The sequence below is a fragment of the Hyla sarda genome, chromosome 4, assembly GCF_029499605.1.
Source record: "Hyla sarda isolate aHylSar1 chromosome 4, aHylSar1.hap1, whole genome shotgun sequence".
Taxonomy (NCBI): Eukaryota; Metazoa; Chordata; class Amphibia; order Anura; family Hylidae; genus Hyla; species Hyla sarda.
Window position 1 is genome coordinate 306,240,688 of NC_079192.1, and position 288,358 is coordinate 306,529,045.

Sequence of the window (288,358 nt, forward strand, 5' to 3'; positions counted from 1 at the left end):
CATACAGTCTATTACAGTACTGTAACTAGACCATACATACAGTATTTCCTTACAACTGGATTTGGTACTACTGTGCCTCATGCATAAAAGCATGTGTAGACAAGAAGTGGAGTAGTTGCTTATGGACACAAATCAGATTCCATCTTTTACGTCTTGGTGAAAGTCAACTAAAGAAAGAAATGTTTGTTACTATGGGAGACTATTCAAATTTTTGTCTAACAAATGTATCAAAATAAGGACAAAGTGGCAAGGTTGTAGCTTTAGGAGGTGCAGGGTTAGCAGCCGTATCTGAGCCCTGGTGCCTGATGGACTATGAAGGCCGTTCTGTAATCTAAGGAAACATTATTATTATAAATGGTTCATGGTAGGTGGGAAAGCCTAGAACAGATTTTGCATCAAAGCCACGTTAAAGGGGTACTCCAGTGAAAACCTTTTTTCTTTTAAATCAACTGGTGCCAGAAAGTTAAACAGATTTGTAAATTACTTCTATTAAAAAATCTTAATCCTTCCTGTACTTATTAGCTGCTGAATACTACAGAGGAAATTATTTTCTTTTTGGAATTCTCTCTGATGACATCACGAGCACAGTGCTTTTTGCTGACGTCATTATAATAATAATAACTCTTTATTTATTGTTGTCCTTTGTGGGATTTGAACCCAAGGCCCCAGCACTGCAAGGCAGCAGTGCTGACCACTGAGCCACCATGCTGCCCTTAGCATAGATCCGCTATGCACGGTTGCTAAAATGGACAGAGATGTCAGCAGAGAGCACTGTGCTCGTGATGTCATCAGTGTTCCAAAAAGAAAGGAATTTCCTCTGTAGCATTCAGCAGCTAATAAGTACTGGAAGGATTAAGATTTTTTAATAGAAGTAATTTACAAATATGTTTAACTTTCTGGCACCAGTTGATTTAAAAGAAAAAAGGTTTTCACCGGAGTACCCCTTTAAATTTCAGTTGTCCACAGCAGTGCTTTCTTAGGTTTTTATCGGTATTCGCTTTGACATTTCTTTTCACCCGTTTCTTTATTTTCTGCCTCTATGGCATGAAACTGTTCAATGTGATGGTTCATTTACAGCGCAGCACCTGAGGTTTACATGCCTCTGAGCCTTATCATTTCTGCAATATTTTGCTTCCAAATTCTTCTAGGCACTGTCAGATACAAAAAACTAACAGGTTTTGCAATTGCTTTCATTAGAAATTTTTCAGTATTTAATACTGAAAATGCCAGTCAAACATCTGCCCCCCCTGCTTGGACACATACTAGTCCTGCTGTGTCCATGCGTCATGGACACACTTCCTTGATTGACAGCTGTGAGCGCAGGGCTCACAGCTGGAGAAAAAAAATCCTCCCAATGTCAGCTTGTATCCCGCTACTGTCAGTAAGGACAAGCTGGGAGTTGTAGTTTTGCTAATGCTAGGGGAGATGTGAGCAGACAGCATACTAAGGGAGGGGGCAGAGACCTGCACAGTGAGGCCACACCCCCTCCCTTTAAGAGGAATTCAGACTAGTGAGCTAAATTAAAAGTGTAATAAAAAATAAATAAAAGTGATAGACACATAAAAATTACATGTACATGGTCAGGATTAAGTACTGAGTGATATATATATATATATATTTAAAAAAAATTCGTTGGATCTGACGGGTATGCTTTAAGTATCAGGATGCAAGGACGTACCCATCCACCCTGCGTCCCTAACAGGTTAAAGTGTTCCTGTTGTTATCAAAAGCTTTTTATATAATGTAGATAATACCAATATATGTATATTTGTAGTATATATTGGTTAAAAAATGTGTATATTTTTGGGTGCAAAAATGCTGTCCTTGCAGCTATTGCCAGTGTGTCTCTGTGCGGAGAACAAGTATAGGAAGTGAGGGCAGGATTAGTAGGGCTCTGTGCAGGCTCCTGGCTTGTCAATCATCCTTATGTGTGAGCCACCAGCGTGTCACACAGCCCTGCTTGTCCTCAGTGTGCAGAGCCCTGCTTGTCCTCAGTGTACAGAGCCCTGCTTGTCCCCAGTGCACAGAGCCCTGCTTGTCCTCAGTGTAAAGAGTCCTGCTTGTCCTCAGTGTACAGAGCCCTGCTTGTCCACAGTGCACAGAGCCCTTCTTGTCATCAGTGTACAGAAACCTGTTTGTCCTCAGTGCACAGAGCCCTGCTTGTCCCCAGTGCACAGAGCCCTGCTTGTCCTCAGTGTACAGAGCCCTGCTTGTCCACAGTGCACAGAGCCCTTCTTGTCCTCAGTGTACAGAAACCTGTTTGTCCTCAGTGCACAGAGCCCTGATTGTCCTCAGTATACAGAGCCCTGCTTGTCCTCAGTGTACAGAGCCCTGCTTGTCCTCAGTGCACAGAGCCCTGCTTGTCCTCAGTGCACAGAACCCTGCTTGTCCTCAGTGCACAGAACCCTGCTTGTCCTCAGTGTACAGATCCCTGATTGTCCTCAGTTCAAAGAGCCCTGCTTGTCCTCAGTGTACAGAGCCCTGCTTGTCCTCAGTGTACAGAGCCCTGCTTGTCTTTAGTGCACAGAGCCCTGCTTGTCCTCAGTGTACAGAGCTCTGCTTGTCCTCAGTGTCCAGAGCCCTGCTTGTCCTCAGTGCACTGATCCCTGCTTGTCCTCAGTGCACAGAGCCCTGCTTGTCCTCAGTGCACAGAGCCCTGCTTGTCCTCAGTGCACTGATCCCTGCTTGTCCTCAGTGCACAGAGCCCTGCTTGTCCTCAGTGCGCAGAGCCCTGCTTGTCCTCAGTGCGCAGAGCCCTGCTTGTCCTCAGTGTGCAGAGCTCTGCTTGTCCTCAGTGTACAGAGCCCTGCTTGTCCTCAGTGCATAGAGCCCTGCTTGTCCTCAGTGCACAGAGCCCTGCTTGTCCTCAGTGCACAGAGCCCTGCTTGTCCTCAGTGCACAGAGCCCTGCTTGTCCTCAGTGCACAGAGCCCTGCTTGTCCTCAGTGCACAGAGCCCTGCTTGTCCTCAGTGCACAGAGCCCTGCTTGTCCTCAGTGCACAGAGCCCTGCTTGTCCTCAGTGCACAGAGCCCTGCTTGTCCTCAGTGTACAGAGCCCTGCTTGTGCTCAGTGTACAGAGCCCTGCTTGTTCTCAGTGTACAGAGCCCTGCTTGTCCTCAGTGTACAGAGCCCTGCTTGTCCTCAGTGCACAGAGCCCTGCTTGTCCTGTTCACACTTCCTGTATTTGGACTCCTCACAAAGACCAAAGCTGCAGGGACAAAAATATACACTTTTTTTAACCAATATTACAAATATACATATAGGTCCATATTGATCAATCACCCTGAAACCCTAATTGTCTGCATTTTCCCATAGCAACCAATCAAAGCTAATTTTCACTTTACCAGAGGTTGTTATGAATGCTTAGTTGTGATTGGTTTTTATGGGAAAAAATAGACACTTAGGGTTTCAGGCCGATTGATAAATCAGGGCAATAATGTTATATTCTACATTATTTAAAATGTTTTTGCTAATGACAGGTACACTTTAATGTCAGATCCAAAAACGATTTATATGTTGTACTTCAAAACATTAAAGGGGTATTCCAGGAAAAAACTTTTTTTTATATATCAACTGGCTCCAGAAAGTTAAACAGATTTGTAAATTACTTCTATTAAAAAATCTTAATCCTTTCAGTACTTATGGGCTTCTGAAGTTAAGGTTGTTCTTTTCTGTCTAAATCCTCTCTGATGACACCTGTCTCGGGAAACGCCCAGTTTAGAAGCAAATCCCCATAGCAAACCTCTTCTAAACTGGGCGTTTCCAAAGACAGGTGTCATCAGAGAGGATTTAGACAGAAAAGAACAACCTTAACTTCAGAAGCCCATAAGTACTGAAAGGATTAAGATTTTTTAATAGAAGTAATTTACAAATCTGTTTAACTTTCTGGAGCCAGTTGATATATATATAAAAAAGTTTTTTCCTGGAATACCCCTTTAACCTTTCTAATATATTTCATAAGAAAATGTTATTTCCTTTTGAATATACTTCTGGCTCAAAAACTGCAATGACAGTTTTCCCAAAAATGCCAGAAAAAAAACCAGTGTGAAAACCTAGCCAAAAGAGGAGGGTAAAATGGTCAGATGTCCTATCAGCCCACAGGAGGGATATACTCCATGTATGTTGTGTTGCTGTAGATCGTATGGCACATAAATTTCCATTTCAAGATACTACTACAAGATACTAAGATACTACTATAATTCTGCACAAAGACAAAACAGCACATGCTCTATTGAGTGTAACCATAGACATACAGTGTTATCTTACACTGTTCAATATTAGTTCAAAACATTTCCACAGCTAAATATCCAGCATATACAAATAGATCAAGCTCTTTAAATATGTATAAGATAACTATAATGTTCCTGTGCTAATCTTGGAAACTGTGACTTATGGCCCCTTTATGGATGCAGGCCACATACCTATTGCCATATGGGGCTTTCTACAGCATGGCAGGAAAGTCTAATCTCCTTTTAGTTGAGAATTATTCAAAGTGAACCTCTTCTGTGACCAAATTATAATACTGAAGAACACTGAACATTAAAAATAAATGTTATATTATTGTAATATTTGTCACCTTTAGAACAAGTTCTCAAGTGCAGAAATTCCACCCCTCATGCCCAAACTATCAAGTTACCTTCATGTATAAATATGTTACAAATGGGTTTGCCAATTAGATTTACAAAGATGATATATACAGTACAGACCAAAAGTTTGGACACACCTTCTCATTCAGAGTTTTCTTTATTTTCATGACTATGAAAATTGTAGATTCACACTGAAGGCATCAAAACTATGAATTAACACATGTGGAATTATATACATAACAAAAAAGTGTGAAAATATGTCATATTCTAGGTTCTAGCCACCTTTTGCTTTGATTACTGCTTTGCACACTCTTGGCATTCTCTTGATGAGCTTCAAGAGGTAGTCACCTGAAATGGTCTTCCAACAGTCTTGAAGGAGTTCCCAGAGGTGCTTAGCACTTGTTGGCCCTTTTTGCCTTCACTCTGCGGTCCAGCTCACCCCAAACCATCTCGATTGGGTTCAGGTCTCGTGAATGTGGAGGCCAGGTCATCTGGCACAGCACCCCATCACTCTCCTTCTTGGTCAAATTGCCCTTACACAGCCTGGAGGTGTGTTTGGGGTCATTGTCCTGTTGAAAAATAAATGATGGTGCAACTAAACGCAAACCGGATGGAATAGCATACCGCTGCAAGATGCTGTGGTAGCCATGCTGGTTCAGTATGCCTTCAATTTTGAATAAATCCCCAACAGTGTCACCAGCAAAGCACCCCCACACCATCACACCTCCTCCTCCACACCAGCACACCTGTGAAGTGAAAACCATTTCAGGTGACTACCTCTTGAATCTCAACAAGAGAATGCCAAGAGTGTGCAAAGCAGTAATCAAAGCAAAAGGTGGCTACTTTGAAGAACCTAGAATATGACATATTTTCAGTTGTTTCACACTTTTTTGTTATGTATATAACTCCACATGTGTTAATTCATAGTTGATGCCTTCAGTGTGAATCTTCAATTTTCATAGTCATGAAAATAAAGAAAACTCTGAATGAGAAGGTGTGTCCAAACTTTTGGTCTGTACTGTATATATATACACCATACTGTACAATGCATTTAAAAATATAACAATATTTCCACACATCATAAAACAAATGAACAGATAAATACATAAATAAAATATCACTGGCATACAACATACAGTACACAGAGCTGAAGACTTGTATCATTTATGGCAAAAATCATGACCGATATTATGAGTCAGCTGTGGAACAAAGCAGGACGGATGACATGTACTTACATTTTGTAAGGTTTATCTTCTCTCTTTTACTGAGAATAGTGGTACAGCAGTGGGACAGCAGTGTTTTCCATAGTCCTGGTATAGTTAGGGCCATTCCTTGTATATTTATTGCTCAGGTAAGCCAGATTTATGTTCTCTTTTGCCTATATAGCACAAGGTTATTTGCTTTCTAAATGCAAAGTAAACGTAGGCAAGCCATGATCTTAGACTTTGTATGTGTAGACACAGTCTCTGTTCTGAGCCAGTCTGATCAAGTGTTAGAGGAGTCCCTTTGTGAACAGCAGTGGAGGGAGACTAGACAAAGAGGTCCAAATATTTTTACCAGGCTTACAGAGGTTGGGAGAGTAGGGTGTCTCCTTAAGCAGACTGTAGAAAAACTTGGCACTCAGTTTGCTGGGTGAAAATTAAATATTTATTTTGCAATCCACAATGTAAATGCTGACGTTTTGGTCATACATAGACCTTCCTCAGAGTATGGATTGCTGCGGACCATCCCTTAGCCAGAGAGGAATGAGCTATGAAGAAGCGAGCTGCATCGCTGGAGTAAAGCAAAGTCTGGTGCAGAAAATCTGCAGCAAAATACATACATTTGAACGTAACTTAAAGGGGTACTCCGCCCCTAGACATCTTATCCCCTATCCAAAGGATAGGGGATAAGATGTTAGATCGCCTGCTGGGGACCCCGGGGATCGCTGCTGCAGCACCCCGCTATCATTACTGCGCAGAGCGAGATCTCTCTGCACGTAATGATGGGCAATACAGGGGCCGGAGCATCGTTACGTCAAGGATCCGCCCCTCGTGACGTCACGGCCTGCCCCTTCAATACAAGTCTATGGGAGGGGGCGTGGTGGTCATCACGCCCCCTGCCATAGACTTGCATTAAGGGGACGGGCCGTGATGTCATGAGGGGCGGAGCCATGACGTCACGCTGCTCCGGACCCTGTATCGCCCGTCATTACGCACAGAGCGAACTCGCTCTGTGCAGTAATAATGGCGGGGTGCCGCATCGGCGATCCCTGGGGTCCCCAGAAGCGGGACCGTGGCGATCTAACATCTTATCCCCTATCCTTTGGATAGGGGATAAGATGCCAGGGGCGGAGTACCCCTTTAAGAGACATAAGAGCTCAGAAAAAAAGAAATCCAACATGGGTTTTGGCTCTGTTACCAAAGTTGAGCTGAATATCATATATGGCATTAGTTGAGGCAATATATAGGCAACAATAGAGCACACAAATTCTTCACTGCTCTGTGAGTAACATTAACACCCACATAGAATTTCTTCATAATACATAGAAGCAGAATATGAGACAATTTCTACTTGACCTGAGAAAATGGAGTAGCTGACAGATGGTTGATTCCCTGTTCTTTCCTTCACTTTGATGCACAGATCAGAGCAGGAACATGAAGTTCTGAGCAATCAACCTGTAAAGACATAATTGATCATTGGGTGCAAAAGACCAGTTTACACAAATGCAGTAATTCACACTGTCAGAACCAAGCAATGTAGGGAAATCTAGAACATATTATGGATTCTAGTCAGTGATGTACGTTCATTGGAGACAGGCCATGAAACTACATTGGCACCTATTGGCTGAAAGGGGCCCGTCCTGGCCCATCAGTTGCCATTCTTAACTGTATCTGCATTGCCACCACTTGACATGGGAATGAAGAGAGGTATGTTTAGTCTAGTACTAATTTTTGCACAAAAAGGGCACTTTTAATGGGACAATGGGGACTAAACAGATTGTGGGGGCATAAAGGGGGTGTAAATAGTTTGTGGAGTGCAAACTCAGGCTTTTTCCTATATGGGGCATAAAGTAGGGTAACAATTGAGTTAGATGGCACGAGGGCATAATACTGTGTGGGGACATAAAGGGCCAAAGGGGTCTTGGTATACAGGGTTTACATTATGTAAATAATTAGAAAATATACTATATGAACAAAAGTATCAGGCTCCACTTCTTAATCATTGAATTCAGGTGTTTTATGGAGTCCTATTGGCACAGCTGTATAGAGGTGCTGGCACCAAACAGATTGTGGTGTCCTACTTAACATTATGGTGTTTAAGCTTGTCAGAGTGTGGCGATGCACATAATGTACTGTTCACTGTCATTCACTATATTCTACAGACCTGGTGCTTTCCCGCTTGGCCCGGAGAATGTATAGTTATCGGCAATGTACATAGTATCAGCATCACTGCTTATGATAATGCTGTACTTACAGGAGCGGGAAGTCTGGAAGAAGACAGGAGACCCTACTCTGTTACATACAGTGGTTCCTTAACATACAATGGTAATCCGTTCCAAATAGACCATCGTTTGTTGAAACCATCGCATGTTGAGGGATCCGTGCATTGTAAAGTATAGGACAGTGGTCTACAACCTGCGGACCTCCAGATGTTGCAAAACTACAACACCCAGCACGCCCGGACAGCCGTTTGCTGTCCGGGCATGCTGGGTGTTGTAGTTTTGCAACATCTAGAGGTCCGCAGGTTGAAGACCACTGGTATAGGAAGTTGTACTCACCTGTCCCTGCAGCTCCGGACCGTCACCGCTCGTCACTGCTGCCCTGGATGTCGCCGTCCATTGCTGTCGCCGCGTCCCCGAGGTGTCCCCGACGTTCCGGCAAGGCCTCTGCTTCCCCAGGATCCTCGCTCTCCGTCGCTGCCATCACGTCGCTGAGGCATATAGAGGGAGATTTATCCAGACCTGTCCAAAGGAAAAGTTGCTGAGTTGCCCATAGCAACCAATCAGATTGCTACTTTAATTTTTCAGAGGCCTTTTCAGAAATGAAAGAAGCGATCTGATTGGTTGCTATGGGCAACTCAGCAACTCTTCCTCTACACAGGTTTTGATAAATCTCCCATGTTATAAAGTAGAAAAGTAACCAATAGCTGTAGAGTTCCAAACCTTATCTGCCAAAAAATCTGCACAAAAACTGTGCCAGGAGCGTAGGTTTTTATGGCCAAATGTAGACTCCATAAAGCTAGACATGACAGGCTTGTAAGCTTCCAGTAAAAAAATGACTTGACATTATTTTGCTTCAGTTAAAGGGTCCTTTTAGATGGGCTGACTTGTAGCAGTAAATGAGCGCCAATCTTGGTGATTTGTGCTCATTTACAGACTTCACAAGGCGTAATCAGTCGTGAGGCCAGGCCGCATGTACATTCACTGGATCATTTGTGAGACCTGTCAAAATCATGATTATCAGCTGCACCTCCCCTGTTAGCACAGCGATGTGTGGCAAATAACCCTAATTTTATTGGCTACACAAAAGATCCAATCAACCTTGTTTGCTGGCTGATCGCTAACCCTTTTCCCTTTTACTCGAGCCGACTATCGGGAACATGCGTTCCTTGGAACCCTCATTCACCTATATTCACCTAAAGACCTTATGGGACTGCTCTGATAAGGAAACTAAATAAAGCAATCATTTCATTTTTATTTATTTTTTTAAATATTGCCTTAAACTAACACATAGTCACCTGCCCCAGTCCCTTGGGACTGTTCGCCTGATGGAACTTGGTTATTGGTTCCTTCCACTTCCTACTTCTGATGAAGTGCCAACCCTGCAGTGTCTGCCCACTCAACCTATCGCTGGCCACAGCAGTGACTGCTTCCACCACTGCATGTACGCTGACATATAATCCTTTTAGAAAAGTTTTAGTATAACGTTTCATTTATTCATGAAAATCTCTGCTCCTTCTGGGCTTAGCGGTCCAGTAGGCGGTCTTGGTTAGTGATTGACTGCTGTATACACACTTGGGAAAGATCAACATTTTTTAACATTTTGAACACCCCTGAGAAAGTCATCATGGAGTGAGGGAACGCGTGGGGTCCTTGGTCATCCTGTCCTGCATTGATTCATACAGCTGCTCCTCCTTCGTTTGTGGTTTGCTACCTCCAGGGCTGCCATCAGAAATTTTGGGGCCCCTTACACAGCTCAGGCCTGGGCTCCCTGGACATCCCTCACAGTACCGCCAATTGCACATATCACGTTGAGCGTCCTACGACGTACAACATGATACCAGTATCAGCATTACAAATCGGGCTGCTACCCCCCCATTTAACCCCTCCCCCCTTGATCAACCCCCGGTGCTATATCATTTGCTCCCCCCCCCCTCTGATCCCCCCCTGTGCCACTTTATTCCGTCTCTACCCAGTGCACTTTTCAGTAAAAATTATATTAGTTTTATGCTGTAGTTCCATAAGATTACACCAATAACCAATTGTTATAGGCTTTGTTTTATTTTACTATTTTTTATAAGGTTATTTATAATAACATTTTGTACAAAAAGTAGTAGACTTAAAATCATCCTATTCTGACCCCTATGACTTTAGAATTTTTCCATATACTGGGCTGTGTGAGGGCTCACCTTTTGCGCTTTGATCTGTAGTTTTCACTGGTACCATTTTTTGTTTTTGATGGGACTTTTTGATTACTTTTTATTTATTTTTTATGGTATATGAAATAACTTAAAATTAGCAATTGTGGACTTTGGTATTTTTTTTTAACAATTACACCATTGACCATGCGGGTTATTTAACGTTATATTGTAATATAACCTATAAATACGCCACTACAGCGTATAGGGTAAACCCACCAAGAGTAAAAAATGTATATAATAAAATAAATAGAAAATATATTAATCTGAGAAATCAATGACCATAGAATTTAATAAATATGATTTTATTTTACAAAAAATACATATATCATACACAAGCAAGAAAAGTTGGTAATAATATATAGCTATATAACATACATAAAAATAGTAATCATTAGCGCAATTTGATAATGTGTATAATTATTTAAAAAATATTTTATATATATATATATATATATATATATATATATATATGTAAATAAATGAGCTTAAAAAATGCAAAGGATAGCAGGGACGGGAAAAGGATATAAAAAAGTTGTAAAGAGGGAAGACGTAAATGTCGGGGTCAACTGATCACCAATGGATCATAAAAACACCTTTTGCTAAAAAAATATATACGTGCAATGTGATACTCAATTTAAAGCATAACAAGTGTATGTAACCTTAAAGATAAAAATATATAAGGTGCAATGTGCAACACAGAAATATACGTGTATACAATAAACATAAAAAAAGGGAGAAACAGTGCAAGAAACCAAAAATTAAGGTGCTGAAAGTAAAGGTGTCAGAATGTAAATACTTGACCCCACATGTAAAAAGAGGATGGGTTCCACGTCCCTGCAATCACCTCCAACGCGTTTCACCGTGACCGGCTTTGTCAAGGTACTCCATGACAAAGCCGGTCACGGTGAAACGCGTTGGAGGTGATTGCAGGGACGTGGAACCCATCCTCTTTTTACATGTGGGGTCAAGTATTTACATTCTGACACCTTTACTTTCAGCACCTTAATTTTTGGTTTCTTGCACTGTTTCTCCCTTTTTTTATATTTATTGTATACACGTATATTTCTGTGTTGCACATTGCACCTTATATATTTTTATCTTTAAGGTTACATACACTTGTTATGCTTTAAATTGAGTATCACATTGCACGTATATATTTTTTTAGCAAAAGGTGTTTTTATGATCCATTGGTGATCAGTTGACCCCGACATTTAAGTCTTCCCTCTTTACAACTTTTTTATATCCTTTTCCCGTCCCTGCTATCCTTTGCATTTTTTAAGCTCATTTATTTACATATATATATATATATATATATATATATAAAATATTTTTTAAATAATTATACACATTATCAAATTGCGCTAATGATTACTATTTTTATGTATGTTATATAGCTATATATTATTACCAACTTTTCTTGCTTGTGTATGATATATGTATTTTTTGTAAAATAAAATCATATTTATTAAATTCTATGGTCATTTATTTCTCAGATTAATATATTTTCTATTTATTTTATTATATACATTTTTTACTCTTGGTGGGTTTACCCTATACGCTGTAGTGGCGTATTTATAGGTTATTTTAGTGGTTGTTTTGGGTTTTCCCCAATTTTATTCAGACCACAGTACATAGGACTTTTTTAGGTTGTTGTTATATTGTAATAGTTACGCACGTGGCAATACCACATGTTTGGATTCTTAAATTATTTTATTTAACCCCTTAAGGACCAGGCCAATTTTCACTGTAGGACCAGAGCGTTTTTTGCACATCTGACCACTTTCACTTTAACCCCCTAAGGACCGAGCCCTTTTTCACCTTAAGGACCGGAGCGTTTTTTGCAATTCTGACCACTGTCACTTTAAACATTAATAACTCTGGAATGCTTTTAGTTATCATTCTGATTCCGAGATTGTTTTTTCGTGACATATTCTACTTTAACTTAGTGGTAAAATTTTATGGTAACTTGCATCCTTTCTTGGTGAAAAATCACCAAATTTGATGAAAAAAATGAAAATTTTGCATTTTTCTAACTTTTCTAACTGCTTGTAAGGAAAATGGATATTCAAAATATTTTTTTTTTGGGTTCACATATACAATATGTCTACTTTATGTTTGCATCATAAAATTTATGAGTTTTTACTTTTTGAAGACACCAGAGGGCTGCAAAGTTCAGCAGCAATTTTGAAATTTTTCACAAAATTTTCAAACTCGCTATTTTTCATGGACCAGTTCACGTTTGAAGTGGATTTGAAGGGTCTTCATATTAGAAATGCCCCATAAAAGACCCCATTATAAAAACTACACTCCCCAAAGTATTCAAAATGACATTCAGTAAGTGTATTAACCCTTTAGGTGTTTCACAGGAATAGCAGCAAAGTGAAGGAGAAAATTCAAAATCTTCATTTTTTACACTCGCATGGTCTTGTAGACCCAATTTTTGAATTTTTGCAAGGGGTAAAAAGGAGAAAATTTTTACTTGTATTTGAAACCCAATTTCTCTCGAGTAAGCACATACCTCATATGTCTATGTTAATTGTTCAGCGGGCGCAGTAGAGGGCTCAGAAGGGAAGGAGCGTCAAATGGTTTTTGGGGGGCATGTCACCTTTAGGAAGCCCCTATGGTGCCAGGACAGCAAAAAAACACACATGGCATACCATTTTGGAAACTAGACTCCTCAGGGAACATAACAAGGGGTAAAGTGAACCTTAATACCCCACAGGTGTTTCACGACTTTTGCATATGTAAAAAAATTTTTTTTTTTTTACCTAAAATGCTTGGTTTTCCAAAAATTTTACATTTTTAAAAAGTGTAATAGCAGAAAATACCCCCCAAAATTTGAAACCCAATTTCTCCCGATTCAGAAAACACCCCATATGGGGGTGAAAATTGCTCTGCTGGCGCACTACAGGTCTCAGAAGAGAAGGAGTCACATTTGGCTTTTTGAAAGCAAATTTTGCTCTGGGGGCATGCCACATTTAGGAAGCCCCTATGGTGCCAGAACAGCAAAAAAAAAAACACATGGCATACCATTTTGGAAACTAGACCCCTCGGGGAAAGTAACAAGGGGTAATGTGAACCTTAATACCCTACAGGTGTTTCAAGACTTTTGCATATGTAAAAATGTTTTTCTACTTTTTACCTAATATGCTTGGTTTCCCAAAATTTTAACATTTTTAAAAAGTGTAATAGCAGAAAATACCCCCCAAAATTTGAAACCCAATTTCTCCTGATTCAGAAAACACCCCATATGGGGGTGAAAATTGCTCTGCTGGCGCACTACAGGTCTCAGAAGAGAAGGAGTCACATTTGGCTTTTTGAAAGCAAATTTTGCTCTGGGGGCATGCCGCATTTAGGAAGCCCCTATGGTGCCAGAACAGCAAAAAAAAAACACATGGCATACCATTTTGGAAACTAGACCCCTCGGAGAAAGTAACAAGGGGTAATGTGAACCTTAATACCCTACAGGTGTTTCATGACTTTTGCATATGTAAAAAAATTTTTTTATTTTTTACCTAATATGCTTGGTTTCCCAAAATTTTAACATTTTTAAAAAGGGTAATAGCAGGAAATACCCCCCAAAATTTGAAGCCCAATTTCTCCCGATTCAGAAAACACCCCATATGGGGGTGAAAAGTGCTCTGCTGGCGCACTACAGGTCTCAGAAGAGAAGGAGTCACATTTGGCTTTTTGAAGGCAAATTTTGCTCTGGGGGTATGCCGCATTTAGGAAGCCCCTATGGTGCCAGAACAGCAAAAAAAAAACACATGGCATACCATTTTGGAAACTAGACCCCTCGGGGAACGTAACAAGGGGTAATGTGAACCTTAATACCCTACAGGTGTTTCACGACTTTTGCATATGTGAACATTTTTTATTTTTTTTTACCTAAAATGCTTGGTTTCCCAAAATTTTTACATTTTTAAAAAGGGTAATAGCAGAAAACACCCCCCAAAATTTGAAGCCCAATTTCTCCCGATTCAGAAAACACCCCATATGGGGGTGAAAAGTGCTCTTCTGGCGCACTACAGGTCTCAGAAGAGAAGGAGTCACGTTTGGCTTTTTGAAAGCAAATTTTGCTCTGGGGGCATGCCGCATTTAGGAAGCCCCTATGGTGCCAGGACAGCAAAAAAAAAAAACACATGGCATACCATTTTGGAAACTAGACCCCTCGGGGAACGTAACAAGGGGTTAAGTGAACCTTAATACCCCACAGGTGTTTCATGACTTTTGTATATGTAAAAAAAAATAATTTTTTTTACCTAAAATGCTTGTTTTCCCAAAAATTTTACATTTTTAAAAAGGGTAATAGCAGAAAATACCCCACAAAATTTGAAGCCCAATTTCTCCCGAGTACGGCGATACCCCATATGTGGCCCTAAACTGTTGCCTTGAAATACGACAGGGCTCCAAAGTGAGAGTGCCATGCGCATTTGAGGCCTAAATTAGGGATTGCATAGGGGTGGACATAGAGTATTCTACGCCAGTGATTCCCAAACAGGGGGCCTCCAGCTGTTGTAAAACTCCCAGCATGCCTGGACAGTCAGTGGCTATCTGGCAATACTGGGAGTAGTTGTTTTGCAAAAGCTGGAGGCTCCGTTCTGGAAACAGTGGCGTACCAGACGTTTTTCATTTTTATTGGGGAGGGTGGCTGTGTAGGGGTATGTGTATATGTAGTGTTTTTTACTTTTTATTTTATTGTGTGTTAGTGTAGTGTAGTGTTTTTAGGGTACAGTCACACGGGCGGGGGTTCACAGTAGTTTCTCGCTGGCAGTTTGAGCTGCGGCAGAAAATTTGACGCAGCTCAAACTTGCAGCCGGATACTTACTGTAATCCTCCGCCCATGTGAGTGTACCCTGTACGTTCACATTGGGGGGGGGGGAACATCCAGCTGTTGCAAAACTACAACTCCCAGCATGTACGGTCTATCAGTGCATGCTGGGAGTTGTAGTTTTGCAACCGCTGGAGGTTCCGTTTTGGAAACAGTGACGTACCAGACATTTTTCATTTTTATTGGGGAGGGGAGGGGGGCTGTGTAGGGGTATGTGTATATGTAGTGTTTTTTACTTTTTATTTTATTGTGTGTTAGTGTAGTGTTTTTAGGGTACAGTCACACGGGCGGGGGTTCACAGTAGTTTCTCGCTGGCAGTTTGAGCTGCGACAGAAAATTTGCCGCAGCTCAAACTTGCAGCCGGATACTTACTGTAATCCTCCGCCCATGTGAGTGTACCCTGTACGTTCACATGGGGGGGGGGGGGGGGGGGGGGGAGAAACATCCAGCTGTTGCAAAACTACAACTCCAAGCATGCAAGCATGTACGGTCTATCAGTGCATGCTGGGAGTTGTAGTTTTGCAACAGCTGGAGACACACAGGTTGTGAAACACCGAGTTTGGTAACAAACTCAGTGTTTTGCAACCAGTGTGCCTTCAGCTGTTGCAAAAGCTACAACCCCCAGCATGTACGGACAGCGGAAGGGCATGCTGGGTCTTGTAGTTATGCAACAGCCGGAGGCATACTACATTGGCTGGGGATGCTGGGGATTGTAGTTATGCAACAGCTGGAGACACACTGGTTTACTACTTAACTCAGTGTGCCTTCAGCTGTTGCAAAACTACAACTCTCAGCAGTCACCGACAGCCAACGGGCATGCTGGGAGTTGTAGTTATGCAACCACCAGATGCACCACTACAACTCCCAGCATGCACTTTAGCTGATTGTGCAAGCTGGGAGTTGTAGTTACACAACAGCTGAAGGTACACTTTTACATAGAAAGAATGTGCCTTCAGCTGTTGCAAAACTACAAGTCCCAGCATGCCCATAAGGGCATGCTGGGAGCTGTGGTGGTCTGCCTCCTGCTGTTGCATAACTACAGCTCCCAGCATGCCCTTGTTGCATGCTGGGAGCTGTTGCTAAGCAACAGCAGGAGGCTGTCACTCACCTCCAACGATCCAGCCGCACAGGTCAGTCCCTCGTCGTCTCCGCCGCCGCCGCTGCTCCTGGGGCCCCGATCCCAACAGGGACGCCGGGGATCGGGGTCCCCAGCACCGGGGGTCGTCTTCCCGCACCCGCTCACATCCTCCGGAAGAGGGGCGGAGCGGGTTGCGGGAGTGACACCCGCAGCAGGCGCCCTGATTGGTCGGCCGGTAATCCGGCCGACGAATCAGGGCGATCGTGAGGTGGCACCAGTGCCACCTCACCCCTGCTGGCTCTGGCTGTTCGGGGCCGTCTCTGACGGCCCCGATCAGCCAGTAATTCCGGGTCATCGGGTCACTGGAGACCCGATTGACCAGGAATCCGCCGCAGATCGCTGGACTGAATTGTCCAGCGATCTGCGGCAATCGCCGACATGGGGGGACATAATGACCCCCCTGGGCGATATGCCGGGATGCCTGCTGAACGATTTCAGCAGGCATCCGGCTCCGGCTCCCCTCCGGCTAGCGGTGGGGGCCGGAAATGCTCAGGGCGTATCCATACGCCCTCGGTCCTTAAGGACTTGGAAACGGGGGCGTATGGATACGCCCTATGTCCTTAAGGGGTGAAGCGTTAAAGGGATACTCCGGTGGGAATTTTTTTATTTTTTTTGCACCATTGCAAACCTATGCTGCACTGGACAGAGGTGTCAGCAGAGAGCACTGTGGACAAGACACAAAAGAAATTCAAAAAGAAAAGAATTTCCTCTCTAGCATACAGCTGTTAAAAAGTACTGGAAGGGTAAAGATTTTTTTAATAGAAGTCATTAAAGGGGTACTTCGGCGCTAAGACATCTTATCCCCTATCCAAAGGATAGGGGATAAGATGCCTGACCGCGGGGGTCCCACCGTTGGGGACCCCCGTGATCTTCCACGCCGCACCCTGTTAGCATCAGCCCCCGGAGCGTGCTCGCTCCGGGTCTGATTACTAGCGATCACAGGGACGGAGCATAGTGATGTCACGGCTCCGCCCCCGTGTGACGTCACGCTCCGCCCCCTCAATGCAAGCCTACGGGGGGGGGGGGGGGAGGGGCGTAATGGGAGAAAATGCCCCCAAAATTTGTAACCCCATCTCTTCTGAGTATGGAAATACCCCATGTTAGGACATAAAATGCTCTGCAGGCGAACTACAATGCTCAGAAGAGAAGGAGTCACATTTTGCTTTTTTAAAGCAAATTTTGCTGAAATGGTTTTTGGGGTCATGGTTTTTGGGGGACATGGCATAGTATTTTGGAAACTACACCCTTCAAGGAATGTAACAATGGGTACAGTGAGCCTTAACACCTCACAGGTATTTCACGACTTTTTGTTAAAGTTGGATGTGTAAATGAAAAAAAAATTTTTTCACTAAAATGCAGTTTTTTCCCCAAATGTTACATTTTTACAAGGGGTAATAGGAGAAAATTACCCCCAAAATTTGTAACCCCATTTCTTCTGAGTATGGAAATACCCCATGTGTGGACGTCAAGCGCTCTGCTGGCACACTACAATGCTCAGAAGAGGAGGAGCGCCATTGAGCTTTTGGAAAGGGAATTTGTTTGGAATGGAAGTCAGGGGCCATGTGCGTTTACAAAGCCCCCCGTGGTGCCCGGACAGTGGACCCCCCCACATGTGACCCCATTTTGGAAATTACACCTATCACAGAATTTAATAAGGGTTGCAGTGAGTATTTACACTCCATTGACGTTTGACAGATCTTTGGAACAGTGGGCTGAGCAAATGAAAAATTACATTTTTCATTTTCACGGACCACTGTTCCAAGAATCTGTCACACACCTGTGTGGGGTAAATGCTCACTGTACCCCTTATTACATTACGTGAGGGGTGTAGTTTCCAAAATGGGGTCACATGTAGGAGAGGTCCATCGTTCTGGCACTATGGGGCTTTGTAAACACACGTGGCCTTCAATTCCGGACAAATTTTCTCTTCAAAAAATGAACACCCCTCATGGAAACCCCTCATATGGCGCTCCTTCTCTTCTGAGCATTGTAGTTTGCCAGCAGAGCACTTTACATCCACATATGGGGTATTTTCTTACTCAGAAGAAATGGGGTTTCAAATTTTGGGGGGCTTTTTTCCTATTTTTCAGCATTTTAGTGAAAATGTTTTTTTATTTTCCCATCCAACTTTAATGAAAATTTGTGAAACACCTGTGGGGTGTTAAGGCTCACTATACCCCTTCTTACTTTCCATGAGGGGTGTAGTTTCCAAAATGGGGTCACATGTGGGTATTTATTTTTTGGCGTTTAATTCAGAACCGCTGTAAAATCAGCCTCCCCTGTGCAAATCACCAATTTAGGCCTCAAATGTACATGGTGCGCTCTCACTCCTGAGCCTTGTTGTGCGACCGCAGAGCATTTTACGCCCACATATGGGGTATTTCTTTACTCAGGAGAAATTGCTTCACAAATTTTGGGAGTCTTTTTTTTTCCTTTTACCTCTTGTGAAAATAAAAAGTAAAGGGCAACACCAGCATGTTAGTGTAATTTTTTTTTTTTTACACTAACAGGCTGGTGTAGCCCCCAACTTTTCCTTTTCATAAGGGGTAAAAGGAGAAAAAGCCCCCCAAAATTTGTAGTGCAATTTCTCCCGAGTACGGAAATACCCCATATGTGGCACTAAACTGTTTCCTTGAAATACGACAGGGCTCCGAAGTGAGAGAGTACCATGCGCATTTGAGGACTAAATTAAGGATTGCATAGGGGTGGACATAGGGGTATTCTACGCCAGTGATTCCCAAACAGGGTGCCTCCAGCTGTTGCTAAACTCCCAGCATGCCTGGACAGTCAGTGGCTGTCCGGAAATGCTGGGAGTTGTTTTGCAACAGCTGGAGGCTCCGTTTTGGAAACACTGCTGTGCAATACATTTTTCATTTGTATTGGGGGGGACAGTGTAAGGGGGCGTATATGTAGTGTTTTACCCTTTATTATGTATTAGTGTAGTGTAGTGTTTTTAGGGTACATCCGCACTGGTGGAGGTTTGCAACAGCTAGAGACACACTGGTTGGAAAACCTTCAGTTAGGTTCTGTTACCTAACTCAGTATTTTCGAACCAGTGTGCCTCCAGCTGTTGCAAAACTACAACTCCTAGCATGTACTGATTGCTGTAGTGCATGCTGGGAGATGTAGTTATGCAACAGCTGGAGGTACACAACTACAACTCCCAGCATGGCGAGACAGCTGTTTGGGCATGCTGGGATTTGCAGTTTTGCAACATCTGGAGGGCTGCAGTTTAGAAACCACTGCACAGTGATCTCCAAACTGTGACCCTCCAGCTGTTGCAAAACTGCAAATCCCAGCATGCCTAGACAGCTAACTAACTATGTGGGCATGCCGCGAGTTGTAGTTTTGCAAGATCTAGAGGGCCACAGTTTACTGCACAGTGATATCCGAACTGTAGCCCTCCAGCTGTTGCAAAACTACAAATCCCAGCATGACAGGTGTCTGGGCATGCTGGGAGTTGTAGTTTTGCAACATCTGGAGGGCAACAGTGTAGAGACCACTGTATAGTGGTCTCGGACTGTAGCCCTCTTGATGTTGCTAGGCAACTTACCGGCTTCCGTCGGATCCATGGAGCCAGCTGCACAACATCGCCGCCCGACGATCTCCGACACCAATCGTCGCCGCAGCCTCGCCCGCAGGGTAAGTGGACTTCGGCACCGGTCCTCTGTCGTTTCCCCGTCCTGCCCCGCCTATTGTGGGTGGGCAGAACGGGGAAAACTAAAGTTACCCCTACCCCCGATCTGCTATTGGACGTCGCTTCTAGACGCCCAATAGCAGGGATAGGAGGGGTGGCACCCCTGCCACCTCACTCCTATCCCTTCAGGGGGATCGTGGGTGTCTTAGACAACCGCAATCCCCCTTATATTCCAGGTCACCGGGTCACCATAGACCCGTAATGACCCGGAATCGCACAAATCGCAAGTGTGAATTCACTTGCGATTTGCGCTGATCACCAACATGGGGGGGGTCTGATGACCCCCCTGGGCATTTGCGCAGAGTGCCTGCTGATCAATATCAGCAGGCACCCCGGTTCGGTCCCCGCCGCGCGTACAGGTACCCCCTTGGTCCTTAAGTACCAGGGAGCAAAGGTGTACCTGTATGCCCTTGGTCCTTAATTTAACAGGTTAAAAAAAAATGGGAAATAGGGGGTGTGTGGTGGGTGTGTTAAATGCAGTATGTGTGAATTTTCCAAACAATGTATCTCCAGCTGTTGCAAAACTACAAGCATGCCCAGACAGCTGTCGGCTCCCCAGGCATGCTGGGAGTTGTAGTTTTGTAACAGCTGGAGGCACCCTGTTTGAAAAACACAGATATAGTTATTTGTGTGAGTGTGTATGTACTATATGTTACCTTCTCATGATACACATTCTTCCACAGCACAGCAGTCAGGCTCCTCCCACCCATGTGACCGATCACATGGTAATGACATCATCAAAGGTCCTCTGCCTCCCATACACAGCCCGATATCGAACATTTAATCGCTCCACTGCGCTGCTGCCTGTAAGATCCTCCGCTCACACAGGGAGGAGAGGACACTCTAGGTATTTATTATTGTGTGATTACTTACCTTGTTATATGTACTGTGCACTTTGGATTTCCAGCCTCACTATACATTATATATTGCAGGACAGGATTTGGTGAAAGGGGGTTCATGGCCCCTTTCCCATGTTGTGCTTTGCTCATTTCTTGAGTTTTTTAATTGCTTTTAGCTGCCCTTGTGTTGTCTTACACAAATGATAAATGTATGTTTCTTCACAATAAAGATACTATGGGGGAGATTTATCAAAACGTGTTCAGAGGAAATGTTACTGAGTTGCCCATAGCAACCAATCAGATCGCTTCTTTCATTTTGCAGAGGCCTTGTTCGGAATTAAAGAAGGAGGCTGATTGGTTGCTATGGGCAACTCAGCAAATTTTCCTCTGGACAGGTTTTGATAAATCTCCCCCTATTTGTTTACTGATCTGTTTTTGGGTGTGCACTTTATACAGTCATTTCTTTTTCTTCTGTGGTATATTGTCTCTTTTGCTGTTAGTGACACCCCTGCATACATGATTTGATAGGTTGAGCCCCCCTGCTCTTGCATACTATTTTTAGACTAAACTGTATATCAATGTACTCATCTTCTGTTTCATTGCAGATTGGACTGAGTTTTAAATATGACAGGAAAGCCTAGACCAGTGGTCTTCAAACTGTGGCCCTCCAGATGTTGCAAAACTACAACTCCCAGCATGCCCGGACAGCCGTTGGCTGTCCGGGCATGCTGGGAGTTGTAGTTTTGCAACATCTGGAGGGCCACAGTTTGAAGACCACTGGCCTAGACAGTCCATTTCTCTATGGCTCCTCTTGTGGCTTTTTGCTTTATAATGGACACATCAAATGGAGGAGTAAAAATTCCACGGGTTTTCGGCGCAAACCCGTGGAATTTTTACTCCTCCATTTGATGTCTCCACGTTCAGCTGAAGACTCCTGACTGCCGAAACCCGGGTGGCTGCACCGACATTCCAACGTTGTTACTGGGGGTTGTGTATGGCACATAACTACGAAAGGTGAGCAAGACTGCCCCTATCGCTTGTTTGTATGGATGGGCTTGATCCCACTATCCAGACTACTATCCCATGAGAAGCTCTGCTTTGTTATTTTCAGACACGTTTACTCAGCTTTCTAATGGAGTGACTGGATACATTCTAGAACGAGTGATGTTACATGTGTCATCTCATGTAGTAAACATCTCAGATCATTGCTTACCCTCATATTGCCCCTGTGGTGAAGCAGTAGTTTAAAGTGGTTATTCAGGAATAGAAAAACAAAACCAGTTTATTTCAAAAAACGCTCCCTGTCTGTCTCCAGGTTGGCTGTGGTTCTGTAGCTCAGTTCCATTGAAGTGAATGGAGCCAGGTTGTAATACCACACCCAATCTGGAGACAGGGAGTGGTTTTTGAAAGAAATTATCTCTGTTTTTCTATTCCCGGATAACACCTTTTAAAACCATCTTGACACACTGGCAATTACTTTGACTTTCAGTCCCTGCAGCATAGGGATCGACCGATATCGTTTTTTTTAGGGCCGATACCGATAATCGGTGGAGGTTAGGGCCGATAGCCGATAACTTATACTGATATTCCGGTATAAGTTATCAGCTATTTATGACCCAGCTGCAGATCATTGATTTAAAGTGGGCGCTTTAAATCAATGAACTGCAGTGGCTTTTGCGGTGCCATAGACCGCCGCCGCCACCCCCTTCTCTCCCCCTGCCTGTCCGGGTGTCCTGAGTCCTATCACCGCCACCGCATAACCCCCACCCCCCCACCGCTCCACGCCCCCTACCGCACCGCGCCACGTCGCACCCCCCACCGCCCCGCCCCGGCCCCATTGCCTTCCCCATCCCCGTTTTATATTTTCCTGTTCCTGGGGTCCACTCTACATCTGGCTCCGGTGGCGTTCTTCTGAGCCGTCACTGTGCGCACTGACGGTGACGTCACTCGTCATTGCGCACAGCGTAACGAAGGAGGCAGCAGGAGCCAGAAGTAGCGTGGACCCCGGACCCCGGGAACAGGCAATTATAAAACCGGGGATGGGGGAGGCAATGGGGTCGGGGCGGTGCGGTGGGGGGTGCGACGCGGCGGGTCAAGGTGGGGGCGGTGCGGGGGGTGGGGCATTATCGGCTTATCGGCAAGGCAATTGCCGATACCGTTATTGCACAAAATCGTGATTATCGGATGATAATATCGGCCAAACCGATAATCGGTCGATCCCTACTGCAGCATTGATGTATGTGAGAGTCTACTACACAAATGTAGATAATAACATTGGAGTAAATGGCAAGAATCAAGAAGCAACTTCTCAGCAGTTCATATATGATTAAAAACAACAAAAGAACAATAAGAAAAACGTTCAGTACAAACCAGCAGTTTAGCAGTACAAACCAGAAGCACAGAGTGTGAAACAGATGCTCTTCTCTCTCACAAGATCACAAATCACATTGAGAGGCAATTTAGCTTTAAGTGCAGTACTCATTTGAAAACATAAAATTTACCGCTTCACAAAAGCTTCATCTATAAAGTCTCCATCTTACTTCAAGATAAAATCCCAAGAAAGACCCCATGCCTGCACTCCCCATTATATTAGAACAGCTAATGGAAATGACCTACTCAGACAGTTAGGCATTTTCCCAGTCAGCATCCATCTATTCACACTATGGGGGGGATTTATCGTTCCTTGCACCAGCACAGAATGGCAACATTTCACAATTGTTTGCACAAACCCTGCCTTTACACAAAAAATGTTGCACAAACGCCTGCTATAAACAACATATTATGTACATAAATGGAGCTTGCACACAAAATGTATACATTTTGCCAGTATATTAGTCTCGCTTGCCGTTGCTTATAGCTCCAGTAGTAATGATACCTTTGCAAACAGAGAACAATATCAAATAAGCACACAATCGATTTCTATGCTGGTGTTAATCTAAAATTTGCTCAGATTATTTGCAGCTGGTAATTCACACACTTTATTGTGCTCATACAAAGAGGACACCCACAGACTGAAGATGCCTGGCTCAGTGTTGGGGTCCTTTTACATGGGCCGCTGCTTGCTGTTAACAAATGTTGATCTCCTAGATTACAATGCTCAACCATTGCTCTGGGAGAGCCAAATGAATGATCCTCTTGTTCGTGTAGCCCTTTGGTTTCCTCATTTGTCATTCGTTGGCCACACACACACACGACCAGCCAAAAAACGAGCCTATCACTTAGGGCTGAATCAGAGAATATATACATAGCCTTTACTAGAGAGTGCAAAAAATGAAATTTTACTATACAGTATAATTTGTGTACAAAAAAGAAAGAAAGGTTACAGCAGCACTCTTGGTCAAAAAATGGAGGCTCTTGTGCACTTTTTGATCAAAATGTGTCCCTCATCTACCAGGCGGAGGTGGCCTCATTTCTGATGGGACCCTAACATGCTAAATCTATTTACCTTTTGCTGGGCATATGGCCTCTGACTGGGTGACATGCAGGATCCACTATCAAATGAAAATTAAAAACCTCCTTTGAGGTGGCCCCATTTTGGATGAGACCCTGACAAGCTTAATTCACTCACCTTCTGATGGGCATAAGGCCTCTGACTGGGTGGCATGCAGGATTCACTACCAGTTTAAAACCTCCTGTGAACAGGGAGGGGGGCACAGCTAGAGAGGATGCCACTCCCCCTTGCTTGTAAAGCAAAACACTACCTAATACATGGGTGCACGCTGCTGTGGAAAATATAGAGTGTACAAAAAAGAAAGAAAGGTTGCAGCAGCACTCTTGGTCAAAAAATGGAGGCTCTTAGCGCCCTTTTTGATCACAACGTGTCCCCCCCCATCCACCACGCAGAGGTGGCCTCATTTTGGATGGGACCCTAACATGCTAAATCATGATTTGTATGATTATGATTTGTTTTTGTCCTGGTCATGTAACAATTCAAACACAGTTGATATCCAAAGCAAAACTGAAAATAGGTCAGTTTCCAATTCCAACACTTGCTTAGCTGAGTTCCCAGAGATGTTCTCAAGTCTTAAAGGAAATCTATCACCAGTGTCACCTGCACTAAACTGTCGGTATCCACAGATAGTGCAGGTGACACTGATGACAACGGTACTCACCTTGTCCCGTTTCGTGGTGGGGATCTTCGGTAATTGCCTCTGTTAGCTCCAGTCCCGGCAGCCGGCTTGGGGCATGGCCGGAGCTTACTGACGTCACTGCTGCTGTTCTCTCACAGCGGGACCCAGCAGGCGGCAGCAGTGGTGGCGTCACTATGCTCTGCCCTTGCCCCAAGCTGCCGCTGCTCTCTGTAGATTCTCGCCGCAGCGGTGATGTCAGTAAGCTCCGCCCATGCCCCAAGCTGGCTGCTGGGCCTGGAGATAATGGAGGAAATTACTGAAGATCCCCCGCCACAGAAGAGGACAAGGTGAGTACCATTGTCATCAGTGTCACCTGCACTGACACTTCTGTGGGTACTGACAGGTTAGTGCAGGTGACACTGGTGACAGATTTCCTTTAAGTCTCAGGGTATAGGCAGCAGAGACCTTCTATCCCAAATTCAACCTTCTATCCCAAATTCTCAACTTAAAATAAACTGAAAAAACTGAACGACCAGGACTTTGATCTTTATTAACCCATTGCTACAATTTTTAAACTCTTACTGTTCTTTATAAAGACTGCCCTGTTAGGGTTGAATGTATATACTAATAATTGAATAAAGTGAATTAAGTTGAGTGCTGCAGTGGTATAAAAGGTCTATAAACCTATTTTTTTCTAAACAGTAAAAATAATACAGATATCACTGTACAGTAAGATGGTGGCTGAGGGCAAAATGCCTTTATTCTTGAGGAAGGGAATGATCATGATCTTGTATAAGTGGAAGTGAGATGAGATTTTAAAAGAATGGTGTCCTATCTCTCTCCTGATCATGAAGTACAAGGTGCTAGGCAACCGGCTGAAGTTTCTCATCAGACAAATCATCCACCAGATCAGACCTGTGGACAGCCGCTCCCTCACTAGGGATGTCATGCATATCAGTGGTCCTGTACAGTTTAGAACAAGAAAAGCCATTTGATTGTATTTCACATGTGTTTATAGGCAGGTTGCTGTGGAGGTTCGGCTGGGGGAATGTTCTGCTCTTATGTCGACCTGAGGTACCTTGACATTTTCAGCATGTTGTTGGTAACCGGCTGGAAAAGTGACTGACTCCTTTCCAGTCTTTTCTGAAAAAATAAAGAAATAAGAAAATGACCGTACTGGGACTAGACCATCAAGTTGCCTAGTGTTCGCTATACATGGATGATGTGAACTTCTGTGCTGACAAGCATTCTGTGATGGCCCTTGTCCAGACTTGTAAAGAATTTGGCCAGGCTTCGTGAGCAAAAGTCAACTGCGGGAAGATGGAGGCCAGACCCTTCAGGGAGTGACCTGATTTTTTCTTCTTCATCCAAGTGAACGTTATCAAGATCTTGGGAGTCTGGGAGCAGCTCTAAAGCCTTGGCAGGATTGTTTGGTCAAAGTATACTCTATGATCAGATTGTGCAGCCTACCACAACTGACCATGAAGGAAAACACTCTTGTGCTGTGTAATGAGATTTTGCACATGCTTCAATATGTGAGGCAAGTGAAATGAACAGTCACGTACACAGAGCCATGCAAGGGTGATGCAAAGGTGGGAAAGGAGTTTTGGATATCCCCACTCTGCTGTGGGCTTTCTTTGCATATGACTCTGTTTACAGGACCCTGTTGACATCAAAAGGAGGCTTGACAGGTTGGTCTATGTCTTGCTTCTTTCTCCTGCTTCTATGGAGGAGTCTGGGAAGGGAAAAAGTGGGACAACTCCTACCCTTACAACTCGGATCCCCTGGTTCTACTAAGAAGCTCTGAAATTCGGGAGAAAAAGCAGCTGGAGGGACTTCAGGCCGACTTGTGCACACCAAAGACTGTCCATGAGCTTATGCAGTCAAATGATTCATTGGAGTCTATCCCAGAGCTCTCTGCAGCTACAGCTGAGATAGTGTGGAACTCTGTGGCTTCTTGCAGACTATCCAATGGGTACAAAGACCTGGCAGGGATGCCCCTGATGCCCCTGCCCCTGAGAACTGTCATGGATGCCCAGGGACTTTGCAACAACAGGTACTGTCCGAGGAGCCCACTTGGTGTGGAAACAACTTTGTACCTCTTTTGGCAGTGCTCATTTTCCTAGAATGTGAACTCAGAAACTATGATCACAGGAGTAGTCTATTGCATCACTCAGTTCTTTACAAACTATTTCTTTTGCATCCCACGGTTGGGGCTATCCAGGAGGCCTGGTGCCTTATGAACTGTTATAAGGATGCTATGTGGTTTGCCCAGAAATGTCTGATAATAAATTCAGAGAGGAAGTCATTCAGGCCTGCTGCAGGCTCAGAGACTCCGAGACTATTACATCAGGGATGGTCCGGACATCAAAGAAGAAGAGGATAAACACACCTCTCTTTTCCTCTCTTCCGTCATGTGTTTTGTCCCTCAATGAAGCTTCAGGCCTGTGATCTCCCCTCCTTCCCCCTTTTTTCCAAATCCCCATCCCCTATTACTGTCTGCAATACTTTATTGTTTGATTCTCGTTACTAATTTTTGCAGAAATGTTAGTGTAGTGTATGGTATGGATTAAAGTGTACCTGTCACCAAACTAAACTTTTAATATATTGTTCCTTATGTAATTTTAAGACACTTTGCTATTTACTTGCTGTTAAAATTCTCAACCTTTATATGTTTTTAATGTGATTGAAAAAACAGCCATTAGGTGGCTCTGTTCTGTTCCCAAACAGTTAATTTGGTCTCCACCCAGATTTGCAGAAGTCCAAACTTAGAAAGTGTGTGCGGGGCATGGCAGGGCACAGCTTTCATAGGCTTCAGTGAGGTCGCCCCTGCTGGGGAACGCCCACCTTCTTCTGCCGGGAGCTCACACAATGTGAGCAAGAGGAAAGTTATGATACACAGCTTTTTTAAAGCTCAGATTTTTTTTTAGGGCAGGAGGGGTGTTAGGAGTAGTTAGAGAATATAATTAGAGTTAGTTTAGAAAATATGGTTTGATGACAGGTACTCTTTAAAGGAGAACTCTGGAATAGGAAAATTATCGTCCATACTGCCGGCAGTAAAAAAATAAGCAGGCACATACCTTCCTTCACTCCCCTGGTGCCTCCGGTAACCGGCTCCGACCTCCACCGCGATTTCCTGGTTGCCGGTGGTTGGCGAGTCATACTGCACTTAGCCAATCACCCTCCGCAGCGAAGTCCCGACTCGGCCGGCAATAGGCTGAGCGGCAGTGTGAGAACGCTTCAAGACACACAATACTTCACTACATCGGCACCTGCTGCCGGGGCCGAAAACGTCACACTGCCGCTCAGCCTATCGCCGGCCGAGTCGGGACTTCGCTGCGGCCGGTGATTGGCTGAGTGCAGTATGACTCGCCGGCTCCCGGCAACCAGGAAGAGGATCGCGGCGGAGGCCGGAGCCGGTTACCGGAGGCACGGGGGGAGTGAAGGAAGGTATGTACCTGTTTATTTTTTTATTGCCGGCAGTATGGACGATAATTTTCCTATTCCGGAGTTCTCCTTTAAGGAAAATTATGCTTGATAGGTACAACTTAGAATAATTTATGTGCTTACAGTTATGCTCCATGTTAGGTGATATAGTGCACGCTACACTGCATTCCTACTGTATCAAATGATCCCCAGCATGTAGTGAAGGGGGGGTTGTGCTCATTTATATTTCAATAGACTAAACATAGTCTACTAGTGACTACGTTTGGTCCCTTTCTGAGTTTATACTGTAATTTTGCAGGACTCTAAACTGTACGCAACTATGTTTTTGAGTAAAGCAAAATTATAGTATACACGTGGAAATGATCCAAACATAGTCACTAGTAGAATAGTAGAATACTTTTGCTGTACTGAAATAAATGGGCACAGTTCCAGTATGTATCGGACTACTGTTCTTTTGGCATGCCCATGTATAATAGCAAAAAGGCAGCCTGAAAAATTACAATATACACTCGTAAATTTATCAAATGTAGTCACTAGTAGAAAACTTTCATGGTATTGAAATGCGTTGGCACAGCTTGGGTATATGGTTGATATGACAGCACACTTTTCTTGTTCTGACTATCTTGCAAGCAGGGACGCATGATCAATTGCTGAATTGTTCATGTGGCTCTTTGCTTGTATCAATTTTATTTATTTTTTTTCCAAATAAATGTTTACTGTATTTTCACTCAAGTAAACATTGCAGTTAACATGTAACATTACATAAGAGTGGTAATCCAAAGACAAAGGAAACATATCATATCATCAGGTGCTAAGGCAATCCAAAAAGTATCGGTATCAAAAATCCACTCGCTTAGAGGGGGGGGGGGGGGAATACTAGGAAGGAAGGCTGGGGGGGGGGAGGGGTCATAAGGACAGGACAGGGCAGGGAGATGTAAGGGGAGAGGGGAAGGGGCAGGGGAGAATGGAGAGAAAAGATATAGCCGAGGCAGGAAAAGAGGAAAGAAAGGGGGAAGAAAGGAAAGAGAGAAGGAGTAGAGACATAAGTATAGAGAGAAAGGAGAGAATGAACCAAAGCACCAGCACGAATGAGGTCTAAAGAGCAGCTTAACATCTCAGGGCGATCCCCGCTCCGAGCTCACCTGGCGCCAAGGCAAGGCAAGGCGTCCACTTTAAACCTCGAGGATGGAGAGACATTAGAGTGCAGCAACAGGAGGATGCGTGTGCATTGTTGTGAAGTCCGGTCAGTTGAGCAATGCTAACCATGGGGACCAGATTGCGGTGTATTTGTGGAGAGAGCGACGCGAGTCTGCGAGGAGCTCCTCCATCCTATGCAAATAGGCTACCTCCTGAAGCCAAGACGATAGGGTCGGTGGGACAGTGGACCTCCACAGACGGGGAATTACTGTTGGTGCCGCTAAAAGCAGGAAGCATAGGAGGGGTCTAGCACCCCTCAGCACCGAACCTGGTAGCACCGTTAGGAGAAGGATGAGCGGGTTAAGTGCCAAACGGACTGAGGTCATACGATGAATAGTGTCTAGCACTTGAGACCAGTAAGAGGAAAGGGAAGGACAATCAATCCAAATATGTGTGATAGTCCCCCCTGGGGCCCCACACCTCCAGCACACGTACAGCACTGAGGGGTAAAAGCGCGTGAGGAGGTCTGATACTCTGTACCACCTCGTAAGGAGCTTATAATTAGTTTGTTGCGCCCTGCAGAAAATAGAGGTCATGTGACACCACTTCACTGCAGACTCCCATTCCTCGTCTAATAGCGGGCGTCCTATCGCCGTTTCCCAGGTGCGTCTAAAGGGGAGTTGCGTCTCCCTAAGCAAGTCCAGATGGAGGCTATATAACACTCTAATTGGGTGCCATACAGGCTGCTTGTATACATTTTTGACCTTACATCCTCTATTACAAAGTTGAGAAGTATTTTTTAACAGGTGAAAGCAATTCGATCAACTCATGAACGAGTACTTTTGTTGGCTGGGCCTATTGCACAGGGTGGTTATTGGCCTATTCTGTCAATTATCGCCCCTTGTAAAAAGTCTATATCCATTGTTTTCCTGCTGTCTAGGAAACAAATGATACTATACAGATTATAAGTTTTATTTGTTTGTGTTATTTCTCTAATTTGTTCATGTTAAGTCATCTTGCTTTGTATATTTGTAAGCACTTTTTTTCGCATTTGTAAGCAATATTACAAAATTAAAATGCCACCATCAAAATAAAATGTGTAGTTATTAGTAATTCTTTATTTATAGATATAAAATTACCATCTGACCATGTACAGTGCAAATGACCTGACACATCCAACATCCTTTTGCTGCATTAATGATGTAAAGAAGACTTATGTAATAGAATCTGGTAATGTTATATTTTTATTTATTAATTTGTATGTCCTCTTTGTATAATCATCCGATCCTTGGGACGTCTCAGGCTTTCGTTCAAGTACAAACACCTAAAGGGAAACTGACAGCAGGGTCACCTGCACAAACCTCCATATACAAGTTGATAGTGCAGGTGACCCTGTTTCTAATGCTTCCTACTGGGTAAAAATAAGTGCAGCCATTTAGAAGATATTCATCTTTATTTGCCGCTTCTCGGCCTTTTGGCTAAGATCAAGTGTAGTATCTGTTCTTATCAGTTTTCATGCTGTTGGGGATGGGTGCTGCATGGAGGATGCAGGTGTACCAGGGCTTTCCGGGGCTGGTTCTGAGGAATCAGCTCGACGGCTGCCCTGATGTGACCTGTTCCCTCCGGGTCTCGCCATGAGGCTGAGAGGGTCTAGAGCCGAGGTACTTTTGTGCCTCGGGGAGTGGTGACCCCGAGGTGCCGAAACCCACTGGGAGGATGGGCTCACTGAGTTGAAGCACGGGCACCATAATCTCTTCACCTTGTGGCACTCACCTCTTGATTCCCGGCCTTCTGGCTAGGATCAGAGAAATTTTTATAGATCCGGCCGGATGTCCGGGCAGTATATCTGCACACATTCACTTATTTATTTCTTTTTGTCTCGCTGTGTCACTTTTTGTGTGTTGTGTGTTCACAGGATTGGTCAGGATGCGGTAGCCCTTCTGGGTGTCCCTCCTTGCGGTCTAGGGGAGGTGTGTGTGGCCATTAGGTTCCGCACCTCCCTGCAAACACCCCGGGTACTCCTGCTTTGGCAGGGTACCTACCGTTATCGGCTCTGCGGGCAGATACCTTGGCTAACGCCAAGGGGGATGCCGGGAGCATTTGTGGTCCCCTAGTAGCTTCGGCGAAAAGGGACATCGAACCTGGAACCTCGCAGGTACCTTTTGGTCCGGAGGCGAAGGGTAAGGTTTGGGGGGCCTCTCTTCTATCGGAGAAGGGCTTGCGATAGACCGCATCCTTTGTGCACGTTTTTTTAGTGTAACACGTTTGCACTTTTTCTTGCACTTTGGGTGAATCGAGAGCACGTTCCTCGGCTTTAGATAAAAAAAATTAAAAATTGGTGCATTTGTGATGACTACATAGGTTATGTAATGTCTAGAAAAAAACTTTGTAAGTCTTTGTATGAAACTGGAGACAATTTCTGTGAAACGAAAACACCTCGCCTTACCGATATCTTGTCCTTTAAAACCATGTTGTCAAGAATCCTCTCTATAAACATTGGAATAGGTAAACAAAGTCTAAATAGCTTTGTTCTTTACCCCACACTTACAATGTGTGAATTTGCCTGTATCTCAGGTTGTGGTCCTCAAAGTATTTTGTATTGACTGGCATGAATTCAAGGTAATAACAGATAACTCCCTAATTCAACAGGCAAAAGAAATCCAGGAGGTCATCAGAATGTTGGAGGTCATCAGAATGTTGAAGAAGTGGGGTTTAGGCAAAGTCAGATGGAACATATGCAGCTATTGAGAAAAAGAAAGGAAGATGCAAATAGACAACAAAATACAACAATAAGTAATACAAGACCAGCAGAGCTTTTGGTTAGCAACTGCAGACATTTAAAAAAAAATCTTTTATATTGCAATTGAAAGTCACATCATCATTGACGTCAATACAAACTTCATGCAGCTATGTTATGCTTGTTCCTTCTTTCCTTACTTAACAGCTAAACTGCAGCAGTAATAAAGTAGTGCAATACTGCGTGGCAGACAATTTGCACAAAATATTTTGGCCACGTGTCTCGGATGAGATTTGCTTTCACGCGGCATGTGTCACCGTGTAGCCCATACCTTGAATTTTTGGATGCAGGGTGCAAGTCATACACGACTTTGCCACCATTGACCTCAGTGGAAGTGGTATGTGACTGCAACTTGCTTGTGACTTCTCTGCGATTTGGCTATGCGATTTGGCTCTGCCATTGCAGATCCTATCAACCTCTGTCGGTGGATGGGGACTGTTGTTGTGAGCCATTTTCAGGTTTCTCCAGAGATGTTCGAATGAGTTCAAGTCAGGCCCCTGGATGGGCCCCTCAAGGACATTTACAGTGTTGTCCATAAGCAAGGCATGTGTTGGCTGTGTGCTTAGGGTCATTGTCTTGATGGAAGATGAACCTTTAGCCCAGGCTGTGGTCCAGAGCACTCTAGATCCAGTTTTCATTAAGAATTTCTCCTCCACAGCATGATACTGCCATCACCATGGTTCCCTGTAACCACTGGGCAGGTGATAAGCACTTCCTAGTTTACCTTTTGATACGATGCTTAGTATTGAGGCCAAAGTGAGAATCTTGGTATTTAACCATTTGAGAGTCCTCTAGGTGCTTATTTGCAAACTCCAGGTGAGATTTTATGTGGTATTACAGAGTATAGGGTTCTTTCTGGCCATTCTGCCATAAAACCCAGGTTGGTGCTGCAGTAATGGTGGCGCTTCTAAAAGTTTCTCCCATCGGCACACAGGATCTTTGGAGATCATCCAGGGGAGCACCCCTTTAAAGGGAATATACCAAAAAAACAGTTTTTGTTTTTTGCACAAAATGTAAAGCATAGTCCAACTAGAATATTTTATAATTTACATTTTATTAGTAGCCTCTATAAAAGCCTACAATTAGAAGAAGAAATGTTGAACAAGTTCAATAATGCTCCTTTAACGCTGTATAAATTTATAGCTTAAATAAAATCTGCTTCTATAGGAAAGAACAGTTCACATCATTCATAAATATAGAATTATTTTTATAAATGTCCTTACTATAGCAGTTACTATAGCCAAGAAATAAACTAAGCTTAATTACATTAATTTAATGTATGTTCTGCAGCAATAATTCCATTTAATTGGTTCTAATGGAATCTCCCAACATTGCAGTGCACACTGCAGTCACTTCAGAAACTGTCCACTCATCTTAACCCTCCTCATTGCAGCAATTTTTGGCAACTTCATTTTCGATTTTTGTTCATTCCCTCCTTCCAATAGCCATACCTTTCATATTATCATCGCCAAGTTGAGGGCTTGTATTTTGTGGGTTTAGTTGAATTTTTTGTTGGCACAATTTCATGTACCAAATAATGTATCATATCAAAATCTGTTTAAAAATGTTTAAAATATTACTATAATTTAAAAAACTTTGAACATATTATAAAGACGTTACAAGTTTTAATCGTTTAGGGTCTGGGCACTAAAGTGTGGGCGAAACGCTCAGCTGAGTACTTCTTCCCTGTCTTTGTCCACTGCAGGAAACAGGCTCCATATACAGTGTCGTAGTACAAGCATATTTTGTATGGGTTGATCACCTGACCTTTTCATGCCATATGTAGAATACACTCTTGTGTTGTTAAATTGCACTTTTGTATGTTACCAGGTAATGACAGATGGTAAAACAGAGGTAAACCCATTTGCTTATATACATTTACATTCACATATCCTTTCTGCAATCTGTGGCCACCTCTAGAGATCAGCATTACAGTAGTAAACTGTCTTTAATTAATCAAAATCCTCCAGAATTTTCTAGTAAAATGATGGTTTTTTTTTATAATTAACTCCCTATCAAAGTCTAGTTTTTCTAGGCCCCATTGTCTCTAGGCCACATGGTCTTAAGGTGAGTTGACAGTCTTAATGGGTCTGTCAACTCAGAAGCTATTCAATTGAACATCTAAACTCCACATGGGTTAAAGGAGATGTCCGGTGCAGACTTTTTCTATTCCATCCTGCCCGGGCTGCAAATAAAGACAAAACAAACTTTCACTTACCTTCCTACCTTTCCCCGGAGCTCCGCAACAGCTGATTGGTCGGCCGGGCTGTCTACTTCCCTTAGGCTGAATCGCCGTGTGACGTACCGGGCTATCACAGGCAGCAGCGATGTCCCGCCTCGGCCGGTGATAGGCTGAATCGCCGTGTGACGTACCGGGCTATCACAGGCAGCAGCGATGTCCCGCCTCCTCCGGTGATAGGCTGAAGCGCCGTGTGACGTACCGGGCTAAGGGAAGTAGGTAGTAGACAGCCCAGCTGACCGATCAGCGGTAACGGAGTTCCGGGGGAACGTAGGGAGGTAAGTGAAAGTTAGTTTTTTCTTTTTTTGCAGCCCGGGCAGGATGGAATAGAAAAAGTCTGCACCAAACATCTTCTTTAAAGGGGTACTCCGGTGGTTAAGATTTTTGGCTATGTTGCATCTTCTTTTGATCATGTTTTTTGCAATTGACATGTATTATGTGTTTGTGTAGCATATGTCTTTTTTTCTTACCTGTTTGTGGGCCAGGAAGTTCTGTAGTTCTGTGTTGGATCTCTTACTGTTGTCCACAACGTCGGCCATGTTAGGATTAGGCTGTAGACAATATGTCAGGGCTTTTTTTCCTCTGTTCTTTCAGAACTGCATGAGAGAGATAAGCTGCGCCCCCTCATCTCCCCCTCCTGGAGGACACCGGTGTGCATGAGAGAAAGAAGCCACCCCCCTCATCTCCCCCTCCTGGAGGATGCAGGTGTGCATGAGAGAGATAAGCTGCGCCCCCTCATCTCCCCCTCCTGGAGGACGCAGGTGTGCATGAGAGAGATAAGCCACGCCCCCTCATCTCCCCCTCCTGGAGGACGCAGGTGTGCATGAGAGAAAGAAGCTAGAGCCAGGGGAGAGAGAGGACATACTTCTGAGGATGCAGGTCTGCACTGAAAGAAGACAGAGAAGATAAGTGTTATCTGAAGGGGAGGATAACAAAGTGCACGGGCTGGGGATGTATAGACTGCAGGGGAATAAATATCATACTGGAGATGATTTCTATGTGTGAAGGGGGTGGGGGGGGGGACTCCTGAATGACACATGCTGGGAGTTGTAGTCCCTGTTATGTGTGTGTATGCTAGTGTTTACAAACCATTGTGCCTCCAGCTGTTGTAAAACTACAACTCCCAGCATTCCTGGACAGACTTTGGGCATGCTGGGAGTTATAGTTTTGCAACAGCTGGAGGCACACTCGTTGGGAAACACTGCCCTAGCCTATTCAGCATACACATCATGTTACACCAGTGTTTCCAAACCAGTGCGCCTCCAGCTGTTGTAAAACTACAACTCCCAGCATGCCCTGACATCCTTTGGTTGCTGGGAGTTGTAGTTTTGCAACAGCTGGAGGCACAATGATTGGGAAACACTGGCCTAGCCTATTCAATATATTACAAACAAAGTGCATTGTTTCCCAACCAGGGTGTCTTCAGCTGTATCAAAACTACAACTCCCAGCATGTCCAGACAGCTTTTGGCTGTCCGGGCATGCTGGTAGTAGTAGTTTTGCAACACCTGGAGGCACCCCGGTTGGGAAACACTGGTGTATGCCCTATAGAGGTGTGGTGAACTACAACCCCCAGGAGACTACAGAGGCAGCATGCTGGTGTTGTACCAGAGACTGAAGACTCCTGAATGACACATGCTGGAGTTGTAGTCCCTTTTGTGTGTTTATGCCAGTGTATCCCAACCAAGGCTGATCATATTAGTGTGTATAAGGGGGCCAACCCGGGAAAATAGTAGGGCGGGTAAAGGGCGGAAAAAAAAAAAAAAAGGAGCCGCCCCAAACCAGCAAGGCATGTGGCATGCTGGGATTTGTAGTTTTCAGCACAGCAAGAAACAGGAAATAGAAGCAAAGATAGGAAAACAAAGTGGGGATAAAAAGACAACAAAGAATGAAAATAGAGTAGGCTAAACAACAAGAATAGAAATGAAACAAAACAAATAGGGTAAGTCAAAAACGGAAAAACACGTTGACCACCGGAGTACCCCTTTAACTCTTTCAGTACCATATGTCACCTGCCATTATCTACCTTAGGTATTGTAGTTGTTGGAACTGTTAAAGATATGTGCCTCCGCTATGTGGAAGATATTCAGTAAAAGTCAACCATTATATCGTAACACCTGGTTGAGTCCCAATGTCTTTGTTTCTACATAACATCAAGGGTCTTTCATATACAACCGCCTAGGACCCTGTGCCCATAGGAAAGAGACTATATACCTTCAGTGCTGCCCCTCACCTTTGACAACTTTACAGGGATTTTTTTCACCTGTGACAGCTGACATCTGTGACTTTGCGTTAGTTCTGATTCTGGAACAAGTGGGACTATAAGTACTGGCAAACCCTGTTCCAAAACCATATCCTCCCTGGTTCAAAGACTAACTACAAAATCCATCCCCTGCAGTGAAGAGAGAGACAGGGAGAGAATGTCTTAGCATATCGATTATTAGGGGTCTCAACAACCAAACCCCGACTGATTACAATTTTGACACGTCTTTAAAAATTATATTAACATTTTAAGTTAAAATGAATGGAAAAAAATGCAACTCTTCAATCATGAGCTTGGGTTTTGCTGCATGGTGACTGTTGTTGTTAGACTTGAAAGGTACCATATTTAAACTAAGACATACACAATTCCTGTAAGGCTGGTCCCAGAGGTTGTATAGCTTTGCAGTAGGGAAGTGCACTGTCTCTGTGTGCTCGCATACAGGCTCAATTGAATGCTGCATGATGTTTGACTTCTTTCCATGTGTGGTGGCCCAGTACAGAACTGACCCTTCTGTACAATCTCTATGGTCCTTTTCAGGTGGATTCAGTCCTAGTCCCCTGGCCCCACTCTCCTCAGGACTCTGGTTATGTGATTGTTCCTACAAATGGTTAATGTACTTTATTTAGATGTGTATACCTTTAAGTCCTGTTGTTAAGATGTGTAACCAAGGAAGGTGCCAGTGACCAGGTGACTTGGAGGTGACCTATAGGACTCCCCCAAAGTCCTCCTATATAAACTAAGGGAGGAGTTAGCTAGCTCTTGAGTTCCAGTCTTATCTGAGTATAGGACAGTCAAGACCTGAGAGTGTCTGGTGTCCTGAAGAGACCCAAGGCCTAACCACTGAGCCACGCTTCTACCAACCAAGAGCCCCTACAGGTTAACGTCAAAGCCTGGTAAGCAGTGACAGGGGTGAAGTCTAGTCAGTCATAGTCCAGTCAGTCAAATCTGCTAAAGTCAGCATGGGTCTGCATAATTCAGTCAAGTTCACTAAAAGTCCCAGCGAACCCGCAAGTCTCCTAAGTCACTGGTCATCTCCTTGGACCTAACTGAGCTGTAAAGACTATTCCATCTGTCTGCCTCAGTAAAGCTGCCATTGTTCCGTAACTTTGCATCGGAGTGATTTTTTTGCCCTGCACCTAGCCCAGGAACCAGCGACCACATGCGGTGGTGTAGAGGATAACCACGTCCTGGCGTCACGAATACATGGGGTTAATGCCATCTGCCCCTAGGGTAATAACATCTGCCTTTCATCACACCCTCACCACACATGCTTTTGTCCATATTGACATCTGAACGAACATGTCACAGGTTTTCTTTCTACCAAACCCAATATACATGGATACAAAAATACACAATACAATTAAAAACATTTAAAACTGCTCTAACCAGAGCAACCTCCTAAAAAATATGAGGGGAGAATATAACCATCCTCAAGTGGGTGCATATACATAAATAATAGCAGATGTCACTGCACAGTCTGTCCAAAACTTTCTGAACCTTCTGAACCAGGAAAAACTCAGTTACCCAGAATCAAATTCACTCTTCTTGGAGTCTGGACGGTACGGGCTGCATAAGGTACTGTGGCTGTGACTTTTTCTATTTCTTGTTGTTGGTAACTGCATATGGGCCGCAGCTCATGCCAATGAGAGATTGCAGCAGCAGGCATTAGGTCTTCTGTTCCTGCACTCCAGTACACTAGACTGCAGTTCACAGCATCTCATGCTTCTTTATGCCTATACATATGTTTCAGAGGAACAGACTCATTGACTGTGCAATGACCTGTGTGAGGGCAAAGTGCAAGAAGGAGAAAGGAGAGCCTCACTGCTCTTACAGTAAAGAATCTTATTTTGTGCTGGTTTAAAAGCGTTGTTCTGTCTAGGTTAAATAACCTTAATTTGGATAAAGATAAGTCTAATTTTCATCAGTAATCTTGTATTGTTAGGTCGTTCCTGTTAGCTAAATTTAATACTTTTTTATGATGTTTTACCTAATAAGAGAACTGGCCTGTCCAGTTCCTATGCTGCTTTTAACCTGTTGGGAACTGAGGACGTACAGGTACGCAGCAGGGCAGTAAACAGAACGGAATGCTTGCTCAAATCATTCTGCAGACATCCCGTAACATCGCCCAGGGGGGTCCTGAGACCCCCCCCCCTTGTCAATTCTGACTGTCGAATCACGTTTTTTTCTGGGCTGATCAGAAAATCGCCTGGAAAATAAGTGTGATCGGAGCTGTTAGAGACAGCCCAGATCACTCTGAAGTATAGGAGGCAGGTGGCAGGGGTGACCGACCAATGGCAGTTGGGCGCGGAGTGGGGTGAAAGTTCATTTCCCCCACTCTGCCCACCAATCGAAGTCCAGGCAGAGCAGGGGGAAGAAGTGGGAGGAGGGGGGAACAATCTGATTACCGGGCAGCATGGATGGATGGATGGCTGGTGGCACAGACAGCAGGCGGCACAGATGTCAGAAGAGGCTGCAGTGAAGATCTATGGTAAGGGATCTTCACTGTGGCCTTCTCGAAGTTGCAAAACTACAAGTCTCGGCATACCCAGACAGCCAAAGGCTGTCTGGGCATGCTAAGAGTTGTAGTCTTGCAACATCTGGAGGTCCACAGTTTGAAGACCACTGTGTAGTGGTCTCCAAACTGTGGTTCTCCAGGTGTTGCAAAACTACAACTCTCAGCATGCCCAGACAGTCCAGACATGCTGGGAGTTGTAGTTCTGTAACATCTGGCCCTTCAGATGTTGCCAAACTACAACTCCCAGCATGCATGGACAGTCTGGGCATGCTTGAAGTTGTAGTTTTGCAACATCTGGAGGGCCACAGTTTGGAGACCACTACACAGTGGTCTCCAAACTGTTCTTCTCCAGTTGTTGCATAACTACAACTCCCAGCATGCCTTTCGGCTGTCAGTGCATTCTGGGGGTTCTAGTTTTGCAACAGCTGTAGGCACACTGGTTGGGAAACACTGAGCTAGAATCTATTTCCTAACTCAGTGTTTTTTCAACCTGTGTGTCTCCAACTCTTGCAAAACTACAACTCCCAGTATACCCTGACTGTCCGTGCATGCTGGGACTTGTAGTTTTGCAACAGCTGGAGGCACGCAGGTTGGGAAACACTGAGTTAGGAAACAGACTCTAGCTCACTTTTTCCCAACCAGTGTGCCTACAACTGTTGCAAAACTACAACTCCCAGCATGCACAGTCTGTCAGTGCATACTGAGAGTTGTAGTTTTGCAACAGCAGAGGCATCCTCCCCACCCCATGTGAATTTACAGGGTACAGTCACACAGTTGGGGGTTTACAGTGGGCTTCCTTCTGCAAGTTTGAGCTGCGGCAAATTTTCTCTCGGCTGGAAATTCGTTCACTGAGGATCCCCGTCTGTGTGAATGTACCCTAAAAACACTACACTACACTAACACAAAATAAAGAGTAAAACACTACATGTACACACCCTCTCCCTTACACTGCCTGCCCCCCCCCCTCCCCAATAAATAACGTCTTGTGTGGCACTGTTTCCTAAACTGAGTCTCGAGCTGTTGCAAAACAACAACTCCCAGCATTGCTGTACAGCCATTGACTGTCCAGGCATACTTGGAGTTTTGCAACAGCTGGAGGCACCCTGTTTGGGAAACGCTGCCGTAGGATATTTTTGGTGGAGGAGGCAAATGCCATGCTTGCATCTGGGTTTGCCCCTATTGCAAATCCCTAATTTAGGCCTCAAATGCGCATGGCGCTCTCTCACTATGGAGCCCTGTCTTATTTCAAGGAAACAGTTTGGGGCCACATATGGGGTATCTCTGTACTCGGGAGAAATTGTGTTACAAGTTATTTATTTTTTTCTTCTACTTTTACACCTTATGAAAAGGAAAAGTTAGGGGCTACACCAGCATGTTAGTGTAAAAAATAAAAACATTTACACGAACATGCTGGTCTTGCTCCATACTTTTTCCACAAGACGTAAAAGGAGAAAAAAAAAAAAAAATTTGCAATGCAATTTCTCATGAATACAGTAATATCCCATATGTGGACGTGAAATGCTCTGCAGGTGCACAACAAGGCTCAGGAGTGAGAGCGCACCATGTACATTTGAGGCCTAAATTGGTGATTTACACAGGGGTGGCTAATTTTCTAGAAGGTTCTGACATGAAGGCAAAAATGAAAACCCCCACATATGACCCCATTTTGGATACTACACCCCCTCAAGAAATATAACAAGGGGTACAGTGATCCTTAAAGGGGTATTCCAGGCCAAAACTTTTTTATATATATATCAACTGGCTCCAGAAAGTGAAACAGATTTGTAAATTACTTCTATTAAAAAATCTTAATCCTTCCAATAGTTATTTGCTTCTGAAGTTGAGTTGTTGTTTTCTGTCTAACTGCTCAATGATGACTCACATCCCGGGAGCTGTGCAGTTCCTATGGGGATATTCTCCCATCATGCACAGCTCCCGGGACGTGACATCATCATTGAGCAGTTAGACAGAAAACTTCAGAAGCTAATAACTATTGGAAGGATTAAGATTTTTTAATAGAAGTAATTTACAAATCTGTTTAACTTTCCAGAGCCAGTTGATATATATTAAAAAAGGTTTTGCCTGGAAAACCCCTTTAACAACCCACAGGTATTTGGCAAATTTTCATTAAAGTTGAACGTGAAAATTAAAATGAGTTTTTTTTTCACTGAAATGCTGGTGTTGCCCCAAATTTTTATTTTCACAAGGGGTAATAGATGAAAAAGCCCCCAAAATTTGTAACCCCATTTCTTCTGAGTAAGGAAATAACCCATATGTGGATGTAAAGTGCTCTGCTGGAGGACTACAATGCTCAGAAGAGAATGAGCAAAATTCATTTTTTGTAGAGAGAATTTGGCTGGAATTGAAGGCCATGTGCGTTTTCCAAGCCCCCATGGTGCCAGAACAATGGACATGTGACCCCCATTTCAGAAACTACACCCCTCATGTAATGTAATAAGGGGTGCAGTGAGCATTTGCACCCCACTGGTGTCTGACAGATTTTTTTAACAGTCGTCCGTAAAAATGAAAAAGATAATTTTCCATTTGCACAGCCCACTGTTCCATAGATCTGTCAAACACCAGTGGGGTGTAAATGCTCACTGCACCCCTTATTACATTACATGAGGGGTGTAGTTTCCGAAATGGGGGCTTTGTGAACGCACATGGCTCCCTACTTCCAACCAAATTCTCTCTCCAAAAGCCCAATGTCGTTCCTTCCCTTCTGAGCCCTCTAGTGCGCCCGCAGAGCACTTAACTTCCACATATGAGGTATTTCTTTACTCGAGAGTAATGGGGTTACAGATTTTGGGGTAACATCATCATTTTAGTGTTAAAAATCAAATTTTTCATTTTCATGTCCCACTTTAACAAAAGTTCCTCAATCACCTGTGGGGTATTAAGGCTCACTTTAACCCTTGTTACATTCCTTGAGGGGTGTAGTTTCCAAAATAGTATGCAATTTTGTTTTTTTTTATTTTTTTTGCTATCCTGGCACCATAGGGGCTTCCTAAATGCGACATGCCCCCCAAAAACCATAAACGCAGCATTCACTCTCCAAAGTCCCATTGTCTCTCCTTGCCTTCTGAGCCCCGTAGTGCGCTCGCACTGCATTTAACATCCACATATGAGGCGATTTCTTACTTGAGAGAAATTGAATTACAAATTTTGGAGGGCTTTTTCACCTTTTACCCATTGTAAAAATGAAGAAAAAAAAATGGGACAAAAGGGTGTAAAAAAATTGAGATTTTGAATTTTCTCCTCCATTTTGCTGCTATTCCTGTGAAACACCTAAAGGGTTAACGCACTTTCTGAATGTCATTTTGAATACTTTAAGGCGTTCAGTTTTCATAATGGGGTCCATTGTAGGGGATTTCTAACATAGACCCTTCAATTCACTTCAAAACTAAACTTGTCCCTGAAAAATTCTGATTTTGAAATTTTTGTGAAAAATTGGAAAATTGCTGCTATACTTTGAAGCCCTCTGAGGTCTTCAAAAAGTAAAAACATGTCAACTTTATGATGGAAACATAAAGTAGACATATTGTATATGTGAATCAATATATAATTTATTTGGAATGTCCACTTTCCCTATAAGCAGAGAGTTTCAAATTTCGAAAAATGCTAAATTTTCTAATTTTGGCATTTTTCACCAGGAAATGATAAAAGTATTGACGAAAATGTACCACTAACATGAAGTAGAATATGTCACAAAAACAATCCCGGAATCAAATTTATAAGTAAAAGCATCCCTGAGTTATTAATGCATAAAGTGAAAGTGGTCAGATTTGCAAAAAATGCTCTGGTCCTTAGGGTACATACTCACGAATGGATCTACAGCACGTATTACGCTGTGCATCCGCTGCTGAAGGACCACCATATGCTGCCTTTACAGGTGCCTGCTCGGAGCGGCATCACGTCGCTACGAGCAGACACACTGTGATGTGTGAGTTGCCGTTGGCATGCGCGGTATACTCGCACATCGCGGCAGCTCTCGGCCTAGCTTATAGAGCAGGGGGAGTGGCCACAATGTGTGCGAGTACACCGCGCATGCGCAGCGACTCACACATCTCTTCAGTGTGTCTGCTTGTAGCAGTGTTTTGCCGCTCTGAGAAGGCACCTGTAAGGGTACGTTCCCACACGGCGTATTTTGCTGCGTATTTGCTGCGTATTTGGTGCTGCGTATTTTCCCACCCATTGAATTTGACAGAGAAAATAAAATACGCAGCAGCAAATACGCAGCAAATACGCCGTGTGGGAATGTACCCTAAAGGCAGAATACAGCAATCCCTCAGCGGCGGATCCACAGTGTAAAATGTGCTGGGGATCCACTTGTGTGACTGTACCCTAAGGGTCAAAATGGGATCCATCCCCAAGGGGTTAAACATGGCTATTTAGTTAAATATGGCTATTTCTATTCGATTGTGTCCAAAAATCGTAATGTTAGCCCTTGTAAGAGTGACCTGTTTTTGTTGGCTTTATATTATAAGTGTTGCTACTGGCAGATACTTTGCAAGTGTTACTCTGTGGGCAAAATCATTCTTCAAGGACTATGAAGAAGTTCACAATTGCAGGAGGCTGCATTTAGCTTCTCTCACCACTAGGTGGCGGCATATTTCTCTAATTATAATAAATATCAAGAATTCTCATTCATCACTATATATACATACAAATATTTCTGAATAAAAGAAATACATTTCTTCTGTCAAAACGTTAAGTGCCTGGACCCGAAGGCACCAAATAGCATTCAGTGCATCATAAACAACTCAAAGTAAAATTTATAGCTGATACACAATCTTTTCTATCTGCATTTTGCGAGCCATATTAACATATGAACATGTGCATTCATATTAAAAAGCCAAACCCTTAGGCCTACAAGTAAATTCAGTATCTTTTTTTTTTTTTTACTCATTTCACTTATGCTTATGGTTCTCAAGGATATTTTTCTAAAGTAAAAGAATTAAAGGGGTACTCCGGTGGAAAACTTTTTTTTTTTTTTTCATCAACTGGTGCCAGAAAGTTAAACAGATTAGTAAATTACAGTGACCCCCTCGACCTACGATGGCCCCGACATACGATCATTTCAACATGCGATGCTTTTGTATGTCGGGGCCATCGCATAAACGGCTATCCAGCAGCACTGACTGCTTCAGCTGCCACCGGATAGCCGTTTACGGTGCCCTGTGTGCTCTGGAGATGATCACTCACCTGTCCTCGGGGCTCCGGAGCGTCCTCTTCGGGATCCCCTCCATCGCTGGTGCTCTCCTTCGTCGTCATCACGTTTCCGCGCACGCCGTCCCGTCATCCAATAGGAACGGCGTGCGTAGTGACGTGATGGCGGCGATGTGAGAGCGAAATCCCGGGCAGCAGAGACCTCCGGAGCGTCGGGGACACCCCGGGGAAGCGGCGACAGCAATGGAGGGCAACATCCAGGGCAGCGGTGAGGAGCGGTGACGGTCTGGAGCGGCGGGGACAGGTGAGTACAACTTCCTATACTTTACATTGCACGGATCCCTCAACATTCGATGGTTTCAACAAATGATGGTTCATTTGGAACGGATTACCATCGTATGTTGAGGGACCACTGTACTTCTATTAAAAAATCTTAATTCTAATACTACAGAGGAAATTCTTTTCTTTTTGGAACGCAGTGCTCTCTGCTGAATCATGAGCACAGTGCTCTCTGCTCACAGTTTGGAACTGACCAGAGCAGCATATGTTTGCTATGGGGATTTTCTCAAAATGGACAGAGATGTCAGCAGAGAGCACTGTGCTCGTGATGTCACCAGAGAGCACTGTGTTCCAAAAAGAAAATAATTTCTTCTGTAGTATTCAGCAGCAAATAAGTACTGGAAGGATTAAGATTTTTTAATAGAAGTCATTTACAAATTTGTTTAACTTTCTGGCACCCAGTTGATTTAAAAAAAAAAAAGTTTTTCACCGGATTACCCCTTTAATACAGAACTCTGGCATAGCGATACCGCCATCTACTGATCGCTATAAGAAATAACAAGCGCATTAGTTAAAGGGGTACTATGGTGGAAAACTTTTTATTTTTTTGAATTTTTTTTTAAATCAACTGGTGCCAGAAAGTTAAACAATTTGTAAAGTACTTCTATTAAAAAATCTCAATCCTTCCAGTACTTATTAGCTGCTGAATACTAAAGAGAAGATTCTCTTTTTGGAACACAGAGCTCTCTGCTGACATCTCTGTCCATTTTAAGAACTGTCCAGAGTAGGACTGCTGCTCTGGAAGTTCCTAAAATGGACCGAGATGTCAGCAGAGAGCACTGTGCTCGTGATTCAGCAGAGAGCTCTGTGTTCCAAAAAGAAAAGAATTTCCTCTGTAGTATTCAGCAGCTAATAAGTACTGGAAGGATTACTATTTTTTAATAGATGTAAATAACAAATCTGTTTAACTTTCTGGCACCAGTTGATTTAAAAAATAAATAAATAAAGTTTTCCACCGGAGTACCCCTTTAAGATTTTTACAGATTTAAACTTGTGTGCTCGGCATCTTCTTTGTCTTCTGTACATGAAAGTTCTGTAGTCATTTATCTTTTTCTCCTTGTCATCTATGATGTAATACATTGATTTTACCTCCCATCACACAGACAACTCCTCCAGTTTTCTCTCCCACACATCTGCATTACAGTGAATTACTCCTACAGAGATACACATGATGCATCACTGCGGGGAGTTATTGAACACCACATATGTTAAAGGATGATGAGGTGGGGGGGGGGGGGGAAACTTGCCTTTGTGGGTTTGTCTTTTGTTTGGAGACGCTTTTGTGGTGTTTATCTTTTTATCATACGCTGTGACTGCAGATTGTGTGTGGAGACAAGATGTATACTGCCCACCTTCTATTACAACACTCATTTTCATATGTTTATGCAATACCTGCTTAGGGCAGCATTAAAAGAAATATTGTATCACATAGTACAGTGGTCTTCAAACTGTGGCCCTCCAGATGTTGCAAAACTACAATTCCCAGCATGCCCGGACAGCCAACGGCTGTACAATTTAAGCATTAGATACATAATAAAAACATTAGATGCATAGTATTAGATATATAGTAAAAGCAGGTACACTTCTTTTTTCCCATAACATATGCAAGAGGATGTATATTTACATCCTTCTGTATTAACGGTCTATGAAGTGGTAATTGCTTGACAGTAAGAAATGGGTCCGAATATGGGTGCGGAAATGTTCTCTCCATTAAATAGGATGTTAGTGAAACCGTACGGTGAATGGCGTAAACCTATAAATCCAGAATCGCTGATTTGTGGTCACTTCACATACCAGAAAATGTATAAAGGCAATCAAAAAGTCCCATCAAAACAAAAATGGTATTGAAAAAATTGCAGATCACAATGCAAAAAAAAAGCCCCCATACAACCCCATGTATGAAAAAAAAAAGTTAGAAGGGTCAGAAGAGGGGAATGTTAAAGGGATACTCTGCCTCTAGACATCTTATCCCCTATCCAAAGGATAGGGGATAAGATGTCAGATCCTGGGGGTTCCGCTGCTGGGGACTCCGGGGATCTCCGCTGCGGCACCCCGCTATCATTACTGCACAGAGCACACTCACTCTGTGTGTAATGACCGGCGATACAGGGGCTGGAGCATTGTGACGTCACGGCTCCACCCCCTCGTGACATCATGACCCGCCCCCTTAATGCAAGTCTATGGGAGGGGGTGCACCAGCGGAGATCCCGGGGGTCCCCAGCAGCGGGACCTTGGCAATCTGATATCTTATTCCCTATCCTTTGGATAGGGGATAAGATGTCTAGGGGCAGAGTACCCCTTTAAGCCTACTCATTTTCATGTTCTAATTTAGTAAAATAAAACTAAACCTATTAAAATTGGGTATCATCGTAATTGACCTATAGAATTAAGTTAACATGTCATTTTTTTTACTGTAATGTGCACTGCTCAGAAACAAAACCCCTACAAGTTGAAAAATTGCTTTTCTTTCTTTTTCTCACTTTTACCACACAAATAATTATTTTTGGCCTCGTCGTAGATCTTGTGACTAAATGAAAGAGGCTATTACAAAGTACAATTGATCCCACATAAAACTGTAGCTCCACTGAGTCAGAGTTCCTTCAGACACAGCACGGTGGCTCAGATGGGTGGGAAGGTGTTGGTGTGGACTCGGAGGGGCTGAAAAGCCAATCTCACTGCCAAATCTCGCATGAGTTTCGCTGTATATAATTATTTACAGCTCTACCATAGAGCTGCAATGAAAATGTTTAACAAGCATCTGCGGACCAGGGGAAGGCAGGGGGCATACCCCTGCAGATGCTGAGTGGGGGGAAAAAAAACTATATATATATATATATATATATATATATATATATATATATATATACTGCTCAAAAAAATTAAGGGAACACTAAGATAACACATCCTAGATCCGAATGAATCAACTAATCATATGAAATACTTTCGTCTTTACATAGTTGAATGTGCATTACTGACCCACTACCAAACCGGTCATGCTGGAGGATGTTACAGGCAGCAGAACGTTCCCCACAGCGTCTCCAGTCTCTGTCACGTCTGTCACATGTGCTCAGTGTGAACCTGCTTTCATCTGTGAAGAGCACAGGGCGCCAGTGGCGAATATGCCAATCTTGGTGTTCTCTGGTAAATGCCAAACATCCTGCAAGGTGTTGGGCTGTAAGCACAACCCTCACCTGTGGACGTCAGGCTCTCATACCACCCTCATGGAGTCTGTTTCTGACCGTATGAGTGGACACATGCACATTTGTGGCCTGCTGGAGGTCATTTTGCAGAGCTCTGGCAGTGCTCCTCCTGCTCCTACTTGCACAAAGGCGGAGGTAGCGGTCCAGCTGCTGGGTTGTTGCCCTCCTACAGCCTCCTGCACATCTCCTGATGTACTGGCCTGTCTCCTGGTAGTGCCTCCATGTTGTGGACACTACGCTGAAAGACAAAGCAAACCTCCTTGCCACAGCTCGCATTGATGTGCCATCCTGGATGAGCTGCACTACCTGAGCCACTTGTGTGGGCTGTAGACTCCATCTCATGCTACTAGAGTGAAAGCACTGCCAGCATTAAAAAGTGACCAAAACATCAGCCAGGAAGCATAGAAATTGAGAAGTGGTCTGTGGTCACCACCTGCAGAGCCACTCCTTTTATGGGGGTGTCTTGCTAAGTGCTTATAATTTCCACCTGTTGTCTGTTCCATTTGCACAACAGCATGTGAAATTGATTGTCAATCAGTGTTGCTTCCTGAGTGGACAGTGTGATTTCACAGATTGACTTGGAGTTACATTGTGTTGTTTAAGTGTTCCCTTAATTTTTTTGAGCAGTGTATGTATATAATATATATATATATATATATATAATGTATATATTTATATCCCACAATCCCCCATTGCCTACATGTGCAGTGGAGACCAATTATCTTCAAGAGACAGCAGTTCAATGAAACATTTGTGACCTTGGTGGATCGTAACTAAGGGCAGCAGTTATAAAAACAAAGCAGGCACATGGGGGATTATATATGTCCCAAACAGGATATTTTAAGGAATGCTTGCACATTTCAAATATGTTTTATTTCACATAATGCATCAGTTTAGACCTATTTTTCTGACCAACCTTTCCCCCCCATTTCTGCAGAATGTTTCCAGCAACATATAGAAAGAATACCAATAAGAATGGAGGCAGTTTTATAAGCAAAAGGGGGTCTAACCCGGTACTAGCAAGGTGTACCTAATAGAGTGGTCAGTGAGTGTATGTACCATTTAAAGAACAAAACATAAGGCTCTACTGAGTCATCCATACATTTAGTAGCACCTCTGTTATTGTTTTGCAATCGTTCAGAATGCAAAAGTTTTAAATGGCTTTGTGTCCCTTAGCAACCATGTTTTCCCAGTGAATACAATGTGAAAAAAGAATCAACTTTGAAATAATCTTGAGGTAAAATATTCTGTTTTGTGCCTACAGCAATTAGATTTCTGTTACGCCGAGCGCTCCGGGTCCCCGCTCCTCCCTGGAGCGCTCACAGCGTTCTGCTATTCGCAGCGCCCTGGTCAGACCTGCCGACCGGGTGCGCTGCGATAATGTTCCCAGCCGGGATGCGATTCGCGATGCGGGACGCGCCCGCTCGCGATGCGCATCCCGACTCGCTTACCAGACCCGTTCCCCGTCTGTGCTGTCCCGTCCTTAGGGCGCGCGCGCGCGCCGGGTCTTTGAGATTTAAAGGGCCGGTACGCCACTGATTGGCGCATGAGGTTTTAATCAGTACCTTCACCTGTGCACTTCCCTACTTATACCTCACTTCCCCTGCACTCCCTTGCCGGATCTTGTTGCCATTGTGCCAGTGAAAGCGTTTCCTTGTGTGTTCCTAGCCTGTGTTCCAGACCTCCTGCCGTTGCCCCTGACTACGATCCTTGCTGCCTGCCCTGACCTTCTGCTACGTCCGACCTTGCTCTTGTCTACTCCTTTGTACCGCGCTTATCTCAGCAGTCAGAGAGGTTGAACCGTTGCCGGTGGATACGACCTGGTTGCTACCGCCGCTGCAAGACCATCCCGCTTTGCGGCGGGCTCTGGTGAATACCAGTAGCAACTTAGAACCGGTCCACCGACACGGCCCACGCCAATCCCTCTCTAGCACAGAGGATCCACCTCCAGCCAGCCGAATCGTGACAGTAGATCCGGCCATGGATCCCGCTGAGGTCCCGCTGCCAGTTGTCGCTGACCTCACCACGGTGGTCGCCCAGCAGTCGCAACAGATAGCGCAACAAGGCCACCAGCTGTCTCAACTGACCGTGATGCTACAGCAGCTACTACCACAGCTTCAACAATCATCTCCTCCGCCAGCTCCTGTACCTCCTCCGCAGCGAGTGGCCGCATCCAGCCTCCGTTTATCCTTGCTGGACAAATTTGATGGGGACTCTAAATTTTGCCGTGGTTTTCTTTCACAATGTTCCCTGCATTTGGAGATGATGTCGGACCAGTTTCCAACTGAAAGGTCAAAGGTGGCTTTCGCAGTCAGCCTTCTGTCTGGGAAAGCCCTGTCATGGGCCACACTGCTCTGGGACCGCAATGATCCTGTCACTGCCTCTGTACACTCTTTCTTCACGGAGATTCGAAGTGTCTTCGAGGAACCTGGCCGAGCCTCTTCTGCCGAGACTGCCCTGCTGAACCTGGTTCAGGGTAATTCTTCTGTTGGCGAGTACGCCATCCAATTCCGTACTCTCGCCTCCGAATTGTCCTGGAATAACGAGGCCCTCTGCGCGACCTTTAAAAAAGGCCTATCCAGTAACATCAAAGATGTGCTGGCCGCACGAGAAATCCCTGCTAACCTGCATGAACTTATTCATCTTGCCACCCGCATTGACATACGTTTTTCCGAAAGGCGTCAGGAGCTCCGCCAGGATATGGACTTTGTTCGCACGAGGCGGTTTCTCTCCCCGGCTCCTCTCTCCTCTGGTCCACTGCAATCCATTCCTGTGCCTTCCACCGTGGAGGCAATGCAAGTTGACCGGTCTCGTCTGACATCTCAAGAGAGGACACGACGCCGCATGGAGAACCTTTGCCTCTACTGTGCCAGTACCGAACATTTCTTGAAGGATTGTCCTATCCGACCTCCATGTCAGGAAAGACGCACGCTGACTCCACACAAAGGTGAGACAGCTCTTGATGTGAACTCTGCTTCTCCACGTCTTACTGTGCCTGTGCGGATTTCTTCTTCTACCTTCTCCTTCTCAGCTATGGCCTTCTTGGATTCCGGATCTGCAGGAAATTTTATTTTGGCCTCTTTCATTAACAGGTTCAACATCCCGGTGACCAGTCTCGCCAGACCCCTCTACATCGCCTCTGTTAATAATGAAAGATTGGACTGTACTGTGCGTTACTGCACGGAACCCCTTTTAATGTGCATCGGACCCCATCACGAAAAAATTGAATTTCTGGTCCTCTCTAACTGCACTTCGGAAATTCTTCTTGGACTACCGTGGCTTCAACGCCATTCCCCAACCCTCGATTGGACCACCGGGGAAATCAAGAACTGGGGTACTTCTTGCCACAAGGACTGTCTTAAGCCTGCTCCCTGTACTGTCAGACAAGACCCTGTGGTTCCTCCGATATCTGGTCTCCCCAAGGCCTATCTGGATTATGCTGATGTTTTTTGCAAAAAACAAGCAGAGACTTTGCCTCCTCACAGGCCTTATGACTGTCCTATTGACCTCCTCCCTGGTACTACTCCACCCCGGGGCAGAATCTATCCTTTGTCTGCTCCGGAAACACAAGCCATGTCGGAGTACATCCAAGAGAATTTAAAAAAGGGGTTTATCCGCAAGTCTTCCTCCCCTGCCGGAGCTGGATTTTTTTTTTGTTTCCAAAAAAGACGGCTCCTTACGCCCTTGCATTGATTACCGCGGACTTAATAAAATCACTGTAAAAAAACGCTATCCCCTACCTCTTATCTCGGAACTCTTTGATCGCCTACGAGGCGCCCACATCTTTACCAAGCTGGACTTAAGACGTGCATATAATCTCATCCGCATCAGGGAAGGGGACGAGTGGAAGACCGCATTTAACACCAGAGATGGACACTTTGAACATCTGGTTATGCCCTTTGGGCCTTGCAACGCCCCTGCCGTCTTCCAAGACTTTGTAAATTAAATTTTTCGTGATCTTCTATATACCTGTGTTGTGGTTTACCTAGACGATATTTTGATTTTTTCTGCTCACCTAGAAGAACACCGCCAGCATGTCCGCATGGTTCTTCAGAGACTTTGGGACAATCAATTATATGCCAAAATGGAAAAATGTCTCTTTGAATGTCATTCTCTTCCCTTCCTAGGATACTTAGTCTCTGGCCAGGGACTACAAATGGACCCAGATAAACTATCAGCCGTATTGGATTGGCCACGCCCCTCCGGACTCCGTGCTATCCAATGTTTTTTGGGGTTTGCCAATTATTACAGACAATTTATTCCGCACTTTTCCACTATTGTGGCTCCAATCGTGGCCCTAACCAAGAAAAACGCTAACCCTAAGTCCTGGCCTCCTCAAGCGGAAGATGCATTCAATCATCTCAAGACTGCCTTTTCTTCTGCTCCCGTACTCTCCAGACCTGATCCATCTAAGCCCTTCTCGCTGGAGGTAGATGCCTCCTCGGTGGGAGCTGGAGCAGTACTCCTACAAAAAAATTCTTCCGGACATGCTGTTACTTGTGGTTTCTTTTCTAGGACCTTCTCTCCGGCGGAGAAAAGCCACTCCATTGGTGATCGAGAACTACTGGCCATAAAATTGTCGCTTGAGGAATGGAGGCACCTGCTGGAGGGATCCAAATATCCAGTTATTATATACACTGATCACAAGAATCTCTCTTATCTTCAGTCTGCCCAACGGCTGAACCCTCGCCAGGCTAGGTGGTCGTTGTTCTTTGCCCGATTTAACTTTGAAATTAATTTTCGCCCTGCTGACAAGAACATTAGGGCTGATGCCCTCTCTCGTTCATCGGATGCCTCAGAAGTGGAAGCTTCCCCGCAACACATTATTCCTCCGGACTGTCTGATCTCCACTTCTCCAGCTTCCATCAGACAAACTCCTCCAGGGAAGACCTTCGTCTCTCCACGCCAGCGCCTCAGGATTCTCAAGTGGGGACACTCCTCACACCTCGCAGGCCATGCTGGCATCAAAAAATCCATCCAACTCATCTCTCGATTTTATTGGTGGCCTACTCTGGAGACTGATGTTGTTGATTTCGTGCGGGCTTGTACAGTCTGTGCCCGGGACAAGACCCCTCACCAGAAGCCTGCTGGTCTTCTCCATCCTCTGCCTGTTCCTGAACGACCATGGTCTCAGATTGGTATGGACTTTATTACTGACTTACCTTTATACCATGGCAACACAGTTATTTGGGTGGTCGTTGATCGATTCTCCAAGATGGCACATTTCATCCCTCTTCCAGGTCTTCCTTCTGCGCCTCAGTTGTCGAAACAATTTTTTATACACATTTTTCGCCTTCACGGGCTGCCTACGCATATCGTCTCGGATAGAGGCGTTCAATTTGTGTCTAAATTCTGGAGGGCCCTCTGTAATCAACTCAAAATCAAATTAAACTTCTCGTCTTCTTATCATCCCCAATCCAATGGGCAAGTAGAATGAATTAATCAGGTTCTGGGTGACTATTTGCAACATTTTTTTTCCTCCCGCCAGGATGACTGGGCAGATCTTCTACCATGGGCTGAATTCTCGTACAATTTCAGAGTCTCTGAATCTTCCGCTAAATCCCCATTCTTCGTGGTGTACGGCTGTCACCCTCTTCCCCCCCCTTCCCACTCCCATGCCCTCTGGTTTGCCCGCTGTTGATGAGGTGACTCGGAACTTCTCCACCATATGGAAAGAGGCTCAAAATTCTCTCTTACAGGCCTCATCCCGGATGAAAAAACATGCCGATAGAAAAAGAAGAATTCCCCCCATTTTTTCTCCCGGAGACAAAGTATGGCTCTCCGCCAAGTATATCCGCTTTCGTGTCCCCAGTTATAAACTGGGACCACGTTATCTTGGTCCTTTCAAAATCAAGTGCCAAATCAACCCTGTCTCTTACAAACTCCTTCTTCCTCCTTCTCTCCGTATTCCCAATGCTTTCCATGTCCCTCTCCTTAAACCACTCATCCTTAACCGCTTCTCTCCCAAAGTTGCTCCCACTCCAGTTTCCGGGTCCTCTGACGTTTTTTCGGTGAAAGAAATTCTGGCATCCAAGACGGTCAGAGGTAAAAAAAATTTTGGGGTTGATTGGGAGAATTGCGGCCCAGAGGAGAGGTCATGGGAACCTGAGGACAACATCCTGGAAAGAATCTTATCCTCAAATTCTCAGGTTCCAAAAAGAGGGGGAGACCCAAGGGGGGGGGGGGGGGGTACTGTTACGCCGAGCGCTCCGGGTCCCCGCTCCTCCCTGGAGCGCTCACAGCGTTCTCCTATTCGCAGCGCCCCGGTCAGACCTGACGACCGGGTGCGCTGCGATAATGTTCCCAGCCGGGATGCGATTCGCGATGTGGGACGCGCCCGCTCGCGATGCGCATCCCGACTCGCTTACCAGACCCGTTCCCCGTCTGTGCTGTCCCGGCGCGCGCGGCTCCGCTCCTTAGGGCGCGCCGGGTCTTTGCGATTTAAAGGGCCGGTGCGCCACTGATTGGCGCATGAGGTTTTAATCAGTACCTTCACCTGTGCACTTCCCTACTTATACCTCACTTCCCCTGCACTCCCTTGCCGGATCTTGTTGCCATTGTGCCAGTGAAAGCGTTTCCTTGTGTGTTCCTAGCCTGTGTTCCAGACCTCCTGCCGTTGCCCCTGACTACGATCCTTGCTGCCTGCCCTGACCTTCTGCTACGTCCGACCTTGCTCTTGTCTACTCCTTTGTACCGCGCTTATCTCAGCAGTCAGAGAGGTTGAACCGTTGCCGGTGGATACGACCTGGTTGCTACCGCCGCTGCAAGACCATCCCGCTTTGCGGCGGGCTCTGGTGAATACCAGTAGCAACTTAGAACCGGTCCACCGACACGGTCCACGCCAATCCCTCTCTGGCACAGAGGATCCACCTCCAGCCAGCCGAATCGTGACAATTTCTTCTTGAATTAATTTTTTCTTTAAAAAAAAGGCCTTTGAAAAATGAAAGAAACCATCTTATTGGTTGTTATGGGCAACTGCACCACTCTTAGGCCCCTTTCACACAATAAAGTTGCTCCGTTAAAAGACCAGTTGTAAACTTCCGTTAGAAAAGCCTTAAAAATGGATATTAAACGGGCGTTACAAAATCCCACTAAAATCTAGGGATTTTTTGATAATCCGTTATGACCCATTATAGCCCGTCATGAATAATGGACGTTATTTGTGACGGAAGAAAAAATGGCACATGCACTAATTTTTCTTCCGTCACAAGAAATGGTTAAATTAACGGCTGTTATTTTAACATTGAAGTCTATGGCAAACGGATGAGCCTTTATGTCATCCGTTTGCACCTGGTTTATAATATCCGTCATTACTTCTGAGCATGCTCAGAAGAGGTGACATCAGCAGACTCCTGCAGTGCTGAGTGACTACTACTACTCCCTTCATGGAACAGACTTGTTGCCATGATGGGAACAGAAATTCCCCGGCTGCGGGAGTCTGCTGGTGGCTGGGGAGGCTACATTAGTGTTTGAACTACTACCCCCATCATGGAACAGACTTTGTTCTATGATGGGGGTTGTAGTACAGGGGCTGAGGGATTGATCACACCGGGTATCACTTCTGAGACCCGATGCCATTAGAAGTTATTAAACAGGGGAGAGGGCGGCATGTTCCACTCCCCTATGTACAGTGTATTTTACTTTAATTTTTAAATTCCCCACTGGGAGCCCTGAATGGCCCCCACAGCGCTTCTATATATCTTGCCCCCTGCTGTGTTATATAAGTCTTGCCCCCCTCAGCGCATTTATATAGGTATTGTCCCCCCACAGCGCATATATATATTTTCCCCCCGCAGCTCATATATATATTTCTCCCCCACAGCGCATATATATATATATATATATATTCCCCCCCCCCTGTAGCGCTATCATAAGCCCCCAGCAGCCCTATGAATGAAAAATATTTTATTAGCAACACCCTGGGCCGGCCCTATGCGCTGCTAAAAGAATACTTGTCTTTCGTAGCGCTGCGGCGGCATATGTACATAGAAGCACTGTGGGGGCCAGATAACGCTATATGTCTGGCCCCCACAGTGCTTTTATAATCATATGCCTCCTTAGCACTATGAATGAAAAGTATTCCGATGCGCATTTGAAAGAATACTTGTCATTCATAGTGCTGCAGCGGCATTTGTATATAGATGCCCTGTGGGGGTCAGACATTGATCCAAATGTCTGGCCCCCACAGCGCTTCTATAATCATATGCCTTCTCAGCGCTATGAATGAAAAGTATTCTAACAGCAGTGCATCTGGCCAGCCCGATGCGCTGCTGATAGAATACTTTTCATTCATAGCGCTGCAAAGGCATATGATTATAGAAACGGTGGGGGGGGCAGACATATGGATATATGTCTGACCCCCGCAGGGCATCTATATACAGGGGGGGGGGGGAATCAGGGGATGCACTGAAGTTTAAAAACCCTACCGGGAGCCCTGAATGTATCCTCCGTACCGGCCATTCAGGGCTCCCAGCGGGGAATTTTAAAATGAAAGTAAAATACACCGTACATGGCAGGGGAGTGGAGTATGCCGCCGACTCCCCTGTTTAATAACTTCTAATCGCATCGGGTCTCAGAAGTGGGACCCGGTGTGATCAGTCCCTCAGCCCCTGTGCTACAACCCCCATCATGAAACAGAGTCTGTTCCATGATGGGGGTAGTAGTACAAACACTAATGGAGCTTCCCCAGCCACCGGCAGACTCCTGTAGCTGGGGAACTACTACTTGCATCATGGTAACAAGTCTGTTCCATGATGGGATAAGTAGTAGTCCTGGCTGTCTGAGTCTGTAGGCAGAGCTGTTAAAACGTCCGTACATGAGGGATGTTATAACGGGTCTTAACGGATGAATATGCCCGTTATTTTGACGGACGTTATTCAGCCGTTAGCACCTGTTATTTCATCCATTATTATACATCCGTTTTTACACAGAAAACGGATGTTTAATAATGGATGAATACTCATAGTGTGAAAGCAGCCTAACTCTCCATAGGTTTTGATAAATCTTCTCCCCTGTGTGGAGCATAATACTCTAGTCATGTATTTTTAGTGATAATTCCATGAAACGCACAATGCAAATAAAGGACTGATCTAGCTGCCCCAGCTATTCCTCATAGGTTGTAAACTCTTGGACGCAGGGCCCTCACTCCTCTTATTTGAACAACTTATGTGTCATTCTGTAAATGTTTGCTTGTCTCTTGGTGTACCCCAGAATATGTTGGCCACATATAAAGAAATGTTATTATTATGTTGTGCTTATTGTTTTATGTTTGATGCCAATGTATGGTGTTCATCGTGTATAAAGTATACTGTGTCTTTAAGGGAAAGGTTGCAGAGGTGTCATGTGATCACAGTGACCAATTAGATCAGGGAACTTAGAACCGGAGAACCTATCTAGACAGGGAGGAATCAGTCTGGTCCTGGTCTAGGAGAAGGAGCGTGTGGAGTCAGTGTAGTTTGGTGTGGAGTTGGTGGTCAGTGCAGTGCTCAAATCAGAGGAATTAGTGTAGTTTGAGGAGAAGTGACGTGTGGAGCAGCTACACTAAATGGCAAGCATCCCACCATCCAGGTCAAGTCAGTCTAGTTGTGGCGAGAAGAGCCTGAGAGCTGAAAGGGCCCCTATAGAGCAAGTCACGGATAGTGAGAGGGAAGTTCCTCCAGCAACTCCTGTCCACAAGTCAAAGTCCACCCCTGGAAGTAAGCAATTCCATGGATGTATCATGAAGTACTCCAATGCCTCCATCTTGAAAGTGTTACCAGCATTGCCCAGTAAAGAGGACTGTGAGTTATTCTTTTACAAACTATGCTCCTGTCTCTGGCTTTGTTACAAATGATCATATAAGGCACACCAAACACCACCAGCCAGGACTTTACACACAGGGGTGCCCCAAGGGGTAATGCACCCCCCCCCTTCTCACAATGCCAGCCTAAGGAGAATTTGAGTTCTGGTAGGAACACTCAAGCCATCATGACCAACTGAGAGTTACTCATCGATACCCTGGCTCTTCCATATCCATCTACGATCCCTATGGGCTACTGCACTTACAGTAAGACTGCGCAAAATACACCTACCCCTATTAACTGACCATAACACCCCTCCCCCCCCCTTTCCCATAATAAACAACATAACACATTGTAACCTTCTTCAGTGGAAGTGGGGGTCGGCCACAGCTATGTAAAACAACCTCATGTAGGTTGGCGACCAGAGAGGAAGCACACTGCCAGCCGCTGGCATTGGCTGACGGGCAACTCAGCCAGCCACCTCCATTATTGCTTGAAATTCACACCTGCACCACCACAGGAGGAGCTCACATATACTCATATTGGATATCAAAAGAACCCGACATGACACACTGCCGACAGCGTGGATCTGAAGCTAGGAACCCTGACCCAACTGATTTGTCTTCGAGCCCCTAATGCGCAACTGAACCACACCATTAGTGAGAAAAACGCCATCGAGCAGATGCCAGCCGAGGAGGGAACCAACTCACCCACCCGCAATGCACCAAAAAATGGCAAAGAAAAAGCAGCACGAAAAAGTGAAATCTCATAACTGGAGGAACAAACCGATTCAGTCACATGCAAAAGCGTCTCCAAGAGCGCAAAAGAAACAGTGCACCGGCATTCCTTGCGGACATGCACCCGCTGCCAACCCTTAACCCCTTAAGGACCAGGCCATTTTACACCTTAGGACCAGAGCGTTTTTTGCACATCTGACCACTGTCATTTTAAACATTAATAACTCTGGAATGCTTTTAGTTATCAATCTGATTCCGAGATTGTTTTTTCGTGACATATACTACTTTAACATAGTGGTAAAATTTTGTGGTAACTTGCATCCTTTCTTGGTGAAAAATCCCAAAATTTGATGAAAAATTTAAACATTTTGCATTTTTCTAACTTTGAAGCTCTCTGCTTGTAAGGAAAATGGATATTCAAAATATTTTTTTATTTTATTCACATTTCCAATATGTCTACTTTATGTTTGCAACATAAAATTGACGTGTTTTTACTTTTGGAAGACACCAGAGGGCTTCAAAGTTCAGCAGCACTTTTCCAATTTTTCACAAAATTTTGAACCTCGCTTTTTTTCAGAGACCAGTTCAGGTTTGAAGTGGATTTGAAGGGTCTTCCCATTAGAAATACCCCACAAATGACCCCATTATAAAAACTGCACCCCCAAAGTATTCACAATGACAATCAGTAAGTGTTTTAACCCTTTAGGTGTTTCACAGGAATAGCAGCAAGTGAAGGAGAAAATTCACAATCTTTATTTTTTACACTCGCATGTTCTTGTAAACCCAATTTTTGAATTTTTACAAGGGGTAAAAGGAGAAAATGTATACTTATATTTGTAGCCCAATTTCTCTCGAGTAAGCACATACCTCATATGTCTATGTAAAGTGTTCGGCGGGCGCAGTAGAGGGCTCAGAAGCGAAGGAGCGACAAGGGGATTTTGGAGAGTACGTTTTTCAGAAATGGTTTTTGGGGGGCATGTTGCATTTAGGAAGCCCCTATGGTGCCAGAACAGCAAAAATAACCCACATGGCATACCATTTTGGAAACTAGACCTCTTGGGGAACGTAACAAGGAATAAAGTGAGCCTTAATACCCCACAGGTGTTTTACGACTTTTGCATATGTAAAAAAAAAAAAAAAAATTTCACTAAAATGTGTGTTTCCCCCCAAATTTCACATTTTTGCAAGGGTTAATAGCAGAAAATACCCCCCAAAATTTGTAACCCCATCTCTTCTGAGTATGGAGGTACCCCATAAGTGGACCTGAAGTGCACTACGGACGAATTACAATGCTCAGAAGAGGAGGAGCACCATTGAGCTTTTGGAAAGAGAATTCCTTTGGAATGGTAGTCAGGGGCCATGTGCATTTACAAAGCCCCCCGTGGTGCCAGAACAGTGGACCCCCCCCACATGTGACCCCATTTTGGAAACTACACCCCTCACAGAATTTAATAAGTGGTGCAGTGAGCATTTACACCCCACTGGCGTTTGACAGATCTTTGGGACAGTGGGCTGTGCAAATGGAAAATTACATTTTTCATTTTCACGGATCACTGTTCCAAAAATCTGTCAGACACCTGTGGGGCGTAAATGCTCACTGTACCCCTTATTACATTCCATGAGGGGTGTAGTTTCCAAAATGGGGTCACATATGGGGGGGGTCCATTGTTCTGGTACCATGGGGGCTTTGTAAACACAAGTGGCCTTCAATTCCGGACAAATTTTCTCTTCAAAATCCCAATGGCGCTCCTTCTCTTCTGAGCATTGTAGTACACCAGCAGAGCACTTTACATCCACATATGGGGTATGCTCTTACTCATAAGAAATTGGGTTACAAATTTTGGGGGGCTTTTTTTTATTTTCTCTTGTGAAAATGAAAAGTTTCCCATCCAACTTTAATGAAAATTTGTCAAACACCTGTGGGGTGTTCAGGCTCACTTATACCCCTTGTTACATTCCGTGAGGGGTGTCGTTTCCAAAATGGGGTCACATGTCTGTATTTATTGTTTTGTGTTTATGTCAGAACCACTGTAAAATCAGCCACCCCTGTGCAAATCACCAATTTAGGCCTCAAATGTACATGGTGCGCTCTCACTCCTGAGCCTTGTTGTGCGTCCGCAGAGCATTTTACGCCCACATATGGGGTATCTCCGTACTCAGGAGAAATTGCGTTACAAATTTTGGGGGTCTTTTTTTCCTTTTACCTCCTGTGAAAATAAAAAGTAAAGGACAACACCAGCATGTTAGTGTAAAAAAAAAAATTTTTTTACACTAACAGGCTGGTGTAGACCCCAACTTTTCTTTTTCATAAGGGGTAAAAGGAAAAAAAGCCCCCAAAATTAGTAACGCGATTTCTCCCGAGTACGGAGATACCCCATATGTGGCACTAAACCGTTTCCTTGAAATACGACAGGGCTCCGAAGTGAGAGAGCGCCATGCGCATTTGAGGACTAAATTAGGGATTGCACAGGGGTGGACATAGGGGTATTCTACGCCAGTGATTCCCAAACAGGGTGCCTCTAGCTGTTGCTAAACTCCCAGCATGCCTGGACAGTCAGTGGCTGTCCGGAAATGCTGGGAGTTGTTGTTTTGCAACAGCTGGAGGCTCTGTTTTGGAAACACTGCCGTACAATACGTCTTTCATTTTTTATTAGGGGGACAGTGTAAGGGGGTGTATATGTTGTGTTTTACACTTTATTATGTATAAGTGTAGTGTAGTGTTTTTAGGGTACATTCACACTGGCGGGTTTACAGTGAATTTACCGCTAGGAGTTTGCGCTGCGGTGAAAAATTTGCCACAGCCCAAACTTGAAGCAGAAAACTTACTGTAAACCCGCCAGTGTGAATGTACCCTGTACGTTCACATGGGGGGGGGGGGCAAACCTCCAGCTGTTTCAAAACTACAACTCACAGCATGTACTGACAGACCGTGCATGCTGGGAGTTGTACTTTTGCAACAGCTGGAGGCACACTGGTTGGAAAACCTTCAGTTAGGTTCTGTTACCTAAGGGTGGGTTCACACTACGTTTTCTCCCATACGGGAGCGCATACGGCAGGAGGGAGCTAAAACCTCGCGCTCCCGTATGTAACCGTATGCGCTCCCGTATGCCATTCACTTCAATGAGCCGACCGGAGTGAAACGTTCGGTCCGGTCGGCTCATTTTTGCGCCGTATGCGCTTTTACAACCGGACCTAAAACCGTGGTTGACCACAGTTTTAGGTCCGGTTGTAAAAGCGCATACGGCGCAAAAATGAGCCGACCGGACCGAACGTTTCACTCCGGTCGGCTCATTGAAGTGAATGGCATACGGGAGCGCATACGGTCACATACGGGAGCGCGAGGTTTTAGCTCCCTCCTGCCGTATGCGCTCCCGTATGGGACAAAACGTAGTGTGGACCCAGCCTTACTCAGTATTTTCCAACCAGTGTGCCTCCAGCTGTTGCAAAACTTCAACTCCCAGCATGTACTGATCGCACAGTATAGAGATCACTTTGCAGTGGTCTCAAACTGTAGACCTCCAGCTGTTGCAAAACTGCAACTCCCAGCAAGCCTAAACAGCTCTCTGGGCATGCTGGGAGTTGTAGTTTTGCAACATCTGGAGGGTTACAGTTTAGAGACCACTATAGTGGTCTCAGACTGTAGCCCTCCAGATGTTGCTAAGTAACTCACCGGCTTCCGTTGGATCCATGGAGCTGCGTCGCGGTCCTCTTCTTCCGCCGATCGTCGCCCGCTGCCGCCGCTGATCGTCGCCGCTGCTGTCGCCGATGGGTAAGTGGATCTTCGGCGCCGGTCCCTGTCGGTTTCCCCATCCTGCCCTGCCTATTGTGGGTGGGCAGGACGGGGAAACCGAAAGTAAACCCCTCCGCCCCCGATCTGTTATTGGTGGTCGCGTCTAGACCACCAATAGCAGAGATAGGAGGAGTGGCAACCCTGCCACCTCACTCCTATCGCTACAAGGGGATCGTTGGTGTCTAGGACACCCGCGATCCCCCTTCTATTCCGGGTCACCATAGACCCGTATGACCCGGAATCGGCGCAAATCGCAAGTGTGAATTCACTTGCGATTTGCGCCGATCGCCGACATGGGGGGTCTAATGACCCCCCTGGGCATTTGCGCGGGGTGCCTGCTGATAGATATCAGCAGTCACCCCGGCGCGATCCCCGCCCGGCGCGTGGCGGGGACCGAAATTCCCACTGGCGTACAGGTACGCCCTTGGTCCTTAAGTACCAGGGAGCAAAGGCGTACCTGTACGCCCTTGGTCCTTAAGGGGTTAAGCACCTGTTGTACACAAAAACGTTTAGTGACAACAGCCCAGCACCGCAACTTTAGATGAAAACAACCCCGCACAAGCGCCACCGCTGCGGAGGCCCCCAAAGCCTGCATGTTACGTTATGCGCTCCAGCTGCACATGCTGGCCATGAGCGCATGGTCCCATTACCTGCTGCTGCTGGCGTGGCTAGGATTCGCATCGCGGGAGGCGCCCGCATGCGAATCCCAGCCCATCACTCACCTGGTGCTTCTCCTGCCCCCGCTTCTGCCTCTCCAGCGCGCATATCTCCGTCTCCTTGGGCGCGCGCGCCGGAGCTTTAAGATTTAAAGGTGCGCCCATTAGTGAACACTTGTGGCTCATTGATAAATTCCTCCACCTCCCACACTTCCCTGCCAGATCTTTGTTGCCCTACTGTGTTTCCCCTAAAATAAACCCTACCCCGAAAATAAGACCTAGGCCAGGGGTAATCAACTGGCGGACCGGGGTCCAGATCCGGACCGGGGCCACCAGTAATGCCCGCAGACCCGACCTCCTCCCCCGGCCACCCCCCCTCCTTTGGCTGGTCCCGTGGCAAGTTACCGTAATTGAGCCGGGGCAGGGACGCTGTCACTTTAAAACGTCGGCGCATATGCACAGCCGACATCACGGACGTGTCCCTGCCCCCGGCTGCTAAGCAACAGAAGGAGGTCCCGCCACCACTGAGAGCTGCAGCTTCTGTATGGTATGATGGTGTAAGGTACTGTAGTTTATTATGGCAGAGGGGTGGGGGGCACTGTAGGAGTGTGGAGGACGATGGGGGGAAGGGGAGGATGGAGGGCTGTAGCAGTGTGGAGGATGGGGGCTGTAGCAGTGTGGAGGATGGGGGGCTATGGGAGGATGGGGTGCTGTAGCAGTGTGGAAGATGGGGGGGGAGGGGTGTGGCATCCTCCACACTGCTACAGCCCCCCATTCTCCACACTCCCACAGCCCCCCATCCTCCACACTCCTGCAGCCCCCCATAAATAAATAAGCCCTACCCTGAAAATAAGCCCTAGTGTGTTTTTTGGGACTAAAATTAATATAAGACCCAGTCTTATTTTCGGAGAAGCACGGTAGTGCCTGAGAGAAAGCGTTCCTGAGAGTTGCCTTGCCGTGAATCATACGCTTTGCTCCGTGACCTGACCTTGCTCCTTTGCCACCTGCCTAATGACCACTTGCTACGTTCCTGACTACGCTACTGTGCAGGCAGCCCTGACCTGCTATCCTGACCACGAGTTGCCTTATCCCACCTGTGCCTCGACTCTCCTCAGCCGCCTGTGTGGTCGAGCCGTGCCAGGGGTAGCGACCTGGATGCCGCCTGCTGCAGGTAGTCCATCCCGCTTTGTGGCGGGCTCTGGTGAAAACCAGCGGCACCTTAGACTCCACTCCTTGGTACGGTCCGAGTCATCTACCACACAGGTCCAGCGGTGGAATTATCAGTGTTCCAGTCTACTGAAACGTGAGTGTTACAGTAAGATCCCGCTGAGGTATCCCTGCCTGAAGTTGCGGATCTTCCCTCCGTTGTGGTACGTCAGTCTCAGCAATTGGCACGACAGATGTAGCAACTTACCCAACTGTCTGCTATGATGCAACAGCTTTTGGCCTTGCAGCAACAACAGCAGCAGGTACCGCAACCTGGCCCACTCCCACCACCAGTTCCTGCAGTGTCTTCTGGCTCCCAGCTACGTCTGTGTTTACCTTCTAAATGTGATGGGGATTCCAAGTTATGCAGAGGCTTCGTCACACAGTTCTCCATGCACTTGGAGCTCATGTCTGAACAGTTTCTGACGTAACGTGCAAAGGTGGCCTTTGTCATTAGTCTACTGTCCGGAAAAGCCCTGGCCTGGGCTACACCCCTTTGTGACCGTGGTGATCCGGCATCCTCCAATTTGTCGGCTTTCTTGGCAAAATTTTGCAGTGTCTTTGAGGAACCCGCACGTGCCTCTTCTGCTGAGAAGGCTTTGCTGAACCTCTGTCAAGGGAATTCTTCCATTGGTGACTACGTGGTTCAATTCCGCACTCTTGCCTCAGAACTTGCATGGAATGATGGGGCCTTGTGTGCCACATTCAAAAAAGGACTGTCAAGCAGGATTAAAGATGCTCTCGCAGCACGTGATCCTCCATCTTCTTTGACTGAACTTATCCACTTGGCCACACGCATTGATGTGCGTTTTGCTGAGAGACAGGAGAAACTGGGCTTAGAGAGGGAATCAGCCCGAACATGGAGATATCCACGCCTGGCACCCGCGTTTCAACGTCCACCTCTTCAGTTTCCTGCGCCTCTTGCCGAAGAGGCTATGCAAGTGGATCGTTCTCGTCTTGCGCAACAGGAGAGGTCACGACGACGCAGTGAGAATTTGTGCTTGCATTGTGCTAGCCTGGAGCACTTCCTCAAGGACTGTACAGTCCACCCACAGCATCCGGGGAATGCCCGCACCTAGGGTACGTGGGAGAGTCGTCCCTTGGTGTGAATACTACCTCTCCACGCTTAACTATTTCTGTACAAGTCTTCACTTCAGCCAAGTCTTCCTTCAGTGCTACAGCATTTTTGGATTCTGGATCAGCAGGTAACTTTATTGATGCTTCTTTGGTCCACAAGTATTAGCTTCCTGTCACTCAGCTTGCCAAGCCCTTGTTCATGTCCTCAGTTAATGGACAAAATTTGGACTGTTTGGTTCACTTATGTACAGAATCTCTCATCATGCAAGTGGATGTATTGCATAAAGAAAAGATTTAATTCTATGTTCTGCCACACTGTACTTCAGAGATTCTTCTTGGCCTTCCTTGGCTGCAACCCCATTCTCCGCAACTGGATTGGAGAGCTGGAGAAATAATTTGCTGGGGACAATCCTGTCAAAATCTTTGCCTCCAACCAGTTCAGCCTGAAGCGGTTTCTCATCTTCCGCCTTTTTCTGGTCTGCTGTCACCTTACCAAGATTTCTCTGATGTATTCTGCAGGAAACAGGCTGGGTCTCTGCCTCCACATCGTCCTTACGACTGCCCTATAGATATTCTGCGTGGCACCACTCCTCCTCGTGGAAGGATGTACCCACTATTGGTTCCTGAGACCAAAGCTATGGCTGAGTATATCTAGGAAAATCTCCAAAAGGGATTTATCTGTAAGTCCTCTTCTCCTGCTGGAGCTGGTTTCTTCTTTGTAGGGAAGAAGGATGGCTCACTCCATCAATGTATTGACTACAGGGGACTTAACAAAATCCCGGTAAAGAACTATTACCCTCTACATCTTATCTCAGAACTTTTTGACCGTCTACATGGTGCCAAGGTTTTCTCCAAGTTGGACTTACATGGAGCGTATAACCTCAATCGTATCTGCAAGAGAGTATCACGTAATGCCTTTTGGTCTCTGCAATGCTCCAGCCGTTTTTCAAGAGTATGTTAATGATATCTTTCATGATCTTCTCTACACCTGTGTTGTCGTATACCTAGATGACTTCCTGATGTTCTCTTCCAACTTAGAGGAACATCGTACTCATGTTCATCTGGTTCTTCAGCGACTACAGAAGAATCATCTCTACGCCAAACTGGAGAAATGCCTGTTCTAGAAGTCTAGTCTTACGTTTCTTGGCTACATTGTCTCTCATCGGCGCCTGCAGATGGATCCAGATAAATTGCCTGCAGTATTGGATTGGCCTCGTCCTTCGGGCCTACGTGCTATTCAACGCTTTCTGGGATTCACTAATTATTATCTTCAATTTATCCCACATTTTTTGTCCTTCGTTGCTCCAATCTGGCCTCTTACTAAGAAGACTTCTAATCCTAAGTCTTGGCCTCAAAAGGCTGAAGAGGCCTTCTCCTGTTTAAAGTCTGCGTTTGCCTCTGCTCCTGTGATTACAAGACCAGATCCGGAGAGGCCCTTTGCTTTGGAGTTTGATGCCTCATCTATTGGAGCGGGTGCCATTCTTACTCAGAAAAACACCAAGGGCAAGACTGTAACTTTTGGGTACTTCTCCAAGATCTTTTCTTCAGCTGAGAAGAATTACTCCATTGGAGATCGTGAACTCCTCGCTATCAAGCTAGCCTTGGAGGAATGGCGACATTTATTAAAAAGTTCTTTTCATCTGGTCAGCATCTACTCCGACCATAAGTATCTTCTATACCTTCAGTCTGCTCAGCGTTTGATACACCGCCAGGCAAGGTGGTCACTGTTCTTTTCTAGGTTCAACTATTTCATCCAGATAAGAACATCAGGGCTGAAGCTCTCTCCAGGTCCTCGGACGTCATTGGTTTGGACTCCACGCCTAGGCATATTATTCCTCCTGACCATTTGATTCCTGGTGCTCCTGCTGAAATTCAACAAGTTCCTCCGGGAAAATCCTTTGTGCCTGCCAGATTTAGACGCAAGGTATTGAAATGGGGTAATTCTTCCTTGACAGCAGGTCATCCTGGTATACACAAGACTCTATTTCTATTCTCCCGGCACTACTAATGGCCCCATCTTGAACGTGATGTTTCTGATTTTGTTTGTTCCTGTGAAACTTGTGCCCGTGACAAAACTCCCTGACAGAGACCTACAGGACTCTTACAGCCTTTACCCATTCCGGAGACTCCCTGGTTCCATATCGCCATGGATTTTAACACAGACCAATAAAAGTTATATTTTAGGGGGTTTTCAAACGATGGGAGTTAGTGACTCCGGGCTTCGGCCCAGCAGTTTATTGTTTCACTTTGTAACCATCTGGACATCAATCTGGACTTCTCCTCCAGCCTCGTGTCATAAACCGGTCTTCTCAAAAGAATCTTGTCCCCACACCTGTCTCCGGCTTTTATGACGTCTACAAAGTTAAAGAGATTCTTGCCACTAAAACTGTGAGAGGTAAACAATTTTTTCTGGTCGATTGGGAGGGTTACCGCCCTGAGGAGAGATCTTGGGAGCCTGAGGAGAATAGCCTTGGACCATGACCTTCTCAGGAGTTTTCTGAATCGTAAAAGGAGGGTGAGACCAAGCGGGGGGGGGGGGGGGGGTGGTTACTGTTACGTTCTGTGCTCCGACCGCACACGCTGGGCGTGAGCGCATGTTCCCATTACCTGCTGCCGGCTGTGATTCGCATCGTGGGACGCCTGGTGCTTCTCCTGCCCCCGCCTCTGCCTCTCTGCTCCGGTGCGCGTGTCCCCGTCCCCTATTTTAAGATTTAAAGGGCCAGTGCACCCATTAGTGAAGTAACACCTGTGGCTCATTGATAAATTCCTCCACTTCCCACACTTCCCTGCCGGATCTTTGTTGCCCTAGTGCCTGAGAGATAGCATTCCTGAGAGTTGCCTTGCCATGTATCATACCCTTCGCTCCTGACCTTGCTACTGTGCTGCCAGCCCTGATCTTCTGCTATTCTGACCACGAGTTGCCTTATCCCACCTGTGCCTCGAATCTCCTCAGCTGCCTGTGTGGTCGAGCCATGCCAGGGGTAGCATGCCTGCCGCCTGCCGCAGCTAGTCCATCCCACTTTGCGGCGGGCTCTGGTGAAAACCAGTGGCACCTTAGACTCCACTCCCTGGTATGGTCCTAGTCATCTACCACACAGGTCCAGCGGATCCACAATCATCAGTGTTCCAGTCTACTGAAACGCGAGTGTTACACTGCACAAATAGTCAACAGTGATGAAAAAATGCACATCATCCCCCAGAAAAATATTCGTGTGCCAGCAGCAAGCAACCAGTCCCTCCAAGTCTTACCGTGACCTGACCAGGTGGCCGGCACCACCGAGGATGCAATCAGCGGCAGCAGTCCTGAGACACCAGTTCCCACATCTCCTGTGGGCAAGGCGAGCCCTCCGGGGCCGCTCCCGTGCACAGTTCCTGAAACTCCTGGAAACGAAAACGAGACAAGTCAGCCAAAATATTGTCAACCCCGGGAACATAACGGGAACGGAACCATATGTTATGTTCCAGACACCGGAAGTGATGAAGCAAGGCCAAAACCGGGAGAGATGAGCACAGGCCGTTTATGCAATGCACTACACTGAGGTTGAACGTCCAAAAGCACACCTTGCGATCCTTGAGCTTAGAACCCCAAAGTTCAACAGCCACAATGATGGGAACAGCTCTAACAGCGTCATATTATGACATAACCCCTCCTCTCTCCACACCTCAGGCCAAGGCTCGGCACTCTAAGCCGCACCGAAAATGGCCACATAACCTGCAGATGAAGCCGCATCAGTTAATAATGCCAACTCCGGGGCTTGAAAACAGGTATGGCCGTTGTAGCGGTGTAGAAACTCATGCCACACCAACAGGTCCGCTTTCAACAGAGGAGAGGTGTGAATCTGGTGCTCAGGTCTCCTGACTCCCTTAGTCGCCAAAGAGAGACATCTAGAAAAAAACACAGCCCATCAGCATAAAAGGGCAAGCAAAGACAAGGAGACCCAAGAGGGACTGCATCTGATTCAAAGTGACCTTAGAAATCCCACAGAAACCATCAATGAGCCCCGCCAACTTGGACAATTTGTCATCAGGAAGCCGAAACACCATATCCACGGAGTTGATTTCAATCCCCTGGAAGTCCAAGGGGGTCTGAGGGCCCTCTATCTTTTCAACAGAGAGTGGGACACCCAGCCGACTCATGAGGAAACAAATCGAGTCCAACAGAAACTTACAGCGAGGAGAATCACCAGGGACCACGAAGAAAAAATCGTCCAAATAATGAATTATGGATGAACAACCAGTTTCAAACCGTACCACCCACTCTAAGAAAGAACTGGACATCTCAAAGTAGTGGCACGATATGGAACAGCCCATGGGCAAGCGTCATAGTAATGCATACCATGCATGCAGCAACCCAGAAGGTGATAATATTCCGGGTGTACCAGGAGGAGCCGGAAGGCAGATTCTATGTCAGATTTTGCCATAATGGCACCCCTCCCCGCCCACCGTACCAACAACACCACCCTGTCGAAGGTGCATCCTTAGGGATCATGCCACCTTTCGGGTATGATAGCTGATTTATTATTCAAAACTTGTGACTCTCCTTTTTTGGGACCACCCCCAAGGGGGACACCCTCAAATTAGAGAAGGAGGGGGGACAAAAGGACCTGGAAATTGACCCAGATTGATTTTTTTACTGACTTTTTTCCTTAGTGCATCAGGGTGAAGGCTAGTGGACTGCAAATTTGGGGCCTGCTGCAAAAAAACAGAGGGGACATAGGGGATGAAAAAAGCATATGAAAAACAGAGATATAACTGATTTGCCTCCGACCTACTGGGGTAACACTCTAGCCAGGGCAACATTGCGGCCACATTCACCGGTGTCTTTCCCGTCAGGAGAGGCTTGCCCCTTGACTGGAAGTTTCGCCACTTTGGGACATCGGACTGTTGCATGATTGCCGCCACAGGTGGAGCATTCATGTTTGAACTTGCACAGTCCAAAGAACTTGCAGTGGCCCTCAATAAAGAGGCAGCAAGATCTGGGGCGGCATGTGGCCATTGAACCCTGGGAACCCGATGAGGGAGCAGTGGCCCCTGATGGAATGGGAGTAGAACGCTGGGACATCATTAACCTAGGTCAAACATTGGTAGCCCTAGAACCCCAACCAACCTCCGGCTGCAGAGCTAACCGCCGTCTGAACTCATTGTACTTCCACCATGCAGAACTGCCATGCAACTTGAAAGCGCTATAGATGGAATCCATGTATATGAAGAGTTCAGAACAGCGCTCAGGGTGCCATTGTCCCATAATATACCCCAAGACCGAGAAGGCCTGTAACCAATTACCCACCGTTTTTGCTATCTGCGGCCTGCGGTCAGTAGGTTTGTCAGAAATAGGCAGTACTTTGATCAACAGAAATCAAGGACCATATATCAATATACTGATTTGCCCATATCTTTTTCTTGACTTCTTCATTGACATGAGCCCCCAGAGGGCTGATGCTGCAGAAAAATGCCTCTTTTTGCACCCCAGCCCGGGGCGGAGAAGGAGCCCGCTTCGCCAAAGAGGGCTGTAACATTCCCGCCCCCTGAGAACCGGACTCCAATTGTGCAAGCAAGGCCTTAAAGGGCCGGAACTAACGACCTCTGTCGGTCGCAACAACCTGCCCCCACCCCGCACCGTATTCACCGCTGCATTGCGGCCTCTGCAACGGGAAACCCTGGGAGGACTGGGGGATAAGCACTCAGGAGCACGAGCACGCAGCGCAGTGCGCCTGTCGCCCGTGATACCCGGCGTAGGATCAATGGAGCTCAACGAGGGGGCCCGTCGGGAGGGCCCCAGCTCCGTCAGCATGCGGGCCAGGAACCCTGGATCTGCCGCGGCCCTCTCCCAGAGAATGCACAGCAGCTCCTCAACCATCACACAGTCAGGAAGAAAAACTCCTGCTAGATGCAACAGGTAAGAGGAGGGGGGGGGGTACTAAACCCCCCAACCCCCCTGTTAACCCCTTAACCACCAAATGGGAATATCTGGCTGAATGAGACATGGGGGGCGGGGAGTGAGGTTGAACTGCCTGAGCTGCTCTTAAACATTCACCCAGTCCATACCACCTAGCCCTATATGGCCTGTGGGAACCAATTCAGTCTCATAGTATGTATTTTGTTACAAACAAAGGAACTCACAAACCATGACTATTAAAATCCTTTTCCTAAATGTAAAGAGCTCTAACCATCCCTTCAAATGCTTATCACTTTGTCCTAGAGCACATTCTAGCAATGCAGATATTATATGTATTCAAGAAACATATCTTCTCCCCTTTAATGCCTTTAGAATAAAAAAAAAATCCTTTCCTAATGTTTTTTGCTCCCACGCAAAGAGAAAATTTGCAGAAGTAGCTTTAGCTGTTAAAAATACTGTCGTCTGTGAAATGTCAGAGCTGGTAGTTTACATAATGGGCAGATTTTTTAATCTTTTGTGCAGCCTAAAAACCATACTTTTACAATTTGCAATGTCTTCTTAAAGGACACAGCCCATTTTGGCCTTAAAGGGGTGCTCCGGTGGAAAACAATTTTTTTCATATCATCTGGCTCCAGAAAGTTAAAAAGATTTGTAAATTACTTCTATAAAAAAATCTTAATCCTTCCAGTACGTATCAGCTGCTGTAAACTACAGAGGAAGTTGTTATTTTCTGTCTGAGCACAGTGCTCTCTGCATACACCTCCTCAGATACAGACTATCAGGAACTGTCCAGAGTAGGAGCAAATCCCCCTAGCAAACCTCTTCTGCTTAAGACAGTTCCTGACATGAACAGAGGTGTCAGCAGAGAGCACTGTGGTCAGATGAAAAAGAACAATAACTTCCTTCGGAGTACCTACAGGTCCGAGGTGGAGACAGCATCTCCTGTGCCAGGCGCGGGGCAATGAACACAACAATGTCCAGTTATGATAACTGTCTTTTTAGTGAGCCAGGAGCAGATTTTACAATACACGCAGTACAGAACAGAGTAGAAGGGATGCAGTGTAACCCGTGGGAGCCCTGTGTCCTTGCTGGGACTTATAGTGATTTTCAGCCACTATAAGTCAACTTGAATTGAATTGCTATAAGATATGACAGATGTGAGACTTGGAGATATCTCATGCTGACTAAGGTTGTGCCATAGTCCAATTTACTGACATTGCCAGGGTATGAACTCATCAACTGTATGGGGAACACTTGCAGAAGGGCCGGGTTAATTTTATAAAATATTTTCTTTAGGCTTTCAGAGAATCACCTTACACTTCTTCCACCTCCTATTCACACTGCAGCTCGCATGGAGCTCTGCACACAGCAGCAACTAACTTACTCTTGGGCAACTCCTCCCCCTATACTATATACAGGGCAATTTGGGGGTTCACATTGGGCAATAAGGGTCACATGGGTACTCTGCATCTCCCTCCTTAAAGGGGTACTCCGCCCCTAGACATCTTATCCCCTATCCAAAGGATAGGGGATAAGATGTCAGATCGCCGTGGTGCCGCTGCTGGGGAGCCCTGGGATCCCCGCTGCAGCACCCCGCTATCATTACAGCACAGAGCGAGTTCGCTCTGCACGTAATGACGGACAATACACGGGCCGGAGGATCGTTACATCATGGCTCCGCCCCTCGTAATGTCACGGCCTGTCCCTTTCAATACAAGTCTATGGGAGGGGGCGCAGCGGTCGTCACGCCCCCTGCCATAGACTTGCATTAAGGGGACGGGCCGTGATGTCACAAGGGGCGGAGCCATGACATCACGCGGCTCCATCCCCTGTATCGCCCATCATTACGCACAGAGCGAACTCGCTCTGTGCTGTAATGACAGCGCAGTGCCGCAGCGGTGATCCCGGGGATCCCCAGCAGCTGCACCGTGGCGATCTGACATCTTATCCCCTATCCTTTGGATAGGGGATAAGATGTCTAGGGGCGGAGTACCCCTTTAAGGGTACAGTACACATATAATACCATCATACGGTGAATCACAATATCACAGTAAACGATAAAGTAGTGAGTCCAACAGGCATATTTAAAGCAATCTGCAGCCCACAGTACAGCCTGTTGGTGCTGGGACACCACATCTTTATCTGGCAACATCCTTGTGTGGTGGCGGAATTAGGATAAAGCCTTTTGGGGGTGTAGGGTAGTTAGGGTGTTGCTGTTCAGGATAATTAAGGGCGCTGTTAACCCTTGTCACTCGTGACGCCAGGGTGAGGGTTAAATGCTGTATACTTGACAGGCCTATTGCCACCCTTCCCAAGAGCAATAGGTGATGCAGAAATAAAGGATTGTCCACAACCACTGTTAACTGAAAACTTGCAGGAACTTTTACTGAAGAATTTCTGTACATGCAGCAATAGTAACAGTCCAGATATCAGAGTGTCTATGCATATAGCTTAAGCAGCGATTGACAGTTGGTTGGGATCAGATAAGCTCAGTTCAGCTTCTTAGGGATTGTATAGCAGAGATCCGCTGGATTTAAGGGTGCATTTAGGTCCAGTGATCTTGCAATGAGTAGCGGGGAATTGCATAGTCTATCCGCTATGTTAGAGGCTGAGGGCGCAAGGCTTTGGCCTAGTAAATCGTCTTGTAAGCTGCGGAGGTCCTACCTCTTCCAGAGTCAGCAACCCAAGAGAGGGATCAAGATGGCGCAGGTCCCTTATATGGGCAGGGGCTGGCCGTTTTGGATTGTTCCATAACAAATGTCACTCACCGTTACAGTGCATTGTGGGTGAACAGTGCATTGTGGGTCCTGTAGCAAAACCATACAGTTCTAATCTAATCACGTGACCCGCAGGTCCTGCTACACTCGAACAGGTAGGCAATTAAATATATACACATATCTATACTAATTTTATAAGAACTTCTATACAGTCATAGACTAACTGAGGGGTGACAAGGGGTTAACTACAGAAGAGGGACCCCAACGTCCTAGGGACTCTGACTATGGGGACCTCTATAAAGGTAATGTATGAAATACGGTACCGGGACACCGCACTTGCATCTAACTATTAAGAACACCCCAAAGTGCTATAAGCCCAGATACTACACAAGGTGTGCCCCAGTGAAACACCATCACTACCATCATTAGTGCAGTCCCCTAAAACTGCGCTAGTCTAGGGTATATTGATAGAACCAGTGGAACCACTCTTGCCCTGTTGACTGTTGATTTTACCATGACCACAAAGGACTACTGCTCCTATTATCTTACTTTTACCCACGTGGCCTCTTGTCTCCTGCACACTTCAATTCAAGGCTGCTGCACTTAGTAGGCCAATTAAACTGTTAGGCTATGTTGACACGGTGAAATGTCTGTACAAAAAAACTCTGTGTGGACATTTCACCAACAGTGGACCACTTGGAAATGCATTGTCTCATAGACAGCAATGCATATCCGTGCAGACTCTGCAGAAAGATTATACATGTCTATTCTTTGTGCTGACTCCGGAATTGGGATTTCATCTATTTTCCCTATAATCAAAAAGGTAATCAATGCAGATGTTCTACCGTGGACTCTCAAAGTAGTCACCATGCAGTCTTTTTACACTGATCTTACCATGATTATAGAAGTAGTAAATATAGTTAAAAATAATTCATAAGACACATATTTGACCTTCAGAGAGATTGGTCAGTGGATAAAATAAATTGTTCACATACAGTTCCCATTTATATCATATAATGGTACTCCTCTTTTGCACCCTGGTTTAAAATTAATCATTGGTATTAGCAAACTATTACCCTGTTGTTATTAAGACGCCCACTTGGATTAGTTCTTTACTACAGCCTTTCATTTTCTGAATGTGCCAGCATGATGCAATGGCGCAGTCTGTTCAGTGATGAGATTGCTGTGTCTTCTCATTGCCAATATTACTAATGAGACAGAAATTGCTGCATGAACATGTTGTTCGGGTACTTTGATGTCTAGATTGTTATGGTGCATGTTTAGGATGGAGCACAGCAAAAATTATATCCTGTGGGCTTTAGAGCTCAATCCAGTTCAACACCTTTCGGGTACGTTCAGACGAGTGGATCCACAGCATATTTTACGCTGCAGATCCGCCGTTGAAGGACCCTACAGTGTGCCTTTCGATGTGCCTGCTCAATGTGCGAGTTGGTAAGCATGCGCGGTGTACTCCCACACATCGCGGCTGCTCCCCCTGCTCCCTGAGCTAGCCCGAGAGCATGCGCGCAGTGTGCCTGCTCATAGCAGCGTAATACGCGCTGGGGATCTGCTCATGTGAACGTACCCTTCTAATGAAGCAAAAAAAAAAAATACTCTAGAACCGTGTTTCTCCAGCAGAGTCCTCAAGTACCCCCAACAGGCCATGTTTTCAGGATTTCCTTGGTCTTTCAAAGGTGATATAACTGTAGTGATTAGAGATGAGCTAATTGAATTGGAGGAAGTCGAATTCGTTCCAAATTTCATGAAAAATTCGATTCGGACCGAATCCGAACTTTGACTCGATTTGAAATAAGAAATTTCTTTAGTGACACACCTGCTGTGATCTGTCCTCAACTGCAGGTACTACTGCTCCCAACATGGAGCACACTCTGCTCCATGCTGGGAGCTGTAGTACCTGCATTAATAGACATATCACAGAGGGTGTCACTTCTGACACCTGATGCGATCGTCCTGTATAATGGATAGGGGCTAAAAAAGTCAAGTGAAAATAAAACAAAATTATGATTTAGAACAAAAACTAGAAAAAAAATTATGAAATGCACTCCTCATTCATTTTTAATATTGAGCGCTGAATTTTCTGGTCCCTGCCCGCTCCCAAAAATTGAAAGACAAAACAAATAAATAAAAATGTTAATGTTAATTTTTAAACAGGGATCAATTTATGTGGGCGGGCAGGGACCTAAAAATGTAGCAGACAATAATACAAATGTAGAAAAGGGCCATTTAAATGTAAAAATTATATATTTTTTTATAATTCATGTTTACATTTTTTTATTAGTAATATATTTTAATATTGTGTTTAATTAAGTGTGTGTGTGTATATGTGTTTCACTTTTTTCTCTATTTTTTTATTTTTTTTAGGTAGTACTACTAATCCCAGCATGGACCAGACTGTTCCATGATGGGAGCTGTAGTACCTGAGCTAATAGACAGATCTCAGCACTACTGACACCTGATGCAATTGTCCTTTCTATTGCAGAGATGGAGCGGTTTTCTCCTGCGCTCACATTTCAGCTCTATTCTCCGGCTGGCCAGTGATGTGAATAGAATTCACATCATTTATTCATATTTCCCGCAGAGAGCTGTGATTGGCCAGATCGCTCCAGCCAATCACAGCCCTCTGCGGGAAATATGAATAATAGGTATATATACAACATATACTCATAATACAGTGGGACCAGAGAAGAGCGGCTGCCCGCCCGCATGTATGCATTATACAGGACAATCGTATCGGGTATGAGAAGTGACACTCACTGCGATCTGTCTATTAATGCAGGTACTACAGCTCCCAGCATGGAGCAGAGTGTGCTCCATGTTGGGAGCAGTAGTACCTGCAGTTGAGGACAGATCACAGCAGGTTTCACTCCTGACACCCGATGCAATCATCCTATCTAGATGCGAAAAAGCCGCCCATATCTATACATTATACAGGACGATCGCAGCTGGTGTCAGGAGTGACACCTGGGGCGATCTGTCTATTAGCACAGGTACTACTACTCCCATCATGGAACAGTCTGGTCCATGCTGGGAGCAGTAGTGCTACCTAAAAAATGAAAAAAAAAATATAGAAAAAGTTAAACACACACACACTTTATTAAACACATTATTAAAATACATTACTAATAAAAAATTCAACGAGAATTTATTCAGATCAAATAAAAAAAATGTATTCCACGAATAAATACGCTCATCTTCTAGTGGTGATGCCTGATTCACTGACCATAATGATATCACCTGTGAAAGACTAAGGATATCCAGAAAATATGACCTGTTGGGAATACTTGAGGACTGCGCTTGAGAAACACTTCTATAAAAAATGTAATCAAAATTACTTAACCCCTTGAGGACGCAGGGTTTTTCCGTTTTTGCATTTTAATTTTTTCCTCATCACCTTCTAAAAATCATAACGCTTTTAATTTTGCACATAAAATTCCATATGATGGCTTATTTCTTGTGCCATCTTCTTCTTTCTTCTGTCATCTTCTAACCCCTATAACTTTTTTATTATTCTGCGTACGGGCCGGTATGAGAGCTCATTTTTTGCGCCGTGTTCTTAAGTTTTTATCGTTACCATTTTTGTATTGATTGGACTTTTTTTTAATCACTTTTTATAATTTTTTTCATGATATAAAAAGGGACCAAAAAGACACTATTTTGGACTTTGGATTTTTTTTGCGTGCATGCCATTGCCTGTGATATTCAATTAACGATACATTATGTATATATATTTTTCCGCACGTGGCGATACCACATATGTTTATTTTTGTTTTTATTCACACAGTTTTATTTTTTTTTTTATGGGAAAAGGGGGGGGATTCAAACTTTTTATTGCGATGTCCCGATCAGCCCGACTGAGCTGCTGGGAAGCGTTTACGTTCGCTTTCAGACGCGGCGGTCAACTTTGATTGCCGCGTCTGAAGGGTTAACAGCGCGCGGCACAACGATCGATGCCGTGCGCTGTTAGCCCAGGGTCTCGGCTATGATTAGCAGCCGGGACCGACCCGGTGTGATGCGGGGTCACAGCGTGACCCCGTTTTAAACACCTGGCGTAGGGCGTACAGGTACGCCCTACGTCCTTAACTCCTTAAGGACGTAGGATGTACCTGTATGCCAGGTCACGGTGTTTAAAACGCTGTGATCCCGCATCACACCGGGTCGGTGCCGGCTGCTAATCATAGCCATCTTATAACACTGCAAAAAAAAGTGAAAAAAAAAAGTTAACAAAGGTCATTAAACCCCTTCCCTAATAAAAGTTTGAATCACCCCACTTTTCCCATAAAAAAAACAAACTGTGTAAATAAAAATAAACATATGTGGTATCGCCGCTTGCGGAAAAAAAAAAATATAATATATTGTTAATTAAAGGGGTACTCCCGTGGAAACCTTTTTTTTTTTTTTTAAATCAACTGGTGCCAGAAAGTTAAACAGATTTGTAAATCACTTCTATTAAAAAATCTTAATCCTTCCTTTAGGGGCTGTATACTAAAGAGAAATCCAAAAAGAAATGCATTTCCTGTGATGTCCTGACCACAGTGCTCTCTGCTGACCTCTGCTGTCCATTTTAGGTAACTGTCCAGAGAAGCATATTTTTGCTATGGGGATGTTCTCCTTCTCTGGACAGTTCCTAAAATGGATAGCAGAGGTCAGCAGAGAGTCAGGACATCACAGGAAATGCATTGTGACTGTGGTCAGGACATCACAGGAAATGCATTTCTTTTTGGATTTCTCTTTAGTATACAGCCCCTAAAGGAAGGATTAAGATTTTTTAATAGAAGTGATTTACAAATCTGTTTAACTTTCTGGCACCAGTTGATTAAAAAAAAAAAGTTTTCCACGGGAGTACCGCTTTAAATCTCACGGTCAATGGCGTGCGCGCAAAAAAATTCCAAAGTCCAAAATAGTGTATTTTTGGTCCCTTTTTATATCATGAAAAAATTAATAAAAGGTGATCAAAAAGTCCAATCAATACAAAAACAGTACCGATAAAAACTTCAGAACGCGGCGCAAAAAAAGAGCCCTCATACCTTCCCGTACGCAGAAAAATAAAAAAGTTATAGGGGTTAGAAGATGAGAATTTTTAACATATAAATTTTACTGCATGTAGTTATGATATTTTCCAAAGTACGACAATATCCAATCTATATAAATAGGGTATCATTTTAACCGTATGGACCTACAGAATAAAGATAAGGTGTTATTTTTAACGAAAAATGAACTGTGTAGAAACGGAAACCCCCAAAATTTACAAAATGACATTTTTTCTTCAATTTTGTCGCACAATGAATTTGTTTTCCGTTTCGCCGTGGATTTTTGGGTGAAATGACTAATGTCACTGCAAATTAGAATTGGTGGCACAAGAAATAAGCCATCATATGGAATTTTATGTGCAAAATTTAAAGCGTTATGATTTTTAGAAGGTGATGAGGAAAAAATGAAAATGCAAAAACGGAAAAACCCTGCATCCTTAAGGGGTTAAAATCACAAAAAAGAGGCCATACTGGACACTGGTACATAGGCAGGTTAAAAACCTAATGCCACCATGATATATACCAACCACAATGCTATATGAGGGAAGTTGTACAAGAGCAAAATACTGATGAACAACTATTCACATGTCTACTATTCATGAGGGGGCAGCTGCTTAGTATTATAACTGCTCACAGGTAAAGGTTGACAAAGGTGGCAGTGACATGATAATGTTTCATGCACAATGCTGGTTACAGCCTCTTAGTTACTCCCATACTATTCTATCAGGTGGCCTGCCACACAGAGCAGTGTATACCTTTACTTGTGTGCAGTTTTAATACTAACCAGCATCTCTCCTCATGAAAAGTCCTTTAGTTGAGTCAAAGTTGATAAAGAAGCATATTTGATAAATGTTTTTGAGGTAATGGCGCAGGGGGTGGTGGAGGTTTGGATGTGCAGATTAAGAGGCAAAGTAAAATCGAAGTTGACCCCAAGTCAGAAAACTTGTGGGACTGGTTAGAGAGTGGAGCCATTGACTGTAATTGATGGATCAGGTGGTGGTGGGGTGGTAGGTTGAGTTGCAAGATGAGTAAAAATTCATTTTTCTCCTTGTTAAGTTTTACAAACCAGGAAAAGAGGAGAGAAGCTATAGGTTATAAGCACTCTGAGATTCTGGATAGCAGAGCTGTGACATCCAGACCAAAAGTATAGAGTAGGAGAAGAGTAGGCGCCCTAGGACTGAACCTTGAGGGACTACAACAGTAAGAGGGTGAGATGGGGAGGTGGTGTGTAAGACACTGAACAGTTAAAGGGGTTCTCCACCATAAGGTGATTTTAGTACGTACCTGGCAGACAGTAATGGACATTCTTAGGAAGGATCTGCGCTTGTCTTGGGGCTAAATGGCTATGTTGTGAGATTACCATAACACTGTGGCTAGCTTTTTGTGAACTTGTATTTCCTGTTAGTCTTTTCTTTTTTTGACTACAAATCCCACAATTCCAATTTCCTCCCTCCCACACATCACCCACCCCATCCATTGAAACAAAAGACCTGTGGTTTTCAATCAGGGTGCCTACAGCTGTTGCATTAGTTGCAGATTGATCTCTCTCCACCAAGCGATCCCTCCACCCATTGAAGCAGAAAGGCTCCCTGTCATCAGCTGACTAGGGAGTCAGGTCTCTGCCGCATTGCAAGCTGGGAAAAATCCGAGACAACAGTCATTTTGTATGCTGGTAAAAATAAATATTGGGGTGAAAATCACAGAAGAATTGTGAGAAACCATCACACACAGGTACAGACACTATATTATAAACTACACTAACTTTACAGCCCCTGTAGCATAGTAAAATAAAAATAAATCCTGGAATACCCCTTTAATGAGTTATGCGGAAATCCAGTGAAAAGGCAAAAATTGTGAGGCCAAGGGATAAGAGAGTTTGTAGCAGGAGGGTTTGAGTGACTGTGGCAGAGGGAAGGTCAAGGAAAAGGAGAACAGAGTATTGGTGTGAAGCTTTGGTGGTTGGCAGATTATTGGCCACCTTGGTTAGGGCGGTTTCAGAAGAATTTTAGAGATGGAAACCTGACTGAAGGTGATCCAAGAATGGGTTGGAGGAGAGGTGGGAGGACAGTTCTAGGTAGACATGTTGTACAAGATGTTTTGATGCTAAGGGGAGACGTGAGCTAGGGTGGTAGCTGGACAAGGAGGAAGCATTGAAGGGTGACATTTGAGGATGTGTTATGGTTAGATGTTTAAATGAAGAAGAAAATTGCCAGTGTTTTATTGACAGATTGAAGAGATAGGATAGGCCTGTGGTCAACACTGCAGTAATGTAGTAATGAGGTGAGAAGGGATTGGGTCAAGTGCACAGGTGGGGAGATGCAATGTGAAGAGTAGTTTGAAAAGCTTGTTTTGGTGATAATGGAGAAGTGAGTTATAAGGAAAGAGCACTGGGCAGGTTCGAAGATGGGTCATGGGAAGCTCTCCCTGATATCGATCTTGTGTTGGAAGTATGTGGCAAAGTCTTCAGTCCAATCAAAACTTTTGACATGTCTTGACAACACACCAACATTTTTTAAATAATAGTAACCCTTTACTGTAAATAGTTGCATGGGTTTGTGGGATAGAGAAGATATGGCAGTGAAGTAGTCCTGTCTAGCAAAGGTGAAGGCAGACTTGAAAGTGAGGAGCACTTGCTTGTATACACTGAAGTCTATTTTGGAGTGTTGTTTCTTCCAACACTGCTCTGCAGCCCTTGAAGCTTGAATTAGGATGTATAAAGCTTAGAACCCACCTCCTGAGACAATCAGATGTTAGCCCAGGGTGCCATTGCATTCACTTATTTCTAAAAGAGGAGATCTCTAATGATACAACTACATTACCTCCAGAAAGAGCTTGGGACAAACTATTGAATATTCTACTTACTTTGTGCCTATTGGTCTCCTTCTGTAAATTGTCCATTATATCTCTTAACCTACTCAACATTTTTACTTCACATTAACAGCATTAGTAGCTGAATTGACCACTCCAACATGACATTAATTTGATGAACTTTCTCCTGCCAGGTGAAAAGTGTCTAAGCTTTGCATGTTGATTCCGGTTTCAGCAGCTGCAGCAGGATCCAGGCTGTGATTGACAGCCGGGTCCTGCCGGCAATCTGCTGCAGTGCATCATGCTGCACAGGAGATCGTTAGGACGTATGCATACATCCAGTCGCATTAACATGTCAGCAACGAGGACATATGCATACGTCCTGTGGTTGGTAGGGGTTAAATACTTACACCCCACAACTAGGAATTGTGGTATCTAAATTTGTGCACCCTGAAGCTGAGAATTGCAATACATAAAAGTTAGTTGAAGAGGAATTTTCAGACAATTTTTTTTTATCTGTATCTGAGAAAATGTAAGCACCGAAGTCTAGAAAAAGAGAAAGCTAGAAAATCTGAAACCTTGCTAAAAAATAGGAATGGATGGAGCGTGTGCCAGCTGCAGCACGTGCTCCTCACTGAGCATCGGGTCCCATCCTGGTGATTGTGGAGGGCCCCAGTGGTCGGACCCCCCACAATCAGCTACTTATTCCCTATACTGTGGATAGGGGATATGTTATTTTGCGCCAGAGATCTCCTTTAAGCAAGCTCTCTAATGCCTCTGCTTAATTCAGTAGAAATATTTGTAGACCTCTGTGATCTGGGCTTTGGAATTGCAAGACTTATGCACAGCCCTTTCTCAATCTACAGTACACTCTGGGGAAAAAGCAGAGGAAGCTGCAGAGTCAGTAACAGGGGTTCTAGTGTGTTCTCCTGTTCTCTGTGAATAAGCAATTTCTTCAAGAGCTTAGGGGCTGTAGGCCCCTTTGAACCCATGCATCAAAACTGTGTTTGAACTGGGGTTAAAACAGTCAAATAGTGAGTTGTCAATTTGCCAACACTGGAAAAACAATTACACCTTGTGGAAAAAGTCTTAACTCATTTAAATGTAGGCTGTAAGGAATGACAGTACAGAAAAACTGAAGCACGGCCCTCTTAGTAGTAATTTTTATGAGGTGTGGCCCAAGTTTTAAGAGGGTACTTAGTATTGTGAGTTGTGGTGGCCCAGTATGGGAGGTGTTACCCTGTGCTCCTGCTGTCCTGTCAGGCAGCCTCCTTCAGTGTCTCCAAGGCCCCCTGAACTTGTTTCCCTATTGTAAATATTTTTTACAATGTAAAGTGTTATAAAATGTAATGTTATTTTAAGAGTTATACCATGTGATATGCCATGTGATTGTTGCCCAGGAGGTACCAGTGACCAGGTGATCCCAAGACTGACCTATGGGCTCCCTGCTAGTCTCCCCATATAAGCCCTGGGTGGAGATAGCTTCTCTCTCTTTTTGAGCTCTGCTTTTCTGCTAAGCTGAGGTCCAGTGCAGTCGTGCCTAGTGTGTGTGTCCAGAGTGTTGGAGGCCTCAAAGTCCAGTTCTGCAGCCACCATCAAATCAAGTAAGCTAAAGTCACAGTTTTATGAGTCAAGTCAAGTCAGTCCCTGTCATCTGTCATGTCAGTGTGGTCTGCATTCAATTGTCCAGTCCTACTACAAGTCCCATTAAGCCCTTAAGGTCTCTGAGTCACTGGTCACCTCCTTGGGCCCTGGCTGAACTGTATAGACTTTACCAACTGTCTACCCTCAGTAAAGCTACTGTTGTCCGCAACTTGGCGGCGGAGTCTTTATTACCCCCGTGCCTAGCCTAGGATCCAGCGGTATATCTTCGGGTGGTTATAGGCCAAACCACACCCTGGCGTCACAAATACAAGGGGTTAATGCCATCTTCCCCTAGGGTAACAACATCTGCCCTCATCACACCAAGGTACCACAGAGTCGTATGTTGTAACAGTCAGCATTAATGTACCTGGAGTGGTTAAAGATTTAGAACTCTGACTTATTAGGCCCTAATGCACCTAATGTGGGGTACAAATTCTTAAGGCTAGATACTAGGAACACTTTAGGGGAGCTACCTGATCTTGTTCTAGACTGGTCAAACTGGAGTTGCAGTTAGGCAGGAAAACATGCAGGTGTCAAAAGGACTTACACCCTTATTTGTCAATACAGGAGCATTTTCCATGTAGGCTTCAACAGGGTGTACAAAACTAAGTTATGTCAGGAATCTAACTTAGCACCAGGCCAGGAAACAAGAAGAGAACAATCATTGCGGCCGCTATAAGACTGTAAGAGGCCAGTTTGTGGCCACAAGATAGTAATTCAGTGAACCAGGGATAGCTGAGTCTCCTAAGCACGGCCAGCACATGTGATTTATCTTCCGTAATCCTACAGACTACTGCGACCAAGGCCTGTGACAGCCAAAACATCTCTCTATTTTGTCACAATTACAAAATAGCACATTTGAAAAATAAAGCCCTTCTTTACTACTTTATCTCACATGCAAGACTAGATAGCAGTAACAACATAATAGTGGGGCAACACATCACTCAAATTGCCAATGGGGTCTTGTGTCAAGTAATGCTAGTCAACCAAGGATAGCTCAATACCTTTATTTAACATATTAAATAACGTACTGAGGATTACAGTATGACTCTAATAAAGGTCAGCATATGCTGCATCTTTTCTCTCTATTATGATGCCATAATGTGACTGTGTACAGCTTTAGAATGAAATGCCTTTTTTTTTTTTTGCTTTCCTTGAAATAAAGAATGTGATGCATATTATCTAGTAGTGGGAGGACTTGTGGGAGTGCACATGTGTGGATTCATGATACATTCTGGGCATTACAAAGTATCCAGACTGTACTGAGTAACAGCGCGGAGGCACAGCTCGCCTTCATTCCCTGTGACTAATGTCCACAATTAACACACCGAGTTATGAATAATCCCAAGGAAAGTAACACATTCTGAGCTTTGGAATAGAGACATCGTACATTTGCTGCTGTCATTACATAAACAGTAACGGAGGAATGGTCAGACACAGTCACATAAATACTACAGTATATGTAAAGACAAAGGGAGAGATTTATCAAAACCTGTGTAGAGGAAGAGTGGTGCAGTTGCCCATAGCAACCAATCAGATCGCTTCTTTCATTTTTAAATAGGCCTGTGAAAAATGAAAGAAGTAAGCTGATTGGTTGCTAGGGGCAACTGCACCACTCTTCCTCTACACAGGCTTTGATAAATCTCCCCCAAAGACTCTTCCTTTTCTAAGTTCTTGTTTTACACTTTAGGTCTAATTCACTTGTGAAGATGATGAGTCTCCATACTTTCTTAAATGAAATAGCATTGTGGGGACTATGACTCCTCCATATCCTTGGTTCCCAAACTGTGATACTTGTAACTCACACCATGTACACATGATGTATCTAAGATCCTTAGTACTTTAAAATGCTGAACAATCCCCCAAATAATAAGGAAGAAGAAGCAGCACATGACTAAGGATCATCAATTTTACCCTAGTGTTTACTGCCAGTGATATAGTTTTTACAGTAGTACCTAATCTAGTAATGGCATGACCTCCGTGGTGCCAGGCCTGGATTAGTATCAACAGTTGGCTACTGTATACTGTATACTCACTAGTGTGTGGCTCAGATTTACTAAAGCTATCTGATTCTTAGACAGTCTAAGAATGCCCCAGATTTATGGTAGGCAACAGAGAAAAGCAGGTACAGTGATCCCTCAACTTACAATGGCCTCAACATACAATAGTTTCAACATACAATGGTCTTTTCTGGACCATTGTAACTTGAAACCAGACTCAACATACAATGCTATGGAATCTGTGAAATGTGTCAATGGCTGGAAGAACCGACCAATCAGAATGGATATTTCACTGGTAAAACCCCTGTATTACTGAAGTGCATGCACTGACTGGTGTCTGGTAGCGCCCCCTACAGTATTGGGAGGTATTACATGTTCTGTACACTTTACCTGTGCCAGGGTTAACTGCACCTTTGGACATCAGGTGAGGGCGGCTCCATTTTCCTTTTTTTAGGACATTGCGTGTTATGTACAGGACCCTGAAGAAGCTTCTGTCCTCTACATAGACCAGTGTTTCCCAAAGAGGGTGCCTCCAGCTGTTGCAAGACTACAACTCCCAGCATGCCCAGACAGCCGAAGGAGTTGTAGTTTTGCAACATCTGGAGGCACCCTGGTTGGAAAACACTGACATAGACAGTGACTTACAGCTCCCAGCAGATCTTTCTTACTTTTATATGTAAGGATTTGCTTTATCTGCATTAGTTATCTACTTAATCCTCACTTTTTCCTATTTTTGGATGACATTTTGGCAGCTTCAGAACCAATTACCAGGTTTCCATAGAGTTCTGGTCTCAACATACAATGGTTTCAACATACAATGGTCGTCCTGGAACCAATTAATATTGTAACTTGAGGGACTACTGTACTTTGGAGGGTGCTGCTCTTGGAATTATCCGCAGAAGATGTAAACATTATAGTATCAACGTGGTATTGACATACAAAATAATAAAAACAACTACAGTTGCAATCATTGCAACTGTAGCTGTTTATATTATTTTATGTGTCAATAAATTGTTGATACTATTATCAGCAATGGTAAACCTGCCTGTGAGTTTTTAAAAAGTTAGCACAGTGTGTGATCATAGCCTTGGTAATATGTTGATGTAATAATCAGTTATGGGGTACAAAATGTTGGAATGTTGGAATGTTGGAAAATGTTGGAAAATGTTTATATTTTATATCTGTGTACAGAAAAAATGTAAAAATTTTTTGCTACAATGCAAACTATGCTATGACAGCTTTCACAAGCTGAGATGACTGGTTTCCATTAGGCTGGGTTCACACCACGTTTTGTTAAATACGGTTCCCGTATGTCTATGAGCCGACCACGTTTTTGCCTACGGTCGGGAAACCGCATACGGCCGAAAACGAAGCCGACCGGAGGCTGCGGTTCACTCCGGTCGGCTCATAGACATACATTAAATACGGTTCCCGAATACGGCTGAATGCGGGCGCCGCAATTAAGCCCCGCCCCCTCCTCCCAGCCGTATACGGGAACCGTATTTAACAAAATGTGGTGTGAACCCAGCCTTAGAAGTAAATAGAACAACAATGTGTATGAAATGAAGAGACAATATTGGTAAACTTATTCTAGTAGCTGGTGGAGGCCACAGCTAATGGACCCCCACCAAGGATATGTCAGAAGATGCCTTTAGAAGAAGATGCTTGATAAGCAGACAAGTAATGCATGTGTATTTTAGCACCAAGCAGGGCTAGGAAAGCTTGCTGACATGCATTATTTCTACATTATAATTATGCAGAACATTTCCTCTTCTATTCTTTCTTCTTCGTCCTGTGTATCATGTTACAAACTCAATAGACAATCTGTTGGTTACCTATAACATCTATTTACATCTGATTATTGTTTTAGCTCTGTCTGCTTATTTGTTAGCAAGTCATCACAAGCAAATATTGATAGTAAAACAGTATATAGTGAAACAAAGTTTTCTTAAAATATATAAAGCACCAACCAGCTTATCCCACAATGTCATGGGCAGATTGTATTCAGGTACACGGTTCCCTGTCCCCACTTGGCTCCCAATCTTATTTCTGTATCTTCCATATTTAATAACACCAATTTCTCAATAAGGCTGCATTTACAGTTTGTTTCCATTCTCCTGCAGCCAGATCTGGTGGGAGAATTTCAAAGCTTCCTGCTGCCGTGTCCCTGCCAGACCCGTGCTGCACCCCATTAATTTCAATAAGCCAACTGGAATCAGCTAGGGACTCTGGTTGGCTCATTTTCCAATCATATTCTGAAAACCGTGGTCTACTGTGGTTTCTAGTGTGGGTCAAAAGCCAGAGAGGGTCAGAAAATGAGCCAAACAGAGTCACTGAAATTAATGGGGTATGGCAGGGATATCGCAGCAGGTAGTTTTCATACTCTCCTGGCGGCCAGAGAGTGAATGGAGATGTGGCTGCACCCTACCATATGAGTATGTGTTTTTTCTTCTTCTTTAAATGTTTATGTGGTGACCAAGTATAGGATGTTGTCTGTCAGGTAAATGTTGCCTCAGGCACTTCCAATGACACTGTTATGGGCCCACTACTCCAGAATATATTGTATTTTGTTATCTTGTGCTTTCGCATTATGCACATGATTATCAGTGTAACTTTACCTTTTAGTGATGTCATGCAGAGTAAACCATGTGAACCTGATGCCCAATGAGGAGCCCCCTACCTTAGTATTTAACCCCTTAAGGACTCAGCGTATTTTGGCCTTAAGGACTCAGACAATTTAATTTTTACGTTTTCATTTTTTCCTCCTCGCCTTCTAAAAATCATAACTCTTTTATATTTTCATCCACAGACTAGTATGAGGGCTTGTTTTTTGCGCGACCAGTTGTCCTTTGTAATGACATCACTCATTATATCATAAAATGTATGGCGCAACCAAAAAACACTATTTTTGTGGGGAAATTAAAACGAAAAACGCAATTTTGCTCATTTTGAAAGGTTTCGTTTTCACGCCGTACAATTTATGGTAAAAATGACGTGTGTTCTTTATTCTGAGGGTCAATACAATTAAAATGATACCCATTATTACATTTATATTATTGTTGCGCTTAAAAAAAATCACAAACTTTTTAACCAAATTAGTACGTTTATAATCCCTTTATTTTGATGACCTCTAACTTTTTTATTTTTCCGTATAAGCGGCGGTATGGGGGCTCATTTTTTGCGCCATGATCTGTACTTTTTTTTTATACCACATTTGCATATGAAAAACTTTTAATTAATTTTTTATAATTTTTTTTTTAATAAAATGCATTACAAAAGTAGGAATTTTGGACTTTTTTTTTTTTTCGTTCACGCCGTTCACCGTACGGGATCATTAACATTTTATTTTAATAGTTCGGACATTTACGCACCCGGCGATACCAAATATGTCTATAAAAAATGTTTTTTACGCTTTTTGGGGGTAAAATAGGAAAAAACGGACGTTTTACTTTTTTATTGGGGGAGGGGATTTTTCACTTTTTTTTACTTTTACTTTTACATTTTTTTAAATTTTTTTTTACACTTGAATAGTCCCCATAGGGGACTATTCATAGCAATACCATGATTGCTAATACTGATCTGTTCTATGTATAGGACATAGAACAGATCAGTATTATCGGTCATCTCCTGCTCTGGTCTGCTCGATCACAGACCAGAGCAGAAGACGCCGGGAGCCGCACGGAGGAAGGAGAGGGGACCTCCGTGCGGCGTTATGAATGATCGGATCCCCGCAGCAGCGCTGCGGGCGATCCGATCATTCATTCAAATCGCGAACTGCCGCAGATGCCGGGATCTGTATTGATCCCGGCACCTGAGGGGTTAATGGCGGACGCCCGCGAGATCGCGGGCGTCGGCCATTGCCGGCGGGTCCCTGGCTGCGATCAGCAGCCGGGATCAGCCGCGCATGACACGGGCATCGCTCCGATGCCCGCGGTTATGCATAGGACGTAAATGTACGTCCTGGTGCGTTAAGTACCACCTCACCAGGATGTACATTTACGTCCTGCGTCCTTAAGGGGTTAAGTAGTGTAGGGGGGAGGAGCTAGTCAAAGTAGTAGTTGGAGGAAAGCTGAGGTACAGTGAGGAGAGGAGTTAGGAGAAGTATGTGGTAATCTGAAGGAGACCTGAGGAGAAGTCAAAAGTCTGTAACCATGCATCTACAAGCACCCCACCGTACAGGTCCAGTCTGCAGTCTCGGATAGTCTATAGTCCTTGTCTGGTGGTAAGCCTAAAGCTCTGGGGGAATTACAATAGTCAGTCTTAAGTCAGTGTGGATGGTCTCAAGTCACAAGTCCAAAGCTTAAAAGTAGAAGTATAAAGTCTACAGAAACTAAAATCCAGTTCAGTGTAAAAATGCTACAAGTCCCAGCAAGGCAATATGCTCCACAGGGTTACTTTGCACTTCCCCTGCTATAATGTGCACTGTAAAGGATATTACCACAATTTCTGCCTCAGTAAAAGTTTTCTGTAACTCTGCATCTGTGGTCATTCTTGTCCCCAGCGCTTAGCCCAGGAGAACTGCCTAAACCTTGGAGCACGGTGATTAAGCTACTCTGGCATCACGAACTGTGCATCACTCCAGTAATACACCACATTTACATAAAGGTTACAAAAACATACAAACAAGTCAGTATCTCTATGCATCTCTACTGTGAAACTAGAGCCTTGTTGTTTTTGATATGGATATGTATAGGTGCCCCATCCATGTAAATTTCATAACATACTTCATAGAGATCAGAAGTTTATCAGCAGACAAGTATTGTACCTTCTTATGTTTCACCACACTATACTATAATTTTGTACAGGACATGTAGACAATAATATATAGCATACTAACAAAGACAATACCCAGTCATTTCATAAGGATTGACTTATAGGTTCCAATACTAGGATAAAAGAATCAATAAATTATTTTTCTCCTTGTTTTTCTTTGTTAGGGCATGCCTAGCTTTTAATTCACACCAGATTCTTACTTTTCTATTTTCTTTTAGTTTGCAGTAGTTTATTATGCTGTATTTTATAGAAGGTTTTTCATCTTTAACTTCTTGAGGACCATTGGCATACAAGTACGCCCTTGCTCCCTGGTACTTAAGGATCAAGGGCGAACCTGTACCTTTCAATTCTAATCTGCAAATCACAGCTTTTTCAGGCCAATCGGGTCAGTGGTTACCCGAGGGCCTGGAAAATCAGGGTGATTGGCGCTGGATCCGAGACAGCACCAATCACCCTGAAGAGTAGGAGTGAGGTGGCAGGGGTGCCACCTCCTCCTATCCCCTGCGATTGGCCGGTCAGGACTGACCGGCACATCGCGGGACCTATTTCTAGTCCTGGCAGAGCGGGGAAAGATGGGGGGGGGGGCAGGGAGGGCTGCAGTCGGAGGATGACTGCAGGCAGACAGCCGCAGGCAGATCTGCTGGCAAGGCAGAGTCGGCGATTTGTGCAGGCGGCAGTTGGTGAGTGAACTTCTGTGGCCCGCTAGAGGTTGCAAAACTACAACTCCCAGCATGCCAAGACAGACTTTGGCTGTCTAGTCATGCTTGGAGTAGTAGTTTTGCAACATCTGGAAGGCCACATCTTGGAGACTACTGAGCTGTGGTCTCCAAACTATGGCCTTCTAGATGTTGCAAAACTACAACTCTCAGCATGCTGAGACAAACCAGGCATGCTGGGCTCTGTAGTTCTGAAACATCTGGCCCTCCAGATGTTGCAAAACTACAATTCCCAGCATACCCAGACAGTCCTGGCATGCTGGGAGTTGTAGTTTTGCAACATCTTGAGGGCCACAGTTTGGAGACCACTGTACGGTAGTCTCCAAACTGAGCCCCTTCAGCTGTTGCATAACTACAACCCCCAGCATGCCCTTTGGCTGTCAGTGCATCCTAGGAGTTGTAGTTTTGCAACAGCTGGGGGCACACTGGTAGGGGAAAACTGAGTTATGGTTTGTTACCTAACTGTTTCCCAACCCGTGTGCCTCCAGCTTGTGCCACCGTGTGCCACCAGCAAATTTTTCACCAGATTAAAAATGATCAACAAAAATTTACCACCAACATAAAGTAGAATATATCACGTAAAAACAATCTTGGAATCAAATTCATGAGTAAAAGTGTCACAGAGTTATTAATGTATATATGAAAGAGGTCAGATTTGCAAAAAATGGCCTGGTCCTCAAAGGGGTACTCCGGTGGAAAACTATTTATTTTAAATTAACTGGTACCAGAAAATTATACAGATTTGTAAATTACTTCTATTAAAAAAATCTTAATCCTTCCGGTACTTATCAGCTGCTGTATGACCCACAAGAAGTTCTTTCCTTTTTGAATTTCTTTACTGTCTGACCACATTGCTCTCTGCTGACAAATCTGTCCATGTCAGGAACTGTCCAGAGCAGGAACAAATCTCCATAGCAAACCTATCCTGTTCTGGACAGTTCCTGACATGGACAGAGGTGTCAGCAGACAGCACTGTGGTCAGACAGAAAATAAATTCAAAAAGAAAATAACTTCCTCTGTAGTATACAGCAGCTGATCAGTACTGGAAGGATAGAGATTTTTTTTAATACAAGTAATTTACAAATCTGTATAACTTTCTGTCACCAATTGATTTAAAATATATTGTTTTCCACTGGAGTACCCTTTTGATGTCAAAATGGGCTTCATCATCAATGGGTTAAGTTTGGTCTGTACTCTTATTCTTAGGTTTCCTGCAGGAGATCTAATTAGACTTATCTCACAGGTACTTTTTTTTATCTGAATGTCATCTTTTACCTGTGTTTTGGTATAACCACCGAGTGATTTGCATTCATGTGTTTTCATTGTGGAACCATTGTTGTTCTGGTTATTGTATACCCCTTCTCTATTTCCCTTCCCCTTTTTTATTTCTGTATCCCCTTCTATTGTTTTTCTTGCAAAAAAAATTCAATAAAACTTTGAATAAGAAAATAATCAATAAATAATTACTGAATACTAGAAAAGCCTACAAAACGAAATAGTGTTAAAGTGATGTAAAGAGAAGCAAATTTACTAGAATAATGTTAGATTCCCTTTGGGAGAAAAACATTTGGGCTGAATCAAAAGTGCCCTGTTTGCCCTAAAAGGTTGGTTATAGCAATCTACAAAGTTTAACAAATATAAAAAATATGTATATATTTTGTACATAAAAGAAAGTACTGCATTTGTATTACAGTGATATGAATACATTTATAAAGAATGTAATACTCCCTGTAATACTTATGTCAAGGATGGCTGCTGGTTAGGGCTTAAACTGTGAGTGACTGCTGCTGTATACTGCTGAGTGTCGACACAAGAAATAAACACCAGACAAGATGTTGGTATAAAACTCCTTCTCAGCATACTGGCTAAGGAACTGTCCCAAGGAGTTCTGTTCATTACATGGAAGTACATTGGTTTTTACATTTGACAAAAAGGGGAGGTTAGTTATCACGTCAAAATCATCATGTTATATTTTGATTGGCTATTTGAGTATTGCGTCTGTATATATTAGCATATTAAACATTCATTTCTTTCTTGGCCGTAGTTCACAGATGTTGCCCTCCCCCTATTCTGCCAGAAAATTTTGGATATATCTGCCTTTCTGCACAGTCTATATTTCTTCAAATATTTTGTCTCCTACTTCTTATCTTTGCTTCTTTTGGCCTCGTTCCAAGGTCTTCATCTTCTTGGTTACAAACAAATAGCAAGCTTATATATCTAATAAGGAAAATAATGTTTTTCTGCAGCATATTGGCATATATATCTATTTTTAATATATATATATATATATATATATATATATATATATATTGATCAGTAATCAAAATTATAATGATTATCCATATCACTTACACAATATGAGGTACATAAAATATGTAATAAGGAATCTTTGGTATTTTCCAGTAATCTTTGTTGCCGTAACTCCTATCTTTATAATAACATATTCATGTTTTTTGGTCTGAGCCATAACATTTTTTTTCCTATTTTTTAAGTGTCTTTTTGTTATTACAAAGCACACACACTACCAGTAGAGATTGACATCTAAAAATAACTTTCCTATTCTTTCCTCTTCCTCCCTGTTTCAGATTTGTGAGGTTGCATGACATGAACAGGTTCCTGTCTGGAATTTCTTCAGGCTGAATAGCAGAATACTTTGGCAGGCCTTTTCCTCTTTTCTGCCATTTGCTACAGAATTGGCACCATACAGCTTACAGATGACTTTGCGGAGAGTGAACTGGTCAGACTGGCCTGGCAAGCTTTATCTAAACTTAAACACCTTTAGGGCAAAAATGTTGAGTAAGTAAGCACGTTCATCAAGAATCATTTCAGGACATAATGGCTCACATAGTCACCAAACCATTAATGCGCCAAATTTGCGCCTTTTTTTAAACACACCAAAAGACATGTAAATGCTTGATAAATTCACAGCAATGTCTGCATAGGGGACAGAGGTAGATTTGTTTAGGTCTGAACTCACTTGCTTCTTGTATTCAAGGCTTAACAATTTCTGTGTACTTTTTTTGTATACAAAACACACTTGTTTCAATGTCTACATTCTAATATGATGACCTTCGCCAGTCAGCATGGGCTTCAGAATACTGTGCAAAATAGATCTTGCAGACAGCAGAACAATCTTAAATCTGTTTGTTTTGCTGTTCCTATTGTACTCATTCCATCTGCCCAACTTCCTGCCTTACAGGTCTGGTTAGTCTACATTTTCTAGTTCACTGTTACGCTAAGATGTTGTACATTAGGACCACTGTACAGTAAATGGAAGCTATGACCAATGATGACATCCATTGCTGAATTCTACCTACCTGGGAGTAGTGCTATTGATCTGCTTTAATATTTAATGCGTTCTAGATATGGGAATAACTCTTAGGCATTGAGATGCTTTCAGTCTTTTGCATGAAACCATGACGCAACCTTGAATGCTTGCTAGTTCATAATATTTCAGAAAAATACCAAGTGGAAATGGAAGATCAGAGATGTATGGATATATTGTACCAGTTTGCCAGGAATGCCAACAGCAGATCATCTTGGTATAATAATTACCATCCAAAAGGACGAACACACTCCCTTTGGACAGCTCTACAAAGATGTGCCTCAGAGTTTGGTAAGTGCAATGCCTAATGTTGACCATTATAGGAAGCCACTGGAAACCAGAGTTTATTTCTGAACTGTAGATAGCTCTCAAGTTTATAAGGTTTGTTTTTTCATTACTGTTGGAAAACTTTTTCAAGTAATTCAATTGCTGAAATATTTATTAAACATAACTTATTATTTAAATGGTAACATTTAGCATTGATTGTATTGATTGTTAGCAGATTTTTCAAGTCAAATGACCTGCTGTATCTTTAAGAATCAATATGCATTGCTTTGTTATAAGAAACCTGCATTTAGAATGAAATTGTAAGTAGTTGGTTTATTTAGGTCAGTATAATAAAACACCAAGCAAGTATCCTAAAAGCTATTTAATATATGAAAAAGGGTGTTTCTCAATTCAGATGTATACTGTTTCCAATTAAGAATGTTCTTGTTTTTGTTTTATTGTTGAGGATGCAGCATGTGGCTTTAAATTTTACAAGAGAAATGGATGTACTGCTTCTTCCAGTTAACACCACATTGTAGTGAATGCTAAGTACAGAGATGGTAGACAGCACGCTGTCCCATGGACTATTTCTGTCCAGAAAGTAATAACTGCAAGGAAGATAATTTAGATGGTTTCTACAATAGATTATCATATCGAATAAAAAAGGATATGCTCACACATTGCCCTCATGGTCCACTAAGCTTCTTTTTTACTACCCTTTTTTCCAGTCCAAATCATGTTAATATCAGGGATGGGAACCAATCAAATTTGCATTAACATAGGGAAATCTCTGAAATCATAGCATGCGATTCACAGATTGTATGAAACCATTAAACAAAAGAATAAGGTTATAGCAGATGAATGAACAACGATCTTCCTCGCTGACACCTTGGGTATAGTAGGTCTGGTGGTATATTATCTCTAACCCTGGTGGTTAGTCTCCAGCAGAACTAAAGTGTGGTCAGTACTTGTGTACCAGCCTGAATATATGCTAGCATCAGACTGTGCGCACATTAGGGGAAACCAAAAACCACCAGAATTTTGACAGAAAGTGAAATACAAGGTATGCACCAAATGTATTATTTGTTTTAGAAAACTTTTGACATCTAATTTAATAGTTTTAGATGTGTTTTGAAAAGGGGACATCATTCAGAAGAATTTAAAATGTGCAACATTTAGTAAACTTGACTGGAAAATCATTGCACTTTGGTTATTTTCATGATGGAAAGAATAGGCTCCCAACCCTTATATGTAGTTTTGCACATACTTCTTTTTCCACAATACAGTATGAATTCCACCCCCCCCCCCCCCCCATTATTCCAGCAGATCAGATTTATGGTAAATGTTTTCAGTCCTTCATTAGACCATCTGATTAAAACAGGCTCAAAAAGGAGGAAATGCATTCTCTATAGAACTTAAATCAGAAAAACTGTGGGGCAGATTTATTAAAGAGGTTTCTGGTATTTTCATTACCCACCTGTTACATTCCTATGCCACTGGTCCAGCAGCCATGATAAAAACATCTACTTAGGTCTTTATCAAAATGTTTGCTTCTACATACTGAGCAGCTGGCTGTATGAACTATGTTTTATCTCAGTATTTGTACACAGAGAATGATGATTATCTTATGGAGACTGCCATTTATCTACTTTTCTGTTGCTTTTCAGCTTGTATGAGCTGTCCTCTAAGATTTTTCTCTCTCTTGTCTTATATGTGAGCTGGTATATAACCCCCTATTGCTATATTTAGCATTCATAAAACATATCAAAAATAAAAAATCAGACAAATGTGCCCATAGACTTTAAAGAATGTTTTTTTTTCTATTTTATAACATTTCCAGCTGTTAGTTTTTAACCCCTTAAGGACCAGGGTTTTTTCCGCTTTGGCACTTAAATTTTTTCCTCCTTACCTTTAAAAAATCATAACTCTTTAAATTTTTCACCTAAAAATCCATATGATGGCTTATTTTTTGCACCACCAATTCTTCTTTGTAATGACATCAGTCATTTTACCCAACAATCTACGACGAAACGGAAAAAAAATAATTGTGCGACAAAATTGAAGAAAAAACACAATTTTGAAACTTTTTGGGGCTTCCGTTTCTACGCAGTAAATTTTTTGGTAAAAATTACACCTTATTTTTATTCTGTAGGTCCATACAATTAAAATGATACCATACTTATATAGGTTTGATTTTGTCGTACTTCTGGAAAAAATCATAACTACATGCAGGAAAATTTATATGTTTAAAATTGTCACCTTCTGACCCCTATAACTTTTTTATTTTTTGTGTATAGATCGGTATGAGGGCTAATTTATTTGCGCCGTGATCTGAAGTTTTTAGTGGTACCATTTTTATATTGATTGGACTTTTTTATTTCTTTTTATTCATTTTTTTATGATATAAAAAGTGACCGAAAATACACTATTTTGGACTGTGGAAATTTTTTGCGCGTACGCCATTGACCGTGCGGTTTAATTAACAATATATTTTTATAATTTGGACATTTCTGCATGCGGCGATACCACATATGTTTATATTTATTTTTATTTACACTGTTTTTGTTTTTAAATGGGAAAAGGGGGTGATTAAAACTTATATTAGGGAAGGAGTTAAATGATCTTTATTAACTTTTTTTTCACTTTTTTTTTGCAATGTTATAGCTCCCATAGGGAGCTATAACACTGCACACACTGATCTTTTACATTGATCAATAGTTTCTCATAGGAAACCATTGATCAATGATTCTGCCGCTTGACTGCTCGTGCCTGGATCACTGGCTTTGAGCAATCATTCGGTGATCGGACAACAAGAGGCAAGGTAAGGGACCCTTCTGCTGTTCTACAGCTGTTCGGGATGCCGTGATTTTACCGCTGCGATCCCGAACAGCCCGCTGAGCTAGCCGGGGGTAGTTTCGTTTCAGTTTAGATGCATCGATCAACTTTGAATGCCGCGTCTAAAGAGTTAATAGCGCGTGGCACCGCGAACAGTGCCGCGCGCTATTAGCCACGGGTCCCGGCCGTTGCTAGGTGCCGGTCCTGAACGCGTGGCCCCGCGATATAGAACGGGAGCAGACTCAGGATGTACCGGTACATCCTTGGTCCTTAACAGGTTAAAGCATAGACAAACCCTTGAAGACGGATATCTTATACATCAGTCCTAAACTGATGTGTATTGGAGAAGAATGTGCATGCTGCTTACTAATTTTGGTGTTAAGGAGACCTCTGGCCCCCATCATCACTCATCAGACCCCCACAATTGAGCTGTGAGCAGGGCCGGATTAACATTGGTGCTGTTGGAGCACCTGTCCCATGCACCAAGTAGAACAAGGAGGCCCTGACGCCAGACTTTATCATTTCTTTTATATATATATATATATATATATATATATATATATATAACAAAACAATGGGACAGCTCTCTCAAAAAACAGTAGGGTTCACATAACAGCAGAAACGTTTCAGTTCTACTATAGAACCATTTTCAAGCTTGAAAATGGTCCTATAGTAGGACTGAAACATTGCTGTTGTGATGTGAGCCAATAAATCCACAACTTATTTTTTTTCACTACTTTTGAGAGTGCTGTGCCGTTGTTTTCTTCTACTATTAATGGGACCTTGATCAAGTCCGGGGTGCTGGCACCACACTGGACATTGGATAAGTGGTGCTGAAAATTTCTCGTGTGTGTGTATATATATATATATATATATATATATATATATATATATATATATATATATGAAATAAATGCCATGCTGAAGGGGGTCTGGCTCTGGGCCAGTCCTCCGGCACCTCATACAGCCAGGGCAGGCTGGCTGCTCCACTTTGAGCAGGAGGGAAACCCAAACCCAGAGCGCTGCCACAAAGAGCTGCAGCCCACTGAGCCTCCAGTTCTTTACTAGTTGAGGGGGGGGAGCAGAGTGGAGCAGAAGAGGACAGAGGGGCCTGCTGGGGGGGGGGGGGGGTCTGGGGGAAGAGTGTGAAGAAAGAAAGAGGGAACTGGGGGCAGAGTGTGTAGGAGAAGGACAGAGGGCTGGGGGCCTAGGGGTCTAAAGGAGGACTTGGGAGAGGAGGGGTCTGTGGGCCGGAGTCTGGAGGAGGTCTTAAGGATCTGGGGGAGCAGAGGAGTCTGGGGGGACTTAGGGTCTGGGTGTGGAGGAGGACTAAGGGGTCTATGGGGACTTAGGGCTTGTCCACACTACAGACATTCCGCCAGTGGAAATCCTCTTGCAGCAGAGTCCAATTGTTTTCAATGGGATTCTGCTGCTTTGTGCACACTGCATAATTACACCGAAAGAATGAACATGTTTATTTTTTGGTGGAATTCTGCCGGACTTCAATAGCATCTATGAGACGCCATGCGTCCTAGCACCGATGACTCTGGTATGGCCTGCTGCAAGCAGACATCTAGCCCGCTAAATGTCCGCACTGTGGACAAACCCTTACGGGTCTGAAGGTAGGTGGGGAAAGATGGGTCTGGGGACTTAGGGATCTGGAGGAGGACAGTACAGGGGGTTGGATTCTGCCGATTGAAACAGTGTTGCTTCCACTCCTCCCCCCCCCAAAAAAAAATAAAAAAAAATGGGCTGCTTAGTCTAAAATGCCTGGGCTTATTTCACTCTTCCACAAGTCCTGGGTGAAGGCTTGTTAATTTAACATAATTGAAAGTATGAAAGTATTCTTGTGGGGGGGGGGGGGGCACCATACTGATGTGCTCTGTCTTCCAGGCAGTCTTATAGGGGTACTCCACTGGAAAACATTTTTGTTAATTACTTCTTTAAAAAAAAAATCTTAATCCTTCAAGCACTTATCAGCTGCTGTATCATGCACAGGAAGTTCTTTTCTTTTCGAATTTCCTTTCTGCCTGACAACAGTGCTTTCTGCTGTCACCTCTGTCCATTTTAGGATCTGTCCAGAGTAGGAGCAAATCCCCATAGAAAACATATCCTGCTCTGGACAGTTCCTAAAATGGACAGAGGTGTCAGCAGAGAGCACTGTGGTCAGGCAGAAAGGAAATTAAAAAAGAAAATATCTTCCTGTGAATGATGATCATGACATGAGTGTGACCATTATCCATAAGGTTCTGGCTGTCGCTATGCACTAAGTACCAGGGCATAGATGTACATGTATGTCGCGTTTCCTCCAGGAGTTAAATAGTCAAAAACCTTTTTACACTTTCTTCATACACCCTTTTCTTTCTGAAATATGTGGAGTTATAGTTTGTGACTGTTCAGGGAATAGCCAGATAGACGTGAACTTTATTATAATAATGGTGATGGTCGGGATTGAACAGTCAGGGGTATGAATGTTGTACATTGAGGAGCGTATATGCTAAATACACCCCCTGACTGTTTAACCCCCTCCATCTCCTAATATTTACTCAGACTGCTCTATGTGCAATGCTTTCTACCGCCCCTTTTTACCCGTTAAGAAATGTTATAAACAAGGTCACCTGCACGGTCTACCTGTATATTCAGGTATATATGGGTGACGCTGCTGTCAGTTTCCCTTTCCAGTAAACAAATAGTGTTAGCACTAATGCTCCATTCTGATAGAGAACTTCAAGCAGCAATAACAAGTGGCACCAAAATATTTGTGTGGCAAGTGGCAATGATACTTGATGTTGGACCACAACCTGTTTGTTTTACTTTCAGCAATTCATACTTTTTCTTATGATTTACTAAAACTTTTTTTCTTTATATTTTACTGGAAAATATTCAGCAATCCTTATGAGTTGTGGGAGATTAAGAGGTCATGTAATTCAGCCAGTGTTCAATCCAGTTACAAACTAAAGTTTCCAAGCCCAAAGACCTTAACTTACCTATAACAAAACATAACATGACGGGTATTGTGTAATCCTTGCCATTGCTTCAGGGGTTGGGGTTATGTGGTGTCTGGGGTGTTGCAATGGTGTAGCAGGGTCTGGTGGTATTAACCCTGTGGGGCAAGGTGTTATTAACCCCTGATTAGTCATGACGCAGGAATGTTGTTGTTTTCTGTATAAGGCGCTGCCGACAACCAACCCAGAAACGGCAGGTAATAAAGGAATGTCCACAGCAGGAATTGTGCAAATAACTGGAACTTTTACTTAAACTTCTTATGGAACAGTCTTCATAGTTATGCAGTTTCTCTAGAGGCAACTGGGATGCAGGATACCTCACAGGCTTGCTGTACTAACTGTATACTTGAATTAAGTAGTAGTCACTAGAAATTGTAGGTATTAGCTGTACACAGGATGTGTATACCAAATAAGCGATTACAGTTACATTTTGGGACTCACAATTACGTATATTCTGATCAGCGGCGTCCTCTTTCCTTTTCTTCTCCGTCTGGATAAGACCGCCATGTGGATCTTTTAACATCTGCAGGAAAAACATGTCAGACTTTTTCCAGTGCCCTCCTCTACAAAATCTTTCCATCTATAGGCCGACAAACTGTAATAATTCCCTCCTTGGTGTTCTGCACAGTAAACGGGCAGGTAGGTAGGTAGCCAGGTAAATAGGTAACTAGGTAGGTAGATCAGGCAGCCAGATATGTAGGTAGGTGACAAGTTAGGTAGGTAGGGGGCTAGCTAGGTAGTTAGGCAGCCATGTATGAAGGCCAGGTATGTACATAGTTAGGTAGCTGGGTATGCAGGTAAGTAGTTAGGCATCCAGGTATAAAGTTAGGTAGCCCCCCTTCCCTGTAGGTATAGGCAGCAGAGTTAAACCCCCTTTCTCCTTAGGTATAGGCAGCAGAGTCCCCCCCACCCCCTTTCCCCGTAGGTATAGGCAGAGTTAAAAAAAAAAAAAACTCCCCCCGTTTCCCATAGGTATAGGCAGAGTTAAACCCCTTTTTTCCCATAGGTATAGGCAGATTCCCCCCCCCCCTCTTCCCAATTGGTATAGGCAGAGTTACCCCCCTCTTCCCCATTGGTATAGGCAGTTACCCTCCCCCTTTCCTCCCCTTTCCCCATAGGTATAGGCAGAGTTACCTCCCCCCCCCCCCTCTTTCCCATAGGTATAAGCAGGTACACCCCCCCTCTTTCCCATAGGCATATGCAGTTACACCCCCCTCTTTCCCATAGGTATATGCAGTTACACCCCCCTCTTTCCCATAGGTATATGCAGTTACACTCCCCCCCACTCAATCACATAGGTATATGCAGTTACATCCCCCCCTCTTTCCCATAGGTATATGCAGTTACACCCCCCCTTTCCCATAGGTATATGCAGATACACCCCCCCTTTTCCATAGGTATATGCAGTTACACCCCCCCTTTCCCATAGGTATATGCAGTTACACCCCCCTCTTTCCCATATGTATATGTAGAGTAACCCCCCCTCCCCTTCCCCATAGGTATATGTAGAGAGTAACCCCCCCTCCCCTATAGGTATATGTAGAGTAACCCCCCTCCCCCATAGGTATATGTAGAGTAACCCCCCCTCCTCCCCTATAGGTATATGTAGAGTAACCCCCCCTCCTCCCCTATAGGTATATGTAGAGTAACCCCCCTCCCCCATAGGTATATGTAGAGTAACCCCCCCCTCCTCCCCTATAGGTATATATGTAGAGTAACATCCCCCCTCCCCCATAGGTATATGTAGAGTAACCCCCCCCTCCTCCCCTATAGGTATATGTAGAGTAACCCCCCCTCCTCCCCTATAGGTATATATGTAGAGTAACCCCCCCTCCCCCATAGGTATATGTAGAGTAACCCCCCCTCCTCCCCTATAGGTATATGTAGAGTAATACCCCCTCCTCCCCTAAAGGTATATATGTAGAGAAACCCCCCCTCCCCCATAGGTATATGTAGAGTAACCCCCCCTCCTCCCCTATATGTATTTGTAGAGTAACCCCCCCTCCCCCATAGGTATATGTAGAGTAACCCTCCCCCCCCTCCCCTTCTCCATAGGTGTATGCAGAGTTGAGAAAAATAAATAAAAAAAGGATGCTCACCTGATATCCCAGCGATCTCCTCAGCTGCAGGGCCCGCGTTTTCTCCCCTCCACAGTACAGGCGCTGATGAGTGACGTCATCGGCGCCTGTACTGCATGCTGCGTGGGGGCGGAGGTCACGTCTCCTCTGTGTAGCTGCAGATGCGACTCACACAGAGGGGATGCCTTCTCCTGTATGTGCGTGTATCGCGCATACAGGAGAAGGCACCGCTGTCTGCTGGGGATCTGGGACAAGTGTGCCGGATCCTCAGTAGTGGTGGCGGCGGCGGCTGCGGCGGGTCAGTCCGCCCCTGGCACCCCCCTTGTGTGCGGCACCCGGGTCGGGCTGCCCCCCGCCCCCCCCCCCTTAGTACGCCACTGGTTATAGGTCTTCAAAATAGAGGGATCTTAAACGTACCAATTTGGTTAAAAAGTTTGTGATTTTTTTTTTAAAGTGCAACAGTAATAGAAAAGTATGTTATCACGGGTATCATTTTAATCGTATTGACCCAAAGAATAAAGAACACATGTCACTTTCACCATAAATTGTACGGCGTGAAAACGAAACCTTCCAAAATTAGCAAAATTGCGGTTTTCTTTTTAATTTCCCCACACAAATAGTATTTTTTTGGTTGCACCATACATTTTATAGTAAAGTGAGTGATGGCATTACAATGGACAACTGGTCGCGTAAAAAACAAGCCCTCATACTAGTCTGTGGATGAAAATATAATAGAGTTAGGATTTTTTGAAGGCGAGGAGGAAAAAATGAAAAGTAAAAATAAAATTTTCTGCATCCTTAAGGCCCAAATGGGCTGCGTCCTTAAGGGGTTAATAGAAGTAATTTACAAATCTGTTTAACTTTCTGGAGCCAGTTGATATATATAAAAAAACGTTTTTTTTTCCTGTAATACCCCTTTAAGAAATCTGGTAAGTGTCCAAAAAAGAGACACTTTTGTTCAACCAATCCCCCTGCCTCCAAAAAATTGGCCTGCTCCTATTAAAGGTAGTGTGCCAAAAGATATTCAGCTATTGCACCCCAAACCCTCATCCCGCAAGGAAGTACTTACAAAGCGGGTTAAGAGAACCTCTGATAGGCTTAAACTAGATTCTTACAATACTCCCTCTTCTAATGATTCCTCAGAGGAGTCTAATGGCCATGGTTCCTCAGATTCGGAGTACGAAGATATCTCTGATTATTATGACGACACTTAGTCGACAACTAAAAAATTCTGATAGAGTCATTTTGGACAGTAAAGGGGAACCCTTTTTTCAACCAAGAGCAGATAAAGCATCCTCGCATAGGGGAATGGGTACCTCACCCACAAATATCTTAATTCCTATGCGCTTGGCTTAGAAAGCCTATTGACAAAGCGGCTAAGAGTAAACTTAAGGTAAGGCGGAGTGTCCAAGGCCGACTCTCCCTAACAAGGCTTCCCAAACTCGATTTTGATTAAATATCTGCAGAAGTTGGTCAAGAATCCCACTAAAGGTGTGGAAAGATCATTTAAATATTGCCAGGACACATTTTTGGATCTTTTGGGGCCCCTGACCAAGATTCTGGATTTGTCGGAAGATGCAGCATCTTCCTGTTGCCCAGGGGCATACCTAGAGCATTTGGCACCCGGGGCGGACCCTTTGTTTGGCACCCCCTCTTAATTACACCCCCCTCCCTCCCCCCCCCTTTAATTACACCCCCTCCTCCCCCCCTTAATTACATCCCCTCCCCCCCAGGGGCGGAATGACAACACTCGGGGCCCTCAGACCAAAAAAAGGCAAGGGCCCCTGCTAGGCTCTGCAGCTCGTCAATCTTCTGCCACACCCCTATTCCACCCAAATCCCCCACACACAATAAACAAAAATTTATATATGTAAGAAACACTTTAACGTAATTTTCATGACCAATAATACTGGTATACAAGGAGTAAATATATTCCACCACACAATAAACTAATATTCCTATGCGCTTGTCATATATTCGCGAATATTCTCATATTCGTAATATTCTCGTTTTATTTTCGCATATGCGAAAATTAGCATATACAAAAATTAGCATAAGCGAAAATTCGCATATGCGAAAATTCGCGCGCCAGTCTCACACAGTAGTATTAGAGCCTTCTTTACACCACACAAGCTGGAAGCAGAGAGGGGTGATCACTGTGATGTGTACTGTGAAAAAAAAACGAATATTCGTAATTACGAATATATAGTGCTATATTCGAGAATTCGCGAATATGCGATATTTGCGAATAAAATTCCCATTGCGAATATTCACGAGCAACACAAATTATATACAGCACCATATGGATAATTTTTCCATCTATAGGCCCACATACTGTAATAATGCCCTCCTTGGTGTCCTGCACAATAAAAGGGCAGGTAGGTAGGTAGCCAGGTAAATAGGTAACTAGGTAGGTAGATCAGGAAGCCAGATATGTAGGTAGGTGACAAGTTAGGTAGGTAGGGGGTCAGCTAGGTAGTTAGGCAGCTATGTATGAAGGCCAGGTATGTACATAGTTAGGTAGCTGGGTGTGTAGGTAAGCAGTTAGGCATCCAGGTATAAAGTTAGGTAGCCCCCCTTCCCTGTAGGTATAGGCAGCAGGGTTAACCCCCCCTTCCCCAAAGGTAGCAGAGTTAGCCCCCAACCTTCCCCATAGTCATAGGTAGCAGAGTTAAACCCCCTTCCCAATATGTATAGGAACAGAGTTAACCCCCTTTTCTCCTTAGATATAGGCAGAAGAGTCCCCCCACCCCCTTTCCCCATAGGTATAGGCAGAGTCAACCCCCCCTCCCCGTTCCCCATAGGTATAGGCAGAGTTAAACCCCTTTTTTCCCATAGGTAAAGGCAGAGTTACCCCCCCTCCTTTCCCCATAGGTATATGCAGAGTTCCCCCCCCTCTTCCCCATTGGTAAAAGGAGAGTTACAACCCCCCCTTCCCCATTGATATAGGCAGAGTTACATCCCCCCCCCCCCCGTCCCTAACAAGGTCCCTCTCAGTACGACAGGTCCCAGCAGGGATCCACCTCATACCAGACTATTCCTTTCTTCCCCTCAAGGGGTAGACCCTGGAAGGCTCGAGGTCATCGAGGATACCGCAGATCACGTGCTTCCGCAGGCAGGTGTTTCAACCCCCTTTTCTTCCCACATTCCATTAGGGGGAAGACTCAAGCATTTTTTCGAAGCTTGGGTTACAATTACATCCGATGCTTGGATTCTGAAAAGGGATGAGCGAATAGAATCTGACGAATCCGAATTTGTTACGAATTTCAGGAAAAATTCAATTCGTAACGAATGCGAATATCCCCGTGATTCGATTGCGTGAATCGCTTCACTAACCTCTATTTAGTGCGGTCCAGGCTCCAGGGCATCTAAAATGGCAGAACTACATGTGAGGATATGGAGCAAGGAATCTTGGAAAGGCGGGAACAAGGATCTGCAGGATGATCCTGAATCACATGCAGCATGCATCCTATCAGCAGCAAGCCACCCCTGTGATGTCACAGCCCTATATAATCGGCAGCCATCTTGCAGCCAGTCACATCAGCATTAAATTAAAGAGAGGGAGGGACAGACAGCAGTGTGTGTTGCACAGAAAAGCATTTTTACAGCAGCGATTCACCTCCCAGTCACATCAGCATTCTATTGCAGAGAGAGAGAGAGGGACAGAGAGCAGGGTGTTGCACAGAAAAGCTTTTTACAGCAGCGATTCTCCCCAAGCCCAAATCCAGCCTGGAAGCACTGATAGGGAAGGGAGTGAGATTGAGAGAGAAAATTAGCAATTTTGGGTGTAGTACCCAAGCTGCAGCACTGGTGTGTACAACAACTGAAAAGCTAATTGTAGCAAGCCAGTTAGGGTGAGCAGAGCACTAAAAGCATATTGTGCTCTATTAAGTGTAACCTGTGCGTACATCTAAGTGGTGTACCATTTTGTTCCTGCTAAAGTCTTAAGGGCCTAGATTCTGTGAAAGGCCAGGTAAAAGTGCACACCGGCGGTTGTTGTAGACAAATACTGTTTTAACCCCTTAACGACGAGCGACATAAATGTACGGCGCTGCAAAGTGTCACTTTGCGCACAGCGCCGTACATTTATGGTGGGTGCTGCATTCCTTGATCACTGTGTCTCTACAGGGCTGGGGCGGGGGGGGGGGGGTCAAAGTTGAGATCCCCGCTCTGCCCGTCCCTGGAAGTCTGGGTAAAGATGGCAGCGGCAGCAGTTACCGGCGGCAGACAGTGGGGGACCGGCGGCAGCAGAATGCAGGCGGCAGTGGCAGAGACAGACTCAGCAGTGAAGATCTAGTAAGTGATCTTCACTGCTGCATTGTAGTTTCACAACTACAACTCCCAGCATGTCCAGATAGCCAAAGGCTGTCTGGGCATGCTGGGAGTTGTAGTTTTGCAACATCTTGAGGGCTACAGTTTGGAGACCACTGTATAGTGGTCTCCAAACTGCACTTCCAGATGTTGCAAAACTACAACTCCTAGCATGCCAAGACTTTCTAAGCATGCTGAGCTTTGTAGTTCGGCAACATCTGAAGGGCCAGATGTTGCAAAACTACAACTACCAGAATGTCCTTTGGCTCTCTGGTCATGCTGGGAGTTGTACTTTTGCAAAAACTGGAGGCACACTGGTTGGGAAACATTGTCTGCTTCCTAACTCAGTGTTTCCCAACCATTGACAGACCATGCATGCTGGGAGTTGTAGTTTTGCAACAGCTGGAGGCACACTGGTGCGGAAACACTGCGGTAGTCTTAGTGTTTCCCAACCAGTGTGCCTCCAGCTGTTGCATTACTACAACTCCCAGCATGCACGGTCTGTCATTGCATACTGGGAGTTGTAGTTGAAGGTTAGCCCCTGCCCATGTGAATGTACAGGGTACAGTCACACAGGCAGGGGTTTACAGCGAGTTTCTCGCTTTAAGTTTGAGCTGCAGCTCAAACTCCCAGCGGGAAACTCGCTGTGAATCCCCGCCCGTGTGAATGTACCCTAAAAACACTACATTACACTACATCTACACTTACACAAAATAAAGGGTAAAACACTACATATACACATTCTTACACTGTCCCCCAATAAAAATTTAAAACGTCTCATGCGGCAGTGCTTCCAAAATGGAGCCTTCAGCTGTTGCAAAATAACTTCCAGTATTGCCGGACAGCCATTGACTATCCAGGCATGCTGGGAGTTTTGCAACAGCTGGAGGCACCCTGTTTGGGGAACACTGCCATGTCCGTCCCTATACAAATCCCTAATTCAGGCCACAAATGCGCATGGCGCTCTCTCACTTCAGGGTCCTGTCGTATTTCAAGGCAACAATTTAGGGTCACATATGGCATGCTGGGAGTTGTAGTTCTGCAACATCTGGCCCTTCAGATGTTGCAGAACTACAACTCCCAGCATGCCTGGACAGTCTGGGCATGCTTGGAGTTGAAGTTTTGCAACATCTGGAGGGCTACAGTTTGGACACCACTACAAACTGTTCTCCTCCAGTTGTTGCATAACTACAACTCCCAACATGTCCTTCGGCTGTCTGGGCATGCTGGGAGTTGTAGTTTTGCAACAGCTGGAAGCACACTGGTTGGGAAACACTGAGTTAAGTAACAAACTCTTTGTTATGCAACCAGTGTGCCTCCAGCTATTGCATAACTACAACCCCCAGCATGCACGGACAGCCAAACAGCATGCTGGGAGTGTTAGTAGTATGGCTCCAGCTGTTGAATAACTATAAGTCCCAGCATGCCCTTCAGCTGTTACTGCATGCTGAAAGTAGTTTTTGCAACAGCTGAAAGCACACTGGTTGCAAACCACAGAGTTTGTTACCTAACTCAGTGTTTCACAACCAGTGTGCTTCTAGCTGTTGCAAACTACAACTCCCAGCATGCACTGATAGACCATACATGGTGGGAGTTGTAGTTTTGTAACAGCTGGAGGCACACTGGTTTCAAAACACTGAGTTAAGTAACAAACTCTCAGTATTTTGCAACCAGTGTGCCTCCAGCTGTTGCATAACTATAACTACAACCCCCAGCATGCATGGACAGCCAAAGGGCATGCTGGGAGTTGTAGTTTTGAAACAGATGGAGGTTTGCCCCCCCCCCCCCCCCCCACAGGGTAAATTCACATGGGTGGGGGTGTAAACCAAATTTTCCGCTGCAGCTCAAACTCCTAGCGGAAAACTCACTGTGAACCCCCGCCCGTGTGAATGTACCCTAAAAACACTACACTACCCCCCCCCCCCAATAAAAATAAAAAACATCTGTTGCGGCAGTGTTTCGTAAATGGAGCCTCCAGCTGTTGCAAAACAACAACTTCACTGTCCAGGCATGCTGGGAGTTTTGCAGCAGGTGGAGGCACCCTGTTTAGGAATCACTGGTGGAGCCCTGTCGTATTTCAAGGCAACAGTTTAGGGCCATATATGAGGTATTTCCGTACTTGGGAGAAATTGCCTAACAAGGTTTGGGGGGCTTTTTCTCCTTTCTCCCCTTATAAAAAGGTAAAGTTGGGGTCTACTCCAGCATGTTATTGTAAAAAAATGTAATTTTTTACACTAACATGCTGGTGTTGCCCCATACTTTTAATTTTCACAAGAGGTAAAAGGAAAAAAAGACCCCAGAAATACCCCATACAGTATGTGGACGTAAAAAGCTCTGTAGGCATGCAACAAGGCTCAGGAGTGAGAGCACCATGTACATTTGAGGTGATTTGCACAGGGGTGGCTGATCGTCACAGCGGTTCTGGCATAAACACAAAAAAAAAAACTACACCCCTCATGGAATGTAACTAGAGGTACAGTGAGCCTTAACACCCCACAGGTGTTTTTCACAAAAATGCTGGTGTTATCCGAACATTTTTCATTTTCACAAGTGGTAATAGGAAAAAGGTCCCTCAAAATTTATAACACCATTTCTTCTGAGTATATAAATACCCCATATCTGGATGTAAAGTGCTCTGCTGTGCACTACAGGGCTCAGAAGAGAAAGAGCGCCATTGGGCTTTTGGAGAGAGAATTTGGCTGGAATTGAAGGCCATGTGCATTTACAAAGCCCCCATGGTGCCAGAACAGTGGAACCCCCCACATGTGACCCCATTTTGGAAACTACACCCCTCACGGAATGTAATAAGGGGTGCAATGAGCATTTATGCTCCACAGGTGTCTGACAGATTTTTGTAACAGTGATCCATGAAAATGAAAAATTTTATTTTTCATTTGCACAGCCCACTGTTCCAAAGATCTGTCAAACACCAGTGGGGTGTAAATGCTCACTGCACCCATTGTTACATTCTGCATAGTGAAGCAACTCAGCAGCAGGTAGACCATGAGCAGGACCTGAACCAGCAGGTGGTGGCATACCTTGACACCCAACACACCTTGAAGATCCACTGGACTTTTGGGAAGCCAAACTTGATTTGTGGCAGCAACTAGCAGAGTTTGCCCTGGAAAAGCTGTCCTGCCCGGCTAGTAGTTCGGGGCTGCCCTTTTAAGGGCGAGTAACACTTGCCAAGAAGGAAATTAATAATGCAAGAGTAGGGCAAATAGGGGAAGTTTTTACCCCAACCCGTTACAATGGACCATACGTTGTTCCCTTCCACCTTTTAGAGGTCTTTGCATCACATCAATACTTGGTGGTGTAGGTGGCACATGGTGTTTTTTGCACATCTTTCCTTTTGTTTGATTTAAAAAAAAATTGGGGGTCCATCACCCACCTTCGTCACCGGGTACTGTTATTGCCAACCACCGCCCCACTCTGTCACCGGGTCACTTTCAGGACTCCTGATGCTCCTGCAGCCACCTCCAGACTGTCTCATTCTGCCACCATATGTTCTCCTCATGCTGATGCCAGCTCCAGGCTGTCTCATACTGCCACCATATGTTCCCCTCATGCTGCTGCCACCTCCAGGCTGTGTCATTCAGCTAATATAAGGTCTCCTTATGCTTCCGCCACCTCCAGGCTGTGTCATTCAGCCACTATATGTTTTCCTCATGCTGCCGCCAACTCCAGGCTGTGTCATTCAGCCACTATATGTACTCCTCATGCTGCCGCAAACTCCAGGTTGTGTCATTCAGCCACTATGTTGGCTCCTCATGCTGCCGCCAACTTCACGCTGTGTCATTCAGCCACTATATGGTCTCCTCATGCTGCCGCCACCTCAACGCTGTGTCATTCAGCCACTATATGGTCTCCTCATGCTGCCACCACCTCCACACTGTGTCATTCAGGCACTATATGGTCTCCTCATGCTGCTGCCACCTCCACACTGGGTCATTCAGCCACTATATGGTCTCCTCATGCTGCTGCCACCTCCACACTGGGTCATTCAGCCACTATATGGTCTCCTCATGCTGCCGCCATCTCCTGGCTGTGTCATTCAGCCACTATATGGTCTCCTCATGCTGCCGCCATCTCCACGCTGTGTCATTCAGCCACTATATGGTCTCCTCATATGCCACCTCTAGGCTTTGTCATTGTGCCGCTCTGCGACAGTGATTCTAATAGCGACGCCTCTGATCTGCATGTCATACTGAATAACAGTATTATTTCACTAACCCAGCACACACCCTATGCGTGTTACAGCAAGGCAAAGTGTTCTACATCCCTAATGAGGCTCTCTGTAGGCCATAAATAGCCATTTTTAATAGCAATTCCCTGCAATTAATTTCGGACCGAAACACATTTTTGGGGGAAATTCAGCAAATCTGCCAAATCAAATTTTTTTTTTTAATTCGCTCATCTCTAATTCTGAACACAATCTCAGGCTATCAGATAGACTTCCTAAATCTTCAAGTTCAATTTCATCCCCCTCAACCAATAATCTTTTCAAAGTTAGATCACACTCTAGTGTCTTCGGAGATGCTTTCCTAAGCAACCTCTTTCTAGTAGAAAAGAAAGATGACAACTACAGACCAGTAATACATTTTAAGTTTCTAAACTCCTATGTCAAATAACAACACTTCAAGATGGAGGGCATCCATCTTTTAAGAGATCTCTTGATCACAGAAGATTGGCTGGTCAAGATAGACCTCAAGGATGCTTATCTTACAGTTCCCATTCACCAACCTTACCTTCAATTTCTTTGGGAAGGCCAAAAATGGCAATTCACCTGTCTACCTTTCGGTCTATCCTCAGCCCCTTGGTGCTTCACCAAACTCTTGAAACCGGTAATTGTCTCTCTATGGAGCAGAGGAGTTTGTCTCATAATCTACCTTGACGACATCCTCATCATGGCCCAATCTTATTCCCAAATTCAAACTCACATGCATCGGACTCTGTGTCTTCTGTAAAAATTTACATTTTTGATCAATCTATAGAAATCCATATTAACCCCTTCAAAGGAGGTAGAATTTCTGGGTTTTACCATCAACACCCATTCTGCTCTTCTGAGTTTGCTTGCCAAGAAATTGAGCTTGATTGAGCAAATATATTCAATCTATATTCAATCCTGTTTCAGACCATAATAGAGATGTATGCGAGTCGCCTTGGTTGGGGCACGCTGTGGTCCTTCTTCCACCAGAGGCAAATGGTCAGTAGAAGAATCTTCTCTTCACATCAACTGTCTGGAACTCTTGGCCGGGTCATTCGCCCTCAAGAGCTTCGCGAAAGACAGATCTCACTGCTGCATTCTTCTAAGGATGGACAATATTTCAGCAGAGCAATATGTCAATTGTCTAGGAGGAAAAAAAATCAAAGCTCCTAGCGGATATCGCCAAAGACTTTTCTCATTTCTGTCTAGACAGGAACATTACCCTCAAAGCGGAAATTAACATTTTTCAATTTGGTGCCCATCCTACTTGTGGGGCTATTTTGTATGCTGTTTGTTAAAAATAAATATTGGGGAGAAAATCACAGAAGAATTGTGAGAAAACCATCACACACAGGTACAGACATTATATTATGAACTACACTAACTTTACAGCCCCTGTAGCACAGTCAAATAAAAAAAAATTCCTGGAATACTCCTTTAACTCTTTGCTGATAGTTTGAGCCAGTAAAAAAAGATATGCACTATAATACTCGCCTCTTGTCTTTAATAAAATCCATATTTTCCTTCATTGAAACTAGGAACATTTCAAATGATAGTTCATTTGAGGACTTTGCATTTGTAGTTATCCATTTGTGAAAGAATGCTGGTTGTAAATACCTGCTTTTGTTTTTGACATGTTTGTCAAGTTTATATTTAACCACGTTTTAAAGTTCATACTTCAAGGGTGGCTGGAGAGGAGCAGGTCCAGATATCTCAGCTCTAATGAACTCCACACAGGGAGCGGCAGGAGGCTCAGGTCAAAGTACAGTAGGACAGTCACCTTACAGCAGACATTTGTTACTATTCTAGTTTGCCATAATGATTATTTGCCAATATAACTTCAATATGTCAAATGCCTTTGTCCTGGTTATCTGAGCTGTGAAGCAGTATTTATAAATAGTTACAATTATCCTACTACTACTGGTAGTAATTACAAGTAAAGATTTATAGTAAGACATATCTGCGTTGCTACCCCAACTCCCCTCCATCTTTTACATAACTCCCATAGAGGTTTATGAGAGTTGTGTGAACAGTGTATCACCACTAGTTATGCTGTTTCTGTAGCTCCCAATTTACACATACAGCATGGCTAATGCTGATACACTTTTTATGCAACTCCCATTAAAGGGGTACTCCGGTGGAAACATTTTTTTTTTTTTTTTTAAATCAACTGGTGCCAGAAAGGTAAACAGATTTGTAAATCACTTCTATTAAAAAATCTTATTCCTTCCAGTACTTATTAGCTGCTGAACACTGCAGAGGATTTTATTTTCTTTTTGAAACACAGTGCTCTCTGCTGAATCACGAGCACAGTGCTCCCTGCTGACATCTCTGTCAATTTTAGGAACTGACCAGAGCAGCATATGTTTGCTATGGGGATTTTCTCCTACTCTGGACAGTTCTTAAAATGGACAGAGATGTCAGCAGAGAGCACTGTGCTCGTGTTGTCTGCTGAGAGCTCTGTGTTCCAAAAGAAAATAATTTCCTCTGTAGTATTCAGCAGCTAATACGTACTGAAAGGATTAAGATATTTTAATAGAAGTAATTTACAAATCTGTTTAAATTTCTGACACCAGTTGATTAAAAAAAAAAAATAGCTTTCCACCGGAGTACCCCTTTAAGTCAATGGAAGTTATGCAAACTGCGTAACTTGTAACCCCCGGGTGTCCTCTGCATGGGCAGGGATGCCATTTGTATATGTCTCTGCAGGTTAAAGCTGGGAGCATTTGTGGACCTCTAGTAGCTTCAGTGAAAAGGGAAATTGAACCTGGACCCTTGCAGGTGCCTTTTGGCCCAGAAGGGAAGGGTGGTTATGTTGGGGAGCCTCTCTTCTTTCGGAGAAGGGCTTTGTGATGGACTCGTGCAAATTTTTTGTGACAAATTTGCACTTTTTCTTGTACATGGGTGAATTGAGCACAATCCTAGGCTCTTTAAAAAAAAAAAAAAATAGGTGTGGGTCCCAGAGGTAGTCAGTGGATATGCTGTAAATGTCTAGATGGGAATATGCCTTTAAAAATCCCATTGCAAGTAAATAAGAACTCTCTTTATCTGTTTCACAACAAACTTAAATTTATCGACCTGAAGAAGAAAGGCCTTTCGAAACGCGTTGTCCAAACTTACATACGAATAAATATTGCTGCACCCAATGCGCTGTCCTAGACTTATTGGAGAAGCGCTATCAGCCCTGGTTGATTTTTAGGGGCATTCCCTGCCAGGAACACCCCACACTCTTCCTACAATTATGCATCTTCTACTGATCCAGTATGGATCTGGTACCGATGGGCCAGGCGCTCCCACAACACAACAACATTGAATGCTTTAGCAGTGTTTTGCCTGCCAGCACAGCATACAAAGGTAAGCATACCTATTGTTCCCCATTCTACTATACACTCACTAAGGTGAATGGCACAATAGAGCGCCATCTCTGTGTTTTCTTTTACTACGCTTCTACATTATATTTTTCCTGGCTTTCGTTATTACAGGAGCCATGACAGATATAACTAGTCTAGTAGGAACAGAGCTGTAGGCTCTGTGTACTGTATGTCTGAATTATTTATAGTTATATCAATTTATTTGCAAATTATGGTGGAAAATTAGTAATTGGTCAATAACAAAAGTTCATCTCAATACTTTGTTATATACCCTTTGTTGGCATTGACAGAGGTCAAACGTTTTCTGTAAGTCTTCACAAGGTTTTCACACCTGTTGCTGGTATTTTGGCCCATTCCTCCATGCAGATCTCCTCTAGAGCAGTGATGTTTTGGGTCTGTCGCTGGGCAACACGGACTTTCAACTCCCTCCAAAGGTTTTCTATGGGGTTGAGATCTGGAGACTGGCTAGGCCACTCCAGGACCTTGAACTGCTTCTTACGTGGCCACTCCTTTGTTGCTCAGAAGGTGTGTTTGGGATCATTGTCATTTTCAGAACCTATAGGGTTAAAAGGTTCTGACAGGTTCTTTGTTTTGTTGCTGGGTTACACTTAGCTGTCTGGCTGGTCAGCTGACCTTTTGATGAGAGCACCTGCAGGGTTGCCTATTTAACCTGGCAGTTTTCTCTCATTCAATGCCTGTGAAAGAGTCCAACTCGGGTAACTGGCGATTTATCCTGTTTATTCATGTTTTCTCTGGCATATGTGACTTTTGGCTTATCTTCTCGACTTTTCTCTGGTATTAGCGATGTTTACATGACATTTTCACAGGCCACATACCTGCATTTTCTAAGACAGAAGCAATGACGGCTTTAGTAGAGCAAATGTAGAGATTAACCCCTTAAGGACTCAGCCCATTTGGGCCTTAACCTGTTCAGGACGCCGGGCGTATGCAGATGCCCTGCATCTCGAGTCCTTAAGGACGTGGGGCGTATGCATACGCCCGTGGGAATTCCGGTCCCCGCCGCTAGCCGGTTGGGGACCGGACCGGAATGCCTGCTGAAATCATTCAGCAGGCATCCCGACACATCGACCAGGGGGGTCCTGAGACCCCCCTCCCCATGTCGGCGATCGCAGAAAATCGCATGTCAATTTAGACATGCGATTTTCTGCTATTACGGGCTGATCGGGTCTCTGGTGACCCGATCAACCGGAAAACAGCGATGCTCGGAGCTGTCATTTTTATTGGGGGGGGGGCACGTGTAAGGGGGTGTATGTGTAGTGTTTTACTTTTTATTATTTGTTAGTGTAGTGTAGTGTTTTTAGGGTACATTCACACAGGCAGGGGTTCACTGTAAGTTTCCTTGAAGGAAACCCACTGTAAACTCGCCTGTGTGGATGTACCCTGTACATTCACATGGGGGGGGGGGGGGGTTTGCACCCCAAACCTTCAGCTGTGGCAAAATGACAACTCCTAGAATGCACTGACAGACCGTACATGCTGGTAGTTGTAGTTTTACAACAGCTGTAGGCACACGGGTTGGAATCACTGAGTTAGGAAACAGACTCTAGCTCAGTATTTCCCAACCAGTGTGCCTACAGCTGTTGCAAAACTACAATTCCCAGCACGGCCAGACAGTCAGGGATGCTGGGCGTGTAGTTCTGCAATATCTGGCTTCAGATGTTGCAGAACTACAACTCCCAGCATGCCTGGACAGTCTGGGCATGCTAGGAGTTGTGGTTATGCAACAATTGGGGAAGAAAAGTTTGAAGACCGCTAAGTAGTGGCCTCCAAACTGTAGCCCTTCAGATGTTGCAAAACTACAACTTTCAGCATGCACTGACTGGCCATGCTGGGAATTGTAGTTTTGCAACATCTGGAGGGCTACAGTTTGGAGACCACCGTATAGTGGTCTCCAAACTGTGCCACTTCAGATGTTGCAAAACTACAACTCCCAGCATGCCCAGACAGTCATTGCATGCTGAAAGTTGTAGTTTTGCAACAACTGGAGGACCACAGTTTAGAGACCACTACACAGTTGTCTCCAAACTGTGACCCTCCAGATGTTGCAAAACTACAACTCCCAGCACGCCCAGACAGCCTTTGGCTGTGTGGGCATGCTGGGAGTTGTAGTTTTTCAGCTTTTAGAAGGCCTGAATTGACCTGCGATTTGCTGCGATCGCCGACATGGGGGGTCTCAGGACCCCCCTAGGCATTGCCACGGGATGCCTGTCCTTAAGTGACGGTGTTACGCCGAGCGCTCCGGGTCCCTGCTCCTCCCCGGAGCGCTCGCGGCGTTCCTCTCTCTGCAGCGCCCCGGTCAGACCCGCTGACCGGGAGCGCTGCACTGACACTGCCGGCGGGGATGCGATTCGCATAGCGGGACACGCCCGCTCGCGAATCGCATCCCAAGTCACTCACCTGTCCCGATCCCCGACTGTCTCGTCCTGGCGCGCGCGGCTCCGCTCCTTAGGGCGCGCGCGCGCCAGCTCTCTAAGATTTAAAGGGCCAGTGCACCAATGATTGGCGCCTGGCCCAATCAGTCTAATTAGACTCCACCTGCTCCCTGTCTATTTAACCTCACTTCCCCTTCACTTCCTTGCCGGATCTTGTTGCCTTGTGCCAGAGAAAGCGTTTATAGTGTTTGCCTTACCAGTGTTCCAGACCTCTTGCTATTGCTATTGATTACGAACCTTGCCGCCTGCCCTGACCTTCTGCTACGTCTGACCTTGCCTCTGCCTAGTCCTTCTGTCCCACGCCTTCTCAGCAGTCAGTGAGGTTGAGCCGTTGCCGGTGGATACGACCTGGTTGCTACCGCCGCAGCAAGACCATCCCGCTTTGCGGCGGGCTCTGGTGAATACCAGTAGCAACCTAGAACCGGTCCACCGACACGGTTCACGCCAATCCCTCGCTGACACAGAGGATCCACATCCAGCCTGCCGAATCGTAACAGACGGGACGCGAGGGCGTATGCATACGCCCTTCGTCCCCAAGGAGTTAAAAAATAAGTAATTTTTTATTTTTTTTTCATGTTCACACAGTTCACTGTACAGGATAATTAACATTATATTTTAATAGTTCGGATATTTACGCACTCGCCAATACCAAATATGTTTTTTTTTTAACTTTTTTGGGGTAAAATGGGGAAAAATTTTCAATTTTTATTTTTATTGGGGGAGGGGATTTTTCTCATTTTTTCCTTTTATTTTTAACTTTTTTCCTTTTATTTTAACACTTTAATAGTCCCCATAGTAGTCCCCATAGGGGAATATTTATAGCACTCATTTGATTGCTAATACTGTTCAGTGCTATGCAAAGGGCATAACACTGATCAGTGTGATTGGCTATCTACTGCTCTGGTCTGCTTGATCTCAGACCAGAGCAAAAGACGCCGAGAGGTGGACGGAGGCAGGTGAGGGGACCTCTGTCCGCCATTACAGATGATCCTGACCGCTTTCCTGGTGACTGAAAGAGATTTGTTGTGTTCAGGGAGAGTTGTAACTGTATTTTCGCCTAAGACCACAGTCTACTAGCACAGAGGTTCAGAGAGTAGGACTTTGTAATGTCATTGCTGCAAGGGGATCCCCAGGAGTGGGCATTCTCTTTACCTCTCTCAGCTCCTGAATTAAGTTCTGTGGATGCTTTATTTTCTGATTTGGGCCTTCTTTATGATGAACCAGACCGAGCAACCTTTGCAGAGTCTCAGCTGGTTAATCTAAAGAAGGGGCAAAGAATGGCTGAGGAGCAATGTGCTGATTTTCTGAAATAGTGTACTGCGTCTGGTTAGAATGATCCAGCCCTTAGATGTCAGTTCAGATTAGGATTATCTAACGCTATTAAAGATGTCATGGTGAGCTATCCATCACCCGATTCATTAGAACAGGCCATGCCTTTAGCAGTACGACTTGACAGACATTTGAGAGAGAGAAGTCGGGAACAGTCCATTTCTTCTGTCTCTCACTCTCCTTCCTCCATGTTTTCCTCTTTTCCTACCTCTCCTGCCCCTTCTGAGGAACCCATGCAGATAGGGAGATTTTCCTTCCAGGAGAAAAGGAAAAACAACTCATCTTTCTTTTGTGGAGAGAAGGGACATCGGATTCAGAATTGCCCCAAATGGCAGCAGCTGGGAAACACCAGCACCTAAGTGACAATCGGGGACATCATTTGGGCGCACAGGTATCTCCGAAATTGTCTTCTAAACTTTTATTGACAGATCAAATATTTTTTCTTGAAAAGAAAAGTGTTTGGTAAAGCGTTTGTTGATTCTGGTTCTGCTGCTAATTTTGTAGATAAGAATTTTATTGTCTTTGAATTTACCCTTGAAATTGTTGGAAAGTCCCTTTCCCATTGCTGGAGTGGATTATACACCCTTGTCAGGCGGTTGTGTCTGCTCTTCCACTCCAGAGGTGGGATTACTGGTGGGTTCTCTGCATTTAAAAAAAAATCACATTTTTTGCTCTGCAAAATTTGTCAGTAAATGGGATTTTGGTATTGCCTTGGTTAAGAAAACATAATTTTGTCTTTGATTGGTCCTCTGAGGAACTCATCAAGTGGGGGGGGGGGGGGTCCAAATATATGAATAAATTCATTATAACATGCGTTGCAACTCTTGGTGTGGCCCAAAGTAATCTACCCGAATTTATTCCTGATTTTTGTAATATTTCTTCTGAGGAGGCCTCCTCTGCTTTGCCCCCACATCGAGATTGTGACTGTGCTATTGAACTTGTACCTAATGACAAGTATCCTAAGGGATTTATAATTAGTCTGGTCCTTAAAAAAAAAGCTATGAAGGATTATATTCAGTCACGTTTGCAAAAGGGTCATATTCCTCCTTCTGTATCTCCTTATGGGAGCAGGGTTTTTCTTTGTGGCAAAGAAGGACGGAGGGCTTAGGCCTTGTATTGATTACTGGGGTCTGAACAAGATTACAGTCGAAAATCAATATCCAATGCCTCTAATTCCAGATTTGTTTAATCAAATTCAGGGGGCACGTTGGTTCTCTAAACTGGACCTTCGAGGAGCTTATAACTTAATCAGAATAAAAGAGGGTGATGAATGGAAAACTGCTTTTAATACCTCTGAAGGTCATTTTGAGTATCTGGTAATGCCTTTTGGTCTCAGTAATGCACCAGCAGTTTTTCAGAATTTGGTTAACGATATTTTTCGTGAATTTTTGGGAAAATTCCTAGTAGTTTATCTAGATGATGTTCTGATTTTTTCTCGAGATTGGTAATCTCATGTTGACCATGTACATTCTATTCTTCAGGTACTGCGTCAAAACAAATTGTTTGTTAAACAGGAGAAGTGTGTCTTTGGTGTCAAAGAGGTACAATTTTTGGGGTACATCTTAACTCCCGGACATTTTAAAATGGATCCTGAGAAGGTTAAGGATGTTTCTGACTGTGTGCAGTCTTCTTCTTTAACCCCTTAATGACCATGGACGTGTATACACGTCCAGGCAGGATGAACGTTCCCGCACCAGGACGTGTATACTCGTCCATGGTTCTCGTGGGTGCTACCCAGTGCACCCACGAGATCGCGGAAGGGACTCGGCTGTAACACACAGCCGGGACCCTGCCGCAATGCCAGGACCGAAGTAAACTTTGGTCCCGGCAGTTAAACCCTTACAGCCACGGTCGGAAGTGATCGCGGGCTGTAAGTGTTATGACAGAGGGAGCTCCCTCTGTCCCCCCTGCAGCATCCCGCAGCGCGAGCGCGGGGTGCTGTGTGTGATCCCTGCTGGGCGGGGACCTGCTGCCATGCCGGTACCGAAGAAAACTTCAGTCCCGGCAGTTTAACCCTTACAGCCGTGGTCAGAAGCGACCGCGAGCTGTAAGGAGTTTTGACAGAGGGAGGGGGCTCCCTCTGTCTCTCTCCTGTAGCACCCCGCAACGATTGCGGGGTGCTGCTGCTTACCTGGGCAGCCGGGGGTCTTTACTAGAACCCCAAGGTCTGTCCTGGTTATTGCCTGACAGGACGTGCCAGAGGCACATCCTGATATGCTGCCTGCTTGTGTAAAACTAGCATGCAGCATATAACTGCAATGCTTTGGAATACTAAGTATTCCAAAGCTTAAAAAAAAAGTGAAAAAATATAAAACAAATAAAAGTGTAAAAAGTGTAAAAAAATAATGAAAACACATTTATTAAATAAATAATAATAAAAAATAAAAATGTGTAGTATCACACGGCGCCTTGGTCCTACCAGGTGGTCAGTCAACCAGATATGGCCTAAGTAGGGGTACTGCCCAGCCCGGGACGAACAGGGTGAGAAAATATGGGGCGTATTTCCTCCATTTCAAAAGCTACTTACCAAAATGATGTCCCACAAATAAAGAGTTTGTTGAAAAAAAAGCTAATTTCTATTTTTTTCACTGACTTTGAAATTATTCTAGCCACACAATAAGGGCTCAACGTACTAAATTTTGCCCTAGGTGAATACTTTAGGGGGTGTAGTTACGAAAATGGGGTCACTTCTTGGGGTGCAGTATTGTTCTGACAGCTAGAATGCTTTGCAAGATGAAGTGCGGCCTATAATTTGTATAATGATATCCTGAAAGCCAAATGGTGCTCCTCTCCTTTTGGGTCCCACCATGTGGCCATGCAACCAAATATGGCCTAAGCGGGGGTATTACCGAACACGGGACGAATAGCGTAATAAAATATGGGGCACATTTTCTACTTTTCAGATGCAATGTACAAAAAATATGTCCCACAAATGATGCATTTGTGAATAAAAAAGAAAATTTTAATGTTTTCATTGACTTTGTATCCATTCCAGCCACACAAAAAGGACTCAAAGTACTCCCTTTTGGTCTAGATGAATACTTTAGGGGGTTTAGTTTCCAAAATGGGGTCACTTGTGGGGGTTTTATATGGTTCTGGCAGCTAAAACCCTTTGCAGGCATGAAGTGTGGCCTATAATCCATTCGGCCTAAAATGATGCCCTGAAAGCCAAATGGCACTGCTCTCCTTCTGGGTCATACCACACGGCCAAGGAACCAAATATGGCCTAAGCGGGGGTATTTCCAAACATGGGCTGAGCTGCTTAATAAAATATAGGGTGCATTTCTTGCAATATCAGAAGTGATGTACAAAAAATATGCCCCACAAATGATGCATCTGTGAAAAAAATGCAAATTTCGAATTTTTAACACTGACTTTGTAATAATTCCTGCCAAAAAACTATAGTCTTAAAATACTCACTGTACCCCCTAGCGAATACCTTGAGGGTTCTAGTTTTTAAAATGGGGTAATTTGGGGGGGAGGGGGGGTGTTCGTAGGTTCTACTATATTAATTGGATGACGTGCGCAGCAGCGTATTGACGTCACGGCAGAGGGCCGAGAAGACACCGGAAGACCAGCGCTGGACCCAGAGGGCACCCCGGAACATTGTGGAGGGGTAAGTTATACTTACCGCACCACACGGGGAACATTAAGCTGCTATCCGGCAGCAGCTTAAGCATTTTGCACTGCCGGATAGCACTTAATGCGATGGCCCCGACATAAAAAAGCATCGTATGTCGATGCTGACATCGACATGCGATGGCCTCTGAGAGGCCATGGTATGTCAATTTGATCATATGTCGGGGACAGATTCAGTAAACAGTGTAATCTCATTGCTTTGAAAAATCTCCCTTCGGCCACAGTTCTTGCTGATTTATTTTAAAGACATGTTGTTAGTTACCATGGGGTTCTGGAAAATATTGTATCTGATCGAGGGGTACAACTTGTTTCCAAATTTTGGCAAGCTTTTTGTAAACAGTTGGGTGTTGAGTTGTCTTTTTCATCCGCTTTTCATCCTCAATCTAACGGTCAAACAGATGAATGAATCAAAATGTTCAACAGTACCTTAGATGTTATGTAGCAGATGAACAGGATGAATGGGTATCTTTTCTGCCTCTTGTTGAGTTTGCCTTGAATAATCAAGAAAATTCTTCTACTGGTATGTCACCATTCTTTTGTGTTTATGGATTTAATCTGCTGTTTTCTTCCTGTACCAATACTGATAATCTAAAAAAGTTGGCTTCTAGGTTCATTGGACCTTATGAGGTAATTGAAATTATTAATCCTATCTGTTAAAAATACCTTCTTCATTTAAGGTTTATAATGTGTTCCACTGCTCGTTGTTTAAACTGTATGTTCCTACTCAGTCTCCAGTCTCGATGCCACTTCCTCCTGTTGAGATTGATGGAGAACTGAAGTATGAGGTCTCCAAAATACTGCACAGTCAAAGGGTACAAAATTCTGTCCAGTATTTGGTTCACTGGAAAGGTTATGGTCCGGAGGAGAGCTTGTGGGTTCCAGCCTCTTCTATTCATGCTTCCACTTTGGTAAAAAGGTTCCACGATTCTCATCCGGACAAACCTAAACCCAAATTTAAGGGTTCAGCGGCCCCTCTTAAAAGGGGGTACTTCAGAACCTATAGGGTTAAAAGGTTCTGACAGGTTCTTTGTTGCTGGGTCACACTTAGCTATCTGTCTGGTCAGCTTACCTTTTGATGAGAGCACCTACAGGGTTACCTATCAAACCTGCCAGTTTGCTTTCATTCAATGCCTGTGAAAGAGTCCAACTCCAGTAGCTAGCGATTTATCCTGTTTATACATGTTTACCCAACATCTGTGAACTTTGGCTTATCTTCTCGACTTCTCTCTGGTATTAGCGATTTTGTACTTATAGCAATTTTGACAACTTTTGGTTTTGACGTGGATAATGGACATTGACTTATAGTTTGAGTGTGTTCGTTTTTCTTCTGTTAGTCTGTCTGCTCCTAACTGTACCTTGACCTGTGTCTGTATAATTATCACTTGTCTAGGGAGTGACTGTTAGGGTGCTTTCACACCATGTTTTAGCCTACGACTGTCGGATTTGGCTGGGGGAGGGGAAAACCGTGCGCTCCCATACCCCAGCCGGACCGGTGCTGAAATCCATTGACTTTAATGAGCCGACCAGAGTCACCGTTTGACTCCGGTCAGCTCATTTTCGACCCGTATCCGGTTTTCTGACCGGACCTAAAACCATAGTATACTACGGTTTTAGGTCCAGTCACAAAAACGGATATGGGCAAAGATGAGCCAGCCGAAGTAAAACGGTGACTCTGGTCAGCTAATTAAAGTCAATGGATTTCAGCGCCGGTCTGGCAGCCGTAGGTGGAAAACGGGGTGTGAAAGCACCCTTACCTAGGGCAGGTACATAAGTATGCAGGGATAGGGGAGTGGGCGAGAATAGTGTGCACTCATTTTGACACCACGGGGTGAAATCTTGCGTGGAGTCTCAGATCAAGGGAGATTATCAGTGGTCTTGTATGTCTTCCATTTTCTAATAATTGCTCCCACAGTTGATTTCTTAACACCAAGCTTGCCTAATGCAGATTCAGTCTTTCCAGCCTGGTACAGTATAAACAAAAAACCGGAGCCTTTATACATAAAAATACGAACAATATTTCATTAAATAAACAAGAAAATACAAGAAATACAGGATTCCAACCCAAGGGGGATGGAAAACAGCAAGGGTGACCCCTCAGGTCAAACAGAAGAGCTAGGGCAAGAGAAAAACTCCATATGGTATTATATAGTGTGCAAAAACGGCACTACAATAAAGCAGTGTCCAAAAAAAGGACTACAAAGAACAGCAAGTCATAATACAATAAGAAAACATACTTATACAAAAAAAATTCCAACGGGACCTGAGGGGACACCACCCCAATGCTGCGTTTCGGGACCGAAGCCTTTCTCAAGGGGTGGTGTCCTACTAGCAGGATATGAAATTTATGATGTTTGCACCAATAAACATAGAGGATGTAACGATGGATAAAGCTAATCACCTGCATCTTCCAAACATACAGGCTCCCTTGGAGCATGCGTCTCCGGCACTGTCGCATCATTTCCTCTTCCTGGATCGCGTCAGGCCCGATCAGCTGACAAGTCAGCTGACCGGACAAGTGTGACGCGATCCACGAAGGGAGAGGGAAGGGAGGGGAAAGGGGGGGGGAAAGAAAGAAAAAAGAGGAAAACAAAAAACATAGGAAAAAAAAATAAAATAAAAATAATACATAAAGTCAATGACCGTGAAATGTCATGCTGCTGAATATAAGAAAATGATCACCATATAAAATATAAAGCAAAAGAAACACATAAAAAGAGGAGAGGAGGGGGAGAAGTCAGAAGAGGCGATAATCCAGTTGATGACAGGGTCCGTAGTTCATGTAATAGATGCACATCCTATGGAAAATCCTAAAAAAAATAGATGAAAAAAGAATAAAAATAATAATAAAAACAAAAACCCGCTATAGGACTAAGTAGTCAAAGAAATCACAATCTATCCAAGGTAAGGGACAAACGGTAAGATGTCATTGAGACCACGAGGGTGCAGTGTATCCAACGTCCACTTGCTCTCCCTCTGTGACAGCACTTTACCGACATCACCCCCACGCATCCCCAAATCCACTTTATCGATGCCAATAACATTAGTAAAGAGGGATCACAGTTATGAAACTGAAAAAAATGTTGTGGGATTGATTTCATCTCCTCAATTTCCCCGGACGTAGCTAATCTAATATCATGCATGTGTTCCCTCACACGTACCTTAAGAGTGCGGGTGGTCATACCAATGTAGATTTTAGGACAGGGGCAAAAGGCATAGTATATCACTGCTTTGGTCTGACACGTAATACTGGAGAAAATATCAAAAAACTTGGAGCCTAAAGAATTAGAGAAGGAGTTAGTTTTTTCAATGTTCGGGCAGGCCACACAATGTCCACATGGTGAACACCCTGATTTTGGACCATATGATCCGAAAATACCCGGAGGAGTGGACGATGTCCGTCGTTAGTAGGGACCAGTGTTTCTCCAAACATCTTCTCATATTCCCCCACTGTGAATGGAAATTAGTAATCTAACCGATTGTTCACTGGGATTTTTACTGGCAGGTTGAAGTAATTCTTGACTGGGGGTATGTCTTGCGTATGCTCTTTTCAGACACCTCTGGCTATACCCTCTGTCCGTAAATCTGCGTCGTAGATCCTTAGCCGGATGTTGAAAGGATATATCAGAGGAACACATTTTTAATGCGCGTAAGTATTGTCCAATCGGCATGGCGTTAATGACATGCTGAGGATGAGAGGAGGTAGCGTGTAAGTATGAATTAGTAGAAGTCTGTTTCCTAAACATGTCCGTCTGAATGTTTCCCAGTTTATCATGGGTATGTTTATCACCAGCCTGGTACAGGTCTACAATTTTGTTTCTAGTGTCCTTCGACAGCTCTTTGGTCTTGGCCATAGTGGAGTTTGGAGTGTGACAGTTTGAGGTTGTGGACAGGTGTCTTTTATACTGATAACAAGTTCAAACAGGTGCCATTAATACAGGTAACAAGTGGAGGACAGAGGAGACTCTTAAAGAAGAAGTTAAAGGGGTACTCCGGTGCTTACACATCTTTTCCCCTATCCAAAGGATAGGGGATAAGATGCCTGATCGCGGGAGTCCCGCCGCTGGGGACCCCCGGGATCTTGCACGCGGCACCCCGTTTGTAATCAGTCTGATTACGGGTGACCACCGGGCCGGCGGCGTCTGACGTCACGCCTCCGCCCCCGTGTGGTGTCACGCTCCGCCCCTCAATGCAAGCCTACGGGAGGGGGCGTGATAGCTGAACACGCTCCGGGGACTGATTACAAACGGGGTGCCGCGTGCAAGATCCCGGGGGTCCCCAGCGGCGGGACACCCGCGATCAGGCATCTTATCCCCTATCCTTTGGATAGGGGAAAAGATGTGTAAGCACCGGAGTACCCCTTTAAAGGTCTGTGAGAGCGAGAAATCTTGCTTGTTTGTAGGTGACCAAATACTTTATTTTCCACCATAATTTGCAAATAAATTCTATAAAAATCAGACAATGTGATTTTATGAATTTTTTTTTCTCATTATATCTTTCATAATTGAGGTATACCTATGATGAAAATTACAGGCCTCTCTCATCTTTTTAAGTGGGAGATCTTGCACACTTGATGGCTGACTAAATACTTTTTTGCCCCACTGTAAATCCATTTCTTATGTGTATAAGTATTATATATATATATATATATATATGTATATATATATATATATATATATATATATATATATATATATATTTTTTTTTTTTTTTTTTCTTTTTATAAATTGTATAGTGGGATTTTTTGGAGTATTGTATGATGGCAATATTCATTGATACCATATGACAACTTTATTTACATATAAAGTAGATAGTAGCCCTATGTGTATGTTGTGATGGTACTGTTAATGTGCATATATGGTGGCACTATTTAGGTATGGCAGCATTTTTTGTGTTTGAGCTATGACAGTGCTATTGAATGTAAAAAAAAAAAAGGGATGAGAGAGGACACTATATTAGGAGATTTATCAAAACCTGAGCTAAGGAAAAGTGGTGCAGTTGCCCATGGAAACCAATCAGATTGCTTCTTGTAAGTATAATAAAAAAAAACTAATAGATTCAAACTTTATTACTTATTATTCGATACCTTTCAAGTAGGACAATAGTAAGATGTGATAAAAGGAACTCTATCAGGTTTATTTGATGCCAAGATCTGCAGACACGGTTGGATATCTGTTATTGTATAAAAGCGAACTACCTTTACTGGAGCAGATAGTGGTTGCCAAACCTATAAAATTTCCTTTTTATATCTCAGCCAAATGTCATGGATTGATTGACATTCAGAGCTCTGTACATAAGTCAAGGAAGGTTTGGGAGTTCAGGGCAAGTGAGGAGGTGTGCCAGGCTATGGCACTTGAAAGGCTCGGCCGCGCCACCTTGACACTTGGCTGAAAATTTAAAAAGGCATTTTTATAGGTTTGGCAACCAGCATCAGCAAAGGTACAGTTTGCTTTTATACTAAAAGGGTCCTTTGACACTACAGAAATCCTGAGCCTCCCATTGATCTCAATTTCTGCACCAAGTTCCACTGTAAGTATTAAAGGGGTTATCCACCATAAAATGATTTTAGTACGTACCTTGCAGACAGTAATGGACATGTTTAGGAAGGATCTGCACTTACATAGTTAGTACGGTCGAAAAAAGACATGTCTTGGGGCTAAATGGCTATGTTGTATTGATTACTATAATAATGTGGCTATCTATTTGTGAACTGGTATTTCCTGTTTCAATTTTCTTTTTTTGACTACAAATCCCATAATTCCATTTTCCTCCCTCCCACACATCAGCCACCCCACCCATTGAAACGTAAATGCATCCATTCAAAAGACCTGTGGTTTTCAATCATGGTGCCTACAGCTGTTGCATTAGATTGATCTCTCTTCCACCAAGCGATCGCTCCACCCATGGAAGCAGACAGGCTCCCTGTCATCAGCCGACTAGTGAGTCAGGTCTTGGCCGCATTGGAACCTTGGAAAAATCTGAGACAACAGTAATTTTGTATGCTGTTAAAAATAAATATTGGGGTGAAAATCACAGAAGAGAGAAAACCGTCACACACAGGTACAAACACTATATTATGAACTACACTAACTTTACAGCCCCTGTAGCATAGTCAAATAAAAAAAAATCCTGGAATACCCCTTTAAAATGTTCATTCTTCTAGAGGAATCTGCAAGTAAAATCCTATTGTTTAAAGGGAAACTGATACCACCTTTGCCCACATGATACTACTACTTTTAATACTAAATATAGCTTGTAATGCTATAAATGACACCTTTGTTATGTAATTAGGTCCTGGGTGCACAAGGGGAGAACATAATTTTTTTGGGCAGCCGGAGCACTGCTGTGCTTACTCAGAAAACTTCCATCCCCTCCTGTAAGCCCCAGTGACTATATGCCTGATCCATCTGTCAGCAGTAACAGGCCGGCATGACAGATGCAGTAATGTGACAGTCTGGCCCAGAGAACAATGTTACAGCGCTTGCGCTAGATTTCAAATTGGCTTCACGTCACTACCAAGGTACAGATCAGGCATGTTGGTCAGGAGGGGCAGGGGTGGTCTGAGCAAGCACAGCAGTGCTCCAAGGTAACATCCCCAGTGAACCAGAGACCTAATTAGCATAAAAATTATAACTTTTTTTTACACAATGGTGCTGTGCATCTATATAACAGAGGAATTGTTTATTGCATTACTAGCTCTATTTAGCAAAGGCAGAGGTATTATAAGGGCAAAGGTAGTGTTTTATTTTAATATGAGACTTTGATTTTTAGTGTTTATTTCTGCTGCAAATGTAATGAATATGATTCACATAATTTCTGTTCTATTTACCATACAGCAAAAAGGGTGCTGGTCCCAAGAAGAGTTCAGAGAGGAATCCTTGTTGAATTCTGCAGTGTGAACGAGCTATAACAGCTATCGAATAGATCCCCTTTTCAACAAACTTTTATTGAATTAACGGTGCAAGCAAATATAAGAAACTGTAACATTTCACCTCAGGGCTTGATTCACAACTCACACTGCTCAGAACTGCTCTATAATGTCCTCCATAATGCTGCAGAAGGTGTGCTATAGAGATAAAGGGGAGCAGGATCTTCTCTTCTGTGCGTGTGTGCAAAGTATGGGAGAAGTCATGGATGCTAGTCATATACAAGTTATATAATGGCCAGAAAAGATGCCATGTTGAACTTCAAATGAGCAGTATTAGAGAGTGTGAGAGCAATAACACCAAATCCCTGAGGAAGTCACTTGCGACGGAACGCGTGGGGTTCTTGCGGCCCTGTCCCTGTTCCACCATCTGGATCACTGGTTCTTGTTGGTTTGCTGTGCTTGCATCATGGGATGTTCATGCTGTATTTTTATTCTTGGCTAGAGTCTTTCAAATATTTTTCTATGTGATGAACTTGCTCATACTACAGCCTTGAATATCATTGCATATATTGCTTTACTATGCAGCCTTGAATATTATTGCGTATATTGCTTTATACTCCAACAATATACTAGGTTTCAAAAATTCCCATACACTCATTGAATGTGGTATATCTATGCAGCGCAACAATTGGGAGCATTGTGTACAACTTACTATTAGATAGCAGGACGGGTTAATATCTCGGTAGTGGCGGTTCATGGCCCTGCCCTGAGATAGTGTTGTGGCTCTTAAGGAGCATTTTAAATGTTTTTAATTGTCTATGTGACCATCATGCATGTTGTGTTTTTTATATGGAATAAAATCATGTGATATAATTGTTAATCTGGTGGTGTGCACTCTTTATTCAGTGGTTGCTTTTCTTGGAGTAGACTGTGTATATTTTCACTGATTGTGGTTGAGCCCCCCAATTTCTGTGTACGGTAACACCAAATTTAAGACACCTGCTCCCCATTCACACCTAAGACCTTGTAACACTCACGAATCACATGAGACCAAGCCACATGACACCAGGGAGAGAAAATTACAAATTGGACACAATTTAGACATTTCCACTTATGGGTGTGATTACTTTTGTTGCCAAGGTTTAGACATAAATGGCTGTGTGTTGAGTTATTATGAGGGGACACAACATTAAACACTGTTATACAGGCTGTGCACTCACTACTTTAGAAGAGTGTCATTTCTTCAGTGTTGAAAATATATAATAAAATATTGGAAAAAAATGTGAGAGGTGTACTCTTATGTATAGTTCTGAACAGACACCTGGAAAGTGATCTGAAAAACAACCCCCCCACTCCTTTGGAAAGAACAGTCTACTTCTGAATGGTCAGGCTTTATTGACGCATGGCACTTTTGACCAATTCCACTGCTGAATAATAGCAAATACACAATATTAGGAATTTCTTTCTTGCTTTGGGACAGAGTTTAGGGACCATACACTCTGATATCTTATAAAAAGAGGTCAGTCCTCTAGATAATTTCTTGTAGGTGGCCATCAATGCCTCTAACTATTTTCACCCTATAAGAGAGTGGGACAGTTACATAGTTACATAGTACGGTCAAAAGAGACATATGTCCATCAAGTTCAACCAGAGAATTGAAGGGTAGGGGTGTGGCGCGATATTGGGGAAGGGATGGGATTTTATATTTCTTCATAAGCATTAATGTTATTTTGTTCCAGGAATGTATCTAATCCTGTTTTAAAGCTGTTAATTTTTCCTGCTGTGACCAGTTCATGAGGTAGACTGTTCCATAAATTCACAGTTCTCATGGTAAAGAAGGCGTGTCGCCCCTTGAGACTAAACTTTTTCTTCTCCAGACGGAGAACTAACAGGTGCATTGACGTCTATTGCTCTGTTCTTTACTTTTTCTTAATCTGTAAAATAAATGTGATTTGTCACTGCATATATTGGATGACACTTTGTTTTGGCCTGAAAAATTGGACATATTTATCATCTGAGATTATAATTCTAGCTTAGATTGAAGGTACACTGTATATCATTTGCACTATTTAAAAGCCTATACTCATCGATACCGACTAATGAAGCCAATGATGAAAATGGACATTCATTACAATCTTGTGGACTATGACTGTAGGGGGTGATGCACTGTGAGGGAATGAGGTTCTGGGAAAAGGAGAAGTCTTTGGTACACGCTTGATAAGGAACGAGTGAGACATTCCTTCTGTAGTGTAGAAGGGAGGGGTTGAGTCTGCATACACTTGGCTCCCAATCAGTGCATTCTACACTTGGAAACTACAGAGTCACACACCTAAATCCTGTCAAGTCTCCTGCCATGCAGAGCACTAGAGAGGACGCCTGATCACAGGCAACTGGCCGGCCTGGTAAGGGGACACTAGTATGGCACTTGTATTAGGACAGGATTGATTTAGCTCATCTCTCACTCCAGCCTTTATTTATAGATTGGGTTTATTGCTTTCTGCTTGACTTGTGCACGCACCTTATTGTATCAGGACTGTGCACACTTCATTTGGAGAACTAGACATGTCACATTGTTGCCTTTGACAGCTATTGAGCTCTATGTTTCGGATTGCTATTCAAATGATATTTTTAGCATCAAGGCTAAAATACTTGTTTTTCATTTCAGGAAATTCATTCTAAATGATGTTGTTGTTGCTTTTGCATTTGACTTTATAATACAGGTGCTTTCAAATCCTTAATAACTATATTATCGTTTGAAAGTCTATTGTTAGGGTGCTGTACATGTATCTATTGTCTATTACTGATGTTTTTATTTTCTAGATCCCACTTCTTATATAGTACTTGCATATTCTGTAGTGCTGTACACAGAATGAACCCACAAGAGTCCCTGTTCCCAGAAAGGGTTACAATCTAATCTCTGTATCTGACCCACATTAGTGTCTGATTACTAGAAAGCCGATCAATGTATTATTGGATATAAAAGATGTACAGTACAAACATATGATAACATGTATCTGTTAACCATATGCGGTACTTGTTGGTACTTTTCACTTTTTAGGTAGGAATGTTAATACTATTTGCTGGTTACATTTTAATTGCGGTCAGTGTATATATAGTGTTCTATTACAAAACAATTGCCAGCACATCTAGCTAACCACCTGTAATGTCTATGGTCTGCAGTAACAGAAATCCATTGGTCTGATTCCTGGACTATGCTTTATATCAGTATTTTCTTTTCTTTTTTTTTTTTTCTTATATTTTAATTTATATATTTTTTTTATTTATAACTTGGTTTAATTCTGACAATTCACAACTTTTTAAGCTGCATTGATATATAATACTGTATATTGATTATTTTTGCATAGCTTATCCTGTAGCTCTATATCCCAACTGTTTAACTTACATCAAATCCAATCACAGTTGAGACTTACAGTTGAATTTCCACTTCCAGTCACAATATGAACCATACTTTTGCCAAATACATTGTGCCCAAGAGAGAGAGAGACATTCTTCTTCTCTGTATCAGCTATAGTGCCCCCCAAATCTAATCACAAGATCACCCATTGTCAGTTGCAATGTGTCTCCAGTGCTAACCACAATACCTTGTTCCAGATGTAATATCCGCAGAGTGATCCAAGAACTAGCCAAAGTACTTCTTCTAAAAATAATTCATACTTACCTCTTTCAGGGTACGTAGCATATTTTTGCTGCAGATTTGCTGCCCATTGACTTCAACAGGTAGCAAAATCTGCTACAGCAAATTTACAGCAGATCTGCAGCAGAAAATATGGACGTGTGAAGTTATGTCCTCAGGATTATGTCCTTTTCTTCTCCATAACCTTATTCATGTTAAGCAAGAGGTCTTAGGGTATGTTCACACTCGCCGAATTCTGCAAGCGTGATTACATCTGGCGGCCCCCGCTAAAAATACTTCGGCGGTAGGACTGCGTGGCACTGCACCATCACCATTGACGGCTATGCAGTGCTCGTGGATTACCATGCAAAGAATTAACATGTTCCTTCTTTGCGCAGAACAATTTCAGCTGCAGAATTGTCCACCGCTGAAATTCCTCAGTGTGAACGATTCTTGCGGAAGACCCATTCACACTGATGCTAATGTACACTGCACGTAATTCTACTTGCAGAAATTACGCAGTGTGAACAAACCCTTAACAGGAACAATATGTAACAGATCTTTTCTAAACTAATTTTTCTAAACTGCATAGTAGTAGATGGTTGTTAACCAAAGATTTTTTAAAGTGATTATAGTACCATAGGCCACTATATAATACTCTCACCAAAAAACTAGGAGGCCAATTATGGAAAAGATTATAACAAACTTTATTGAAAATACATTAAAAATCATCATAAAATTTCAAAAGATAATGAGTCGGTGGTCATAGAACACATACTGTAGAAACGATGAGAATGTCCCTAATTTATGAAAAAGATTTAGATGATATAGAGCCTCATTCAATGTAATAACTTAGTTATTAGGATATCAAAACATGAAAGCACAGAATGTATATAGGAATGAGATCATAGTAAACAAAAGTTAGCATAGTCATGCACCCTATGATGGGACAGCTCACCTACCCCAAATGCGTTTTCGCTTGCCGCTTCATCAGGGGGCGTGTCTCTGCTCAGGGGAAATTAAGTATAAATAGATAGCGGTAGCCAATAGGAAACGCCGTGATAGAGAGGCAGTCAGGAAACACATGTGTGTTATCCTGACATCATAGTCATGCGTCCTTGTGTATATCTAAAATGTACCTGATTGGTCCTTGCAGCGCCGTCACTTCCGGGACATGTATGAGAGGCACGCATCACTTATGCGCCTCTGACGGCGCAGCAAGGACCAATCAGGTACATTTTAGATATACACAAGGACGCATGACTATGATGTCAGGATAACACACATGTGTTTCCTGACTGCCTCTCTATCACAGCGTTTCCCATTGGCTACCCCTATCTATTTATACTTAACTTCCCCTGACCAGAGACACGCCCCCTGATGAAGTGGCAAGCGAAAACGCGTTCGGGGTAGGTGAGCTGTCCCATCATAGGGTGCATGACCAGTGTTTGCTTGTAATTATTGTTTTTTCTACCCTGTCATCTGACTCTATGCTAACTTTTGTTTACTATGATCTCATTCCTATATACATTCTGTGCTTTCATGTTTTGATATCCTAATAGCTAAGTTATTACATTGAATGAGGCTCTATATCATCTAAATCTTTTTCATATATTAGGGCATTGTCATCGCTTCTACAATATGTGTTCTATGACCACCGACTCATTATCTTTTGTAATTTTATGATGATTTTTACTGTATTTTCAATAAAGTTTGTTATAATCTTTTCCATAATTGGCCTCATAGTTTTTTGGTGAGAATAGTAGTAGATGGTACATCGTCTCTAATGTCCAAATTCTAGCCTCCGTTTCTTTTACAATGACCTGCTATTAGATATTAGAACTACGGTAATATGTGGTAAAGCCAACAGATATGGAGGCATTCTGGCTTAGCATTATGTTTTCGGTTTTTAATACAGCATTATTAAAGGGGTTGTCCAGTTTTTATTTAAACACCTTATTTGAGAATTGTGAGGCAACAGAAGGTGGTATTCTGTTCTGGAACCATTTGTTGTAGTGAAAAACAGTAACAGTGAATCATTTTAGACTTATTGTGGGAGGTTTATCAAAACCTGTGCCGAGGAAAAGTTGACTAGTTGCCCATAGCAACCAATCCGACTGCTTCTTTTATTTTACAGAGGCCTTTTTAAAGGGTACCTCTCATCAAAAAAACTTTTGATATATTATAGATTAATGTTTGCAGAATAACTTCACAATTGCATGTTATTAAAAAATATGCTTCTTTCTATTTAATTTTCCACTTTGAAGAAATGACCACTAGGGGTCTCCCTACCAGTCCTGGCAGCAAGCATTTCAGACTCATGCTGGAGTCCTAAACACTACGAGCTTCCAGTCTGCTTTGTTCACAAAGGAGAACACTCAGAGCTGCCAGCCTGCTTTGTTCACAGTCTATTTGTGAACAAAGCAGGCTGGCAGCTCTGAGTGTTTAGGACTCCAGCATGAGTCAGAAATGCCTTCTGACAGGACTGATCGGGAAAAATACAATAGAAAGAAGCATATTTTTCATTAACATGCTATTGGAAAGTTATTCAACATTCATTAATCTAAAATATATCAAAAGTTTATTTGATGAGAGGTACCCTTTAAAAAAAACTTAAAATAGAGATCTGAGTGGTTGCTATGGGCAACTGTTCCTCTTTTCCTCTCCATGGGTTTTGAGAAATCTCCCACATGGAGACGAATAAAAAAAAAATGTATAAAAAGAAAAAAAAAGTCATAGCAACCAATCACAGCTCAGCTTTTTCTTTCACACAGTTTTTTTTTTTTTTTCAATTATCTCCCCTATTCTGTCTTGTTATTCAATACATAAAAGAAAACCCATTCATTTGAATAGACAATGTGTAATGCTGCATTTAGCCTGTGGTGGCGCTGCAGGGAAAGTAGGTTCTGAAGTGGAATTTTGTTTTGAAATTCCGTTCAGAAATTCAGGTAAATTCAGTGCGTAATTTCAGCAATGGGTACTCTGCCGTCAATAGGGATTGCAATGTCTGCATGACCCTAGGATAAGTTGGCCCCTTAGCGGCGCTTAGACCAAATTCTGGCCGGAAATTCCTCTGGCTTCCTTAGGTTTCCTACAGCTGATTCCCAGTGCAGTGTTTCCCAAGCAGTGTGCCTCCAGCTGTTGCAAAACTACAACTCCCAGCATGCCCGGACAGCCTTTGGCTGTCCGGGCATGCTGGGAGTTGAAGTTTTGCAACAGCTGGAGGCACAATGCTTGGGAAACACTGCTCTAGAGGCTGTGTGCACAGGGCTCTGTCATGTAAGAAGAGATAATGTAGATCCCATGACTGACTACACAAGCTGTATTGCTACGTTACTAGTAGGAGGCATAGGCTTGTGACAACCTAGTAGCCCTTTTCTCTGAGTAATGATTTAGTTGTTGTATTTAATACACAGAAGAGTTTTGCAGCCAGGAGTTCATTGTACAAGAACATCGTCAAACAAGACATAGAGCAATAAAGAGCCGATGCCATTAAATGATAAGTAGAGGTTGGCCACAGCTCTATAAATATGGGCAACTTTGACCTGACCATATTTCATTTTTAGAACCAGTATTACTATAGTGTACAGTGACCTCCCGACTTATGATGGCCCCGACATATGATCATTTCAACATATGATGGCCTCTCAGAGCCCATCGTATGTTGAAGGCAGCCTCGACATATGATGCTCTGTGTCGGGGCCATCATACAAACAGCTATCTGACAGCGCTGATAACTTCAGCAACTGACAGATAGTTGTATAATGTCCCCGTGTGCCCCGTTCTGCCTCCTGTTACTCACATGCTGTCCTGCTAACTCATACAGGCTTCCACTGTGAGCTCCGTGTAAGCCCCGCCCCCCCAGTGCAGCCATAGCCAATAACCTGCAGCATCTTGCTGCAGGCATCCAATGAGCTGCTGGCTGCCCTCCCCTTCCTTTCCTATAGAGCTGTAGTCGGCAGGATGGTAATGGAGGACATTCTGTCCCCCCTGAAGGTATTTAAAGAACTGTACAGTACTGTATGCAATGTCACACATCACATACAATATATATATACACACACTATACACCCCATACATCAATGTTTCCCTATCAGTGTGCCTCCAGCTGTTGCAAAACTATAACTCCCAACATGCCCAGACAGTCAATGGCTGTACATGCATGCTGGGAGTTGTAGTTGTGCAACATCTGGAGGCACCCTGGTTTGTTAAACACTCCCCATACACTCCACATACAATGGTCATCCCAGAACCAATTAGCAGTTTCCCATGGAGATATGTATTCAACATACAAGGGTTCCGAGGCCCCAGAACCAATTACCATTTTTACATAGTCATATGTACTCGACATATGATGGTTTCAACATATGATGGTTCTCCTGGAACCAATTAATATCATATGTTGAGGGACCACTGTACATGGTTCTATGATAAAACATATGACACAGTGTAAGTACAAGAGTCTTCATGCTACCATGCTGTTAGATATAAAATGAAAGATCGATATAAGGATTAAATGGGGTGCCACAAAGCTAAACAGATTTGTAAATTAATTCTAGTTAAAAATCTTAATCCTTCCAGTACTTATCAGCTGCTGTATACTACAGAGGAAGTTATATAGTTCTTTTCAGTCTGACCACAGTGCTCTCTGCTGACACCTCTGTCCATTTTAGGAACTGTCCCGAGTAGAAGCAAATTCCCATAGCAAACCTCTCCTGCTCTAGAAAGTTCCTGTCATGGACAGAGGTGTCAGCACAGAGCACTGTGGTCAGACAGAAAAAAACTATACAACTTCCTCTGGAGCATACAGCAAATTTATTTTTTGTTTCAGATTTACAAAAATGTAGAGGATACAAACAACTTGCACATTTTCATATATTTCAGGATCTGACTTTCTGATGTATGTGGTGTTTCGGCTCTATGAAAATGTGCAAGTCGGTATCCTCTACATTTTTGTAAATCTGAAACAAAAACAAATAAGAAGACCGGATGGTCGTGAACTACTAAGGAAATGTGAGTTTCTTTTCTATGTGTTTGCAAAATTACCCCTGCTATAGCAGAACTGTTATGTGTCCTAGGATGCAGTATGTTTTAAAGGGGTACTCCCGTGGAAAACTTTTTTTTTTTTTAAATCAACTGGTGCCAGAAAGTTAAACAGATTTGTAAATCACTTCTATTAAATAATCTTAATCCTTCCAGTACTTTTTAGGGGCTGTATATTAAAGAGAAATCCAAAAAGAAATGCCTTTCCTGTGATGTCTTGACCACAGTGCTCTCTGCTGACCTCTGCTGTCCATTTTAGGAACTGGAGAAAATCCCCATAGCAAACATATGCTCCTCTGGACAGTTCCTAAAATGGACAGCAGAGAGCACTGTGGTCAGGACAGCACAGGAAATGCATTTCTTTTGTATTTCTCTTTAGTCCCTAAAAAGTACTGGAAGGATTAAGATTTTTTAATACAAGTGACTTACAAATCTGTTTAACTTTCTGGCACCAGTTGATTAAAAAAAAAAAAAAAGTTTTCCACAGGAGTACCCCTTTAAGGGAGGAATTGGTGGAGCTCCACACTTGGGATGTGATTAGAATTGTGCACTACAAGGCTGAGAAATCGTTATATATTGTTCCTCAGGATAGGCCATCAATAAAAAGGTCCTGGGGACCTCCTCTCCTGGTTTCTGACATAATCCAGAAAGGATATCTTCTGTAGCACTCTATGCATTGAAGGAATTACAGATAATCAAGCAGGGTAGAACCTGTTGGTAAGGGTCTGAGTTGTCTGGAATGATTTGATAGGTGATAATGTAATCATGTGGGTTACATGACGTCAACTCATTTGCATAGGAAGGCATGTGATTTGCTGGTTGTCAGACTGCGGGTCACATGACCGAAATGCAATAACAAAAGGGCTGAATATATATAGATGCAGGTGAGCTTGGATGAAATAGATTACACTTTTGAATTACTGCTGTTAAAGGGGTACTCCGGTGGAAAACTTTTATTTTTTAAATCAACAGGTGCCAGAAAGTTAAACCGATTTGTAAATCACTTCTATTAAAAAAAATCTTAATCCTTCCAGTACTTTTTTAGCTGCTGAATACTACAGAAGAAATTCTTTTCTTCTTGGAACCGAGAGCTCTCTGCTGAATCACGAGCACAGTGCTCTCTGCTGACCTCTCTGTCTATTTTAAGAACTGCCCAGAGTAGGAGAAAATACCCATAGCAAACATATGCTGCTCTGGACAGTTCCTAAAATGGACAGAGATGTCAGCAAAGAGCTCTGTGCTCGTGATGTCAGCAGAGAGCTCTGTGTTCTAAAAAGAAAAGAATTTCCTCAGTAGTATTCAGCAGCTAATAAGTCCTGGAAGGATTAAGATTTTTTAATATAAGTAATTTACAAATCTATTTAAATATTTAAACCACACCTCAAGAGCATCACCTCACTGGGTACACAAAGAATATCAATTGGGAACAGCCGGTTTGAAACAAAATGACAAATTTATTAAAATACAATAAAAATATATTAATACAAACATAAAATATTCAATATTCATCAGAGCAATATTATATGTTACGTTAATCTGCCATTGGGCCCTAATGGCAGAATATTTTTTCTTTTGCAGCAATCGCCTGATTTTAAAGTGCTAGCAATATTGGATGCCGATAGTTCGGAATAAATAGTTAATCCGACAGATGTAGTATAAAATGAATAATCAGTCTCGCAATGGTTCTAGATTGTACTGTCCACACTTTATGGATGAAAAAATTGTGCGCTACCTCACCGTAACAGCTGGTCCCGTATTGCAACGGGCCGAAGATGGTATGTCCCGTAAGGAGCTGTATAATATTTTATGTTTGCATTAATATATTTTTATTGTATTTGAATAAATTTGTCATTTTGTTTCAAACCGGCTGTTCCCAATTGATATTCTTTGTGTACCCAGTGGGGTGATGCTCTTGAGGTGTGGTTCAAATATTTCGATATCGATCTTTTGACCGCATTGACCTCGAGCATCTGATTGTGAGCTGCACACACTTTCTTTTTGTTGGTTGGTTCTAATTTACAAATCTGTTTAACTTTCAGGCACCAGTTGATTAAAAAAAAAAAAAATTTCCACCGGAGTACCCCTTTAAGTGCTGAGTATATGCTGGAGTACTTCTTTAAGTCTGATTTACAGGAGATGTTAAAAGGGTAATGAGTTTATAAATTAAAATCCCTTGTGGTTTGCATCCTTCAGTTGTGAAACTACGAAACCCAGCAGCCCCGGTCAGTCTGAAGCTTTGAGAGCATGATCTAGTTTCACCATAACAGCAGACCACTTGTTTACATGTAGTATTAGTTATTCCTATTGAGCCATGTCAGTTATATATTTAAGGGATGATATCATTTAATGTGTTTAAAAATATCCGGAAATAGCAAGTGAATGCAAAGAATCCAGAAGCAGGAGTGGGAGCAAAAAGAAAAATGTGTCATGTTGCCAGGGAACTCATTCTGCATAAACCAGGCCATTTACCCCTCTTTCACAAGGCCTCCGCCATGTCTCCTCCTCCAGCCTACAGATGTGCAGTGCTGTCAAAAGATGCATTGTGCAAAGGACTAGGACCTTGTTACAGCAAAGTCATGTCACTGCTCTACACCCAGGGCACTGTCATTGCTCTGCTGGAACAGACCCTCATACCAATGGGCTGCTGCTTGGGAATCCTCTTGGGGGAGAAACTCTTCAGCTGTCCAGGTTAGTTCCGAAACACGACAAATATCAACTATCAATAAACTTATAAGTATTAGATTTTGTTATCTCCTTTGGGTTACCTTGGTATTAGCTTAATAGATGTAACCTTTAGTGGGGTTATCTTTCCATACTCCTATGTAAAACCACATATGTCATGTGGAATGGATAAATAATGCCAATGATGGTCTGCTACATCTATATGCTATGACACATTGATTTCTAGTGTAATGTTTTCTCATCCTTTATGAACCTGGTATTGAAGAGTTAATCACTTTAAAGCCTTTCAGCCTTGCTTTTGAGTTTTTAAGTGATTGTTAAGTGGCATTTCTTGGAGAGAGCTGGATTCTTCCGATCTGCTGACCTCACTGTATCTTCTATTGCAGCATTAAGACAGGATATTAGATACTTGGCCACTTTGGCAGAAGTAAAATGCTGTTGAATTCAGTTCACTGATACACATCCTATTGACTACAACTGATTGTTATTTTCCCAATGAGGATTCCTTTTATTTTTTTATTTTTGAAGTTTTATTTATCTAGATAGCAATGCTCAGATGTCCTGTAAGAAGCACTTTACAGGACATCTGAGCATTGCTATCTAGATAAATGGCTTGTTATAAAACTAAAATTGGCACGCCACTCCTATTAACACTGACATTCTATCTACATCTGATAAGCTTCTCTCATCATTACATGTGTTTAGTGGTTTTCTAAAAGCCACATCTGATATAAGGGACATTGGGGGGGGTAGGGGGGGGGTGTATGTATCCATAATGGTGTTGCAATGTGTGATTTTAGGTATGTTTTTTGCGTCAAATTATCAATTGTCGAAAGTTTGTAATTTTGGCACCAATGTAGTCCTACAAAAGGCGCAGACTCCTGCCCCAGAATTCCAGGCAAACATTTCTGGGTGTGTGACACCAGCTGAAAAGTGTTAAATCTGACCTTTCAATTTTGCCAGGTTCATAAAGGTAAATCTTACACAGCTAAGTCCTTTTTGTACGTCATGGACAATTCCGACCCCCGCCGCGCACCGGGTTGGGATCGGACCGGGATGCCTGCTGAAATCATTCAGCAGGCATCCCGTGCAAAGGCCCAGGGGGGTCATCAGACCCCCCCATGTCGGCGATCGCGGCAAATCGCAAATGAATTCACACTTGCGATTTGCGCGATTCCGGGTCATTGCGGGTCTATGGTGACCCTGGAATAGAAGGGGAATCGCAGATGTCCGTGACACCCACAACCCCCCTGAAGAGATAGGAGTGAGGTGGCAGGGGTGCCACCCCTCCTATCCCTGCTATTGGTGGTCTAGACGCGACCACCTGTAGCAGATCGGGGCGGGGGGGGGGGGGTTTACATTCGTTTTCCCCGTCCTGCCCACCCACAATAGGGGGGGCAGGATGGGGAAACCCGACTGGGACCGGTGCCGAAGATCCACTTACCGATCTTACCGAGGCTGCGGGCGACGGAGATCGGCGGGCGGCGACATCGTGCGGCTGGATCCTACGAAAGCAGATGAGTTGCCTAGTGACATCTGGAGGGTACAGTCTGAGACCACTATACAGTGGTCTCTAACTGTAGCCCTCCAGATGTTGCAAAACTACAACTCCCAGCATGCCCAGACAGCTGTTTGGGCATGCTGGAATATGTAGTTTTGCAACAGCTGGAGGGCTACAGTTTGAGACCACTATATAGTGGTCCCTAAACTGTAGCCCTCCAGATCTTGCAAAACTACAACTCCTAGCATGCCCAAACAGCTGTTTGCTGTCCGGGCATGCTGGGATTTGTAGTTTTGCAACAGCTGGAGGACCACAGTTTGGAGATCACTTTGCAGTGGTCTCTAAAACTGTAGCCCTCCAGATGTTGCAAAACTGCAAATCCCAGAATGCCCAAACAGCTGTCTCGGCATGCTGGGAGTTGTAGTTGCGTACCTCCAGCTGTTGCATAACTACATCTCCCAGCATGCCCTTTGGTGATCAGTACATGCTGGGAGTTGTAGTTTGGCAACAGCTGGAGGCACACTGGTTGGAAAAAACTGAATTAGATAACAGAACCTAACTAAAGGTTTTCCAACCAGTGTGCCTCCAGCTGTTACAAAACTACAACTCCCAGCATGCACAGTCTGTCACTACATGCTGGGAGTTGTAGTTTTGAAACAGCTGGAGGTTTGCCCCCCCAGGGGAACGTACAGGGTACATTCACACGGGCAGGTTTACAGTAAGTTTCTTGCTTCAAGTTTGGGCTGCAGCAAATTTTTTGCCGCGGCGCAAACTTCTAGCGGGAAACTTACTGTAACCCGCCAGTGTGAATGTACCCTAAAAACACTACACTACACTAACACATAATAAAAAGTAAAACACAACATATGTCCCCCCCAATGTCCCTTACACTGTCCCCCCCAATAAAAATTAAAAATGCATTGTACGGCAGTGTTTCCAAAACGGAGCCTCCAGCTGTTGCAAACCAACAACTCCCAGCATTTCTGGACAGCCACTGACTGTCCAGGCATGCTGGGAGTTTAGCAACAGCTGGAGGCACCCTGTTTGGGAATCACTGGCGTAGAATACCCCTATGTCCACCCCTATGCAATCCCCAATTTAGTCCTCAAATGCGCATGGCGCTCTCACTTCAGAGCCCTGTCGTATTTCAAGGAAACAGGTTATGGCCACATATGGGGTATCTCCGTACTCGGGAGAAATTGCACTACAAATTTTGGGGGGCTTTTTCTCCTTTTACCCCTTATGAAAAGGAAAAGATGGGGGCTACACCAGCTTGTTTGTGTAAAAAAATAAAAATTATACACTAACATGCCGGTGTTGCCCTTTACTTTTTATTTTCACAAGCGTTAAAAGAAAATTTGTAACGCAATTTCTCCTGAGTACAGAAATACCCCATATGTAGGCGTCAAATGCTCTGCGGGCACAAAACAAGGCTCAATTGGTGATTTGCACAGGGGTGGCCGATTTTACAGCGGTTCTGACATAAACGCAAAAAAATAAATACCCACATGTGACCCCATTTTGGAAACTACACCCCTCACGGAATGTAATAAGGGGTACAGTGAGCATTTACGCCCCACAGGTGTCTGACAGATTTTTGGAACAGTGGTACGTGAAAATGAAAAATGTAATTTTTCATTTGCACAGCCCACTGTTCCAAAGATCTGTCAAACGCCAGTGGGGTGTAAATACTCACTGCACCCCTTATTAAATTCTGTGAGGGGTGTAGTTTCCAAAATAGAGTCACATGTGGGGTGGTCCACTGTTCTGGCACCACGGGGGGCGTTGTAAACGCACATGGCCCCTGACTTCCATTCCAAACAATCTTTTTCCCAAAAGCTCAATGGCGCTCCTTCTCTTCTGAGCATTGTAGTGCGCCAGCAGAGCACTTGACGTCCACACATGGGGTATTTCCATACTCATAAGAGATGGGGTTACAAATGTTGGGGGTCATTTTGTCCTATTATCCCTTGTAAAAATCAAAATTTTAGGGAAAACTAGCATTTTAGTGAAAAAAAAAAATCATTTTCACATCCAACTTTAACGAAAATTCGTCAAACACCTGTGGGGTGTTAAGGCTCACTGGACCCCTTGTTACGTGCCTTGAGGGGTGTAGTTTCCAAAATAGTATGCCATGTGTTTTTTTTTTGCAGTTCTGGCACCATAGGGGCTTCCTAAATGTGACATGCCCCCCAAAAATCCTTTCAGAAAAACTCACTCTCCAAAATCCCACTGTCGCTCCTTCCTTTTTGAGCCCTCTACTGCGCCCGCAGAACACTTGACATTCATATATGAGGTATTTTCTTACTCGAGAGAAATTGGGTTACACATTTTAGGAAGATTTCTCTCCTTTTACCCCTTGTAAAAATTCAATAACTGGGTCTACAAGAACATGCGAGTGTACAAAATGAAGATTTTTAATTTTCTCCTTCAATTTGCTGCTATTCCTGTCAAACCTAACCTTTTGAATGGCATTTTGAAAACTTTGAGGGGTGCAGTTTTTATAATGGGGTCATTTGTGGGTTATTTCTAATAAGAAGGCCCTTCAAATCAACTTCAAAACAGAACTGGTCCCTGAAAAATTTCGATTTAGAAAATTTTGTGAAAAATCTGAAAATTGCTGCTATACTTTTGTTACGCCTAGCGCTCCGGGTCCCCGCTCCTCCCCGGAGCGCTCACGGCGTCTTTCTCCCTGCAGCGCCCCGGTCAGTCCCGCTGACCGGGAGCGCTGCACTGTCATGGCCGTCGGGGATGCGATTCGCACAGCGGGACGCGCCCGCTCGCGAATCGCATCCCAGGTCACTTACCCGTCCCGGTCCCCTGCTGTCTTGTGCTGGCGCGCGCGGCTCCGCTCTCTAGGGCGCGCGCGCGCGCCAGCTCTCTGAGACTTAAAGGGCCAGTGCACCAATGATTGGTGCCTGGCCCAATTAGCTTAATTGGCTTCCATCTGCTCCCTGGCTATATCTGATCTCCTCCCTTGCACTCCCTTGTCGGATCTTGTTGCCTTGTGCCAGTGAAAGCGTTTAGTGTGTCCAAAGCCTGTGTACCTGAACTTCTGCTATCCATCCTGACTACGAACCTTGCCGCCTGCCCCCGACCTTCTGCTACGTCTGACCTTGCCTCTGCCTAGTCCTTCTGTCCCACGCCTTCTCAGCAGTCAGCGAGGTTGAGCCGTTGCTAGTGGATACGACCTGGTTGCTACTGCCGCAGCAAGACCATCCCGCTTTGCGGCGGGCTCTGGTGAAAACCAGTAGCCTCTTAGAACCGGTCCACTAGCACGGTCCACGCCAATCCCTCGCTGACACAGCGGATCCACAACCCGTAAGCCGAATCGTGACAACTTTGAAGCCCTCTGATGTCTTCCAAAAGTAAAAACATGTCAACTTTATGATGGAAACATAAAGTAGACATATTGTATATGTGAATCAATATATAAATTATTTGGAATATTCATTTTCCTTATAAGCAGAGAGCTTCAAAGTTAAAACAAATGCGAAATTTTCAATTTTTTCATAACATTTTGGAATTTTTCACCAAGAAATGATGCAAGTATCGACAAAATTTTTACCACTAACATAAAGTAGAATATGTCACAATCTCTGAATCAGAATGAAAGTTAAAAGCATCCCAGAGTTATTAATGTTTAAAGTGACAGTGGTCAGACGTGCAAAAAATGGCCGTGTCCTACAGTGAAAATTGGCTGGGTCCTTAAGGGGTTAAACAAAAAAAAATGTCTTTGTGTAACTGCTACATTATAATTTTTTTGGAGGAAACACAAAATATTTTAATGTAAACAAACATTTGTCACACACTGGTTGGTCAGTGTTTGAATGTTCTACCTTCTTTTATTGTAGCTACTTTCTCTGTCATTTTTTTCTTGGTGTAAGTAACGAACATGATTGCCCCCCAAAATTGGGCCAAAACAAAAAGTCGCAATTGATGAATTTCACACCAAGGCATGATTTCAACTGAAATCACGACTTACAATGCCAAATCAGTGATAATGTTCTAAACTATTTAGCGCAACTGATTGTTGCAAAAAGTAACATATAAAGAAAATTGCGACAAATCAGTCAAAAATACTGTGTAATATCCTTCATACATACCCCCCATTGGCACTACATTGGCAAAATAGGTGCAATAATATTATATTATTTAACAGACAAAAGTTGAATATGAACAGTATAGAAGGTGCCAAATAGTTTTTTTTATTATTATGTATTTATTTATTTATTTTGCAGTATTTTGCAATATAGCTGAACAACCCTTTTTTGTACTGTATTCTTTCACATTTTTATCGGAAGTGAATAAGAGACAGATGTTCGGTGATTCAACACATCTGCAATGTTACTTAACTTTTAATATAGATTCACTATATGGGGGCATTTATCAAAACTTGTGCAGAGGATAGGTTGACCAGTTGCCCATAGCAACCAATGAGATCGCTTCTTTCATTTTTTCAGAGGCCTTGTTAAAAATGAAAGAAGTGATCTGATTGGTTGCTATGGGCAACTGCACCACTCTTCCTCTCCAGAGGTTTTGATAAATCTTCTCCATGGTTTTCAAAAGTGGTGAGATCTTCTATGTCACCCAGCAAAGCATACATGGAGAGACACTGAGCTTCATGATGTATAGGTTTTTTTTTTTATTAAAAAGTGTATCAAATGCAAAAAGACCACACACACCTGATAAGCAATCTGTTCATAAGATAGATGCTCAGACCCACTTGTTTGCCAGTTTTAAACCCAGTTCACACTAGATGAGCAAAAGATTGTGGTGACTCAGTTCACACTAGGTGAGCAGGTATTTATGTTCGTCTTCACTTGACATCCATTCTCATAGCATGCCACATCCAAGTGTCTAGTCCAGCACTACTCAACTAGCGGACCGCGGTCCAGATGCAGACCTTCCGGACTGCCAGCTCTATCCACATTCATTTCTATCGTTGTCCTTGAAGTGGTACTCTGGTGGAAATCTTTTTTTTTTTTTTTTTTAAATCAACTGGTGCCAGAAAGTTAAACAAATTTGTAACTTTACTTCTATTAAAAATTCTTAATCCTTCCAGTACTTATTAGCGGCTGTATACTACAAGAAATTATTTTCTTTTGGGATTTCTTTTCTGTCATGAGCACAGTGCTCTCTGCTGACATCTCTGTCCATTTTAGGAACTGTCCAGAGCAGCATATATTTGCTATGGGGATTTTCTCCTGCTCTGGACAGTTCCTGACATGGACAGAGATGTCAGCAGAGAGAACTGTGGTCGTGACAGAAAAGAAATCAAAAAAGAAAAACTTTCTGCTCTGATCCATAAACATGAATGGAGGGGGCGTGGCGTGACCGTGACGTCATGTGCCTGTCTCGGCAGCAGCTCCCGTTACAGAATGCCGGGGGCTGCACCGAGATTGCGGTGGTCCTCATACATCTTATCCCTACAGTGGGGAAAAAAGTATTTAGTCAGCCACCAATTGTGCAAGTTCTCCCACTTAAAAAGATGAGAGAGGCCTGTCAATTTCATCATAGGTATACCTCAATTATGAGAGACATAATGAGAAAAAAAAATCCATGAAATCACATTGTCTGATATTTAAATAATTTATTTGCATATTTATGGTGGAAAATAAGTATTTGGTCACCTACAAACGAGCAAGATTTCTGGCTCTCACAGACCTGTAACTTCTTCTTTAAGAGTCTCCTCTGTCCTCCATTCGTTACCTGTATTAATGGCACCTGTTTGAACTTGTTATCAGTATAAAAGACACCTGTCCACAACCTCAAACAGTTACACTCCAAACTCCACTATGGCCAAGACCAAAGAGCTGTCGAAGGACACCAGAAACAAAATTGTAGACCTGCACCAGGCTGAGAAGACTAAATCTGCAACAGGCAAGCAGCTTGGTGTGAAGAAATCAACTGCAGGAGCAATTATTAGAAAATGGAAGACATACAAGACCACTAATAATCTCCCTCGATCTGGGGCTCCACACAAGATCTTACCCCATGATGTCAAAATGATCACAAGAACGGTGAGCAAAAGTCCCAGAACCACAAGAGGGGACCTAGTGAATGACCTGCAGAGAGCTGGGACCAAAGTAACAAAGGCTACCATCAGTAACAAACTATGCCACCAGGGACTCAAATCATGCAGTGCCAGACGTGTCCCCTTGCTTAAGCCAGTACATGTCTGGGCCCATCTGAAGTTTGCTAGTTAGCAGTTGGATGATCCAGAAGAGGATTGGGAGAATGTCATATGGTCAGATGAAACCAAAGTAGAACTTTTTGGTAAAAACTCAACTCGTTGTGTCTGGAGAAGAAAGAATGCTGAGTTGCATCCAAAGAACACCATACCTAGTATGAAGCATGAGGGTGGAAACATCATGCTTTGGGGCTGTTTTTCTGCTAAGGGACCAGGACGACTGATCCGTGTAAAGGAAAGAACGAATGGGGCCATGTATCTTGAGATTTTGAGTGAAAACCTCCTTCCATCAGCAAGGGCATTGAAGATGAAACGTGGCTGGGTCTTTCAGCATGACAATGATCCCAAACACACCGCCTGGGCAACGAAGGAGTGGCTTCGTAAAAAGCATTTCAATGTCCTAGAGTGGCTTAGCCAGTCTCCAGATCTCAACCCCATAGAAAACCTTTGGAGTTGAAAGTCCGTGTTGCCTACTACAGCCCCAAAACATCACTGCACTAGAGGAGATCTGCATGGAGGAATGAGTCAAAATACCAGCAACAGTGTGTGAAAACCTTGTGAAGACTTACAGAAAATGTTTGACCTCTGTCATTGCCAACAAAGGATATATAACAAAGTACTCAGATGAACTTTTGTTATTGAACAAATACTTTTCCACCATACCTTGCAAATAACTTCTTTAAAAATCAGAAAATGTGATTTTATGGATTTTTTTTTCTCATTATGTCTCTAATAGTTGAGGTATAGCTATGATGAAAATGACAGTGGGAGAACTTGCACAATTGGTGGATGACTAAATACTACCCCCCCCCCCATATCCTTTGGATAGGGGATAAGATGTATAAACCTGGAATACCCCTTTTAGCCAGTGGGATCTGTTAGGACCCTGTGAAGTCAGTTCTGCTGAAACCCGTTCAAGGTCTGTGCAGTGCAAAAAAAAAGGAGCCAAACAGACCCTGAAGGGGTTGGAGCCCAACAGCAGTGTGAACCCAGCCTAAGCAATGCATATATAAGGCTTTTTAGAATATTGTAAATCTATATCTTACACACACCAGAACATGTGTGTTGTATGTTTAGGGAACATCTTCACACAATCCTTCCTGACTTTCCTGCATCTCCCCAGGAACAGGAACCTCAGGGACAATCCTACAATCCCGACATGACTCTCATGAGTGTTTTCTTCATAGATGTCAGTTTCCTGTACAATTGTTCTCCTGCATAAATAAAGCCATTAGCTAATTTTCCTCCCACAATCTGTTGAGTCCTTGTCTGTGGGAAGAGGCTGCTTAGAGTCTCTGGACTGCATTGATTCCATGTGCACTTGCGTTTGCTCCTGCGGTGTGTTCAGGAATTTTTTCTGCATCGCTTTCTTATTCTCAAGATTTCCCCGCAGCTCTCTATGCTTTTTTTTAATTCTCTTATGTAATTCTATTCTTTCAGCCATGCTTTTTCACTGACGTATTCCTACAGTAAACAAGGCTCACCTTTTCTCAACATAGATATCTCCATGGATACTGACAACCCCCCCCCCCCCCCCATGTACTTGAAATACCAGCACTGAATAGATGGGAATTGGGACAGATATAGATGTGCAGGCTGATAAGAGAATGACAATGATTCTCAAGAACATACTTTCTGCTGCAAAGCTTAACCCTTCTTCTGACACATTCCATATACCTAACAAAGGCACTGAACTGCTTTTTTCCGGGTATGTCTGTAATGGGGATATTTCCTTACTGCTACTGTGTATCGACAGTAAAGGATTCTATGTAATGTTTGCCACAATCTTCAGTGTCCTCTGCAGGTAGAGGATCCGTGGACAGCACCAACTCAGGATTCCTGGCCGACTGGACCCACTGGCAAAGCTACAGTCCTCACAGGCAAGAAGGATGTCCCGATGTGGAAACAATGGCATCAGGCAAGTAAATATCTGTGTTTGTATATTCATATTAGTGAATGGGTGCAGTGTCAGTATGGACATTCTGATTGTATTTTATGTTACTTCATGATGCAAAGTCAGCTACATTCATGATCCATTATTATAACATTTATTACAGTACCGTTATTAGTGTCTCTATCTTCTGTGGCACTGAATGTTTTAAAAGAAGAGTTTGTTGGAACCACATTTGCCTATATGTAGCGTAAATAATCTATATACACATACGTATTCCTGTTACGGTTTTAGTGTGTACTGTAAACATTTGGAGTCAAAGCTTTGCCCAGGTGAACTTACAATATACACATTACTTTTAATTGGTTTAAAATATAATTCCACTTAAATTCTTTTCTGAAAAAATTAATAAATATATCTATATATATGCAGTTTACTCTGGATATCCCTACTTTAGTATGTCAGGCTCACATAAGTATAGAAAGTGAAGAGCAATGTTGTATTAAGGCTCCCATACCCAGTACATAAAAGATGGCTGAATGCGCCAATTATCGTGAGAACAGCTGACTATCTTATGCGTATGTGTGCCTTGTGACAAGCACCTGACAGATGTGTGTTGGAGAAAGGAAGATCCCGCACAGTGAATTTCAGTGCCCTACTCTTTTACTTTCCCTGGAGAAAAGCTGCCACCAGAGGTAGTTATCTCCCCATTGAAAATATATGCACACTTGCCCAGGGCAGAAAGGGTTGTTAGGGGTTAATGAGCCTTTAGTTAACAATTCTAAAGGTGTATGGACTACTTTAGTCTGGAAAAGACTAGGGGAGGGAGTCGAATGTTTCAGTTGAAAGCGGAGCTAGACTTTTACTGTATGTAAAGGGGTTTTCTAGCTACTTAAAATCTGTTATAAACTAATAAAACAAGCAGTACTGACTTATCTAGTCCCCTTCTACTCCAATTCCAATGTTGCTGTTTCCAAGTGGTCTCAACTTCCTGATCTTTCTGAACATGGAGGTGTGACCCAACACCTCAAAAAAAAAAAAAAAAAAAAAAAATTCCCATGGTCCTGACCTGTTGCCCCATTCAGAGAGCCATAACTTTTTATTTTTCTGTCAAAGTACTTATAAGGTCATGTTTTTTTTTTTTTTTTTGCACAATGAGCTGTAATTTTCAGCTGTACAATTTCGAGAGCACATATAACTTTTTGATTAACTTTTACTTACTCTATGGGAAATGTATGAAACCTGCAGCAATGGCACACAACATTTTGAGTTTTTGCACCATTTACAGTAAGACTTAACTAACCTGTTACCGTCTATGGGTCAGTTGATTAAAAAAAAGGCCAAAATTCCAATGTTTTGGTATATCACTGCATTCCAAGAACTATAACTTTTTTTTATTTTATTTGTTTTATTTTTACATTGAAGTAGCCGTATGAGGGCTTGTTTTTTGTAGGACAAATCATAGTTTTTATAGGGCCTTATTGAGATAGATGTAGATTAATGATTAATTAGTGTTGGTTTTTATTTGATTCATTTTGGAATGAATCATAATTTATCCAATGGCTGCGTATCAGGAGCAATATTCCCCTGGCAGTAAATGTGCCCATATCACTGGGCAGTAAATGTGCCCGTATCATAAGCTGTGTTTCCCATCTGAATGAGGGATATTTCTCCAGAATTAGCATAGATTTCAAGAAGCCCTATTCAGATGAATGGGGCAGTTGCATAAATGTCTGCAGCAGTTCGGACACACACACTGTCACTACAACTTACACATATTCTTCATGTGTTGCTCTGTGAAACAATGAAATACAACTAACTATACCTTGATTTTATCCTCACTTAATACACTAAAAATAACATTTAGATTGTAGACAAGTAAAATATTCAGGCCAGGCACCTGCTTACAAATTAATCTCTGGTTCTGTTACCATGTTATCATGAAATATTCCAAGGATGGTTATTAATATGCAATGCTTTATTCTTCTTTCAAGCATGCATGATGTAGTTACCAGGTAAGCATGTGTCAAGTATAAAATGTAAAAAAAAATAATTGTTGTTAACATGTGCAGGGCTCCGACCAATAAGGACTATGAGGATATGTTTGGCTTAATACGTCCTCCTATGTATAGAATAATACAAGGACATTTTAATGCACATATAACTGGAGTTAGGTTTTAATGTATCTTTATCTACGATACATTTTATGTTTTTATGTAGCATAGATGCAGCTATCTGCTATAGTCAAGTGTAATATACTGTACGGCTCTACATATCTTGTATATGATACAAACTACTAGCCTCATAATTCATGCTTAACTTAAAAAGAAGTATTATAAAAATGGCCTACATACTGGCATAATTCCTTCAAGGGGTTATCCAGAGAATATATTTTATGGTTCAAACTTGTAAAAGAAACAAAAAAGTATTTATGTGCCACCAATCATTCACTGGTGCTATTCCAATGGTTCCGACTTCTTGCTTTCCTCTCAAAACACTGGACTAATAGATATACCAAACCTGTCCTCCAAAATCCTGTCCTCCAAACCTGTCTGCCAACAGGTCTAACCTTGAGGATTATTTTCCTTGCAATGGGTTTGGGGAGCACTTTTCTAAAGCATGATATACTCTATCACTGTCCTATCACTGTCCACCTGTTGCATAAAAAAATACTCTTGATACTTCATGGTACCAGACAATGAGAACACTCATACAGTAATTTGGAGGAGACAGACTAGATGTGATTAAAAAATTGACCCTAAACCAGCAGTTAATCTATTGTCATCTGTCACGCCCCCTCCCATAGGTTTGCATTGAGGGGGCGGAGCATTACATCACACAGGGCGGAGCCGTGACGTCACAACGCTCCGTCCCCGTGATCGCCAGTAATCAGACCCGGAGCAAGCATGCTCCGGGGACTAATTCTAACTGGTGCTGCGTGCAAGATCACGGGGGTCCCCAGCAGCGGGACCCCTGCGATTAGGCATCTTATCCCCTACCCTTTGGATAGGAGATCAGATGTCTTAGCGCTGGAGTACCCCTTTAATATATCCCAAAATGTAGGATTCAAATGTGAAGCAGTACCCTGATGTCATCAGGAATTCCAAACTATTGCTTTGCACCAGTGGCAATATGAGGAAAACAGTAACCTTAAAGTGTGTATACTTGGGTACCCAATGTCTCTGCTGGCAGTGAAGAAGTGGGTTTTAAAAAATATTGTCATCTTATAATACACCCCTACAAGTCAAGCAAAATGTTGCTTTACTAAGTGGAACATCACAGAAACTTTTTGTTTGTTATCTTTGACCCCAACAGACGGTGCTAATCCCAAGTCACAATGTTAAAATAGTTTCCGTTTATTTTTCTTGAGATGACGTTCAAACTGTCAAAAGCTAGCACCATGTAAGCAGTCAGAACAAGAGACGGAACAGGTTGTTTCCAGGATTGTTTGTATTCTGCATAAAGTAAACGGATCTGTAGATGAAGTGTAAATAGTTTTTGCTTGAATGATTGGTCTTTACAATAATCGGATCTATTATAAGGAGAAAATGAGTTCTTAGTGGTCTATTTAGGTTCTGCACCCCATGATTATCTACATTTAGCTGAAATCAATGGACAGAATTGAGGATAAGTAGTTGATCACGGGGGGGGGGGGGGGGGGGTACAACCGCTGGGATTCCTGTGATCTCTGGGAGGGGACCCTGGTTATCTAAGAGAGGAGCATGTGTCATATACCGGTAGAAGGCACCCCCTCCATTCATTTCTATGAGAGTGCCGATGATGCCCGAATGCTATACTCGGGACTTTTTGGCGATCCCATAGAAATGAATGGAGCACGTGCCGCCTGCAGCATGCTCTTCTCACTAAGCGCTGGGCCCCATCCCAGTGATCAGGGGGGTCCCAGCACTCGGACCCCCACGATCAGCTACTATGGATAGGGGATACATTTATTTTTGACAGATTTCACCTTTAACAGTAGAAAAAACAGGGAACTAGGAAATGTCTGGCTACAGATTCACTTTAAGTTGGCAGATCTGTAAACTATTCCATAAGTTACCGATGCAAACCTGCCATGTATTTTAACTTTTTATCATATTTGTAAAGAACATCACTAGTTTACAGTAAAGATGAGATAAAAAATGCACATACAATGAAATGCAATTGTTACTTCATATAAAAGTTGAAAAACCTACAATGCATATAATCTTTAATAGAGCCACAGTTATTATACTTAAAGGGGTACTACGGCGCTAAGACATCTTATCCCCTATCCAAAGGATAGGGGATAAGATGTCTGATCGTGGGGGTCCCGCCGCTGGGGACCCCCGTGATCTTGCACGCAGCACCCCGTTAGAATCAGTCCCCGGAGCGTGCTCGTTTGGGGTCTGATTACTGGCGATCACTGGGACGGAGCGTTGTGACGTCACGGCCCCGCCCCTGCGGGGGCAGGGCCGTGATGTCACAATGCTCCGGCCCCGTGATTGCCAGTAATCAGACCCGGAGTAAACATGCTCTGGGGACTGATTGTAACGGGGTGTTGCGTGAAAGATCATGGGGGTCCCCAGCAGCGGGACCCCTGCAATCGGGGATAAGATGTCTTAGCGCCGGAGTACCCCTTTAAAGACAATCTGTTACCACTTTCAAGCTGGCCGAACAAAGAGCATGAGTCACTAGGGCAGTTGCTGGCAGCTTCTCCCTGTCCCACAAGCCTTGATTGATAGACCTCTTTCTATATCCAAAGAATCAGTCAAGGTTAGTGGGGCAGGCAGAAGCTATGGGGGCTGTGTCATGTTTAGGCAGCATGAAAGTGATAATGGGTTCTCTCTAATTCGAAACACTGTTATATTTTGTAAAATTAACTATTTCAGTTTGTATGAAGAGTATCCATCCTTTCTGTCTCCATAGATGACCTGGAGGATTCAGAGCTAGTCTCTGTGGCAGAGGAGACCCCACTGGGGAAGGAAACTATCTCCCTAGGAGTGGGAGAAGGATATGTCACTGGTAATATCTGGCATAAGACCAGACATGTTCTTCAAAAGAGTCTTTGAAGGCTCTATGTTGCTTAAACATTGTAAGATGTAAGCAACAATGCTATAAACTTGATAGAAAAATAGTAAAAACTTTATGTATAAATGTCTAAGAAAATATATTAAATAAAAATAGGTCTAATGTAGTAGTAGTTTAGTAACAATTCCATTGTACATAGACTAAAGGTAAGTGACTGAATGGCAGTTACCAAATTATAGACAAAGTTAGCCAGTGGATAAATCCATCTAAAACCATAACAATTACTTTTTTTTTTTTTACTACTTTCCATGTTTATTGCTTCTTTTTGAATTATGCATTAGTTGTAAATATAGACGTGGAGAAAAATATTGGCACTAACTGACAAGAGAAATTCATTAAAAATGACTGAAAAATAAGATTGCAACAGAATCATCAAAATAATGAAACTGTCCTGGACAAAAATGATGGTCCCTGACAGGGGTATTCCAGGAAAAAACATTTTTTTTTTAAATATATCAACTGGCTCTAGAAAGTTAAACAGATTTGTAAATTACTTCTATAAAAAAAAATCTTAATCCTTCCTATAATTATCAGCTGCTGAAGTTGAGTTGAAGTTGTCTGGCAACAGTGCTCTCTGCTGACATTTCTGCCTGTCTAGAGGTTTGCTATGGGGATTTGCCTCTACTCTGGACACTTCCCGAGATAGGTGTCATCAGAGAGCACTTAGACAGAAAAGAACAACTCAACTTCAGCAGCTCATATGTACTGAAAGGATTAAGATTTTTTAATAGAGGTAATTTACAAATCTGTTTAAATTTCTGGAGCCAGCTGATATATATATATATATATATATATATATATATATATGTTTTTTCCTGGATAACCCCTTTAATATTTTGTTGCACAACCTTCAGAGGCAGTCACTGCAATCCAACGATTTCTGTATCTCTTAATGACACTTCTCCACTGTGTCCAGGTATCTTGGCCCACTCCCCATAAGGTAATGGTCCAGCTGTCTCAGGTGTGAAGGTGTCTTCTCCAGACTGTTTCAGCTCCTTCCAGAGATGTTCAATAGGATTCATATCAGGGCTCAATGAAGGCCACTTCAGAATAATCCAATGTTTTGCTCTTAGCCATTCTTGGGTGTTTTTAGCTGTGTGTTTTGGGGTATTATCTTGTAAGGGGAGCCATGACCAAATTTCTTAAGACTGGGCAGCACATTTCACCCAAAATGCCCTGATAGTGTTAAGATTTCATTGTACCCTGTACAGATTCAAGACACCCTGTGCCAGATGCAGTAAGCCGCCCTAAAACATAACCAAGCCTCCGTCATGCTTCATGGTAGGTTCAGTGTTCTATTCTTTGTAGGCTTCATTTTTGCTTCTGCGAACATAGAGCTGACATGACTTGCCAAATAAATCCAGCTGTGCCTCACCTGTCCAAAGAACAAGCCACAAAGCTGGGAGAATGTCCTTTGGACACATAAGATAAAACTGGAGCTAAGTTGGCCAAGATACCTGTAGACAAGGGCAGAAGTCACATTAAAGGGGTTCTCCGCTGCCCTGCCTTCCGGACGTCACGCCCGCCCCCTCGTGATGTCACGCCCGCCCCCTCAACGAAAGTCTATGGGAAGGGGGCGTGACAGCGGTCACGCCCCCTTCCCATAGACTTTCATTGAGGGGGCGGGCGTGACAACATGAGGGGGCGGGCGTGATGTCACGAGGGGGCGGCCTCGAATACGGAAGCCCGCACACAGAGTTCGAAGTAATAAACTTCCGGAGGCTGCGAGCAGAGAACCCCTTTAAGAGTTACAGAAATCCCATTAAAAGACTCCATCAAAAGGTTGTGTAACAATATATTACGTACAGGGGATCATCATTTGTGTCCAGGACAGCTTCATTGTTTTGTTTTTCAAAATGATTCTGTTGAACAACAATTCAATAGCAATGTCTGATTTTCATCAGTTAATTTTCATTACAACTTTATTCATTATTAGAGGGGCATTGTGGGTTATTCTGTGTTTAATGGAAAAGTACTTACTATTTTGTCTATGTATGTGGATCAACAGGCTATGAAAGTAAAAGAATAAATAAAAAAAAGGTTTATATTCTTTAGGCTATGTGTACATCAAAACCTGTCTAGAGGAAAAGTTCACCAGTTGCCCATAGCAACCAATCAGATCTCTTCTTTCATTTTTCAAAAATTAAAGAAGCAATCTGATTGGTTGCTATTGGCAACTCAGTAACTTTTCTTTTGGACAGGTTTTTGCTAAGCCTTTCCATGACTCGAATAAATGCGCAGTCATGCCACGCGAATGAACGCTGGGTTGTTTGTGTGGCCCGTAACTTCACTAGTGTCAGCTACACATCCCATGTCTACAGTGGGTGATGTGTGGCTGAGAACAATGGAGGAGATTTAGCAAAACCTGTGCAGAGGAAAAGTTGCCCAGTTGCCCATAGCAACCAATCAGCTCACTTCTTTCATTTTTAACAAAGCCTCTGCAAAATGAAAGAAGCAATCTGATTGGTTGCTATTGGCAACTGGGAAACTCTTCCTGTACATAGGTTTTGATAAATCTCCTCCAATGACTTTATTGGCTGTACAAAAGATGTGATTAGCCAATGTAGCATTGACTTGTTTGTAGGCTGATCGCTGTCTCTTTTAGGGTGTGTTCACACGTTCAGGCTTTTAATTGCAATTATTTCATATAAAGCCAGGAATTGATTCAAAAAGAAAAGAAGCTTCAATCTATCCTTTATACATGTCCTTACTTTATGATCTATTCCTGGCTTTGTATTCAATAATTGCAATTAAAAGCCTGAATGCGCAAACACTTATTTAGCAGATAATTGGCCTATGTAATGGCCTTAAGGCTCCTATTACACGGGCAGACAAGAACCATTATGAGCACCAATTGACTATGTACATGTCAATCAGTACTCATTAAAGTGGTTTTCCAGGAAAAACTATTAATAGGCTTTTTACTTCATTAATAGCTAAGGCTGCAATATTTGAGCACTGCCACTACCCAGAGTATGAAACCAACTGCTTCAGGGCCCATTTTTGCTGTAATGCCAGTACAGAGCAGCTGATCCATCGGGGTTTCGGGTATAGTCAACTCCTGTGGATAGCCTATCAATAGTGGAAAATCACTTTAATGAGTGCTGATTGACATGTACATAGTCAATTGGGGCCTTTAACAGGATCCTTTACAAGGTCCAATTATTGGGTGTACACCCGCATAAGTATTCAAGTGATCCTTCAGTCCATTACATTCATATAAGGAGGAGTGCTTTCAGCAAATGACTATCTTTGTGGCTGAGCAAAAGGTGTGATTAACCAACAAATAGGTATTTATTAGCACATTGCTCTCTACACAAAATAATCCAATAATCGCCCCATGTAAAATGGCTTTAACTGGGGATGGAAAGGGAAATGACATTATGGGACATGAGACTATGTATTTACATTCTTATTATTTTGTGCATAATAATGAATCATCTGGACATCAATGAGATTTGAGGACTATTGTCTCAGCTAAGGAAAGCTTTTACAGTAAATATGAATATCGATTATACTGGGATAGCCTCTTCAGACTATCTCTTTCCAGTATTCCTTATTAAGGCATATAAACATCATAGAAGGTGGTTGTCTTCGCCATGAGTCAAAGCAAGACTACATATTAAACATTTTTCCATTCATTTGAGTAGACTGTACATTTTCCCGGCAGTGGCCGCATACAGCATTCTTTACTAATATCAGCCAGTCACAGGCAGGGCCGTTTGAAGGAATTTGGGGGCCCCAAGCAAAATGGACATGGTGCCCCCCCCCCTTTATGTTCATGCATGTCACGCTCTAGGACCGACGTCAGGATGGAGTAACGCCAGCCCTTGAATTCTGGGAGCACAATGTGAGCGAACATCGATATGAGGCCCCCACATTAGGTGCAGCAGAGTTCCCCCATATTAGGTACAGCAGAGTTCCCCCCACATCAGGTAGGCAGTGTTCCCCCCACATTAGGTGCAGCATAGTTCCCCCCACATTATGTTGGCAGTGTTCCCCCCACATTAGGTAGGCAGTGTTTCCCCACATTAGGCTGGCAGTGTTCCCCCACATTAGGCTGGCAGTGTTCCCCCACATTAGGCTGGCAGTGTTCCCCCACACTAGGCTGGCAGTGTTCCCCCACATTAGGTAGGCAGTGTTCCCCCACATTAGGTTGGCAGTGTTCCCCCACATTAGGCTGGCAGTGTTCCCCCGCATTAGGTAGGCAGTGTTCCCCTACATTAGGTTGGCAGTGTTCCCCCCGAATTAGGTTGGCAGTGTTCCCCCCACATTTGGTAGGCAGTGTTCCCCCACATTAGGCTGGCAGTGTTCCCCCACATTAGGTAGGCAGTGTTCCCCCACATTAGGTAGGCAGTGTTCCCCCCACATTAGGCTGGCAATGTTCCCCCACATTAGGCTGGCAGTGTTCCCCCACATTAGGCAGGCAGTGTTCCTCACAGATATACAGCCTCTAGCCATATACAGTGTATGGCTGGAGGCTGTTTGCCTGTATACTACCCCACTTTAGTACTCCGACCACCGCTCCTCCGGTCCGGCCATAGCATTAGTTCCGGGACCGGAGAAGCGGTGGTCGGAACACTCGGGGCCCCAAGCAATTGCTTGGTTTGCCTGTCCTGTAGCGACGGGCCTGGTCACAGATAGCTTTTAAAGAGGTTATCCAGGAAAAAACTTTTTTTTTTATATCAACTGGCTCCAGAAAGTTAAAAAGATTTGTAAATTACTTCTATTAAAAAATCTTAATCCTTTCAGTACTTATGAGCTTCTGAAATTTAGGTTGTTCTTTTCTGTCTAAGTAATCCCTGATGACACGTGTCTCGGGAACCGCCCAGTTTAGAAGAGGTTTGCTATGGGAATTTGCTTCTAAACTGGGCGGTTCCCCAGACAGGTGTAATCAGAGATTACTTAGACAGAAAAGAACAACCTTAATTTCAGAAGCTCATAAGTACTGAAAGGATTAATATTTTTTAATAGAAGTAATTTACAAATCTGTTTAACTTTCTGGAGCCAGTTGATATATATAAAAAAGTTTTCCCCTGGAATACCCCTTTAATGCATGCCGTTCTGCTTAAAGAAAAATCTTTAACAACAGCTCACTATTTATATAGTCATACAATCTGATTAATGTTGCTTTATGAATTCATATAAATTCTTTTAAAATTCTGCCGGTGCCCCTTGGTAATAGACAGCAGTCTATGTGCGCTCTCAGACATGTAGTTCTCATAATGTACCTCTCTTTAGCAACTGGGAATGGGTAGGATACTGAATGGAAAACACAAAACATAAAATAATTATGTTGCCTAAAACCCTTATTTTTTTTAGTATTACAATACTGTATAGGAAAATTTCTTTACAATATTTCTGTTTCCCTAGCAACAATTAGAGTCTGCATCTTAGATACTACTGCATGTAAAATATGCATGTATAATGCTTGCAGCCCTATATACCTGAACTACTGAATTAAGTTTTAATAGCAGGCTTAGGGTACGTTCCCACACGGCGTATTTTGCTGCGTATTTGCTGCGTATTTGGTGCTGCGTATTTTCCTACCCATTGACTTCAACAGCGAAAATAAAATACGCAGCAGCAAATACGCAGCAAATACGCCGTGTGGGAATGTACCCTTAAAGAAAAAAGAAAAAAAGAAAAAAAAGACTTTATACTAATAGACTAGAAAGTAAATGGTCCAGAGGAGAAAAGTTTGGTTCCAAAAGAGGATGTTCATGCTTCACTGCTCATAAAGAATTATAACTTGAGGTTAAAGGCAAAGGCTATCAGGCATGCTGAGAGTTGTAGTTTTGCAGTAGTTGGAGGCACCCTGGTTGGAAAACACTGCCTTAAAGGGGTACTCTGTCCCTAGGGATCTTACCCCTTCTCCAAAGGATAGGTTATAAGATCAGGGCTCAAGTCCTGCAGGAACATGTGGGAACTGAGTTCCTGCACTTTTCCCACAGCAGGAACCCCGTTCTCATTAGCCGGAGTCCTGCAGGACCAGTCCTTGAGTGGAAATCTTGGGTGAGTTCCCACATTTTTTTCCCAGAACTTGACCCTTGGATAAGATATCTGATCGCGGGGGGTCTGGCTGCTGGGACCCCACACAATCTCTGGGCAGGCACCCTGGCATATAGTACGCAGGCTTCTGACAGCCATGATGGTGATGTCATGCCACGCCCCCTCCATTCATGTCTATGGGAGGATTATGACGCTGTAGTCGCTCCACAACCGTCATTCCCCCTCCCATAGACATGAATGGAGGGGGCGTGACATCATGAACGCGGGAATGCCAGCCCGGAGATCCCTTGCATAGGGGATAAGATGTCTAGGGGCAGAGTACCCCTTTAAAATCTAGTAAATGTCAAATTTATTATAGCTTGGAGAATCCACATTTAAGATACGTGAGCATAACAATGTCCGTGGCTGCTTAAAACATATTGCATAATGCTAAAACAGTGCCGTAGAGGGCATTGCATCACTTTGCACACTTCTCCCACTGCTGTACCTAGACAATGGTGCATAACATACAGACAACAAAGCAAAGACTATGACAAAACATCACTACATTCCCATACAGTCTCCTACAGTGTGCTGTAAAATAATGAAATACTTTTTGGTGTAAACGGCACAAAAATAAAGTTGCATGACAAATCATGCAGACGGAGTACCCCTATTTGCGACAGCAAATGTTGCAGAAAGAGCCCATTCATACAATGTATTTTCCGCTCAGAAATTTTGGTGCAGCAGCCATCCATTGTTTTAAATGAGATTATGCTGCACCATTCTCAATGTGGAACATCCACTCTGGGAATTCTGGATTCCCCACTCTGTCAAAAAAAAAAAACAAAAAAAAAAAACATGCTCATTCTTTTGGCAGAATTCTGCCAGAAAAAGCACAAGGACTCTCCACCCCGAGAGTTCTCTGGCCGGAGATTCCGTAGTGTGAATGGGCCCTAAGCCAGCTGAGAACTGGCTTGGATTTCTCCACCTGGCGCGCGGGCAGCCACAGATCTGCTGCATCTACTAAAAGGTGTGCACCTACCTTAGTAAATCAAGTGCACCACACTTAGTAAATATCCCATACTGTGTCCAGTGCTCAATAAGCGATTTTTTTTTTTGCTTTAAATGCATAATGTCCTTATTTTTTTTGTAAATACAAAACCATTTTAACAATGTACTATAAAAGTCCATACAGAACAGCTTGCCAGTTTTCTATTCTGGTTCTCTTCTTGTAACTCTCTGGAAGATCCAGTGTGAGCAGTAAGCATGACATTGATATCTTTTTGGCGGGTTTGTTGGTATTGTATTAGCTCTTCAGGTATTTTCTCAGTCACCGTACAGTTACCAAGTAAACACTGCTCGTTTCCTCTCCTGTTTCTGCCCTTCCTGTTTTCTACAGAAATCTCCTTGTCCTTTTCCATCCTGCGACGTTCCACCCTGGGCCCTAATGTCCCTCTGCAGGAGGCAGCTAGGAAGACGCTTTGGGCTCTCGAAAATGATAACAAGGAAATGCTGCTGCTATTCAAGGTAGACTTATATTGTAAAGATTAATCATTCCTAGTTGCTGTTCTGTATTCTTTGAACTTTATGGAAGTTTGAAGCGATGTTATGTTTTAACTCTTACAGGACATAGTACAGGTCTCTACCACTGTCGGCTATTGTGTCCACGTATATACACAAAGGCAGGATATGTCCAGACATTTGTATTGTAAATTAAGGGCAGACATGTTGACACTTTAAAGAGAGATTTCCCTTATATTCAAATTAAATCTTCATGGAATAATTGAAAAATATACAGAAAGATATGTTACCTGTAACTTGTTATAACAGTCAGGGTCTATTAACATGGCAGATTTTCCACTTGCAGAAATCCACCTCAAACTAAACCCCATAGACTTCTATGGGATTCTGCACTCCCAATCAACCATGCAAGCGGAATTTCAGAAGGTTGAATGGGAGTGCAGAATCCCATAGAAGTCTATGGGGTTTAGTTTGAGGTGGATTTCTGCAAGTGGAAATCAGTGGCACCTCTTAGTTTTATCACTTCTGGAGTTTAATGGAACTATAGAACATGTGACAAGGAACTTTTCTTGAAGATTTTAAAGGGGTACCCCCCCTCTCAACATATTATTCCCTGGAACCCCCCTCAATCTCCGGTCAGACACTGCAGGAACCCACTTGCATGGAGCGAACTCTACTGAATAAAGGGGGCATAACAACCACTGCCGCCCCAGCCTAGTACAGCCGGTGTTCTGAACATAAATGTTAAGAACCCTCGGGTGACGGGTCGGGGATCGCGGGTAGCCGGCTGGAGATCAGACATCTTATATCCTATCTTTTGGATAGGGGATAAGATGTCTAGGGCCAAAGTACCCATTTATCCTTCATACCTTCTCATCTGTATATAATATTAAATAGGAATTGGCTGTATGTAAATTATGACAGCTTGTAATTTTTCAGGAATAAATAATTTTGCAACTGGAAAAATATTTATGTTACTGTTACTTATATTCCAGCAGGAATAGCCTCTTATCATGACAAAGGTGAAGCAAAGCTGTAAAGGAATGTCCGTTCCTCCCAGTAGCCTGCTCACTAATACTGGAGCGGGGCTACAGTACATACCTCTCATACCATAGTGTGTCACATAAAGGTCAACAAATCTGGGCTTCATGCCAGATAACATTGGTCAGAGTCCATAGAGGCACTGCTAAACAGAGTTCACAATAGGAAGCACAGAATTGTAACCAAGACAGCATTTGTTGACCTGTGCTTTACCATTCATAAGCTGTGTGGTTAGGAGGAAATTATAATAACTCATTTGCTATATATATATATATATATATATATATATATATACACATACATACATACATACATACAGTCATGGCCGTAATTGTTGGCACCCCTGACATTTTTCTAGAAAGTGAAGTATTTCTCACAGAAAAGGATTGCAGTAACACATGTTTTGCTATACACATGTTTATTTCCTTTGTGTACATTGAAACTAAACCAAAGAAGGTAGGAAAAAAAGCTATTTGGACATAATGTGACACCAAAAAAAAATGGGCTGCACAAAATTATTGGCACCCTTTCAAAATTGGGGAAAAATAAGATTGTTTCAAGCATGTGATGCTCCTTTAAACTCACCTGGAGCGAGCAAATGGTTTGGACAATTAAAAATCACACCTGAAAGCAGATAAAAAAGAGAGAAGTTCACTTAGTCGTTGCATTGTGTGTCTGTGTGTGCCACACTAAGCATGGACAACAGAAAAAGGAGAAGAGAACTGTCTGAGGACTTGAGAACCCAAATTGTGGAAAAATATCAACAATCTCAAGGTTACAAGTCCATATCCAGAGATCTAGATTTGTCTTTGTCCACAGTGCGCAACATTATCAAGAAGTTTGCAACCCATGGCACTGTAGCTAATCTCCCTAGGTGTGGACGGAAGAGAAAAATTGATGAAAGGTGTCAACGCAGGATAGTGGATAAGCAGCCCCAAACAAGTCCCAAAGATATTCAAGCTGTCCTGCAGGCTCAGGGAGTATCAGTGTCAGCGCGAACTATCCCTCAACATTTAAATGAAATGAAACGCTATGGCAGGAGACCCAGGAGGACCCCACTGCTGACACAGAGACATAAAAAAGAAATACTACATTTTGCCAAAATGAACTTGAGTAAGCCAAAATCCTTCTGGGAAAACATCTTGTGGACAGATAAGAACAAGATAGATCTTTTTGGTAAAGCACATCATTCTACTGTTTACTGAAAACAGAACGAGGCCTACAAAGAAAAGAACACAGTACCTACAGTGAAATATAGTGGAGGTTCAATGATAATTGGGGTTGTTTTGTGGCCTCTGGCACTGGGTGCCTTGAATGTGTGCACGGCATCATGATTACCAACAGATTTTGAGTCGCACTGTACAGCCCAGTGTCAGAAAGCTGGGTTTGTATCCGAGATCTTGGGTCTTCCAGCAGGACAATGACCACAAACATACGTCAAAAAGCACCCAGAAATGGATGGCAACAAAGCACTGGAGAGTTCTGAAGTGGTCAGCAATGAGTCCAGATCTAAATCCCATTGAACACCTGTGGAGAGATCTTAAAATTGCTGTAGGGAAAAGGTGCCCTTCCAATAAGAGAGACCTGGAGCAGTTTGCAAAGGAAAAGTTGTCCAGCATTCCGGCTGAGAGGTGTAAGAAGCTTATTGATGGTTATAGGAAGCGACTGATTTCAGTAATTTTTTTCCAAATGGTGTGCAAACAAATCTAAAGTTAAGGGTGCCAATAATTTTGTCCAGCTCATTTTTGGAGTTTGGTAAGACATTATGTCAAATTAGCTTTTTTTCCTCCATTTTTTGCTTTAGTTCCAATACACACAAAGGGAATAACCATGTTATAGCAAAACATGTGTTACTGCAATCCTTTTCTGTGAGAAATACTTCATCTTCTAGAAAAATTTCAGGGGGGGCCAACATTCACGGCCATGACTGTATATATATATATATATATATATATATATATATATACAGTGAATCTTTAAAAGTTTTTTAGACCCTTTTCCTTTTGTTATGTTGCGGCTTTGTGTCAAAATATTTAAAAAAAATCAAGTTTTCCCCCATCATTCTGTACTCAATACCCCAATAGTAAAGTGAAAACAGACTGTTAAAAATCTTTACTAATTTATTGAAGAGGAAAAACTAAAATACCGCATAGACATTTTCTCCAGTCAGATTTCCCTCAGCTCTGACCAGTGAACCAACCTCTGAAAAATACCCCCTTGCCACCACCATGCTTCACTGCAGGGTTGGTATTGGGCAGGTGATGAGCAGTGCCTGGTTTCCTCCAGATATGACTCTTAGAATAAAGGCTAGAAGGTTAAATTTTGGTTTCATTAGATCAGAGAGTTTTATTTCCTACAGTCTGAGTGTCCTTTAGGTGCAAACTCCAGATTGGTGGAGTACTGGAATCATATTTGACCATCTAAATTTTTTTTCCACCTGCACACAGGATCTTTGGAGCTCAGAGACCATTGGGTTCTTAGTCATCTCTCTTAGCAAGACCCTTCTCCCCTCAAACTGTCCTGGTTTGTCCAAACCAATTCCATGTAAGAATTATGGAGGCCACTGTGCTCTTCGAAACTTTCAGTGCAGCAGAAATTTTTTAGTACCCTTTTCTAGATCTGTGCCCCCACACAATCCTATTTCTACGCTCTACAGACGGTTCTTTCCACCTCATGGCTTGCTTTTTGCCTTGATATACATACATACAGCTGCGAGACCCTATTTAGACAAAGGTGTGTCTTTTCAAATGATGTTCAATCCCCTGAATTTATCACAGGTGTAAAAAAAAACATCTCAGAGATGATCAATGGGAGGCCCATAGTTACATTTCAAGGTTATTAGCAAATGGTCTGAATATTTAGCTATGCAAAATTTTAGTTTTGCCAATTTAATAAAATAGCAAAAAAAAAATGTTGTGGTATTAAGTGCAGAATGATAGGACAAAACATGTTTTTCCTCCCCATAATGTTACTTTTGAGGATAACCTTTTATATATTCTTGTTTATTTATTTTTTAGGAGCTGTCTGCCCGGCTAGTGTCTATCCAAGCACAGAATGATGTTTTTATTGTAACCTTTAAGACTATAGAAGAAATCTGGAAATTTACGACTTATCTCTCTCTCGGTAATGTCAACATTTGCAATAATTGCGGAATAAAATGAGTTAAGGAAGTTGTCCAGGCATATACAGTATACTTTAAAAAAATATATGTATATATACACTAAATTAATACCTTCCCCGAGCCTCTGCAGTTGCCATGCTGATTATTCTGGACCCTGCTCCTCACTGCTGCTTCCTGCTTTTTGGTGACTTGTCCCCGCAGGAACTGCCCTGCTCAGCTCGATCGCTGCAGTAGGGTATTTCCTCTGCTCAGTAAATTCTTCTTGTGCTGACGAAACATCACCAGGAAGTAGCAGTGATGAGCGGAGATTGGAAGGGTTGGTGTTACCGCTGGGGGGCTTGGGTAGGTGAGTATAACTTCTTTGTGATTACAACCCCAGCCATATATATATAAAAAATATACCCCCTGACAACCCCTTTTACTGACTTGGCAGGAAACTAGTTAATACTAAATAAAGAAATCCTTTTCTGTTTATTGATCATTTAGTACTGCTAATATTTGATACTTCCAATACACCATATCAGATAGGTGGGATCCAACTCCTTGCATAATGAGCTCAGAGTTATTAATCTGATTTTGATGGTTTATCTTAAAGGAAATCTGTTATCAGTGCCACTTGCACTAACCTGTCAGTACAGACAGGTAGTGCAGGTGACGGTGATGACAACGATACTTATTTGATCCCATTCCCCGGCTATCCTCTTCGATATCTTCAGCTCCAAGCCTGACTTTGAGCATGGGCGGAGCTAAGTAATGTCACCGCTGCTGTTCTCTGCTGGGTCCCACAGATAACAAACAGCAGCGGTGATGCCACTAAGCTCCGCCCATACTCCAAGTCGGGCCCGGAGCTGATGTTACCGAAGAGGATTGCCAGAGAACTACAGCACAGAACAGGATCACGTAAGTACCGACAGGTTAGTTCAGGTGACACTGATGACACATTTCCTTTAATAATAGGAACACAATATTAAAGCCTGAAAAGGAAAAAAAAAAGGAAAGAAAAAAGTTTCCAAATGTAAATTACATATTGCACTACTTGTTGATATACGGTAGTTATAATGTGCGGTGTAGTTTGCCCTGATTTTATAGCTAGATATATATATATATATATATATATATATATATATATATATATATAAATTAATAACCAAAACACTCCTATTGCATGGACAGGACTGCATTGTAATGGGGACAAAATAGCCAAACACCCTCAAGTCTCCATTATTAAGGACATGGTACGATAGTGTCACCTGAGATTATTATTTATACGATATATAGTGGTATTATTTGTTCTCTATATAATAATGTCACTTGAGTACTGTTTTGTACCATTACTTGGATAATGTATGGTATTCTATAGAGATGAGCACATTTTTGAAAAATTCGATTCGGCCGATTCCCCGAAAAAAATCAATTCGATCCAAATAAATGATCGGCAAATTTTTATTAGTAATGTATTTTAATAAAGTGTGTGTATGTTTTTCACTTTTTTTTCTCAATTTTTAAAAATATTTTTTAATCAGTACTACTACTCCCAGAATGGAACAGACTGTTCCATGATGGGAGTAGTAGTACCTGTGCTAATAGACAGATCGCCCCAGGTGTCACTCCTTACACCCACACGATCTTCATGTATGATGTATAGATGTGGGGGGCTTCCTCGCATCTAGATAGGATGATCGCATCTGGTGTCAGGAGTGACACCCCCTGTGATCTCTCCTCAACTGCAGGTACTAGTGCTCACAACATGGAGCACATTCTGCTCCATGCGGGGAGCTATAGTACCTGCATTAATAGACAGATCGCAGCGGGTGTTACAGATGTGATCGTCCTGTATAACGTATAGATGCGGGCGGGCGGCCGGTCTTCTCTGGTCCCACTGTAGTAGGAGTACATGACGTATATATACCTATTATTCATATTTCCCGCAGAGAGCTGTGATTTGCTGGAACCATCTGGCCAATCACAGTTCTCTGCGAGAAATATGAATAAGTGATGTGAATTCTATTCACATCACTGGCCGGCCAGAGTATAGTGCAGTGATTTGAGTGCAGGAGAAAGCCGCTCCATTTCTGCAATAGAGAGGACAAGCGCATCGGGTGTCAGGAGTGACACAGGGCGATCTGTCTATTAATACAGGTACTATAGCTCCCATCATGGAACAGTCTGTTCCATGCTGGGAGTGGTAGTACTACCTAAAAAAATTTTAAAATACAGAAAAAAAAAAGTGAAACACACACACACACACTTTGTAGCCGACAATAATAAAAATGTAGAAAGGGGTCATTTAAATGTAAAAATTATATATTTTTTATAATAAATAAAAATGTAGGTTTATTATTAATGTATTTTTATATTGTGTTTAATAAAGTGTGTGTTTTCTCTCTCTATTTTTTACATTTTTAGGTAGTACTGCTACTCCTAGCATGGAACAGACTGTTCCATGATGAGAGCTGTAGTACCTGTACTAATAGACAGATCGCCCCGGGTGTCACTCTTGACACCAGATGTGATCATCTTATCTATTGCAGAGATTCAACGGCTTTCTCCTGCACTTGCATCTCTGCATTATAGTCCGGCTGGCCATATTTCCCGCAGAGAGCTGTGATTGGCCAGATGGTTTCAGCAAATCACAGCTCTCCAGGGGAAATATGAATAATATGTATATATACGGCATGTACTAATACTACAGTGGGACCAGAGAAGAGCGGCCGGTCACCCACATCTATACATCATACAGGACGATCGCATTGGGTGTCAGAAGTGACACCCGCTGTGATCTGTCTATTAATGCAGGTACTACAGCTCCCAGCATGGAGCAGAGTGTGCTCCATGTTGGGAGCAGTAGCACCTTCAGTTAAGGACAGATCACAGCAGGTGTCACTCCTGATCGCCTTGTCTATTGCAGAGATGCGAGCGCAGGAGAAAGCCGTTGACATCTATACATTATACAGGACAATCGCAGAGGTGTCGCTAATAAGAATTTAGTTATTTCGAATCTAGTCGAAGTTCGGATTCGGTCCGAATCAAATTTTTCATGAAATTCGGAATAAATCGTAAAATTTGATTCGCTCATCTCTAGTATTCTTATTTGTTTACTTTCTGGTACTTTTTACAGATTCTTGTTATGACCTTGCTACTTCTTTTCATATTTAGAAACTATAGTGCAGATCTTTTGACTTTTTTCGCATTTTATGTTACATTATTGTGCTAAAATTAAATAAAAATGTGTTAAAATTAAAAATGAGCCCCCCCCCCCCCCCCCCCCCCATTATTCTCCATAACCCATAGCTTTAGCAAATGTATTTAAAAAAGGGGGAAAAAAATTGCATGGACACAAATATTTAGACCCTTTACTCTAACACTTGAAATTTAGCTCTTGGCCTCCCAATTCTCTTGATCATGTCTGAGATGTTTCTACTCCTATATGAGAGTCAATTCAGATGATACAGCCCTGTTTGTATAAGGTCTCACAGCTGGCAATGCAGATCAGAGCACAAACCAAACCAAGTTTATATATTAAGTAATTATGCACTATACATCAGATACAAAGTAACAGCTTTTTAATGTAAAGGGCAAATTATTTTTCAGTATCTATTATGCATATTTCGTTTAGTGTGTATGTTTGACACTTTTCACAAGGTATAATACTGTTTAAATATTGCAGGGTTGTAGGCAACTACCAGCAGATTTTCTTTTTTACCACTAGATGTCACTATAATTCTGTTCTTAACACGTTAGTGTATTTACATAATTGCGCAAATTCCTAAATAAAAATCCATTATTATTAATTTTGTTTTGTACCATGGACCATGTACTGATCTAAATATATTTACAGATTCATCATATTTAGAGTATAGTTCCAAGGTGATTGGTCTGTAACATCTTGGAACCTAATTCTGACTTGAGAAAAAGTAATGTAGAATATTTGGTTATGCTCCACCAGGTATTGTGGCTTGCACTCTGGAACATCTGCTTTTTGATGAGAGGTATTGGTTGAACACCACCTTGGTTGAAGACACAGAGATACAAGTATCTGTAAATCAAGATGAATTGGCAACATTATATCTTGGTTTGCTTCTTCAAGAAGGTAAGTGATGACATCTACATGTTAAACGGCCGTTACAAAATCTCATACGGCCGTTAGAAAATCCCATTATAGTATGGGATTTTTACATTATCCGTTTTAACCCGTTATAGCCAGTTATTAATAACGGATGTTATTTTGTGACGGAAGATGGTAACGGGAGAAAAAGTGCATTCACTATTTCTTCTGTTCATTCTTCCGTCACAAAACAACGTCCGTTATTAATAACTGGCTATAACGGGTTAAAATGGATAATGTGAAAATCCCATACTATAATGGGATTTTTTAACGGCCGTATGAGCTTTTGTAACGGCCGTTTCACAGCCAATTTTCAGGGTTTTTATAACGGACGTTTATAAACGGATGAATTTTATAGTGTGCAAGCAGCCTTAGGGTGTGTTCACACTGGGTCAACAGCTGAGTAAATATCCTTGCCAAAACCCCCTGCAAAAATCCCCAACCAATTTGTGTAAGAAATCATCTTCAAAATCCTTGTCAAATCCTAATAAAATCCTTATAAAATAGTTTTTTAAGCAGATTTGGATTGGAATTTTAGAAAAAAAAAACTCACTAACAACCACCCTAACAATGGTAGGTAGGGGTCCAATCACTAAACTAGATCTGTGCCTCTTTATGCACCTGAAGACGCTGAGATACAACAAAACATGTTGAGGGGGGCATCAGTGTTTGTTTTAAATACAGTGCCATACTGTGCAGTAGTGAGGAAGGACTGCGGACTAGTCCGACTAGTCCCCTAATTAATTTAGTGTGAACGTCCCCTTACAGTTTTCTTACACCATTGATGAGAAATAGCGACTTGACTATCAAGCTGATGGGACTCCTTTGCACCAGCAGGGAGATCTCATATGATCTTAACTGTAAACGAGGAGTATGCATCATCCTCTATAGTTTGCACTGTATACAGTGACCCCTCGACCTACGATGGTCCCGACATACGATAATTTTAACATGCGATGGCCTCTCAGAGGCCATCACATGTTGAAGGCAGCATCAACATACAATGCTTTTTCATGTCGGGGCCATCGCATAAACGGCCAGCCAGCAGCGCAGACTGCTTCAGCTGCCGCCGGATAGCCGTTTACGGTGCCCCGTGAGCTCCAGTGATCTCTCTTACCTGTCCTCGGGGCTCCGGCGCGTCCTCTTCAGGATCCCCTGCATCGTCGGCGCTCTCCATCGACGTCATTACGTCGCTGAGCACGCCGTCCCGTTATCCAATAGGAGCGGCGTGCGTAGCGACGTAATGGTGGCGACGAAGCGCACGGATGCCGGGGAAGCAGAGGCCTTACCGGAGCATCGGGGACACCTCGGGGATGCGGCGACAGCGATGGACGGCGACATCCCGGGCAGCGGTGACGAGCGTTGACGGTCCGGAGCGGCGGGGACAGGTGAGTGCAACTTCCTCTAACAGTGGTCTTCAACCTGCGGACCTCCAGATGTTGCAAAACTACAACACCCAGCATGCCCGGACAGCCGTTGGCTGTCCGGGCATGCTGGGTGTTGTAGTTTTGCAACATCTGGAGGTCCGCAGGTTGTAGACCACTGTCCTATACTTTACATTGCACAGATCCCTCAACATGCGATGGTTTCAACAAACGATGGTCCGTTTGGAACGGATTACCATCATATGTTGAGGGACCACTGTACTTGTATCCCCCATATGCAGTTCTCATTAAATCAGGTCAGGGTTATTGCTTTGTCATAACTAAATGTATTTGTCAGACTAAATATTGTAGTCTTATGCCTCGTAGGGTGCTTCTATGCAAGAGCCGTCGTACATGATGCTGGTGCACAAGTGGAAGAAGAGAAGGAATTCCTAGCAGTGTCTGTCAATGATGTGGTATACGTTAAAGACATTGGTGACGAGTCATCGTGGGAAGGACAGTCACTAAGCACAGGGGACCGTGGTCTACTGCCCATTATAGCAGTCGAGCCCCTACCCCATCCTTTCTACCAGTAAGTGCTTTTAAGGTTTCATGATGCACAATAGAGGTTTGCCATGTTTTATTGGAATGTCTACATATCATTTGGCCTATCTACTCTAGGTATAGCGGGAAGACTTATTAAGCAAGATGCACAAGTAGAGTGCCACCAATCTATGGGGGAGATTTATCATTGCTTTTAGAGCTTTTTGTTTAATATGTTTAGGCGCAGTTTAGGCGCAAGCAGCATTTTAGCGACTTTTATGCGTCTTTTGATATAGACAGTTTCGCTCTTTTTTCCTACCCGTAGAACTTTTTCTTTTTGACCATGCAGTGGTCACGTATTTATAATTTGCGACTTTTGTCAAAAGTCACTATTTTGTTCGCAAAGGTACTTTTTTAGGCGCAAAGCTACACCACCTACCAGTAGGTGTGAGAATAACTTCTACCTCCCGCAATTCAACCTTTAACCTCTTGTAGACGACAGCCTCCCACTCCCCTTCTATGACACGTGCTCAGGAGCTGATCGTGGGTCATAGCTGGGTGGTGTTGGGGGCTATCTGCCACCGGACCCATCTCTAATGCCAGACATCCCCGATCACGGTGATGCCCGGCTTTAACCCCTTATACACCACAATCAAATTTGATTGTAGCGTCTAAAATGCAAGTAAAAAAGGTCCAGGCAGCTCTGTGAATGTAAGTAAAAACACCTGACCTGCCAAATTCAGGACCTGAGAAAGTGTCTACTTCCCTCCCTCACAAGCGTCTAGAAAAAGTGTATGTGGTAGAGCTTTTCCCACCACAGCAAAACTGCGCAAAATTCATCATCCTGCTGCACCTTCTTGATAAATAATTGATAAAGAATTTTTGTCCTATTCTGACCCCTATAACTTTTTTATTTCTCCTTATACGGGGCTGTATGAGGGCAAATTTTTTGCGCCCTGATCTGTAGTTTTTAACAGTACCATTTTTGTTGCAGTTAGTTACTAAGTACAACTCCCAGCATGCCCTGATACAGCCTGCGGCTCAGAAGCTACCCTAAATGAAAACTACAACTCCCAGCATGTTGGACTATATAGTAGTATATAGTATAGGTCAGTGTTTCCCAACCAGGGGGGCCTCCAGCTGTTGCAAAACTACAACTTGCAGCATGCCCGGACAGCCGTTGGCTGTCCGGCCATGCTGGGAGTTGTAGTTTTGCAACAGCTGGAGGCACCCTGGTTGGGAAACACTGGTATAGGTTATGGTGCAACATTCCAGGAGTTGGAGGATTAGTTGGATAAATACCGGCCATTGCATCGCCGGTATTTTTAATATAAAAAAGGCAGTGTGGGCAAAATACCGGCTATACCGGTAACATACCGGCCAGGTGGCAACCCTAGCATTGAGTGAGTTTAGACAGGTACAGAAATATTGAAACATTTATATAAAGGGAAATTGTTTTCATCAGGCATCATTTGGAGTTAATAGGTATACTGTATAAAATATTCTGGATTATATATTGAAGTTAAAAGAATAGCTGCAGTGCACCCAGATTTATGGAGATTTATGAACAAATAGGGGCTGATTTATCATAGGGAATTTTTTTTTTTATCAATTTTTTTTGTCTTTGACTTTGCTGGTATGTCAGTTCACTTTGTGTACTTTTGCCAGGCTGTTAACATTTGAAACTACACAGAGGTTGGTGGGCTTCATAGAAAAGCCTAGAACAGTCTGTAAGTAATAGAGTCTAGTAAAGCAGGTTCCTGGCTCTTTCTAGGCTGGGCAGAGTATGGGCAGCACAAACACTAGAACTAGAGTAGTAGCAAACTGTCCGTAACTTATTCTTATTTTGTGGGTTTCCCATGGTTCTTGAGGTCACCCTAACAAACGCTACAATTTTCACATGTGCTCGGCACCTGTTGCCAACAGTCTGTAACCTCTTCAGGGATACACATTTTTTTTTTAACCTTGGAGCTAGGTTCCTTGTATTCACACGAAATTCTTACTCTTGGAAGCTAGCCTGCCTATCAGAACCAACCTTTTCTAAATGGCTGTCTGTCTTTCTTCGGATCTGTCCTCATGACTAGTGTTGCTCACGAATATTCGCAATTCGAATATTATTCGCGAATATCGCATATTCGCGAATTCGCGAATTTCGCGAATATAGCGCTATATATTCGTAATTACGAATATTCGTTTTTTTTTTTTTTTTTTTTTTTTTTTCACAGTACACATCACAGTGATCATCCCTCTCTGCTTCCAGCTTGTGTGGTGTAAAGAAGGCTCTAATACTACTGTGTGAGACTGGCGCGCGAAAATTCGCATATGCGAAAATTAGCATATGCGAAAATTAGCACATGCGAATTTTCACATATGCGAATTTTCGCGTATGTAAATTTTGTATATGCTAATATGCACATATGATAGTTTTCGCATACGCGAATGTTCGCATATGCGAAAATAAAACGGGAATATAACGAATATGCGAATATTCGCGAATATATGACGAATATTCGTCCATATATTCGCGAATATTCGCGAATTCGAATATGGCCTATGCCGCTCAACACTACTCATGACCCCCACACCTGCCTTCAAATTTGCTCATCACCGGACAGGTCCTTACATACAGCAATCCCAGATTCACTCTTTTACAATCTGCTGACCGTCCTCTAGGTTCCTTGTGACCCCCTTCATAGTAGATGGCCCCCTTTGTGCCACCCCCACACAGTACAGGGTCCCCTTGTTGCCCCATCCAATACGGTACTTGGCACCCTTTGCGTCCCTCTTTAACACAGGACATAGCCCACCTTGCCTTAACAAAATAAAAAATAATAATACTTCCTTTGCTGGACATTAGGTCCCATTCCTGTAAGTGCATTTACAATTGGTAACAGTCGTGACCCTAAGATCCTATTTTACCATCCACCAATTTATATTAAAACGTAACTTTTAATGCCTCAGTAAACGATTAAAATGTTTCTGCCATTAAGTTCTCATTGTATTTCCTGTCAATGCACAATTACAGCTTTGCTGCAAATAGTAATTGATTATCATTGAGTGGTATGGCAGAGTAAATTAAAATCTTGAACGCATGCACCCGTCTGATGTTTCGCCACAGCAGTGGCTTTGTCAAGGTCTTTTGGGGAAATGGCGTCCAAACAAGCCTGACCAGGGTATTTATAACCTCCTATCAGTGATGTTACACTCTGTTCTATGTCCAATCACGGACATGTAGAAATGGATTGGTTCAAAAATGATTGACAAGGTGACCAGCCATAGATTGATGTTGCAAAAACCAAATTGTCCCATCATGCACCACAACATCACATCACACATGAGTGACAGTCTGTCACTCCTATCTAGGCAAAGTACGTTCTATACGAAATCAGATTGGTGCTGAGTTACTGTGTGCTGGGACCTGCGCAAGCTAATAATCTCTGGTCGTATCTCGTCTTCAGTATGCCGGTATATAGCTGCGCAGCATGAGTGTCCAGCGTGCGCTCAGCACAGCATCACCATGTCTGCAGGTAAGCACTGAACCTAGAGTGACCAAGGGGGTCTGGTGTAACTGCGACCCCTTAATGTTGCACCACTGATTACAAAACACAGAGCTGGTTTAAACAGTCCTAACATTAGGTGATGAGCAGTTAGACTGGGTTCACATATGTCTGGCATCCGGCACATAGCGGTGACCTTAGCCTAAATCTCAATGCAACTGATGCCACAACTGATGACAGCTTGTCATCAGTTGTATGGCATCCGGCATCCATACGGCGTGCCCAGATACAATGGACGCCGGATGCCATAAAACTGATGACAAGTCCGGTGCCCTCTGGCGTGTCCAACCATCTGGCGCCAAAATTGAGACGCTGGATGATTGCGAACTGTCCCATTCAAATGAATGGGATCAGTGGTAGCATCAGTTTCCCTCAGGTGCACGCCGGAGGGAAACTGTGCCGGATGCCGCACATATGTGAACCCAGCCTTACACCCTCATACACAGAGAAGGGTAATTATTTAAGGATTAATTCTGCTCCTGTCAGTTTTTATCCCCTAAAGTTACGTACCTAGTTACTTACTTATCTATGTATCTTGGTACTTGCAGCAGTAAAAGTTCTTTTGTTCTACCTGCCTTCTAGATGTTTCTTGCTAGCTGAATTAGTAGCAGCACAAAACTCTCCGCTTCATGATGCTTTCCTGCAATGTTTCACAGTAGATAATATTTATCCACCTGCTGCTATATTTAGTTGACAAAAGTGGATACAACTAGAACACGCTTCTAGCCGTGAGAAGTGTTCAGGTTGAATGGGCCTCAGTAGAGATAAAGATTACCAGCATTATAGTAATAGGAGAATTTATCATTCCAGATAGGAACATGTTTTCAAGTGTGGTTTTAAGTATATTATAGTAAATTTCTATTTATTTCCTATCCAAAATCATGTTATGATGTATATTCTGTTAGATTTTATGTTTTCTAAATCTGTCATATGCAGTAAAATGAGCCGATGAGAGAGCTGACTAGAGGTTATACATTTCCTTTAGATGGTTTCTGAAAACATACCCAACAACCTGTAACGTGACAGAGCAGAACTGCCGGAACATTACATCTCAGCCAATAGGTAAAGTTCCTAACCATTCCACACACAGACATGCTATTGTTACAGCCGCATATATCAATTACCACCACAACAATCTCCCTTTGTACTGCTCAGTATCATCATGTTCCAGCAGTGAAGTGTACCAAGAATGTTTGTATAATAAATGAAGATGATGTATTAATAAACATTTACATAGAAAGAAAGACAAGCAAATATCACTTTGGACTCACTTATCACTTTCCCAAATAGAGTGGTTACTATGATCCGCAGTCAGCCTGCTTGAAGTGGATGTTATAACATCTAGTCAATTCATTGTCTGTTATGTAACATTCTCAGTTAGCTGTAGATACCAATGAAGCGTTTATTAGTATTCTTTAATTTATTTGATGGCGGTGGTCAAGTGCAAATATTTTTAAACTTTAACTTAATTCATGGTATTTTAGTCAGCATGTGCTCCTTATTTTGGAAAGTAAAGCAAAGAATGGAAAGATTTACACCCTAGTCTGTGTTTTAAACCCACCTCCTTTGTTGCAGAGACATGTTAAAAGTTTGGATTGGTCGGTGTCTCAGTGTTCCGACCATCAAACACTTACATTGATGTTATCTAAGGTGATACAAGGTGCTCAACCCCAAGTGCAGTTGTGCACCTACATTGGAGTGGAGGACCTGCACCTATGGCTCACAATGTGGTTTCACAACTGTGGTTAATGTAAACAATGACATTAGCTAACCCTCAACACTGATGTAAAATTGAGACATTTGCCAGTATATCCTTATATGAAGGACATACCTGAGCCCGCACACCACGCCAAGGTTTCTCAAATGGTGCGGGTCCTATCCACTAACCTACCTGGCCAGATAAATAAAACCAGGAAGCAAATTACGGCAGCCATAGGCCCGACTTGCAGATTGCTCCTCAGTCACCTCCAGTGTAAATCTAAGCACACATACAATGGGAGGGAGTAGACAAGCTACAAGCCCCACCCTGGTCGGTTCATCTATATGTTCTGACCATCACCAATCTTGAAATTGTTCCCACCCCCCAGGTCATTGCCTTTTCCATCTTGTTGCACAAGACGAGCTCCATAGACTTATAATGGAGCTTATCTGATGCAGTTAGACTGAGAACGCAGGGAGTCGGGGATGATTATCTCGGCTTGTTTTAGCGATCGATAAAGGGCAAAGTCCAATCAACTCTTATGACTTGTCTTTGCAATATGTCAAGTGTTTTTATGATGACAAGGACACTTTAAAGGGGCAGTCCCATTTCATCATGTATGGCGTATCCACATTTACGGCAGCTGGAGATAACTCCCATTAAGGTTACTCTGAGTTACATAAACCGCATAGTAGCAACTCAGTCAGTTCATTTATGGATGATAAAAAAAAATACTGGCAGGTCACTAGGCTGTAAAACTATACCTATAGCAGCTGTCTTCCTGGGACCCCAATATTGACTGCCTGTACTTAGATGACCCCTGGTCTTAAAGAGTGTCACCAAACTAAACTTTTAATATATTATTCCTTATGCAATAATAAGACACTTTGTTATTTACTTGCTGTTAAAATTCTCAACATTTATATGTTTTTAATGTGATTGAAAAAATGGCCACTAGGTGGCTCTGTTCCCTCCACAAGTCAAACAGCTAGTTTGGTCTCCTCCCAGCCTGGCAGGAGACCAAACTCAGGAAGTGCATGCGGGGGCATGGGGAGGCACAGCTCTCTCATGCTTCAGTGATGTCGCGCCTGCTGGGGAACACCCACTTTCTCCTGTCTGGAGCTTACACAATGGGAGCAAGGGGAGAGGCATGATACACAGCTTTTTTAAGCTCAGAAATTTTTTTTAAGGGCAGAAGGGGTGTTAGGAGTAGTTATTTAGGGAATATAATCTGGGTTAGTTTAGAAAATTATGGTTTGACGACAGGTACACTTTAATGGTAGAGGAGGATAAGAAGACTTATCTGTAATAAACAAGAAATACATAAAAGCTGATATCAAATCAAAACTAATTATAATAATAAGTACTACTCACCATGAGTGCAGATGATAGTGAGTTGTTACTCAACCATCCTGCAGGTATTATTGCTTCTAAGGGTGGCTGCAGCAGACAGGAGCAGAGAACGTTCAGAATGATTATGAAGTCCAAGGTAACACAATGTTTGTTTGATACACTTAATATTTATATTCTGGATGTAACATACCGCCATTTGTTTTATACTTTGTATTATTATTTATTTCTGCAGCTAAGTTTCCTCTTTTCTTTAGGGTTGGGCCAATGCACTGCTAGAGAGAATCACTCAGCTACAGAATGGGATGAGCTCAGCTACTGCAGGGGTGATGCCATTGAGGTCGTCGGCTTCTTTGTACCTGGCCTCAAGTGGTTTGTGGGGAAATGTCCTTCTACCGGAGCCACTGGTTTTGTCCAAACAAAACATGTTGATCCCAACTGCTTAAAACCTTTGTAAGTACCTCTGCGGATTACTGACATCACTAATGTTTCTCTACTATTGCAATAAACAAGTATTAAAGGGGTACTCCGCTGCTCAGCGTTTGGAACAACTTGTTCCGAACGCTGGAGCCGGCGCCGGGAGCTTGTGACGTCATAGCCCCGCCCCCTCATGACATCATGCCCCACCCTCTCTATGCAAGTCTATGGGAGGGGGCGTGACGGTAGTCACGCCCCCTCCCATAGACTTGCATTGAGAGGGTGGGGTGTGATGTCATGCCGGCTCCAGAGTTCAGAACAGCTAGTTCCAAACGCTGAACAGCGGAGTACCCCTTTAAAGAATATATACAGACAATGACACATTCAGTAGCATACAAAGAATAAATATAACCCCCAGAAAAAAATTGCGGCTGGGGTCTATCCCCAACTTAGGACTTCATCTAAAGGATTATATAAATCTTTCAGAAATATCCAAATTTCTTGTTTTTTTTCCCACAGCTAAGGCATGACAAGTTCTGGCTAATGCTGCCACCAATAGGGGGAGCTAACTACATATGAATATATTCAGCTAGTGTTCAAAAGGTTTTCTCATTAGTGACCCTAGTAAACAGCTGATTTTGCTGGAGACGCCATCTCTGGACAGATAGGAGAAATGTAGAATTACATGGCAGTGATTCAGACTTGTAATATATGGACATCTTCAGTATACTCTTCATTCTGGCTCATAGATGGTAGTTTCACCCAGAACATATGAACATATCTACCACCGGTAGATTAATAATAGTAATAACAGTTGTCATAGATCTTAGTCAATACAAGAACAGAAAAATACATGTCACATGGAACATTTGTTCCTGGATGAGTTTGTTGTTATCTGAATCTTTCTAATAGGTCTCTGTCATATATGATGCATGTCTATAGATGGTGTGAACAAGACCCTAACAAGATTATTGCTGTATTGGATTTAAAAATTGATCTTAAAGGAGTACTCCGGTGGAAAACTTTTTTTTATTTTTTTTATTTTATCAACTGGTGCCAGAAAGTTAAACAGATTTGTAAATTACTTCTATTAAAAAATCCTAATCTTTCCAGCACTTTTTAGGGTCTGAATACTACAGAGGAAATGGTTTTCTTTTTGGAACACAGAGCTCTCTGCTGACATCATGACCACAGTGCTCTCTGCTGACATCTCTGTCCATTTTAGGAACTGTCCAGAGCAGGATATGTTTTCTATGAGGATTTTCTCCTACTCTGGACAGTGCTTAAAATGGACAGATATGTCAGCAGAGAGCACTGTGCTCGTGATGTCAGCAGAGAGCTCTGTGTTCCAAAAAGAAAAGAATTTCCTCTGTAGTATTCCGCAGCTAATAAGTAATGGAAGGATTAAGATTTTTTAATAGAAGTAATTTACAAATCTGTTTAAATTTCTGGCACCAGTTGATAAACATTTTTTTTTTTAAATTCCACCGGAGTACCCCTTTAAGAAAAAAATACATGTTTACCCCCATTTAATACTTTTTCTTCTTATACTATTCTATAATTTGATACATTTTTCATATTTCCTTGTAATTGTTACAGTTGCACACCACTTCAGATGATAAGGCCTCATAAAAATCCTAAAACAACATTGTTTGTCATCATGAAAATATGTAGTACTAATATTGTCCACTTGATGGTGCTATTGCTTTAACCTCATAGTCTCACAAAACAATTTACACATGTACTACTAAGATGCCCCACTTGGTGGTACTATTACTTCAACCCGGCTGCCTCACTTTTTAATATTACAGTACTGTAAGCCTATGCGTTTGACTTATGTGAACAAGTTAGTCAGAATATATGTTGTTGTCATAATAAAACATACCCATCCAAAATATTAATGTGCATGTAGTGAGATTTTTGGGGGATAACAGACATATTAAGAGATGGCAACTCTTAAGATTTTTATTTTTCGGTTGATTTTTAATGCTTAATCGTTGGACCAACTTTAATCTCTAAAAATAGAATTCTGCGTAGTACTGCCATTAAACATCAGCTTCTATTAGAGCCACAGACTGTAAGAATTAGAGCTCTCGCAGGCACAAGTGGACTATCGCTGATAGGAATCAGATCTTTTTCATGCAAAATGCTTTTGTTTGTCCACCAGACGTTCAGAACCTAAATTGCCATAAAATGTAGCTGACATCATGAAACGGCTCATGAAATAAAGATGATTTGCCTGACTATTTGGAATGTACTGTAAATCTAGATGGCAAGGGAGATAATTCCTGCAAAGTATCAAGTTGATTGTGTCATCAAGTGGTCTAAATGATTGCATATGCGGCATGCCAGGGCATATTTACTGCATGTATGGCACATCTGGAGGGACGTTCTGGGGAGTTTAAAGGCGTTGTTCCACCATTACACGTCAAATATCGGCATTGTGTAGAGTATTATAAAATGTACTTACGCAGCATGGCGCCACCTGATATTCAAAGTGTACAGCAATGTGCGCGTCCACCTAATGAACTAAGTGCTAGTGGACGCACATGCCAAGGCATTGCACAGTGATCATCTGTTTACTGCAGACCAGCAAAGGAAAATAGCTTTCTGCCATGTTTTCTTGCTTAGCTTCTAGGTAATGTTTACTGAGAATGTCGCACAGTATATACAGTGGTCCCTCAAGTTACAATATTAATTGGTTCCAGGATGACCATTGTATGTTGAAACCATTGTATGTTGAGACCATAACTCTATGGAAACCGAGTAATTGGTTCTGAGGCCACCAAAATGTCATCAAAAATAGGAAAAAGTGAGGATTAAAGAAAAATAATTAGATAACTAATACAGATAATGCAAATCCTTACAATCCTTAAGAAAGATTTGCTGGGAGCTGTAATCACTGTCTATGTAGAGGACAGGAGCTTCTTCAGGGTCCTGTACAGTACACGCAATGTTCTAAAAAAGTAAAATGGAGCTGCTCTTACTTTGTTCCAAGGAACAGCTAACCCTGACACAGGTAAAGAGTAGTACAGAACATGTAATACCACCCTGTACTGTAGGGGGCGCTACCAGACAGCCAGTCAGTGCATACACTTCAGTAATACAGGTGTTTTACCAGTGAATGCCCATTCTGATTGGTCAGTTCTTCCAGCCATTGACACGTTTCGTAGATCTTTACTGTCTGCACATTGTATGTTGAGTCTGGTTTCAAGTAATAATTGTCCAGAAAAGACCATTGTATATTGAAACTATTGCATGTTGAGGCCATTGTAAGTTGAGGGATCACTGTACCTTTACCTATCAATTTACAGTGGTGGTGGTGGTGGGGAATGATTGGGGCAGGTGGCATGCGGAAAGGGGCTCATGATGTAAGGAGGTCTGGCCTTTCCTCTAAATTTGCCTCTGGTACTTTAAAGAGACACTCGTGAACAGAACCAACATCAGTTCTACTTATGTGCAAGCACATTAACAATTGTTATTTTGTAAAGATTGAATATCTATAGATTTATTATGTATCTAAAATTTTTTTTAAATAAAAAAGGAGTCATGCAAGTGGCTGTGTTATGGGTCCTTCTAAGCTCTGAGTTGTATAGGTTTGTAATATGGCACCTATAGAGGGCTATTGCCCCTTATCATATCATCGTATGCCTCTCACTTCATATACAGTCACACAGAAGTTTTGTAGTAATTCATGCTGAATCAAACAGAGAAAAATCACAAACCTGTTCTGTCGGATGACGCATTAGGGAATTGCAGTATAATGTTTTACTTATGCAAATGGTTGATTAAATGTAATACTATAATATGTACTGCAGCATAATAGAGGAAGCATTAAAGGGGTACTCTGCTGCCTCTGCTGTACTCTGTTCCCAACACTGAGTGGGGCTGTGGGGGTCGTGACGTCACACCGCCTCACCATGCCTACCCTCCCATAGACTTGCATTGAGGGGGCGTGTCATGAGGTCATGAGAGGCGTGGCCATGAGGTCACAACCGCCCCACACAGCCCGTACCCAGCGTTCAGAACAAAATGTTCCAATTGCTGGGGCAGCAGAGTACCCTTTAACATCAATCCCACAGGCTACGGGGGGTTGGGACATAAAGGCCATGCCCCTTGTGACAGCATGCCACGCCACCCTCAATGCAAGTCTGTTTTCTTATATAATTTTCTTTGCAATGTGTTTGAATTTACTGGATATATTAGCCTGTGGCATTGATGTTAAAGGGGGTATTCCGCTGCCCCAGCGTTTGGAACATTCTGTTCCGAACACTGGGTGGGGGCTGTGGGGGTCGTGACATCACGCCGCCTCACCACGCCCTCCATAGACTTGCATTGAGGGGGCGTGGCATGATGTCACAAGAGGTGTGGCCATGACATCACGACCCCCCGCAGTTCGCACCCAGTGTTTGGAAGAAAATGTTCCGAACGCTGGGGCAGCGGAGTACCCCCTTTAACATCAATCCTACAGGCTAATTTATCCAGTAAATTCAAACACATTGAAAAGCAAATTATATAAGAAGACAATGCATTTGTGTTTATTCTATCTCGTCTGCAAAAGGCAAAGTTTAAATACATGTAAATATTGATTTTATCTTTCTAGTAGTTGTGGCAACCATAGAACCCCTACACCGCCCAAAAGTGTCTACAAAAAGTCCACATCCCTACAGATATTCTTAGATACTTGCTGCAGAATTTCTTCTACAAATTGTATCTATTTCTGCCTCCTTGAAAACACAATTATCATATTTTGATTGAATTTCTACAGAGGAAAGGACTTATTATTCCTAAGTGAGGATGAGAAGATTTCCCTTAATTCATTTGATGAAGATGCTCAGAAAGGCCCAGTGGAGCTACTGAGAAGCTTGGCTCAAACAGACATCAGCTCAGTATACAGGCTGGGTGAGTTATACCATGTATTTCTACTGATGTTTAATGGATTGATGGGTTGCAGTTTACAGCAGCGAGGAGGAACAAAGAGGATATTGATGTGATCGACATTGTAATATTTACAGGACATGCACATGTATGATTTGTAAGGTGGAACATGCATGTGTGGTGGCCCAGTACAGGAGTTGCACCCCTGTACCTTAGCTGCCCTGTCCAGCAACCTCCATACAGTGACCCCTGGGCCCCGTTACACCTGTCCCCTTGTATATTTATCTCTATGCCGATGTTATACAGTATAATGTACATATAATGTGTTATAGCTTTAAGACCTTTTGTCATGTGATTAACCTGTTGTCATGTGATTGTAACCCAGTGAGGTATCAGTAACCATGTGACCTAAGGGTGAACTATGGGAATCCTCCTAGTCTCCCCCATATAAGCCCTGGAGCTAGCTCACTTTCTTAGCTCTTATGCTCTTGTATGCATTGCTGAGTTGCAGTAAGGTCAAGTCCTACGTTTGTGTCTGGAGTCCAGAGGAGGCCTAAAGACACGGATTCTCAAGTCCATTGCTCCACAGGTCAAGTCAAAGCCTGGTAATCTACAGAAGGGGTGAAGTCAGTCATAGTCTGTCATAGTCAAGTCAGTCCAAGTCATCCTGTCTCAAGTCAGCGCGGCCTGCACCCAAATTGTCCAGGTCCACTATAAGTCCCAGCAAGCCCTAAGGTCTCTGAAGTCACTGGTCACCTCCATGGGCCTAGCCAACCTGTATAGACTGTTACACCTGTCTGACTCAGTAAAACTGCCGTTTTTCCATAACTTTACGTCGGAATCATTATTTGCCCCCGTGCCTAGCCCAGGATCCAGCGGTATTGCTTTGGGTGGTGTAGAGGATAAACCACGCCCTGGCATCCCGAATACAAGTGGTTAACGCCATCTGCCCCTAGGGTAATTCCATCTGCCGTCATCACACCCTCACCACACATGTAACCTCAGTAGGAAGAAAGAAAGAAGCCTCTGCCAGACACTGCTAATAGCTTACGTGCTTGTCCTATGGCAGGAGTGAGTAATGTTGGGTTGGGTCCGCCAAGGCAATAGTTCCGAGCCGGGGTGGCACAAGAAATCCACCATGGGTTCTGTGGCATTCCTGTTGGCCCTGTATAATTTGTCCTATTCTTTATAATGTGGAAACACAGCTTTGCATGTGCCCCACTGATGAATAGTCATATGTGTGTAGCACAATTCAAGACTCCTTAAATGTACCATTCCAGGCTTGATTGATGCCTAACAGGTCATGCTAGAGATGGTCCCTAATGTGTATTATTATAATTATTATTTCTGATGTATTACAGCCTATGGAATGTCAAGCAAGCTAGGAGACCATGGCTTTAGGGACCATGTTTTAGAGAGAGAGAGAGAGAGATTAAAGACATAAAAGACATAAAGAGTTCAAAATAAAAAATAAAAACATGCAGAGGAAAAGTAAAGAAGTTGTCCATATGAGACAATCAGATATATTTTTTAAGGTACAAAAAAGGAATGGTAAATATGTAAGAAACAATAATATTGTTAGCCATGGCCAACATCTCACAATTTCATGTGTCCAAAAAAATGCGGATAACATAAAAAAAAATGGTGAAAGATAAAAAATAAAATACCTGTTCAACTAAAACCTTTGTCTCTTGAACAATAAAGTTTGTTTTTTCCTGGCCTGCGGCAAGGTAAACCACTATTCAAATGTGAGGGAGACTCTCTTTGCAGACCTTCTTTTAGATATTAATTTGCCTTAAAATTTAAACTAAAACAGACAACAAAAATGATCTAGCCAAGACCATTATTGATAAATAGCCCCCAAAGTTTTGCGACAAACCAAATAGAATTTTTTTTTACAAACTGACATTGCAAGTCTTGATTTCAGTTGAAATCATGCAGTGTTCAGGAATTAATGGTGTGTGACTTTTCAGTTTCTCGTATTGTTTGGCGCAACTGCACTAATTTAGGTGCAATTCTACACCAGTCCTCAGTTGGCTTAGAAACTGACTGTGGGCACAACTATTTACTTGAATGTACTTGTCTTTCTAGAATTGGATTCTTAGAAACAGATGACTGTGCTATTTTCTCAATGTAGTGTATCAATTACAAAGTGAAAGCCTGGGATCTGTTTCTGGGAATATTACTTAAAAATGACACAACTACTAGTGTGATAAGGCAAGATGCAGGCTTTTAAGTTCAGGATGTGCAAATGTCAATTTCCTGATGCCAGAAATAGGAAATACATTGTGTATGTAGATTGAAGTGTATGTTAAGGGTTGTCGTATCACATGGTTGGAGTGGTGCAACCCATTATCACAATGAAGATTCCCACCAACCACTACTACACAAAAGATAGATAAAAGAGGTGAAAGGAGGCACTCATCCGAGGTACTTGATAGCAGAATACTTTATTCCGATACGGTGAGAATGTACAGCAGGTAGACGCAGATGAGCGACCTTGCAGCGACAGGCTGTTTCCTGCGCTCTGATCGGCAGCCCGAGGAAGTGTGCTTAGAGTGCAGGAAACAGCCTGTCGCTGTGAGGTCGCTCATCTGCGTCTACCAGCTGTACATTCTCACCGTATTGGAATAAAGTATTCTGCTATCAATTACCTCAGGTGAGTGCATCCTTTCTCCTCTTTTATCTATCGTTTATGCTTGTTACATTTGGAGTGCACCCCCGGGACATCTCCCAGACTGTGTGACTGTGAACGTTCATCCCAGTGGGAGTTGGCTTTTTAGACAGCAGTGTCGGACTTTACTGCTCTCAAGTTCAGTTACTACTACACCAAAGCTGTCTTCTGTACACAAGGCCCTGAGAAATGTACCCTCAAAAGCCAAGGTTTATAGAAAACAACCTGAATTTTACTTCAGATGCAATTCCAACTAAGAAAACAACACTTCACATTTGGTGATGCAGTTATTGAGATGCACTTTGTAGTAAATGGTTATTTGGCACTGGTCATAGTCTAGAAGTAATTAGCAAATATATGATTTGGTTATATTGAGACTTGTAGTGTTACTGAGATTTAGACTTGTTTCTTCCTTGCTGTATGTATGAGGCCAGGTCTACCCAGAGTGATATATGTTCCTTCTTGTTGTAACCTGGCTTGTTCCTTACTATGCTGGAATGAGATTTAACTAGTTAGAATTTAAACTTCCCTTGTGAGTGGAAGACTGCGCTAGTTTTTACATCTAATGTAACCGAGCAAGCTATCAGGGGTCTTCGCAGGGGTGGTCCGTGGTGAAATGTGCAAACATCCCTTCCCTCACTTATGTTTCCCTGGGTTATCTGTGACACAATTATCTTAAGTGGATTTAGAAAGGAAATCCTCAGATGTTAAAGGGGTATTCCAGGAAAAAAAAAACTTTTTTTATTTTAAATATCAACAGGCTTCAGAAAGTTAAACAGATTTGTAAATTACTTCTATTAAAAAATCTTAATCCTTCCAATAATTATCAGCTGCTGAAGTTGAGTTGTTCTTTTAAGTCTGGCAATAATGCTCTCTGCTGACATCTCTACTTGTTTCGGGAACTGCACAGAGTAGAAGATGTTTGCATTGGGGATTTGCTTCTACTCTGGACAGTTCCTGAGACAGGTGTCATCAGATAGTACTTATACAGAAAAGAACAACTCAACTTCAGCAGCTCATAAGTACTGAAAGGATTAAGATTTTTTAATAGAAGTAATTTACAAATCTGTTTAACTTTCTGGAGCCAGTTGATATGTATATATATATATTTTCACAGGTGGAGTTTTAAATTGTTTATGGATCCAGCATGTCACCCAGTCAGAGGCTACATGCCCAGCAGAGGTGAGTGGATATTTGAGCGTTAGGCTCAGAATTTGTGCTAGGGTCCCGTCCTAAATGAGGCCACCTCTCCGTGGTGGATGGGGGACATGTTTTGATCAAAAAATGCGCTAAGAGCCTCAATTTTTTGACAAATGTGTGCTGCTGCAATCCTCTTTTTTTGTATACATGTATATGCCATGGCAGTGTGCACCCGTGTATTAGGCTGTTGTGCTGGCTATCTTTCTTTTTTCTTGTATGGTCTCCACTGCAAGTGCAAGCAAGGGGGATTGTAGGAAAGGATGTACTGGTCAAATTTCAGAGAGGAAACCAGTTAGGGATTAGATCGATAGGGGGAAAAGAACTCTACAGGGATGTGAGTTTCTTTCCTTGAAAACACACATTTGTGCTCCTGTACACAAATGTATGTGGTACACCTGATTTTACCAACTTAGCTTTGTGGACCAACAACCCCTTCAATGCTACCTCTTGTAATACCTCTGTATAGTATATATATATATATTTGCTAGAACAGTGCTGGAATTATAGGCAAACTTCTCCTGAAGGTGAAAGAGCTGTCGAATAGGTGTTGTCATATCTCTGACTAGACCAAAACTCTGTAACAAACATTTACTCTCTGGATCCTACTCCTATCCCGAGATTGAAGTGGAGCAAGACTTTCGACCAATTGTTAAGGGATGAACCAATGTTCTTACAGTAAAAAAAAAATAAAATACTTTTGGGTAGAAGCTGTTACCCTGTACACTCTATGTGTGTGCATGCAATATATTAAAAAAAATGAAGCCTTTTAAGAGACAGACTTCATACAGAGCAGTGTTCATAGTAACAGGTGACTCCATTCTGGGATACCACACTATGGCTACACTTGAAAACTTGTCCAACAAATCAGATGGTTTCTTACATTTCTAAAAAGGCCTCTGAAAAATAAAAGAAGCCATCTGATTGGTTGCTATGGGCAACTGATCAACTTTTCCTCTGCCCAGGTTTTGATAAATCTCACCCTTTGTCATTTGTGCAAAAGTGGATGTTGCAACAATACAAAAAAAAAAAAAAAAAAGGCAAGATCTCCATGAATAAAACATAATGGAGAAACATTAGATTCAGATTTATTAACATTTGTATGTTCCGATAACTGCTAACTGTGTTACATTACATGTTGATTTACAGTAAAATATTAGCAACACAATAAGATCAAAATACACTTATACATGTTAATGACGTACAAGTTTTTCTCTCTTTTAAGAAAACAGTTGGCACGTTCTCCTTGCTATGTCTATGGGAGAGATGGAGATACTCGAGTACAGTGGTCCCTCAACATACGATGGTAATTCGTTCCAAACGACCCATCGTTTGTCGAATCCATCGTATGTTGAGGGATCCGTGCAATGTAAAGTATAGGAAGCTGTACTCACCTGTCCCCGCCGCTCCGGACCAGGTCCTCACCTCTCCCGATGCTGTCCCAGGGGCTCCCGATGCTGTCCCGCTACTCCGCTGTCTTCTTCGCGATCCTCCGGTTTCTTCTGCATCTTCTGCAGGGTCCGGGCCTCGCTTTCTGGTGACGTTATTACGCTGCTGCGCCGGCACGGCGTGCGTAGTGACGTAATAACGACGCCGGAAAGCAAGGCCCCCCCCCCCCCTGGAGAAGATGCAGAAGCCGCCGGACCCGGAGCAGCGGGAATAGGTAAGCGAACCTGCCCGGGATGCTTAAACTGCTATCCGACAGCAGCTTAAGCATTTTGCGCTGTCGGACAGCAGTTAATGCGATGGCCCCGACATATAAAAGCATCGTATGTCGATGCTGACATTGACCGACATGCGATGGCCTCTGAGAGGCCATCGTATGTCGATTTTATCATATGTCGGGGGGGTTACTGTACAATGCTCATGTATCTCCGCTTCTCCCATAGACAATGCTTGGAGCACGTGTCAACATGCCGCTTCATGCTCAGGGAGAAAAAAAGCCCATTCTGAAGAATGTGGTTGGTCCCAACGGTTGGATCTCCCTATGATCAGATGCTTAGCCCCTATCTTGTGAATAGGGGATACGTTTTAAAGGACCCCTTTAAGTATGTGTGACCTGCATTTTATCATATAATGTATACAAATATACTTTAGGTATATGTGCCAAGGTACAGTGAATTATGATTTTTGCTGTTTTTTACAGATGGCCTGGATCCAGTTGAAATATATCTGAAATCTCAGCCAGGTAAGATATATTATGAACTACGGTAATAGACACAAATTAAAGTTCTTTAAACTTACAAGAGGTTCTGTAAATGTGTGTTGTACACTGCTATTTATAACTACAGTTTTATGTTTCCAGTATACTTGGAAAGGCTTTATAGTTTATATTATGCCTTATTTCTCCTCCCCTTTAGAGCCAAGTTTAACATTCCTGTTTCCTTTTACAAGGGAGCAGTGCATTATGGGAACTCACATAAGCATCACAGTGACATCTTAGCTGTTTCTATCTATTTGGTATATTTAGACATAACAGGGAAGTCCTCTGAAAAAGAAAAGTTAAAATCTGATTGGTTGCTATGGGCAACTGTTCCCTTATACCTTTTATTAAAGGGGTACTCCACTGGAAAACATTTTCTTTTACATCAACTGGTGCCAGAAAGTTAAACAGATTTGTAAATTACTTCTATTAAAAAAAACGTAATCCTTCCAGTACTTATCAGATTTTGTATACTACAAAGGAAGTTCTTTTGTTTTTGAATTTCCTTTCTGTTTGACCACAGTGCTCTCTGCTGACACATCTGTCCGTGTCAGGAACTGTCCAGAGCAAGAGAGATTTGCTATGGGGATTTTCTTCTACTCTGGACAGTTCCTAAAATGAACAGAGGTGTCAGCAGAGAGCACTGTGGTTGGACAAAAAGGAAATTCAAAAAGAAAAGAACTTCCTTTGTAGTATACAGCAGCTGATAAGTACTGAAAGGATTATGATTTTTTAATAGAATTAATTTAAAAATCTGTTTAACTTTCTGGCACCAGTTGATTTAAGATTTTTTTTTTCCAGTAGAGTACCCCTTTAACAAAGTTTACTAAATCTTCCCCAACAGATTTATTAAAATTGTCTAAAATAAAAGCTGCCCATAATAACCATTCCCCCAATAAGTCCCAATATACCACTGATCAGGGCCGGCCTTAGGTGTTCAGGCTAACCTTGTGGTGCCCCCCCCCCTATTACCCCATAAACATACACAATGAGGAAAAAAAATCTTTGTAACAAATATTTTTTTTTAATATTTCATCATTCCCCTTCCCCCTTAATCAGTCCCATGTCCCCCTTAATCAGATGCAACATAGTTCCCCCACATTAGGTGCAGTATAGCTCCCCACAGTAGGTGCAGTATAGTTCCCCACATTAGGTGCAGTATAGTTCTCCCACATTAGGTGCAGTATAGTTCCCCACATTAGGTGCAGTATAGTTCCCCACATTAGGTGCAGTATAGTTCCCCACATTAGGTGCAGTATAGTTCCCCACATTAGGTGCAGTATAGTTCCCCACATTAGGTGCAGTATAGCTCCCCATATTAGGTGCAGTATAGTTCCCCACATTAGGTGCAGTATAGTTCCCCACATTAGGTGCCATATAGTTCCCCACATTAGGTGCAGTATAGTTCCCCCACATTAGGTGCCATATAGTTCCCCACATTAGGTGCAGTATAGTTCCCCACATTAGGTGCAGTATAGTTCCCCCACATTAGGTGCAGTATAGTTCCCCACATTAGGTGCAGTATAGTTCTCCACATTAGGTGCAGTATAGTCCTCCACATTAGGTGCAGTATAGTTCCTCCACATTAGGTGCAGTACAGTTCCCCCACAATAGGTGCAGTACAGTTCCCCCACATTAGGTGCAGTATAGTTCTCCACATTAGGTGCAGTATAGTTCTCCACGTTAGGTGCAGTATAGTTACCCACGTTAGGTGCAGTATAGTTACCCACATTAGGTGCAGTATAGCTCCCCACATTAGGTGCAGTATAGTCCCCCACATTAGGTGCAGTATAATGTTCCCCCACATTAGATGCAGTATAGTTCCCCACATTTGGTGCAGTATAGTTCCCCCACATTAGGTGCAGTATAGCTCCCCCACATTAGGTGCAGTATAATGTTCCCCCACATTAGGTGCAGTATAGTTCCCCACATTAGGTGCAGTATAGTTCCCAACATTAGGTGCAGTATAGCTCCCCACATTAGGTGCAGTATAGTTCCCAACATTAGGTGCAGTATAGCTCCCCCACATTAGGTTGGCAGTATAGTTCCCCACATCAGGTGCAGTATAGTTCCCCCACATTAGGTGCAGTATAGTTCCCCCACATTAGGTGCAGTATAGTTCCCAACATCAGGTGCAGTATAGCTCCCCACATTAGGTGCAGTATAGTTCCCAACATTAGGTGCAGTATAGCTCCCCCACATTAGGTTGGCAGTATAGTTCCCCACATCAGGTGCAGTATAGTTCCCCCACATTAGGTGCAGTATAGCTCCCCACATTAAGTGCTGTATAGCTACCCCACATTAGGTTGGCAGTATAGCTCCCCACATTAGGTGCAGTATAGCCCCACATTAGGAAGAAGCAGTTTCCCCACATTAGGTAGTAGCAGGTTTCCCAAATTCGGTAGCATTGTCGTCCCCCCCATCCCCCCCCTCCCCCCACCGACTCACACACAGGTAACCACACATGCACACAGACAACCACACATGCACACACATACAACCACACATGCACACACAGACAGACAACCACACATGCACACACACACACACAGACAACCACACATGCACACACACGCAGACACCCACACATACACATAGACAACCTTACCTGACCTGTGCTGCGCTTCTCTTCTCTCCGGCGGCGCCCTGACGAGTGACGTCACTGACGTCCTGTGCTGGTCTGTGGAGGTAATTCACATGTGCGACGTCCCTCTTCAGACTCGGGCCGCCAGCCAACCGGAGACGCGGCGGAGGTCGGGGTAAATGAAGCCTTCCGGTGTAATGAAGAAAACTGTGCCCTGAAGCAGAATGTGACCCTCCGTAAAGGGACACAGTTGAGGGAGGGTAGTGGGAATGTAATGAGAGCGAGCGGCCTGCTAAGCAGAAAACTGTGTCCCTGTGCGGGGGGGTCACATTCCGCTACAGGGCACAGTTTTCTTCATTACACTGGCATTAAGCGCTGCTTGCACGAAGCAGGGCTAAATTCCGGGCGTCGGGCAATACAAATTATATATACTTGGTGCGAGCTGTGTCGGCCGCCCGGCGCCCCTGTTGCTATGGCGCCCTGTGCGGCCGCACAGCTCGCACACCCCTAAGGCCGGCCCTGCCACTGATCTCTTTAGGAAATCAGTATGCCCCTGAGCTGCACATGAGGCATTTCTCTAGCCAATGGGTACCCTGCTCTGTACTGAATAGGGCAAATAAAAAAAAAACTGAATCAGCTGTCTTAAGATGGGCAACTTTCCTTTTTGGAGGAGGTTCTCATTTGGCTAGTATGAGATATCTGTAATGTTTAAACATCACCTTACATAAATTCTATTCATTTGCTCAAATTTCATGATTTGGTAGAAAGGACCCCATAAAAACTGATATTTTTCTAAGTACTTTATTATGTACAAATGATATACAGTGTAGTATGGGAAGGTAATATAAATTTACATATTTATAAAGACAACCATAATGTAGAAGAACATTTTAGGAGTAAGAATATGAATCGATCTTGAAATCTGTACCTAATGTATTTTAAAATATGTCTTATAGATTAAATATGTAGTCACTATAATAAACCTATACATCACTTTTCCAGGTGCCCAAAGTGTGTTTGGTGAAGCACAAATATCTGATAGTTGGGAGCAAATTGAAGCTATAAGTGAATCTTCTAAATGCAGTGTGTCTGAGAAATCCAGTCCAGATTCAGAATGGAAATATGAAGTGGAAGGCTTCCATGTGCATGGACAAGAGGACATTGATGACCCAAAGTTCTTTGTTGACTTAAATGCTGGAGACTTAGAAGATTCAGAAGTCTTTGATCCCGTCTTGACATTTCTCAATAAAGAAGGTTATGATTCTCATTTTCAGCCCTTATATGATCTCTCTATGTCTTTTCTCAATTCCACATTTTATGGGTTTTCAGAAGAGGAAGACTTGGCAATGTACCTGGAAACCTCCCGGAATTGGGCAAAAAGGAATAGCCTGTCTTGGGCTCATATACGTTGTTGTTTTCTTCTGGGTCGGATATGTGCCAAAAGGATGAAGCTATCCCAGGCAAGAGTTTACTATGAAGAAGCCTTAAGTGCCATTAACAATGGATTTCTAGATTTGCAGCTTTTGGCTGCCTTATATGGGAATTTATCAGCTATCTACTTGAAGCAAAATTTGAAATCTAAGCAAGAACTGTTGCTGGAAAAAGCCGCCAGTCTTCTAACATGCATATCGCAGCATAGTTTTAGCTCAGAGAATGAGCTTGAGGTGCTAAAGTATGTTTTTAGAAAAGCTGTCATTGTTAACAATGCCTCCTTAGAATCTCGCACTTGCTTCCTTATATTCCGGTTGCTATATCAACTAGGAAGGCATGACGAAGCCCTACCATTTCTAGAACGTTTACAATTTTTACTTATTAGTTCATGCTCCCAGATTTTGAATTCCAATACAAGTTTGATGCCCATTTTAAGTTACTTGTATGATAAAAAATACCTGCCTCATGTTGCTTTGGCATCAGCTAGACTTTACAAATCAGTTGGCATGAAAATAATGCCATCCCCATTGTGGAGAGTTGGTGTAGTTATGCAAAATATATCTAAAATGATGGGTTATCCACTAAAAGGCAATCACATTCCAGCTCAGGCTGCCCCTTACTTAAAACATGCACTGTTATCTTCTTACGAAAGTGGAGATGTGAAAGCTCAGAGAACGCTATGTCTTCTTTTAGCCAAGCTCTACCTCCAGCGAAGTCTTCTGTCTGGTGCCATTGGATATACTAAAAGGGCTGTTGAATTAGGTAGATGGACCAGTGAAGAAGAAGCTTTTGAGTCCGCTCTGTTTTTAGGTTGGTTATATATTTTAAATGGCCATTTTGAACAAGCTTGCCACATTTTAATGCCTCTTTTAGACTCAATGCAGGAAACCGACAGCACTACACAGTGTGGTGTTGTCCATAATCTGCTGGCAAATGCACAGAAGAGGGATAAAAAGTTACTCGAATCTTCAAGAGGGTACTCATATGCCCTGAAAATGGCTACTGAAACAGGCAACAGAAGAAACCAAGCCATAGCCCTTGCAAACTTTGGGACACTGGCTGTGTCCAATCAGGCCTTTATTATGGCTGAGAGATATTTTATTAAGTCTGTCCAGCTTTTTATAGATGTGCAAGACAGTGGTGATGCCGAGAGAGAACTAGCCCAAGTCCTACATTGGTTGGGGAAAATTCTGATAGAACAGCAGAAGCTTGAAGATGGCAGAGCTTGTTATGAACTTGCCTTGCTGTTTGCTATGAAGTCCAATAACTTAAAATGTGAGTAACTCACAATTACTTACAATAACTTAGAATTATTTAAAAATTATGAAAAGAAATTACTATTTTGCATTCATTTGTCAATGTTTCCGTTATTTCATTTAGGCATATCATTTACGTACATTTGTAAGCTATTCATTTTCATGTTCCCCAGAAACAATAATAGGGGTTTGAGATCAAGTGAATGTGGTGGCCATAGGTCCTTGGAGATAAATCTGCCCCAAAACACTTTATGCATTGGCACCATATGGGTGTAGCTGTAGTACTGTGTTGGAAGTAGACATGGAAACGTTAATTAATACCTAACTGTTCACTGAAAGGATAAAAAAAAAAAAAAATCACTTTATGATGATGTGTTTATCAGCGAATTAGGGGCCAGTTTTTAATTTAGGCTGTGCACATAACCAGATATTTGGAGCAAAATTAGCTTAAGATAGAATTAAGTCCTTGACCACTAAATCTGTGAACCATTGGCAGTATTTCATATGACTGGAATGGTCTTATTCTGTTATTGGGTATACTGTGAGGTAGAGTGGTAAGCATTTTTGAGTGCAATACGTACACTAGCAAATAACCTTTTGTGGCAATTTATCATTTTTGAGGTGTTTGAATAACTGAACATTCGGTAGGTGGACATCTATGAGTAAAGTCTTCTTGGACTCAGTTTATCCTTCGCTGATCCAATTTTTCAAAGTTTAATCTGTTAGCAATGTGATTTATGACAAACTTTTCTAAAAAATGTAATTCTACTTTTTCCATATATTCATCTGCACTGTGAGACATTTCTCTATATAAGACCCAATTTTATGACCTGTCATGTACTTCACATGCTTACTCTATGAATTACATAAATATAAGTGTGCCTAGATAACAAAATGGGAAAATATTACTTAATTGAGCCAAATATGCACATTAGTATATCAAACTGGTTATTTTATATAGTATTATCAGATTTTTGTGTATTATGGAGATGTTTTGACATTGACAATGTATTCTTCTATTTTTATTTCTCATTCATTTTATGTCTTTGGTATAATCAGATAAATGATTGTACTGTACAATAATTTTGCAGGCCAGCTAAGTGTGATTGAAGAACTGTCCAACTTCTACAGTGAAGTGTGTCCTGCCATCGGAGCACATATAACATACTGTGAACATTGGGTCCACCTACTGCAGCTATTGAAAGACAGACAAAAGGAAGGAGATGTTCTAAGTACCCTAAGTAGGCTCTATCAGACTCTAAACACTGCCAAGTAAGTGTATAGTGAATTATGTGAGGTGTGTTGACTAGCTGAGTGAAGCAAATAAAGATAATATATAAATATAATAATCTATATTTTGATACTGTTCCCGATGCTTGAATAGTACATATACTTTATGTTCTTGCTTTTACCTCTCCTGACATAGTTTAAAGCTTTTCTGGTATACAAGCCCACCTTGACAAAAGACCCATGTACTGTTTCCTCCATATTATGTATTATGTAAAATTTTTACATTCTTATGGAAAAACAATATGATTATTTGTGACTGTCTACCAGCTTAAAGGAGATGTCTTTTTGGAGACCAAACCTTTCAAAATGTGTCCATTGTACAATCATCAGTTCACAGGGGGTCCTGCTGCAGGAGAAGTAGCAGCCACTTAAGGGTTTCAGTATTACGCGGTGGTCATTCATGTTAGATACGGCTGACTGTTTACAGTTGCTATTGGTTACACTCTTATTCACCCTAAAACTATCCCTACTGATTACCCCATACAGATGTATATTTGGCTTGGCCAGGCACGCATGTGTTTTAAATGGAATGGGAGGGGTAGAGGAGGGAGTAAGTCACTGCCACTCTGGTGGTGCTACTCTTTAAAGAAGAAAAGGATTGGGCATTCTGAAAGTCAACTGCCCAATCCTTCTCTTCCCAACATCAGCCATCGGGGCAGAGGTAGGAGGCTCCCATATATATTGGCAGTTGGTCAAATTAATCCAATGTGAGTTATGTTCCACTGTCTTACCTGTCTACATGGTAGCATCTTCCAACCTACCATCATCTTTCTCCTGCCAATGTGCTCTGTAAGCACTCACTGTCAGAGCTCCCCGGCCTCGGTTTTCCTGCCATTGCCTCTACGCACATTTGTACACTTGCTCCTGGTTTCCTAAAGGGCCAGCGTTTAACAAATTCTCTTCTCATCAGCCAATGCCCAGTCACCGTTTTTCTCAAGCTGTTTTTCCATTACAAAGTTTTGAAACAATAAGCTCCCTTATGTCCTCGTACCTGGCAAAGATGAATAATGTTCCTGTCACATTTGGCATTTAACTTTTTTTTTTTAAACCAGATATCAGTTTTAACATCTGCAGCCCATCATCAACTGTTTTACGTTTACAGTTGATCAAAAACACGACCTGCCCTGACTTTGGCCTGACTACTTTTTTTTAATCTACTGCTAGAATACCAGGAATTAGTGTCTTCAGTCCACGATTTCTCAGTTATTGCTAACAGAGCTGCTCTCCATTCTACAGCATATACAAGAGAGAGAGAGAGAGAGAGAGAGAGAGAGAGAGAGAGAGAGAGAGAGAGACCTGTACTCACCTCCAGTGCTCCTACAGTGTCTCGGGTGTCTTGCTCTAGTCCCTGGGTGAGATCCTGAGTAACGTTGGGGCCCAGTGTGTGATACTGATGCACAGCCAATCTCTGGTTGAGGCAGGACATTGAGTGGCAGTATGACACACTGGGCCCTGACATCCCTCTGGGCCCAAACACCACACTGTAGATCTGAAAGAGGACCTCACCTAGGGACCGGAGCAGGACACTGAAAGCAACATGGGAGCACTGGAGGTAAGTAGCAGTTTATTATTAATAATATATATATATATATAAATATATATATATATATATATTACTGTTGAATGGGCATTCTAACCCTCCCCCTTGATATTTTATGCTGCAGATCTGCCGATGACCTGATCCTATAGTGTGCCTCCAACCGCCACCCCCCCCCCCCCCGTGTCCTGCTCGCAGAAGCAATTTGCAGCCACACAGGGAAATGCGAGTTGTTGCGCACGCATGCGCAGTGTACTCGGGCAACATGGCCGCTCTGCGATGTCTTTGAGTGCACTGCGAGTACGTGCGGTGACTCGCAGGTCCCTGTGTAGTTGCTCGTAGCGGTGGGTTGCAGCTGCAAGCAGGGCACGGGAGGAAACAGCAGGAGGCATACTATAGGGTCGGGCCACCGGCCTATCCGTTACTTGTGACCCTATCCTTAAAATTAACCAATAAGAGATAAATAGACCACTTGAAGAAAGGGACTATATTTAAAATAGAATAATCTTTATTTAATGGAAAATCCAAAAATACATAAGAAACACACACAGCGTGGACAAAGCCCCGCTGGGCAAAACGTGTCGGAGGTTTGGTGGGTTACTGGGGAGCCACTGTGTGGGGGGGGGGGGGGTTCTCTACCACTGTATTGTTATTTCACTGGGTTCTCTGCTGGGCAGTGTTCCTTCAGCACTTTACCTATGCTTTTGTTACTGGCACTCGTCTATACCGGATGGCCACTTTGCCCTTACATATATTTTTTAATTTCCTTCTATGCACTTTATTATCTATGATTTTGGTATAGATATAATTGCTATAACATTATATGGTATTTAATTTGGATTGATTGTATATTTTTTGCCCCCCCCCCCCCCACTGCTCCCTGGTTCCCCACCTGCTTATGTCCACGCTGTGTGTGTTTCTTTGTATTTTTGGATTTTCCATTAAATAAAGATTATCCCTTTTTTGAAGTGGTCTATTTATCTCTTATTGATTAGTTTGTGAAATGGTGATACCACGGGACTCTATACATTGAATACCTTCATGTGTACACCCCCCTTTTCTTCGGTTGGTGTGCCTATCCTTGAAGGACAACTGCAGCGCAATATACACTTATCACCTATCTACAAGATAGGGGATAAGTGTTTGATCGCGGGGGGCCCGACCGCTGGGACCCCCCACGATCTCCTGTACGGGGCCGCGGCTGTGCCGTGGCTTTCCCGTGCAGGGGGCGTGCCTGCCGCCGCATGACGTTGCGGCCAGCACGCCTCCTCCATGCATCTCTATGGGAGAGGTGGGGAGGCAGTGTTCGTGCCTCCTCGGCTCCCCCATAGAACTGTATGGGGACGGGGAGGAGACGGGGCATCACCGTCGACCTCTAGGTCGACGCTACACGCCTTAGCGCTCACTATGAGCACTAATGGCGGCGCCCCGTTAGGGAGATCTCGGGGGGTCAAAGCGGTAGATAGGGGATAAGTGTATATTGCGCTGCAGTTGTCCTTTAAAACGTTAAGGTTATTTAATGCTACTTTTGTCAAAGGGTTATACCTCTTAATATTTTAATTTAATGTTTTACCCTTATACAATCGTATTTAAAGCTTAAACTGTCAGGAAAAAGCTATTGGTTTTATTGCGAGTGGTTTGATTGGCTTCCAAGATGAATCACCCTTCATTCTCATTTATTCAAATAGCAGATTATGTATAAAACCCGTGTTAAAGATTGGACAGCTCACCTTTCAGCCTGAAATGCACAGTTATAAAAGATTCATTACAATGGAAGAAAAGCTGTATAATTGTTTCTTCTGGATTTGTAAAAAAAATAACATTTGGATTGTAAAATTCAATTTAAATAATCAAGATCGCTCTCGGGGGCGGTTATAAAGAGCAAATTATTTTCATTTGGAACATCCTTTTTCTGCAGCTGTATTTTAAAAAAATTGTTTAAGAACTATTTTTATTATTTCCTAGCCTGAAGGTTACATATGGGTATAATAAGCCATTAGCACTGGGAAAGTGTGTGCTGTTCAAATGGGCCTTTATTTCTTGTTATGGGGGATTTTAACTACTGTTGGTTGAAAAATATATGATTTAAATTAGTCATTGACAGTGTGATGTATGGCTTGTATGGCCTGTACTTAGTGAGGCCACAGGCATTTTTACCTATTGATTTTTTTTGTTATCTGGTAAATACACTGGTCGGCAACAATATTAAAACCAAGTGCCTAATATTCTGCAGTTCCCTTGGTGCTTGCCACAACTTTTGTGAACCATCGAAATATAGACTTCCAAGGTTCAGATTTTTTTTTTTAACATATCCTATCGAATGTTCACCAATGCTCTATCAGATTGAGATTTGGGCAAATTTCCTAAATGAATTTGTCATTCCTCAAATTATTGCTGAACAACTTTTGACACTGCCTTAACTAGTTTATATATTTTTTCCAATTGTGCACCAGTTGATTTGAATTTTTTTTCCCACTGGAGTACCACTTTAAGAGAGATCCATCATTCCATTTTCTGCATCCCAATTTTTTTTTTTACTTAATAATCCCATTCCCATGTTCTTCTTTGACTTCTCTGCCAGTATGGTATGGTGTTCTTTAGACATAGCAAAATATGGTACTCAGGGTGGAATTGAACATGGCTACTATACCTTGGGCCCAACAGGCTTCCCCAGAAAATAAAAGGAAAACATTTAAATAGTTACATTATGAGTTGCACAAATAAACAGAATAGAGGGAACAGTGAGAAGTAACACACATTAATGGTTAGGAAGAATAGTTTCAATTTACACCTCTGCCCTTTGCTTTACTTTGATTTTGAGAACTGTTATAACAAAAAATGTTGTATTCACTTGTAGGTCTATAAGGAAAGCTCTGGACTATACGAAGCAAAGTCTAAGGATTTCCATTGATCTGGGACAGCAAGAGAAATCTGCTGAGAGGTGGATTCAAGCTGGAAAACTATATTATCTGCTGCATGAAAATGAACTTGTGGAGATTTACCTGTATGTAAGTAATAACATAAATATGTTGAAATGCTACTTAACATATTAAAATATATTTGCTCAGGCACACTTCATGCACTTTATTTCCAGTCTGTGAGAGGTTCTAGCATTTTTGTCCAACAAAACAAACCTACACTTTTCCTTTAAAAGGGCTTTCCAGGACTAAGTCATTGATGGCCTATCCTCGGAATATACCTTTATTGTCTGATCGGTGGGGTGCTGACACTGGACACCCCCAAAGATTAGCTAATCAGCAGAGCCACCTACAAAACATAGATGTAAACAGTGAATGGGAGCTGAGCTGCAAACAACTAATCGGTGGGGTTGCCAGCAGGGCTGGTGCAAGGATTTTTGCCACCCTAGGCATTAGCTAATTTTGCCGCTGCTTGACCCCGCCCATTGGCTCTGTCCTTTGACACGTCCCACCTTACTACTAGGGTGACACACTGTAACAAACCTCCTCCTCATGTAATCTCCTTACTACTGGGGTGACACACTGTAACAAACTGCATCTTCATGTAATAACCTTACTACTGAGGTGACACACTGTAACAAACCTCCTCCTCATGTAATCACCTTACTATTGGGGTGACACACTGTATCAACTCTCCTCCTCATCTTACTACGAAAGTTACACACTGTAACAAAAATCCTCTTCATCTTACTACTGGGGTGACACACTGTAACATACCTCCTCCTCATGTAATTACCTTACTACTGGGGTGACACACTGTAACAAACCTCCTCCTCATGTAATCCCCTTACCACTGGGGTGACACACTGTAACAAACCTCCTCCTCATGTAATCACCTTACTCCTAAGGTGACACAGTGTAGCAAACCTCCTCCTCATGTAATCTCATTACAACTGGGGTGACACACTGTAACAAACCCCCTCCTCATGTAATTACCATACTACTGGGGTGACACACTGTAACAAACCTCTTGTCATGTAATCACCTTACTACTGGGGTGACACACTGTAGAAAACCCACTCTTCATGTAATCTCCTTACTATTGGGGTGACACACTGTATCAACCTTCTTCCTCGTCTTACAATGGGGGTTACACACTCTAACAAACCTCCTCCTCATCTTACTACTGGGGTGACACACTGTAACAAACCTCCTCCCCATGTAATCCCCTTACTACTGGGTTGACACACTGTAACAAACCTCATCCTCATGTAATTACCTTACTACTGGGGTGACACATTGTAACAAACCTCCTCCTCGTGTAATCTCCTTATGGTGACCCACTAACAATCCTCGTCCTCATGTAATCTCCTTACTACTGGAGTGACACACTGTAGCAAACCTTGTCCTCATGTAATCTTCTTATTACTAGGGTGACACACTGTAACAACCTCCTCCTCGTGTAATCTCCTTACTACTGGGGTGACACACTATAACAAACCTCATCCACATGTAATCTTCTTACTACTGGGGTGACACACTGTAACAAACCCCATCCTCATGTAATCTCCTTACTACTGGGGTGACACAATGTAACAACCTCCTCCTCATGTAATCTCCTTACTATTGGGGTGACACACTGTAACAAACCCCATCCTCATGTAATCTCCTTACTACTGGGGTGACACACTGTAACAACCTCCTCCTCATGTAATCTCCTTACTACTGGAGTGACACACTGTAACAAACCTCATCCACATGTAATCTTCTTACTACTGGGTGACACATTGTAACAACCTCCTCCTCATGTAATCTCTTTACGGTGACACACTGTAACAAACCTCATCCTCATGTAATCTGCTTACTGCTAGAGTAACACACTGTAGCAACGGTGGTGCTGGCTGGGCAGGTACTTTGGGTGCTTCAGCTGCTGGCTGGCTACTAACTTTCTTGCAGTGGGGAGAGCGGCGCCCCCATCAAGAGGGCACTCTAGACAGCTGCTTATTTTGCCTATAGGCAGAACCGGCCCTGGTTGCCACATATTTGCAGCACACCAAGCAAGTACTGTTAGGGCCTTATTACACGGCCTAACCCTGCATTATAAACAAGTGGCGATCTCTTAGATTGGCACTTGCAGAGCTACTGTAATCCTTATGCAAACTTGATGTATCCCATCATAAATCAATGAGATCCATCAGGATGTGCCGGTATTTTCCTGAAAAAGGATCTAGATTAGTTGTTTTGAGTGTATTATATACTGAAGCCATTATGTTGGTGTGAACAGAATCTAAGCCAACTGGGAGTAGTGGCGTTCAAATAGTTTGTAATTTACATATAATACTACTTGTTCCATTATTGTATTGCTGGGGATAACTACAAACAAAGCTATGCCTGACTAATGTGCAGCCTCTAAGGCTTCTCAGCAGGGGCGGACACAGACATTAGAGGGCCCCTGTGCAAAGGATGTGCCTGCCCCCCCCCCCAAAAAAAAGTACTATGCCATAAAATTGCATTAATCTACTGCATTAAGTAGGAAGCAGTTCCCCCACATTAGGTGGCATAGTTTCCCCACATTAGGTAGCATAGTTTCCCCACATTAGGTAGCATAGTTTCCCCACATTAGGTAACAGTTACCCCACATTAAGTAGCATAGATTCCCGACATTAGGTAGCATAGTTTCCCCACATTAGGTAGCATAGTTTTCTCACATTAGGTAGCATAGATTGCCCACATTTGATAGCATAGTTCCCCCTCATTAGGTAGCATATATTCCCCACATTAGATAGCATAGTTTCCCCACATTATGTAGCAAAGTTTCCCCACATTAGATAGCATAGATTCTCCACATTAGGTAGCATAGATTCCCCACATTAGGTAGCATAGATTCCCCACATTAGGTAGCATAGATTCCCCACATTAGATAGCATAGTTTCCCCACGTTAGATAGCATATATTCCCCACATTAGGTAGCATATATTCCCCACATTAGGTAGCATATATTCCCCACATTAGGTAGCATATATTCCCCACATTAGGTAGCATAGTTTCCCCACAATCGGTAGCATAGTTTCCCCACTTTAGGTAGCATAGTTTCCCCACGTTAGATAGCATTGATTCCCCACATTAGGTGGCATAGATTCCCCACATTAGGTAGCATAGATTTCCCACATTAGGTAGCATAGATCTCCCACATTAGGTGGGCTGACACACAAACTGTCCCTGTCAATTCTGAATTTCAGTTTTAAAGCGGCGGCTGCGGGCTGACTACTCCTGGTACAGATACTAGAGAGTGTGTATCTGTGTCACATCGGGGGAGGCAGACAGCCCGAAAGGGTGGTGGGCCCCCTCACACGTTGGGCCCCTGTGCAGCTGAACCGGCTGCAAAGGCAACCCCTGATTCTCAGACTGATCTTGCTAACTGAAGTCTATTTATCTGCTCTACTGAAGATTATGCTAAAGGCAAAGTGTACTGTACTTTTACTTTACCCTATAATTATATACAGATATAATTACATAACAGATTGAGTAACTATGTAAATATACTGCATTACTTGAACTGGTCCCAAGTCACAGGCTGTAATATATTCCAAATTTGCTTAAGTTATCTGCAGGTTACTACTGAAAACAGTCAACAGTTCATCAATGTACACATCCCTAGCAAATTACCTGCATTCCTATAATGCAATGCACTTTGTTACTTCCATTTGCTGCTTAGGTCAAAGTACAAGTAAAGCAATGTAATAGCAAAGATAACAGGGGTATTCAGGACTTTAAAGGGGTACTCCGCCCCTAGACATCTTATCCCCTATCCAAAGGATTGGGGATAAGATGTATGATCGCGGGGGTCCCCAGCGTCAGATCACAGCTGTAGCACCCCAGACATCCGGTTCTAAGAGTGAACTTCGCTCCATGCCGGATGACTGGCCATGCGGGGCAGAGGCTCGAGACGTCCCAGTCACGCCCCGCTCATGATGTCATGGCCACGCCCCCCCAATGCAAGTCTAAAGACTTGCATTGAGGGGGCGTGGCCGTGATGTCACGAGCGGGACGTGAGCGCGATGTCACGAGCCTCTGGCACTGCCCCCGATGGTCTAAAGGAGCGCCAAGTGCAGCAAGGAGATTGCAGATGTCGTTTGGATAGGGGATAAGATATCTAGGGGTGGAGTACCCCTTTAAAGGGTATTTAGTATTTGTAAGAAACCTGGTGGTAGCCAAGCAGCATTCATGCCAAACGGAGGCTAAGAGATTAGTGTATTGTAGAAAGACCTTTGTTCAACTTCTTTTCTCTGATAAATACAATATACCCCCTTTTAGAGATTAAAAAAAAACTTTATCTTTACAGCAAACAGTGACTTGATTGTAAACTAGATTCTACCTAGAACTAAACCAATAAAGCAAACATCACGGCAGACACAAATACCTCCGTATACAAATTCATATGTTACTAAACATACATATTAAAAACACAACATAATGTATTTATAATGTATAATGTAAAAGTATCAAAGGTACTATAAAGTATAATGTGAAGCAGGAAATAAACAGCTACTCACAAATATAAGAGGTGGGTGAATTGCACCGAGCCCAAATACAGTGACCCCCGACTTACGATTGCCCCGACATACGATAATTTCAACATACGATGGCCTCTCAGAGGCCATCGCATGTTGAAGGCAGCATCAACATACGATGCTTTTGTATGCCTGGGCCATCGCATGAACGACTATCCGGCAGCGCAGACTGCGTCAGCTGCCGCCGGATAGCCGTTTATGGTGCCCCTGTGGTCCGGTGACGATCACTTACATGTCCCCGGTGCTCCGGACCGTCCTCTTTGGAATTTCCTGCATCGCCGTTGCTCTCCATCGTCGTCATCACGTCGCCGCACACGCCGTCCCGTCATCCAATAGGAGCGGCATGCGTAGCGACGTGATGACGGCGCTATGGAACGACGATCCCGGCCAGCAGAGACGTTCTGGAGCGGCGGGGACACCACGGGGACGCGGTGACAGCTATAGGCGACATCCAGGGCAGCGGTGATGGTCCGGGGACAGGTGAGTATAACTTCCTATATTTAACATTGCACGGATCCCTCAACATATGGTTTCAACTAACAATGGTTCATTTGGAACGAATTACCATCATATGTTGAGGGACCACTGTACTGTAAACTGTATAAAGTGGGTTTGACGCTCACTGTGGTCCCTCTTTGTGACATTGTGGTGGCAATTGTGTTTGCACTGTTGCTTACTTTGCTGCTGTACTAACATCTATTGCCCGGGGTGTAGCAGAGCCCCCCTACTCCCTGACGACCCACTACAGCACTGATAGGACACAGTCAGGAGAATAAACAGTGATATAAGTCACTTACAGACAGGGCAGGACTGGGACCAAAAATAGACCCAGACATTTTAGAATAAGCAGCTTATTTTTATAATGGGGGTCCAATCACCTTGGTTCAAGTGGCTCTCCAAATGTCACAAAGCTACAACTCACATCATAATGGGTGTCCAATCACCTTGGTTCAAGTGGCTCTCCAGATGTCACAAAGCTACAACTCACATCATAATGGGGGTCCAATCACCTTGGTTCAAGTGGCTCTCCAGATGTCACAAAGTTACAACTCACATCATGTCTAGAGAGCCTCAAGCATTATGAAAGTTGCCATTTTATAACAGCTGGAGAGCCACAGATTGGGTCAGACAGAACACACAATGATATCAGTGACCTGAGTGATGTCTTCTCTGTTGTCTTTTCTTTTCTTCTTCATCTGGTGCAGACACCAGGACGTCTTCCAGCTCCATCTTCTCTGCAGAGTCTAATGCCCGGACATCATTGGTTTCTTAATTTGTCAGCAGATCCTCATCCTCTGTATAAAGACAATAATCATTATAATTCTGCCAACCACTGTACCACCTGAACATAATACTGCCAACCACTGTACCTCTGAATATAATACTGCCAACCACTGTACCCTCTAAATATATTATTGCCACACATCGTACCCCCGAATATAATACTGCCACACAGTACCCCCTGAATATAATCCTGCCACACACTGTACCCCCTGCATATAATACCCCAACCACTGTACCCCTGAATATAATACTGCCAAACACTGTACCCCTGAATATAATACTGCCAACCACTGTGCCCCCGAATATAATACTGCCACCCACTGTGCCCCTTGAATACTTTACTGCCAACCACTGTACCCCTGAATATAATACTGCCACACACTGTACCCCCTGAATATAATACTGCCACACACAGTACCCCCTAAATATGATACTGCCACACACTGTACCCCCTAGATATAACAATGCCAACCACTGTACCCTTTAATTTAATACTGCCACCCACTGTACCCCCTGAATATAATGCTGCCACCCACTGTACCCCCTGAATATAATACTGCCATCCACTGTACCCCCTGAATATAATACTGCCACCCACTGTACCCCTTGAATATAATACTGCCACCTACTGTACCCCCTGAATATAATACTGCCACACACTGTACCCTCTCAATATACTACCACACACTGTACCCCCTGAATATAATACTGTCACACACTGTACCCCTGAATATAATACTGCTAACCACAGCCTGAATATAATAATGCCACACACTGTACCCCTTGAATACAATACTGCCAACCACTGTACCCTCTAAGTATATTATTGCCACACACCGTACCCCCTGAATATAATACAGCCACACACAGTACCCCCTAAATATAATACTGCCACACACTGTACCCCCTAGATATAATAATGCCAACCTCTGTACCCCTGAATATAATACTGCCACCCACTGTACTCCCTGAATATAATACTGCTACACACTGTACCCCTGAATATAATACTGCAACACATTGTACCCCCTGAATATAATACTGCCACCCACTGCACCCCTGAATATAATACTGCCACACACTGTACCCCCTGAAGATAATACTGCCAACCACTGTACCGCCTGAATATGATACTGCCACAAATTGTACCTCTTGAATACAATACTGCCAACCACTGTACCCTCTAAATATAATATTGCCACACACCGTACCCCTTGATTATATTACTGCCACCCACTGTACCCCCTGAATATAGACTGTCATATCCACACCCCCACCCATACTTGGTCTCCTCGCCCCTGCACTCCATGTCTCCCCACCCCACCCTCAGTCTCCTCATTTTCTCGTTATTCCTCCCCCGGGACTCCATCCTCGGTCTCCACATCATTCCTTCCTTCCCCACCCCCCACCCCGCACCCCATCCTCAGTCTCTCCATCATTACACCCACTCTGCCCCCCTTCCCGTCGTCGTTCTGCTCATCATTGCAATTCTTCCCCCCCGGACCCCATTCCTCATTATTGCAAACGAACCCCCCCCGGACCCCATGCTCATTATTGCAATCCCCGGCACCACTGCCCACCCCCCGGACCTTATCCTCATTCCCCTTTCATTACCAGGGCCCGCCCACTGCAGCAAATAAGTATTGCATGGTGCAATGACACGTTGGACTGCGCCCAGGGCCCGACCACTGCAGCATATAAATATAGTATAGGGCAGGCTATGGGGCCCGGTCGCAATTGCAACCTTTGTGACCTCTATAGCTACACCACTGTCTATAGCACTTGCACTTTACGTACACAGTTGACAGTATTTGAGCACAGTGCAATTCATTCACTTGTTATACTAGTTGTGGGTAGTTGTTTATATACTGTTCCACATTATACTTTATAGTACTTGTAGTTCTTTTCTAAGTGAGATGTCCCACAAGTGCCATTTAAATTTTGTTGCTGATTCTGTCTTTATGTTATATGTACATTATGTAATGTTTTTAATATATCTTTAATAAAGTATGAAATTGTGATTGCCACAATATATGCTTTATAGGTTTAGTTCAGTGTTTTTGGCAGATTTATCTATTAAGGATAACATTCATAACCCAGGGTTACATTAGTATATAGCTTCCTTTCCCTTAATATACAGGCTTTCCTATACACTGCAATTTTTGGTTCTTTGTATGGATTCTACCTAGATGGGAGACATGTGGCTTAGGTGTAGGTGTGCCTAGCAATAGGAAAAGCTAGGAAACATGCAGACTTTGACCTTGCTGGAGATTTCAATAACAAAGCAAAGCTAAGGCCAAAGTCAGGCCTAAACTAGTTCTTAGTGGTTTTTGTCCACCAATTCTTCTGGGAGAGGGAGGATGGACTAAGGACTTCTATAACCATTGGTGGGGAGCATCATGTGACCAAAGCATCATTCATCTAGTTACAGTAAATGCCAAATATTAGCCCTTTACACTTTTGTAAGACCTCACCGTATGCAATACATATAAGGCACTGCAAATAAATACAGATGTAGCCATAGTTAAAATAACACAACAATGTGTTGTGTTGGGATTTCATGAGCAATTTTTAAATTAGGTTATTCTAACAGTTATACATCTCAGTTTCAGAAGTACATTACAATATCCAAATATGCAAGGAATCAAGATGAGGTTGGTGGCATCTGTACTTTTGCAATAACTATCCAGTACCTCATACACAACAACTTTCTCCATACACTTGATAGAGGCTTTTTTTTGGTATTTCGGCTCTTCCTCTTTAATCAATTGATCAAAGGTGGTACCAGGAGACAGTCTCCCCGCCAATTTGATACCCTAAGCATAGGCCATCAATATATAAGTCCTACAAAACACCTTTAACTTTTTGTGTAGATTATGCCCAGAGTCATATGCTTTCCTTCACCTAGGGCAAGTTAGCTTCCCTTGCCCTGTGGGCAAGATAAGTAGCTTGTTCTTGCCTTCCCAGCACCTACCATCACTGAAAGACCCCCCCCCCCCCAGCTACGCCTCCACATATACCTATACATATACTGTAAAATGATGTGAACATTTCAATTGTTAAGGTTTAATAAAGAGGCATCTTAAAGACTAATGGCTACACTGTGGATTTATTACAGGCTGGCATCCAGGCTTCCCTAAAAACAGAACACTTTACTGCTACAATGCAACTGTATGAGGCTGCTGGAGATGTGTTCTTCCATGGGCTACAGACGAGAGAAAAAGCGTTACCTTTTTATAAGGTGAGGGGGTCTTACAAGAAGTGGTAGTGCAATCCTAAGGGATCAGTGGTTTAAAGTTTCACTTATATCTTTGGTTTGTTAATCATTTCCTTTATCTTTCAAAATCCTGAAGGGTTTCTCTAATTCTCCTCTAAATATTGCACTCTGGCCTAACCAAGCATTTAGTGATATTTTTGTTGTGCAATGTGCATCTCTGCCTAATTTCTGTACAACTACCTAAAATGTGTTTATAGATAAGTGGCCATCATTTCCTACAGTGATTTGTGCACAATTAAGACATATACATATATTTTAATTTAAGGGGAATCTGACATCAGGATCATCCACATCAACCTATTGGTATAGGCTTGTAGTGCAGTGTTGAAAATGATACGTTCCCAAAAGGAAGTGCTATATAGAGCTCCCTTCTGCAGCATAACACCTCTCCGCTGCATGCACAGCTGGCATGAAGGGAAATCTCTCTTCTCACAAGAGAGATTTTACAATGAAGAAGAGGCATTATGCTGCAAATTGGAGCTCCATTCAGTACCATAGAAGATTTATCACAATGGCAGAAAGTGCTTTCTCTGAAGGGAACCATTACATCACCATGTATTTGTGAATAGACTTCAAGGGGTTATCCAGGAAAAAACTTTATATATATATATAATCAACTGGCTCCAGAAACTTAAACAGATTTGTAAATGACTTCTATTAAAAAATCTTAATCCTTTCAGTACTTATGAGCTTCTGAAGTTGAGTTGTTCTTTTCTGTCTAAGTGGTCTCTGATGACACCTGTCTCGGAAACTGTCCAGAGTAGAAGCAAATCCCCATAGCAAACCTCTTCTACTCTGTGCAGTTCCGGAGACAAGCAGAGATGTCAGCAGAGAGCAGTGTTGCCAGACAGAAAAGAACAACTCAACTTCAGCAGCTGATAATTATTGGAAGGGTTAATATTTTTATCAGAAGTATTTTACAAATCTGTTTAACTTTCTGGTGCCAGTTGATAAAAAATAAAATAAAAAAAAAAGTTTTTTTTTCCTGGAGTACCCCTTTAAGCTATAATATGAAAGTTTCCCTGTCATTAGAAAAAATCCTTTGACATGTCGCAGAGGCCTGTCAAACGTTTTGATTGGTCAGGTCTGAGTGTTCCTACTCCCACCAGTTGTTAGACCGAGCTGGGAGATTTGCATAACTATAGCTATACTTCTTAGCTTGCTGTCTTATTCTTCTCAATGCATGAGACAAGATCCATAGACTTTTATTGGAGCTTTTCTTACGCAGCTATATCGAAAAGGCAGTGACCTGGGGAGTGAGGCGCTCAACCGTGCACTTCACCATTTTAACAATCAGTGGGGGTTTGAACACTCTGACAGTGAATGATCAAAACTGTTTATTAGGTAGGGTGCATTTACACTATGATTACATTTATGATAAATGTGTCGCACATAAGCAAGACCAAAGCAAAAAAAGAAAAAATGACTTCAAAACTCACTTTTAAAAGACAACAATCATAAATGTCCATCATTGTAAATAGATCCTTTTTGTATCCTTTATAGGAAGGGGCCCTACCACTAGCAAAGAAACTTGAAGACACCCGATCACAGCTCCGAATTTTTCACAAACTCACTCAGCTATTAATAAATCAAGGCGATTATAAATCCTCCCTGGAATTTGCTACAATGGCAGTCAGGCTCAGCACACTTGTCGGTAGGTATTTTGACTTCTTTTGACCTATTAGTAACTGTAAACAACACAAGTTCCCTAATCAGGGATTATTAATACCCTTTCACCAAAACGTAACTTTTATTTGTGTTTTAGTATAGGTACCAGAATAACCAAAAATTAAAAACACCATTGTAGCCAGTCACTGATAGCTAAGTAATATCACTGTATTTGCTGTTACTTGGGCTCATGGCCCATATATATAGAAAATGAGCTTTTACTTTATATAGCACTGCTTTTGGCTGCAGTCCAAACAGATGATAAAAAATAGACCAGCGACATAGGCTTATTAAAAGCTCTGACACATTCCTTCTCTGACATGTTTTGCTCCTTAGAGCTTCATCAGAGGTCTGGGCTTATGATCTATGAGTAAACATTTAGAAAACGTAAAATAATTTTTCCTTAAAAATTTTGGGTTCATTTTGTTTCATATTATATTACCATTTGACACTTAAAGGGGTAGTCCAGTGGTGAAAAACTTATCCCCTATCCTAAGGATAGGGGATAAGTTTGAGATCGCGGGGGGTCCGACCTCTGGGGCCCCCTGCGATCTCTCTGTACGGGGCCCCGGCTCTCCGCCGAGATAGCGGGTGTCGACCCCCGCACGAGGCGGCGGCCGACACGCCCCCTCAATACATCTCAATGGCAGAGCCGGAGATTGCCGAAGGCAGCGCTTCGGCTCTGCCATAGAGTTGTATTGAGGGGGCGTGTCGGCCGCCGCTTCGTGCGGAGGTCGACACGCCCCCTTCCCGCGGGCTGTCGGGGCTCCGTACAGGAGATCGCGGGGGGCCCCAGGGGTCGCACCCCCCGCGATCTGCAACTTATCCCCTATCCTTAAGATAGGGGATAAGTTGTAAACCACTGAATCACCACTGGACTACTCCTTTAAGTAACATATTTTTAAAATCATGAAAAGAAAAAAAACTTCTTTTTCTGTTGTAGACCACCATTTATAACCCCTTAAGGATGCTGGGTGTACCCATACGCCCCCGTTTCTGAGTCCTTAAGGACTCAGGGTGTACAGGTTCGCCCTGCTTTCTTCCGGCTCCTGCCGCTCACCGGGCGGGGACCGGAACGGGATGCCTGCTGATATTGTTTAGCAGGCATCCCAGCATATCGCCCAGGGGGTCCTGAGGTCCCCCCATATCGGCGATCGCCGCAAATCGCCGATCAATTCAGATCGTCGATTCTGGGCTGATCGGGTCTCTGATGACCCGATAGCCAGGAAAATAGGGATGATCGGAGATGTCAGAGACATCCCCGATCATCCTGAAGGATAGGAGCAAGGTGGAAGTGATACCACCTCCTCCTATCCCCTGCCATTGGTCGGTTAGGACTAACCATGGCAGTTGGGGGAGGGGGGGGTTTGCAGTTGAAATCCCCGCTCTGCCGACCCCTGGATGTCGTGCAGAGCGGGGGGAAGATGGCGGCGGGTACCGGAGCAGTGGAGGATGGTGGTGGGACTGTCGATCATGGCAGGATTGGTGGAGGCAGCGGTGGGATTGGCGGGGGTTCTGCGGCAGTGAGGAGGCGGCGGCGGAGCAGGGGTGAAGGCAGCAGGGAAGATCAGTGGTAAGTAACCTTCACTGCTGCCCTCTAGGAGTTGCCAAACTACAACTCCCAGCATGTCCAGACAGCCAAAGGTTGTCTGGGCATGCTGGGAGTTGTAGTTTTGCAACATCTGGAGGGCCATAGTTTGGAGACTACTATACAGTGGTGCCCAAGCTGTAGCCCTACATATGTTGCAAAACTACAACTCCAAGCATGTTCAGACTGTCCAGGTATGCTGAGAGTTGTAGTTCTGTAACATCTGGCCCTTCAGATGTTGCAGAACTACAACTCCAAGCATGGCTGGACAGTCTCAGCATGCTGGGAAATGTAGTTTTTCAACATCTGGAAGAGCACAGTTTGGAGAACACTATACAGTGATGTCTAAACTGTAGCACTCCAGATGTTGCAAAACTATAACTCCAAGCATGCCAAGACTGCCCAGGCATTCTGGGAGTTGTAGTTTGGCAACATGTGGCCCTTCAGATGTTGCCAAACTGCAACTCCCAGCATGCCTGGGCAGTCTGGGCATGCTTGGAGTTGTAGTTTTGCAACATCTGAAGGGCTACAGTTTGGATACCACTACACAGTGGTCTCCAAACTGTTCTCCTCCAGTTGTTGCATAGCTAAAACTCCCAACATGCCCTTCGGCTGTCTGGGCATGCTGGGAGCTCTAGTTTTGCAACAACTGGAGACACACTGGTTGGGAAACATTGTCTGTTTCCTAACTCAGTGTTTTCCAACCCATGTGCCTCCAGCTGTTGCAAAACTATAACTCCCAGCATGCACTGAAAGACCATGCATTCTGAGAGTTGGTGTTTTTCAACAGCTGGATGCACACAGATTGGGAAACACTGAGTTAAGTAACAAACTTAGTGTTATGCAACCAGTGTGCCTCCAGCTGTTGCATAACTGCAACCCCCAGCATGGACTGCCAAAGGACATGATGGGAGTTGTTGTTTTGCAACAGCTGGAGATTTGCCCCCCCCCCCCATGTGAATGTACAGGGTACATTCACACGGTCGGGTTTACAGTGAGTTTCTCGCTGCAAGTTTGAGATGCATCAAATTTTCCGCTGCAGCTCAAACTCCCAGTGGGAGACTTCCTGTGAACCCCCACCCATTGTAGCCTAAAAACACTACACTACACTACACCTACACAAAATAAAGGGTAAAACGCTACATATATATACACATACCCCTACACAGTTACACCCTCTCCCCCCCAATAAAAATTTGAAACGTCTGGTGCGGCACAGTTTCTAAAACGGAGCCTCCAGCTGTTGCAAAACAACAACTCTCAGTGTTGCTGGACAGCCATTGACTGTCCAGGTATGCTGGGAGTTTTGCAACAGCTGGAGGCACCCTGTTTGGGAAGCACTGCCATAGGGTAATTTTGGTATCGGAGGCAAGTGTAATTCTTGCATCCGGGTCAGTCCCTATTCAAATCCCTAATGTAGAACTCAAATGCGCATGGCTCTCTCTCACTTCAGAGCCCTTTCGTATTTCAAGGCTACAGTTTAGTGCCACATATGGGGTATTTCCGTACTCGGGAGAAATTGCCTAACATATTTTGGTGAGCTTTTTCTCCTTTTACCCCTTATGAAGAGGTAAAGTTGGGGTCTACACTAGCATGTTAGTGTTAAAAAATGTAATTTTTTTACACTAACATGCTGGTGTTGCCCCATAGTTTTAATTTTTACAAGAAGTAAAAGGAAAAAAAGACCCCCATTTGTAACACAATTTTTTCTGAGTACGGAAATACCCCAAATGTGGACATAAAATGCTCTGTGGGCGCACAACAAGGCTCAGGAGTGAGAGCACCATGTACATTTGAGGTGATTTGCACAGGGGTGGCTGATCGTTACAGCGGTTCTGACATAAATACAAAAAAAAACACCCACATGTGACCCCATTTTGGAATCTACACCCCTCACGGAACGTAACAAGAGGTTAAAGTGAGCCTTAACACCCCAGATGTGTTTGACGAATTTTCTTTAAAGTTGGACTTGAAAATATAAATTTTTTTCTGAAATGCTGGTGTTATCCCAAATTTTTTATTTTCACAAAGGGTAATGGGAAAAAAGCCCCATAAAATTTGTAACCCCATTTCTTCTGAGTATGGAAATGCCCCATATGTGGATGTTAAGTGCGCTGCGGGCGAACTACAATGCTCAAAAGAGAAGTAGCGCCATTGGGCTTTTGGAGAGAGAATGTGTCTGGAATTGAAAACCATGTGTGTTTAAAAAGCCCCCGTGGTGCCAGAACAGTGGACACCCCCCCAGGTGAACCCATTTTGGAAACTACACCCCTCACAGAATGTAATTAGGGGTACAGTGAGCATTTACACCCCACATGTGTCTGACAGATTTTTTGAACAGTGGTCCATGAAAATGAAAAATATAAAAGATCTGTCAAACGCTAGTGGGGTGTAAATACTCACTGCACCCCTTATTAAATTCTGTGAGGGGTGTAGTTTCCAAAATGGGGTCACATCTGGGGGATTTCTGCTGTTCTGGCACTATGGGAGGTTTGTAAATGCACATGGCACTTGACTTCAAATTCATCAAAATTCTGCCTCCAAAAGTCCAATGACGCTCCTTCAGTTCTGAGACCTGTAGTGTGCCAGCAGAGCACTTAATGTTGACATATGGGGTGTTTTCTTTAATTGGGAGAAATTGGGCTTCAAATATTGGGGTTCATTTTCTCTTATTACTCCTTGTGAAAAAGAAAAATTTGGGGTAACACCATCTAAAAATCAAATTTTCCATTTTCACATCCAACTTCAACGCAAAGTCGTCAAACACCTGTGGGGTGTTAAGGCTCACTATACCCCTTGTTACGTTCCTTGAGGGGTGTCTTTTCCAAAATAGTATGCCATGCGGGGGTTATTTTGCTTTTCTGGCACCATGGGGGCTTCCTAAATGCATCATGGCCCCAAAAACCATGATAGCAAAATTTGTTTTAAAAAATCCCACAGTTGCTCTTTCTTTCTTGAGCCATGTTGTGAGCCCGCAGAGCACTTTATGTCAACATAATCGAAAGAAATTGGGCTACAAATTTTGGGGGGCTTTTTCTCCATTTACCACTTTTAAAATTTAAAAAAATGAGGCTACAAGAACATGTTAGTGTAAAATATTTTGATCTAGATTTTTCTCCTCCACCTTGCTGCTATTCTTGTGAAACACCTAAAGGATTAAGAAACTTTCTGAATATCATTTTGTATACTTTGAGGGGTGTAGTTTCTATAATGGAGTCATTCATGGGGTATTTCTCACAGAAAGGCCCCTCAAATCCACTTCAAACTTAACTTGTCCCTGAAAAATTTAGATTTTGAAAAATTCTTGAAAATGTTGAAAATTGCTGCTATACTTTGAAGTCATCAAAAAGTAAAAACCTGTCAACCTTCTGATGCCAACATAAAGTAGACATATTGTATTTGTGAATCCATATATAATTAATTTGGAATATCCATTTTCCTTACAAGTAGAGAGTTTCAAAGTTACAATAATGCAAAGTTTTCATAAAATTTTGGGATTTTTCACCAAGAAAGGATGCAAGTAACGCAGAAAATTTGACACTGTGTTAAAGTAGAATATGTCAGGAAAAAACTTCCTCAGAATTAACGGTAAAAGTATCCCAGAGTTATTAATGCATAAAGTAACAGTGGTCAGAATTGCAAAAAAGGGCTGAGTCCTTAAAGGGGTACTCCGGTGAAAACCTTTTTTTCTTTGAAATCAACTGGTGGCAGAAAGTTAATCATTTTTGTAAATTACTTCTATTAAAAAATCTTAATCCTTCCTGAACTTATTACCTGCTGAATACTACAGAGGAAATTATTTTCTTTTTGGAATGCTCTCTGCTGACGTTATAATAATAATAATAATAACACTTTATTTATTGTTGTCCTTAGTGGGATTTGAACCCAAGTCCCCAGCACTGCAAAGCAGCAGTGCTAACCACTGAGCCACCATGCTGCCCTTAGCATGCATCTGCTATGCATGGTTGCTAAAATGGACAGAGATGTCAGCAGAGAGTACTGTGTTTGTGATGTCATCAGTGTTCCAAAAAGAAAGGAATTTCCTCTGTAGCATTCAGCAGCTAATAAGTACTGGAAGGATTACGATTTTTTAATAGAAGTAATTTACAAATATGTTTAACTTTCTGTCACCAGCTGATTTAAAAGAAAAAAGGTTTTCACCGGAGTACCCCTTTAAGGTGAAAAAGGGCTGAGTCCTTAAGGGATTAAACCTGAAGTATAAATATACATTGGCTAGTTGCTTTATAAGCCTATTGCTTATGGGAGATGCATTGTTTACTAATGCTGTGTGAATAGTTGACATGTCCCAAAACAGGCCACATAAAAATTGCAAAGAATAGATATGGATCCAAACATAAATCCAGAAATCAAACATAAATCCATAAAACGACAGACAGGCTTGCTGGTCTGGTAAAAATTTGGCATCAGGATTCAGGATCTTTAAAGGGGTACTCCGAAGGAAAAAAAATTTTTTCAAATCAACTGGTGCCAAAAAGTTATACAGATTTGTAAATTACTTCTATTAAAAAAATCTGAATCCATCCAGTACTTATCATCTGCTGTATGCTGCAGAGGATGTTGTATAGTTCTTTTCTATCTGACCACATTGCTCTCTGCTGACACCGCTGTGCATGTCAAGAATTGTCCGGAGCAGGAGAGGTTTGCTATGGAGATTTGCTCCTACTCTGGACAGTTCCTGACATGGACAGAGGTGTCAGCAGAGAGCACTGTGGTCAGATAGAAAATAACTATACAACTTCCTCTGTTGTATAAGCAGCTGATAAGTACTAGAAGGATTAAGATTGTTTGAATAGAATTACATTTTACAAATCTGTTTAACCTTTGATCTGTTTAAAGTTGATATGACATTTTTTTTCCACCAGAGTACCCCTTTAAGTTCTTGTTCTTCGCATGAGATTTAAGAATGCTATACAGTCATACTTTTTATTGAACTAGTTCTCCCATATGTTATTATGTGAAAGAGATAAAAAAATAAAATAAAAAAAAAAATAAAAAAGATATTTCATCCTGAACTTTCTGGTATTTGAGGAAAAATGTAAGGTTAAGAATTTTCTTAATTGGTTCACATAAAAATAGCCAATATGAGGTTGGTTCAAACAAACATTTTAGACCCCATGAAACTAAGCATATGGCGGTTTTATCAGTAGTAAGTGTAATTTCATTACATTCCCAAGTACATTAGCCACCCTATAAGCTGTATTGCTTAAAAAATAAGTCTTTTAATTTATGCCTTATATAAACTGCAGTTGCATTTTTTATTTTTCACAGCTTTTTTTTACATTGTTTTCACGTTAGCTTTTGTGACCAGATGTTCCTTTAAAGGAGTTCTCCAGCAACAGAAACCACCTAAGTATGGGGGTCAAAAAGTACAGGGTGGGCCATTTATATGGATACACCTTAATAATATGGGAATGGTTGGTGATATTAACTTCCTGTTTGTGGCACATTAGTATATGTGAGGGGGGAAACTTTTCAAGATGGGTGGTGACCATGGCGGCCATTTTGAAGTCAGCCATTTTGAATCCAACTTTTGTTTTTTCAATAAGAAGAGGGTCATGTGTTTTAACGCTTGGTTTTAACGTGACTTTATTCTTTCATGAGTTATTTACAAGTTTCTGACCACTTATAAAATGTGTTCAATGTGCTGCCCATTGTGTTGGATTGTCAATGCAACCCTCTTCTCCCACTCTTCACACACTGATAGCAACACCGCAGGAGAAATGCTAGCACAGGCTTCCAGTATCCGTAATTTCAGGTGCTGCAGAATGGGCAAAACAAAAATTGGAACAGGGCCCTCAGTTTACCCAGAAGATTTGGTTCAGTGATGAGGCAAACTTTTATGTGAATGGTGAAGTTAACAAACAAAACCACCACTATTGGTCTGACACTAACCCACATTGGATAGATCCCTCCAAGACTGTTGGAACACAAAAATGGATGGTATGGTGTGGTATATGGGGTACAAAGATAGTGGGGCCATTCTTCATCAATGGAAACCACTGGATATGCAAAATTGCTACATGATGATGTGTTTCCCTCTTTATGCACTGAAGCTGGCACGTTCCCTGAGTTTTTCCAGCAAGATGGTGCATCACCACATTATGGGTGTCAGGTCTGAGCATTCCTAGATGAACAGTTTCCTGGAAAGTGGATTGGTCGTCGTGGGCCAGTTGAATGGCCCCCAAGGTCTCCCGATCTGACCCCCTTAGACTTTATCTTTGAGGTCATCTGAATGCAATTGTCTATGCTGTGAAGATACGAGATGTGCAGCACCTGAAACTACGCATACTGGAAGCCTGTGCTAGCATTTCTCCTGCGGTGTCGCTATCAGTGTGTCAAGAGTGGGAGAAGAGGGTTGCATTGACAATCCAACACAATGAGCAGCACATTGAACACATTTTATAAGTGGTCAGAAACTTGTAAATAACTCATGAAAGAATAAAGTTACGTTAAAACCAAGCACATCATTGTTTTTCTTGTGAAATTCCCAATAAGTTTGATGTGTCACATGACCCTCTTCCTATTGAAAAAACAAAAGTTGGATTCAAAATGGCCGACTTCAAAATGGCCACAAACAGGAAGTTAATATCACCAACCATTCCCATTTTATTAAGGTGTATCCATATAAATGGCCCACCCTGTATAATAAAGCACCTTACTAATATCATGTTATTAGCCATAATGCACAGATCTCTCCATAGCAGCTCTGCTCTCTCCCTTGTAGCTGGGACATTACATCACAGGCTATGATTTCAGAAATTCCTGTCCCTTCACCCCCCCCCTTGTCTCTTCTTCTTGTCTGAGTTTCAGTGAGAACAGGCTCACTGCTGTCTTTTCTAAGTCATAATTTCATAAATCTATTAATCAGCAATAGGAGCTCCCCTCTTCGCATCACTGGTCTCGAGTAAGGGAGAGGTAAGGGAATCGAAGATGGGAGCTCTGCTTTGAGAGAGTGTGACATAACTAATCTGATAATGGGATAGCTGTGTACTATGGCTAATAATATTATATTAGTAAGTTGCTTTATTATACTTTTTCACACTATACACAGGTTGTTTCTTTCACTGAACAATCCTTCCAAAGTGTACCTGTCATTAAAAATACTTTTGACATGTCTCTAAGACATGTCAAAAGTTTTCACCAGTTGGAGTGTCAATGCTGCCACCTTCACCCATCAGGAAAACGAGCACGGATAAGTGCAAGGAAGGGTCCCTTACTTCCTGGCTCATATGATCTTTGTCTTGTTGCTCTATTATACGTCTATGGGGCAGACTATAACTGCACACTTACCCTCGCTTGTACTCCTGATCGACCGGGGTCATAGCACTGTGGGTCTCTTCCACTGCCACTGCAATTTATGTGCCAAAGTCATAAGTGTATTTAACCTGTTAAGAACGAAGGTTGTACCTGTATGCACGGTGGCCGCACTCGCAAAATAATGCGGGGTTACGGGTTGACCCCGCATCATATTGGGTCGGTCCCGGCACCTAGTAAAGGCCAGGACCCGTGGCTAATACCGGACATCACAAATCATGGTGATGTCCGGTATTAACCCCATAACCCCTTAACGACCACGGACGTAAATGTACGTCTTGGTTTGGCGGTACTTCACGCACTAGGACATACATTTACGTTCTGTGTATTACCGCGAGCAGCGGAGCGGTGCTCGCGTCATACACCTCAGGTTTCGGCTGCTATCAGCAGCCAGGGACCCGCCGGTAATGGCCGACATCTATGATCGCGCGGATGTCCGCCATTTACCCCTCAGATGCCGTTATCAGTACAGATCATGGCATCTGCGCATGTTAAAATAGATGATCGGATCACCCACAGTGCTGCCACGGGGATCCGATCACCTGTAATGGTGGAGGACCTCTGTCCGTCTCCTGGCATCTCCTGCTCTGTTCTGAGATTGAGCAGGCCAGAGCAGAAGATGACCAATAATACTGATCAGTGCTATGCTCTAAGCATAGCACTGAATAGTATTAGCAATCAAATGTTTGCTATAAATAGTCCCCTATGGGGACATAGAAAGTGTAATAAATGGTTGGAAAAAAAAAAGTTTAAAAAAAGTGAAAAATCCCCTCCCCCCAATAAAAATGAAAATTGTCAGTTTTTTCCATTTTACCCCCAAAAAGCGGCAACATTTTTTTAATAAACATATTTTGTACCGCTGCATGCGTAAATGTCCGAACTATCAAAATATAATGTTAATGATCCCTTACAGTGAACAGCGTAAACGTAAAAAATAATAAAAGTTCAAAAATGCTGCATTTTTGTCACATTTTATTCCCCAAAAAATTTATAAAAAAGGAGCTAAAAGTTTCATATATGTAACTGTGGAATCGATAAAAAGCACAGATGACAGAAAAATGAAAAAGTTATAGGTGGTCAAAATAGGGCGATTTTAGATTACTGATTTTGTACAAAAAGTTTTATATTTTTTTTAAGCGGTACAAAAATATAAAAGTATCTAGTTATGGGTATAATTTTAATCATATTGACCCACAGAATAAATAAAAAATGTCATTTTTACCGTAAAGTGTACAGTGTAAAAACGAAACCCTCCAAAATGTGCAAAATTGTGGTTTTCATTAAAATTTCCTTCCTAAATAAATTATTTTTTGGGTTCACCGCACATTCTATGGTAAAATGAGAGGTTTCATTACAAAGTACAATGAGCTTCTGAAGTTAAGGTTGTTCTTTCTGTCTAAGTGCTCTCTGATGACACGTGTCTCGGGAAACGCCCAGTTTAGAAGAGGTTTGCTATGGGGATTTGCTTCTAAACTGGGTGTTTCCCGAGACACGTGTCATCAGAGAGCACTTAGACAGAAAGAACAACTTTAACTTCAGAAGCTCATAAGTACTGAAAGGATTAAGATTTTTTAATAGAAGTAATTTACAAATCTGTTTAACTTTCTGGAGCCAGTTGATATATATAAAAAAGTTTTTTCCTGGATAACCGCTTTAAGGTTAAAATGGGCTTGGTCCTTAAGGGGTTAAATGCGGCGATCAAAGTCGATCGCCGCATCTAAAATGTAAAAAAATACATTCCGGCAGCTCAGTTGGGCTGATCAGGACCACCGCGGTGTCCCGATCAGCTGTGCGGAAACGAGGAGGATCCCTACCTTCCTCCTCAGCGTCCGATCGTCGTTTAATTGCTTCATGTCGGAGATGCAAGCTGGAGAAATCGCGCGCTGAAAACACTGATCAATCCAATGGCATAGCATTGATCGGTGTATCAGTGTAATGCACTGTTTAGAAACAAAAGCTGTTCAGAAACTGCAGTGGCAATTTTTCAACAAACGTCAGGAAAAAACCTATGTGGAAACCTAGTCTAAAGATTATACTGCAATGTTTAATTCACCACATACAACTTTTTTTGTCTGCTGCTTTTCCATTGAAAGCTGCCCTAAAGGCTATGTATTTGAATGGGCTTTCAGGACTGTTTCACTTTAAAAATCAAAAACAACAAAAACAACAACAAAAAAAAACAAACAAAAAAACAGACGTATGAAACTGTCTATAAAAAAGAATGCTCCTGTTGCCCATATCAACCAATCAAAGCTCAGCTTCCATATATTTGCTCTTGAAAAATTAAAGCTGTAAATGGTTGCTATCAGCTGTTGATACACTTTCATTTAGATAGCTGCATAAATCTTTCTGTATGTGTGAAGAAGGCTAAAAAGCAATCTTATGGCTTAAAGGGGTACTCCGGTGGTAAACACATTTTTTTTTTTAAATCAACTGGTACCAGAAAGTTAAACATATTTGTAAATTACCTATATTAAACAATCTTAACCCTTCCTGTACTTATCAGCTGAAGTCGTATAGTTCTTTTCAGTCTGACTACAGTGCTCTCTGCTGACACCTCTGTCTGTATCAGGAACAAGCAAATCCCCATAGTAAACCGCTCCTCCAGTGGACAATTCCTGACAAGGACAGAGGTGTCAGCAGAGAGCACTGTGGTGAGACTGAAACAAAAATATACAACTTCCTGTGTAGCATACAGCAGCTGATAAGTACTGGAAGGGTTAAGATTTTTAAATAGAAGTAATTTACAAATATGAGGGTATATAAACGTATTTATATGAAACCAGTCCTCAAGGTACAATTTGAAAAAAGAGAAAACAAAAAAGAGAAGAAAAAGAAATGTAAGAAATAAGAGTTGGTCCAGAAAAAGTTAATATGTGGTATTTATTGATTGCAACAATTATTTAAAATAAAATATGATATAGGACAACCTATTAAACCTCAGCAGGGCCCTTGCATGGGGTATAGGGGTCCAAAAAATGAGAATGGTAAAATGGAAAAAGATAAAACAATTATGTGGAGATAAAATATAATAAAATAAATTGTAGTAATGTACTGTATATCGAAAACAGTTATTGGCAGTCTCTGGTATAAATCGAATTCATTCCTTTGAAGCGCTTATTAGAGGGTGCCTGAGATGTTCAGCATTGGAGTGGAAATGTACTGTAGTAATGAGCTGGCGATCTGTCTCAGTTCATTCAGAAATTAGCATACAGATTTGCCGTAGTGGTACAGTGTGACAATGTTGGCACAGTTCATGTAACAGTGTGTAGATATTGTCAATCGTCGGTAGATGATACAGTGTTGCCTGTGAGCGAACCTATCCAGGAATTGCCTCACACAGAATACGAAGTTTACCATATATTTACTGATATACCTACATCCTCATCTCCATCTATTTTTATTTTTATTTATTTTTATTTTTAATTTCATTAATTTTATTATTCTTATTAATTATTAATTTTTATTTATCTTCTATTTTTATTTTTATTTTTATTATGCTTATTATTATTACTATTATTTTTATTCTCATTTTTATTTATTTATTTTTATCTTATCTCCATCCTTATTTTCATTTTCACTTTTATCTCCACTGCTATATTCTCTTTTTTTTTTTTTTTTTATCACTTTCATCATTATTTTTATCTTTATTTTTATTTTTATTTTATTTTTATTTTCAGTTTTATTTAATATTTATTCATATTTATTCTTTATTTATTTTTTCTATTTTCATTATTATTATTATTTTATATTTTATTTATTTATTTTTTTTATTTTAATTTTATTTTTATTTATTTATATTTATTTACTTATTTCTATTTTTATTTATTTTTTATGATTATTATTATTTTCATTTTTATTTTTATTTTTTATTTTTCATTTTTATTTTTCATTTCTCATATTTATTCTTATTTTTATTTATTTTCGTTTATTTCTCATATATTAATTTTTACTCATTGCACTTCATTTATTTTTTCCATATCCTCTTCCCCCATTTTCCATCCATATTTTTAATACCACCTTTTCTAATTCACATTCCCATCATATCACTACCAATGTCCGTCAACACTCACATCTACCTCACACATAAATTTGATAATCCTACACACACTCTTATCCCACCACGATTCATACGTGCCCATACCCATGCGCACACATACATATATATATATATATATACATATATGTATAATGCATCTATCTTTACACATGTACTATCACTACATATTATCCACTATGTTTCAAAAAATATTTCAATATCTATATATCCATGATCTCCTCTTCATTAAATAATTTTTATAAGACTCTACATACACAATTCTGTATACACACACTAATCCCAATTACACTCAATTTCTATTCCTCCTTTTTCTTTCCCACTATTTCACACTTACACTTAATTCTCCTTTCCTGTTACGGTCCAGTAACCATTTCTTACAGTCATTACCTGATTTCCAGGTTTTCACACCGATCCTAAACGATAATGACATCACAGTACAGACACTATAAATTGTTTCATAATTTCTCCTTAATACATCTCCATTGCTACTGAAGAAAAGGCCCGAGGCCTTGAAACGCATATAGCCATTTGAGAATACACTGTATATCGCTAACCATTCGCAACTGCTGGATGCCCTCTGTGCGGTGACCACCGCTTTACGCGCGCAGATAGCGCTCCGTTCAGACACGAGGACGCCACCACAGATCACCACTCCCGAAACTAGCTCCGGAACATCCAACGGCAAACCACAGTCCTGGGACATTTACCTCAACAGGCCGGACGCCAGCCGTGCCAGCCCAGGACCCAGCTATCCAACTGCCGGACAGTCACTTTTCCATCTGTGCCGACTGCCCAGCCGTGCCAGTCTGTCCCGTCTTGTTCTTCCTAGGAGCCGGTGAGTGGTGCTGTGCACCGAACTCTATTACAAACAGCCGTACGATACTGCAGTGCAGCACAGTCCTTTGGCAACACTGTATCATCTACCGACGATTGACAATATCTACACACTGTTACATGAACTGTGCCAACATTGTCACACTGTACCACTACGGCAAATCTGTATGCTAATTTCTGAATGAACTGAGACAGATCGCCAGCTCATTACTACAGTACATTTCCACTCCAATGCTGAACATCTCAGACACCCTCTAATAAGCGCTTCAAACGAATGAATTCGATTTATACCAGAGACTGCCAATAACTGTTTTCGATATACAGTACATTACTATAATTTATTTTATTATATTTTATCTCCACATAATTGTTTTATCTTTTTCCATTTTACCATTCTCATTTTTTGGACCCCTATACCCCATGCAAGGGCCCTGCTGAGGTTTAATAGGTTGTCCTATATCATATTTTATTTTAAATAATTGTTGCAATCAATAAATACCACATATTAACTTTTTCTGGACCAACTCTTATTTCTTACATTCCTTTTTCTTCTCTTTTTTCTTTTCTCTTTTTTCAAATTGTACCTTGAGGACTGGTTTCATATAAATACGTTTATATACCCTCATACATTTTAATTATAGGCCTTCTTGGGTAAAGGCAACACCTTTAACCTCAGGTACAATCTACTACTAAGTGAGCTACACAAATCTATACATTAATTTACAAATATGTTTTACTTTCTGTCACCAGTTGTTATATATATATATATATATATATATATATATATATATATATATATAGTGTTTTCCACTGGAGTACCCTATTAATATAAATCAAATGTTATGGACTCTTAGGGGGACATTGATCATTTGCTTTACACTACTTTAATGTTCTAAATGTCCCTGAAAATTTTGCACAACTGCAATATTTTTGCACAGAACATCTTTTCAAGATGTCTACTGTTTGGTGCACTGTACACCAGTGGAGCTTTGCAGTGGAGCTGTATTTATTTTTGCGCAAATCTGCTTTCTTTTTGCCCAAGTGTATGACAGCTAACAGGGCACATACAAATGTGTCAAATTCCAGGGCACAAAGCTTAAACCTTGCACAGACTTTATTAAGCCTGTGCACCATTTTGGTAAATTTTGAGAAACTGTGTAAAAAATACATCGAACAAACAGGAGTAAAGTCTCTACTACCTCACACCAACATTGATAAATGTCCTCCTTAGAGTAATTGCCCCACAACTAAATGCTCCAGTGTTTAGATATTGCTGTTTTCTACTCGTCATGGTGCCCCTGATGTTCTTTCGATCACTGCCTAAAACGACCAGTGCTGATTAGAGGAAGCCACTTCTACTGCACTGATTCTTACTGGCTGGTCTGCACAATACCAGGAATCACTAATAACGCCACTGCTCATATACAAAAGGATCAAGGTGGTCTGACTAGGGGCCCTCTTTAATTTGTGCTTGTTTAAAGAGTCTATTGCAGACCTGCCCAAATTATTGCTGACCCTTTAATTTAATCATTGTTCACCGTACATCCCAAGGTTACAATTAGGTTAGTGTGTGGCCAATCGTGATGCCTGCACAAAAGATGTGTGACCACTAGCACTAGACACATTAGGCAGATGTTCTGTCTAGAGTGGCACCATGAGAATGGAACAGCAATATTACAGAATTACTTTTTTTTTTAAATGATTCCAATTGAAAACGTGTTATGTACCAAAATGTAATATTTATTCCTTGAATAATAGTGATGAGCAGCATAGGCCATATTCGAATTCGAACAATTCGAATTCGGTCTCCCATCCACTGTACTGCCGAGACCCTCCTCCTTATCTTACAGTTTTACATACCGTGAGATCCCCATAGACCACAATGGGCCTATTGGTTTCAATGGGCAAAAAAATCACAGCGTTAATGCACTAGTGCAGCGGTCTCCAACCTGCAGACCTCCAGATGTTGCAAAACTACAACTCCCAGCATGCATGGACAGCCAACGGCTGTCCGGGCATGCTGGGAGTTGTAGTTTTGCAACATCTGGAGGTCCGCAGGTTGGAGACCACTGCACTAGCCCATTAGTTCCCCATCCCTTAAAGAAGGGAGGGCTCAATATTCGTGAATATGCGCAAATGCGAAGAGCAGAGAGGGATGATCAGTGATGACTGTGATGTGTACTGTGAACAAATAATAATAATAATAATAAAAAAAGTGAATATTTGTAATTGCGAATATATAGTGCTATATTCGCGAATATACAATATTCGCAATTAATATACGAATTGCGAATATTCGCGAGCAACACTATCGAATAACCACATTAATAAATAAGATATGGATTTGTCACAGCATGAGCAGTCAAATAATATTTCTTTGTTATGTCTACATTATGGCATGTAAGGAATCTTTATGTGAAATGAATGGACTATATTTAATACCACACTCAATCTTATAATTGAAAACAGTAAAAGAATTTCTCCCTCCCAATGTATAATTGTTTTATGTCTTTAAACAGGAGACCCAGTACATGAGTTGGTTGCATTTCATCGACTGGCGGGAGTTTACTATGCCTTGCAGATTTATGAGATTGCTGAGTATTGTTATCTTAAGGCACTGTCTGTATGTTCTTCACCAATACAACACACAGCCGAGGCCGGATATTATGTAAAGGTCTATTGGCGGCTGGGAGATATTGCTCTGCACAGACGAAAGGTATAACATTTTCTAAAAGGTACATTTAAAGGAAATCTTTCATCAGTGTCACCTGCACTAACATGTTGGTACAGACAGGTAGCGCAGGTGACAATGATGACAACCATACCTGATCCCGTTCTGTGCTCCCGTTCTCCTGAAAACTTCCTCTGTATTTTTCGTTCCAGGAGCATGGGCAGAGCTTTCTCAGCTGCTTCTTCTCTGCTGGGTCCGGCTGCCAGCGAACAGCAGCAGCAACATCAGGAAGCTCTGACCATGCTTTAAAGGGGTACTCCACTGGAAAACATATATTTTTTTAATCAACTGGTGCCAGAAAGTTAAACAGATTTGCAAATTACTTCTATTAAAAATGACTTCTATTAAAAAATCTTAATCCTTCCAGTACTTATCAGCTGCTGTTATCCACAGGAAGTTTTTTTCTTCTTAAATTTCCTTTCTGTCTGACCACAGTGCTCTCTGCTGACACCTCTTTTTATTTTATGAACTGTTCAGAGCAGGATAGGTTTTCTATGGGGATTTGCTCCTACTCTGGACAGTTCCTAAAATGGACAGAGGTGTCAGCAGAGAGCACTGTGGTCAGACAGAAAGGAAATTCAAAAAGAAAAGGGCTTCCTGTGGATCATACAGCAGCTGATAAGTACTGGAAGGATTAAGATTTTTTATAGAAGTAATTTACAAATCTGTTGAACTTTCTGCCACCAGTTGATTTAAAAATAAAAAGAAATTTCACCGGAGTACCCCTTTAAGTTAGCCCCGAAACGGGAGATACGGGGGAAGGTAGTGGGAAAACAGAGCACTGAACAGGATAAGGTAAGTATGGTTGTCATCAGTGTCTCCTACACTACTTGTCTGTACCGACAAGTTAGTGCAGGGGTTATTAAAGGGGTATTCCAGGCAAAACCTTTTTTTATATATATATATATCAACTGGCTCCGGAAAGTTAAACAGATTTGTAAATTACTTCTATTAAAAAATCTTAATCCTTCCAATAGTTATTAGCTTCTGAAGTTTTCTGTCTAATGATGATGTCACGTCCCGGGAGCTGTGCTTGATGGGAGAATATCCCCATAGGAACTGCACAGCTCCCGGACGTGAGTCATCAGTGACCAGTTAGACAGAAAACAACAACTCAACTTCAGAAGCTAATAACTATTGGAAGGATTAAGATTTTTTAATAGAAGTAATTTACAAATCTGTTTAACTTTCCGGAGACAGTTGATATATAAAAAAAGGTTTTGGCCTGGAATACCCCTTTAATGACAGATTTCCTCTAATCCATGAAAAAAAATTCTTGGAAAAACCCTGCTATAATAAATAATAATAATATTTGTTTATATATAGCGCCAACAGATTTTGTAGCACTTTACAATTTTCAGGGTAAAAATAAAGACAAAAAAGTCAGATATTACAATATTAAATATTGAATATTCAAATAGGAGGAGTTAAGGCCTTGCTCGCCAGAGAGCTTACAGACTATGAGGAATAGGATTGAGACAACAGTCAGAAAGTGCTTTATTGATACAGCCATGTTTTATAAATAGGGTAGGTTACATAAAGGTGGGTGAACAAGTCACAAGACAGTCTTTGACTGCCAAATATTGAACGTTGGATGTCTCCAAGACCCATAGGTCTCAAAAGAGGGCAAAGTGATAGTAGGGAAGACCAAGTAGGGAATGTTTAAACTGTGGCTGTTGAGTATAATATTCCAGAGAACTGGTGCGGCACGAGCAATGTCTTGGAGACAGGAATGTGAAATCTTAGAAGTTGTTAGTTTTAGATCATTTGCAGAGCAGATAATACGTGTAGGATGGTAGAGGAGATGAAGGGTCGTTCAGTGCTTTGTGTGCGAGAGTAAAGAATTTGTACAGTATTCTGAACTGAATGGGTAACCAGTGTAGTGACCGAGACGAAGGGAGGCATTGGTGTTACAGTTGGAGAGGAAGACAAGTCTGGCTTCTGTATTTAGGATGGACTGGAGAAGGGAGTTTATAGAAGGGAAGAAATATTAGTTAAGAGTTACAATAGTCAAGGCGAGAGTGATTCAAATGAGAGTTTTAGCTGCTTTCAATAGTAAGGGTGAATTTTGAAGATGTCTTTGAGATGCAGGTAACTAGAACATGAAAGGGACTGAATATGGGGAGTGAAAGACCATTCCAGGTCCAGCATAACTCCAAGTGAGCAAGCTTGCTGCCCAGGTGTTATGGTAGTACCACAGACTCAGATGGAAATGTCGGGTTTAGGTAGATAAGTTAATGGAGGAAATACAAGAAGTTCAGTTTTAGAAAGATTTTGTTTCAGATATAAGGAGGACATGATGTTTGAGACATCAGAGAGACAGTCGCCCATGTTTTGTAGGAGTGAAGGATTGATGTCAGGGCACCGTTAATCTACACAAATACTGATATCTATTAGCCAGTAGTGAAAATATGTCTTTCATTCTTTAGTAGCATGATTTATGCAAATAAGCTCTCCTCCTTCTTAAAATAAGATAATTTGCATATATATATATATATATATATATATATATATATATATATATATATATATCCTACGGAGCATTATCTCCATAACTCAGCTGGATCTCCTCAAGGAGAAACAGTGTTCCCAAGAGCTTAGTGATTAGTTATATAAAATACTGTAGAACTATAAAAAATAGCAACAATTTAAGAAAGTAAAAACAAAAAAAACAAAACAGAACTGAAACAATGTAGACATTCCTTTAAAGTGAACATGGGCTGGATGCTGTTTCGTGTCATAAGTTACATATTTTTGAGGAATTAGATAAAAGTACATCACTTAACAGTAAATGTAAAGGAAGTGAAATGCTAAAACAATTAAATACCTCGGTAAACATTCAGATTAAATGCGAGTACAGAACATCACGTGAACATGGCTGCCTGTGTCGTGTGCATGATTCCCGATAACTGAAAGGTAATACTTCCTCTTGGACAAAGTAGTAGAACAGCTGTCCTGATGTAACTGTGTTACCTGTTTACAGGATGCTGAAGATGCCGTCACTTACCTCTCCTTGGCCCTTGCAGCTGCTATCGAAGTGGGCAATGAAGAGTTTCAGCTGCTATTAATGGGGAAACTTTCTGATGTGTATGCAAAGTTCCTATGTGATGAAGAACAGGCGGATATTTTCATTAAACAAATCCTGCAACTTGGCAATAAGCAGGCCTGTACGTGAAACTTACACATCCTTAGAAAAGATGAAGAGACACGCAGATCCCTTCAATTGTACATAACAGATGGAGTTAAGAAAATCTAGGTGCAATACTGGTTGCTGACAAGTTTCTGGAGTTGAGGTTGCGAAAAAAAAAAAAAACATTAGTCCTGTATGATCCAGTGCTTATAACTAGGATCTAGAGTTTTTTGCACAGAGCTCTTCGTGGCATCTCAGGTATGAAGGAGATCACCGTTTTACCCTTCACATTGATAGATTTGTGAAGAATGATGTGGGCAGGTTCCTATGAACTTTGAACTCAGAGGTCTCAATAATTCATCCAATACTATTTAAGGTGCAATTTTTGTGGCAAGACATGTAACAATATTGAATCTCTGCTATATTTGTAAATGCTGACATTATATAAAATGTAATAGAAAGCAGTGATATAACTAAGTATCACCAGCACTGATCACTAAAAATTCTCATTTGTGCTCAGGGCTTCACATTCGTGCTTGTGATTACAACGATACATGCATACCTATATGAAAAGACCTTAAACTTAACAAAGCGGTCAGATTTGTGCCCATAACTGCGAATGGAGGGCACGCCTTTAGAGGGCATCCCCTGTATTGGATAAATTGAAGAAGGGAGGGTTGGGAGGGGTTTGTAAAATGGTATGTAATGCTCCACCAGTAGGGACAGGGGCGTTATATACCCCTGCCACCTACACACCACTCCTTAATGCCCCGGCTAAAAGTGCAGGGGGGCGGAAGATATCCAGGAATACAGAAATACAGCCTGATAGGTTTAACACTTGTGCTCAGGGCTTCACATTTGTGCTCGCAATTACAACAATAAATGTCAGATTTGTGCCCAAATGCCTTTAGAGGGTAAAAACTTACCGTGCAGGATAAATAATAGAATACATAGCCATAAACCAATACCACAACCACTAACACAAACCCATATTTAGACTGTGGCTTGAGAGACAGAAGTAGAATCTGCAAACTAACTGTCCTATTGATCGATGCCTAGTACAGCAGAGCTACACGCCGGCACTGGAACAGGACCGGGCTGACGTACTAGCTAACATATACATCTTTCACATACTTACCTATGACCCCATGGCAAGAATTAAACCAATAGCTACCTGTCAGGCATGACATGAGACTTATCAAAATCCCTGCTATTAAGAGACCAAGAATAAACTGTTAGCAAATGAGACACAATAACAAAACTACATGACAGTCCTTCGTGATAATAACCTTGTAGCGCCATGTTTCCTGAAATCAACTACACTTGAATAAACACCTTACCTGAAGGCTAACCATACCTTAATTGCCAAGCTTCCCACTGCGGATGACCGATCCCTTCATCGCCATCATGCATGTAGATGTGACAGGTTTTAACGTAACCATCGTACCTGTAGGCATGAACAGTCTTTCCGCAACCATTGTTCCTGTAGACATGACAGGTCTTTTCATAACCATCGTGCCTGTGAAAGGTCTTTGGCTAACCATTGTGCCTGTAAACGTGACAGTTCTTGTGTAACCATTGAGCCTGCAGATGTGACAGGTCTTTGGGTAACCCTTGTGCCTACAGTCATGGCAGGTATGAAAGGTATACAACCACCTATATGTCATGATGTTGTTTCTCTGAAGACGTGCCAGTAACAACTGCGCAGTGCATCCCCCTGCAGATGTGGCAGGTATAATGGGTATACAACCACCTATGTGCCGTGATGTTGTTGCTCTGAAGATGTGTCAGTAACAACCACTACACAGTGTATCCCCCTGCAGACGTGGCAGGTGTGAAGGGTATACAATCACCTATGTGTCTTGATGTTAATGCTCTGAAAACGTGTCTGTAACAAACAACTAAGCAGTGTATCCCCCTGCAGACGTGGCAGGTATGAAGGGTATACAACCCCTATGTGTCGTGATGTTGTTGCTCTGAAGATGTGTCAGTAACAACAACTACACAGTGCAACCCCCTGCAGACGTGGCAGGTATGATGGGAAACAACCGCTTATGTGTCATGATGTTATCGTGCTGTAGACGTGTCTGCAACAATAACTTGGACAAAAATTTTAAAAGGTAGAGGCTGAATATAAGATATCAAGATACAGATGCTAACATATGACCGTAATACTGACTTAGTGACTAAAATGTGGTAGAAATACTATAGTAACTTATGTGTGGCATATCGTGTCAGCAACAACAACTACGCAGTGTATTTCTCTGCAGACATGTACCCTATGAACCGTGTTCACATTAAAATACTATAAACCATATAAACGTTAAATGCTATGAACCGTATAGTCACTACCAAAGCTATGAACCGAACAGACACTACAAATGCAACAAACCATATACACAATAACAACCCTATACACACCAAATGCCATGAGTCATACAGGCTAACAGCTATCCTGGCACTCACTGTTTTCTTCTGGCAAGTGTAACGTGTTTATTAACACAGTGCTAGTACTGTGCTGGGATTTTTTTCTTTCTGTGTATTGCCTACCGTGTGCACCACTATGGGTCTCGAATGCTTACCATTTCTGTTGTCAATTCACCATATACACACTATAAGAGATTAATCAAAACACTATAAACGTGTACTAACTAATAGCTATGAAAAATATGCACAATACAATGCTAAAAACATATACGTGTTATAGACTCTATGGGGGATATTTATCAAAGCTGTCTATGTCCAGCATCAATATAGACCAAACTACAGAGGGTTAGGCCGGTCTATTGTGCGCTTAATTTATCAAAAGGTGCACGGCTCTTGATAAGTTCTGTACACAGACTTCGGGATCTATGCTTTAGACTGTATTTAAACCTGCTTCAGTATGGTCTTACATTTCCGCGTACTTTCAGCCGATGCAACTTGACGCTGAAAAGTCGCTTTTGATAAATTCAGCACCAATGCATTTTTCTGTCTAAAATAGACTAGAATGCATCATGTTCTAAAACTCCTCTAAAGCAAAAGTCGCAGAAAAGTCGCACATATTTAGACTGCGACTTTCTGTGGGACAAATCTAGACAGGAAAAAAACTGTCTAAATCCTTTGATAAATATCCCCCTATGAGCATATGCACACTGTGGATGCTGAGAATGAATACACAATGGGAGATATTTATCAAAGCTGTCTATGTTCCGCATCAATATAGACCAAGCTACTGAGGGTTTGGCTGGTCTATTGTGTGCCTAATTTATCATAAGGCACACGGCTCTTGATAAATTCTGTGCACAGAGCATAGTGCCATGCTATGACCTAAAACCCGAAAAACTGCTATGAACATGCCCATGAAATACGTTGTGAAATAAGAATGGTAAATCTATTAAAAACATTTAATAATTACGATGAATGTACACACAGAATCTAAGTCAGAAAACCTATGCCTGGAATAGATGCTATGGTCGTATATGTTGTATATATGTATACGAACCTACACATAGAATAAAAGCCACAAGCATACATGATATGATGGTATGACTGTCTGCATAAAATGCATGCTATGAACACGTAAGCACTATGAAACGTATGCTAGGTATGATTGAACGCAAAGGACATAACAAGAGGTGAAGCTACACACATATGCGCAAAATAAATCTATGATGAATTAAGTAAACTACAACCGTGTGCATCATAACAATGCTAAGAATTAATACATATATAGTATGTATGTATAAATGTATATATATATATATAAAGTGCTATGAGAATATGCGGGTAAGAATGCTATGTATGTACCATATAAATGCTAAAGGCAAATGTGCAGTACAAAATATGTACAGTGAATAGTTACTTGCAGGAATGCCATGTATAACAGAAAATACTACAAGCGAATGTACAGTGACAGCCAGGAGCTTATGTCCGGAAAACTGACACATGCGTGTATACGGTATAAATGTTCTGAGCATTTGTACAGTATAAGTGGTACAAGGTTAAGAACAGTATAACTATTAGCGTATGTGCAGTATGAAAGCTACGCGCATGTGTACAGTATGAAAGCTACGAGCGCATATACAATAAAGCTATGTGCGTATGAACAATAAAGCTACGAGCGAATGTACAGTATGCAAGCTATGAGCTAATGTACAATGAAGCTTGAGCGTATGTATTGTAAATACAGTATAAAGGCCGCAAGCATGTGTGCAGTAAAACGCTATGAGCGAATGAACAGTAAAAGCAATGAACGTATGAACAGTAAGAAGCTACGACTCTATGAACAGTAAAATCAATGAACGTATGAACAGTAAGCTTTGAGCGTATGAACCCTAAGAAGCTACGAACAGTACAGTATAACTACTAGCTTATGTACAGAATTTATGGTACAAGCGTATGTACAGTACGACAACCACTAGTGTATGTACAGTATGAATGGTACAAGCCTATGCAACAATATTAATGGTACCATAGCCAGTACAGTTTACCTACTAGCGTATGTATAGTATGAAAGCTATGAGCGTATAAAGCGATGAGCGTTTTTTTAAAAATCATCATAATGACACTACAATTACATACAGCTTGTTATACCCTCAATGTACGTTAAACTCCTTATACCTGATAATGTATACCTGCTATGGTGGCATGTCCGTTACGCCAGAACTGACACATGCCAGTTACGCTACCATGCGCCACTTGTACTAACAGTATATTAGCTGGAAGTGACCATGAAGCCATGTACTGCAGAGCACCTGTCTGTGCTGGTAACCAATAGCATGACTATAAATGCATGAGATGTGTAATATAGTAAATGTGCATACTGTATGGTGACCGTATACAAAGTAAAATGCCAAACATTATAAACGACAAACTCTACACAATTGAAACGGTCCAAACGTATATACCATATAGACACTATGACCATGTACTCACTATCCGTATAGACATTATAAACACTATGAATGTATAAACTGTATAACAATATACAGTGGGGATCAAAAGTTTGGGCACCCCAGGTAAAAATGTGTATTAATGTGCATAAAGAAGCCAAGGAAAGATGGAAAAATCTCCAAAAGGCATCAAATTACAGATTAGACATTCTTATAATATGTCAACAAAAGTTAGATTTTATTTCCATCATTTACACTTTCATAATAACAGAAAACAAAAAAATGGCATCTGCAAAAGTTTGGGCACCCTGCAGAGTTAATATCTTGTACTGACCCCTTTGGCAAGTATCACAGCTTGTAAATGCTTTTTGTAGCCAGCCAAGAGTCTTTCAATTCTTGTTTGAGGTATCTTTGCCCATTCTTCCTTACAAAAGTCTTCCAGTTCTTTGAGATTTCTGGGCTGTCTGTCACACACTGCTCTTTTAAGGTCTATCCATAGATTTTCAATTATGTTGAGGTCAGGAGATTGTGAAGGCCATGGCAAAACCTTCAGTTTACGCCTCTTGATGCAATCCCCCGTGGATTTCGAGGTGTGTTTAGGATCATTATCCATTTATAGAAGCCATCCTCTCTTTAACTTCAGCTTTTTCACAGATGGCATCAAGTCAGCATCCAAAATTTGCAGAAATTTTATTGAATCTATTTTTCCTTCTACTCGTGAGATGTTACCTGTGCCACTGGCTGCAATACAACCCCAAAGCATGATTGATCCACCCCCATGCTTAACAGTTGTACAGAGGTTCTTTTCATTAAATTCTGTTCCCCTTCTTCTCCAAACGTACCTTTGCTCATTCCAGCCAAAAAGTTTAATTTTTACCTCATCGGTCCACAGAACTTGTTTCCAAGATGCATCAGGCTTGTCTATATGTTCATTTGCAAAGTTTAAACGCTGATTTTTGGGGTGAGGACGTAGAAGAGGTTTTCTTCTGATGACTCTTCCATGAAGACCATATTTGTACTAGTATCTCTTTATAGTGGAAAAGTGTACCCCAACTCCAGTGTCTGCCAGATCTTTCTGGAGGGATTGCACAGTCAAACGTGGGTTTTGAATTGTTTTTCTCACAATCCTGCGAGCTGATATCTGTCTGATATTTTTCTTGGTCTTCCAGATCTTGCTTTAACTTCCACTATTCCTGATGACTGCCATTTCTTAATTACATTCCGAACAGAGGATATTGACATGTGAAAACTTTTTTCTATCTTTTTATAGCCTTCTCCAGCTTTGTGAGAATCAACTATTTTCAGTTTCAGATTTCTAGACAACTGCTTAGAAGAACCCATGGTGTTGATTGTTGGGGCAAGGTCAGATGAGTCTGGGCATTTAAAACCTTTGAGATTGACATTGCCTGGTCTTCCCAGATGATGACTGAGAACAATCCATGACACTGGCAGGTCTCAGCTTTGCAAAGGGGGCAGTGCATGCTATAAATTCTGCAGGGTGCCCAAACTTTTGCAGACACCATTTTTTTGTTTTCTGTTATTTTGAAAGTGTAAATGATGGAAATAAAATCTAACTTTTGTTGACATATTATAAGAATGTCTAATCTGTAATTTGATGCCTTTTGGAGATTTTTCCATCTTTCTTGGCTTCTTTATGCACATTAATACAAATTTAAGTTGTGGATTGTACATAGATCGGTAGTTAGTTACAGTACATACGGTCATGGTATTTGTTCACAGGGCATATGGTCGTATTCGTGCATTTGGTACGTATGGTTATAACGTTTACTCGTGCGTAGGTTTTAGCATCTGCTGCACTTTTGTTCATGGCAGTGATATCATAAGTGTGTTTGCTTCAGGTTAGCATACCATGTTCATGTTGACAGTATTTATAGCACTCATACACGGCATGCACGTAAGTGGTATTGTTCCACGTTAAGATGCATGGGTATTGTATGACCATAAAGCTTTCACTTGAACTGTATTAATAAGTCAGAAACTTGTCATGTTTGTGCGCTCAGAGCGTAAGTGTGGGGATCCCCGTCAGTGAAGCAGTAACTACAGTGACGACTAGAGGCCGCCATAGGGGTGAGCCGAGAACCCGCTGGGCCATGTGTAGTGATGAGGGCCGCTGTGGTTGGGGCTGGTCACTCTATGGCCGGCCATTACATCAGGCCAAGAACGAGTGTGATACTGACGCCAGCTTCCTCCCCTACTCCTGAGTCAACCAGCCCCTTGGTGTATCCACAGCTCCACAGCTTACTGCACCCTCTCCTCCCCTGTCCACGCATGCTCTCAGTGCACTCCGCAGTGTGTGTGGGCGTGCTGCTGGCGAGCGGAGGAAGCCCAGCAGCGGACTGCTCCGTTGCTGAAGCATCTGGCTGGGGCCCTGATAGGCCCAAGAGGAGGGGAAGAAGCAAACGATGCCGGTGTCGGCAGGAACGGTGACAACTGACCTAGGCACCCATCGGAAGTCCCCAAGTCAGGAAAAGCTGAGCGGGCCAGGGGGCAGCGGGAGCAGCAGCGCAAACAAGCCTGCAAGAAAGAGTGAGGAGCGGGCCACGAGATTCTGCCTGGGACACACCGATGGAGCGGTCGTGGGAGCCTTGAGATGGCGGGAAATTCAGCTGGATCTGCCAGGACAGCATGCCCTCCACTTCCGCAAAAACGGTACGTGACGCCCCACCAGTAGGTGCAGGGGCATTATATACCTCTGCCCCCTACACACCACTCCTTATTATACCCGTCTAGAAGTGCGGGGGGGGGGGGATATCCACGCCCCTCGCACAAATACAGCCTGATGGACTTAACACACAGAAAATGGGTTAAGATGTCTGGGGGCGGAGTACCCCTTTAAACACACCTTTCCAAAGGCGAGTCCCCCGCTATCTCAGCTGCGGCACCACAGACATCCGGTGCACGGAATGAACTTTGCTCCCTGCCTGATGACTGGCAATGTGGGGCAGAGGCTTGTGATGTCACGGTCACACCCCACTCGTGACGTCACAGCCATTCCCCCTCAAAGCAAGTCTATGGGAGGGGGCGTGATGGCTGTCACGCCTTCTCCCATAGACTTGCATTGTGGGGGCGTGGCCGCGACATCACGAGCCTCTGGAGCTGCACCCGATGCTCTAAATGAATGCCAGGTACAGCAGGGAGATCGCGGGGTTCCCCAGTGGCAGGAGCCCTGCAATCAGACATCTTATTTCCTATCCTTTGGGCAGAGTACCCCTTTAAAAAAGCACTCTGGGGATTATCATTTTTACCATTTAAATCTTAGACTGGTACTGTAGTTTAATAAAACAATTGGATTATTTTCAATTGAGTCATACCATCGTGTTTTTTTTTTACTACAGAAAAGACAGTACAACAGGTGGGGTCACCATAGAGTCACATGACCCAACAAAATGGAGGAAAGATGCAGTGTTTCAAGGTCATAACAACATATCTATCGCTAAGGCCATAACACCTGTCTGTAGGTGCACGGGAGTGCTTCTTTAAATCTGATTCCTCAATTCAATTTATATGAAAAATAAGCAATGAAAACATAATTTTTGTTGCAATTTTCAGTTATATGATTTTTAAGATGGTGTATACTTTGGACATCCCATCCTTAAAGTATACCTGTAAAGTTACATGAAAAATAATTATATTGCAGCACTGTGCACAATAATAATTTTTTTTCTAAATTTAATTGACAACTAAATACCTTTACAGAGAGGCCATTGCCAGTTCCTCATAACTGAGCATTAGGAATCAGATCACCAAAGTTCCCTCAGCCAATGTGAGACCCAGTGCCGTAGAATCCCATTACACTGGGTCTTTTGCTGGCTACAGTGCTACAACTATGACCTACAACAATTTATATGCATTTTGTCAAATAATTTTTCTGGTACACTTTAAAATACAGTCTTTAAAAGCATCCTCAATAGAAGTAGTTTATTTTATCAGTTAGAATCATTTTCTTCATTATTTTACATATTCTACATCTATTACATATGTAGCCAGTATTGATGATTGCCATGATGTTGGATGCGTTAAGATGCTTGCATGGGCAATTTTACAAGTCAGTATTTCAATTAGGACAAATGATCATTATTTGTCATAAGTGATGCTATGTGAAGGCCATGTCAGGGCAAGACCTTGACAAAATGTCACTCTGAATGCAAAATAACCATTGTCTGGAATGATCTGTCCTGCACAGATGTAATTTATAGGATCAGTAACTTATTTAGAAAGGCTTAGGGAGTGCTATGGCTCGTCAATTTTCTTAGACAAGTCAAAATATGATGCACACCAACTGCTCAGTGACTTATTACTTTTTATTACTTTTATTTATTAATAAAAGGTTACGCCCTAGACATCTTATCCCCTATCCAAAGGATAGTGGATAAGATGTATGATAGCGGGGTCCTGCCGCTGGGGACCCCCACAATCTCTTATGCAACACCCCCTGACATCAGCCTCACAGAGCAAAGATCGATCTTCACTCCATGAGGCTGATGACATGGGGTGCTGCATGAGAGATTGCAGGGGTCCCCAGCGGCAGGACCCCCCTATCATACATCTTATCCCCTATCCTTTGGATAGGGGATAGGATGTCTAGGGTCGGATTACCGCTTTAAACATTAGAAAATAAGTGATGATACCCATAACAGCTGGAGCTAAAGGCACAAGAAGACATTTAACAGACTAGACATGTGACCACGTTAGGTCTGTTTTACTCCAGTATACATTTTATTATTATTTTACTAGGCAGCAAGTGTTCATTCATCTCTGTATCCAGCAAATTATATATTTTTTTAGTATAAGATCATGCCATGGACATACCACAGTATATGTTAGAATACCTTTCTGATGACATTTAAATGTAAGCCTGTGGTGTATGGACAAAACGTGATGTGAATTCCCTCTTAGTGGTGCTTATGCTTTAAACATTTTTAGATGTCAATTATTAATGCCATATACGTTTTGTAAAGATCGACTGCCATTGTCACACATCCTGTTTTCAATAAATAAGTTGACTGTGTATGTGCAATATCCACCAATGGAATGAATGGGATTCATGGAATCCTATAAGCACTCTCAGACCTTTTTTTTTTTTTTCATATATAACTGTTTATTTTTGAAATTTTACGTGAAAATGAGCATTTTTTTCCATTAACATATGGATAACGTACAGTGACAAAGGATATAGAAAAGAAAATAAGAAAATAAAAAAATTCTTCAAAAATTTCCATCTACACATGTCCAATGGAGACAAAAATGCCAATGGGGCGAATTCGAGACACATTTATAATCAGCCCTGTTCCTTTATCTGGAGACTAGCTATGCATGAATTACCACCTGTTTAATATAGAAGAGAAAGATAATTTTTTCTTCTTTTTCTTTTGCAGCAAGGAGTACCAACTTATCTCACTCTTATGTCAGGTTGCCTTAAAGGGGTACTCCGCCACTGGCATTTTATCCCCTATCCAAAGGATAGGGGATAAGATGTTAGATCGCCGCGGTCCCGCTGCTGGGGACCCCGGGGATCGCCGCTGCGGCACCCCGCTATCATTACAGCATAGAGCGAGTTCGCTTTGTGCGTAATGACGGGCGATACAGGGGCCGGAGCAGCGTGACGTCATGGCTCCGCCCATCATGATGTCACGGCCCGCCCCGTCAATACAAGTCTATGGGAGGGGGCGTGGCGGTCATCAGACTTAATGCAAGTCTATGGCAGGGGGCGTGACGACCGCCTCGCCCCCTCCCATAGACTTGTATTGACGGGGGTGGGCTGTGACGTCACGAGGGGCGGAGCCGTGACATAACGATGCTCCGGCCCCTGCCTGTATTGCCCATCATTACGTGCAGAGCGATCTCGCTCTGCGCAGTAATGATAGCGGGGTGCTGCAGCGATCCCCGGGGTCCCCAGCAGCGGGACCCAGGCGATCTGACATCTTATCCCCTATCCTTTGGATAGGGGATAAGATGTCTAGGGGCGGAGTACCCCTTTAAAGGTTTTCAAGGTATGTCATCATCAATGTGGGGTCAATGGACATCAACAGCTGAAATTGCCCCAATAAAAGTTATTGGGGCTTAGTTGCAATACTAGGCATATTGCCTGGACAAAACTGCATGTAAAATAATATATGATAAGTAGGGATCTGACTGCTGTACATCTCATAGTCACAAAAACAAATTAGATACAGCAACTTGACAGAACAAATATATCACCAAAGTAGTGTCACAGAATACACTTTAGAAATTCGGACCTGGAGCTTATGTGGACTTTGTATAATGGATGAGATTTTCAAATCATGTTCAAAAATTTCTATTTTTAAATAAAATAAATATAATAAAAACTAATAAGCATAATTAACTATGATTCTCTAAAATTTTTTCAGCCTTGTTTCACATTAAGCGTAGGGTGCTTTATTTTGCTGCGTATTTTTGCTGCTGATTTTGCTACCCATTTACTTCAATGATAGGAAAATATGCAGCACTAAAATACACAGCAAAATACATATGACCCTACCCTAAAGTGTATCATTTTCATGTAAAACACAATTTGTAATTAAAACATCTAATAAACAGTACTTGGGCACAGCAATCATGACTACTTATTGATTGGGATCATGGGGCCACCGTGCGCTCATCAGTGTACTGAGACCAATATTAGTACACATAATAATTACATATAGTATAGGCCCTCACCAATGGCTTCATATACTGTAGTACAGTGTCCCCATATAGTACAGTGTCCCTATATAGTACAGTGCTGTCCCCATATAGTACAGTGCCCCCATAAAGTACAGGAACCCAAACAGTGCCCTTGTATAAATGTTCCCACATTGTGCACCACTCTGCTTACCAGCCTTTCTCTGCCATGACTGCTGCAGGGGCAGCCTGCTCCTCTCTTTAATTGAGGCTGCGCCCCGGCTCAAGGAAGTAGCTGCAGAGACAGAGGCTCCTCCCCCAGATGACATTGATGCTGTACAGATATGGCGACCGCATTTGACGGTCACTACATTCTGACACCAGCCCAAAGATTCTAGGAGCCTCATTACGCGACCACCTTATTTGTACGGTATCACTGTAATCTGTGGGAGGGGCCTCTGTCCAACAGCTTCAGGAACTACCTCTGCTGCACAAAAACTAAAAATGGGAAAATGACAAACAGGACACATGATGTCATGACGCAGGCTGATGCTGGTCTGGGCTCGGAGCCCCCAGAGTGACAGGTGCGGTATGTGGGCAGGGGACGCTGGAGAGTGGCAGGGCTACGGCGGGAACGGTGGTTTGGGGCTCCTCTGTGGCTGCAGGGATGCCTTGTAACCGGGGTGAGGCCCGGCGGGTAGCGGTGGACGCCGGATTCTCGTGAGCTCCGGGAAGGGGATGGTGTGACATGGCCCTGCTCACGTGATGATGCGCATTAGAGATGGCCACCGGGAGGCATAAGAAGAGGAGAAAACAGCAGCGTACCGAAACATAGCTGTGTCTCTGCCAGCGGATGATGTGTCCCTGTACTGCACTTCCGTACCTGCAATGTAAATGCAGGCAATCTCAAGAAAAGACCGAAGCAATGAAGAAAACAACTAACTAGCCCTCAATTGATAAATGACCGGCACCAGAAAAGAGTTTGGTAAAAGAATTGTCTATTGAAATGCCCCCAAAATCTAACACCAGAAGATCAGGGGGGACGGGGGATGAATCTAACCAAATGGCTAAATATTTGAAATCTCCCCAAATCTCCCCCGCAGCACCAAAATCCTGCAATACAGCCCCAAGTAAGGGGGGGGGGGGTGTCGAGATTTAACCCATTACAAACAGATGATGAAATGAGGAGGTTGAGAGGGGAGAAAGTAATAATCACGTACTGGCCTCTACCTGGTGAGGTACAAAAATTTAACAAAGCTATTGAAGTCCTTACACTTCAAGTTGGAGGACTGAGCACAGATATTTCACTTATTAGAGATGACACAAATAAAATCGAAGGAAGAGTTAAACAAATAGAAAAAGCCATACCCATGCTGGAAAATAATTTGGGGGAGTTTTGTAAGGAATGGGAGGAGCTCACAAAAGATAATTACTTCTTGAAGGAGAAACTTACTGATCTAGAAGATCGATCTAGAAGGAAAAATGTGCGAATTGTTGGCCTACAGGAGGGTGAAGAAGGGGAGGACCCACCTACTTTTGTGAAAGACTGGCTAATTGAATTATTTGGTGCCCAATCTTTTTCTGAAAATTCCAATGTGGAGATAGCACACAGGATTCCATTAAAAAAACAACAATTCCAGGCTCCCCACCAAGAACTTTGTTAATCAAGTTGTTAAGCTCTAAAGACCAAGATATTATACTGAAATTGTCTAGGGAAAGGGGGGCTATAGAAAGGGGTAATGCCAAAGTGTTAATGTTCGCAGATTTTTTCCAGGGAGACTCAGAGGAAAAGGATGTCATTTATAACAGTAAAAAAAAAAAAGGCTGTGGGCTGCTGAAATCCCCTTCTCCCTGCTTTTTCCAGAGAGAATGAGAATTAAATATATTGATCAAGTTTTATTCTTCTATACAGGGAAAGAAAAGGATAAATGGTTAGTGAGTAAAGGTCTATAGGGAGGAAGGAAGCGTAGGGGGGGTGGGGGGGCCACCCGAGTCTGGTTAGGTTGTATTTAGTTCTTTACCCTTAGCCATGAGAGGGTGGGCGGCTGGGATGGGGTAAGTGTAGGTGAGAGTTTCGTAGCAGATGGCTGCGAGGAAAGGTGATGGGGGGAGGGGGACAAGTGGGAGGGAACGCCAGTCTGTTGCTAGATAGTAGGGGTTGGGGAGTACGGAAAAATTTAATCAAATGGAAAAGAAAATTATAACATGGAATATTAGCCCCTTAAGGACTCAGCCCATTTGGGCCTTAAGGACTTAGACAATTTTATTTTTACGTTTTCGTTTTTTCCTCCTCGCCTTCAAAAAATCATAGCTCTTTTATATTTTCTTCCACAGACTAGTATGAGGGCTTGTTTTTTGCGTGACCAGTTGTCCGTTTTAATGCCATCACTCTCTTTACCATAAAATGTATGGTGCAACCAAAAAAAGTACTATTTGTGTGGGGAAATTAAAAAGAAAACAGCAATTTAGCAAATTTTGGAAGGTTACGTTTTCACGCCGTACAATTTACGGTAAAAATGACAAGTGTTCTTTATTCTTTGGGTCAATACGATTAAAATGATACCCATTATAACATACTTTTCTATTACTGTTGCACAAAAAAAAATCGCAAACTGTATAACCAAATTAGTACGTTTAAAATCCCCCTATTTTGAAGACCTATAACTTTTTCATTTTTCCGTATAAGTGGCGGTATGAGGGCAAATTTTTTGTGCCGTGATCTCTACTTTTTATTGATACCATATTTTTGGGAATAAAATGTTATAAAAAAAGCAGCTATTTTGGACTTTTTTTTTTACGTTCACGCCGTTCACCGTATAGTATCATTAACATTTTATTTTAATATTTGGGATATTTACGCACGCGGCGATACCAAATATGTATATAAAATATTTTTTTTTACACTTTTTAAGGGTGAAAGAGGGAAAATGGGACAATTTACGTTTTTATTGGGGGAGGGGGTTTTTCAATTTTTTTCCCTTTTTTTCCCCTTTTTTTTACTTTTACACTTTAATACTTTAATTTAATACTTTAATAGACTATTTATAGCAATCATTGGATTGCTAATATTGTTCAATGCTATGCATAGGACATAGCACTGATTAGTATTATCAGTCATCTTCTGCTCTGGTCTGCTCGATCGCAGACCAGAGCAGAAGACCCGTGGAAGGCAGCAGAGGCAGGTGAGGCGACCTCCGTTCTGGATGATCGGATCACCGCGGTAGCGCTGCGGGCAATCTGATCATCCATTTTAGTGTCCGCACTGCCGTAGATGCCGTGCTCTGTATTGATCATGGCATCTGAGGGGTTAATGGTGGACATCCGCGCGATCGCGGATGTCTGCCATTATGGGTGGGTCCCTGGCTGCTATCAGCAGCGGGGACCTGCCACGCATGACCAGAGTATCACTCCGATGCCTGCGGTTATGCATAGGATGTAAATGTACGTCCTGTGGAGGAAAAGACTTGCTGCATTTGATAGAATAGTGAACTACCTCCCAGGATTAGTGTGTTTAATAGAGACCCACTTAACACAAGAAACTGTTATTTTAATTGAGAAAAAAATGGGTTAAAGTAGCATATCATTCTACACTATCAAATTATTGTCAGGTCAGAAAACCTGGTACGAGGCAAAAATAAGCCGACCGGAGTCATCGTTTGATTCCGGTCAGCTCATCGAAATGTATTAGATACGGGCCAAGTCCAGCTGGGATACCGGAGTGCCCGATCTTTGCTCCCCCCCAGCCATATCCGGTTCCCGTATAGTTAAATCGTAGTGTGAACCCAGCCTTATTCGAAGGTTTAAATATGTTCAAGATAAAACCTGCTACAAGCTAGTCAAGTCCTGCACCAGTTGTAAGCTCCATCATCTGATCCAGGCCATGTGTATTGTGATTATGGCATTGTATGGAGTTTGTAGGATTTCGCCCAAAAGCCGGTCTCCAGACAACGCTGTGGAGGCAAAGTGTTCAAGTCTTCACCAGGTTAGCTACATTACCCTGCTATGGGACACTATCATCTACTTCCCTATGGGACTATTACTGTCAGTTAGCCTGCATTACAACACCAATAAGATCTCTGTGGGTGTCCTGTAATATTTGGTAGAGGTTGTTACTTGGAGCCTTGTTGCTCTTATGTTGCAGCAACTTTTATTATAATAAATAGCTGTTAGGGTATAAAGGCAACTATCTGTACTAGAGCTGATGGTGGTTGCCAATATGATATAATTGCCTTTTTATTTCTCAACTAAGTGGCAAAGCGGTGGCCAATCTGCTCAAGTGCCACAATCTTGTACACCTCCTCACTTGTTCTCACCTCCTAGCCCCTCCTTGACTGATGCACAGCAATTAAGGAGCAGGAGGCTTGGGTTGGCTTCGGGAGGGGTGTTTTCCAGGCTGTAACACTAAAGCAGTTCAGCACCACCATCTTGACACTTGGCTAAGAAACATCAAGTACACCTGATTCCCTTTAAATAAGTGGTCCATATATTACAAAGAGATGGGATTGATATATTCCAGTGATGGATTTTACTGTAGGATGTTCCATAACCATGTGGTTAGTGGTCAGAACAGAAGGCCCACAGTGTTAGGTGAAGTCTAACTCTTTGGTTCTCTGAGTGTCAGATGCTCCCATACTGGTCCCATTCTTACTTAAGTGCTCTGACAATGGGCTTTGGGCCACTGGGCTGTTGCTCAGGGCTGAAATACACTGCTCAAAAAAATTAAGCGAACAATAAGATAACACATCTTAGATGTGAATGAATGAACTAATCGTATGAAATACTTTCGTCTTTACATAGTTGAATGTGCTGACAACAAAATCACACACAAATTATCAATAGAAATCAAATTTATTAACCCATTGAGGTCTGGATATGGATTCACACTCAGTAGTGTGTGTGACCTCCACGTGCCCATATGAGCTCCCTACAATGCCTGGGTATGCTCCTGATGAGGTGGCAGATGGTCTCTGGAGGGATGCCCTCCCAGTCCTGGACTAAGGCATCTGCCAACTCCTGGACAGTCTGTGGGGAAATGTGGCATTGGTGGATGGAGAGACATGATGTCCCAGATGTTCTCAATTGGATTACGGTCTGGGGAATGGGCGGGTCAGTCCATAGCATCAATGTCTTCATCTTGCAGGAACTGATGACACACTCTAGCCACATGAGATCTAGCATTGTCTTGCATTAGGAGGAACCCAGGGCCAACTGCACCAGCATATGGTCTCAAAAGGGGTTTGAGGATCTCAACTTGGTACCTAATGGCAGTCAGGCTACCTCTGGCAAGCACATGGAGGGCTGTGCGGCCCCCAAAAGAAATACCACCCCTACCATTACTGACCCATTGCCAAACCTGTCATGCTGGAGGATGATGCAGCAGAACATTCTCCACGGCATCTCCAGACTCTGTCACGTCTGTCACATGTGCTCAATGTGAACCTGCTTTCATCTGTGAAGAGCACAGGGTGCCAGTGGCAAATTTATCAATCTTGGTATTCTCTGGCAAATGCCAAACGTCCTGCACGGTGTTGGGCTGTAAACACAACCCCCACCTGTGGATGTCGGGCCCTCATGCCACCCTCATGGAGTCTGTTTCTGACTGTTTGCGTGGACACATGCACATTTGTGGCCTGCTGGAGGTCATTTTGCAGGGCTCTGGCAGTGCTCCTCCTTGCACAAAGGCAGAGGTAGCGGTCCTGCTGCTGGGTTGTTGCCCTCCTATGGCCTCCACCACATCTCCTGATGTACTGGCCTGTCTCCTTGTAGCGCCTCCATGCTCTGGACACTACGATGACAGACACAGAAAACCTTATTGCCACAGCTCGCATTGATGTGCCATCCTGGATGAGCTGCACAACCTGAGCAACTTGTGTGGGCTGTAGACTCCGTCTCATGCAACCACTAGAGTGAAAGCACCACCAGCGTTCAAAAGTGACCAAAACATCAGCCAAGAAGCATAGGAATTGAGAAGTGGTCTGTGGTCACCACCTGCAGAACTACTCCTTTATTGGGGGGTGTCTTGCTAATTGCCTATAATTTCCACCTGTTGTCTGTTCCATTTGCACAACAGCATGTGAAATTGATTGTCAATCAGTGTTGCTTCCTGAGTGGACAGTGTGATTTCACAGAAGTGTGATTGACTTGGAGTTACATTGTGTGTTTAAGTGTTCCCTTTTTGAGCAGTGTACCTGGTACCTTTTAAAAAGACACAAAGGTTCAAACAAGTCGTTCTGCTGAGGGCTGCAGAAGCCTATAGAAAGCTTAATAAGGCCTAATATCCCAATACGTCTCTGTTAAGCTGTCACTGTCGTACCTAGCAGCAAGGGATGGAGAAGAAACAAGACATTAGATACAGACTGAATGAAGATGGATTTGGAAAATATTGGTTGGTTGAGCTTTTGTATGTAGCCAGTCTTAAAAATATAAAAGATTCCTGGCACAGAATCATATGCTGACATACAGATTTCCATAAACCACATGTTACCTACTAAAAAAATATAGAACTGAAAAACATGCAAAATGTTGGATTAAAGTTTTTCTTTTTCTGTTAAAGGGGTATTCCAGGAAAAAACTCTTTTTTATATATCAACTGGTTCCAGAAAGTCTAAGTAAATTCTACAAATCTGTTTAACTTTCTGGAGCCAGTTGATATAAAAAAAAAAAGTTTTTCCCTGGATAACCCCTTTAAACATCTCTGTAGATGTCATTTTAGAGAATGAGAACATATGTACATAGAATGTGTACAGGCGATGTTCATGTAAATGATATGAGCCTAATGTAAATAAAATCATTTCTATATTTCTAAATAGTACCGTATTTTTCGCCCTATAGGACGCACCCTATTTTTAGGTGCAAAATCTAAAAAATTAAAGATTTTGAACCCAATAGTGGTCTTGAACCTGCGGACCTCCAGATGTTGCAAAACTACAACTCCCAGCATGCTGGGAGTTGTAGTTTTGCAACATCTGGAGGTCCGCAGATTGAAGACCACTGCATAGGAGGTAGTACTCACGTGTCCCCGCCACTCCGGACCCGTCACCGCTGCCCTGGATGTCGCTCCATCGCTGTCGCCATGTCCCCGTCGCTCTGCTGCCGGCCTGCTGCTGAACGTCTCTGCTGCCGGCCGGGTATTCTCGCTCTCCGTCGCTGTGACCACGTCGTTACGCACGCCGACGCACGTATGCGATGACGTGATGACAAGGAAGGAGAGTGCCGGCCATACAGGGGATCCCTGAACGGAGAAGACACCGAGGAGGCAGGTAAGGTCCCCCCCGGTGTCCTGTAAGCACTAACCCGGCTATTCAGTCGGGCTGTTCGGGACCACCGCGGTGAAATCACGGCGGTCCCAAACAGCCCGATTGAACAGCCGGGTTAGTGTCACTTTCCCTTCAGACGCGGCGGTCAGCTTTGATTGCCGCGTCTGAAGGGTTAATACAGGGCATCACCGCGATCGGTGATGTCCTGTATTAGCCGCTGGTCCCGGCCGTTGATGGCCGCAGGGACCGCCGCGATAGGGGTGTATTCACCGTATAAGACGCACCAACTTTTTTCCCCCAGTTTTGGGGAAGAAAAAATGCGTCTTATACGGCGAAAAATACGGAGATGCCTTCTTTTGTTTTATTATATAATGACCATTAATCTATTTTCCCACTTTTTAAATGCTTGACGTTCAGAGTAAGCTTTGGCATACCAGCTGAAGGGTATCCTAACATGTACCTCAGTGTACTTCTGCCAGGCCCGTTGAGTTCAACAAACCAAACGAAGTGTACTAGTGACTATTTTTGCCTCACAGCCTAACATATACTGTTATTTTGTGTCACCCGCGTACAATAGGCATGAAAATGAGTCATGAAAAATAACAGTATGGACCAAATATAGCACTAGTAGACCACCTAGGACTATTACTCATTGTGGGGCATTACATTCCTTTTTAACACACTCTAACCAAATGGCCTATGCACCCCTATGACACTGCCTCACATAAAACAGCCAGTTTTGTAAAAAGGTAAGCATACAGCGGGGGGAAGTGAGCCATCGTCCAGCAGCCCTGCCTGTCATCATTGAACGCTCCCTTATTCAGGTGTTTGTTGAGCAGTTCTCACAGAAAAGAGGAGCTTTTAGATGCATAACATTTTACAGCTATGGATGGGGGATGGGGGATGGGGGAAGGGGGGGGGGGGGCTGGAAACATCTCTTTTTGAGAAATACATCTTTAAAGGGTTTATATAGGATTACGAGAGATGAGGAATTTGTGAAATGCGTAATAAGAAGATGATGGACACGTAATTTGTTTTTACTACATTACAATAACACTTGGTAAATTTACCTTATCCTGGACGCTAGCACCTTCTGAGGGTTATACTTGGTAATACCGAACTCTGGCTTTGCTTTCCCAGGCTGTCACCAATGTGTTCTTTAAGAGTGATCACCAGGACATGACTAGACAAACAGAAAAACTGCCCAGTTCTATAAACACCCCTGTCATACTGAATACTAGGGACCGCAACATAAATATAGAAATGGAATGAAAACATCAGACTGCTTTCTAAACATGCCAAGTATGATATGACTTACATCTTTATTGGGGACCCCATTGTACCTGAAACAGAGTAGCAAGGTGAAGCTTCAGCACAAGACACTATATATAGATATTTTTCAATTTTCCTGAAGTTTGATATAGTGGTAGACCTGAAGAAGAGTCAAAATTTACCTCCAGTCCTGATATTTTAAAGGATCAATATATATTTTAAATTAATATTGTAGTGGCCCAGTACAGGAGTTGTACCCCTGTACCCTAGCTGCCCTGTCAGGCAGCCTTTCTGCAGTGTCTCGTGGCCCCCTGCACCTGTTCCCCTTCTGTATTCACTTGTGTGTATATATATATATATATATATATATATATATATATATATGTTATCCAGTGTATTATACTTGTAATGTGTTATAGCTTTAAGAACCATTGTCATGTGATTGTAACCCAGTGTGGTATCAGTGTCATGTGACTGTAACCCAGTGTGGTATCAGTGACCATGTGACCTTAGGGTGACCTATGGGTCCACTCCTTGTCTCCCCCATGTAAGCCCTGGAAGGAGCTAGCTCGCTTTCTTGACTTCTAGTTAAGTCTTTACTGAAGTCCAGTGCATTCAAGTCCTAAGAGCGTGTCTGGAGTCCAGAGGAGGCCTCAAGTCAGTCAAACAGCCACAAGTCTACAAGTCCATTACCCCCAGGTCCCAGTCAGAGCCTGTAAGCAACAAACGGGGTATAGTCAGTCTCAGTCAAAGTCAACCTGTCTTCAATCAGCGTGGCCTGCATCCAAATTATCCTAGTCCTCCGTGGGCCTGGCTAAGCTGTATAGACTATTCCACCTGTCTAACTCAGTAAAGCTACCGTTGTTCCGTAACTTGGCGTCGGAGTCATTATTGCCCCCGTGCCTAGTCCAGGATCCAGCGGTATACCTTCGGGTGGTATTGAGAATAAACCACGATCTGGCATCACGAATAAAAGGGGTTAATGCCATCTGCCCCTAGGGTAATTCCATCTGCCCTGCATCACACCCTACCCTCTACCACAACTTTTGGCGTCCTACGAACAGGATATAGTTATGCCGAAAGTACTCCCCAGTCTGAACTGTGTCCAGCATTGCAGAGTAAAACTGTGTCCAGCATTGCAGAGCTCATGCGACAAAAATTGCACCAGAAAGTGTACGGGGCTTTGTCTGTGAAAAGTTATGTCAAGAGGTGCTTATGAAATAGTTGGGGAGGCAAAGAAAACACTGTTATCGGCCATTGTGAAGTGTTCAAATACTGTGCTGACCATGTGCAAAATCAGGTCCGAAGCTATGTTACGTTACAAAATGTTGCCTGTACCTGCAAGAGTTAAAGATATGCCGGAGAAGCGCACAAAAATGTCCCACGCTGGTCAGGGTCCCGTTGACGGAAGTCTGCAAGTGGAGCAACATGGCGGAACAGGCAAACACAAGGTCGGAGGATCCCAACATGTTCCAAGAGCTGGCAGACCATCTACAGTGTCAGGGCCGAAGAGGCCTGCTACCAAGTCCCACTGCCAAAGGACGATGGAGACTGGCCAGCAACCTGGCGGAGGGAACGCCAGCATCTTCCTGCGGATCATCGCCGATGAGGCTGTCCCCTCACCACCGGACCTGGGGATCCTGGGCCAAAATTCATACAGAGGAGTGAGTACCCCGACTGCGGCTGCTTTCTCTACCCCTCCTTCTACCCCTAGTCCAGAGCAAACCCCCCAAGTCCAGAAGTCTGCTGTACACCCCTGGTCCCCACCATTACCCAGGTGGCTATTTGGTGATGGGCCGGGACTAATCCAATACATGAGGGAGCACTTTCTCCCCCTGCCAGGGAAGTCCCATCTCCCAGTTCTGATGGCCCAGTAAGAGGGCCAGGAGAGAAACCCAGGTGGCCGAGACTGTATAAGGGCTGAGGGTGCAACAAATGGAGAAGTATGGTCCGAAACTGCTGCCGTATGAGGTGCGACAGGTGCAGCAACAGGACACCAAAGCATTAGAGGCCCTGTACATCCGAAAGTTGGAGCATCCCCAAGAGGGAGAGCCACGGTGATAAAATTTGACAGAGTGCTGGGTTTGGCACCCTCATGGACTGTCGTCATGGTGGGACTATCTTGGTCAATCTCCCCCCACCACTGCATTCTCTAGAGAGCGGGGAGATTGTGGAGTATACTCTTGTACAGAGTATGAGAGGAGAATGGGCGGCGGCAGTGACCCGTCCGAAGAATCCAACTCAGATTCCATTTGCCTACTTCTCATTGGACGACTGGGATGCCGATCCCTTTGGTTTGTTGCCAACTAAAGCCAGAGGTACCGTCCAGGAGGAAGAGGTCTACTTGCCCGAAATGCCTGTCATGGCACCAACGTTTCTGCATGAGTCATCTACAGATGTGCCCAGGCCTACTCCTGTTGTCGAGGAGTTTTGGCTTAATCAGCGTGCACCAGCTAAAGTGCCTTGGCCTACTCCTGCAGAGGAGGTTTGGCTAGCCCAACAGACACCAACAATTACTAATCCCCCAGTGGCGCAAGCTGCTGCGGTGCAAATGGTGGTCACCATCAGCCCCACCATTACTGAGTCTACTTTGTCCGGGGTGAACTGGAACACCCGAGAGTGTCCATTAGAGGGGGCAAGGGGTTAATGCCATTTGCCCTGACAAGGGGATTTCAACATGTTGGAAGTATCTGCCAGTGATTTTCCCTATCACATCTATTCAGTACACACGAATACTCGGCCAATCCAAGTGTTATTATTAAAGGGAACATGTCATCAAAAAACCTATTGCTTAAATCAAGTTTTGATGTTACACATATTTTTTAAGGATTTTTTGTGTTTTTTTTCTTCTAATTTTACCATCTGTTCTGTGCGGAAAATGTTTCAGCAGTCTCTTATAATAATGGTCTCTTATAATCATAGACAATATTACATTGAAATGTAAAAAAAAAGTATATAGATAGATGGGATCTGGTCATTTACAATAGATGATGGCCTCAGCTCCCGCTTTCCCCTTCGTGGCTGCACAATGAAATCTTCACAGCTCACAAAGCATGCATAGAAAACTCTACCTTAAAGGTCAATAGAGTCAGCTCCAGTGTTTTGTTTTCTATGTCCATGGGCTGCTGTAAACCCTGTCTCTAAAGGCTGTGCAGAAAGCTCAGTCAACATGACTACCCCTATAATAATATCTGAAACAATAAGAACATAGAAAAAGATTAGAAAAAAAATGCTTCACTAGCTGTCTCTAATCCAAACAAATCTAGATGATACATTCTCTTTAAGGAAAGTTGGGCGTAAGTTATACATATATATTAAATGTATGTTATACATATATATATATTACATGTATATTAATCCCCCATACTGTTTCATAAAAAACAGTCCTACTGACACATATCCAAGATAAAAGTTACCATGTGGATTGACCAAGCAACCATGTATTTACAGTACAGAGCATTTAGTTGCTAAAACATAACTTTTAATCCATTCATTATAAAACATAAAACACCAAGCAAAACAGCATTCCCCTCACCGGGGACAATATTCAGGATAAGTATAGACAATTTTACACAGCATTTATGCAAACTAAACAGATGTTCCAATTACAATGTTATCAAGCCATATCTCAGTCTTTAAAAGATAACCAGTTGCTACGATTACAATGTTATTGAGCCATATCGCGCACTATGAAAGATAACCAGATGCTAAGATTACCGTAATATCATGTAGTATCTTAACGCATTTCCTCATAAAATACAATCAGGTTCATCAGGAGACAATATAGTGCAATGCAATGCATGGATTCAGCTAGAGATGAGCGAACTTCCAGTAATTCGATTTGTCTTGAACTTCTCGGCTCGGCAGTTGCTTGCTTTAGCCTGCATAAATAAGTTCAGCTTTCAGGTGCACCAGTGGGCTGGAAAAGGTGGATACAGTCCTAGGAGAGAGTCTCCAGCACCTGAAAACTGAACTCATTTATGCAGGCTAAAGTAAGCAATTGCCGAGCCGAGAAGTTCGTGATGAATCGAATTACTGGAAGTTCGCTCATCTCTAGATTCAGCGGTATGAAAGCAAAGAGATAAAAAAAAGTGCAATGAAGTAGAACCAAAAGGGGATTACAGGCAAAACATGGTTATAGGGTCCTGGGAGAAAATTTACTTTCAGCCATAAATCAAACTTAGGGAGAAGCAAGTAGAGTATCCCAGTAATAGAGAGTGCAGTCACTTTTGGCCAATGCTCGTGATATGAGTGGATATAGTGCAGCTCTCTGACAGGTCACCTTGCCACTATTAGAGAATAGATACGACCGACAAAGGGTCACCAGGGGTCTTACCCCTTTGCTATAGCAAGGCTATAAAAAATAGACCTGAAAAGGTAGGAAGGTATTGGCTGTACAGTCCCTTTATAGAGCTTTGTAACAATATGCTTCAACCACCAGACAAATCGTTTCCATTTTGTTCTTTCTCCGAATAGCATAACATTATTTATAAGACTAAGAATGAACTCCAAGAAAAGGGCGATATGTCACCTCAGAGCTGTTTATACAGAAAGAATATTTGGGAAGCTACACTATATTTCTGAACTGTTAAGTTCTTTATTATATTCTTGAGAATTCCACTAATCTGATTATTTACACCACATCACGGCTTTATTACTTTTCATATTCCTCTGATCTCTTAAATGAATTACTCACCTGTCAAAATTGTATAAACCAAATCTTGTCTGTTGCTTTTTTCTTTGTTCTCTTTCTTGTTAACACGTAGATTCAAGTGAGCAAAATATTACGTAGTTTATTATATAATATTTACTACCAATGCGTGCTAGTCATAAATTCCACAAGCTCATAGAATAAGACACATTTTTGTAGCATTTTGCATATTAAAACATTTTTCACTGATCTGATCTATTGATGTGTTTATTTTTATCACTGAGATCAGTGGACTTTAAAGGGGTATTCCGGGCAAAAACATTTTATCCCCTATTCAAAGGATAGGGGATAAGATGTCTGATCGCGGGGGGCCCGCCGCTAAGACCCCACGATCTCCCTGCAGCACCCGCATTCTATGCGAGAGCTGTGTCTCCTGGTTCGGAAACCTCTGGGTGATGGCCATCACGCCCCCTCCCATAGACATGAATGGAGGAGGCGTGGCGTGACATCCCAGCAACGCCCCCCCCCCCCACGATCAGAAATCTTAAATTTTATAGGGGAGAAAATGTTTTTGCCCGGAACACCCCTTTAACCTATGGCTCTCCAGTTGTTTCAAAGTCAAAGTCCCAAGCATACGCTAACAGTCAAATGTTATGTGGCCATGCTGGGAATTTAGGTTATATGTTACAGATTTTTAAATAATTTTGAAATAGTTTAGAGTTTCTAGATGACATGGAAAGGTCAATAGAAGTTTTTACTGTTAAGCTTATCTGTAAGACAGACTTATCTCTACTAAATCTCTACTTACTTTTGATGTCATTTAGTGTATGTGGTGGGGTATCAGCTATATCAAAGCACAGAAAAAATGTATATAATTATGGGACATTGTTCCTTATCTTCTTTTCTTATTTTTTTACATGATTGTTCTACGGCCCATCAGATATCACAGACACAACCTGTTAGTCTGTAAGAAGATAAATAGATTGTGTGACTGCATTCAAAGATTTGCAGATGATGTCCATATAATTCTTTATGATCATTCATGGTTAAAGGAAGATGTTCATGATGCAGCACAAATAGTGGGGATCCCCTAATCTCCCTCAACTTGTGTCATTTATGAACCCCTTAAAGGGGTTCTCTGGTGCTTAGACATCTTATCCCCTATCCAAAGGATAGGGGATAAGATGCCTGATCGCGGGAGTCCCGCTGCCGGGGACCCCAGCGATCTTGCACACGGCACCCCGTTTGCAATCAGTCCCCGGAGCGTGTTCGCTCTGGGTCTGATTACTGTCGATCACGGGGCCGGCGGCGTGTGACATCATGATAGCTGTCACGCCCCCTCCCATAGACTTGCATTGAGGGGCGGAGCGTGAGATCACACGGGGCGGAGGCATGACGTCTCACGCCGCCGGCCCCGTGATCGACAGTTATCAGACCCGGAGCGAACTCGCTCCAGGGACTGATTACAAACGGGGTGCCGTGTGCAATATCACGGGGGTCCCCAGCGGCGGGACCCCCACGATCAGGCATCCTATCCCTTATTCTTTGGATAGGGGATAAGATGTCTAAGCACCGGAGTACCCCTTTAAGGACTCAGCGTTTTTCTGTTTTTGCACTTTAGTTTTTTCCTCCTTACCTTCCTAAATATGATGGCTTATTATTTGTGCCACCAATTCTACTTTGTAATGATATCAGTCATTTTACCCAAAAATGTACGGCAAAACGGAAAAAAATACATTGTGCGATAAAATGGAAAAAAAAAACGCCATTTTGTACATTTTGGGGGCTTCTGTTCCAACGCAGTACATTTTTCATAAAAATTACACCTTATCTTTATTCTGTAGGTCCATACGGTTAAAATTATACCCTATTTATATAGGTTTTATGTTGTATTACTTGGGAAAAAAATCATAACTACATGCAGGCAAATTTAATCGTTTAAAATTGTCCAGTTCTGACCCCTATAACTTTTTTATTGTTCCATATACAGGGCAATATGAGGGCTCATTTTTTGCGCGTGATCTGAAGTTTTTATCCGTACCATTTTTGTTTTGTTCTGACTTTTTTTATTGCTTTTTATTCATTTTTTCATGATATAAAAAGTGACCAAAAAGACGCTATTTTGGACTTTGGAATTTTTTTGCGCGTACACCACTGACCGTGCAGTTTAATTAATGATATATTTTTATAGTTCGGACATTTACACACATGGCGATGCCACATATGTTTATTTTTATTTTTGTTTACACAGTTTTTTTTTTTTTTTTTTATCAGAGAAACAGTGAACCTTGCCAACTAGGACAACTGACTTAAAGGGGTATTCTGCCCCTGGCATCTTATAAGATCTTATAAGATATAAGATGTTAGATCGCTGGGCACCCTGGGGATCGCTGCTGCGGACCCCGCCATCATTACTGCACAGAGCGAGTGACGGGCGATACAGGGGCCGGAGCAGCGTGACGTCATGGCTCCGCCCCTCATGACATCACGGCCTGTCCCCTTAATGCAAGTCTATGGCAGGGGGTGTGGCGACCACCACGCCCCCTCCCATAGACTTGTATTGATGGGGGCGAGCCATGACATCACAAGGGGCGGAGCCATGACGTAACGATGCTCCGGCCCCTGTATTGCCCGTCATTACGTGCAGAGCGATCTCGCTCTGCACAGTAATGATAGCGGGGTGCTGCAGCAGCGATCCCCGGGGTCCCCAGCAGCGGGACCCCGGCGATCTGACATCTTATCCCCTATCCTTTGGATAGGGGATAAGATGTCTAGGGGCGGAGTACCCCTTTAAAGTTCAATTAATAAAATTATCAGCAAAGGTAGACTGCAAATGCAAAACTGGCTAAAAGTAATACAGCCTGGAGACAAGGCAGCGTCAGGTTCTGAAATCTGTTCAGTCTGTGCCGAAATCCATTGGAAATCAGGTACTACAAGGCTGCTGACCCACTCCTGATACGCTATCACAGATGTATATATATTAGTACAAATAAAAATGACAGCTTACATGGCAAAAAACAAGCCCACGCAAGTCCACTGAGAATTAAAAAAAACTGTGACATACTGAAGCAGAGCATGATCCCCTTCTTGTAGGTGGGCCGCAGTTTTGCCAATCAATAAGGTAACACCTAGTTCATTCTCAGTTTTATCATTGTTGCTCCAGTCGTATTATTATGTATATTCAATAATAGTATTTTTAGTTCTAAGAATGTTCTTAGTATTGAAAATGATGCAGCTGATTTTTCCTTAGTCTAAGTGAAATTTTTTAGGGAACTCCATCCACATGCAAAATAATAGTCATGTATGCCCACTGCCCATATGGCACCTAGTGGAAAAGAATTGATGGGTCGGGTTCAGAACTATGTATTAACAGCATGTGAATCAATGGAGAGATATGAAACAACTAACAGGGTGATAATTAGAGGTTGATGCTGGAGGATGAAGTTCATCTTAAAGGGATATTTCAGGATATTTTTTATTTACTGTGCTACAGGGGCTATTAAGTCAGTGTAGTCCACAATATAGTGTCTGTACCTGTCTCTGATGGCTGATCTCACAATTATTGTGTGATCTTTGTTCTGATGTTTATTTTTAGCAGCATACAAAATGAGTGTTGTCTCAGCTTTTCCCAGGTTGCTGTGCAGCCTGAGACATTACATCACTTAGGCAGCTGTTAAAATGGAGCATGGCAATGCTTCAATGGATAAACCAAATGCTTGGTGGGAAGGGAATTATTCTCCACAAGGCTGCAGGGAATTGTAGTTTAATCACAGCATGCATGCAAGGGAGCTCAGCTGTGCTGCAATTGGTGGGGGTGGCTAATGTGTGGGAGAAAGAAAAGTGACCTCACATATACAAACAAGGGATCCTGGGACTTGTAGTTGGAGGAAAGGAACTCCAACAGGAAATAGCCATTTAACAAAAAGGAAGCAGCAGTATTATGGTGGAATCACTACACAGCCATTTAGTCCCAAGGCAAGCACGGATCCTTTCTAGGCATGTCCATTACTGTCTGGCAGGTAAGTTCTGAGGTCACCTTATGGTGGATAACCCGCTTCATATCTTCTTATCCAACCTGCCAGATGACATAAAATGGGCAATCTTTCTATTGTTGGGTGAAAGTATAGATGTGACTGATCCAAACATTCTAGTAAGGATCTGTGTAGACTAATTGGGGTTATTGTTCATCTGCTGGTTGGTTAGAGGTACCACACATTGGGTTTTAGTACACACAGGGCCTCATGTAGCCGTTTCCCCTCATTTTTTTCCTCTTTTCATAGTTAATTTTCATAAATTTTCCCCTCACATGCATGAATATGTTTGTACATGTCTTACAACTTTGGCAGCATTTATTCAGTTGATCTCTCTGTTAAAATTGAAAAATCAAACCCTGAAAAGATGCCAAAAACAGGGTTAACAGTTTTTAATAAATCACTTGGCTTGTATAAAAAAAAAAAAAAGCCTTGCCCACTTTTTTTTTTTTTTTATTGAGCTGAAAACAAGTGACCAGGGTGAAAAATAAAACAGGAATAACATTAATAAATCAAGAGAAATACATTTCCTAATAGTTTTTTCATCTATATTTACACAGAACTCCAATAGTACATGAGGCTCACATTCTCACTGTGTATGTGCATTTTACTAGAAATAACACACCTACACCCTTATATACAGTTACACAAAAGATACACAGAATGTAGTGTGGGTTGAAAAGTATTATGCAAAGTACATTTCTAAAGAAATTACTATTCTATTACTCTCCCTTTTCGGTACTGAAAGTTGGCATTCTTATAAAAGGCTATCTATTCCAGACCCCTGTTCACCCAGCCCGTACTCTCAGAAGCATGCATTATCCATAGAGTACATTATATCTCTTTCCTGTTGCCCACACCCACAAAACAATGCAACATCCGCACATAGCACATAATAATCATTTCATGGTTAACACTATGGGACTGTGAATATACTGAAGCTGATCTAAGTTAAAGGGGTATTCCAGCATTTTACATCTTATCCCCTATCCAAAGAATAGGGGATAAGATGTATGATCGCAGGGGTCCCGCAGCTGGGGACCCCCGCAAACTTGGTGCAGCGCCTGGCATTCTGTGCCCGGCGCTGCCTCTCAGACAGGGATGTGATGTCACAGCCATGCCCCCTAGTGACCTCACACCACCCCCCCTCCATGCATATCTATGGGAGGGGGCATTCTGTTCTGGGTGCGTCTTCCGAGTCGGGGATGTGACGTGATGACCATGCCCTCTGGTGACGTCACGCCACACCCCTTCCATTAATGTCTATGGCAGGGGGCATGACGGCCATCAAACCCCCTCCCATAGACATGAATGGAGGGGGTGCGGGGTGACATCACATCACTAGGGGGCATGGTCATGACACCACATCCCCGTCTCAGAGGCAGCACCTGGCACAGAATGCTGGAGGCTGCACCAAGATCGCGGGGGTCCCCATCGGTGGGACTCCTGCGATCATACATCTTATCCCCTATCCTTTGGATAACGGATAAGATGTATAAAGCCGGAATACCCCTGTAAGACACTAAAATAAATTATACGCTCCTCTATATTAAACTATTGTTTTTCTGAACAATTATCATCATCATACCCCAGAGCTAACCCTATTTTATGACATTTGTAACACTGAAGCTTTATCTACAGAATTTACAATCTTCTTTTGGTCTTATGACCACATTATACTTGCAGGAGTTGCAGCAATGCATTGTTGACTCATAGACGAAACATTGCATCACATACATCATCTATACACAAGTGAGATAAAATATGGCAATAGCGCTATAAGGCAGTGGTCTCCAACAAACCATTGAGCTTCAGATGTTGCAAAACTACAACTCCTAGAATGCCTGGACAGCCAACAGCTTAAAGGGGTACTCTGTACCTAGATATCTTATCCCCTATTTAAAGGATAGGGCATGAGATGTCTGATACCCAGTAGCGGGACCCCCTGCAATCTCCCTGCATGCTTAGAGCATCAGGTGCAGCGCTGAAGGCTCCTGATGTCAAAGCCACACCTTTCTCATACTGTCACGCCCCTCACATGGACTTGCATTGAGGGGGCATGGCTGTGACATCACGAGCGTGGCGTGGCTGTGACGTCACAAGCCTTTGCCCCGTATCAGCAGTCATCTGACAAGTAGTGAAGTTCGCTCCGTGCCCTAGATGTCTGGGGTGCCGCAGCCGAGATTGCGGGGGTTCCCCGTGATCAGACATTTTTTCCCCTATCCTTTGGATAGAGGATAAGATGTCTAGAGGCAGAGTACCCCATTAAGATCCACAGTAGGGACGTCACTGCTTGAAGGCAACAGTAGTTTATACCGGGAATGGAGAAGTTGCAGTTGCACCCAAGATCAGGTGTCTGTGGGGACCAAAGACCTCTCTTTCACATAGGAGGTAAGCAGTATAGTACAGTATAAACCCATTCAGTATCTTTCCCCATAAAAGGTAACTTCCAGTAGTGGACACCATATCCTCTCCACACTTGTATAATATTGTACTAGGATCTCCAGCAGGATCTGTCCATAGCACTTACAGATTCTGTGCTTTGTAACCAGAAAGGGGAAACCTTTCCCTTTATAATGTGTACCAGCTGTGAGGGTTATTTTGTAAAAGAATACTTCCTAAATCCCCTTCATAGACAGTAGATCCTAAGTAGTTGTCAGGTACCGACCAGGGGGACAGGGAGAGTGAGCCCTAAACTGAACCTAAAATAACTCTTCCTGCCTACTTGCCCATCAACCCTAAACGGTGGATTGACAACTGGGCGCCGGTCCCTCCCTGAACTAAAGTGCAGGGCCTAATAAAAACACATACTCATAAATAGTCGGTCACAAACCAGAAACATAACAGGAACATAGAACTCTATAGTATTAATTTCAGAGGACACAGATCAGAGAGTTAGTACAGAGGAGACTATATTAGCGGACATGAACAGAGGACACTATAGATCAGCAGTCGTGAACAGAGGACTCTATAGATCAGTGATCATGTACAGAACTCCAAAGATCTGAGATCACGAACTAATAAACAAATAGAGTTCAAAACACCAGACAGGAAAACGGATGAGTCTGAACCTACTCCAGAAACAAAACAGGAATAACCTGAATCCCCTAGAAAAACCTCCGGTAGACACAGGAAGATCAATACCCTCTGAGTCCCCACGGACAAGTAAACAGGATCTATTGCTAAACAGAAATATTTGCAATCCCACATAAAACCTCCAGTAGACACGGGGTCCCCATGGACAGGTAACAGGGATGCCTGGATACACAGGATATATTTATAGAACACTGCTCACACTGAACACAAGACAGGAATAGCAATCCCTCCGAACACCTCCAGTAGACACGGAGTCTCAATGGAGCGGTAACAGGTATCTAACATAGGACACTTTTCACACTGGACACACAAACTGGACACACCACTCTACTAAAGGAGTAGCCATAATAATAAATCCAAATAGTCTACTGTCCAGCGGCACACTCACCAGTGTGGACAGGATGCTGGCCCAGTATGAAACCAGATAATATAAAACACAGAACTTCATAAGAATGGAAACAAGAGAAAACACAGTGTAAACAGTGTGAACAGCAAAAAGGATATACAAATCCTAAAACCGACTATACAAACACAGATTAAAATCCACTATAAGCATGCCACCTAACCATGGCTAAAACCAGAAAATAAGTATATAGGGCAGTTACTTAGTGCCAGGGATGTGCATATAAAACTTAGCTTTTAATTTATCAAAATACTAATAAAATGATATAACAGTGTTTAGTGATGTATGTATGATATTTTTAGATCACTAGTATCATTGGTCTACACTGCCCTCTGCAGGGCCCAGCCAGTCCAGTGTGACCAATCACCCTAGGTGGCAAATACACACCATAGTGTGATAATAGTTTCAAACCACAACGCATTTCTACCTGCTGGTATTGAGCAGGTGTCCTCAGGAGGTATAGAAAGTGATCAAATTAATAATTGGCTAGAGGATTATAACATCCATTCTAGCTCCACAAGATCAGCTAAAAGAAAATTATAGCTCAATAATCAGACCGCTATCATGATAGATGATAATACCACATAGATTGACTTGGGTGCCTGTAAGAAAAAATGTATCTTCTATCCCTACGGTATTTGCTCATTCAGAGCTTGTTCAGCTTAGAAACCTGTAGGGAAAAATAACATAGGCTTTCCCTAACAGTTACACGTGGTATGAAGTTGCGGTCTGGGGCAATCTGCCTCCGTGATCTCCACGGTTAGTTGTAAGCAGAGTGCTTAGACGCGTCCCCGCTCTCCGCTGGGTGCCGGAAGTGTCCGGACACTCTCACCTGGTGCGGTGAGATGTGGCGTCACATTGGCACAGCTGATCAGGAGATATCCATCTTGTTGTTAGGATGGTTTTTACTTCTTATGTGTACTGGAAGGTGGTTGCTGTATATGTAATACTTTCTCCCGTCTACTTCAGATGATTACCCCACCCACTCCATGTGATAATGTGATAAAGGTAGCTCGAAACAAGTCAGTGTTTCCTTTGTTCTTATTGACATGTCATAGGGAGATTTTTCCTATTTTAAAATGTATTAATTAAAGTATTGTTTTTTTAACTGCATTTTTTCTTTTGGAGCTGAATTTTCTCTCTTGTTTACTTTAGTACATGCGCAGGATCCGGTCTATTGTTCTTCCATACTCCATCTCAAGATCCCACTTTCTATCTTGGACTTGTAGTCGTATAAGTATATTGAACAATCCACATTGCATTGTCTGCAAATGTCCAAATAATGAATGGGAGCAACACTTTGCTCCTCTGTCAGCAAAACAAGAAAACATATTAGTGACCATTTAATAGGATTACAGTGCTGCCAAGCCTACTGCTTTAGTTCTCTTTTGGAATGGGGACTTGCCAAATGGGACTAAGCCATGAGATTTGTATTGGTCAATGATGGCTGCTATAATTTATAAGTTAAACTTTGCTGTAATGTGCAGGAGCAAGATAAGAGCAAGGGAACAAGAAGTTGCAATATGACTAAAGTAAAGTTGCTGCTCTTGTACATTTTCCTTACTGCTAATCATGCCAAAAAAGGAAATTGTGCATTTACTCGGTTCAGGCTATATACAACTCAACTAATTTTATTGCTGTAAGGCATCTAAAATAAAATAAAAAATGAAGCAATTTTACAAATAGTCCTGATATATAATGACTGCGCTATTTTGTATCTTCACTTCTGATAACTGATCGTGTAGTCATATATTATTTTATCTGTCCTTTTCTCTATCTATGTTAGAAGCAATTAGGAAAAGAAGATAGTGTCGATTCTATCCTTTCTTGTCCTCTATGCTCTACCACTGCCACCTATTGGGGTAGCACTGTGTAAAGGTGCCCACACACCTGATTAAAGTTAATTAAAGTAAATGATTTCAACCAAAATGATTGTTTATTAGGTAAAATTGAACAACTAATGATTGTTTTAGGCAGACTGTTATGATCCAGAAAGTGGATTGCACATAGACAGCTGGTGAAATAAGTAATTTTTTGTAAAATTAGATTTTCAAACATCCTGAAAATCAAATAGATTATCAATTTTAGTGAAGTTGTTTAACCTCTAGAGGACACAGGGAATATATGTATGCCCTGGCTGTCTGGTGCTTAGGGCACCAGGACATACCTGTACCTTCTGAGAGGTATCCTGACTATGAAGTGAGCAACAGAGCTGCACTTACTTCACAGACCACTGATCCCAGCTACTATCGGTATGGCATCAAAAGTATTAACAGGGATTTTTGATACTCATCAGACTACCCGCAGCACAATTGAAGGGGGTCCGATGAGTCAAGATGGTGGCCATAGCACTGGAGGTCAAGTGCTTTCTATAAATAGTCATCTATGTGGATCTAAAAAAAACATGTAAAAAAATATGAATAAGCCCTTTCTCTATTAAAAAAAAATGTAAATACCTCCTTTTCCTATGTTAAAAATAAACATAAATAAACAAACATTTAGTATCTCCAAGTGTGTGTGAAAGCCCCGAACTTATAAAATATAATCCCAGAAAAAAAAAGCGGAACAAAAAGTAATTAAAAAGTCACATATATGCAAAAAAGATACAGATAAAAACTACAGCTCATACAGCCTCGTATATGGAAAAATAAGAAAATTATGGGGTGAAAGGAAATTTTAAACATAGCTATTTTGCTAAAAAGCTTGCCTTTTTTTTTAAAGCAGTGCAATAAAAAATATCTATGTAAACATGAATATTGTTTTAATTTTATTGACCCACAGAATAAACATAGAGTAACATCAGTTTTCCTGTGCAGTTTTCTTGTACAATTTCCCCTTATAATTAATATCTTTTTTTGTTTTTGATTTGTCGTCCATTTACTGGTGAATGGTTAATGTCATTATAAAGAAAAATGGGTCTTGCAAAAAAAAATAAGCCCTCATGTGGATCTGTGGACAGAAAAATAAAAAGAGTTACAGCTATTAAAAGGCAAGGAGGAAAAAAAAAAAACAACAACAATAAAACTTAACCCCTTAAAGACGCAGAGTGTACAGGTACGCCCTGACATCCTGGTACTTAAGGACTCAGGGCGCACCTGTACGTCCTGAGTCCCGTTAACAGGGTTTAAACCCTTTCACGACCAGAGAACGCTTTAAACCCCCTGGGTCCCGACTGCTATCAGCAGCCAGGACCCAGGGTTAATGCCGGGCACCGCCGATCGGCCTGATGCTAGCATTAACCCTTTAGACACTGCAATCAAAGTTGATTGCGGGGTCTAAAGTGAAAGTAACAGTATCCCGGCAGAATAGTGGAGCTGATCGGGACTAGCGCGACCGAATTGCGATGTCGTCATCCTATCAGCGATCTACTGCTCCAAGCCTGCTCAGCCCCGATAACACTGATCAATACTATGCTATGGCATTGCATTGATCAGTGTATGCAATCAAAAGATTGCATGGTATAGCTCCCTGTGGGGGCTAAAAAAAAAAAAAGTTAAATAGTGTTTAAAAAAAAGAGAACAAATGTGAATAAGCCCCCCTCCCAATAAATGTTTGAATCACCCCCCTTTTCCTATTTTTTTTAAAGAAAATAATGTAATAAAATAAAAAATCATATTTGCATAAATATTCGAACTATTAAAATATAAAGTAAGCCAAACCGCATGGTCGATGGCGTACACATAACAAAAATTCCAAAAAAGTCCAAAATTGTGAATTTTTGGTCACCTCATATACCATTAAAGTATTAATAAAAAGTCCCATCAAAACAAAGATAGAAACCACAGACCACAACGCCAAAAATTAGCCCTCATATAGCCCTGCACGTGGAAAAATATAAAAGTTATAGGGGTCAGAAGATGACAATTTTAAACATACTAATTTTAATGCACGTAGTTATAATTTTTAAAGTAGAAAAATTAATAAAACCTACATAAATTGGGTATCCCTGTAACCGTATGGACCTACAGAATAAAGATAAGGCGTCATTTTTACCGAAGAGTGCACTGCGTAGAAACGGAAGCGCTAAAAGTTGCAAAATAGTGTTTTCTTTTTTCATTTCACCCCACAAAAAATTTTTTTTTTTGTTTCGCCGCAGATTATGTAATAAATTAAGTAATGTCATTACAAAGTACAATTGGTGATGCAAAAAATAAAGCTCTTATATGGGTCTGTAGGTGCAAAATGTAATGAATTATTATTGCAAAAACAAAAATTGTTTCGAGTCCTTAAAGGGGTTATCCAGGAAAAAACTTTTTTTATATCAATTGGCTCCAGAAAGTTAAGCAAATTTGTAAGTTACTTCTATTAACCCCTTAAGGACCAGGGGTTTTTCCGTTTTAGCGCTTTCGTTTTTTCCTCCTTACCTTTGAAAAATCATAACCCTTTCAATTTTGCACCTAAAAATCAATATGATGGCTTATTCTTTGTGCCACCAATTCTACTTTGTAATGAAATCAGTAATTTTACCCAAAAATCTACAACGAAACGGAAAAAAATCATTGTGAGACAAAATTGAAAAAAAAAACAAACGCCATTTTGTAAATTTTGGGGGATCTGTTTCTACGCAGTAAATTTTTTCAGTAAAAATGGCACATTCTCTTTATTCTGTAGGTCCATACGATTAAAATTATACCCTACTTATATAGGTTTGATTTTGTCGAAAAAAATTATAACTACATGCAGGAAAAAGGAGATTTTTATGCTTACCATAAAATATTTCTCGAATGATCCATTGGGGGACACAGACCATGGGTATATGCTGCTGTCTCTAGGAGGCTTGACACTATGGCAACAAGAAAAGTCGGCTCCTCCCAGCAGGGTATACCCGCCCACAGGCACCTGAGGTAATCAGTTTTAGTCCCAGAGCAATAGGAGAAGACCGACAGGTCAAGAGAAAAACCACAAACTGTCCGAGCAACCAGAAGAAAAAGGTAACTGAACACACCCTCGGACAAATAACTGAAATAGGAACACCAGAAAAAAAGGTGGGAGCTGTGTCCCCCAATGGATCCTTCGAGAAAGAGATTTTACAGTAAGCATAAAAATCGGCTCCATTGGGGGACACAGACCATGGGACGTACCAAAGCCGTCCCTTGGGTGGGTGAGGAAATCAGTCAGGTGGACGCCTGCAACCCCTTACGGCCCAGAGGAGCATCAGCTGATGCAAAGGTATGAATCTGGTAGGACCTTGTGAAAGTGTGCAAAGACGACCACATGGACGCTTTACAGAACTGCAAGGCCGAAGCCACGTAGCGGAGTGCCCAGGATGCCCCGAAAAACAGGTGGAATGAGCCAAAACCCTGAAGGGTGGGATCTTCCCCTTGCAGCGGTAAGCTTCCGAAATAGCAGACCGGATCCACCGAAAAATGGTGGCCGTAGAAGCAGGTTGTCTTGTACGATGACCTTCCGGAAAAACAAAAAAGGGAGTCACACTGCCAAAAGGAAAGAGTGACTGAGAGACAAGTCCGAACAGCCCTCACCACAACCAAGTGGTGGAGCAAACGCTCCCAGGGATGAGGAGGGGCCGGACAAAAGGACAGTAGGACGATGTCCTCATTGAGATGAAAAAAAACAAAACCATGTCAGGTAAGAAGGACGGACCTGGACGGAAAACATCTTGTCCTGGTATACAACCAGGAAGGGAGAACGGCAGGAGAGAGCTGCCAGTTCTGACCCCTCCTAACAGAGGTAAGAGCAAAAAGGAACGCCACCTTCCGGGGAAGGAGGTGAAGAGAAATGTCCCTGAGAGGTTCAAAAGGGGCGCCTCGCAGGGTACCTAAGACCAAGTGTAAGTCCCAAGGGAAAGAAGGGGACTGATAGGGAGGGGCAGCTTGTGCCACTCCCTGAACAAAGTTCGGACTTGATAATTGAACGCCAGAGGACGTTGAAAAAGAATGGAAAGGACCAAACCTTTGACCCTTAAGGGAGCGGAAAGCCAACCCTTGGGCCAGCCCCGACTGGAAAGGAAAAGGGGCCGAGGAAGGAAAACCACGACCAGAGAAAAAGGCTGAGTTTCATACCAACGAAAATAAGACTGCCAGGTATGGTGGTAAATCTTGCAGAGAAAGGCTTGTGTGCCCTCAGCATGGTGCTAACCACTCGGGAAGAGAAACCTCAAGGGTCCTCAGAACCGCTGTCTCAACGGCCACGCTGTCCAAAACAGAGACGGTAAATAGGGGTGGCACAGAAGACCTGAGATAAGAGGTCTAGACGATAGAGAAGGCGCAGCATTAAGTCGTTCAGGAGCCTGACCACGACAACGTACCACGCCCGCCGGGGCCAGGCTGGGCCACGAGAATGGCGGAAACGCCCTCTGCTGAGAGTTTCCTCACAGCCCTGAAAAGAGAGGAAGGGGAGGAAATAGATAAGATAGGGCAAAGACAGACCAAAAAAACAGATAAGGTAGGGCAAAGCCCGACCAAGAGAGAGGAACGCTTCAGTTGTGGCGGGACGTGCCGAGGTCCACGCCCGGAGCGCCCCAGGGGTTACAGATCACTGCAAACATCTCCGGATGTGGGGACCACTCGCCTTGGATGACTGAGGACCGGCTGAGAAGACCACGCCCGGAATGAAGATAGCTGAGATGGCCGGAAGTTCCGCCCAGAAGGGAATTTCCCAAGAAGCAAGCAAAGAAAGGATTGCCCTAGGCCCAACATGTTGAAGGGGAAAAGGGCTTCTTGGGGGACCAAGGCCCCAGACCGGCTGGTCCCTGAAAACACCTCCCCAGCCTGACAGACTGGCAGGGAGGGGCAGGAAGGAGCACCCCTGAAAAAAACCGGGGGGAAACAAAGCCACCATAGAAGGGACCGACAAGACTGTCGAGAGGGAACGATCTTGTGGTCGAGAGACAAAGGGGACCTGTCCCACCGGAAGAGAATCACCAGTTGAAGAGGTCGGTGATAAAACTGGGCAAATGGCACAGCCTCCACGGCTGCTACTAACCGACCCAGGACATCCATGCAAAAGCGAATGGAAACTGGAGCTTCAGGAGAGCAGTTGGACTTGTCCCGACTGACCATCCAACAGAAGTGAGACAAGGTCTGGAGGTTGTGACTAAGACTCTCCAGGATCTGGACCCTGGCTGGAGCTCTGATCAGGAGGTCGTCCAACTAAGGAATCACGGAAACAACTGTTGTCCGCAAAAGGGCTATCACAGGTGCCAGGACTTTGGTAAAGGTCCGCGGAGAAGAGGTCAGACTGAAATGGAGAGCCACAATAGAAAATGACCGTCCGGAACTGCAAAGCGGAGGTAGCGTTGATGACCGGGAAACAATGAGATGTGGAGGCAGGCATCCTTGATGTCCATCGAGGAACGAAAATTCCCCATGAACCAGGGATTCCAGCACCGAACGGAGAGACTCCATTTGGGAAGAAAGCAGAAGATGCTGGCTGAGATACTCGAGAACCAAGATTGGGCGAACAGAAACACCTTTCTTGGGGACCACAAAGAGGTTGGAATAAACCTCAAAAATGTTGCCCTGAAGGAACCGGGACAATTACTCCCTGGATAAAAAGGAGCTGAATCCTGAATGTGCGTGGTCCAGGCATCCCAGAAATAAGAGGTGACCAGCCACCTGAAAAAGGTCGGTGGGTGGGGGCGACCCTTCAGACCAAGGAAGGCCTACGGGTGCCTGATGGGGCCATAAAATGGCCGGAACGGATAGCCGACCTCCGGGTAGGACAGGTCCGGAAGGAGGGAGCCCTCTTCCCGTGAAGGCGCCCGACTGGACCCTTTGTTGGTACCCTTTGGTGGCACCAAAGGTCCGCAGAACCCAAAGGAGGACTTACGATGGAAAGTGGTCCTGTGAGCCTTATCAAGAGGTAAAGAATAACTCTTTTCCGCTTGGCGGCGTCCACATTCCAGGCTTTAAGCCACATGGAGGGATGGTGGCTACCAGGTAGCTTGTGGCAAAGGCAGCCCAGTGGCTGCGCATGGAAGCAGAACACAGAAAATCTCCAGCTGCGGAGCATCGGAGAGCTAGATTAAATAAATTCTCCAGAGGGATATTGAAGACTACCCTGGCGGAGATGGGAGACCATACTGAAAGGGCCCTTGCCACCCAGGCCGAAGCAAAAGCAGGAAGATCCTGCTGTCTAAAAGGCAAAGTTTGCCAAAGTCTCCACCTTCATGTCCGCTGGATCCTTCAAGGCAGCCGCATCAGCCAATGGCCAGGTAGGCGCCTTAGAGAGACGGGAGACCGGCAGATCCACAGTTGTAGAGGAGGTCCATCGAGCAATGAGGTCCTTGGCGAAAGGATACCGCGCTTGAACCATCTTTGTTTCCTGAAACTTCATGTCAGGGTGCCTCCAGGCGGATACCAGCAGGGCGTAAAATTCAGCGTGAGAGCTGAAGGTCTTGAGTGCCGGTCGGGCACGAAAAAAGGACAAGTGAACAAGTGGTTCAGCAGAACCAGACAATTTTTGTTACAGCTTTTACAGATGTAATGAGTGGCTAACACTCCAGTTGACGGTTTAGAGGGAGGAACAGTTCTGGGTACGGACATAATAAAAAAATAACACTATCTCACTCAAGTCTGTGTTCCCAGAGCAGCTGCTGTGAGGAAGACTCCGCTCTTGGTCAGTCAGAGAGGAGAGAATGCCAGCCAATGGCAAGAGAGGGGAGTGCTAGGAGCAGGGCGCCTAACTGATTGGCCCCTGCCACCCATATGCGTGCACACAGCGCTGATTGGTGGCCAGTTCGCGCCATGCAGAAGTTCCGGCGGCCCTGGTGGGCGGAGCTAAAGCGCACCAGCCGCCGAAGAACAAAGAGAAATATTAATGGCGCCCGCTCCCTGCTCCGAGCACACATGCGAATGAATATGCGCTTGCGTGGAATGGAAGGGGCGAAGACGCCACCGGCAGCCGCCGCTGCCGAAAGTGAAAGTAAGACGGGCGCGATGTGCACCCGCAGAGAATAAAACGTTACGACGCGGCTGCCGAAGGGAGCCGCATTAATAACAGTGTCCCACACACAAGTGTGTAATAAAGAATAATCTCTGTCCAGCCAACCCCTCAGTAAAAGTGGGCCAAAAAACTGAAGGTCTCCAGAGGTTGCAAATCCGCACCAGAGGAAAAAAAGGGGGGAAAATACTCACCTCAGTGAAAAGAACTTACCTCATGAAGTCTTCCTATGAAGTCTTCAGCCAGCATTGTCACCTGCAGCAAGCCAAGCTCAAAGCGAGGCGAACAGGGAGGTAGGGGGACCCGGACCCATGATGTACAACCCCAGGCGCTGATCGTTGGCGAGAGGGGGTTAACAGTATATCCAAGATGCCTACCACCTCTCACAATGGGGAAACGGTGAACCGCAGTTCCTGAGTCCTCACCTGAAAACATGAAAGAAAAAGGAATAAAAAACTAACACTTCCCTAACCTAGGAAAATAAAAAAAACATAAGACCTGGTCTGGAGAGAACTTCAGACCAGTGTCTACCTCCTTAGACACTAAGCTAAAACTGATTACCTTAGGTGCCTGTGGGCGGGTATACCCTGCTGGGAGGAGACGACTTTTCTTGTTGCCATAGTGTCAAGCCTCCTAGAGACAGCAGCATATACCCATGGTATGTGTCCCCCAATGGAGCTGATAGAGAAATGTATACGTTTAAAATTGTCATCTTCTGACCCCTATAACATCTTCTGACCCCTATAATATTTTACCGAGTATGGGGCGGTATGAGGGCTCATTTTTTTGCGCCGTGATCTGAAGTTTTTGGCGGTACCCTTTTTGTATTGATCGGATTTGTTGATCGCTTTTTATTCATTTTTTCATGATATAAAAAGTGACCACAAGCAGAACACGGCCCTTTCCTCTGTAGGTATGATACATAACTACTGAGGAAAGGGCCGTGTTCTGCTTGTAAGAGCCCTGAAACGCGTCTAGGTGTATGATTTTAGCACCGATATCTCACATATTTCTGAAAGATCGATTGTGGGTTAAACCAGCAATACCATCCAAGTCTACACATCCAGGTGGCATTGCCAAGCGCCTGAGACGTCACACGCCATCAGGACACCACGAGGTCTGCACCGCTAAGATCCAACTGCAGCGAAAGATCCCGGGAGCGGCTATCATTCACACTGGTCTGTGGCAGGCAGACCGCCGCAGTCTTGAGGGGTTGGTTACTGTTTGAAAATATTGTTTTAAATTTCCAGCACCTGGTGTAGGTGCACAACCTCCTTACCTCGGCTAGTTAATTGTGAGCTGCACAACCCTTTTTATTTTTAATTTACAAATCTGTTTAACTTTCTGGAGCAAGTTGATATGAAAATTTTTTTTTTTCCTGGAATACCCCTTTAAGGTAAAAATGAGACTGTGGAGATAAGGAAAAAGAAGACCGATCCCGGCGCCTCGTGTATTAACCTAGGAGAAATGAGCCCTGGGTCTCGTTGGTGACCCATGAAACATATAGGTGGACGCTCACCTAAGATCGGAATAACGCAAGCCTCTCAGCCCAATAATTATGGGGTACTAAAAACGGAGTCGCTGCTCAGCCTTGTGGGTCATATGAACAAAACGGGCGTTGTCCTGAAGTGAAGATATGAAGAAACTGCAAACAAGATCCATGTAGAAGGGTGCTGCAGACTCCCAGAGTAAGGATCAAATTAGACCAAAGTAATGATATAAAGGTTCTCAGCAGAACCGTTTTTTAGAACTGAAAATAAAAAGGTGATGACGCGTTTCGGGAGGATCCCTCCCTTCCTCAGACCAGAATACAGTATAATGGACAGTAACACACATAAATAGTATAAAATTGACGCCAAGTACAAAAAAGAGGGTGTGGCTGAAGTGACATCATACATTCAACATACTCTATTGGACCAAAATACAGTGATTGACATTGCAAAATAATAAAATACATGGATACATAAACAGATAATGTAATAGCAGGGAAAAGGTACACAATAATACATAAAAACAGTGTGTTTCATAAGATCTAAGTTCTGCGCAGTACCAGAAGCACCACCCGGCTTGTATATGCAGCTGTGGAGACAATCAGCGCATCCCGCGCCAGGTTGTGAGAGACGCATTTCTATGTGCAGAAGGTCACGTGATTATGTGCTGGCCAATAGCATGCCCCTCCTGTGCACCCCTACTTATGTTATGATGTAGGCTGCCAGGAAGGCACTGCTATGTGCAGGAGGTCATGTGATTATGTGCTGGCCAATAGCGCGCAATCAAGCCCGCAACAATTTAAACACTGAACTCTGTGTCTTTGGTCCAGTGCGGCTCTGTCAGTCGCTCGCTGGGAAGTGGCAGACATCAATGTTAAAAGTATATGTGCGGGTGTTTTATTCATAGCATGGCATAAAGTAGGATGTAAGTGCAGGTTATTATATAGCCAGCAGGAACTATATTGTGCAAAAACGAGCATATATTTAAGATAAGTAGGGGTGCACAGGAGGGGCACCCTATTGGCCAGCGCATAATCACGTGACCTCCTGCACATAGAAATGCGTCCCTCACAACCTGGGATGCGCCGATGGTCTCCGCAGCTGCATATAAAAGACGGGGGCATTTCCGGTATTGCGCAGAACCTAAATCTTATGAAACACACTGTTTTTATTTATTATTGTTTACCTTTTCCCTGCTATTATATTATTTGCTTATGTATCCATGTATTTTATTATTTTGCAATGTCAATCACTGTATTTTGGTACAATAGTGTATGATGAATGTATGATGTCACTCTAGCCACACCCTCTTTTTTGTACTTGGTGCCAATTTATATTATTTCTGTGTGCTAATGTCCATTATACTGTATTCTGATCTGAGGAAGGGAGGGATCATCATCACTTATTTTTTTATTTTTTGTTCTAATAAACGGTTCTGCTGAGAACCTTTATAATATTACTTTGGTCTTAATTGATCCTTACTCTGGAAGTCTGCAGTCTACAGGGGTCTTGTTTCCAGTTTCTTCATAAAGTGAAAATGGTCTGAGTCCTTAAGGGGTTAAAGGGGTACTCCACCCCTAGACATCTTAGCCCCTATCCAAAGGATAGGTGATAAGATGTCTGATCGCGGGGGTCCCGCTGCTGGGGACCCCTGTGATCTCTGTTGCGGCACCCCAGACATCCGGTGCACAGAGCGAACTTTGCTCCGTGCCGGATGACTTCCAATGCGCCGTGGAGGCTTGTGACGTCACGGTCACGCCCTGCTTGTGACGTCAAAGCCATGCTCCCTCAATGCAAGTCCATAGGAGTCGTCACACCCCCTCCCATAGACTTGCACTGAGGGTGCATGGCTGTGAAGTCATGAACGGGGCTCGGCCGTGACATCACGAGCCTCCGGCGCTGAACCCAACACTTTAAACAAACACTGAGGTGCAGCAGGGAGATTGCGGGGGTCTCACCGCTGGGGGTCCTTTGGATAGGGGATAAGATAGCTAGGGCCGGAGTACCCCTTTAGTTTCTTAACTAAGTGATAATTTAACTGCACATGTAAAGAAGGCTACATTTCAATATCAATGTGTCACAAACCTATGGCGTGAATATTTCAGAGCATAAAAAACTAGGGAAATCTCTTATGCACACTATTGCCAACTTTGCACCATAGTGATAAATGTCCTCTCTTGCTTTTAAGGTTTTATGTCTTGCAATTGTCGTTAAATGAGGTTATATTCAAGTATTTAGTTACAGACCTGTCATGAATGGGATTATGTGGAACAGTGGTTGCAAAGAACAGCTGGCCAGGCATATTTTACCCTCACGACAGTAATTGTTAAATTCTGTAAAAAACGAAGGAAATCATAGCTTTGAGTTCGTAAAGTTTGTTGGAGTTTCCTTCAGTATGTTATTCTCTTTAATCTTTATTTATGAGCTCGAGATCTACTTCCTGCATTGAAAATGTCTCATTTTACAACTGATGTCAAAGAATAGGAATTAAAGATAATTTGAGTAATGTAGATATATTGCCATCCTGCACATATTTACATGCAAATGAATACATCAAATGGATAAGCAAACATTAGTCAATGTATTCATGTCTAACTTGATTCATAAATCTGTAAACAAGAATTGGGAGAAAACTATTTGTATTTTCTCAGTCTCTAACATTGTTTCCTATCTAGTCAATCTTGTATTTCTGAAGTGTAAACAGTGGAGGATATCCCAGGAAACTTAAAGCAAATAATCATAAATGTGATTTTACATTTTATAGCCAAGATATAACTATAATTTCAAACACCTCTGTATAAATAAATACTGTATTTTTCGCCGTATAAGACGCACTTTTTCTTCCCCAAAACTGGGGGGAAAAAGTCGGTGCGAATACACCCCTATCGCGGCGGTCTCTGCGGCCATCAACGGCCGGGAGCCGCTGCTAATACAGGACATCACCGATCGCGGTGATGCCCTGTATTAACCCTTCAGACGCAGCGATTAAAGCTGACCGCCGCGTCTGAAGGGAAAGTGACACTAACCCGGCTGTTCAGTCGGGCTGTTCGGGACCGCCGCGATTTCACCACGGTGGTCCCGAACAGCCCGACTGAATAGCCAGGTTAGTGCTTACAGGACACCGGGAGGGACCTTATCTGCCTCCTCGGTGTCTTCTCCGTTCAGGGATCCCCTGTATGGCCGGCGCTCTCCTTCCTCGTCATCACGTCGTCGCGTACGTGCATCGGCGTGCGTAACGACGTGATGACGGCGACGGAGAGCGAGGATACCCGGCCGGTAGCAGAGACGTTCAGCAGCAGGTCGGCAGCAGAGCGACGGGGACACGGTGACAGTGATGGAGCGACATCCAGGGCAGCGGTGACGGGTCCGGAGCGGCGGGGACACGTCATTATTACCTCCTATGCAGTGGTTTTCAATCTGCGGACCTCCAGATATTGCAAAACTACAACTCCCAGCATGCCCGGACAGCCAGCGGCTGTCCGGGCATGCTGGGAGTTGTAGTTTTGCAACATCTGGAGGTCCGAAGATTGAAGACCACTATTGGGTTAAAAATCTTAAATTTTTTAGATTTGCACCTAAAAATAGGGTGCATCTTATACGCCGGTGCGTCCTATAGGGCGAAAAATACGGTAGATAATCCAAATGTAAGAAACTATGCAATATATTTTATCACACAAATATGCTTCTTCTCTTACACTGACTACCCACTGACTTCTGCTCATCCTTAAAATTAATTTGTCATCGACAGAGTAAAGACTGTTTTTTTTTTTTTAGCTACAATGAAATCAGGTTATACTGCCCACAGAAGTCTATATAGAAGGCATTTGGCATAATTAAGAAGGAAAGGATGTGCAGGGAGAAAGACAGACTCTGCAGTTTACTGTCTTATGGGAAGTTCTGGACTCACATTTTAGATTGCTCAAGTACTGCTCTATAATATACTTTATGCTGCTGCAACTTTTGAAGATGTACTCCAGATAGGGAAGCAGGATCTCCAGTTTTTTTTTTTTTGTGTGTGTGTGTAGTATATAGGAGTTGTCATGAAGTCCACATTCACTCTCTAACTGAGCTTAGGGAAATTTGAAACAGAGATAGAGCCTGCAGGGGGTAACCAATGGCCATATAGAAAAAATAATAGTAAATATGTAAGCTTTGCTTATATCACAACCATGTACAGATTATTAAGCACAGAATGTTGTCCTAAAACTTAACTTTATTTCTTTTTAACTGAAATTATTGTTAATATACCAAGAGTTAAAATTGCTTATAACATCAGGATCTTCAAATGACCAAACAAAATCTGTACAGTAAATTAAAACAGACAAACAAAAACAATTAAGAGGATTTTAGTACAGTGTGTAATAAGTTGGATAAAAAAATTCCACAATATGTCACAAATAGAGCCCATCAGTATACATAGGAAAATTATATAAAAGTGAAGTCCCTAACAATTCAAAAAACAATTCCTCTTCTAATGTAAGTGTGGCAAGGGTGCGATGAAAGGGCAGATGTTATTACCCTAGGGGCAGATGGCATTAACCCCTTGTGTTTGTGAAGCCAGGGTGTAGTTATCCACTACTCCACCCGAGGTATGGCTGCTGGTTCCTGGGCTAGGCACGGGGCAAATAATCACTCCGATGCAAAGTTACAAAACAACGGCAGCTTTACTGAGGCAGACAGATGGAATAGTCTTTACAGCTCAGTTAGGCCGAAAAAGATGACCAGGGACTTAGGAGACTTGCAGGCTTGCTGGGACTTGTAGTGGACATGGACTGAATTAAGCAGACCCACGCTGACTTTAGCAGACTTGACTGACTTGACTATGCCTGAATAGACTTCACCCCTGTGGTTACTTACCAGGCTTTGACCTTCACCTGAAGGGGCGCTTGGTGATTGAAGCGTGGCTGCGTGGTTAGGCCTAGCTCTCTCTCAGGACAATAGACACTCTCAGGTCTTGACTGTACTGCTCCTCAGCTTAGACTTAGACTCACTAACCAGCTCCTACCTTGGTTTATAAGGGAGCAATTTGGAGGACTCCCATAGGTCACCACACAAGTCACCTGGTTACTGACACCTTCCCTGGTTACGTGACTTGGTAACAAAATTTAAAGGCAAATGAACATTAGAAAGGGTTTTCAATAGAGAACATAGGACACTGTCAACCATGTAAGGTACATATAATGATGGTGGACTCGGGACACTGAAATAGAGTCCGTCACACAGGACAGTAAGGGTACAGGAGAGCAACTCCTGTACTGGCCACCCCAAACTCTCCCTCCTAACAGAAGCCACCCTCGGCATGCAGTCCTGGAGGGTGGATGAGATAAAGTGACCACTGGAGGCCACGCAATAACAGTAGTAAAGACAGTTTCTGGGGCATTTTTAGTGAATGTCCTTCACAGGGCTGATGAACTGGGGAAGAGTCCATGTGGCATTTTGAACCACGCCCATAAATGCTCAAACTTTAGGGTGGTGGAATTGGGATAAAATGAACAACATACTGTATGAGCTTTCTTGACCTTATAACTGCTTTGTGGTAAGTGGTTTTGGATTGGGCTGCCTGAGGCTCTCTACCCGAATACCTGTGCTAATGGGGCCTATCAGCTTGAGCTACTTCTCCCCATAACAATTGATTATCAGTTATTTACCTTTTTACAACACATGACAATATTACATATGTACACAATAGCTCTGCCCCTTTTATATGTGCTACTTACGATCTTCAGGGGATCTCTCTGGCCACAAAAGAACCTTGTGCACAGTGGACAGGAAATAATAGACATTAGATATAACACATTTTGTGGACTGAATATACATTGACTATGGGGCTACAGTCCTAACTGAATATGACATGTGACTATCACAAAATATGCTATGTACATTACTTACTTATGTATATTTAGACTGACTTTCTGTACTTGAAATTACTCAAAAATTAGATACTCTTTTGTGACTAGACAATAGTACATTTTTGACTACTGACGTCTATATACACTGCTCAAAAAAATAAAGGGAACACAAAACAACACAATGTAATTCCAAGTCAATGACACTTCTGTGAAATCACACTGTCCACTCAGGATGCATCACAGATTGACAATCAATTTCACATGCTGTACGGCAAACGGGAACAGACAACAGGTGGAAATTTTAGGCAATTAGCAAGACACCCCCAATAAAGGAGTGGTTCTGCAGGTAGTAACCACAGACCACTTCTCAGTTCCTATGCTTTCTGGCTGGTGTTTTGGTCACTTTTGAATGCTGGCGGTGCTTTCACTCTAGTGGTAGCATGAGACGGAATCCATAACCCACACAAGTGGCTCAGGTAGTGCAGCTCATGCAGGATGGCACATTAATGCGAGCTGTGGCAAAAAGGTTTGCTGTGTCTGTCAGCGTAGTGTCCAGAGCATGGAGGCGCTAGCAGGAGACAGGCCAGTACATCAGGAGACATGGAGGAGGCCGTGGGAGGGCAACACCCCAGGAAGGAGGAGCAGGAGGAGCACTGCCAGAGCCCTGAAAAATTACCGCCAGCAGGCCACAAATGTGCATGTGTCCACTAAAAGGCTCAGAAACAGACTCCATGAGGGTGGTATGAGGGCCCGATGTCCACAGGTGGGGGTCGTGCTTACAGCACAACACCAAGCAGGATGTTTAGCATTTGCCAAAGAACACCAAGAGTGGCAAATTTACCACTGGCACCCTGTGCTCTTCAGAGATGAAAGCAGGTTCACACTGAGCAGACATGACAGAGTCTGAAGACGCTGTGGAGAACTTTCTGCTCCCTGCAACATCCTCCAGCATGACCAGTTTGGCGGTGGGTCAGTAATGGTGTGGGGTGGCATATCTTTGGGGGGCTGCATAGCCCTTCATGTGCTTGCCAGAGAGAGCCTGACTGCCATTAGGTACCGAGATGAGCTCCTCAGACCCCTTGTGAGACCATTTGCTCGTTCAGTTGGCCCTGGGTTCCTCCTAATTCAAGACATTCTAGACCTCATGTAACTGGAGGGTGTCAGCAATTCCTGCAAGAAGAAGGCATTGATGCTATGGACTGGCCCACCCGTTCCCGAGACCTGAATCCAATTGAGCACATCTGGGACATCATGTCTCGCCCCATCCAACAATGCCACGTTGCACCACAGACTGTCCAGGAGTTGGCGGATGCTTTAGTCCAGGTCTGGGAGGACATTCCTCAAGAGACCATCCACCACCTCATAAGGAGTATGCCCAGGCATTGTAGGGAGGTCATACGGGCACGTGGAGGCCACACACACTACTGAGCCTCATTTGGACTTGTTTTAAGGACATTACATCAAAGTTGGATCAGCCTGTAGTGTGGTTTTCCACTTTGATTTTGAGTGTGACTCCATATCCAGACCTCCTTGGGTTGATAAATTTGATTTGCATTGATAATTTTTGTGTGATTTTGTTGTCAGCACATTCAACTATGTAAAGTATTTCATACGATTAGTTTATTCATTTAGATCTAGGGTGTGTTATCTTAGTGTTCCCTTTATTTTTTGAGCAGTGTACATAAGTACTTTGTTATGTGCACTAATACATGGCAATGAGGTAAGTGGATACGCTTCTCCTGACAGAACAGGGTTCCTCCTGTACAAATGCCATGGATAGAAAGAACATTAGACATTATAGACATTTTGTGCAAACATTTTATATACACTTTATTACAAGGTGTCCCAATAAATTAACTACACAAAAACCCTTACCGTATTTTTCGCCGTATAAGACGCACTTTTTCTTCCCCAAAACTGGGGGGAAAAAGTCGGTGCGTCTTATACAGCGAATACACCCCTATCGCGGCAGTCCCTGCGGCCATCAACGGCCGGGACCCGCGGCTAATACAGGACATCACCGATCGCGGTGATGCCCTGTATTAACCCTTCAGACGTGGCGATCAAAGCTGACCACCGCGTCTGAAGGGAAAGTGACACTAACCCGGCTGTTCAGTCGGGCTGTTCGGGACCGCCGCGATTTCACCACGGTGGTCCCGAACAGCCCAACTGAATAGCCGGGTTAGTGCTTACAGGACACCGGGGGGGACCTTACCTGCCTCCTCGGTGTCTTCTCCGTTCAGGGATCCCCTGTATGCCGGCGCTCTCCTTCCTCGTCATCACGTCGTCGCATACGTGCGTCGGAGTGCGTAACGACGTGATGGCGGCGACGGAGAGCGAGGATATCCGGCCGGCAGCAGAGACGTTCCGGAGCGATGGGGACACGGCGACAGCAATGGAGCGACATCCAGGGCAGCAGTGACGGGTCCGGAGCGGCGGGGACACGTGAGTATTACCTCCTCCTGCAGTGGTCTTCAATCTGCAGACCTCCAGATGTTGCAAAACTACAACTCCCAGCATGCCCGGACAGCCAACTGGCATGCTGGGAGTTGTAGTTTTGCAACATCTGGAGGTCCGCAGTTTGAAGACCACTATTGGGTTCAAAATCTTTATTTTTTAGATTTTGCCCCTAAAAATTGGGTGCGTCTTATACGCCGGTGCGTCCTATAGAACGAAAAATACGGTAGTATTGCACATACTTGTGCAGAAACAGGAACCAAAATATTACTCTTTGCAGGGATAATAGTACCACTCTACAGTTCTGGTACATAAGAGTCTGTAGTAAAGGATCACAGCTTTAAGCCTGGCACATAAACTTATGCAGAATGGTTGTAAATAGTTCTTGGTTAGTCCACCAGGTGCATTTCTTAAACGTTGCATTGAACCTGTAAAACAACAGTGGTATTTCCACAAAACAATTGTCAGTCTCACGACTTGGCAGTAAAAGAAACACATTACACATGTGTGATTTATCCTGGAAATTTGCCATCCCAGCCTCGCCTGTCAGCGTGCTTCCTAAGCTGGAACATGTAGCAGGGACGACGGGGCTGTGGTCCCTCCAGAGGACTGACACAAGAGTTCCAAGATACCTGAGACCGCTTGGAATCAGTGATGGTAGGGCTCACTGTTACTACCATCTGTACTGCAGCAGATTGCGCCACTGGGGGACAAAGTGTTGGTGCCTGTTGGGCCGGCCAAACCTCCTCCTCAGCTGGAGTAGGCCGAGGCACTTTAGTTGGTGCCCGATGAGCAGGCTAAACCTCCTCAACACCAGGAGTAGGCCTGGGCACATCTGAAGACTTCCTGCTTGTTCCTGGCTGGTCTGTGGGAGCCATGATGGGCGCCTTGGGCAGGAACTCTTCTTCTTGACAGGTACCTTTAGCCTTAGAGGAAAGCACACCAAAGGGGTCCAAATCCCAATCTTCCGATGGAAAATAGAAAAAAGGAAGTTGTGTAGGTTTCTTTGGATGGGTTACCCCTGCTACCCACTCTCCTCTCACACTGCGGACCGGAGTATACACTACTATCTCCCCGCTCTCCAGAGAATGCAGCAGTGGTGAGAGATAGTCTCTTCTGACTGCCCTCCGATTCACAAGAATTATACCACCATGGCGGCAGTCCATTAGAGTGCCATACCCCCGTATTTTATCAAATTTGATGACAGTGGCTCTCCACCTCTCTAGGTGTGGCTCTCCCTCTCTGTGGTGTTCCAGCATCCTGATATACTGGCTTTCAAGACTTTTAGTGTCCTTTTGTTGCGCTTGACACTCTTCATAAGGCAACTGCTTAAGGCCATACTCTCTCCTCCTCTGTGCCCTCATCTCCTCCAATATGGTAGCCATCTGGGCCTCTTGCTTAGCCCTCTGGGACTGGGCTGTCGGAACTGGGGAATGTGTCTTCCCCTGCAGGGGTAGGAGGTACTGCCTCATGTATCGGATAATTTGCATCTCATCGCCGTATACCCACCGACGCAACGGTGGCGACAGGGGGCCTGCCGTGGGCTTCTGGACTAGGAGTAGATGGAGGGGTAGAAAAGGCGGCCTCTGCCAGGGTACTCACTACCGACTCCTCAGTGTAGATGTCTGGCCAGGATCCCCTGGTCCGGTGGTGCAGGGACAGCCGCACTGGCGACGCTCCTTGGGACAATGTTGGTGTTCCGCTCTCCGGAGTCGCTGTCCACTCCCCATCATCCTCCGGCAGCGAGACTTTCAGGTAGGCCTCTTCGGCCCCAATCGATATCCTCTGCAGCCGGTCCGCCAGGTCTTAGAATACCTAAACCGTGGCCGCTGTGACTTTGCGGGCTCTGGACGCCATCTAAGGATGTGCTTCTGCCATGCTGCTCTGTCCACTGACCTCCGGCAGACTGAAGAGGTCCAGTGGCGCTGTTTCCTTTATAGTGGGCTTCGGCAATATGGCCGCCGACTGGGAGTAAGTCAGCGGTACGTCTCTGACTTTCGGCAACAAGGGGCTGATCTTTCTGGTTTCACTTAGGATGCCAACTTGACTTCCACACACAGGGGCGGGACGCTGACCAGTGCGGGACTTTTCATGCGCTTCTCCTCCACATCTTTAACTCTTTCAGGTACAACCAGCATCGCTTTGGCACACATTTTACACATGGCAGGCACAACTTTTATATGGTTCACAATGGCAGACAGTAAACATTTCTTCACCTTCCCCTCTATTTCACAATCGTCTTGCAGCATACAAGTTTCACTGACAAAGTCCCATACACTTTCCGGCGCAATTTCTGTCGCACAGACGCGCGGTTTTCTCTGCAATACTGGACACAGTTCAGACTGGGGATGTACTTTTTGCATGATGTGCACACCTGTATCCTGTTTATGATGCCAAAAGTTGTGGTGAGGGTGCAATGAAAGGGCAGATGTTATTACCCCGGGGGCAGATGGCATTAACCCCTTGTGTTCGTGACACCAGGGCATGGTTATCCTCTACACCACCCGAGGTATGGCCTCTGGTTCTTGGGCCAGACATGGGGCAAATACTTTCTCCGATGCAAAGTTACAGAACAACGGCAGCTTTACTGAGGCAGACAGATGGAATAGTCTTCACAGCTCAGATAGGCTGAAGGAGATGACCAGTGACTTAGGAGACTTGCAGGCTCGCTGGGACTTGCAGTGGACATGGACTGAATTGGGCAGACCCACGCTGACTTTAGCAGACTTTACTGACTTGACTATGACTGACTAGACTTCACCTGGGTGGTTGCTTACCAGGCTTTGACGTTCACCTGAAAGGGCACTTGGTGATTGAAGCGTGGCTGAGTGGTTAGGCCTAGGTCTCTCTCAGGACACCAGACACTCTCAGGTCTTGACTGTACTGCTCCTCAGCTTAGACTTTGACTTATAACTAGCTTCTCCCTTGGTTTATAAGGGAGCAATTTGGAGGACTCCCATAGACCACCACACAAGTCACCTGGTCACTGACACCTTCCCTGGTTACATGACTTGGTAACAACATTTAAAGGCATATGAACATTAGAAAGGCAATTCAACAGAGAACATAGAGCACTGTTAACCATTTAAGGTACACATAATGAAGGTGGACTCAGGGGACACTGAAATAGAGTCCGTCACACAAGGCAGAAAGGGTACAAGAGAGCAACTCCTGTACTGGGCCACCACATGAGTGAAAATAAATATTTAGTATTCCCTATGCAAGAGGATTTAGTCAGTTCCAACACATTTCCACCACAAACCTGTGGGATCATGAGTGGAAATTAAATTAGGTATCTGAAATATTAAACTATAATATAAAAAGTTTAGGCAGTCCTGATATATATGCCTACAATGGGGTCACTTACAAAAAATTGTGTCTTAGTAGAGACGGTTTTTAATCAGAGTTGTACATGATATTGGTGTGTGGCAACAACTGACGCATGGAAATAAAGTTATTAACCAGGTTCCAGCTTGTTGCAGCCTCCTTTTTTTGCGCTGAGACCCGATCTGGAGCTGTGGCCAGTATGTCACATTTCCTCTCAGACACCAGTATTTACTCCGATCCCACACTCATCCCTCGTTCAGTCTCCTGCCTGCACCCAGGTCTTCTTTTTGAAGTGTATTTTCCATGACTCTTGCAGCCAATCAGTGGTAATGTGCCTTATTCAAGGCAGCATGACTCCAATTACCAAGTGGTGATACCGGGCATGGCATAGCATGTGACCACTGAGACTGCTGACTGGCTGTGGCCAGTCACATGATGGCATCCACTCCAAATGGAAGATGACTGCTGACAGGAGCCTAGACAGGGGATCAGCACAGTACCAGAGAGGTGAGTAACTGGCAGTTTGCTATTTTAATCCATTGATGGCCCTTTATAAAAAAATAAAAAACATTAAAAACTAAATATCACCCCTTCAACTGTAGTAAGGTGGCAATTTGTAAAAATATCAGCATAAATATTTAGTGAAATTAATTTCCAGTCACTTTATATGGATTTGATTTTCTGAGGCCGCTCACTTTCCAGCACAGCAGGTCATCTGTTGGGAGGCAACAAATGACGTCAAATGGTCTCTAAGGGAATATAGGACTTTCTGAGGCAGACACCTCACAAGAGATTCAGCATGATCTGCATAAGAAATGCTGTCTGGAATTACCCATGTGCATTGGTGATGAATTCTGTGAATGTGTTGTGTCATTTAGAGGTAATAAGGAATTAGAAAATCGCCATCTGTTCGTGCATGTTAGGATGGTTACACAAGCCAATTCAGCTACAAATATGGTTATGAAGTTCATGATTAAGTTAAATAGGTTATAAGAGACAATGGCCTACTCCATTGTCTCTTCTAACTTTCTATTTAATTCAATCAAGAGATGATTCATTCAAATAATGTAAGATAATGTATACTCTGTGTCTTTAAAAATATTTAGGTGAAAATTATATTATTCTGAAGCAGCCTTAGTCATGTATAGAATTGTAAGAGCCTTATATTGTAACATTCACCAATGTTAACTCATGAACTGTTGACAGATTATGTTCGGTTGTGAAGAATAGCGTACTACATGCCAAACTAGACTCCAGATCAATATATCACTCTTCTTTATTATAAATATCTGTGCACAAACCCAGCATGTGCAGATTATCATTGTAAGTACATGGTGTTCCTGGATAACGTTAACTTGACTATTATCTTTCTTTTCAGATAAATAGCAATAATGGAGTAATTGGCGACAGACTATGAGGTGAGCTCTAGGGCAGGTTGCTGACAGGTATTCGGCTGTTTTCATGTACAGACTCCTATTTTTCCGATGAGCACAGAGCTCATTTCATCACATACTTGTCCCGCTCCCCTATTATAATGCGGGCTCAGGAGCCCACATCATAGCGGGGTGGTCCCGGTGGCCACCAGGACCCGTGGCTAATACCAGACATCCCAGTTCACGGTGATGTCCAGCTTTAACCTCTTATACGCTGCGATCAAAGTTGATTGCAGCACCAAAAATATTTTTAAAAAAACAGCCCGGCAACTCAGTGGAGCTGATCAAGACCACCGCAGTGAAAATGCGATATCTCGATCAGCTAATAGGATGGCAGGAGGGCCCTTTCCTGCCTCCTCACCATCCAATCTGTGCTCTGATGCTCTAGGAAGCCTCAGCAGCCTAGAGCAATCGAGCCTGGAGCAACAGCACAGTCAATAGCGTATATGTAATAAAAATACCAAAGTCCAGAATTGCGTATTTTGTGGTCACTTTTTGTACCCTAAAAAAATTTATAAAAAGCAATCAAAAAGTCCCCTCAAAACAAAAATGGTACCGATAAAAACTAGAGATTACGGCGCAAAAAGTTAGCCCTCATATAGCCCTGTGCGGAAAAATAAAAAAGTAATAGGGGTCGGAAAAGGAGATTGTTAAACATACTAATCTTTGTACAAAAAGTTCATTTTTCTTAAAAAGAAGTAGAACAAAATAAAACCTATATAAGTTGATTATCACTTTAACCCCTTAGGGACTCATTTTCACCTTAAAGGGGTACTCTACCCCTAGACATCTTATCCCCTATCCAAAGGATAGGGGATAAGATGTCAGATCGCCGGGGTCCCGCTGCTGGGGACCCCCGGGATCGTCACTGCGGCACCACGCTATCTTTGCGGCACAGAGCGAGTTCGCTCTGTGCGTAATGATGGGCGATACAGGGGACGGAGCAGTGTGACATCATGGCTCCACCCTTCGTGACATCACGATCCGCCCCCTTAATGCAATTCTATGGGAGGGGGCATGACAGTTGTCACGCCCCCTCCCATAGACTTGTATTGAGGGGACTGGCCATGACGTCACGAGGGGCGGA

At 43.0% G+C, this 288,358-nt stretch overlaps 1 protein-coding gene and 1 pseudogene across 14 annotated transcripts; both read left to right on the forward strand.

Annotated features, from left to right (window-relative positions):
- The first annotated feature begins 20,585 nt into the window (after positions 1-20,585).
- SH3TC2 (SH3 domain and tetratricopeptide repeats 2) lies at positions 20,586-232,078 on the forward strand. 14 transcript variants are annotated; one of them, XM_056574764.1, is made up of 20 exons: positions 20,586-20,721; positions 93,321-93,531; positions 94,178-94,351; positions 149,266-149,391; positions 154,270-154,365; positions 161,825-161,952; positions 166,005-166,110; positions 170,055-170,198; positions 171,965-172,169; positions 176,663-176,739; positions 178,984-179,179; positions 183,912-184,045; positions 190,039-190,080; positions 193,682-195,385; positions 196,458-196,638; positions 201,051-201,201; positions 210,085-210,207; positions 211,747-211,897; positions 228,248-228,444; positions 231,443-232,078. In XM_056574764.1, exons 2-20 carry the CDS (start codon positions 93,450-93,452, stop codon positions 231,632-231,634), a joined length of 4,209 nt encoding a protein of 1,402 aa, XP_056430739.1. In that variant the 5' UTR covers positions 20,586-20,721; positions 93,321-93,449; the 3' UTR covers positions 231,635-232,078. The 14 variants fall into 14 exon arrangements, with proteins under 14 accessions (XP_056430739.1, XP_056430740.1, XP_056430741.1 ...); XM_056574765.1 differs by having other exon boundaries at positions 94,193-94,351; XM_056574766.1 differs by lacking the exon at positions 154,270-154,365.
- On the forward strand, positions 30,826-31,036 carry LOC130267871 (U2 spliceosomal RNA; annotated as a pseudogene).
- Positions 232,079-288,358: the final 56,280 nt, after the last annotated feature.

Coding starts and splice junctions, on each gene's coding strand:
- SH3TC2 (XM_056574764.1), top strand. CDS start 93,450: ATGACTTTGCGGAGAGTGAACTGGTCAGACTGGCCTGGCAAGCTTTAT. Junction 195,386..196,457: donor GAAGTCCAATAACTTAAAAT/GTGAGTAACTCA, acceptor ATAATTTTGCAG/GCCAGCTAAGTGTGATTGAA. Junction 196,639..201,050: donor CAGACTCTAAACACTGCCAA/GTAAGTGTATAG, acceptor ATTCACTTGTAG/GTCTATAAGGAAAGCTCTGG.